The sequence below is a fragment of the Dicentrarchus labrax genome, unplaced genomic scaffold (genome assembly GCF_905237075.1).
Source record: "Dicentrarchus labrax unplaced genomic scaffold, dlabrax2021, whole genome shotgun sequence".
In the NCBI taxonomy this organism is placed as follows: domain Eukaryota; kingdom Metazoa; phylum Chordata; class Actinopteri; family Moronidae; genus Dicentrarchus; species Dicentrarchus labrax.
The window spans coordinates 11,827,346-12,066,105 of NW_026136706.1; the positions used below are offsets into that span (position 1 = coordinate 11,827,346).

General features: G+C 39.8%; 10 protein-coding genes and 1 long non-coding RNA gene across 26 annotated transcripts in view; 8 read left to right on the plus strand and 3 right to left on the minus strand.

Annotated features, from left to right (window-relative positions):
- Positions 1 to 51,209, plus strand: part of LOC127365638 (E3 ubiquitin-protein ligase SH3RF3-like) — a 90,369-nt gene extending 39,160 nt beyond the window's left edge. For 2 of the 5 annotated variants that reach the window (XM_051403942.1, XM_051403944.1), the window contains 9 exons: positions 14,463 to 14,738; positions 18,435 to 18,530; positions 25,687 to 26,010; positions 27,244 to 27,359; positions 30,052 to 30,222; positions 33,446 to 33,729; positions 36,840 to 37,165; positions 44,661 to 45,034; positions 46,640 to 51,209. In XM_051403942.1, coding sequence (XP_051259902.1) covers positions 14,463 to 14,738; positions 18,435 to 18,530; positions 25,687 to 26,010; positions 27,244 to 27,359; positions 30,052 to 30,222; positions 33,446 to 33,729; positions 36,840 to 37,165; positions 44,661 to 45,034; positions 46,640 to 46,808 — 2,136 coding nt within the window. In that variant the 3' untranslated portion in view covers positions 46,809 to 51,209. The remainder of the gene's footprint in view (positions 1 to 14,462; positions 14,739 to 18,434; positions 18,531 to 25,686; positions 26,011 to 27,243; positions 27,360 to 30,051; positions 30,223 to 33,445; positions 33,730 to 36,839; positions 37,166 to 44,660; positions 45,035 to 46,639) is intronic. The other 3 variants (XM_051403943.1, XM_051403945.1, XM_051403947.1) reach the window with 3 other exon arrangements.
- A 1,478-nt stretch (positions 51,210 to 52,687) lies between these two features.
- On the minus strand, positions 52,688 to 63,730 carry septin10 (septin 10). Its single transcript, XM_051403956.1, has 10 exons — positions 63,572 to 63,730; positions 62,199 to 62,313; positions 60,650 to 60,845; positions 60,311 to 60,497; positions 57,630 to 57,791; positions 57,085 to 57,181; positions 56,477 to 56,645; positions 56,261 to 56,393; positions 55,449 to 55,627; positions 52,688 to 54,918 (listed from the first exon to the last, which is right to left on the minus strand). Exons 1-10 carry the CDS (start codon positions 63,599 to 63,601, stop codon positions 54,903 to 54,905), a joined length of 1,284 nt encoding a protein of 427 aa, XP_051259916.1. The 5' UTR covers positions 63,602 to 63,730; the 3' UTR covers positions 52,688 to 54,902.
- A 182-nt stretch (positions 63,731 to 63,912) lies between these two features.
- sowahca (sosondowah ankyrin repeat domain family Ca) lies at positions 63,913 to 69,773 on the plus strand. The gene is made up of 4 exons (XM_051403953.1): positions 63,913 to 65,040; positions 65,550 to 65,938; positions 66,684 to 67,073; positions 67,719 to 69,773. Exons 1-4 carry the CDS (start codon positions 64,686 to 64,688, stop codon positions 68,181 to 68,183), a joined length of 1,599 nt encoding a protein of 532 aa, XP_051259913.1. The 5' UTR covers positions 63,913 to 64,685; the 3' UTR covers positions 68,184 to 69,773.
- LOC127365654 (uncharacterized) lies at positions 67,583 to 73,081 on the minus strand. Its single transcript, XR_007885239.1, has 2 exons — positions 72,934 to 73,081; positions 67,583 to 68,171 (listed from the first exon to the last, which is right to left on the minus strand). It is a non-coding gene; the product is annotated as an uncharacterized LOC127365654 (long non-coding RNA).
- Positions 72,531 to 80,255, plus strand: akap17a (A kinase (PRKA) anchor protein 17A). Its single transcript, XM_051403951.1, has 7 exons — positions 72,531 to 72,672; positions 73,371 to 73,718; positions 73,931 to 74,149; positions 74,599 to 74,811; positions 76,693 to 76,841; positions 77,369 to 77,609; positions 77,821 to 80,255. The coding sequence occupies exons 2-7, from the start codon at positions 73,392 to 73,394 to the stop codon at positions 78,733 to 78,735; spliced, it is 2,064 nt and encodes a 687-aa protein (XP_051259911.1). The 5' UTR covers positions 72,531 to 72,672; positions 73,371 to 73,391; the 3' UTR covers positions 78,736 to 80,255.
- A 982-nt stretch (positions 80,256 to 81,237) lies between these two features.
- On the plus strand, positions 81,238 to 97,120 carry asmt (acetylserotonin O-methyltransferase). The gene is made up of 8 exons (XM_051403960.1): positions 81,238 to 81,524; positions 82,843 to 83,017; positions 83,469 to 83,598; positions 84,935 to 85,003; positions 88,310 to 88,428; positions 93,819 to 93,959; positions 95,428 to 95,550; positions 96,579 to 97,120. Exons 1-8 carry the CDS (start codon positions 81,423 to 81,425, stop codon positions 96,794 to 96,796), a joined length of 1,077 nt encoding a protein of 358 aa, XP_051259920.1. The 5' UTR covers positions 81,238 to 81,422; the 3' UTR covers positions 96,797 to 97,120.
- A 40,606-nt stretch (positions 97,121 to 137,726) lies between these two features.
- LOC127365649 (dehydrogenase/reductase SDR family member on chromosome X-like) lies at positions 137,727 to 185,875 on the minus strand. 7 transcript variants are annotated; one of them, XM_051403961.1, is made up of 10 exons: positions 185,123 to 185,875; positions 183,427 to 183,493; positions 171,062 to 171,323; positions 170,594 to 170,647; positions 169,682 to 169,789; positions 159,675 to 159,743; positions 149,803 to 149,904; positions 148,987 to 149,194; positions 146,166 to 146,373; positions 137,727 to 142,932 (listed from the first exon to the last, which is right to left on the minus strand). In XM_051403961.1, exons 3-10 carry the CDS (start codon positions 171,165 to 171,167, stop codon positions 142,753 to 142,755), a joined length of 1,035 nt encoding a protein of 344 aa, XP_051259921.1. In that variant the 5' UTR covers positions 171,168 to 171,323; positions 183,427 to 183,493; positions 185,123 to 185,875; the 3' UTR covers positions 137,727 to 142,752. The 7 variants fall into 7 exon arrangements, with proteins under 7 accessions (XP_051259921.1, XP_051259923.1, XP_051259922.1 ...); XM_051403963.1 differs by lacking the exon at positions 170,594 to 170,647 and adding an exon at positions 184,123 to 184,184 and having other exon boundaries at positions 185,123 to 185,874; XM_051403962.1 differs by lacking the exon at positions 183,427 to 183,493.
- Positions 185,876 to 186,751: 876 nt separating this feature from the next.
- Positions 186,752 to 197,238, plus strand: znf148 (zinc finger protein 148). 4 transcript variants are annotated; one of them, XM_051403938.1, is made up of 7 exons: positions 186,752 to 186,881; positions 188,794 to 189,182; positions 190,228 to 190,353; positions 190,476 to 190,599; positions 190,728 to 190,811; positions 190,924 to 191,042; positions 192,408 to 197,238. In XM_051403938.1, exons 1-7 carry the CDS (start codon positions 186,767 to 186,769, stop codon positions 194,043 to 194,045), a joined length of 2,595 nt encoding a protein of 864 aa, XP_051259898.1. In that variant the 5' UTR covers positions 186,752 to 186,766; the 3' UTR covers positions 194,046 to 197,238. The 4 variants fall into 4 exon arrangements, with proteins under 4 accessions (XP_051259898.1, XP_051259899.1, XP_051259901.1 ...); XM_051403939.1 differs by having other exon boundaries at positions 186,753 to 186,881; positions 188,794 to 189,122; XM_051403941.1 differs by lacking the exon at positions 186,752 to 186,881 and adding an exon at positions 186,927 to 187,283.
- A 347-nt stretch (positions 197,239 to 197,585) lies between these two features.
- Positions 197,586 to 217,274, plus strand: slc12a8 (solute carrier family 12 member 8). 3 transcript variants are annotated; one of them, XM_051403948.1, is made up of 14 exons: positions 197,586 to 197,799; positions 198,708 to 198,848; positions 199,765 to 199,911; positions 201,505 to 201,696; positions 201,792 to 202,023; positions 210,279 to 210,392; positions 210,700 to 210,787; positions 211,109 to 211,196; positions 212,875 to 213,021; positions 214,727 to 215,393; positions 215,508 to 215,605; positions 215,720 to 215,837; positions 216,355 to 216,415; positions 216,654 to 217,274. In XM_051403948.1, the coding sequence occupies exons 2-14, from the start codon at positions 198,714 to 198,716 to the stop codon at positions 216,820 to 216,822; spliced, it is 2,256 nt and encodes a 751-aa protein (XP_051259908.1). In that variant the 5' UTR covers positions 197,586 to 197,799; positions 198,708 to 198,713; the 3' UTR covers positions 216,823 to 217,274. The 3 variants fall into 3 exon arrangements, with proteins under 3 accessions (XP_051259908.1, XP_051259909.1, XP_051259910.1); XM_051403949.1 differs by having other exon boundaries at positions 199,777 to 199,911; XM_051403950.1 differs by lacking the exons at positions 197,586 to 197,799; positions 198,708 to 198,848 and having other exon boundaries at positions 199,817 to 199,915.
- Positions 217,275 to 220,777: 3,503 nt separating this feature from the next.
- On the plus strand, positions 220,778 to 234,794 carry heg1 (heart development protein with EGF-like domains 1). Its single transcript, XM_051403936.1, has 14 exons — positions 220,778 to 221,256; positions 227,280 to 228,318; positions 228,906 to 229,411; positions 230,104 to 230,217; positions 230,397 to 230,519; positions 230,663 to 230,766; positions 230,859 to 230,914; positions 231,117 to 231,277; positions 231,700 to 231,834; positions 232,145 to 232,187; positions 232,283 to 232,320; positions 232,475 to 232,562; positions 233,022 to 233,199; positions 233,365 to 234,794. The coding sequence occupies exons 1-14, from the start codon at positions 220,983 to 220,985 to the stop codon at positions 233,506 to 233,508; spliced, it is 3,003 nt and encodes a 1,000-aa protein (XP_051259896.1). The 5' UTR covers positions 220,778 to 220,982; the 3' UTR covers positions 233,509 to 234,794.
- A 154-nt stretch (positions 234,795 to 234,948) lies between these two features.
- LOC127365651 (taste receptor type 2 member 7-like) lies at positions 234,949 to 238,247 on the plus strand. The gene has a single exon (XM_051403968.1). It carries the CDS (start codon positions 236,937 to 236,939, stop codon positions 237,960 to 237,962), a length of 1,026 nt encoding a protein of 341 aa, XP_051259928.1. The 5' UTR covers positions 234,949 to 236,936; the 3' UTR covers positions 237,963 to 238,247.
- Positions 238,248 to 238,760: the final 513 nt, after the last annotated feature.

Here is a 238,760-nt window from a genome sequence, read left to right on the forward strand (position 1 = left end):
TGTCAGCTTCAGGATTTGTTTAATGATGTAATTGCTCCAGTATAGCTTCACGTGATAAGACATTGAAGATTATCTGTCTATGTAATTGCCTGTAAGAGTTCTCCAAGTGTGGAACTTTATACCAACATTATGATTTATGCAGGTGTAGTCACTGCAATGTGTGTAGTTGTAAAAATCTGTTGACTTGTTACAGTTCATACTTTATAAGTCACATTCAGTTTTAGGACTCTTTAAGGATTAATTTTAACAGTTAATATTGATACTAATTCTCTTCTCCTCTTCTGTTCCCCCTCGCTGCCTCCCTTGATATCTCCTGCTTCGACACTTTGGATACTCAATCAGGTAAGACATCCATTCTTTTCACAACTCCACTGGCACTGAACAGCTTGCATATTTAACAAGATCTTCTCTATGTGTATGTGTTTTTTTTCTTTCCCTTTTTACATATCCATGCTTTCTCTCACGGCTCAGATGGAAATAAGACTTATGAATATGCATGCATTCCCCGAGCTTTCTGTTCTAAAGCTTGCTGTCGCTACTCCTTCCCATTTGCGCCTTGTTTCGCTTTTTCTGTCATTGCCTCTTTCTCAGTCGTTCACTCAGTCAAATACCCTTGATACAGGGAGCCTGACATTAAGTCATGAAAGTACATCGTGGATGATATTCACAAAGAATATTGAATGTGAAGATGAAAGTTTTTATGACATTGTACAAAAGTCTCAGGACAGATTGAAGATAACTGTGTGTTTGTGTGTGCGCATGTATGAACAATTATAATTCAGTTTGACAGCTTGTCTCACCTCTAGGAGGGTGTAGCAGTTTTTCTGTCTTACTTCTCATCTTTTGTAGTATCATACGCATACTCATAATTCAAAAACATATCCTATTATGTAATATGTTCTGCAGTGTGTCATACATGTATACTACTGTCTATATTATCTATTATTATTATATTATATTATTATTATTATTATTATTATTATATTACTATATTATTCTTGAAAAGCAGTATGCTTGAATGTTAGAATACAGTACAGTGGGCTGTGGGAATAACAGGGTAACACGCCTGAATCTACTATAGTGATGGTGGTAAAGTTCAGGCATGTAGGAAAAGATGTGGTATGTATGTATTTTTGGGGGAATATAAGATTTATTTGATGTCTCTAATATGAATAAGCACTTTGTTAATATGAATGTATTCCTAGAGGGACTCCATATAGTACCAAGCTTTGGGAGGTATTAGTAGGATCTGTATTGTTATTATTACTGTGTATTGATGGAAGCATCACCATATATTGACAATGTATATTTATCTCACCTATAATGCAGTATATGACATACATATTCTCACAAACATACTCACCGGATGTGTGAAAAAGCATCAAGCTGACACTCACTAACGTTCCAACTGGGAACTAGTCAGCAAGAGCGTCTACACACTTCCACTAAACACTTTACACTGATTGCTGAGCTCAGTGTTCACGCTGCTTCACTGACCCAGTAATTTTAATGAAAACAAACACACTTTGTGAAGAGGATTTTGTCTATATGGTACACAATAGTATATATATATATATATATATATGTGTGTGTGTGTGTGTGTGTGTGTGTGTGTGTGTGTGTGTGTGTGTGTGTGTGTGTGGCTGATTTGTGAAACAGTGGGTGGAATAGTAAATTGTTGCTGGCTCTTACTCTGAAGTGGGAAGTAATCCCTGCAGGTTTCAGTTTGTTTCATCAGGAGAAATGAACAATAATAGCCATAACTATGAGCATTTATGTATTATTTCATGTTATTTTACATAGTGTATCTTTGTCAGTTCTGTATGACTTTCCTTCTGTGATATTTTATGCCCGTTAGTGGTCAAAGTAGGTTGATGTCTGCCAGCCGTCAGTCTGTGTACTCCAAAGGCATCTCGACAACTACTGGACAAACTGCTAAACATTTTGTAAAATCTCCAGAGGACGAGTCCTTATTATTTCTATAAATATTAACATGTAATAGGCAGATTTCTATGATATTTTTGTGTGCCATCCTAGTGGATGAACCTGTTTTCATTTTAGACAATCCATGAGCTTTCCTTTAGATTAAGAAGAGGAAGAGAGGAATGGAAGAATCAGAGGGGAGTAGGCAAGTGTGGCACCTTTGCTAAGTTGGAGTGATTTGCTGAGAGAGTGAAGAAAGAGAGGAGACATGGAGGAGGAGGAGGAACGAGGGAGTGATAGAGAGGTGAAGACAAGGTTGAGATGAATGAACTCCTGGTAGCTGCCAGCTAGACTTGTGTATGTGTGTATTTGTGTGTCTACGTTTATACATAGTGAGTGGTGTTCTGTTTCTCGTCTTCCTACTTCTCAGTGTGTGTGTGTGTGTGTGTGTGTATGTCTCGACTTCACCTGAGGTGTGTGTTGTATCATGAATTATAGATGGAAAGTGAATCAATAGTGCACTGAATTACTGCCAGACAGCCTCTGTGAGTGTGTGTGTGTGTGTGTGTGTGTGTGTGTGTGTGTGTGTGTGTGTGTGTGTGTGTGTGTGTGTGTGTGTGTGTGTGTGTGTGCAGATATTTGCATGAGTGTAGTTGCATGTTGACATCATTTGTTGTTTTACATGTTGTGTTCAAATGAATACAGCATATTATTATTAACTGATTCTCCCACAACAACTCTGGGAAGTATGTGTGTGTTTGGGAACAGATTATGACTTCTACTTCCATTTTTACCTGAATTATTAATATTGTTTAAATTTAATTTAACATTATCTTGACACACAGGCAATACCTTTCTGTCTGTGCATGAATTTGTGTATGTGTTTGTGTTGTACTTGAGTGTCTGCTCCAATAAAACAGCATAGCGTGATAGAATGCCCCTCTCACAGCAGAGAAAAAGACCTCTGCAGATTTACTATGCTATTACCACACACACATAAACTCTCTCTCTCTGTCTCATGCACACACACACACACACACACACACACACACACTCAGTCCGTTAAAAAAAAGTTGTAATGGCCCAGTGCCCCTCCAAGGACGGGTGAGCAAGAGAAGAGTGAGCAGAGTAATCACAGTTAAAGAGAGAGAGAGAGAGTGTGTGTGTCTGTAGGGGATGGTGAATAGATGGACTACAGGGGACAGAAAATGGTTTGGTGCTGGAAAAATGGATGGGGATATGAGCGGAGTGGAACATCCTGTCCCATCTACCATCCTTCACAGACACACACACACACACACACTCGCTCACTGGCTTGCCGTGGGAATGTTAGTGTTGCCGAGCAATAGAGTCGACAGATGAGTGAATCCAGGATACCGAATGTGCTCCAGTACTCCAAACGAGACCATTTAGTCCCTTTAATTCCTTATTTCCTTCAAAGCTCACTTAACCTGAAGCTCCTCCACATCCTGTACCCAGTATGCAAATTTTGCCTTTGAAGTGAAACCTCAAAAATTGAGTCTCAGTCCTCAACAGACAGTACACACATTACTGTAATACCCATGCAGTGTATTGAAATTAGAATGAATATTTTTCTGCTGTTTTATTGTGTATTTAAATATTCTTCTATTATTTATTTAATGCTGGTTTTGAAGATAATAAGTGTCAAGAAGTTGACTCTACACAGGTGTGTGGTAACACTTTGTGGGTGTATTGTAGTTTACTTCGCTTTTGTTTCTATTTGTGCACATATTGAAAAAATATCTACATATTAATGAATTTATGGCTTCATTTGTAAACCCTGCATAGGCACATCAAGGTGCCTCAGGGGTGTGTGTATCAAAATCTTATAACAGTTAACATATTAAGTTCTATTTTTGTGCAGGTGCAAAAAGTGCAATCTGAAGCTGACAAAGTGGCATTTATTTTCTTGAGGATTACTGAAGTTCTTTCTTCACCTGCTATGTTGGTATTATTACAGTGGTATTTAGCTTTTGGAATACCAAATAAAGTAGTGCAATAAAACTCACAGAAAACATGGTGACTGCCAAAGGTTTTATATGTCCTTAAACATTCATGAAACTTTAATGGAGACAAGACTCTTCCTTGGCAGCATATTCGGATGCTATATGTTCATACTTGCAATTCTGCACATCCCAGACCCGAACGTACGTTTTCTTCGATGTCATGGCGAGGCGAGCAGTGCTTTCAAAGGGGAAGAAAGTAGTGGAGGTGATCGATGAGTTGTGTTAACACACCCACTTAGCATGTATGTCTTCAGTAGTGTAGGGAATGGTAGTCTACTGTGTCTTCATTTACAAAAATATAAACTGTTAATGTAATTTAACTTAATTAAAACAAACTTGACATGCCTTTGAACCAAGCACATGAGGGTTTTGGAGACTGTGGGAATTCACTAGGTTTGCAAAGCCAGTCCAAGTTTTGTGAATTCCAATTTTCAGTATGAGATTTGAGTCTTAAAAACATCCATTGGGAATGTATTGAGCCCAGCAGCTGTAAGAGCTGATCAGCCTCAGACGATGACGATAGGGAGCAACAATGTATTTTGACTTTGGTGCCTCTTATCTCTTAAATTGCATGAATATCTACTTAACTAGAAGCAGACCTTAAGGGCAGTGGTACATTTGTCCGGTCAGTTAGTTAACAGTTGATTAAATCTCCAGAAAAGTCATTTTGGTCTACGCCCACTGACAATGTTTCTAGCCTAGGAAACCTTTAAAGACTGAGGCTACAGACTTTTTACAGGCTCTCCATCTTGACAGAATGCATTCATCCACAGTACTGCTGTGTGGTTGCCTGCATTTTGCATTTTAATTGTTTGATGGAGTTCAATGAAAAAATACACTTAAAATGTATTGCTTTCTAATGGTACTTTTAGGTATTAATATTAAATGCTTTACTAATTTGCCACAATAATGTAATGTTTGTGTTAAAATTTCCTAATTTGGGGGCTTTTCCAACCAAATGTGATTGTTTACAATTATATCATATATTTCTGCCACTCCTTAAAGCCTCCATGCCACCCTCTTAGAAGGAATGCATATTTCTCTAGATCCACCCCTAGTTTAGCTTAACTAAAATTTAATTGTTTCTGTTAGAAGTCTTGAAATAAACCTTAATGTTCTAAACCTAAACAATATTTGTCTCAGAAGCGAAGTAGGAAATAACCTACTGTGTGTAACATGGTGCAGGATATCTGGTTCACAGCTTCATCTGCTGTCAGATCTGTGTCTCCTTCCCTCTGAGGAGCAACACCAGCAATGAGACAGTTTCCAGTTATAGAAGTCAGACGCTTGTTAAGGCCAGGGAGCTCCAGTGACTCCTGACCCAACCAGAGGAAACTACTGCGCAGCATGTCAATACAAAGTATCATGCTTCATGGTATCAATTTTGATTGGAGAACCATTGTATCATGATTTCCAGAAAAGCTCAGCTCTCAATGCTTTTAATATAATTCTTTGTAGTTAAGAAATTCTCTACTTTACTGTAAATAATGACTTGACAGAGAGGAATACAAAGATAGAATACAAAACAAAGGATTTACCAATATAATATAACATGATGTGCATTCAAACTAAATATAACTAAAGAATAAAGAAAGGGTTGGGTTTCTGAGTATTTATTGAGGCTGTGATGTGCTGCCATTCAACAAATTTTCTTTTATTGGTCACACCAGCGCTATGACCACCAGGCAATATTGCCTCAATCTCTTCCAATATAGCCTCAACTATCAACAACAGCCTCCTCCATTTCACACTCCATGAAGTTTCTCCTTTTGATTCACAATGTTTTTCCATTCTCCCTTACTAATAAATAAATAGATTTACACATATAAATTGATTTATATGCATATTTGTGTCCACAGCAGCTGTTTCATTAATCATGCATTGTTCTAGTAGGTTAGTGTGCAGATGGTTTATGAAGCAGTTTGATTTCTCCTTTTAATGCTCAAACTTCCTGTGGAATCTGTGCAGACTCGTATAATGTAACCTCTTGTCCGGACACATGCTGTTGTGACCTTTGAAGCAGTTAGACTGACACTGACTGAAAGCAACATAAAGTGTTTACTGTTTTAGGGGAGGTCGAGGAAATATTGCAGTAATAGTCGAAATTGCATTTCAGCTTGTTGTACATTTGGTGGGCCGGCTCTCCCAAATGTGTTACTGCTGCCATATCAGAAGTTTTTGTTTTTTCAGCTAACGTATGATTCATCCTCTGACTACTATGGATATCTTTATAGAATTTCATGGCAATCCATCTGATAGTTGTTGAGCTATTTTAGTCCGGACCAAAGTTGTGGACTGACTGACAGACCAACTGACAGGCCAAGTGTTGCCAGATAACTCACCATGATATGAAAATAAATCTGTGTTATAACACTCTTAAGACAAGTGAGTGGACCAGAATTGTTGATGCATCTATGTTTTTAATCTAGTTGTGAGATACTGTATTAGTCCTTTGGTAGAGTCATATTAAAGTTTTGTGGAGTATGGCTTTGAATTACTGTCTCCAAGTAAGGTAAGTAAAATCAATGCATCAAAGCCTTTGTCTTTGTAATGGGAGCCACAGGGGACGTGCAGGAGCTGCAGTAACTGCATAAAGATTGCGGCTCTCGTGGGTGACATTATTAACTTTTCCCAAAGCGCAGTATTACACCAGCAGTTGTCTCAGCTAAGGAGGGTGCTGTCAAGTTAAATTTATGTCCTATTCAGACCCAGTGTTATATTATTAAATCTATGCTATAGTTACTCACATGTATTCAGGTTAATTTATTCAAACTGAGATGTAATATGTGAGAGAAACCTCAAGAGACCCTAAATATGTAGATGTAATTTTCTGCTTTAAACTGCTGACCATGTGACTCCAGAAAAAAGACAAATAAATCGGTGTAGGCCACTGTACCCTGTAAACGGCTGTTTACAATATATGTTGATCTGCTGATGTGTTGCTCTCATGCAGGAGAGAAATTTAAGTCAAATTTTATTTATATAGCCCAAATCACTAATTATAATTGGTCTCAGGTTGCTTTATAATCTATAACATTTTTTACATTCAACTTTACGTGTATAGTGGCCAAATCATAACTGAAGTGATCTCAGGACACTTCAAACAGGGCAGCAGGTCTATAAAATTATTTACAGACACCCAACAATTCCCACCATGAGCAAGCACTTAGTGACAGTGACAAGGAAAAGTTTCATTTTAACAGGCAGAAACCTGAAGCAGACCCCGGCTCGTTGGGTGGACGTTTGCCTTGACCAGTTAGGGTCAATCTGTACAACATTCGACACCCTTAGACATACATTGCTTTTAACACTTTTGGCCAGTCATCAGAAAAAAAACACCTGTTTTATATTCAACCCGACAAAGACAGCTCATCGACACAGGCACCATTTAAAGAGTCTGGGAGAACAATGTGACAATAGAGATGTTGGATATGATGACAGGTGAAAAGATACTGTTAATACTTTTAATTTGCACTTTGAGCTGATATGATACAGAGTTCCTGTATAATTGATGGTTGGGTTGTGACAGTGTGCAACCTTGGTGTGAGATTATATTCAGAATGAATTAATCAGGGAGCCCCGGTAGCTCACCTCGTAGAGCATGTCCCATGTAACAAGGCTGAGTCCTTACCGCAGCAGTTCAAATGTAACCTGGGCCTTTTGCTGCATGTCATCCCCTCTCTCTCTCCCCGTCTTTCCTGTCTCTCTCCAGCTGTCACTATCTAAAATAAAACAGAAATGCCTAAAAAATAATATTTAAATATAAACAATAAATGAATGGAGTTTCTAAAATGTAGTAACAGACACAACCATACCAAGAAGGAAAACTAATTAAACTAAGTATCAAAAACTGTCAAGTGCTTGCGATTGGCATTGACTGCTTGGTCAGATTTTGCTTATTAGAAAAATATGATTATATTCCACAAGTTTGTTTGGTATCAGTACTGAGTCACTCTAAAAGGTCCACAGTGACCAACTCATCGATCCATCAACCACATAGTCAACCCATTTGTGTGTGTGTGTGTGTGTGTGTGTGTGTGTGTGTGTGTGTGTGTGTGTGTGTGTGTGTGTGTGTGTGTGTGTGTGTGTGTGTGTGTGTGTGTGTGTGTGTGTGTGTGTGTGTTTCATAGAAGCCTTGTTGAATGGAGCAGTTGGTCCCATGTTGGACAAGTCACCTCCCTGTACCTTATGGCTACAGCAGACACACACACTGAGAGACTTGAACAGATGGGAGTCACAGTAGTGGTTGATGGAGGGACTCATGTGTTTGTGTGTAAGTCCCCAAGGGCAGGGGACTCTCTGTCAGACACACACGCACACGCACTTGCACACACACACACACACACTCCTTCTGTCCATTACAGAAATCCACAAACACTAATTACTGCACCACAGGGGTGAGAGAGCATTCTGAATAAGAAATGTGTGTGTGTGTTGGGTGAAAATATAGTGCCTTCGACAGGTACAACAGTAAGAAACCCTGTTCACAAATAACTGTTCTGGATAGATTATTTTCTCTTCTCACTATGGTGGCAGCACAGCAGGAAAACACTGGTGAGTATGAAAGTAATGACACCAACAAAGAAGAGTGTTTTCACTTATTTTTGCAGCCTGCTTCAGTGATGAATTTAAAACTTGCAGGCAAATGGCTGATTATTGCGCCCCAACCAGATACCCTATCTTGGTCTCCAAACTGCAACGATAAATTGTCTCTTCAATTTCGTCATTAACTCAGATTGAAGTGTGTTGCCTATTTGACACAGCCTGACAGACAGCACCCAAGCCACCGTAGTTCAAATTAACAAGACATCTTAGATAAGTTTAATTTAATTCCTAATATACTCACATGCTGTTGACTCTGGTAAAGAAGTTTTCAGGGATTGTCATGCTGTATGAAGTTAAATTAAAGCTGTAAACTTTGATTGTGTTGTGTATGTAAAATGCAATTTTCTAAGGCGGATTTCCAAGGGATTTTTTTTTTTACCCTGCTCTGCAACAAAAAGAAAATATTCAAGGATAAGACAGCTTAAAATATATCTCTTCGACAAAATTGCAGCTGGAATTGGTTTATTCACAGTATTTCATTTATAGAATGGTTTATTTAATGGATTTTATTTCCCTGTGCATATAAATGATAATGTAAAATGTATTACACTGCTGTCTTAAGAAGGTGGCACAAGATGCAGGACTATATTTTTACTTGTAAATCATATATAAATATATTATTATGTATATTATATGTATGTACATTCAGATATTTATAACCCTATGTCTATAGCATCTGTTAATGTTGGCACCTTATGTTTTCACTTAAGCTGTCAAGAAAGAATTACTGAAATGTTACGAGCAGCAGTGACTTTTACTGCGAGTCGGGGTCCTTTTCAAACATAATGTAACATAACAAGTAAACTTTCCAGAACCTTTATGGAGTGAAGTGCATGTGTTAAAGGGCCTTTACAGTGCAGTAAAGACACTAAGCAAAGCACTGCCATATAGTCACAAGTTCCTCAGCGGGTAGAAAAAGAGAAGAAAAGAGCAAGGGTGAAAGCAAAGTTAAGATGAAGAGAAAGGAAACAAGAAAGGTGCATGCATTGATTTTATATTCAACATTGTAGCACATCTTTGAAGTCTTACAAATGTCTTTTTTCCCCTAAAATTCAAGATTCAGGTATCTTATTTGATTTTATTTGAAGAGCTGACTCTCTGTACTCTGGCACTGTGTAGCAATTATTCACATTTTAACCTAGAAGAAGAATGTTACCATTTGCAACTTGAAGTATACCTGTATGTTTGGTGGGGAGTGGAAGTTTTTCCAGTTGGAAAAAGAAATGAGAGTTTGGGGATAACTTTCTTGCAGTGAAATATCTCTTGTGATCTGCAACATGACAACCTACCCTACGTTTAATTAGCTATCTAATTGAATGACTAGCATAATACGACATCCAGCAACGGAACTGGCCCATTTTTTGGATTCAGGTGGGATCTTTTTCCGTTTTAAAATATAGGCCTCCTTCATGTAGCTTGACCTTTCTGCCCCAGGCTCAGCGAGGAGAGAGACAGCAGCCTGCCCCTATAGTTGCAGGTGATGCCCTCGGCAGTGAGAGCTCAGCAACCTTCCTCCTCCCAGCATCAAGCAGCAAACCCAGCAGTTCCCTGATGAGGCCCACCAGCAGCCTCTAGGAGATCACCCCAGTCTGTTGGCGCAGGGGAAGAGAAACAAAGAGGGAATAAAAGTGAGAGAGAGAGGTGAAAATAACTCGAAAGTGAGAAAGGATAAGATAGAGAGGGAGAAGGAAAAAAAGGGCGAGCAGGAACATAGGTGAGAAAAAACTGAGAGGTGCTATTTTTCTCTTTCCTCTCTCTGTACCTCTTCTCTCTCTCATCTCCATTCCTCTACTCTACCTCTCATACCTCTCTTCTTTAGGGGGATACATTTAACTTCTCCAGTAGAGCTATTGATGTGAATGGCCTTGCTCAGAGGAACCTCAGCAATGCAATTTTAGGGGTAATGCTCATCCACTTTCCTGCCCAGCTTTGTCATGCTGGTTCAGGGTCAACCATGCATCCTATAAATTATATTTCTTTATATGAAACTTCTTTCTGGGTATGTTTAGGCACTCCCAGCACATGGTTAAGGTTAGAGAGTACGGTGGCCGACAAGGGCAAACGCGACGCAAACGGGCAAACGCACCGCAAACGGCAAAACGCTTCAAACACGGGAATGATGCAAAACCAAAAACACACAAACACATAAAACAAATGCAACAGAAAAATGCTGCAAATACCAAAAACACACAAAACCCCAAAACAACTGTGAGAGAAACGCTGCAATATATATTATAATTATATAATATTATAATTATATTAATATTATAAAAGATTACGGCCAAGTGTTTAAAAAAGACATGAAGGAAAACGTACCTTTTCACTGTCCTCTTCTTCTTCTTCTTCTTCTGCTACTTCTTCTTCATGTCTATCGGGTCTGGTCCCACAGGACTGGTCCATCCCTCAGGTCGGATCCCCCTACTGGCCTGGCGCAATTTGCAGCGTTTCTCTCGCAGTTGTTTTGGGGTTTTGTGTGTTTTTGGTATTTGCAGCATTTGTTTTGTGGGTTTGTAAGTTTTAGCTTCTGCTTCGTTTCTGTGATTGCAGCATTTTTCTGTTGCTGTGTTTTTCTGTTGCATTTGTTTTATGTGTTTGTGTGTTTTTGGTTTTGCGGCGCGTTATTTTTTTGGACATTTAACTAAAAGCACAAACTTTTACTAAAGTTATCCAAAGTGCATTTGTTGCCTAAACCTAAACGGTGGTGTCCTGTGTTTTGTTCAGCCACTATCCACCCTGACACCCTCCCATCAACCTCTGTTTGGTACCAGAAAGCACTTTGATCACTCACAAAAAATGTTTCCTGTGAATAAAATCCAGGCAGCAGTAACGTTTGTTACCATAATGTAACTGGGAAAAGAAATCAGTAGTAAAAAGCGTAACTTTCACATACAGTTGCCGGATCTCGAACCCCAGACTATATAGTTATAAGTCTGCATCTCTCCTGTCTCTCTCTCTTTCTCTCCTCTGCTATGTATATTCTCTTTCTCCTCTTCTCTACTCCTTAACCTCTGCTTTATCTTTCTCCTGCATGCAAGAAGTATTGCAATCTGATTGCTCAACCACCTTGGGAGACTGTTTGAGACTCATTCTAGCCAGATGTTGGAAAGGTGTAACTCCATCCATCTCTCCAAGACACATACGTAAGCTTGACTTCTTCCCAAGTGTAACTACAACAGGATCTAGTCTGTGGAAGGAGCCTCTACGGGGTCTGTTCCCTGTGATAATGGCAGCTAAAGTTACACTGAAATGAGAAATCCAGCTATTTCAAACATATATGATGAGACATTTTAGTTATTCTTCTGCCATTTTTGACAACTTCAAACATCTCGAGGTACCATCCATCCAAACTGGAGAAAGGCTGATTTGCTGATCTGATGTAGCCCAGGAACACAAAGATGCAAAATTACATTTGTGATCAGGCCAACATGTGGCTTTTAAGCGAAAATATATTGAATCACATCTGTATTTTATCTGGATACGAGACACTTAAAATGTGAATCCGCAGTCTTTGCTTTCATTCTTTTAGCCATGTAATAATGTTTAGTATAGTTTCATGTGGCATTATAAATAGTAGTAGTTGAAAGTAGCACTAGGTCCTTGTGTTTTTTTGTTGTTTTTGTGTGCCTGTGTGTATTTCCTCATATTGCGTCAACGCTGATCTCAGTACAGTCAGTGCAGCCTCTGGCTGTTCTCTTCAGTGTGGCGTCTCGGGAGAATCAATTCGTATGTGAATGTATAAAAAGAGTGCGTGTGTGTGTGTGTGTGTGTGTGTGTGTGTGTGTGTGTGTGTGTGTGTGTGTGTGTGTGTTAGTGGGTTAGTAAACACCTTCTCTGGGAAGAAAAGAAGTTGTATTTCTTTCATGCATTCTCTCTTCTGTATGCTGCTGTTTGTTTACCTGGATCTTTAAGATAAACTTCCTTTTAATACCTGTCTCAGTCAACATCGTGTTCAGTGTATTAAGTGTTTGTTTGGGTGTGTGTGGTGGAGAATGTGAATATAGATGTGATGATGGATATCTACAGTATGTAAGGGTTGTATAGAGATGTTTCTTTTATTTGATCTGCAGGTTAAAACTATATGAACTTGTGGATTTGATTTATTGTAGAACACACAATCTAACCACATGTAACATGAGGAACTTGACTGCATCTTAATTAACACCCTGCTCCCCTCAGTTACTGTTGCTACACCTGTCACGACTTCATTCTCAGCATGACACTAAGGTGAAGGTAGACAACAGCAGGCTTCTCGTTTGAAGCGGATTGTTTCTACTGTCGGCATAAGCTCAGACACACAAACAAAATGCAGTTAATGTTAGACCAGACAAAGACACTGTTCATTTAATTCCCACAATTTTACCCTTATGTTTGTGGTTTTGGAAAGACTTAAAAAAGTATACTCCACTCCACAGCTGAGTATAGCTCTTACTGGAGCACCATGCGCAATGTTTCAACCTGTGGAGATGCTGTGCCTAGTCTCGTCGCTAAGTTATGATTGGACAGCTGTTTTTCCGGGAGGGGTGAAGTAAAATTTCAATATCAATGCAGCACTTGCTAATAGAACTTTAACATGAATTGAGTGCAATGAAACATTTCGAAAATTTTCTACACAAGCATGTCATCATGTAAAGAAACATTTTGTGCAGGGTAAATGGGTCAGTGTGTGTTTGTCCCTGACATGTGATAAGCAAGACACCACAGACTTGATTTTGATGATACTCCAAGGAGTCATGCATCATACCGCTTTGGCATTTTCAAAATTACTGTGTTTGGCCCAAGGTGGGAGCAGCAATTACCTGGCAAACATTTTAATAACCAGTCATATCTCACATACTGCTGGGGGGAATAAAACGAAACTTGGAGCACATATCCAACCATCCAAGCTCTACAAATTTGTCTCCAGGGCCAACAGTTTGCAGCATATTAGATTTTCCACTGTTTTGAGTTGCTTTAAAATCTGTTTGACCCCCCGGCCCAAATTAATTTACTGATCACTGCAGGAGTCACTGCCTCATTTGTCCGTTCCTTCATATATGGGGCACCACAAATATAAAAATGAAAAGAGTAGAGAAGAATGCAAATACACCCACACAACATATTTTATATTGTTACATAACAGACTTGAAACTGATTTGTTCCAGACATGGCACAAAAGGAACACTTTCTAGCTCCTTAATAGGAAGAATATAATGAACTGCAGTTCACAGTAAACTCAGGAAATTGTCGCCCCTAAGGTTTGTGAGGTGTAGTTATCTGGCATCATTTCAACACAGTGGCACTACTACTTGACAGCAATGCTTTTAATCCTCTGTGGAGGTGCACTTAATGCTGCTATATGCAAGATTTTTATGTAAAAATACACCTGTCACCTAACCTTGTATGTTAATCACTGTGTGGGGCTGCAGCATAAAAGAGCATCCTGTTCTCGCTGGGACCCTGTGTTCTGGTGTAGGGTATGATAGGCAGGTAATCTGCTCATCTGCTCTGCCAATAGGAAACAACAAACTGAAAGGTAGGAGCAAAATATGCAAGTCTCTAAAACAGCAGCACTCTGCTCTAGTCTAGTGTTTCCTAACCTTTTTGGCTTGTGTTGTGACCCCTAATTACACAATTTATGGTGTAAATTAGAATCATGCAGGTTATGGCTTTAGTGTAGATATGAGAGAGTTTTTTATTCTTTCTCAAATTGTTTTATTTGAAGGATTTTAAAAGGCCTGAGGAGCCTGTATACGAAAATGTATTAATGTAGGATTGAGGACACAAAAACATATGACTCAGCACTATATGTAACAACATGTTGTTCCTCAGCATCGTAAGCAACAAATGGACATATTTACTGCTTGATGCATCTTATAAAAATTGCTTTGTTGTTACAATAAGTGTTTGCATGTACTGTATGTTTTTCAGAATATCCCGGCGCTGCCGTGTGGTAAAGCCCTCTACTCCTACGAAGGAAAAGAACCGGGCGATCTCCAATTTTCCAAGGGTGACATCATCATCCTGCGACGCAAGGTGGATGACAACTGGTACCACGGCGAGCTCAACGGTTGCCATGGTTTCTTGCCTGCTAGTTACATCCAGTTGCTGCGTCCGCTGAGCCAAACTCCACCCCAGGGCAAAGCACTGTACGACTTTGAGGTCAAAGATAAAGACCAGGATAAAGACTGTCTGGCCTTCAGCAAGGTAACACACACATATGTATGCTGAACACACACACTCTCCTGAGCACACTGTTTTTGTATCAGAATTTTATGAGAATAAATGTAATAATATAAAAGTACAGACAGGCTGCGTGGGTGAATCATTTGAGAGATTGGAGGGATGGCTGTAGTCAGAATTTACAGCGGCATTAATATCATAGTAGAAGAAAACATTTAATCTGTGATGTTAAACCGGGCTGGTTCTCTGTAGGACACTAATAATTTATCACGACGGACTCCACTCTTCAGATTGGTTCTCAGAATGTAAACCAGAGCAGGGTAAAAAGTACATGTTCAGCTTGTTGCCTTCCCAAAGGAACTGCAATTTTCACCTTTTACTCCATATTTTGTAAATAAAATAGTGAATCCACAGCTAGAACAGACACAACAAATCTGTAGGCTGCTTTGTTTGACAAAGGTTGATGATTTATGTGTTATTTATTAGTACATTGGGAATTTTTTTTGTGCTAGAGTCACAGAGGGGTATACATTTCTGCATAAGAAATGAGTTGGTAATGGCAGAAAATCAGTTTCATAGTATTTGGAAGAGGCATATGCTCTGAGTAACATCCAGTTTCAGTTGTGGAAGTTGATATTTTAAGGATTGTTTTGGACATTTATACTTTTGTAGTGTTTTGCTGTATCGTTCCTTGCTTTTGTTTTGGATTTTAAAACAGAATTGTATGCTGTTTATTGAGAGGGATTTCAGTGGTTGGTATCAGTCACCAGCTCTGTTAAGTTGGTGGGTCTGATATGAGGTATTTTAAGGATTGAGATAACATACAGGAGCAGCTGCTGCCTGCACAAGTTTCCTGATCACTACCATGGCCATGAGGATTTAATTGAAGACGCTATTAAATGTCTGAAAAACTGACACTGATATTTTGGAATGATGTTGGCAACTGATATTTTATATTCAAATTCTTCCTTTTGTATGCCACAAAGTTGGAAGAAAAGAAACAAGCTCCAAGTTTTTTAAAGATAGAAAAGTCCCTAAAACCGTAGAATTACTGTTCCACACTAATCCATTTTTTTCCTGTGGAGTATGGAGTCTTAAGGCAGGGCATGAATGCTTTCAGTATAATCCTTCACACTGGAAGGATACATTCAGCGCTTTGCTGTCCATGTTGTGATTATTATTTATCGTGTAATACATTATGTTGTGCTGTTGACACTGTACTTTTCTTTTTATGATATGCTGTACAACAAACACTTTCTACCCACTATTAAAGTACAGTGGAGTGATGATTTTGCTGGTGGCATATCTGAAGTAATAATAAAACATATATTTTCACTAGCTGTAGTCAGGGAGGAACCTCTTGGTTATCAGTGAGCATATATATATATATATATATATATATATATATTCAGTTTCTTTTCATAGGGTAGGGTTTTGTGTGTCAACAACTTTAATTCTCGAAGGGATCTGAACAAATTCGCTATCAGTTCTGATCACGTAGTGTGTCATCAACATCACAGGAGATGGTTTTCTGCTCTTTTTGAACAAGGCTGCTTTTTAATTAGTAGAGCATCATGCTGCTGCCTGTATTGCGGTATTTCTCTATTTGGATCTATTAAAAGTCAATGGCATTTAGGATTTAGACTAATTATCCTTGTGTCTGACTGTCTTCATGTCCTTTCCCTAATGTGGGTCTCTCAATGTTTTTGAAAATTAATTTGTAGAAGTCAGAGTTTGGTAGGCATTCTAGGGGTTGTTTAAGATTTGGTCCAAAATGTTTTAAAGTTGCCATCTCAAAATCATCCCCAAGTATCACTACAATTATACTTTGAAAAGGATGGAGATAGAGAAATAAACACAAGATGAGGGAAGACCGTTTGGATTTGGTGTAAACAGTCATTTGTATTCCGTATACTCTGCTGTTCTTCAGAGCTTATCATTTTGTTCCTGCTGTTACACAGACTCACTTGTGCTGGGAATGAATGCTCTACACATCCGCTCTGTCTCTGCTGTGTGTCTGTAGAGTGAGAGAGATTATTAAATTACAGTGTACTGTACACTTCACTGTAGGTGTTTTGAGACTGATCACAGCAATGCAAAGCATCGTCCTATTGTAGACCCCCTTGTCTCAAACACACAGCGTTCTACATGCAGATTAACAGATAATGATGAGGCGTTCTGGTTCTCATTATTTTGGGGCTAAACTAATCAACAGGTTAAAAACTGAAGATTGCAAAAAGCCAAACACTCACACAGTAATGCATGCCCCTGTGGTGTTCTGTATGCGCGTTGTCATGCAGAACCAGTGTGTGTGATATTGTTTTCTCAGTGTGAGAGGTAATTACTCAGTATGACTAATACACAGTCATTTACCAGCATTATCACTTCCGTCCCTAATGGTCTTACCAAGACCTTCCTATTCATGTTAGGAGAGGAGCAAATACTTTCATGATTAAGTCTGTGGGTGTGTTCCTTATTCAAAACACACACACACACACACACACACACACACACACACACACACACACACACACACACACACACACACACATTTCCATGCATGTTTGATAATATTATACAACAGAAAAGAGAATATTATATCATACTGTATGTTAGGGGTGTAAGAAAATATTAAAAAAAAACCCTGTCGATTTTTGTGTGGGTGTACAAATGCACATCCTACTGTTCTGGTTGCATAAAAACGTTTTATGCACATGATGCATGGTGTTCTCTGCATACTATTTTCCTAAAATTAAATCGCATTATACTGCTTGCTTATTCTGATATGTATCGTATCACCAGATTCTTGGCAATATACATCCCTACGGTATATACAGTGTATATTTACATTAGGCATAGGAAAGCTCATTCAGTAGCTCTGTGCAAAAAATCGCACACATTGTGCTAAGGTAACAATACAGCAAAAACAGCATCAGTATTCATACAAAATTGTTGCTCATTTTCATTTTTCCACACAGTTTCATATTCACTAAACCTCACATTTTTCAAGATTTAAATGCTCCAAAACTGTAGAGTGCTGCCAAAATCCTCTGCATAACAATGAACCATTCACCAGTCGGCCTCATCAAAGGTAAAATAAAATATATGAGGCTGTTTTTTTAAATACACATACTTAGGGGGTCTGTGTACAGAAGGGATAAGCAGCATCTGTCCTAAACTGAACTGAAAAGCAGTTGATTGATTCATATTAAAAATGAACTAAAAAACAGTAGTCGCCTATAAATTTAAAAACGTATGTAAGCCTTGGAAAAGTGTTTTAAAAAATGGGCAGTATGTGTGATTTATTTTTTTAATATTTTATAACAGGCTACATCATGCAAGAACATCTATATGTTTTAATCTTTGCCATTTTTGCTTTGTTTGCCAATCCAACAGAAGCAAATACAAAATATGAGGAAACTTTTAGCAAAACATTGTAAGGATTTAGTTTAGTTTTAGTTTACCATTTCAGAAGAGATTTATAGATTTATGTATCACAGCAAATCAGAAAAAAAACTAAACGTCTATCTAACATCTACTTGGAGCTTTTGAGATGCTTTGTTTTGACCAGGTTCTGATCAATAGCTTGTGTTTTTAACTAATATTTTCCAGCAGTGATTTATTAGAATAAATAAAAAGCTATTTGGACACACATGCTGTATTGACAGTGTGTATGTTTGTGTGTATGTACATAGTCTCACTCATTTCCTCTCTGTCCAGGATGAGGTTCTGACTGTAATCAGGCGAGTGGACGAGAACTGGGCAGAAGGCATGCTGGGAGACAAGATTGGCATCTTCCCCATTCTCTATGTGGAGGTAAACCCACAGACATTACAAACACAGTGACACTCACATATCAAGTTATTACAGAAAGAGCTGTAAAAGCAACAGTAATGTTGCAGCAGCAACACCGGTATTACAGTTTTTTCATTTATCAGAGAGGAGGCAGAAAGGCTTTTCTGTCTCTAGGCGAAAGTATATCCTGTCTGCTTTGACAAGAAATTACATGAATCTTTTGTTTATATGGGTGGAAACATTCCCACTATGATAATCTTGGGATATCAGTGCTGTTTGGCTTCCTCATCATTCATATAAGTGGGTGCTGGCTTATTCAGATTTTATTAGAGAAGAGCACATGAATCAGTGGAATAATCACCAGTGAAAAAGTAATATCCTAAATACAGTATGGTCAAATAATCAATTAGTGCTCCCTGGTTTCAAATATATTTGAACTAAATGGTATTCTGAGCCAGTGTTGCATAATATGTTGTTACCAACCATGCCGCTCCTGCTATAATCAATAACTTTTGTCTTGATAAACGTAGGTCTTGTCTAAATTCATTGGCGGTGGTAACTTCTGATATATTATCTATTTTTTTTCCACCTGGGCTGAAGAAAGGGATGCCTTGAGGTCAGGATGTAACAGAGGAGATAGATAGATATTAACTGTGTGTTCAAGTCCTTACTGTATGCAAACAACCATGGTTATAAATGAATCTATATCTGTGTTTGCAGTTGGTCTAAATGGGTCAAAGCTTCTTTAAAAACCTTCCTGACCTGGGTTGAGCAGAGATCAGACGCTGTCTGACTCCAAAAGGTTGAACACTCATTCAATGTTAGACATTGTAATTGCAGTCAAATAGCAGGTGCATTGTGTGTTCATTGTTCTCTGTGAAAAAGGTGCTGGTGTGTTAAACTGCCCTGAGGCGTCTATGTTTTACTACTTATCTGAAAGAAAACACAACCAAAACATTAAAATTGCTCCAGAAATTCAAATTATATTTATTTTATTTTATTATATTATATTAACACAGCTGTTTGAAACTAGGCTGATGTGGAGTTTCCTTTTATGGATTTCATCTCAGTAAAAGGATAAAACCCCCAACACCCCAAACATTTTACCTTCTTTCATAGTGCTATGCCTGTCAAGAGTGAAATATAGTTTACTTTAATCCTCGTGCAACTGAAAAAAAATGTCATGCACAATTTGCTGTGGATCACATTTAAGGTTTTTAAGCCATGGTAAAAAGGTTTAGTATTGGTAGAAACTGGAAGGATGTGTCTTTCCTTCTTTCTTGCTGTTGTTAAAGCTTCTCTTCTGTCTCCATTACCACAAATTTATGAACACACCAATTCTCTTATGGCCCTGTTGAAAACAAATGAAGAAACCTTCAAAACTGGCAGGAGGTTCACTCAAACTGGGAAGTATTGTTATGTATGTGTGTTTGTCAAGATAATAAGACTCTCATAAGGTTAGATGCAGTGTTCCTAGTGAGAATGACATTTTCTGTAACCTCTGCTCAGTGCAGTACATCTTTTTAACTTAGGATCACATTCCTTTTGCACACCTCACTGCGGTTTGCAAACTTGTATGCATTGGTGTGCTTACAAGCGCGTCCTTTTTCACTTTAATTTTAGTACTGGTGTTTGACATTTGTTTTTGTACTATATTTTGTACCGTGTGGTTTGTTCATGTACTGCTGCTGTGACATGCACATTTCCCCCCATGGATAAATAAAGTAGTTATCTAGCTATCCATCTTTCTCTCTGTGTTTGCAGCCTGACTCTTGGCTACCCAATCATGTCCCTGAAATTAGCTGTTTGACCAAATGACTCTCTTAGGTGATGCTGATTATAGGCAGAGAGACGGGACGAACACATACAGACGCACAGGGGCTCCTATTAGATAGCGATGCATCAATAATTTAGACCTCTCCATCACTCTGACACAGCAGGGGTACAGGGGCATGGTGTGGGTGTGGGTGTGGGTGCATGTGTGCATGTGTGTTTTTGTGTGCAGTGAGAATTTAATGAGAAGGGCCCAGCTGGACTTCTGCGGATCTGTGTGTGTGTGTGTGTGTGTGTGTGTGTGTGTGTGTGTGTGTGTGTGTGTGTGTGTGTGTGTGTGTGTGTGTGTGTGTGTGTGTGTGTGTGTGTGTGTGTCTCGTTGGATAAGTATAGTGCCTCTTATAGATGTTGTCTCACCACTCAGATGTGAATGCAGACTGCTTGTGTTAATATTTGGCAGTCTGAGTACATATATTGGTGATGAGGGGTTTGCAGATGATAGCGATGCCAGCAAAATAGTCCAAATTACATGGGAAGTGTTGGAAGCGATTGGCAGTCACTACATTTGAAGAAGGTGCTACTGTGTGTCCCCATAGCGGATATTCAGACCGAAAATATGCATATGTGAGTTTGAAGGCTTATCAGCGGAAAAAAACAGTGGTTTCTAATGAGGAAGCATTTCACAACTCTGGAAAGTTATTACAGAGACAGTAACTTTATCCTCTTTCTCTGTGATCAGGAAGCAAAAAGTACAATTTTGCAGTTAAATTTCAAAGTAATCTTCCAGAAATGTGCATTTACAAATATTTGATTCGCCTGAGGTTACACTGAGTTCTGGCAAAAGACCAATTTTTTTTTTACCCTGTTGTGCCAACACAGTGGTCTAATTGAAGTGAAAGGCTGCGGTTTTAGACATAGTGCTGATGTCAGTCTGAACATCTTCATTGGGTGATAGCAGTGATACCTGCGTTCTGGTACTAGTGCCAAAATAGTTATTTCTTTGATAAGGCAGTGTGAATGTTAAGACAGATATACAGTTCTTGATAGTCCATACAAAAAATATGGAGCTTTTATGGCCAACTGATACAAAACTTTTCCATTAGCATGTCTCTGTTTTACTTCAATGTAAACTGTTAAAACAATATTATAATGTGTTTGTAAACTGTTAAGAATAAATTGCAGTAGCTAACTGCAAAAAGAATTTCACTACTGAATGTGAGTTTAATTTTGGCAGTCATATGTGGATTTAATGTGTGTGGGCGTGCTTAGAGTTGGTTTTCCTTTGGGTTCAGGTAGGTGCATCTGTATTTGAATGAGGTAAAGGTTCGGGTCGTTTGTTGAGTTCATATGCACCTGGAGTGGATTCATGTTGTTATAAATATAATATACCAGACTTGACTTTCTGGTGGGTGTGTTGAGTAGGTTGGATTGTGTTGTATAAGTAAAGGAGCGCTAGAAGTTTGGTGTGGGTTCAGTTGGATGTCATGTCAGTTTAGATGAGTTTGAATTAAGCGTGGAAGGGTTTGAGCAGATCTGAGGTTGATTCATGCAAATACTCCTATTGCATGCAGGCTTATTTGTTGTTTTTTTTGTGGACAGCTTTGTGATGAATTTGGGTCAGACATTATAACCCATGTCAAGGACACCTCCATCTCTTTCTTTCTTTCCCTCTGTTTCTCTTCATGCATCCCACTGTCTCTGCAGCAGGAGGGAGTCGGCACACACCTGTGTTTGTGTGTGTGTGCATGAGCATGCATGTATCTTGCAGGCTTATCCTTTTCGCAGTGCAGATACCAGCTCATCAGCTTGAGGTCTCAGTGTTACCCGGAGAGAGCGCTCACCCTCCAAAAGACACAGAGTACAGAGAGTACAGTTATCTCAGAACATAATAGATGACCTTGGAGATTTCCTTCAACAAAAAGCACCAAGTGAAGAATTGTCTCTATCAACAATATCTCTCTCTTAGCTCCCTTACTGCAGTGTGACCGGGCACTATAGAGAAACTGACACGAGCAGGCATTGGTGTGTATGGAGTGTGTTTGTGTGACTGGTATCTACTGAAGAACTTCAATGCATGGGTAAAAAGTGACTGGTGATTGGTTGCAGTTTGCTATGTTTTTGAGTTTGTTGCCTCACTGACCTTCTCTCTTCTGTGTGTGTGTCCCCTCTGGTCCGCCCCATGAGAGCAAACTGAGTTATATCTGCAGCATCAATCCATCATGCTCATTAGCATAGCATTTGGCTTTGATTAGCATATCTATTAATATGGAAATGCGACATCACCAACACTGAGCCCAAATGGGTCAGTGCTGTATGCACACACACTCCCTCACACATACACACACACACACAGAAAGAAATGCTTGACTTTCTCTCCAGGGATTGTGCAGGAGTTTAAGGTTGCGCTAAGCAGACATGATTGCGATGTAAATTTGTCAGATGGCTGAAGCTGAAGATGTTGTGTGTGTGTGTGTCTTAGTTCATGTGTCCCTGTTTCACATTGACCTGTGTGTGTGTGTGTGTGTGTGTGTGTGTGTGTGTGTGTGTGTGTGTGTGTGTGTGTGTGTGTGTGTGTGTGTGTGTGTGTGTGTGTGTGTGTGTTGCCTTTTCAGACCAAGACCAAATTCAATGACCAACAATTAACTTAGAGACCATTCCCTTTAACGTCTCACCAAGATTACACAGTGACTTTCCTTACAAAAGGTTTACATGGATGTTTCGGTCATTAAATACATCGACTGTAGGCGTAATATTTGCTTTACACATTTGCTTTTACACTCCAGAGACAAGTGTTGAACAGTGCACAGAGGGAACGTTATCTATACATAGACCTCCATTAGGCAAGTGTTGAACACACACGTATGTTACAAATGTACTGTACTGTTCATGCACTGTGCATATAGCATCCATGTTTTTAAATATTTCTTTTAACAGTTAATTTGAATTTGGTGGTTTTACAATGCTCTGGAACAATGTGAGCTTTACACCGCCTGAGATATACAACCTCAATGAACATGAGCACATAAAAGAAACAACCCCTTGAAACCGCACCTAATGGTACTGCTGAATGAGGCTGGGGAGGTGAGGGAGTCAAATTGCAAGCAGCGGGTAGTTCAGGAACATTGAGAAACAGTGTGAGTGTTGGAGTAAGCAGAATTAATGAGGACAAGCCTGCTTCTAGTGACTGTATAGATTAATTATTGGACACGGAACATGTGACGATAAAACGACTTCTTTGTCTTCCTAAACTACAGCGACGCTCCATAATTGTCATACACACTTAATAATCCGTCACAGAGCTTCCCAGTTATAGACTGTTTAAAATCGAGATGTGCTCACAGCCACAGGGCAGAAAACACATTGGCACAATGTCATTATAGCTCATATTTGGGCTTTTTCAACATTTATAAAATATTGCAACTTGCTGCCTAACTAAATTGTTTATGGAGCCCCCATCCTCACATTCCCACACCTGTTCATGCCAGTCTGATAAACAACTCCAGCTAGCTAATGGGGCAAATTTAATTGCAGTGTGGAATGGCAGCTAGTGGCAGTGATAGAACTGGACAACAATAATAATAAATGTCTTGTTGCTGTCGGTGAGAAATTAGCTGATCTCTTCGGTGTCCACAAATGAGCAGCACAGATTAAGAGTACAGATGTCACCTCACCCTCAATACTGGTGGACTGGTCTGCCAGGGCAATATGTCAGACACTCTGCATGTTTTACATGTCTAGTGCTCATAAAGTTAGATGTCTCACTCAAATGATACTGCGTCAATACTGGATTTAATAAATTCAATGATTTATTTGATGCTGGGGAACATGAAAAGAGACTACTTTGCTTTTGCTCCAATTTTATTTTATTCTGAAATATCATAACAAACTGATGCCTTTTCTCCTCTGCCACCCCTATCAAATCTTAAATGTCCAGTGTGTAACACTTGCGAGGATATTCATCGATATTTTTTCATTAGTGTATAATTACTTGAAAATAAGAATTGTTGTGTTTTCGTTACCTTAGAATGGGCTGGTTTTTTTTATCTACAAAGGGATCCTTCAACCGAGTCCACCATGTTAAGCCGCCGTGTTTCTACAGTAGCCCCAAATGGACCTCTAGAAACCACTAAATCCTACACACTGGTCCTTTAATTAACAGCTGAAGCTCTAAATGGCAAGAGATAAACATATAGTGATCAGCAAAGCTTTTTTTATAGCTGGAGCTTGACATCTGCACTTCTCATTAAAACATGCAGTAACAGAGTAGGCTGTGGTAACTTAAACCAGGTGTTTATTCCTGACTTTATTAAAATCCAGAGCTGTGACCAGACCATTCAGTGCATACAGCTAATTATGTACTCTGCTAGACAAGTGTTTACTTCTTACATTTATTTGGTAATACTAAAAGTAAATACAAGACTGTGATGGCCCAGCCTTGACATGCAATTAAAGTTGTTAAGGATAAAAAAAACACAATAAAGCTAAAAGCTTATTTCCATTGTGGTCCTCATTAGAAAAGGGTAAGATGACAGATCTTCAAGTCACCCACCCATTACTTTTGTGGGTTATTCTGTGTATTATTATTATTATTATTATTATACAAATCCTCATCATGTTGCTGTCTCTATAAGCTCGCTGTCATTCTGTTTTGAATTCTGTTTCATTGTCTGTGAGCAGATCTCAAGCTGCAGTCATTCAGAAATCTATATACTAATCTTACAGAATGTTATATCTGAAACATAATAACTCGCTAAATTAAAGTGCAAAGATGAAACATTTAGTAAGCTGTGTTACTACTAAAAGAATCACAGAGCTAAGCTAAATTGGAAAAAGAAAGCTTGGGAAAGTGTCTGTCATTTCTGTTATTACTCAGCTAAGGATGTTTTTGATTAATTGAATGAAGGATTTGGTATAAAATGTAGTTGTGTGACTTACATCCTTAAATTCTTACAGGTGAACCAACACCAAACACTGTCCTAGTGTAGGAAAAAAGTTCATTTTAAATTGTTTTAAATCTTAGATAAATAACTGAAACTTTTAATGTGTTACAAGGAATATGAAATGGAAATGAAACCAAAGTGAGGAGAGAAAGAATCTAAAGGGAACGTTTGTGTGGGTGTATTTGACAAAGAGAGACAGTGAGAGTGTGTGTTTCACAGAGGGAGTCTCACTAGACCAGTTGTTGTAAGTGATGATTGTTACGCTGCTGGTTTGAAAAGCTGCCAAGAAGAACCAGAGTGTAAAGGCCACACAAACACACTTCTCCTTGTGAGTGCTGGAGATGTTGTTATGGATGTGAACCACTGAGGACTGAAATCAAACACCTGAACTTCTCCTCTGCCCTCCTCTCCTCTCTCCTCTGCCCTCCTCTCCTCTCCTCTACTCTCCTCTCCTCTCCTCTCAGTTAAATGAAACAGCCAAGCAGTTGATGGAGATCGACAAACCCACACCAACTAACGTTCCAGGTCCGAGCTCTGAACCAGCCCCATTGGGGCCCTGCGTTCCTGGCCCCTGCGCTCCTGGCCCCTCCCCCTGCGCCTCCCCGTCCAATGGAAATGGCTCTGGCCATCGGAGAGGTGAAGGGAAGAAAAACGCCAAGAAGAGGCATTCGTTCTCTGCGCTGTCTGTCAGCCAGAGGGCCGCCCAGCTTAACAACAGACACAGTATGGAGATCTCCCACCCGGTCCTCATCAGCTCCTCTGACCCCAGAGCCGCTGCACGCATCCAGGTACACACACAAACATATATACACACTGCAATGCTATAATAGGTCACTATGATGAACCACATACAGTAGCCCAGAATGGACAAACCAAACACTGACTGTAGATAGAGTTGTTCGCGTTTTTGTGGGATTCCCAGCCACTAAATCCCACACACTGATCCTTTAAGTAAAAGTAAAGTTATGATGGGGATGGATCTAATCTGGTAACTAAGTAACTTGAATCCTTAACAACGTATCATATTTAATAAACTGATCACTGTTTTGTGTATAAAATCTAAATCTGAATCTGAAGTGCTTCTACCTCAAAAATGTAGAAGAAAAGTAGAAAAGTAAATGTACTTAATTACTTCAAATAGTATTCGGATTAAATGTTGTTTATATTAACCTATTACACAACTTCTGATATGCTGATAATGATGCTATTATTGATTATTTGTTGTACAACAACCTAACATGTTGGCATATTTAGGTCAAAATATTAAAATACTTTTTTAACTTGATAAGAACAAATAGTGAATATTTGTTTTGTATTGTATTTTTAATTTACAATGAACAACAACAACAACAACAACAACAATGAATTTTGGGACAAAATATTGCACACCTGCCATTTTCAGTCAAAAACTATTGATATTGCTATCACCTATAACTCGACTGATATCAGGTTTTTGAGACCAAATCAATATTTTTGATTACAATATATTGGCCAATTATCTTTCTGCTTCCCACAGACTCAGCCAGATATTTGGGAGTTGAAAAATAAACTTAAAATAAAACAAAATGCAGAGTAACAAATATAATGGTGTCACTGTTTCTAAGCAACCTCAAACATGTCTTTGACATTTTGTACTGCAATGCATGTTACATCAGCCAACATATATGCTGATGCAGATATGCAGTATCTGCAATCCCTGCGGATTTCTTGGACAGGCTCTAAGTAATCACTGTACACACATTCACAAACCAGTTCACTCTGTTCACTTTGTTCCACTAGATTTTATTAACTAATTCCCCTATCACCTACTCTGTCATTTCCATGTGAATAAAATCATTCCTCTTTTTGATAGCTGTAGACTGGAGACACATTGCTTTTACATTTATTGCCTCTGGTTGCATTCACACCTGGGTTAAATGTGTTTTTGAATAACACCCCAGGATACCCACTTACTGCAAGTAATATTTCATTTTAAATAGAAACCACTCAGTTTCAATCTGTGTATCTTTCTGTGTCTTTAGGATGCATCTCACCCAGGTCCCTCTCCCTCCTCGGCAGGGGTACTGGTGCCCCCAAAAGTGGCATCTATAACCTCTGAGCTGCTGGCCCATGCCAAGGTGCAGCTGCCACTCAACATGTGAGTACACCTCAGGGTGCTGTCAGCTCGCCCACCTGCGACCTGGTCCCTCCTTCCATCCCCTTGCTCTGTTTTTCAACAGAGTGGATATGTGCCTGAGATCCGAGCATGATTTCAGAACCCTCCTCCTGGCAGCGTTAAAAATATTTCCTCTTTTGTGCCCAGAGTTATTGGCCACGTTCCACCACCTCTGCAACCACATTTACTCCTCCACTGGTCAAGGATGAAATCCCCCTCAGAAAGGAAAAATACAGTCAAACAGTATTCCCTCAGTTGTGTGATGATGCTTACATCAGTGTTTCATAACAAGGCTCTCAACAGCACAGCCGTGGCTTATACTGTACTATGCATTTTATTGTACAACAAACAATAAGGTGCTTAGTCCTTTCTAAAAAATTAAGTGCTGGATATACATTTAGTTCAGAATATGTGCAGCTTTCATGCGTTTACAGGAATTTCTGCTTTATTTCATAGCGGACAGATAGTTTACGGGTGCGAGAAAGAGAGAGATGGGGATGTTGTGTGATTGCAGGATCAGCATCTTAAACTCCCTAGGCTTCCCAAAAACTCTGGCAGGTGGCTTTTTTAAATAATTTGTCTGTTTAAATTTGTCAAAACGTTCTACATACAGATATTATAGTGAGCGGGTAGAATAACTCATTACGAATACATAAGACAAATAAAGTAGGGCTATACAGGCTGCAGCTGGAAGTTTGCATTTGACTTAAATTACTTCACAGGTTGAGCATTTCTTGAATGGATTAAGAGCCAAAAACCAGCAGACACACACTCACAAACACAATTAAACTCTTGTGGAATTGTAACCTCACTAGTCACATCCAGATGGCCGGTGAGACGCCAGCGCTGAGCAAGACTGTTCTATAATTTACCTCGTAATTAATCTACCAGGTAACTGCCAGAAAGATATGGGTTCTTCAAGGTGAGTGTGTGTTTATGCTCTTGTACTACATTGTGCACACCAGTCTGAGTTCTAGACCTTGAGAGTGAGGACATTTTTGGATATTTTTGGAAAGTGAGGATATTTGGTTAGTCTAAACTCAGGGAATGCATCCTGTTTATTGGTGTCTTGCCTGCAGGATGTGAGACAAATACAGCAACATTGTCAGCTTTAATAATATCACTTTCCAAGTAGCAAACACACACACAGACAGACAGGCACACACACACACACACACACACACACACACACGTCCGGAGTGGGTTTGTTCTACTGATGAGGTCGGACGTTTCCATCTTGACCTGGCAACTATTCTTGTTGCCATGGGGAGACGGGAGACGGTCCCCACATCTGTTACCATGGCAACGGGGAGGCAGTGCATATAGGGCTTGTTTACTGTGTGGTCTTATCGTCTTCTGTCTGTGAGTCTGGCACTAAATACTACGAATGTCTCCCAGCGACAGGGCCAATAATACATGGTCACATATAGTAAGATGCTAAGTCCTATATTTATCAGTGTACCTTGTTAGTCAAATCAGAGGCTACGCTGCGTTATTACAGCATTGATGCATCTTGGATCAGCTTTTTATGATTCAGATCTTTTTTAACAATGGTTTTTGTAATAGTTATAGTTTATTGCAATATAACATATAATATCCCAAAAAGCCTTTGATTCTTGTTAACATGATATGAATTGTATTTTGTTGTCATGTATTGATTGTGATATTTATTAGGACCCCTTTGGAAACGAGATGGTGCATCTCAAGGGGGTTTATCATAATACATTTGAATAAACAATTTGTGTATTTCTTTTTTTTTATTTGTCTGTTGATCTTTGCATAAAGATTATTTGCTAGTAGGAATATATGTAAGGAGATCCATACTATAATATCCCTAAAGACCACCTTCTTGTTGTTCATAAACAGCAGGCTATTTTACTGTACAAGAGAATGTATGCTCAGATAATTTACCTGGTAAATAAAGTCCAAAAAAGTACTAGGATTAGTCATTTTTCCTAAGAGAAACTTTATCCTAACTATATCTTAAACATTTCTATTTACTGTTATCAACAGTATATGTCAGTGTGCGTAAGTACATTCACTTAACTTGTTAAGTTAAAAAGGTTGAGAGCCTTTAAGAGGAATGGTCTAGTAGTCTATTGTTTCTCAAAACAATCCTGATTTACGGTGGTGGGAGAGTTTTGGCGTCCTTGTGTTTTAACTTTGGACCTTGAACCTTATAGCCCTCTTTGCCATCTTTTTTTAAAGAGAAACTGACATAAAACAGGCTTGAAACACTCTGGGAAAATGGATGGTATGTGGTGGGAGGATCGCCCTGCACAGTTCTTCTCTTTGACCTGACAAAGATGCTATTGTAGATAAAAATGTTTGATGGTCTTATAAAGGAGTTGAGCATCAACAGTGTGAAGGCTGTTATTCTTTGGTTTTTCCATTCAAGTTAAATAGTGTTGAAATTTGCTATTCTCTGCTCCTTTCTTAACACACTGACAGAAATTTGTACTTGTTTTTCAAACGACTGATTTGCTAATTAATTTGTTTACTTATTCATTTATTTGCATTGTGCATTTGTAATAGCTTTGCTTACTTTGCATAATACATGTTAGGGACAATCCACATGGGAGATAAAGATAAACAGTTTCTTGATATTTCCTGCAGATAATGATTTTACTATTTGACTTACTTTTACATTTTGTCTGTTGCCTTTGTCCCCCAGATATCTGGCTCTGTACGCCTACAAGCCCCAGAAGGCCGACGAGCTTGAACTTAGGAAAGGGGAGATGTATCGGGTGACAGAGAAGTGTCAAGATGGGTGGTTCAAAGGCACCTCGTTGAGAACTGCTGCCTCCGGTGTCTTCCCAGGAAACTACGTCACCCCTGTGTCCAGGTCAGTGTCCCTAGGAACTATGTCCTTTCAGCATCCAGATAAAAGAAAGTAGCAGAGTAGTGGTTGGTTGTTGATGAAGCTTAAAGTACAGTACAATATTTCACTTCCTTTGCTCAAGTGGCTAAATTGCCAGAGAGACCACACCACCCAAGTTTAATCCCTCCAACAACCACATGTCCCCTCAAAGCGTTCTTCTGCAACACCCCTACCTGCCACAGCTGTAACGAGCTTCTACTGTAAATGTAACTTTAACTACCTCATCCAGGTGTGAGGGCTGAGGGGTCGGTAGAGGTGGTCAAAAAGTCCCTTTTCTTTTCTGCATTGAAGCCAATGCAATCATTTTCTTGCTCCACTTCTCATTCAGTTCTTTTGGTTTGGTCATGTGAACCCAGCAGTGCAATACAATCACACTAAGACCCCTAATTTTGTCCTCACACAAAGGAAGTGGAAGCACTAACACAGTCGTTGTAATTTACATTGTAATTTTTCATGGTAATTTCCTGGCTCCAACTGAAGCCGAATACAGATTAGGCATGAGCAGTGCAATTTGGCTACTTTTTATGGCATGTAATTGCGCTTGTGTTTCCATGTTCTCAGAGTGCCTCTTGTCACAAAGGCACACCGAAAAAGCTATTTTTTGGGCTTGAGATGTCGGAGGCAAAATCTGCGGTTACTGTATTCCTCGTGCTGATAATGTATTCTTCCTACTTCAGCCTCTACTCCGCACTGTGCAACACACTTTGTCACGATTCCGCTTTCACCACAAAATTGTTTGGTCACACCAGAAGCACATTCTGAAAAGTCCTTACCAGGAAGGGACTGTAAACTACTCTACTACTACAATGTCCCTTGTCATCAGAAAACAAAACCACTTTGTATTAGAATGGAAAATTTTGTGAAAATCAGTTTTAAACAATCCATCCCTTTTTGGTAAAGCTGGATGTTCAACAAAAAAATGCAAGGATGAGCCTTAAAAATGTATCTTCACAGATTTAGATTGGAACTAGGAAACACTGTCAGACTTGAGATATTTTTTAAATTTAGTTTAAATACAATCTAAAATACAAAACAGTCAGTTTATACCGGCTCTAATGTTTGACTACGACATACTCAGGGTAGATCATTATCATTGTCATTATACTTATTTTATCTATTTTGGCACCCTTAACACTGTAACTCATAGCTGTTAAAACCAAATAAAACAGAAGAATGAGTGTACTGAAATCATATTTGGCAATTTAATTACCCTCATTATTACTGTATGCGTGAAAACATTTGCAGTGGCTGTTCATCTAATCTGTATTCTGCTCCTTGATGCAGTCAAAGAAAAAGAGAGGAAGAAAGTAAAGGCAAGGGAGAAGTAGAATAATAGAAAAAGAAAGAAAATAGTAATGTAGGATCGACAGAAAATGTGAGAAAGAAAGAAAATAAGCAAAGGGGGGAAAGGGTAAATGGCTGAATGGGGTGGGGAAAGATGGGAAGAAATTGAAATAGAAGATATTGAAAAAGTGTCAGAGTGAGGAGACGGAGACAGAGAAAGCAAAAGAAAGAGAAAATGATACAAAGAGATGAAACGGCTGCAAAAACAGCAGGTGTCCCTCTACAGTGGATATGAATGGCTGCTTCAAATACTGCAGTTATGCAATCTGAGAGAGGAGAGAGAGAGAGAGAAAAGCAGGATGGGTGAGTAATCAAATGAGAGGCAATTTGTTATTTTTACGCAAGCATACTCTCTCTTTCTCCCTCCTTCCATCCTTCCCCCCTTACCTCTCCCTCCTCCTTTGTCTGCAGTGCAGCTCAGAAATTTCTCAATATGATAATGAGAGGCTGCCAAAGATGCACACACACACACACACACACACCACACACACACATTGTAGAGTTGGACCAATACAGGCAGCCAGATAGGCGTGTCATTCTTTTTGAAAGTGCAGTTTGAATATTTGCATATTAGTTGTGTCATTTATTAGCATAGTTGATAAAAACATATAGTAGTAGATTTAAAGTACATATACACAATTCGATCAGATTCCAAATAAGACTGCATGAATTAATTTGGATTATTGTTATACTGGATTTAATAATGGCATATAATGTCATAATGGCATAAAAAATGCCGGTTCAGACGACTCAAGAATGCAGTTCTGGTTCAAAGGATGACTGTCTATTGTATGAAGTCTTTAAAGTTACTGACAGCAGACAGAAATATCTGTATGGGCTTTTACAAGTCCATGCGTGAAACCCAGCGCACACAATGAGCAGTTAAAATTTGTGTTCATGGAAAACCTCAAATCAAAGAATCTGTGAATATCTTCGCTGTTTTCATTGGTACACACACACACACACACACACACACACACACACACACACAGAAAGCCATAACTCTGTATGTATGTGACAGGAAGTCGATGGGCGGCCATAAGAGTGTGAATACCGTCGAGTCAATAATGTTCAGCTCACTATTCTGCCATTCAGCACTCTGCAGCCTGCAGCTCCATATATGTTACAGTAGGTCACTATGTTGTGCTGATCCACCGGCCAGATAAAAGCACTGAAATCACTGACTTTGACCGAGCATAATAGTACCGTTTGTAGCTGCTGCTCTGCTATTATGACTAAATTCTGCCTATTAACATTTTGTACAACACAAGAGACTAAGAGTCCACAGTCATGCTAGCAACTCTGTGAGGCCGTACTTCGACACAGCATTGCTTTGGGCTAAGTCCTTACATAGGCATGCTAACATGATGATGACAATGTTAACACGTGATAAGCAGGTGTTCACAAGCATAATTTAGCTTGTTAGCATGCAGCTGAGGCTGATGAATGTCAACAGTGTGGCAAGTAAGAAAGTTTTGGACAAATTCAAGATGAACCTGAAGATGAAGCCAGAGGAAATGTCAGGGGATTAACTTGTTAAGTTAATACATCCTGATGATCATGTGTCTGTTCCAAATTTCATGGCTTGTTGTTGAGATATATCACTCAAAACCACAAATGTCAACCTTGTGGTGTTGCTAGAGAAAAAGTCAGAGGATCAACAAAATCATTAAGATCTTCTGGGAGCCATGGATATCTGCTTGAAATTGCATGGCAATCCATGTGATAGTTATTATGATATTTCCCTCTTTTTTATCAAAGGAAGACCTCTGTTTCTAAAGCAATAACGTTAAGCGTTAACATGTGATGAAAGTAAAAATCAATATCTCTCTCTCCTCTGCAGGGCTCCATTTGGAGTCGGTGGTTCTCGAGGCTCAGGTTTGTCCAGTCCAGTAGGTGGAGGAGGCAGTGGGTGCAGTCAGGCGGGGAGTAAAATCTCCAACCCTTCGTCCCCAGGGTCCCCAGGGCCCTCTTCTCCCCGTCCCTCCACCCCACTGGTAAACTCAGCCAACTCTGTCAACACCGTCAGTCCAGCCTCCTCGCCACAAACTGCTGCCGCCCAGCTGAAGAACTGCCTGCGCTCCAGTCAGCAGACCGTTAACCAGGCACGCACCTCAATGCAGCTGGGTAAGCAGAAACTGCACACAATTGTAGAAATACATATAGTGGGTTTTAATTTTCACATCAAACGATTTTAAGTAAAGGATTTATAATCTCTTTGAGGTGGATCTTGTTGCATCGGTTCAGGGAAGTGTTTAATCACATGGAGATGTCTCTGTCTGTGGTCTTTTTCAAACTTCATGCTCCTCAGCATCACACTCTGCGATAAGACCGTTCACCAACCCACAGGTTTAAAGGAGCAGAGTCCAGATCATTTGGGACCTTGCAGCATTTTAGTCCGTTGATCTCTGATTACAGAATAATAGAATATTGATCAGTCATTAATTCAAGTAGCCTCTGCGCTGTAAAAATGTGCAGGCGTGTGCTCACAGCGGCCTCTTTAACTTCCAGTTTCATCAATGCTGTTAGTCATATGCAAAAAAAAGGAAAAAAAAAAAAAAAAAAGAGCTACGAAAAAATTTGGATGAAAGCCTGAATGAATTAGACGGATAAGATACAGTTGGTGGCATTCACATATAGCACATGGCCAAAAGTTTGTGGACATTAAAATCCTATGAGATTGTTGAGCATCTTATTCCAGAACTATGGGAATCCAGTTAGTCTTAAAGGTGCTGAATTGGGTCGACATCAGGGCTCTTTATCTTTACTACATCTTTATCGACCTTGCTTTATGCACAGGGACACTGTCATGTTGAAACAGGAAAAAGTCTTCCACAAACAGTTGCAACATAGTTGGACGTGGATGATTTTCCCAGAACAACATATATTTTGGCCATAAAGTGCATGCATTATATATATATATCAATATATTCAATCAATATTGATACATACTGAGTTATATGCACCACATCTCTTTTGAATTACAATTCATATACCATTCTCCGTCCATCCAATCCAATTTTTATATCTTATAACTATCACAGAACATGAAAAGATCCCATTCCCACCTACTTTTTTTCCTTTAAGATAGAAGACAGAGCAGAGGTGATTGGAAATGAGGGAAGAGAGATGAAGGATGACATACAAGTCGAACCAGGGAGATTGCAATTATAATGTCAGCGTCTGAAACCCCTATAGGCCCTAACCTGTATGTATTTTGACTGTTGGGGAAAAAACACAGAATAGAGAAGAACAAAACTCCACACAGAAATTGCTTTCTTGCTTTTGGACTGACAAAATATGTTTTAGGGTAAAATAAAATTCTGCCAGATGTGATGATATGAGAGGATAGTCATATGGCCTGTATCTGCAAAATGTTCACTACCAATTTTTTGGGGGGTTAGGCTTACTACAAGTATGAGAATAGATGTTGCTGGAAGCACACATCATGTACCCATCCACTACTCTGCACTATATGAATCCACTGAATCGTCACTGAACACAATAGTAGTTACAAGAACATATTGTAACTCACAGTAGAATAATTTAGCACATTTGCAGTGTTACAACATGCAAACAAACATTGTGCACATTAATAGGAGCTCTAATCACGCAGTGGTATTGTTTGTGCCCGACATGCACACACACACACACAGTTCTTAGCAACACACACACACACACACACCTGTCTCTGAGCAAGGTCCACATCATATCGGCCTTGTTCTCCACTCAGAGCCTATTCCACTCTCCAGTTCCCCTTCCTCGCTTTCTCTTTGTATCTTTTCTTTCTCCCTCTGAGAAAATAATGGCCAAGGTTTCTTTTGGGAGAGTGAAGAATACACACTGTGAGCAAACTGCCAAGAATAACACACATACACACACACACACACACACACACACACACACACACACACACACACAGAGAGAGAGAGAGACACATGTGCTCTCCCACGTACATATACACACAAGTGAACGCTCAGGCTCACAAACACAGCTGAATGACATCACTGTGCTTTTTGTTTTATGGAGGCGTAATGACAGAGCTTCATGCCTCTCACCATTCCACCTCTTTCTCCCTCTGTTTTTCTCTCCCTCTCTCTCTCACATACACATAAACAGACACACATCTGGTCTCCATTACAAAATAAAGTATGTGCATAGTTCTGGCATTTAGTGGTTTTATCACATGACCAGCGTGGCTCTCTATGGATTTCTGCCTGAGTACTGCAATGTAGAAGAGCAGGTGGCTAGCAACCCTGTGTGTGTGTGTGTGTGTGTGTGTGTGTGTGTGTGTGTGTGTGTGTGTGTGTGTGTGTGTGTGTGTGTGTGTGTGTGTGTGTGTGTGTGTGTGTGTGTGCGTGCGTGCGTGCGCGCGTGCGTGCGTGTGTGTGCACGCGCCTGCCTGTATGCTTTTGTGGGTGTGTATTTTCTGTGTACTTTTATCCTCGTGAGCAGCAAATGTCCTCATACAAATTGAAAGGCTGAAAAATGGTCCAAACTCAGGACATCACAGCCAGTTTTTTTATTTCTACAAAGGAGTTTGTGCAGAATTAGGGCCTCGAGTTAAACTTAGATTATTCACAGTACTTTCTATTTTTTCCACATTTTTTAGCAGCGTGGTTTGAGTTTTGGACCTCAGCCTCTCAGATTGGCCCGTTCTCTTTGTGTTTTAGTCAGACCAATGATGTGCAAGTGAGGTGAATTGTAAAAACTTAAACTCCACACTTTTAAATAAGTAATTTATAATAATTACTATAATCTACTGTATCTCTGTGAAAGACAAGGCAATCTCTCTGGAGTGTGTCTTAAGCCAGGGTCTTAAGACAGTAAGACTTAAGCAGAACACTGTGTCAAGTAATTGCACTTTTGCATTACTCAGTACATAAAAACAGACATTACAGCAATGTAATTTGGCACTTAAACAATCCAGTAGTTTGGCTACACCTTGAATGAACCATGCAGGGATCATCTGTCTTTGAAAGTCAGTTGTTTTTATAATAGTGTTAATTGCCTATTATAAACATACCGTGTCTTCATACAGTAGCGGGTGGACCAGACAGACTTAGATACCAGAGACAAATTATTTTGATACCAATTTTCTCTTCAGAAATGTAGTAACAGTCCAACTCCCAAAATATTGGCTTGTTCCCTCTGGTGAGCTAGTGATGACTGATGGATGCACTCATTAAAAGGCTCTCACAGTTATACTAACACACACGGGTTTGTGTCTGTTTTAGTTCACAGTCCTCCTGCGGGAAGCCCAGAGCGTCCCACAGTGGCAATCTCCCCCCTGCGCCCTCAGAGTTCCTCCCCCTCACGCTGCCCCGGCCAATCGGGTCGTCCTCTCTCCATGGTGTCTCCGGGACCCAGCTTAGGACCTTCACCCCTCTCCTCTCCAGCCTCGCGGCCCCTCCTGCCCCTCTCCTCCCCTCTCTCCTGCCTCACGCCTCCTAACGTGTCAGCAGTGCTCCTCAACGGGGAGCCAGCCAGTCCCCTGCAGCCGCCATTGCCGGGCCCCTCCCACGCCCCCAGCCAGGGTGGCCTCGTTCCCAAAGCAGAGAAGGTGAGCCTCATCCTTACAATATAAAAAAAACTACAAAGCACATCTATCAATGGCTTGTTTTAAGATATGAAAGTTTTACTATATCAGTGATCACTGTGAAAACCCCACTGTGGAAATAGACACTACTTTTTGACTAATATAATAATTAGATTTCTTGTTAGTTCAATACAGCTCCTATTATTTTCTCCACATGAATAATCAAGAGCTGAATGCATTAACTTTATACTTGCTTTTGGAATTATGAAAAATCACTTTCCCGAGTACATAAAGACAAGACAGATTGTGCAAAATCTGGTTCTCCAAAAAAGAAAATCACAACTCTTAATGTCAAAATAAGTCCTTGAATACTGATTGATGCTACATGTTGTAGTATCTATGGAAGGTATTTTCATATAATGACCAACTTAGACAAAATAAACCATACTGTGCATATCAATACAGGTTAAGAAGGAAACAGCATTCTGGCTAGGGCTGCAACTAACAATTGATTTCATCACAGATTCATCTGCTTATTATTTTTTGGATTTATCAGTTAATCAGTTGATCTTATAAGATGTCAGAAAACAGTAAAAAGTATCTGTTACAATTTTCTAAAGCCCAACCTGATGTCTTCAAATAGCTGACATTGTATTGATTTACTCCCACATAAGACAAAGAAAACTCCTCACAACTGAAAACTATTGAACATTTGACACTTTGGATTTAAAATTAGTATAAACAATCAATCAATCAATGATCACAATTACTGCAAATTCCTTTTCTGTCAATTGACAAATTGATTAATCGAGTATATGAATGTGTTTTAAGTCCACATCTCCATTAAGAGAACACAATCCCTCTTGTTTCAGGCCACACAGATAATAAGTAACATTTACACTTCCTTTGATTGCAGACGTTTTAGTCATCCTGTAAATAAAACTCATTGTTCATATATTTTGTGTATGTATGTGTGCGTGTGTGTGTGTAGTCCTCTCCTACCTCAGTGAGTGTCATTCACCCAGGCGGCTGGCACAGATGCTGAATGCCATCCTATATGTTGTGAGATCTGCAGTGTTAAAGCTTTGGATGTTAAATCGGGCTGAGCTGACAGTGAAGGATGGCACTGAAAGCTTGCATCTGTCTCAGCTCGATTTGTTTCACTGTTGGCTCCACTGTCTGGGACAGCTAATCTATGGCTAGCTGACAAACAGCTCATTGACTATGGAACAGCAGGCAGTGGCCTTGTTTACATCGCCACACTCAAAGATGGCTTGAACTTGGATTCAGGATTATGACTCATACACTGAATATATCTCATAAAAGTTGGAACGAGGTCGTTAAAGCACGAGTATCAGTCGGTCATTTCATGTCATTCTGATATCAGAGGATGCTCCCATCTTCTCGCAACCACTTAATATGTTTGTTTGTTAAAAAAAGTAAATCAAATGTCTGCCTAAAAAAACATTATAGTTTGTTTTGGGAAGATTCTTTTCAGCTGTCTATAAATCTCATGTGATGACCTGCCTCACCCAGTCTAAATGAGCTGCTACTTTAGCCAAAACAAGCTCTCAATATGGATTTTCCTGTAGTTGTACAATCCAGTTGTGAAAAATGCTATTTCATAAGCTTGTTACGCCCTGACAAGATTAACATTCCGCAGGAAAACTAGAATATTACACAGTTTATGGTCAGGGTAGCCCAATAGATCACATTTAAAGATACTGAGTATTGGCACAAAATACTCAGAATCAGTCCCAAAATGCTATATGATCATATTATTCCTTTAAAACAATGTTCAGCCTGACCCTTATTCACAGCACTTACCTTTGTTGTCGAGCTTGGCAGAGCAGGAGCATCAGGTTTGAAGTCAGGGTGGAGATGAGACTGCACAGAGTCAGTCTTTGTTACAGAGGAAATGATGAAGCAGCTACGATAACTGTCTAGCAGACACAGTTAGGATAATCGCTGTTCGACACACTGTCACACTGTCTTGGGCGCAGCCAGCATACAGACACATATCACGTTGGACACTGAGATGTGTTTGTAGACCGTTTCCAAGAAGTCTGTGCCACAGGCCAGCTGCCAACTAAATGGCTGTGAGAAGTGTTTGCAGGATTTCAACAGGTCCAGAAAAAGTCTAAAAATGTCTTAAACTATGTTTAACTGAACATTGAGTATCAAAGCCCCTGAGTTTAGATAATATAGGCTTTTGCATTCCATTTTTACTTTACTGTGTGTTATTTTACAGACACTTATAATATTCTGGTGACATTTTGTCCCGTTTTGCCTCTATTGATAGCAAAAATAGGCTTATATTTGAATCTTGGCTGGCATTAAAAAGTATTCTGGCACCCTGGTTTCTCAGACATGGAATCCAACCAAGAGACACTCTTCGTTTTAGACCATTAAACTCACAGCAGCGAAAACAAATCCGTTAGACAAAATATGGAGTTACTGTGATCCATTTGGTTAGCATATTTCAGACATGGTGTAAAGGGCTTTGTTCCCATTTCACTCTTGGGTTTTCTTTTTTCACATAATTAACCTTAAAAGCATTTAAAGAGTGTTGAGTGTGGGTGAGTAAATGAGTAATTAGCTTGGTGGTTACAGGTTCAGTTCAGTTTCAGCATCCTGACAGTGTGCTGCAGAGCAAATAACTCATCCAGTGCTAAATTGGACTTAATTTGCATGACAGACTAAATTGTGAGTGTATGCTGCCATCCGGTGGCTCATTTTGGAACAACAGCAGCAGTATAACTCACAGGCGAGCACACACATACACACACACTCGCAGGAGGCAGATTAAGCCTTTAAGCCTGCAGATGAGAGAGGAGAGAGAGTGATTATTCACTTTTTTTACCGCTTTCAATCCCACCTTCCTTCTTCGCACTCTTTCTACAGCCCTCTGTTGTCTCTGTCCTCCCTGCTATCTTTTCCTCCTTTCCTCTCCTTCTTTTGACATCTTTGTCTCTCTGAATCTCCCTCTATATCCCACCATTTTATCCTCTTCTATTCATCTTCATTTTACTCTACATCTTCTCATCCCTCTCCCAAATTAAAATTCAAACAAGCTTTATTTGCATGACAGGAAGGAAATCTAATGTTGCCAAAGAAGTGGAACATTTTATGTGTGGATATTTCAGCCCACATACACTTGCATCATTAGATTTATGTAAAAGTGATTTATATTTTTGCGGGAAAAAAAGTTACAACAAAAAGGCGACACATTCCTGCGTAATATATAATCTCTACACAATAATAAAGTCTTGGTATTTAGGGAATCGCACATTTCCAAAGCTCTGGTATGTGGAGTGCAAAAGCAAGGAATGCTCTTCGTCTTCTATTGAGGATCTGCTGAGTCAAAGTGTTTATATAGCCTCTCTTGCTTTGTAAGCACTTTTATCTGTGCTGTCCCACCTCTATACTAACACTGGTCATTAAGACAATGAATTGTTATTGTTTCACTTCTTTAATTGCTCGATTTTAATCAGATATTGCGCCAGGATTGTGTCACTTTTGTTTACCAGGAATTCGGTAACAGTGTAGTTTGTCAGTCTAGATGTCAGCACATGTGAGTTTAGTTGTTGCAGGTCCACTGATTGAATATAGTTCTAATGTTCAGTCTGTTTAGCAGATCACTTTTTGGGTTGTAATATTTCTACCAAATTGTGGAAAGTCCTGTGAACTTCAAGTGATTAAATTGAATCAATTTTATCTTTCTTTTGTTTTGGAAACCTCTTTTTAAAGAGAAGAAACTCCCTCAATCACATTGTTCAATGGTCTAGTATGCTGATTGGTGAGTCACAGCTTAACCCAGAATCCCTGTACACCAGAGAGTTGCAGTGGATAACCTGCTTGATTTTAAATGACGACTCCCACCCTTTGCACAGTGAATTTCATCTTCGTCCTTCCGGACAGAGGTTATTGTCCCAAGATGTAGAACAAAGCCATATAAAAATAGCTTTGTTCCAGCAGCTTTCATTTAGATCAACGAGTTGTAGTAACATGGCACAGAGTTTTTCTTGTTTTTATCCGCATTTTTACTGTATTTATTGTAGTGGTTATTTATGTTTATATTTTTGTCAAGATGAATGCCTTGTCTTTTACTACGAAGTAACCTTGAACCTTGTACCTTGAAAGTGCTCCTTTTTGGCCTTACTAGGCCCCAATTTTGCTACCATAAAATAATGTTAATTTCATTAACATAAGTTTAATTAACAGAAAACACAATACATAGTGCCTGAACTGGGAGTGTCTATGACTTTGTTAACGTCTCTAAACAGAGTACTGGACCATAATCAATTAGTTGATCAACAAAAAAAATCCATAATTTTATACTCATTTCATTGTTATTTATCAAGGAAAAATACAAAAGATTTGCTGGTTTAAGCATTATCTATTATAAACTGTACTATTATAGTGTACTCACTGTAAATTGAATATTTTTACAAGCTATATTTCCTTAAGCGTTTTCCCTATTGGATTAGAATTAAAATAACTGTTATTTGCAGCCCAAAATCAAAGTAGGCATACTGGGCCATTTCTTCATGAAAATGTCTACTTCTTACAGCTGCCATGAAGCACAGGCATGTTTGCTTCAAGCCTGGTTCAGTAGTCGACAGTATTTACGGAGCCATCTGCAAAGGCTGAGCAGAACTACCACAGGGGATTTTCCAGCAGCCTTGGTTCGCAGAAGAAAAATTGTAAGAGAAGATAAGCTCTTAGTGTTAGTTCAGAAATTGTAATTGGATGTACAATATTTATCACATGTATACTGTTGCATGTTTAATAACTGAGAGTGATTTAAACTGGAGCAAAGGATATAAAAAGAGGTGGCTTGAAGTACTCGAAGACAACACAAAAGAGAAGACATGAACCTTGATATATCAATATATATCAACACACAAGGTCACACTGTTTGAAATAAAAATGTGAGTAACTGTGATTCACAAGACCATCACCAAAACCTGAGAACAGAAAATCTGTAAATATTAGCTTTGCTCTGGGTGCCTACTGATGTCACACAATTAGAAATGTGTTTTTTCTAATTACTCACATAGATGAAAAACATGTGAAACTGTGGTTTGGTAATGTTGCACCTATATATGTAGAAGGTGTTTTGTTCAATTAAAACTGACATTTTGTATTTTGACCTAAACAGGTGAAAATGAGAGTTTTTGCAGCTAAGCATTAGCATTGTGTTTCATGCTGGTGATAAACAGAACATTTGACTCCTCTGACTCCACTATAAGAGGACAGTTTCTGCCAGTTTTTGCTTTATCACAATATGTTAGGGGCCAGTACTATGTTGAGTTTATTTACAGTCGTTAGGCCTCTTATATAAGGTGCAGCTGAAGCAATCGAACCCCTAAAAACTTAAAACATCTTAAAACCTTCTGTTGTTGCTCATGGACTGTTGTTTGTGCTATTCTTGCAATGAGGTCCTCAGTTAACAGACACAGCTCTAGTGTTTTGGTCTCTGTCCTGCTGACTTTCTCTGAAATCAAAGTCAGCCTCAACGCCTTTTGTGCATGTCGCTTCATGTTAGTTGAAATCTGTTCTTTCAGTACATTTTCTTCGCACCGTCTGTGCGATGGAGTGGGGTAAAGCGCTTAAATCTCTGCATGTAGTGTGGTGGCAGATGCTTTCGATACTCCTACTGCGGAATGTTGATCATATTTGTCATGTTTGTTGTAGTTTGGATGTCATTAAGTTACAAATTTGGAGTATTTTATTAGTTTTTCTCTTGTTTGATAATGAGCTTTGTAGGCTGATGTGGTTTCTTTATTTTCTGGTTTCTCTCCTTCACTCTCTTTGGTGCCTTGTATTTATTTACAACTACTCTTCTTAGAAGCTTTTTCTACTCTCTGCTGTTGTCCTGTCTCTTATTTTAATCTGATTTAAATATAAAATCACAAGGCTTTTTTAGATACATAATAATGAAACAGTGAGGTTTCTATTCCCATATTGTACTTCCATATTTCCAACTACATGCTGTTGCCATGGCGACTGTCCATCACAGTGTTTGATGGAAAATGAATGTCAAAAAACAAAACGACTGATGCTTGATCCAGCAGCCCACGTACTAAGGAAACAGATGGCTGAGGCAGAGACGGAGCTGATATGGAGGCTTCATGCATCCACAAAAAAATGTAATTATGCTCAGGCATGCTCAGTATTGATCCACGTTGTCATGACTAAGACAAAGAGACACAAAGCTTTTTTTGTCCTCCTGATATCACAAAGAGTTTGACTGAATGGACAGTATTGTACAGCACCATAATCAAGCATAAATGAAGCATGGATTGAAAACGTGAATCTACCTTTATAGGTGCCATTAAGAGACAATTTCACTATAATCAATATAGTTTATTCTTAAGACCACCACAGCACATGCACAGACTAATAATTACTCCCATCACCACTGTTTTCTTCTTTCTGAGCTGTGAGGGAGCAGACAGACAGACGAGAGAAAGAAGTAAAGAATCATGCTGCCTTTTTTTATTTTGATGTGATAGACCTTGAGCTACTTGTTGTGCTCATAGAAAGTAGCCCACGTGGCATTGTTATGTGAGGGGCCATGTTTATAGCTACACAAAGCATTTTGCAGGGAAATCACAGATCATTAGTAACAAACACTGATTTTGTTTTTGGAAACCCAGAAAACTAGTTCTGTAGTCTCAGGTCTACCATAAAATGATGTGTCGGTACACACTGGTTTAAAGGAATAGTTCAACATTTTTAAAAATGCAGGGGTTTTCTTTCTTGCAGAGAATTAGATGAGAAGATCTGTGCAGATGTACGGAGCATAAATACGAGAAGCAGGTGGAAACAGCGACAGCAACAATGTAGCTCTGTCTAAAGTTCAAAACTCTGCACAACAGCACCTCTGAAGCTCACTAATAAACTGGGACCATTGACTTCCCAGGGTAATGTAAACACAGTGAGCTGCACAGAAGGACTGGGTGGATGACATGCATACAGCATGCAATTTCCTCTAAAACCTTTAAAAGTCTTTATGCTAAGCTAAGCACATCCTACCTACATATATACATATACTACATACATAAAGACATGAGAATAGTATTGATCTTGTCGACCTGGCCCGAGACTCTCACATAAATATTGAAACAGCTCACCTTGCTTTATTGTCTGTGCTCTGACAAATGTAATGTAATGTAATTACCAGTTTTATTCCATGCGTCATATGGAATCAACAGGAAAACATTTTTCTATTTGTTTCATAAATGTGTTTTTTGATTAATGTGTAGACAGCGGTCTTTGTGCTCTGTGGTTTCTTTATATTGAGCAAAGAAAAAGCAAATATTGTGTAGAGGTATTGTTTACACAGATACCACTTTCATTACCGTCTTGTCACTTTTCAAGATAGGCCTTATGAAACCTATATTCTTGTATATCTTTGTTTGGTGTCTTATTCCCTTTCTCCCTATATATATCTCCATCCTTTCCTCTTTCATCTCCCTTATCCTCTTCCCCTCGCTCCGTCCATTCTCAGAAGGAGAGGAAAGCAGGAGGTCTATTAAAGCTCTTGTCGGGGGCGGCAGCCAAGAAGAAACCTCGCTCACCTCCCTCCTCCCCGCCCACCCACGACCCCTCATTGGCCGGGCAAGGCGCCGTGGCCACCGACCCTGGGCACCATCCTCATCACCATCACCACCACGCCCGCTCAGGTTCCTGTCCGATGGCATCACAGGGGCGAGCCGGCTCCTGTCCAATCGAGAGTGATATGGCAGGGGCCATCGGACTGGAGCCTCTGCACAGGAAGTCAGGCTCCCTGGACACCAATTTCCCCAGGTCGCCTCCGGCAACACGCACTGGCAACGCTCTGATGGTCCTCCGGCCTGAACCCAAACCCCTGTCCAGAGAAAGGTGGGCACATACATCCACACAGAAAGAAGTTAGACAGAAGTTGGAGGCAATTTTTTTTTAGCAAAAAAAGTGTTTTTATTATGTTATCAATTACAGTTTCATTGTTACATACAAACATTCCTGTCCCAACAAACACAATAAATTAAAGACACAACTGTACTATAAAACATTGTTGTCTCCATTGTTGTGTCATTGCATCCCAACCTCTCTAACTCGTTTACAGTAGGAAAAATCACTCATAACAAAACCACAGGATAAATGGAAACAAATCATTACCAGACAGAGGCTCTTTTATGAACAATAATAATCGTGCTCATAATTATGCTAATAACCCTGATCAAGGTGATTGCACAATCCATGCCCTTAGCCTCATCTTGGCACATCATCACCAACATCATCTTTAATATCTTTGCTTACAATATGTGGGCTGAAGTCCCTTAGTGCAACACTTAATACTGGTGTGAGTGATCAATAAATCATATGTTTATCCTAGAGTGGTACAACCATACAAAAACCACACACACACACACACACACACACACACACACACACACACACACACACACACAAAAATGGAAGAGGAATGAAGCATTTAATGATAGCATGGCAGCAAGAAGCTGTTGTACTGGGAGCACTGGTTATCCTACCAAACCATGCACGCTGCTTCTTCTGTGTGTGCGTGCGTGTGTGTGTGTGTGTGTGTGTGTGTGTGTGAGAGAGAGAGAGAGAGAGAGAGAGAGAGACGTTGTCTTGCCAATATTTTTTTCTAGATGTCAAACCCTGTGGGACAGTGGTACACCAACACACAGACGCAGTGGTTATCATAACATCTGATATGCATATCAGATGATAGATTACTGGCTTTTGAATAATTCCAGATATAACACAGAACAGTGTTTGGGCCAAAAACTCTCCAATAAAACCCACTGCAGCTTTTCACACAAACCACGATTTATCAAAGCCAAGTGGAAGCAGTCACACTCTGATTTGTTGCAGGAATGAATTCTCAAGTGGGAAAAATCCAAACAATTGAACATGTAAATTAGATGTTCACAGCCATGTGACTGCGACTGAGTTTGAAAGTAGCTTTCAGTGAACTCAAACATAAACAGTAAAGATTTTGTTTAGATGGTAATCACTCAGAGTTAAAGAGGGCGGCAGCTGCCATTCTGGACCAACATTCAGCCATCACACAGGCAGAAATGAATTTAGGAATGTCTACACTGAAACCATATATACATAATAACATAAATAATGACATAACCTGTTATTACAAACATAAAACATAAAACTAATTACAAAAAAGGCATTCTGGGAAATGCAGGAAATTACTAAATGAATTAAGCAAAGAAGGTTGATGGAACACAACCACGAAATACTGATTCTCTATTCGGAGAATCAATATTTCCTTTTACCCATATTTTACTGTCTGTAGTTGGGAACACGCTGTGAATACCTTCCCCTGAACTATTACTGATTATTGTGAAAGAATTAAAAGGATAAAAAGATACCTGCACTACTTAAATTATTTAATGCGAGTCATGTCAGCGTGTGTCGATGCCCACAGCGTTGTCTGTGTGTAATCACTCTCTCTGTGTGCGGCAGGTATCGCGTGGTGGTGCCCTACCCGCCCCAGAGCGAGGCGGAGATCGAGCTGCGGGAAGGGGACGTGGTGTTTGTCCATAAGAAGAGAGAGGACGGCTGGTACAAAGGCACCCTGCAGAGGACAGGACAGACCGGCCTGTTTCCCAGCAGCTTCGTCGAGAGCTTCTGAGCTGGAAAAAGTGGACAAAAGAACACATACTGTTCCTGTTTCTGAGTCGCAAAACACACACACACACACACACACACACACAGCTACATACGTACACAAAAGGTTGGGCCGACATTGGTTTCCCAGAATTACACTTTTGTATTAAAAACGCTGCTTACCCTGAGAAAAAGGAAGTCTGGATTTGTAGTTTCACCTGATGATCAAAATGCGTTTTCCCCAAAAAAAGAAAACACTGGAATAAAAATAATTCAACTAAAAGCTACTGGCACAAAACATAATTAATAGTAGTTGTTTTCAGAGAAACCAATATCGGTCCAAGTAATTCACACACACACACACACACACACACACACACACACACACACACACACAATAGGAAAGCTAGCCCTGGCTCCGACCAGCCACACAGGGAGCAGGGCAACCTTTCCTGTCATTCGCCCGGGGACAGCGTTGGGGTCAGAGGGGCTTCACCAGATCTGTTGTCTGGACCCGTAATGTTGACTACTGAAACCGCACAGACTCAAAGAGCACAGAAAGACAAACCCTGCCTCCCAGTTCTCCTCCTTGGCATCATCCACCAGCAAACACTAGCACAAAAAGCATTAGCTCTGCTTTCCACTGAGACCTCAGAACTTGAATTCGGGTGCTTTCTTTGTTTGAAAAGTGAGGATTTATCACCAGGTGAAGAGGGAAGTGTGTCCAGGATCATTGTAAGCACATCTCCGTGTCTAGTTTGTGACAACAACCTCTAGTTTCTTAACAACACGATATATGTTAATAACAATGCATGTAGCATTATTATGTTGTTTTTTTTATATATATATATATATGTTGAAATAGATGTTTGTGTTGTCCCAAACTAGTCATGCTGTGATGATCAGTCACAGGAATTGTAATTTAAAAACAAATGGTGCAAAAAGTAAAATATTATTTAGGCGATTCATTTTTCTATTTATATATCCTGCATACATTTTCACACCCATTTTTCAAATTTAAAATCTGTCCTTTATAGACCACCCATAGCTGGGTTGAACTGCATAAACTGGCCTGCTGAATGTAGGAAGAAACTCCTTAAAGAACTGATTTGTATTGATAAAGTTGTTTTGATCTTCTATGCGGGATTATAGCGACAAAAAATGCACTTGGTAATATTTAATACAACCTGCCAATATATCTACATATACAGTATTGTACACAATCCGTTATTATTTATTTGACAAAAGGAATTTCTGTTGCTACTGGCATTCTGTTTTAAGGTTGTTTTTTTTTCTTTAAGCAGGCACAAACTTCTTTGGTAGGACAAAGTAATACAAAATCTTAATCCAGTCTTTTAAGATTGAAGTATTCCTAAACAAAGCAACCAAAAATATAGTTACCGGTACTAATGCAGTTGGTCCTAGGAAACATCTATTGGAAATACAATACATTATTATTATTATCACAAAGATTGCTAACAGTAATTCCTCTTCCTCAGCCTTTTCTTGAGGTACTGTTGAGATTTTTTGTCAGACTACAGCAATATTGTGAAACCAAAATGTGTGCAGAATAGATCCAGTGCTCACGGGACAATGTACGATCGAGGGGAAAACACCCGAAGTCAGAGGGCAGGGACACACGTTTTTCATCACACAACTGCCAACCTTTGACAACAACTTTTCCTCTGATATTGTCAACCTTTAACAAGTATTTTTGTACGGCTTCAGTGAGTGTGTAGTCGGTCTGCTTTGTGAATCTCTACATCCTGAGTGTGGATCCAGGCTTGTGTAGTTTACATCCACCCACAACCATCTACCTTTTTTCCCTGTTTCTGGAGATAGAAGCACAGCGAAACTCAGACCTTGACTGGCTAACTGTGTGTGTGTGTGTGTGTGTGTGTGTGTGTGTGTGTGTGTGTGTGTGTGTGTGTGTGTGTGTGTGTGTGTGTGTGTGTGTGTGTGTGTGTGTGTGTGTGTGTGTGTGTGTGTGTGTGTGTGTGTGTGTGTGTGTGTGAGAGAGAGAGAGAGGTTAAGGGGATTTTAATACCGGCCTATGTATCAGTGAAAGTTAAAGGGCATGAATAGATTTCCTTACCTGCTTGAGCCAGAATGAAGCACAAACAACTGCTGGCCATGTGCACGAAGGTGAGGCTCACTCATTGGCTGAGCACACACAACGTCTAACTGGGTCATTACCAGGTGAGAGTGTGCCATTGGCTAACCACACTTCAGCGCATTCACGTCATATGGGAATGACAAATGCGAAATTGTACTTATGTGATGCGACATGGCTTGTTTTTTTTGGTTTTTTGTCTTGTTTTGTTTGTTTTTTTTGCACTGCATCAGTGAAAATCTTCTCAGAGTCAACAAAACGCTGAGTGTCAAAACAGTTTGGAAACTTCTGTCATGTCTTATTCCCATATGATGTGGCTGCGGAATAAACACTTAGATGGGAGACTCTGCAACGAGCTCTCCACAGACGTGCAGACAACAAGCACAAGACAGACAAAAAATCTGACTAAAAAGAAAACTCTCGCCCCCTTTTCCCCCAGATTGTTAAAAGAAAAAAAAATAAGAGTAGGATTAAAATGAAACTATTTTTTGTCAGTTTTAATGTTTTCATGTTCACCTTAAACTTGAAGTGGAGGTGCGTTGTCACTGAGGAGACAAAAGTTTGGGGGGGGTTCCCCCTGCTGTTAGATTTCGGGGGAAGGAACTCGACCCCGATCCCTTAAACTGTGAAGAAAAGTGATCAAAAACATGTTAGGGGAATAAACTTTACAAAGTACACACACACACACACACACACACACACACACACACACACACACACACACACACACAGTCACACAGTCACACAGTCATTGCAGAGAGCAGCATGCTCTGAGATCCTCTCCTGGCTGCTGGCAGTGCAGCATGGGTAATCCTGTGCATCTGGAGCAACAGATGAAACCTAGATTAAGATTTTTTTTTTCCTCCAGCAGGTCACAGCTCAACTGGAGACTGTAAGCCACATACTCAAACATACATATAAAAGACTGACAAATATCACTTTCCAGCTAGAATCCTGGATATGAAGCGGTTGGTTTGATTATTGTTCAACCTATTTCACACAAGTGTACTAGACTATGATATTTCTGTGACTTGTATTTGGGTGTTTTGGTTCAGCCAATGAAAAGTAAATGTCAAAATCTGTCAGAAGATATTAGTAATTGGAAGCTTCAATCTAAAAATATTTGCATTGGCCTTCAAAACCTGTCAGTCAAACCCTGGTGCCTACAAATGCCAACACACACACACACACACACACACACACACACACACACACACTAAGTATTTACATCAGGCAGGCCAATCCGTCTTTAGTCTCTTCCTTTCTTTAATATCGGTACGACGAGCCTGCTAGTTGTTTTTTCTCATAGCTCTGTTCTGTTTGACTCGATGACAAAAACCAGCAGATCCCAGAACAGCGCTGTTAAAAAAAAAATCCCTTATCTGTTTGTTGAACTACTAGAGGACTCTAATTTCTACTGAGTCAAACTTAAGCACAAGTCCTCATTTGTGTCTGAGATCAACAGATCTCAGCGCGTTTTCTGTTTTTTGCATGAGGCTGATGCTGTGAGGAGGAGGAAGAGTTTACAACAGTTGAAACATCAGGAATGAAACCACTGCACGGTGGTCACTTTACGTCAAATATCTTGAACAAATGTTTTCATGCCGTTTGTGGGGTTTTTTCCGTGATGTAAGCTTGTTTTTTTGTCTCAGCTTCCTGTTTGTAAATTCCACTTGACTCAACTCATGGTGACGGGCTTGAAAAATGTGAACAAGCCATGAAGAGCGGTGGTAATTTCCATTGGACATGAACGCAACATGAAACATACCATTGTGTATCCAGTTTTTCATTGGACTTGATAGGAAATTACTGTTCACTCCCTTTTTTTTTGTCCTCCCAGGAAGCATTCACCCTGCCATCTTGAATTAGATGTCGGCCATATTTGTTCCTATGGATACTTGAGTGTTTGACTGTGTGTGTGTGTATGTATGGTGTGTGTGTGTGTGTGTGTGTGTGTGTGTGTGTGTGCGCGGGGAGGGGGGGGGGCCTCTGTATGTAGCTCTTTACATAAAAAAGGAACTTTATGAATAAGTTTGGTGCGGCATCATGCCTCATCAGGCCTGTGTCGGGTTGAAGACAGCGGTACAGTGAGAGAAACAGAAAAGAAAAAAAAAGACAGTATATATATAATTCTATATTGTGCAGAATATTTATAGGCCTTTTGTGCCATTGAAGTCATGCTCTGCACTGGCCATGCCCAGCGCTCTCTACCATGTGATCATTATACATCGTCTTGTACTGATGACCCGTGGCTGATTTGATTGTTTTTTCATGTCAAGTGCATTTTTCGCAATAAATGCCTTTGTTTTAAAACTGATATTCTCTGTCTTTCTTTTTGCATCTGCCTGCAGCTTTATAATGGAGTTAACAGAGAAAGTGATAGGAAACACTTGTGTACTCTGATGCATAACAAACACATTACCTGTATGGCTCATTAGGGCTTTACAGTTGCCCTTTGGAGGATTCATCCCGAGAATCATATTATATCCTGCTCTAATTCTAATTATCTGCGCACACAATGTGCTCATTATGAGCTTATGAAGCTTTACGAGCAACACTCCAGGTACAGTTGTCTGACAGTGTATTACCGTCTTTATCATTACAGACATGCTAACAAAGGATGTTTGGAAATACTCTGTCTTTTTATCCTTCCCTCCATCTTCTTTCCCTTATGTCCTGCCCTTTCCTCTTTCTCTCCCTCTGTCTCTCCTCTCCTGTGTTCTCAAGCCAACAGTGGCATGAACGAGGTGTGTAATTGGTAATTTCAGAGCGTCGCCGGCACTCCCCTTAAATGACAACCTCATCTCTCCAGCAGCCGGGCCTGTCTCCAATGATCACCTCCATTTGCATTTAGAGTGACTAGGAAAAGGTGACAAGGGTATGTGTGTGTGTGTGTGTGTGTGTGTGTGTGGGAATGACTTGTGTGTGCAAGAGCAGGGAGTATGACAGCTATCTTGGATGTAAGTGCACACAGAAAAACTTGACACTAACACACAAACTCAGGCTGCTACATTTAAGGTGAGCAGAAGGCAGGCAGCAAATTTAGATTTTTTTATTTTTTATTTCTGCAGTGCAGCGATAGTGTTCACCTCTGGCAGGAAAACTGGGAGATATCTCTTCCCACCCAGAAAGGTAAAGGCTAAAGGTGTCTGTACACACATACACTTTCTCCACAGTTTGCCTTGGTGAAACGGTTCTCCTCGGGGCGTCCTCTTCCCAGCGAGGTGCTGCAGACCCCTGCAGGGAATCGATCAGCATTCTTCTGCTTTACGCCAGACCTGTCTGTCTACTTGTCTGTGTGCCAGCTGTAAGTCACATGAAGGGCAACAAATCTGGAGGGTTAGACACTGCAGGGAACCAGACCTCTACCAGACAGTACAGGGCGGTCCCTCTGTGTGAGTATGTTCAGATATATAGTCAAGTGGTGGGCAGGGAAGATGTTAAGCTACTGCTGTACCCTAAATCTTCCTCCTAAGGAAAAGGGAAGCTTGTGGTCATCCTCTATCCTCTTAGCTTCTGATAAAAGGGAAAGACATGAAGAAGTCTCTACAGTGGGTATTTATTTTATAATGAATCACAGCGGTGGAGAGGAATGACTGTAGTCTGAAAAAATTTATTTAAAAATGAGTTTCAGGACCAATTTCCAAATGATGACTTGTGATAAACCTGCATGAAATAAAACACTTAAACTAGAACATGAGCTACTTTGGTTTTAAAGAAAAAGTAGCAGGAATTCATTAATTAGGCACCGTATTGTGAGATAAAAACAAACAAACAAGACAAGCAGAGTGTATCATGACAAAAATACAAAGATTTATTTAGAAAGCAGGAAAAAAAAGCTCCCAAATAACACTGTTTATTCCTTAAATACAAGTGTAGTACAAACAAGACAACTGTTAATCCATTAGGCATTGGTGTGTTTCCCTGGATGTAAAAGTTAAGTGGATAGTGGATTTTTGTAACGTTCACATAGATAAGGCACTCACACATCATAAGCACTAGTGTAAATATAAAGTGGCAGTGTCTGTGAGTAAATGGTAGTTTATAAATCACACTTTACTGGGAACCAGTACCACAGTGTTCTGGTTTAGTCTGTACTGTTAAAATGCTTTGAGGTGTGAAACCCTGTCTCATAATGACTCCAGAAAGAAAGAAAAAAAGAAATAAAAAAAAAATACAGTCACAAATCGAACCTCCCTCTCTTCGTGCATTCCCCTCAACACTGACTACACATGATTTCCGTGAGTCAGCTGTTTTCAGCCTGACTTCCACGGTTTGTGTCAGAAGGAAAAATAAGGGAGCAAGTAAAACAAAAACAAAAATATATATATATATGAATATATATGCAATAACATGTACCTAATCCGAAACCCAAGCATCAGCCTCACCCTCCTAGAAAACCGTAAAGCTGTGATTGGACAAAAGAAGTTTAAACCATTTCCCTTTAAAACAACTGAGAATCAGAGTGGCTGCTGCAGGTTTTTGTAATGCTGGTGTACTCACAGTAAAAGTTTATAACATCAAGGAGGTGTGAGGAAAAAAAAAAAAAGCCAAACATAATACAGAAGATGGATAAGGAATAATAATGCCCTGTGCTTATGTCAGCCCTTTCCAGACATGGTCTCTGCAACATTGCTAGCTACAAATCTGTTAAATTAAAAGGAAGTTTTGGCATTCAAACATATTGTACACAGGCCTCTGTGGAGTCAATATTCTGTAACGGCTCTATTTAAAATATGACAGGGCAATTACACATAGAGCTGCAGCGCTCGCACTATATTCCTTCTCACCGCAGCGGCAGCACTGCTGGAGAACAGCTGTGTGTTGAATAAATAATAACGTGATGGATTGTTGATTGTTTATCTCTCTATTATCTGCTCGCCTCCGCTTCTCACTAGTCTTACCAACCATGTGGATCTCCTGATAAATTTGTCTGTCATCAATTATGTATAGAACATAAAATCCTGCTTCCTATTTTATACCATCTGACAATGCCAAGATGTAGTTAAAAATAACAAGCTGTTGAGTTGTGGCATGCTGTATTTAAACACTTTGCTGGATTTTTAAGTGGTTGGCATGAACAAAAGCTGAAAATGTACGGAGACTAATGTTCTGACGACTACTGTGGCTGTCTGAAGGGTTTTGCTCCACTTTTACCTCACCACAGAAAAAATTAAATGAATGAAAATACAGAGTCATTTCTTCTACACGTTAAATTGGTTTCATTTACAGTCTTTTACGTTTCTTTGTGCATTAGAAAGCTACAATAGCATAAGGTATTTATGCTATTGTAGCTTTTACTTTATGTTTGCATTCGCTTACAACTTGAGCTGTGTTAGAGGTGTAACATAAATTTTACTACGTCGGACAGATTAACATCATACGCATACTTGTGTACTTGTTTTGACATTGAGACCAAAATCTCCTCATGAAGACGAGCATGTCTGTAAGAGGCATGTTACAGAAGTTTGACTGTCTCTTTAGCGAACTCCTAAGACTGCGTTCCAAATCAATAAGAGTGCTGTTATTATAGATATGGCAGACAGATTAAATGTAACTGAAGAGGTCCCTTTCAATGTATTGTTTGTACCTATTCAAGTCCTTTGATTAATGTACAGCATCTAGTGAGGAGGCTGTGTGAGGATCAACACCCTGGGGTGCCCCTCAGTCTGGGCAGAAGTTTAAAAAAAAAAAAAAAAAAAGGGGAGGTATATGGAAAATAAAGGTTTTATATAAAAATGAAAGGATAAATATAAAATATTACACAGAGGTATAAAACCCACAAAGAAGATTAAAAATACCATTGAGGAAAGTGTACACAGGATTCATGGGTACAGTCATTAAACTTTGGCACAAAATCAAAACTCACACTCGCACACACTGCTGGTTTGTGTGGGGGTTTCCTGATTAGTGTTTGAGACTGGCCACAAAGGGCTGGAAAAGATGTGGGCAGAATGTCACTGGTTATACTGGTCATACTAGAGTGTACTTCGGCTCCCGATGTCTTCACATGAAGCCAGAGCTGGAAGAGAGAACAATAGGCAGTTGAGTGAGTGGAGAATTCATTTTACAGTAAATTCTAAACTTACATATCTCACACCATATCCCTGAATTTACTGTCAATTTACTATGTGGCTCTATTACATAGTTTGTCTGTAAGCCACTTAAAGCCGAAGTGGCCTTTTGTTTTTTGTTGGCCTTTTTTTTTTTGATAACACAATATCCCACCCAGTTAACACAGGTAACACATCAAACCCAGTTTACTGTCTAAGACTGCAAACTGCCATCAGCACAATATGAACCATGTCAGTCAGGTACACAAATCTTAAAGGCACTCAGCAGTCATCACATTTGTTTCCCAACATTCATTTTACCAGCAGGTGGCAATGTGTCCTACATTATATAAAATGCTTTAGTATTGAACCCACTGTCAACAGGAAGTCACTAACAACTCAAAACGTTTTGTTTCACTCACTGCCTACAGATGTGTAAACCTCTGGATCCTGAATATTTCCATGAAACATCAGCAGTAGCTTTAGAGAAGCTGCTTACTTCTTGCGGTCCTTGTCTTTCTTGCCGTTAGCGGTGAGGCTCTGGGCCTGCAGGAGCTGGGCGGCAGCTCGTCTCTTGCTGAAGGAACTCTGGTCCTCGTCCAGGAGTCTCTTCTTTTCCTCCAGAGCTGCTTTCTCATCTGCATGGAGGCGCTTCAGCTGCTCAAAACGACTTTGCAGCTAAAACACACGCAGAGAACAGAGCTGAGTATCAAGTAGAAGCAGCAGAAACATTAGTGGTCTGCCTTTCAAGGTAGTAAATTAAAATGATTAGGTAACCACATAATGTGGTTTTAAACTGTCACACTGAAATTAGATGTGCAATTTTAAAAACATTTGATTGACTTCGTCTGGAAAAAAGAAATATAAACCTTGATAAAGGAAAAGAGTTTGTCGAAATTTTGTTTCTTTATTCATAAAAGGATGAGCACACTAACAAATTACAACTTTTGAGGGCTAAAACAGTCAGTAACAGTTTAGTACAGTGGGTCACAGCTGAACCGGCAGGTCTGTAAAATGTTATACTGTAGATGTTTACAAAGGACTGTACTTTAACTGTTCGCCATTGTTTACTCTTCCAAATAACTAATAAGTAACTAACCTGAGGTTTCTTTAAAACTTGTATAATTTCCTTGGACCTATTTTTAGCGACGTTGTTGCCAAGATCTCAGCAATTCTTTGGCGAGTATAATGTTATCATAACCGCTCAATGGCCAGGGCAACAAATAAACTACTGTTTTTCCTTTAAGAAAAACAAAACACCCCTAGGCATAGTGTGCACCCAGTTGAGACTATTTGAGTTTGTCTACATACCTCTCTCTCAGCCTCCTTCAGCTCAGACTCCTTCTCCTTCACCCTCTGCACAAACATCTGCCTCATCTCGTCCTCTCTCTTCTGCAGCTCCACCAGGAACTCCTGACGCTTGGCTTCATAAGTCTGCTGCAAGCTACACACACACACACACACAGTTGGCAATCGTGCCAGTTGTACATTTTTGTCTGTACAGGAGCTTTTGAATTGGCAGCTCACCTGACAGGTTTGCTCTCTGGGCCGGTGTCTTTAAATCCCATTTCCTCCAGTTTGCAGCGTCTGTACAGTTCGTAGTGGCGAGTGTGAGTCTGCTCCCTCAGGTCCTCCATGTTTACACAGATCAGCATCTCTCTCAGTTTCACAAAGTCACAGTGATTCTCGTTCTCCACTGACACACACACCAGTAGATATGAGACAAATAAAAGGGTTAGCGATAAATCTGATATATTATATAAATATATAAATATTGTACATTTCAATAGATATCCTCAACATGTTTTTAAAGCAGGCTAGAAAAGCGTTTGAAAATGTTTTTAGATGGCGATAAGACACTGAAACTCCCCACTGACAGCCAGAGTAATGATTTTTTCTTTACTGTTGGCTGGCAGCTAACACTGACTGCACTGGCAGGAATTTGCTGATTTCAAAGTTAAGTTACAGTGTACTGAGTTACAGTGAAATTTGTGATCATTTCTACAAGTGTGATAACTCTTGTGAGGGGAAAACATTTAGGTCTGAAAAGATAAATAAAGGTCCATTAAATCAATGTGATCCTAGAATTAACAGCAAGCTATTTGACAATACACTCGAACAATGATCCATCTTACCTTGTACCACACCCCACGGATATTGACGAGCCTTCACCATCTTATTGCCAACAGAGACCTCCTCTGTGCTGCCAACTACAGCAAACGGCAAATGACCCTACAAAAACAGTTTATTTTATTATGTAACATAAATGGATCCACAATACAAAATACAAAAAATGCAAATAAAAGTGTATTTATATACTCATAGAGTCACAGCTATGTGTGACTGCATGTTTAGGTTATTTTTTAAATCTTGCTGATGCGACAGAAACGCAAGTTTTATTCTAAAAATAAAGCAACTGCAAACCTATGGGAATATTGTGTAGGCAGACTGATGACTGAGCGGAAAAACTCACCCAAACAAAAGATAAAAAACCTTTCAAAATGAGTTTTAAAAAGTAAGAAATATATAATATTTGTAGAACCATTGGGGTTAGTAATATAATTGAATCAATACTGTTTTTGCCTCAACCAACCAAGAGATTCTGGTGAAAGAGGAGCAGTTGTTCAAGGTGGTGTGTGTGTCTGTGTGTGTGTGTGTGCGCGTGTGTGCATTTCCTTACATTCATTGTAGTGTTGACCTTAGCTACAGTCTCGTCATCCAGGGGGAACTGGTAGATCTGGACGCCGTTGCTGACAAGCTCACTCATGATTTTGATCTTGAACTTGTGCAGCTCGCTCTTACTGATGGTGTCAGCTTTGGCGATCACTGGGATGATGTTCACCTACAGCAAGATGGGATATATGTTCATGTACATGTACAAAATAACAACAATCAGAATTCAGAGATAAATTAGACCTTGAATGTGATCCGGAAAAAAACATATGCATATAGTTTCCATAAAGAACATAAAGAACTTCTAGTGGAACTACAAGTGAGGCGCATAAGACAAAAATATGACTGGATGATAAAAAGTTTAGAGACGTTGCATCTGATTATATTCATACATTTTCACATTTTCCCATCAGATCTGAGACTCTTATGACAATAGCCAAATACCACTGAACTCCCTCATAGTCACCCATTTTGATACCAAAAAGATGGATGACTGGATGTCAACATCTAATCCACTATGCCTGTCGCCCCCATGGTGTGGTAGCAGTTATGGTTAATGTTAGTTCTGAATATAGTAACTTCCTTGAACTTTGAGCAGAGCTGCTCCCGATGCCAAAGACATCTAGCACCAGAGCTAAAACAAGCTAATCTCACTCATCAACATACCATACCCTGCAGACACATCAGTCTGACTGTGGCAAAGTACAAGCAACAGTACAATTAAAACAAAAACAAAAAAGTTAATTATTTCAACAGTATTTGTTTTTATTACTTTATCTGAAATACTGCTTTTGGATAAGTGTTATATAAACCAGGTTTACTGATGTTATTTTTGGCCCAGCAGCCCACTGTGCTATCCAAGTCGTCCCACATTCCAGTCCTGCCTGTCTGTCCGTCATCTCGTCGTACCAAAGAAAGGCTTGGAATGAGTTGTTGTCACTAGACAAGCTTCTGGGCCAGACCACACACCCATAAAAAAAAAAAAAAAAACACACACACACACACACACACACACACACACACACACACACACACACACACACACACACACACACACACACACACACACACACATACAGAAAACACACTGATCCCAGCAGAGAAAACAAAACAATGCTAGGAGATCTGTTCCAACAGCTGTCTGTGTGACTGACTGTCTCTCCGTCAGTGCTGCATATGCAACAAATGGCTCATTCTGTGTGTATCTGTACAGTGACACAAAAGGACAACTCAAGTGTGTGTGCGTGAGGTGATTACAGCATTCCACTGCTTTTTCTACTCCATTCACACGCAAATCCAGGGTTACTGACACTCCAGAGCAGCGAAATCACACAAACACACAAAAAACACAAAGTCACTACACACTGAGAGCATGGGAAAGTTTGTGACCACTTCAAGGGAGGGGTTTAGCCAAATGGATGGTGAACCTCTCCCAACAGTCAGACATAAAAACAGCAAAGTCTAGAAACAACTACAGCACAGTCTCTACTGCCCATTAACACATACACATCAGTTAATCAGATCTCATGTAATGTTCACATCGGATTCTTCAGTGTACAATGTGTTCCTACTGACCAATAATAAATAATCATATCTCCTGTCCACAATATGCAGGTCAGTGCTTTATGGAAGCCCAACGATTTGATAGGTCTATTTTAAAACATCCCTGTCAATAGAAGTCAGTCCAAGAATTACAGACACATTTTAGGTCAATGCACCATCATCTCTCCAAAGTCAATTACCGGCGATATACGCCTTGTTGATTGACATCAGCCTATCGGCAAATAAAGTGCCGTTCACCCATGTCAGTGTGGCACATAAATTCTGCACTGCACTCAGATACTGGAGCAATAATCACTTCCATTTTCCAGCACAGCCACAAATTGCAGGCAAATACCTATGTGCTCCATCCATCAGCACAGACAGTGAGCAGCTGTTGAGCTCTGCATCTCACATGTTGGATGAAAAGAGAAATAGACAGATGCGACTTTACTTCCCTGGCACAAAAGAGTGAATAAATAACTAAAAACGTGAGTATCGGCTAAATTGTTATTTTAAAAATCGGTATCAGTCCAGAATTTCCCAATCGGTGCATCACCATCCAACACAACTTGTACTATCCCAGTATAAGGAACCATTTTATAAATTTGCCCGATGTTTTCCAGACTAAACTGTCCTGTATATTACAGCTCTGGGTGGGACTGTTTTCTTAATCCAACTCCCACCTGTTGGATTTCTGATCATTACCACCTGCTCCCGCTATGTGTGTGTCCACTCCCACCTGCTCTCAAGCATTCTGACCATTCACACCCACACAGTACAGATTATGTGTCTCCTGTTCAACAGGTAAAGACAATATTTTACTGTGTCGGTAATAACTGAGAAAGGTTTCCAAATATGTGTAAATGCTGTGCTTTTGTTTGGTAAAAACTCTTTTTAATCTTCCTCTCGACTTCATTTGTTGACCATCCTCTGGTGACCTGCAGTTGTTTTTTTGACCACCTGCTCCTGTGAGATTTGCATTGGGTCCTGCAGGATCCCAATCCCAATGCAAATCTCTACTGTATATCTGTCTGGAAAAACCAGTACCTTTGAATAGTCTGTGCTATTTCAGAAAAGCCACCTAATGTATTGACAAACCAATACATCAGTCTTTAACACACACACAATCAGTTATCCATCCCCTACCTTGCTGTCTAGTTTCTTCATAGTGACCAGGTCCAGGGATTTGAGTGAATGGCCTGAGGGGGATATAAAGTAAAGGCAGGCGTGGACTCGCGAATCATGGTAGTTGTGAAGAGAGCGCTTGATTTTTAGCTCCTCCTGTAGATAGCTCTCAAACTGCCTGTCGATATAGTCCACCACCGGCTGATAGCTAAAGGACAGACATATAACAGGCTGATCAGAAACTTGAGGATTATGAATGGTAAACACAGATTAGTTCACAAAAGCAGTAAATTCTAAATAATTTAGTTAAACGAAACACTGATTCTTAATCACATTCTCCCTCTCGAACACACTGAATACCTCTCTTGTTTGTTCATTTGGTCTCCGAAGCCCACGGTGTTGACCACAGTAAGGCGTAGTCTAACGTTACTCTCCTGTAGATCGTAGGTTTGAGCCCGTAGCTTCACCTGAGGCTCAAAGTGGGACGACTCAAAGTTCTCAAAGTTGGTATTGAACAGAGTGTCCATCAGGGTAGACTTGCCGATGCCAGTTTCACCTAGAGCCAGAAAAAGATGGGATACAAGTTTATTTATTGAACTTTAATTCAATTTAGTAGTGTAAGCATCAGAGACTGCCACAAACTTCAATTACTTTAAATGCAATATTCCTAAAATTAAAATTTACTAGGGCAGGGGTCTGCAACCTTTACTATTAGAGCTAGCAGCGTTGGTGGTGAAAGCATAGCATGCAGTATTAAATTCTCTATTTTCCTCAGACATTTTGGGGGGATTAGTAATCCATAGCTGGCCCAGCTAGCCAGACTCAAAACTCAAATAAAATTGAGGTTTGGCAAAATACATAAGAAAAGGTCAGGATGTAAAGTATAAGATAACTATAGTTAACAAAATGTTAAAAAGATTATTTATTTGGTGTACTGGCTACAAATTTGTCCAATTGGAGAATGTAAGAATCACTTACAACAATGATAAATGAAAATGAAAATGTTAAAAAGTAGCCGTTATTTATTTCCACATATTTTTTTTTTGAAGCCACAGGGAGCCACTGGACAGGGGCTAAAAAGCCACAGGTTGCCTACTGCTGTACTAAGGAAAAGGATGACTCAACACAAAGCTGTAAATCCACCCTCAAGCTGCACTGGAGCAGTGGGGGATCGGCACCTTGCTGAGGACGAAAAAATATAGCTTATTCATCCAACCACACATTTACCAGCAGGTCAAGAAACAGGTTTGAAAGAGCCGCATCCTTTTCTTCACAATGCTCCTTCGACCTATTGTCTACCTCAGCTGCTAACAGACAGGCTAAGGCCGTATTTCCATTACATAGTACCGTACGGCTCGATTCTACTCGACTCGCTTTTGGTACCTCTACTTTGTTTTCCACTGCAGACAGTATATATAAGTAGAGCTGACCGTCATAGTGATGCTATTTCAGGAGTTTGGCAACAACACACGGAAGTTACAGCCTTCATTTACAGACAAACTGTAACCTACACTGTACATTTTCATGCCAGAGTGACAACTCCCATTTTCATCAGCAGCACTCACATTCATCACCACTCTTTTTCTTGCTCAACCACACATTTATAACACACACAAAAAGAAGTCACACTAATTTTGTAACGGTGGATATGATGCGATGTTGTTCTTGATACATCTGCAATTTGTCAATTGACCATGACATGGTTGTGCTGGCTGCTGTTTTTGAGTGAATTAAAAAAAATTGGGGTTGCTGCCGATGGTGTTTTGGCTATTTAAAGTTTGTGCAGGACATTTCCCTCTGACCAATCAGTGGTATTTTTATTTTATTTTAGTAGTAACATCCTGTGTGCATCTGTGTTTCAGTGTGTGTATTGTTGTGTATGTCTGAGTGTGCATGTACGTCAAGGTACCGATGCAAAGTATATTGAAGCAGAAGCCCTGGCAGATCGATTTGTTGACGAGCTGATCCGGGAGGCTGTCAAAGCCCACATGGCCAGCCAGGGACAGGGGCCGGACTCCTTTGTCCTGAGGAAGAAATCACACATACAGACAGATCATTCTTAAGATGATCGAGCCATTTTCTCCTCAAATAAGAAAAAGGAAAATAAACTTTTAGAAGATGTTCACATGCCAGCTACTTCTTTCCAGCATCATCGAAGATTGTGGCTATATTTGTTAAACAATCCATACCATATAATATACAGATTTACATTTAGACATTCACTTAGATATGTTGTTTAACAATTAACAATTGCCCTTGAAAATTTAAATGAAATCACACAATACTTGAAACTAACAAATGTAATCTTTCAAACATCAAATGGTCCAGGCACCTACAATATCTTTACACAATTACTGCTTAATACATAAACCTTTTTAGCATGCACCCCTTTAACTCTCTGGATTTAAAGTACTACATTTACAAGTGGCTCTTGTCAACTACTACAAAACCCTAACAAATCATATCATATATTAGTAAATTAATTCCAATGTGCAAGCTACAAAAAGCCTAGCTCACTTTATATAACGTTAGTCTATCTGATTTATCTTCCTATTCTCTAATTGCCTTCCGCTGATCTGCCCCCGTCTGAACTCGTTTTAAGAAACCCTAGTATCCCCAGTCAGATACACAGAGGAGTAACACTGACCTAAAGCCAATTGTGGTGTGATATAAAGCTGCTGACGTTAAGGAAGGAAGCAACTCACGACAGACCTACAACTTCATTGTAAACTACGCGGTCTTTGTTTCGACGACGCGTTTATTTTTGGACAAATGTCCTGGTTGGAGTAACTACGTGTACGCCAAACTTCATTCAAAAATGTCGCCATTTAGTGGCTCTGGTCAAACTATTTAATAACTACCACAACCTACAAAACTTAGCAGTAAAACATGGCATAAAACTTACGTACTAGTAACTGTGGCACATGGGTGTTCAACCAGGCAGCACACAACTGTTTTCATAAACTTTTGAGTATTGAATGGCTAAGTTTTGGTTAGTGTTAGCCAGCTGGCGTACGTGTATTTTGAAGATGTATTAACACGGAATCCCTTTTAAAAAAGTTGGAAAAACCCACGCTTTATGTTCTGGATATAGGTCGACGTGAAGGGCAGATGTGTTTTTGTCTTTGAAAGTGTGTGTAAAATATGTTTGATCTGACTGATAAAACACACAGAGTAGTTTCGGGGCTAGCGGTAGCTAACTTAATGATAGCCCCGGACACTCCCTGCTCAACTGTCAAGACCACTGTCATTTGTTAACCATAAAGAAGATAAAATACTAACCGGCTGCCGAGCAACATCCGAAGAAGCCATAGTTTTTGGTCAAACGTTAATACCCCAAGATATATTCAGAAACAATACAACAAAACTGCCTTAAGACCAACTTCTTCTCTTTTTTTTTTTTTTTTTTTTCACTCCTGTTCGGGACCGCCTCACTGCATCCACCGTCGACAACTGGACAGACCGGGCTACTCAAAACTAGATAGGAATGAGGTGAAATCTGTAGTTAGAAAATAATTTGCATTAAACTAAATCACCATAATTTAGGACAGATTATCACAGGAATTAAGTAATCAAAATTTACGAGGAATAAATTACTTTACAAACTGTAAGAAGGTGTAGCCAAATAATGTTTATTTTTTGTAGTAATACAGCCCACCCCCCCCTTCTTTGTATAATGGTACAGCGCAAATTAATTTTCCCAGTCGCTTCCATGACATGTTCCGGGCTGTCAGAAAAATGTAAAGCTGATTGAGCGTAACATCTTTATAGCCTCTATTATGATGTTGATACCTGGGTTCTTATGAGTTTTAAATTGACCTCAAATAACTCACAACAAACAACAAGAATTTTGCCAATATTTGGAAAAATACGTTGGTTTTAGCGTAAATGAGATGCACTGAACAAGGCTGGTTAATATCATTACTTTGTATTCTGTGTTAGCTAAATATTTTTATTTTAGATATGAATCAGTCAGTCGTCCAGTACAGGCCACTTCTTCCTCCAGCTACCACAGCCCAGTCGACACTTGAAATAAAATTGTTTCCTCCAGATCGCTTTCACTACACGGTCGATTTTTACTAGTAAGTTGGAAATCTGAGTTTACTGAGGAGCACTTGAATGCAGCATGGCTTTTTGCCATGGTGGGCCTTTTTTTTGCTCGGTTGCTTCAGCGACGTGCGACCCCTATCTGCCAGAGCTGGACACTCCCAGTGGAGGAGAGGAGGAAACCAGTGAGGAAGATGCTGTCATCCGTTGTCACCGACCTCAGTGAATGACAGCAGCGTGAACATGGAGTCGTTTTGAATTATTCTCCTGTAACTTATTCAAGCCACCTTTCTCGCTCTGTTTTGTTGTTTTTTTGGAGGGGGTGGGGGGGTGGGGGGCACTCCTCGGGATGATGATGGCGTCCCAGTGCACGGAGCAAGCCGTGCATGAGTTCCTGATGGAGAGAGGAGGGAGGGTCCCACAGATGGAGCTGATCGATCATTTCTTATCAGTTTTGGGGAAGAATGACCAGTCTAAGGAAAGCGTGGAGCGTGAGATGCTGACCCGCATCGTGGACAACGTGGGATTCGTGAAGGTGGAAAACGGCGTGACATTTGTGTGTTTGAAAGCTGAAGGCAGCGAGGTGTCGGTGATGCGTACGGACACAGACGGCCACGATCACGCGGAGTGCAACGGTAATATCCAGGAGACAGTGGACGACAACAACTATGTGAACGGCAACCCTGACAACGGAGACCAAACAGGTGAGGGATGCGCACTTTTGTTTTGATTTATTATTATATGCGAGTGTGTGGTGATTAATCTGTTTAATTATTTTACACATATGTAAATATGTCTTTTTTTTTTAATCTAACCTATGATGTATGCATATTGTTTACTTGTTTACTTACTTGCTCACATTGTATTATCTCGCATTGGTCCTCTGAATAGCCACAACAAACATCATTTTTTGGCCATTGTCTATGAAGGCCAATATACTATACTGGCTAAAATTGTCAAAATCCACTGATCTGTGGTCTGATTTCTTTACCTCTTTCTTGCCAAAAATCACAAAAAGTCTATAATAAGTCAGGATATTTATAACACAAAGAGGATCAGAAAACTAACCTTGTGCATACCTGTGGGAAGTACAATGGAAAGGTTGTTTTGGAGTCAGTCAGGTAAAGATTATGCCATAGACAACTCCATCATGCAATGTCAGAGCTGGATGGCAATGACAACAAAAAAACAAACATGTCCAATGTTTCCACAGGAGCATCCAGCTCACTGGCTGTCAGTCTGGACAATGACAAACAGTCAAATGGCAATGGGCAACCTGCAGACCCCTCCCCGAATAATAAGACCAACACAGCAGCTCCTACCTCCAGTGGAGGAGGGGAGGTGAAGCTGAGGGAGAGGAGAAGGCGCGAGTCGGCCCCGGTGATCGGGGTGCCAGATCTGGACCAGGCTCACCCTGTGGGGTTGCACAGCCAGCAGGTGAGAGGGGCACGCAGGGTATCCAAAGGGTCCCAGCGGGCCATGCTGATCAGCTGCCTATCTGAGGACAGCGCCTTGGAAGGGCTGGACCCTATTGGAGATATCAACACACCCAAGGGAAGTCGCAGGAACTTCATAGAGCTGATGATGAGCAGTTCTCCTCAGGTAGGATACTGTGTTTCCCTGGCATGAAAAAAAAGTTATGATTAGTCATAATTTGATTTGTGTAGCAGCACCACAAAGCTTTCTACAGTGTAGTAACAAATAACTGATTCAGATATACCATTAAAATGCTGCTGCACTGCTTTTCATTGTTTCAGACTTTGAACCATGTCATACTTTTGGCCACACCTAAACCAGGGATGTCACAGCAAGTGCTTCACCTTTAGGTGTGCTCCAAAACCTTGAATGACACATAGTTGCCAATTGATGAAATTAAGCAGGTTCCCCTGGCTTTGTGGCTGTGTAACTTGTAGCAGCTGATGGACGACGCCATGTGGGTTGTGAGCAGAAATGCAATATTCATGAAGTGTGACTCCACAGCATCTGTCTTGTGTAATTGAGATATATGAAACAGTGATGTAATCTAGCTTGCCTTTTCTCTGAAGCACGTTGACCCATGACCTCCTTTTGGTCATCGGCATAATGCAACAATCCACTAAATTGACAATTTCAAGATTGATCTGTTTACTATTACAGACGTCTTTATACAATTATCCATTTGATATTTTATTGTGTAGAACGGTGGTGTTTATTATCCTGATATCTGGCCTACTTTTGTCTTAGCAGGGCAAAAACTTGTTATCTTTATATCACCATAAAGCATCCCACAGCGGCACAAAGCTAAACAGCTGCTGTATCAAATGGTGTGTGACACAAAACACTTATGTAAACGTTTTTCCCTTTGCAGGTTCGGAGGTCTCTGATCAACCGTGGTTCACGCCTCCGGGACTCAGTGAAGAGCGATGGAGATTCGACATCGCTCCTCTCCTCAGCCACTGATGAGGATTGCGCCTCAGTGACCCTGGACCCACTGGAGCACGAGTGGATGCTATGCGCCTCAGATGGCCTGTGGGAAAGCCTGCAGCCCCTGCTCTCTGTGGAGCCTTGCCTAGTGGCCAAGAGAGACTTTGTGACTGGCTTTACGTGCCTCCACTGGGCGGCTAAGCAGGGCAAAGCTGAGCTTCTCTCCCAGCTGCTAGTCTTTGCCAAGGAGAACGCTATACCTGTGAATGTAAATGTGAGATCAAGTGCTGGATACACACCGCTACACCTGGCAGCTATGCACGGACACACGCAGGTGGGTTTCATGGTCGTGGTAGTGTGTTGTCATGTGTCACACCTGCTCAGTGAAGCAGCAGATCATTGCATACACAGAATCATTAAAGTTCCTCTTCCAAACAGAGTTAATGATCTAGAAAAAGATTTTTTGTTTATCAACAGTTTTTGTTGAGAAGATCCTGTGTGTTGTCAATTATAGTCATGACCTACATATTCTTTCATTCGCTTTTAATTTAATTCAAAATACAATTCTTTGAGAGTGTCTTTTAATTGACAATGATAATTATCTGCCAAGAAATGGCTCTCTGAATGGGCTGTTTTGGGATGCATTTTTTGGGAAGATCTATAAGTCTGTCCAATGATAGGCCTCGTGGGGATTCAACAGCAAGATGTGCAAGCTTTACTCTTGTCATTAGAAAACAATAGATATTAAAACCTTTTCTTAACATTTACATTTATAAAGCAAAACTTGTGCCTTTTGGACTTAATAAAAAAGAGATACTAGCAAGGGATCACATGACATAACAATTTTCTAGAAATGTAAATGGAGTTTTAATAGACAATAAGAGAAATCCTGATCCAATAAGTCACCAGTAAATTCTGCCTAAATGACAGGTAACCAGATTTCCTGTACAGTGTGTTTTCAATGTGCTGTGATTGACAGGTGGTTCGGGTGTTGCTGTCAGACTGGGAGGCAGACCCTGAGGCGCGGGATTACAGCGGTAGGCGAGCCATCCAGTACCTGTCCCCACCACTGGCCGCTGACCTGCAGGAGGAGGGGGTGGTCCTCTCACCGGGAGCTGAGTCAGACAGCGAAAACACTAACAGCAGCAGTGGTGGAGGGCGCGGATGGCGGTTTCCCAGAGTCCTCACGGGCAATCTGAACCCGCTGAGGCTCCTGAACCCGCCTGCCGAGGCAGCAGAGGAAGCGTTCGCGACTGGAAGGACCAAGGGGGGAATCCAGAGGAAGTCGTCCCTGAGCCGGCTGAACGCCCGGCTGCACAGAGGACGCCACCGAGCCCAGATCATTCACAGCGCCTCCTTCAGGGACCCGGGGGAAGTGGGGAGAGGAGAGGAGCTCCCCAGCAGCCCCCTCCGAACCCGACCACTATCCAACCTGTTTGGATGAAGTTACACAACTCTGAAACAACGATGTAGAGATATAAACCAGATTGACATCTTTTGATTTACAAAATACAGTTTACTCACCTTTATAAGCTGTCAGGTCAGACATTTTTATGACCAAATTAAGAGTATACATCCTAATATATCACGTCAGGCTGATTTGAAAAGTTTTATTATAATAGGATTCTAAATTAATAGATGACAAATGTTTGTTTGTCTAAAAATCTAACTTATTTTTGTTCCTATTGCAGTTGTTAGGCTTATGTTGATCACTGGGGATAGGTCACAGTTCATGTAGCATTTTATTTGACACATTCACTGAGTTAAAACTGAACATCTGTTCTGTGAATTGCTTTTTACTTTTGTTTTCTTCAATGTTTTTAGGCTCTCTGTTTCAGAGCAGATAGCAAACATTACACCAGGTGTTTTTTAGTTTTAATACCTTACACTAGAACAATGTTTACACAAATGCAAAAGCAACAACCAGGATTGTATGAGAACTTTAGTTTCGACTCACAGCGGTGAGGGATTTGAAAATAACACTTAGGTTTGATTCCACACAGTTATCCTAAATCTTTGTTTTTGTTTGCAGAGTAAAGTAATATATTCATAGAACTAATTTTCTACATTTCAACCTCCTTTGACTGGATGGTGCTCACGTTTTTTGGTTGTTTTTTTTGTGTAAATTTCTTTAATGTGAATGAATCTTTTTATTTTTCAGTATCAGATTTTAGTATTCAAACTGTTATAACCACAGAACTCTTGTATGTCAAAACAACCATGTGCAGTTGTCCTGTATGCACTTGTCACTTTGAAGATAGTTTGTGATTATGGGAGAAAACAGCTAGGTGGGGCACGGGGGGCTCCAGGCTGTCATGGCTTTAGTTAGATCGAGTATCTTTATAAAGACTGACACACAGTTACACAGTAGGACTGTCTCACAGGGTGGAAGCACATGGAGAACCGATGTTGTTTATGTGAGTTTTTCTGCTGACTATAATGTACCTCAAATCCTCCGAGTCTGGTTCACTCAGTGTTACATTTCTTCATGGACCTCTTAATAGCAGACTGCTGTGTCTGTTTAACTGTTTTAGTTAAACAGAGTAGCACTGATTTGTATTACAGTAAAAATGCAATCAAATGAACTGATTCATATCCACCATATCAGTCTGGACCAGATTTTATACTTGCCCTATATTGGCCTCTTGTATTGATCTAACCTTGCATGTACACAATCATTCGTTCATTAATTATGTCATATGTGAATAGTAAAGAGTCTAGACCAGTATATGCTGTATGTGAGGAGCACATTGACTTTTTGACTGTTTTCCCAAATATCTGAACCTTACTTATACCTGACTATTGGATCAATGACACATCTTAAATTTCATGAATGTTCCTTTAGTACTTTGTAGCATTTGTACTCAAATCATAGGGCTTCATGTACTTCTATGGTTGACTCTTGATGTAGAAATGTATTGTACAAACCTACCTTGGGGAAATGTAAATGCTGTGCACTGTTATTTTTTATGTCTGTAAGTCATTGTTTACTGTGATGTTATGATGTGAATACACTGTTACTGAGCCACCGTCATCTTTCTCTTCATGTCTCATCCTTGAATGTGAAATAAAGCAATAACAGCTTGCATAAAACTAAAGTCAGTGCTCGGTTAGAGTATGCTACTAGCAGCTACAACCATCCAAGCAAACAAATATACAGACTATGTAGGAACATGGAATCAGTAGTACGGATTCAACACATGATGGCAAGTTGTCATAACGTATACAGAGTCAAATTCAACCACAAAGGACCAAAGCTTTAAATGAAGCAGGATATTTTGTTTGCCAGTTCTGCTGACACCAAGTGATTGTCCTTGTCTGGTGGTGCTGAATAATTGATGATCGGATGACCCCCTCTGCCAGCTTTGGTCCAGCATTTACAGTATATCCACAGCTTCCTGTCCACAAGCTGGCCGTGTAACACTGCACCCAATATATTCACAGCCAGTCCTAATTCTGCACCTGTTGTGTGGGTGTGGGTTGTTGGGTGTGTGGTTGTGTGTTGTGTGTGTGTGAGTGTGTGCTTCTATTGTTACAAAGATGAAACGTCCTCAGAAGATGAATGAAATTCTGAGTAATCTGGACCGACCTTTAAGTCTATACTGGTCTATTGGTTTAGGATGTAAAACGTAGAATTTTATACAAATTCACAACAATTTAAACTGCACATTAGGTTTCATCAGTATATTACATATTATAAAAGGGGACAGAGGACAAATAGTGACAAATAGTTCTTTCTGTTATGCATATAGTTGAGCCTGTTATCCCCAGCATATCACTGAGGATAAGAGGCAAAAATGTAAAAAGTTATGGTACATTTCCAGTTAATGAACTCTGAACTGTGGACTGAACAGATATCTGAGGCTCTGACAGTCATGTGGCACCAATGTTCTTCTGGCTCCCTGTTTGGATCCTCCACTTTATGTTTACCAGAACAAATCAATTACATAAAAGCAGGATCACATGTATACGGCTATTAAACTCACAATATAGATGCTCTTGAGTTAAAGTCTGCTCTTCTGATGTTTTTCTGATCTCTGTTATTGTTTCATCTAGTAGTCAAACAAGATTTATAGAGGTCACTAAAGGGACAAGCTTTTTCCTGGGCCAGTAGACTCCAGAGTCCATTGCCTTAGGCAGCCTATCTGTTAAATGACTGCTGATCGGGACGGAGTAAAGAGGCTGTCTGACTGCAGCTACTGACCTACATACAAAGTGAAGGGAGTAATTCCTATTATGTAAATTCCTTTGCCATCTTTTCAGGGAAACTGTGCCAACTTTTTTGCCTGGGGCCTCCGCTGTTGGACTAATCCATGTCCAATCCCCATCTCTCACTCTCTCCCCACAGTTACCACAGTGATGATGACATCCGTACAAAGCCTAGCTTGAGACTAACAGTGCCAGAAATAGCCATCAAGCTTGTAACTACTATGCACTGTCCCAAAAAGCCATCAAGCAAGTAACAAATGTGCACTGTCAACAGGATGTTTGGTCGTTTCAAGACATACAATGCCTATAAAGAGTATCCCGCCTCCAGAGGATTTCATGTTTTACAACAGTGAATAAAAGTAGCTTCACTGGGACCTTTTTGTAGCTAATCGACAGACAAGACTCATTAATGTCAAAGTGAAAACAGATTTCTACAAAAGGATCTACATTAATTATAAATACAAAACAGAACAGTTTATTTGCTGAAACAAATGTATTTATACTGAAATCGAAATTGTTGCCCCTTGACTAAACACAGGTTATCTCAATTCAACTGATTGTGTAACTCTAACACCAGTGGCGGAAGAAGTATTCAGATCTTTTACTTAAAGTAGTAAAAGTAGCAACACTACAGTGTAGAAATACTGTTACAAATAAAAGACTGAATTCAAATGGTGACTTGAGTAAAAGTACAAAAGTATAAACTGGGACTTGGTTACTTTAAAAATGTAATCCAATACAATTATTAATGACCTGTTAAGAAATGTCAGTAACCTAATCCAAGTATAAAGTAACATTACCACTAGACCAAATATGCAAATAAAAACAAGAGAACAGAAATATCAATAAGAAATATTGATGCAGGTGTATTCTATAAGACAACAGAACAATATTACCTTTGAAAAGAAAATGGAAACAAAAAAGTATGTCCTCTGCTCAGTGTATTTTTAAAGCAAAACTGATGTTTTTTTAAAATTGTAATCCTGCTCAATAATCCAATTTTTGAACTAAATGTAACTGTAATCTGATAATATCTTTTTTTTTCTGTAACTCTAAAGGATTCCTGTTACCTTTTTTGTATCCTGATTACATAACTACATAATTTACATGTAATCTGTTCCTCCCCAGGCTTGTGCAGCTGGTAATGCTGGGGCTAAATTTAACACTTTGTGTCCTGCAGAGTATCATAACGTATTACAATTTGTATAGTATATATGTTGTATTACATTTACTTAGTAACTAATAGCATTCAAATAAATGCAGTGGAGTAAAAAAAAAAAAAATACAATACTTTCCTCCAAAATACATAAAATAGCATAAAATGTACCTGATGTACAAACTGACCTGATGCAACACTTATAAAGTAAATGCACCTAACTACTTCCCCCCACTGTTTACAACCAGTTGGATTAATCAGATAGCCATCACATTATTAATAATAAGCTTTTGTTGTTTTCTTACACCATGTTGATATTAATAAAACATCCATGTCTCAGCTCTTCCACACGGGGTCGCTGCTCTGAAATAACGCCAGTATAATTCACAGTGCTGCTGCTACACGTTGTTTCTTTTTATAAGGTCAAAGTTTACTCCATGCGGAAGTCGCAGGCAGTTTGGGCTTTTCTTTTTCTTTCCATGCAGTATCGATGGCTCTCCATAAATCAATACGATACATTTGTTGATTGTTTTTTGTTTCCACCCTCCGAGCGGCTAACTGATGTTAGGTAGGTAAACAATCTCTATGGTAACTCACTAACGACGCTTTGTTTAACGACAGAGTTAACTACCCTGCAGCTAACTAACTAATAAATAACACTAATGTTGTTATTTACTAAAATAGTCTCCGCGTATTGTCCAACTCACTAACTACACGGTCTAACGCTAGCCGTAGCTACATGTTAGCTACCAGTAGCTAGCAGCGTTAAATGCTCGTTAGCAGGTTTGTTTCATGTGGTTAATATAAAAAAAAACAAAAAACAACTTACATCTTCACCTTTTAATGAAACGAGTCGTTAGCTAATAGAGACAGCATCCATACATCGCGTTGTTGGCTCTAACGATACGGTAAATGTAACGTTGTTCCGGTAATGCTAGTTAGGTGTTAGCTGTCGTTACGAGCTACGTTAGCTTGAAGTGCTCCGTAACTCAGCACATCTGGCGACGACAGGATGTTAACATCTGTATGAATTAAAACAACAGGCGTTAGTTAAGTGTGAAGTTTACGTCTGTATATATGAAAGGTTGCAATGATGGAGTTTTAATTGTTGTTTTTTTTATCTGTTTGCCAATCAACAATGCAACAACTTTACATTTTTAGGCTGTTGAAGTAAAGTTTTGGATTGTTTTTATTATGTTTTAAAGTGAAAGCACTACAATCAGCTTACAGATACTAACAGTGGTTAATGTCCCAACCTTCCTGCAGCTTCCCCTCCTGTCTGCCACAATGACCACCATTGTCCATGATACTACAGAGGCAGTGTGCCTTTCCGCCGACTACAACCTGTACCTCAAGCCCATTGCCAAAATGACCATCAGTGTGGCTCTTCCCCAGCTCAAGCTGCCAGGCAAGAGCATCTCCAACTGGGAGGTAATGGAGAGAGTAAAGGCCATGGTAGCTCCAGAGCAATTTTCAGCCCTGCGAATCTCCAAGAGCACCATGGATTTCATCCGCTTTGAAGGGGAGGTGGAAAACAAAACGGTGGTCAAGAGCCTGCTGGGCCGTCTGGATGGGAAGAGCATCAAGCTTAGTGGATTTACGGATGTGTTGAAGGTAAGGCTGATATTGTAGTGGACCATAAATATTAGAAACACCTCTCGGTATAATGCAGTACAATTAAACAGCGTCACAAACAGCCTCCAAAAGTTCCGTAAAAGTTGAATCAATACCTCTCTAAAACAGTTTAAAACCTTGTTTAAAAACGTGATTTATTGCATGGCTGTTGTATTAGACTGCATTTGATTTAGTTGCACCTCTTTCCTCAGGTTCGTGCTGTTGAGAATAAGGTAGACTTCCCTACACGTCACGACTGGGACTCCTTCTTCCGCGACGCCAAGGACATGAATGAGACTGTGCCTGGAGAGAGGCCTGACACCATCCACCTGGAGGGGCTTCCTTGCCGCTGGTTCAGCCAGAAGGACAGCCAGTTCCCAGACCGGCCCTCTGAAGAGGTCCTCATTACAGTCTTCCAGACATTTGGCAAGGTGGTACATATTTCTGTTTCAGCTTTTCTTTATTGAACTGGAAATATACCTGAACACAAGATTCATATATTTTATTTGTTAGTTTGGAATAAGGTATGGTCTCACTAGGCTCTAAGACACAACTTCTTAATATTTGGGCCTGTTTGTTTATTAAGATTAGACAAGGCTGGAAGTACAGTATATCTGTACAGATGTTTTAATTACAATGGACTAAGCTCTGATTCTTACTGTAAGTGACATAATGAGGATGGTGAAAAGTCACTGCTATGTAGAGCAATGTAGGTCAATTGTTGATAATATATTTAATTTCACTCAATCTGAGAACACTTACGCACACACCCAGCCTAAAAATAAAGAGAAAACACCAAAAGTCCCTTATGTTATATTTTCACATAAAGAAATTGAGCCCAAAATAACATTATATTTGTGCCCCCACTTTTTCACTGTAGGTACGAAATGTTGACATCCCCATGCTGGACCCATACCGAGAGGAGATGCTGGACAAGAACTTCAACACATTCAGTTTTGGGGGTCATCTTAACTTTGAGGCTTATGTCCAGTACCAGGAGTACTGCGGCTTCACCAAGGCAATGGACACTCTGCGCAGCATGAAGCTGATGTTTAAAGGAGACGATGGAAAGGCAGTGGCCTGCAACATCAAGGTACTGCAGACTCCCATGGTTGTGAAGTCCATGTTAATGGTTATGGCAAGAACTTAGTAAAGGGTGATTATTTATTCGGCTGAAATTCTGAAATATTTCCTTATGTAAGGCAAATAGTGAACCCCGCTTTTTGTTTCTTTCTTCTTTGCCATACACATACACACAATTCACTGTGCCGTGCAGGAGAAAAAAGAGTGGAGTCATATTTGTAGCTAGGTTACTGAAAAACTTTCATTTAAATTCAAATCCTACGTTGTTTGCCACTACAGAGGGCTCCTGCAAAAAAAAGTTAAACGTGGCTCAACCTTTGTTGCAACGCTATACTGTCCTTGCAAGTTTGTGTTTTGGCCAATCAAACACTTGCAAATGCAAGTACCTGGGAGATTACTCAACATAAACGATGTATTTTTCATTTTTAAATGTCCAGTTTGTAACATTTAGGAGAATCTATTCACAGAAATGGAGTATAATATTTATAGGTATGTTTTCAATCATGTGTAATCACCTAAAAATAATAAGAATACCAAGCTAATATCAGACCAATTTTCTCTTTTCCTTACCTTGGAATCAGCTGTTTATATCTACAGAGGGAGCGAGTCCTCTTCCACAGGGGTCGCCATCTTGAACTACCATGTTTCTACAGTAACCCAGAACGGACAAACCAATCACTGACTCTAGATAGGGCCTTTCATGAGTTTCAATCAAAAAGTTTCATCGCTAGATGCCACTGAATCCTACACACTGGTTCTTTAAATCACGATTGTGAAGACAGCTCTAAAAGGATTGTCCCTGACTTTCACAGTTGATAAGCTCACAAAGTCTTGGATTTATTTCTCAAGCTGGCTTTCTTGAATTATATTTATGTTTCTCCCCTGTACCTGCAGCCACACGCCTCCACCAATGCAGACCTTTGCATTTCTTGTACACATTATTATTTTTGGTCTGATTGACCACTGAGGGCACATCAGAGATCTGCATGTGTCTGTTTGGTGTGTGAGGCCACCAGTGAATTTCAACTGCAGATAGGCAGATTTTAGCAATTAGATTCTGTTGTTCAGAGTCACATAGCAGCTTTAAGACCTTTTAGTGGAATGAGAATTAAAGCTGTGTCATCATTATTTCCAAGGTAATGAGGGTAGGGGAGAGCCAGGTCTCTTAATCCACAGAATAAAGCTTTACTGTGAAATCTAAATTAAAGTAGCAGAAGCAAAGGAAGGTGTATATAAAAGAAGAAAGAAATGAGGAACAAAATAAGATATTGTAAGCTTGTTCTGTTGTTAAATTATACAAAGAGAAGGCATTTTATAATCCCCACCAGCTCTTGCCTGAATACGAAGGGTTTTATTTTGTATTTTGAAAATGATGACCCTTATACACAGGTTGTGTTAGTCTTTCTCATTGCCCATCATTTTGACAGGTAGGGTCATAATAATACAACTTAATCTAAGACCCATAATTTTCATTTTTTATTGAGACAAATACTTTAATAGCATTTTATAATAATGCAAGCAATCACAATAACATTTAATAAACCGAATTTACAGATTGTGCATTTATAGGGGCACACCGTACGAAGCAGATGACTAATTTTTACCTCCTTCCTGCCACATGCTTCCCCTGTAACATTAGCTGTCGCTGCTGTTCACTCTTGCTTTACTTGGACCATGTTGGTAAAATACCCACTGTATCTGCGTCAGAGAGCGTCTATCTTAATGTCACTAGACTCTACAGAAGGTTCCCTGGTACCCCGGTAGCTACGGTACTGCAGAAAAGTACTGTCACGCTTTCAAAACTTTGGTACCGAAGAATTTGTTCTTGTGACATCCCTAATGTATACCATGAAAGCACTTTTTATAAGCCGTTTATCTGTGTTTTCCGCAGGTGGCCTTTGACACCAGCAAGCACCTGAGTGAGTCAGCCCTGAAGAGGAGAACCCTGGAGAGGCTGAAGTTACAGGAGCTGGAGAGGCAGAGAGAGGAGCAGAAACGACGGGAGAAGGAAGAGGAGGAGCGTCGAAAGGAGGAGGAGAGGTATGATGGATTTCAAAAGAGAAATGGAAAACGGGTTTATAATGTACAAGGAGCTGGACTCCAGACTATTCATATAACTCTGAATCAGGGCAGCACAGTAAAGAAAGGAGCTGAAAATAATATCGTTGAAAATAGGTAAAAATATGAATGTTTCACCTGTCCATGGCTCATACATTTATGCTTTTTTGAAAAATTGAGTTTTACTATAAGTTGAATACAGAATGATAATTAACCTCTGAGAAGGACACTCTATGGTTTTCTGCATTCTTCTGAACCAAGCATATCCAACTGTAAAGCTAAAAATACAACAACCAAAAAGTTACCTTTCTCTCATCTAAACAACTAAATATGAGGAACAATTCATTTTCAGTGTAATATTGAGTGGGTGTCATCAGAAGTAATAATTTATATTTAGTTAATTATTATTATTATTACTGTACTACTGTATTAGCGCTGTACTAAAAAAAAACAGTCAATTGACCCAGGAATAACAGATATTCACAGAGGACAATCTACCTTGCATTCAGGAAACAGAAGGAGCAGGAAGAGGAGGAGAAGGAGAGAAGGAAGGAAGAGAGGCTACGAAAGCGAGAGCAGAAGTTGCGGGAGAGAGAGGAGAGGAGAAACCTGAAGAGGGTGAGGCGGCAGCAGGAAGAGGAGCAAAAGAAGCTGCAGATGAAGATTGCCATGGAGGAAAGGAGGCTGCTGCTGGCTCAGCGCAACCTGGAATCGATACGCCTCATTGCTGAGCTGCTGGCCAGAGCCAAGGTACGCCATGTACACGAAGATACACAGTACACCTCGTAATGGGTATACACACATACATTTACTATGTATTCACTTTTGATTTTAATACCATTACTGTGGTAAATATCTAAAATTAGATCATTGAAAGGCAAACAGGGTGTTGTTTCATATTGGCCGAGATAGTCTAAAGTCAGTTTGTATTTTGCCATCATTATTTCCTCCTTCTCTCCAGGCCCTGAAGCAGCAGCAGCAGGAGAAAGAGAGGGCAGAACGGGAGGAACTGGAAAGGCAGGAGCAGTCTCGGCAGAAGGAGGAACTAGCTCGTCTTCAGCAGCTGGAGGCCTGCCGACGCAAGCAGGAGGAGGAGCTTCGGAGGGTGGAGGTGGAGAAGGAACGTGCATTGGAGCTCCAGCGCCGAGAGAAGGAGTTAAGGGAGAAACTCCTTTGCAACCTGTTGAAGAAGAGCAGCGGTAAAGCCACAAGACCTTCAGGCACGCAGGATCAGGCTGACCCTGAAACCAGTGAGGAGTCCTCTGATCCTGGTGGCACTGATGTGATGTTGAGGGTCCTGGGCCGGGTGAACGGAGTGAAGGCGGTTGAGAGCAAAGAGAAGCAGGTGTCCAAATCTAGTGTGCACTCCCAAGTTTTGGGGAAGAACAGAGCAGGAGAGGAGAGGAGGGGAGGGGAGGACAGGAAGAAAGACCGGGAGGGAAGGAAGGACGAGGTGGTGAGGAGCAGGCACAGCAGGGAAGGAGCCAAGGATGGGGAGCACTCCCACAGAGAGAGGAGCTCCTATAGCCAGGGGAGGAGGAGGCGCTCCAACAGCTACAGCAAGAGGAGAAGGAGCTCTAGCCACCGTAGGAGGAGCTCCAGTCGTCATAAGAGGAGCAGCAGTCACCACGGCAGCAGGAGGCGCAGCCACAGCCATAACAGTAGGAGCACAAGCTCCAGTCGGGACAGGAGCCGGAGCAGCAGTGGGAGGAGTTACAGCAGAGGGAGGAGCCGCAGGCATAGTCACCGTGGACACAGCAGAGGCAGCTCCAGGAGCAGCAACAAAAGTAGAGACAGGAGGAGTAACAGCCATTGCAATCGAAGATACAGGAAGCACAGCAACAGCAGAGACAGGAGCCACTCCAGGCGACATTAATCTCATCAATTTGATCAGTTTATTTATTGATTGATTGATTTATCTTCCCATCTGGGCTCACACCTTAAGTTCAGTGATTTTCAAAAGAAGAAAAATATAAACATAGACCTAATATAAAGTAAAACCAGCTCCACATAATCAACTGAAATCACACATCTAAGTGTATCCTGTACGTGTAGGTGGCGAGATGTTGCAGTTGATTCTAGGGAGTTGTTTTTTTTTATCCCCCCAGATTTTAAACTGTTGGATTCAAGCTACTTACAACTGTTCATTTGCTGAATTATACAACATACATTTTAATAATTTCATGGCATACAACACTAAATGTATTATTTGTGAAAGCCATGGCACCAACATTTAGACTTAAGTGCACAAACTCTTTTCTGAAAATTCAAATAACAGGAATAAGCATAATGGGGAAATACAATTAATGATAAAATGAGCGATCTATTACATAGTCATTGATAAACATTATTGGAAGTTGAAAACATTGACTGGCTGATCAATTAAAAGCTAATATCGCAGGTCTACTGTATTTGTATATTAACACAGCAGTCTAACCCTACTGTGACCCCAAAAGCCTGTTGATGACCTTCATTCTCGTCTTTGTGCATGAATAACAGTGAACTATAGAAAGTGGCAAGAACATAATTGTGTTTGTTATTTTTTGATGTTGCACCAGCCTGTTCATGCACACATGTAGCCTGACTACAGTGAAATACTTTTAAGTGGACGACAGTAACTGGACTAAAATGAATGGCTGCTGTTCCATTGCAAATGTGAAATTTCCACAGACTGTAAGAAACATACCTCTGTGTTTAGGACGGCCGACTGATTTCTTAGTCATGTGTTAGGTGCCTAAAATATTTCTTGGAATACTTCTTCAGTATTGGCTGTTTTGTTCATAAGCAGCTCAGAAAAACACACAACTGAACAACAGAGTTGTCGTTGAGCTCATCCAAGCAGCAGAATCAGAATCGCATAGTTTCATCTGACGGACTGATTCATTTTAATTTTCTTTGAACTTCTTAGTGTTTTGAAGAAGTGGTTTGTTGAATGTGTGAGTTTTGTGAAGACTTGATGTTTAAAGTCAAAATGATGATGGCATTATGACATATTTGAACTGACTCAGCAAAGAAGTGTGTTCCCATGCAAGTGATAGATTTGAGACCTGTCCAATTACTTATAAAGTTTAAATTAATGCAAGTTTAGTCATTGTTTAGGAAACCAACATCTGGGATTCAAGTCAAACCAGCGCAGTACCAATTATAAATTGGATGTTAGGATCTAACTCCTGCTTTTATCTTCAATATGTAGTGCCGTATACATTTCTTTAGCCTTATTACTGTACAGGCTGTTCTCTTAGCTGTATTTTAGCTTTGAGGGGGTCAAATAGTTATGTTGACACTGCTACATCAACATTTTTACTTGTCATGGCAAAGCCCTTTTGCTCTGTGTACTGTATGCTCATGATCTATTAGAGCATGTGTTACATGGTTAAAATAAAAAACGTATTGTAAGCATTGTGTTCTTTCATTGATGATCTCACTTACAATCTTGTCACTACGACAGATTGTAGTGTTAAAATAAATGTTTCTACTTGAACACTGTCAAAAATCATTCCTCTTTTAACATTATTTTGTAATATGATAACTTATATAGTTACAAAGAGACAACATTGTTATAAGTTATGTTATAGTGTGAAATGTTTCAAGTCATAACGAGTATATTCTTTTAACAAGAAAAGTTATTGTAACGTGATGAGTTTGTATATGGTAATAACGTGGTAATAACATGAAACAAATTGTCTTTAACATTTTGTCTTTTAATTGTCAACATAACTATATCTTATATTTTTCTTGTTATGTTGTTACATCATACTGATCCTTTTTCAAAGTAAAAGTGCTTATTGTCAGTTTAAAAAAAAAAAAAAAGCCTTGGAGATGAGATGGAGCCATGATCTGGGCAAGTGATGTCCACTTTTATCTCTATATAATTCCTCAAAACCTTGTGTGAAGGATCAAGGTGACAATATGCCCAACTCCAGCTGCCATAGCTGTACCCTAGCCGTACACCGCTGGTTTAATGAACTGTGCAGATGAATAATTAATCGTCAAACTGATTAGTGTCTGTGTAACCTCATCAAGGCGTGTGACGTGACAGTCTGTGTCATTAGGACCGATGCAACCATTAGTTTCTCAGCGTAAGAGCAATCAGGCCATATGGAGAAGAGAAGGCGAGCACATCTTTCATAAAACACAAAGCTTCCCCTTCAAGGTTTGGTATTCCAGAAAGTGTCCGTCACATTTTGGGGTCATGAAAACTGTGGGAAACACGTCTGGTATGAGAATGCACTGAGTGAAAGTCTCCATCCGAGTGTGTTAGAGTGTGAGTGATAATGAACAAGGCAGCAGTGTATTGCCACAGAGTTGTTTCTTTGTCCAATGCAGACTGAGCCCCTGCTCTAATCTGGGTTATCTGGCTGTAATCAGCTTAGCCCACTGCTACCCTCACTGCTGCTGATGCTGGGTGGGCACATTCTGTAACTTTGGTCTGGTTTTGTCTTCACTGCCATTCATACACACACCTGTTGAAGTGTCTCTGGAGCAAACAAACCAGCAGGCGAGTCGACCTTGCGTGTAGAAGAGCTTGTAGGACATTCAGGAAGTCCTGTCCAAACTGCGGCCATGGCTGAACGTCAAGAGATGGGTTTATCTGAAGGGACACGTGCTGTAGACATGTACCCCAGAAAGATACTGGAGTATATGGAAGGATTCCTCATCTCCAAGGTAATATTAACATGCAGTGTTCACCTTCATGGGTCACATACAGGGATGCACCTTTGCTTAATTCAAAGTTAAAGTTCCTGCTCTTCAGTTTGAGTAAGGGTAGCATTCCTGATAGTTGATATTGTAATAGCATTAAACATTTTAAAGCTACAAGGATGTAATTTCTTAAGAGCTGAAACAACTAAATTAATAGTACTTTAGTTATTAGTCAGACAATGATCGGACATCCTTTTGAAAAAACAATCTAGAAAATTATTGCAAGATTAATCAGTACTGAAAATAATCATTAATTGCAGCATTACAGAAAAATACATAAATAAAAAAGGCACCATAGAGAGCATTTTATCATGTTTTATCTATCATAGGGGCACCCATGAGGACATTTTTCCAAACATAGGGGCACCAGGGGGTTCTCTAACTTTTGCTAGAGCTTGACTTGGTGATTCTGAATTTGAACTTTTCTGATAAACTGAAGGATTAAGTGTTCCTATATGGGTTGAAAAAAATATCCCCCTCTCCTAGCACAACAAACCATTTAAACCCTCTAAGATTGGCTGTATAATGCATTGATACAAAGCTGAAGACAGTGCTCATGAATAGTTAACTTATTAGTTTGGTTCTCAGAGGACAGTGTTGCTACAAACAGATGATGATCTTATAGAATATGATGCATTGCTGTAGATTAAACTATCCAACAAATTAGCCCAGCCTTAAACAAAGCAGTATTATCAAAATATAATATTTATCAAAAACATCACATATAGTAACAGAATGAGTTCTTTTGACACTTTAATACTTACATACTTTTACTTAAGTAAAGGATATGAATCTGTCTTCCACCACTGAAGGAGACTCACAAGGAGATTAGACTTAATACATAAGAAGGTGTGAAGAGGAAATGAAAACAATCAAAAAATGTAAGGTATGCAGGGTGTGCAGAATATTGAAAATGTTACTCAAGTCCACAAATATTTCAGTTTTATTCTATAGATGCAGCAAATGTGACAGTCACAATTGTCTTTGTCTTTTTAAGTCTTTTTAATCATTTACTGTGCATGATAGTCACCCACTCAGCAGAGTGCACTGCTGACACATCATTATAGTATGAAGTATAGTAGGGTAGCATCATTATAGTGCTATGCCTGATTAGCTTAAACATATAGTGCTATATGTAACTATTAATAAGATTTAATTAATCAGATAATTTAATCAGCAAACTCAAGGACATAAACTGACCATTGAGCACTATATTCTATTGCTGGTAAATTTTGCTCTACTCTGTTTCCTTTTTCTCTTTGTGTGTGTGTCTTTGACTCAGGTGGTTTTCTCCTCCTGCGAGCTGGGAGTGTTTGATGTGTTGCTGGGTGCAGAGCGCCCCCTGTCTGCAGAGGAGATCAGTCAGGCAGTTGGAGCCAGTCTGGATGGCACACAGAGACTGCTGGCTGCCTGCACCGGCCTGCAACTCCTCAATACACATCAGGACAATGGACAAGGTCAGCACACACACACACACACACACACACACACACACACACACACACACACACACACACACACACACACACACACACACACACACACACACACACACACACACACACACACACACACACACACACAAACACACAGTCTAACAACTTGTCCCTCTAAATAAGTCGAGTAGTAACTTTGACAGGCTGACTTTGCCCATGTTGTTGTGATTTATTGCTATGTTTTTCATGTTGCAGCTTTTATTTCCTTTTTGTCCATTTGTCATATTGTCAGACATTCGTTACATTGTCCATTGCTGCACCATCTACATGCACACCTCACCTTGTCTCTGTCCTGTCTATCTCCCACATAGACATACAAGGTCAAACTCTGTCTTCACACCTGCAGTGACTCATTTACAGTCCTCTCCTCCTCTGACTCTCCTCCTCCAACCTCTCCCACCACCTGTTTTAGTGTTGTACAGTAACACAGAGCAGGCCAGTGTCTACCTGACCCGCTCCAGTCCTGTATCCCTCTACCAATCCATCCAGTACAGCTCCAGAACCATCTACCTCTGCTGGCACTACCTGACTGATGCTGTCAGGTCAGTACACTGAGCGTGGTCACATCGCTGCCTGGACACAATTTCACAGTAGAATGAGCTCATGTTGAGGGTCACTGTCCATGGAAAACTGTAACAAATAACATTTCTTTGGATGTTCAGTGTGTTTGATACCATCACTATTACTGTTTCCCAGCATCCTTGAAACTAGAGATGCAGCTAATTATTTATTTTTCAAAATCTATTAATCTGTTGTTTGATTTTTTAAATTACACCTTTAATTGTGTATATAAAATGTCAGTAAACTGTGTGAATAGTTCCTAGCACAGTGCAATGCTATGTGCAGCCAGAAGTCCAAAGCTGGAAGATGTTCAATGTTTAGGTCAATTACACTGCAATAAAACATTGTAAAACAGCAAATCCTTAAATTTAAGAATCTGAAACCATTTTTTAAAATCTTAATGGATATTCATCAAGAATGATGTATCTGATTTTTGACAAATCGGTTTTAGTACCTTGTCAAAATCTCTGGTGTCTATTCAAGATAGATTAACCAGTTAAAAGTAAATTGCAAAAAGGAGGTTGTTTACCTTTCCCTTCTACATTCATGTTACCTTTTGTAAAACTGTAACTGACAACATTGTTGTGATTTGAAAGAATTTGGTAAGTTTTCTTTGCTCCCTTTTGTCGGAGGGCAACAAAAGGTGTTGTGATATCCTTGTACTAAACATTTAATATGACTTGTAAGAATCTAAAAATAATTTGCATAAGACCATCTGTTATTGACCAGAATACAATTTAAATATGTAACCAGGGGACACAAAATGCTGCAGAGGGAGGCAAACCAAAAGAGCAAGCAACAATAAACAAATGAATCGGTACCATCATTTCTCTGAAAACTAGGTCAAGGTTATCAAATGAAATGTAAATGGCACAAGTAGGATGCTATTCAAATAAATGAGCAAACTAAGAGTAGAATCATACACAGGTGGGCTGTGAGCAGCTGTGAGAAGTGCAGGTTTGATTTGTAGCCTAAGGATGTGGATTCCCGTCCTCCTTTTCTGTTTGAACAGCATCTCAAGATGGATTTTAGTCTCATTGTAATGTCTGAGGGAGGACAGCCAGCAGCTCACAGGCAGCGTGACTGGATTCACTGTGGCTGACAAGTGAAGTCCATCTGTGAGAAACACTGAAAAAAGATGTTAGTTAAAGGATAGAGGCATCTTGATCAAAACTATTCATTCTTTTGTGTGGGAGTGTGCAGTATATATATGTGAATTTACCTAAAAGTAAGACAATCAATAGAGCCCACATTTTGTATAGTCATATAACAAGTGATGAATCATCAAATAAGTCACATGTTCATGTCTTGTTCTAGAGAGGGGAGAAACCAGTATGAAAAGGCTTTTGGAGTCAGTTCGAAAGACCTGTTTCAAGCTCTCTACAGGTAAGAAGCCTTCATTATTTAACAGACACACACACACACACACACACACACACACACACACACGCATACACACGCACGCACGCACACACACACACACACACACACACACACACACACACACACACACACACACACACACACACACACTCAGACAGATCAAACACACATTTTTGCTCATTTACATTCCATCCCTGTCTCTCCATCTTAAACCTGTCTGTCACTCTCTTCTCTCTTTCCCCTAAAAAAACAGACTTGTGGGATTTAGAGAGAGAGAGAGAGAGAGAGAGAGAGAGAGAGAGAAGATGTGGGCAGTGATGTGAGGAAGCTTGGAGCAGAGAGAGAGAGAGAGAGAGAGAGAGAGAGAATATATCTGCCATTGTCCTTGAGGTCTTGTGTGTTTATGTTATCTAGTGCCCACAGTTTTAATGCTTCACTGATCTGCTGGTCAGCAGTTTTCAGGGGTCACACACTAAAAGTTTCACACTTTGTTCGCTAATAGATTTTCATCTGCCTGCCTGAGACCCTGTACTGTAAAACACTGCCAGTCCCAAAAGGAACCGAGACCATTAAAACTGAAAAAAAAAAAAAAAAAAAAAAGACATCCTCCCTTCTTGTCCTCCTCATGGCATGATTTAGACAACTATTGTACTTTGATGGAAGGGGACCTGATGCATAGGCATGGACGATGAAACACATGTTAAAATTTCCATTATTATTTTACATCTGAGTAATAAAATGAAATGTACCACCGCATGTGCAGATGTATGAATTAGCTAGTTCAACCTCAATTACCTCAAACAGGGAAAATGTACATATTTCTGTGCTTATTTATTTGTACACATCAATGCAGTTTATCTTTTTGTTTAGGTGGTTGGGACTTGTGCATGAGCTGCAGTATCTCTGTTTTTACCATTTTTGTTTTTCATATCCTTTTGAAAAGCAGCTGATGATCTCACAGAAACGGCCTCATTGAAAAAACAGAAAGAGAATATTCATAATATGATCCAGGCTCACATAACTTAATACACCCTTGTGCAGATGAATTTGCTATTCAGTTTTAATTGATTGAAAATGAAAATACCCGACAAGAAAAATCTCAACACCTGTGCACAATTGATTCAGTGTGGAGTAGCAGTTGTTTGTCCCCGCTGATTTCCCCTGTGAATACTGTGGGTAAATTAGCAAAAGCAAACAACCACTGAAGTCATTCACCGCATTCTTGGAGCGCTGTAGAAGGAGCAGGATGATTCAAAGCCGGCTGGATGACTCAGACTCCTGTTTACTCATCGCCATTTAACCAGCCATGTACTGCACCTGAATAATTTACAGCCAAGTCCTGTCCGCAGCTTGAATTCTCATACTCGAGAAAGCAGAAACGATTTGGAGAGAAGAATGGCAAGGGAGCTTTTGAGATTTCAGAAATATACAAGAGTTGTGAGATTTTTGAATCCCACAGATGAGTACTTTTTATCCAAACTGGGTATATTTGTGTGGTGATTCAAGGCAAGCTCATGTTTCTGTATCTCAAACATGGTGAGTAGTTTGAGACTGAATTGGGTTTACTTGATGTGGAATATGAAAAATGCAGTCCATTGATTGACAAATAATTATATGAAATGTAATGTTTATACAGTATATTGTAAGAGGATAAGTATATATAATTGTCAGCATGGACACATGGACCCATCTATGATTGGATTGTTTAGGTTTACATGTTTGAACATATGAAGAACATACTGAATCTATAGTTTACAGACCTGCATAAGCTTTTATTCTGGTCATAAAACCTGAACCTAATGCTGGAAAATGCACACTTGTACTAATCTTCATAATATCTCATACTGACAATAAGTAGACATTTTTTTACTGACAACAAACGATACAAGATGTGCATGTCGAATTAGATCAAACAGCAAGAAACTAAATAGTAAGCCAAAATGTCCAACTTTGGCACCCTCCTGTGGTAGTATCAGAGAAGAAAGAGTGGAAAAAACAGATCAGAGCCAAGGACACTGAAATTAATGGGCAGAAAGGAGACATAAACTGCACAGGTTTTCAATGGGATTGTCAACTCTTTCAAAAGAGTGATATTTATTTGTCCTCCATGATGGTGTGTCACCTCAATTGTTAGTAGCTTCTCATTTGCATATAGTTCATTTATACCTATCTACATACCTGCTCAAAAATCAAGAGGGAATTTGTGTTGAATTAGGACACAGCTCACAAACATACAAACATACAATGTTACACTGATAATTTACTCAGTTTTGGTAGATGACACTAGTCAAATTGGACCATACTTTTCCAGTCTTTCCTTCTGTTATTGCTGTTAAGATGTCGAGATTAAAGCACCAAGACAGCAGAAAAGCACAAAACAGTGATCAGGCAGCCATGAACCATAACTGACAGTCAGTGCAGATATGACAGAGACCTGCGGGGATGACGAGGGGTACAAGACATGTCTGTGCAGAGAGCAGACAGATCATAAACCACGATGATGTTATAATGATGTATATACAAGGACAAGATATAACCAGGCTTAGCATCTTTTCTTCAATATGATTAGAGACAGGATGAGATAGTGTGCATGTAAATGTATTCAGTCGGGGACAAAAAGAGCTGCAGATGTTATTGTTGGGGGGCATTCAATAACTTATGTCTAAAATGTTCCCAAATTAAAGCTGACAGTGCTGCTGTCTTTGGCCTCACAGTCATTTCGTCTTTTCACATCCGATGTAATCAGAGTCTGAAGCCGCAACAATGAGTTACTTTCAAAGTTCTTCTGGAGGTCACTGTGTCATCTGAAGTTGGCTCATGTATCCAATGGCTGATCACAAGTTTGGATGAATGAAATCCTAGTGTTACAGAACAGAGGATACTCAGTGTGTGTGTGTGTGTGTGTGTGTGTGTGTGTGTGTGTGTAGCCCCATGGCAGGACAGAGTGCTGGGTGATGAGGTGGAGATTCCTCAGAGCAGCAGCAGTCACCACAGGCTCTTCTATTCCTGTCTGTCTGTCTGTCTGTCTCTCTCTCTCACACACACACACACACTGCGTTGCCACGGGGAGAAACTTTGTAGATGAGGAGCGGCAGTGTGTGTTTGTGTGTGTGTGCGTGTGCGTGTGTGTTTGTCTGTTTATGGTGGAAATAAAGCAAGTAGCCCCTTAGGTGACAGCTCACAGAATAAGGTTTTGCCTCAATACAGCGAGAGCGAGACCCACGTGAAAGAGAGGCAGTACTGACTGATTCACAGACTGTTTTGTGTGTGTGTGTGTGTGTGTGTGTGTGTGTGTGTGTGTGTGTGTAGGTCTGATGAGGAGATGGTGAAGTTCATGCAGTTAATGAACTCCATTTGGAACATCTGTGGTAAAGACGTGGTCACAGCCTTCGATCTTTCGCCTTTCAAGGTCATCTGCGACCTTGGAGGTAAGTTTGTGTGTGTGTGTGTGTGTGTGTTTATGGAGTCACCATATATCTAATTTACATAAGGTCGTGGGTTCACAGTCATTAACATTTAAAAATTGTTGGTGTCATGTGTTAGCTGTGAGACAGCTGGCTCAGTCGCACACACATATTTATACAATACAGTTTGTGTGCACAAAACGGCATAACACACACAGTCAAGTGTGACCTTTATTATACCCCCCTCAGCCTCGCTGAGTTAATGACTCTTAGTAAGTCAGTCAGCCTTCCCGACACACACAACTCAAAGTCACCTCCACCTGGAGTTTCCCTTATCCTGTCAGAGTCACTGTTTTACTGTTGCCAAGTACTACCATTATTATTGTTTTTTTCCCCTTCAGTTCCTTCAGAGCTGAACAAATACAACAATACAACAACAAATAGTCTTCAAACACATGGGCTTGATATATATATATATATATTTTATAAATATTAAACATTTGCCACCACTCACTCAGCTATAGTGTTGTCGGTCACCTTTCAGTGGCGTTTTGTTGATGCCTTAGTTTTTTAAATGCTATTTCAGGGAGGTATCCTGTCGAACAAGAACATAATTAGCAGAAAAAAACACTTGTTAACTAGACAGTAATTTAATGACTTTCGTAATTGTCCAGGAATTATTGTACCCACTGGCTGATCATGTTTTTACTCATCTTTTGTTTGATAGCTGAAACAGAAAGTTTCAACTTAAAATATTGGATCTTTGTGGTCTCTCCATTGAAAACGAAATAGGCGTTCACTGAGTCAGAGGCAATAACCAACTTAACCAGTGTTGCAACTAATTTTTTTTTCCTTTCTCTTCGGTAAACTACAATTAAAAATTTTTGGTAGTCTTTTTTTGTTAGCATACAAAAATATGCATATGCCAATAAGTAAGATGGGAAAACATTTAATTCCAATTTACTGTAGATTAATGTAGCTTCCATCCGTTGTTCAACAGAAGAAGCTCTTAATGGTAAATGAATGAATGTGAAGCAGGATGTTGCAGCCTAGTCTCTCTTCTTTGGATACAAAAGGGAAAAAGGTATTGACTAATCGCCGCTATGTAATCTTCTTTGTCAAATCAGATTTATTTATAAAGTGGTTTTGTACAGCAGGTTTCTTGTAAAATGGTCTACACAGAGAGCAAAGGGTACAAGGATGAAAAAAGTGAGGAAAAAATAACAGAAACAACATGAACTCCACAATGTGAGGCCAGGGCTTCCAAAGAAATACAGAGAAATGAGCCGAGAACAGAGCAGGATACAAAAGAAAGGATGTGAGGGAAAAAAAGGATAAAAGGAAAAATTAATCTTCTGTTGTCACAAGAGTTTTAATCTCCTGCTGAAAATGCTAATGATATGAATAATAATCTTTTGTCGTGTCAATGTTCTTTTTCATTTTGTTTCATTTCTGTCTTTTTAACCAAACTGAGAGCTGAACATTGTCTCCACTCATGTACTCCTCAATTGCTCAAAAATAAAAGGCCAGATGATGAACAATAATGTAGCAGCAATGGGAAATCTTAAAATAATGTTGTGTCTAAGAATAAATGTTTTAGTCTGTGGCTGTTTCCACAAGACAATACCCAGAGATAAATGATCCAATGAATTATCTTAGTATTTATGTTTTGTGTTAAATCAGGTTAAAGGCTGAGATAGAGGCACATAAGAGACAATCTAATACAGACTGAATGTATTTTAGTCTCACACTGAAATGGGTAAACATGTCTGGACATTTAAGACAAAGAAAGCCAAGGAAAAAACTTCTCATTCTACACAAGTGTGTCTCCATTTTTCTTAGTTTTAATGATTTAAAAACAACCTTTGGGCTCAGTCAGGTGAAGAAACGGCTCGTTCCAACCATGTGTGGTCGCCTCCTGTGTGTGACACCTCAGCCCACCACACAGGGGAGCTGTGAAGCCACTGAAAGCACTCATACACACACAGGCACACATCCAGGACAGCCTTCCTGTCTTTCCTCTCCTCTGTGACTTCCTCAGCATGGGGTTGTGTGTTCATGTTTATGCATTAAGGTGCTTCACCAAACAGAGTGTGCATGAGGAGTGTGAAGGGGGTGAATGCAGTTTCCCTTTAAGACTTTGTCTCCCACACAGCATCTGTTGTGTCTGCACACACCTGCTGCTCAGGTGCTCTGTCTACCTGTCTGCCTGTCTGTCCAACTTTCTGCCAACTATCTGACTTTCATCCAAATCAGTTATCAGCCAGTCTGAGACCACATTCAAAGTCTTCATCATTTACATGACGAAGGTGGTTTGTTCCATGCTGTCTGTCGATGTGAAGCCTGTCACCTAGATTTATTTTAATGTGACATTTAACGCACATTTCAATTGTATGTTTTGTTTAAAAATAAACAAAGGTTACACTGCTATTCTAAGGAAATGATATTCATGGTTCTGAAGCACAATGTTTTTTTTTTTATGTAAATATCCATCTGCTTCATGCTGTTACATGTAGCAAACTCAGTTATGGAAAAAAAAAGTATTCATATCCGTTGAATTAGAAAAATGTATTATGCTACAATGAAAGAATGCATTTAAACTTTTATCATAATAAGAGTAAACAAACAGTACTGAAAGTTGAAGAACTGAAAGTATAGAACATAACTAGCTATAAAGTATAGAAAGTAGGCCTATAGATAGATAGAATATTCTATTTTCTAAAATATTTAATGACTTAACATGGACAAGGTTCACAGGTATATTATTAGACTGTTTAATCTATAGCAATCTATCTACAGCAATGGTTATCATTTGTTTTGCTGGTAAAAGCATCAGAAAACTAGGCTGAGGTTTTGTTCACTGTCACTCAGTTTGACCAACGGAACATGTTCTGATTCTGTGTAGTGGTACACCTGTTGAGTGTTAACTGGTTTAAATGTAAACCAGTTACTGTGCCTGTAAAGGGGCACTCCAGCAATTGCTCCTCAATAAACATGGGGGACTTGCAAGGGACATAAAAAAAGAACAGAATAGTAAAAATAGCATAATGCAGCATACGGCTGAGATATCCTGACTTTTAGTCCGCATGGCTTAAGCTCCAAAGATTCTGGATCCTATAGTTCAGAATCAGCTTTATTGGCCAAGTATGTGTACAAATTTAACACAGAACAATTTTTTCAGGAAGATAGAAATAGACATACAGCTAAAGACAGGTAAAACTAAACTATTATGTACATAGACAATGTCTACACTTCCTACAAAGCAAGTTGTATTTTTCATTAGACCCTCTCTGTGGAAAATGCCCACGTCTTTCAAACACCATTTCCCCCGTTTGTAGCACAGGCTTTCTGTGAAAATTCTCTAACGTATCAAGGCCAAGTCAAGATAACCCTGATTATATCTTCTGAGCACTGACAAAGCTCCTCCAGAACCACAGAAATACATTTTATAACTGTTTTCACAGGCTGAGGAATACTCCCCACTGTAAATAAACTGATCTTGATATAAAATCAGCGGAGTTCCCCTTCAGTGGTTCCTCCACACAGTTGAATAAGTTAGATGCAGACTTGCAGATGGAGAGCCTAAATAACCAGTATTCTAAGACAAAACATATATGCAAGTAAAACAAATGACTTTTATAAAACACTCAGTAATACATGCACATACTAGTAGTAGTGCCTTTGGATTAACAATTAAATGATCACACATTTGCATAAATAAATGTATATCAGATAACATACAGTTAAAGTAAATAGAAAGAAAACACAAAAAAAGATGAATAAAAACACAACAATCATATATATATAACAGATATAACACACTGTAACAATCACTAACGACCATCAAAGGATTTTATTAACAAACTGAGGCAGCCATGTTAGCTCAGGGTCTTGTACAGCGTGTTGTGTTTGCTTTTGCTCCTCCTTGCTGCTCTTTGATTTTTCTCCTCTGCTGACCCCTGTTTGATGTGAGAGCCAAAGAGCATCTGTGTGTGTGTGTGTGTGTGTGTGTGTGTGTGTGTGTGTGTGTGTGTGTGTGTGTGTGTGTGTGTGTGTGTGTGTGTGTGTGAAAAGGATAAAGCCTTGTAAGAATACAGGCTGATACAGTAGCAGCAGGTCATGTTAGGAGGAAGGCACTACTGAGCTTGACAATTTTTCCTGTACACACACACCCACACCCTCACACGTAGGTCTGGCTGGCTTTGTAGGTTTTTCAAAGTGAGATCCTTTGATCCTGTATTCCACCTCACTGCGTTTCCATCACTCTACCCCATTCATACATTCTTCATCTATTTCTCTTTTTCTATCTGTTTCATGCACTTTCTCTCTCACTCAGATTCAGATTGCTTTATGAAGCATGAACGCTGATAATAATGCTGCCAAAGCATCAAGTTGAAATATTCACATTTTCACATTAAATCCCTGTTTCCGTCCCTGTGTGTTTGTGTTTGTGTGTGTGTGTGTGTGTGTGTGTCTTTGTGTGTTTGTGTGTGTGTTTGTTGTGCGTGTGTGTGTATGTGTGTATGTGTGTTTTAGTTTGTAAGCTCATTTAATTTCCTTATTTTCCACTCAAATCATCAGGTCCGACCTGTACCCTATAATGAGTTACAGTTCTCTCTATGAGGACAGTAACCAAAACAAGACTAAGAGTCTGCTTCCATGCTAGCAGCTCTTTGAGGCTAAGCATACACACACTTTAATAACAATAATAATGCTAGCATCTTCTGGGGAATATCTGTACAAAACTTTGCTGCAATCAAGCCGATAGTTATGAGATATTTAAATAACAAACAAAAGACGCATTTTGGGACCACCAACGTCAGTAGGATTCATTCCCCTGGGACCATGAATATGCCATTTCATGGCAATCCCTCCAATATTTAGATTTCAGTCCTGTGTGCAGTGATGGCCTATTCAACAGACGAACATTGCCATCCCTGGAGCCATGCTGCTAGCATGCAGAGTAACAAGGATTTTTCAAATGCATTAACATGTAAAGGCTCATATACAAATGCATGTGAAATCACATAACAATCACATTGTGTGCGTGTGTTTGCTTTTTCTTAGATTAGATTTCTTAGTAGGATTCCTAGACAGCAAGCTCTGCTCTGTTTCTGTATAAAGCATCTGCCTCTCAGTCACTCTAAATTCAGCTCAATTCAGTCTGCTTTATTGGCATGAATGTTAGATGAACCATATTCCCAAAGCCGCCACATACAACTGAATACAAATCATGCAAATAAATAATGGGTATATACCTGAAAGCATCTGTTCCACCTGTGTGACTCTGTGTGTTGTGTGTGTGTATGTGTGCACAGCGTGCATGATGCACCTTGTTAATGAAGGTTGTGAGTATTCATTGCACCGTAACTAAATGTAATTCTCTCTCTCTCTTTTTCTGTCGCTCTCTCCAGGCTGCAGTGGAGCATTAGCCAAGCAGTGCACGTCAGCCTACCCAGAATGCACTGTTACGATCTTTGACCTCCCCAAGGTAGTGAGTACATCGAGGGAACACTTTGTCATGGAGGCCGACCAGAGGATAAGCTTTCACGAAGGTAACGTCATCACGACAGGGTGAAATCACTTGACATTTCTAATCACATACAGCCAGTTCAAGTGAAACACACATACACACAGTCATCATCATCCACAAAAATAGAAATGACTGTATTTTTCCCAGGATAAAGTTTTGAATAAGCTGGAACTATGTCAGTACAAATTAAGAATAAAATGTACTGAATCCTTGATGGATTAATTAGTATCCAACATGTGGCTGTGTTTCTTTTTCAAATAATATAATCTATAAACATTTAGACGTGGTATTAACATGCAATCTGTATCTGGACACTGTTATCTATGTATTCACATTTACACCTGGTATGAATAAGCCTTCTCCTGCTCTAAATTATTCTCGCATTTTGATCGTATCTCTATATGCAAATCACATCGACAGAGCTGGTGGGCTTGTCAACGAAAGTGATACGTCTCAGGTGAAGGGAAGTGACATGGCTGTATGGGCTCTGCTTATTTTTGCTTTGTCAGGAAAAGGGTGGGTCTATAAGTTTTCACCAGGCACAATATTTCCAACACAATAGCAAAAAGTTCAGCAACAGGTAAAGGATCTCTTGGATTTATATCTTAAGATCACTTCCCACACCATGATACAAAGTGTAGATCTCAGGACCTGTGACATTTGGATTCCAATTAAATTCCACCAGTGAAAACTTTGAGATATGGCTTTGGTATAGTTACAGTCTGTCTGCCACCATCAATCTTGTTTTCTTCTAAAAGCATAAAGAAATGGCGGAAAACATCCTTTGAAGATACTTTCTAAGTTAATGAACAATCGAGTGCAACTCTGATCTGAAAATAAAAGCAGAGTAAGACACTGTTCATGCTGTCACACGCATGTCTTCATGCTCCCACTGAGCTGCTGCTGTCGGTCTGAAAATATTGTGTAACAAAAACTGTTTTATATCTTACACTTTGTTGTGTCGGCTCTCCAACGCAGCAGCTAATGTGGGAGAAAAACTTCTTAGCAGCCTGTGATCTTGAAAATCCAGAGCCAAAATCAATTTCTGCTTCTCCCGCTGTTATCATAGATGAACACAATGGGTGCTGTAACATGGAAAACATGACATGACATACTTCTGTATGTATTATTTCATATTAACTTCAAATATTGTGGTCACACAGTTATAATGGACAGCAAGGACATGGAACTGAGTGGAGGACAAGCATTGTTAGACAGCAGCTGGAAACATGATGTTAGGTCATATACTTTTGACATAATTTGATTACAACAGACATCACCCCATTGTATTAATTATGTCTGAGTATGTAAACCACTTGCAAAATCATTATCTTATTACTGGAAGGCTTGTCAACATAATTAATAATTATGTGAAATAATTAAATCAAACATAGCAGTGTCTTTAGAATTCAGTACATTTGAATTTGGTGTTGTTGGTGTGTGTGTGTGTGTGTGTGTGTGTGTGTGTGTATGTGTGTGTGTGTGTTTAGGGGACTTCTTCAAAGACCCCCTGCCAGAAGCTGACCTCTACATCCTCGCCAGAATCATCCACGACTGGACTGACGAACGCAGCATAGAGCTCCTCAGTAAAGTCTACAAAGCCTGCAAACCAGGTCTGTAAATGTGTGTGTAAGTGTGTGTGTGTAAGTGTGTGTGTGTGTGTGTGTGTGTGTGTGTGTGTGTGTGTGTGTGTCTTTGAGTGTGACAGGGATGACTACTTTTTCCCCCTGCTTGAAATGAGATGGCAGATTGTATCCCACAATGCAGCTGATCCCAGAAAAATCTGTCCTTCTGACTTTGATCAAAGACAAACGCGCACACACAAAAGCAGCAGACACTATCAGGAGGCAGAAAATCCTCTCATGTGTTTGTGTGTGTGTGTGTGTGTGTGTGTGTGTGTGTGTGTGTACATAAAAACAAAGAGTAAATAGGGAAGCCTTTTTCAGAGAATACAGCAAAAAGGCTTTTACACTTGGATGAGATGGAAAAGTTGATGTATTGCTAAAAGCAAAATGCAACAATGTGCAATGGAAACAGACTTAGAGAATAAATTATGACATACATAAAGCACGTGACTTAAACATCCACCAAACTTCGGCTCCACTTCAGAGACAAACATCACTCCCAGCAATATTTGTTTTTAAGGTGTACTAAAGCAGATTGCATGATATGGTTAAGCTACGTTTGAGCCAAAAGATGTTAGAATTGCAGCTGCAAGAACAATATTTCCACTCATATCTTGTTTGATTTGAAAGAGAACTTAATCTAATTATAGTTGTAACTTTTCTTATCATCTAATAACTCCCCCTGCTCTTTCATTCGTTTCTATCTGCGGGATGGCTCCCGTTTCTCTATGACTCACTCTGTACTGAGTATTTTGTTGTGGTGCTTTTCCTATTTTGATGATGATTCAAAGTAAATCATGTTGTTTTGATATATACTCCGGATATTCAGCATTCAGTTAATATGAAATTTGCTACAGTTACGTTAGCGAAACTGCCACTAGAGGGCTAAGCTTTACTCGGACACTTGTCAAATCAGTCAGTGAATGAAGGAAAGAAAGAAAGAAATAGAAAAATCAAAAAAGACAAAGAGGAAGGAACAAACAAACAGGCAAATAACCTTTCGGTCTATCCTGTAGGAGGCGCTGTGTTGCTGGTGGAGGCGTTGCTGTATGAGGATGGCTCTGGCCCACTGACAGTGCAGCTCTACTCCCTGAATATGCTGGTACAGACGGAGGGCAGAGAGAGGACAGCTGCTCAGTACGCTGCCCTGCTGGCTGCTGCCGGCTTCACCAACATCCAGCACCGCCTCACTGGGAAGATCTACGATGCAGTGCTGGGGCTCAAAGAGACATGAGACCAGTAGATGAGGGTACACAAGTACAAGGACTGAAAACTACAAAGAAAAAGTTTTCTACTACTGTATTTTTGGATTCACTTTATTTTCATTTCACCATAAGTCTTTCATACTGTATGACAAAACTTCAATATTCTGTATCTGCTTTTTAACCGAATCTGTAGGACTATTATATATATTATATCTGTAGGAATATTCAAACCAAGGCCCACTATTGCTGCCCAGTTTTGAATACTGAATATTCTGAATTATTGTGCATCATTTTCATCTGTAAATCAGTATATTTGGTATCTTTGGGAACTAAAATAAAGTTCTACAACAATGCTTGGCCTCAAAACATCAGTTTGTAATCGACCCCCAAGGGGTAAAATAACACTTCAGACTCATGTTCTGGTCTTTAAGTGCTGAATAAAGAGACAACTACAAGAAACTATAGTTGCAGAAGTGTTATCCACTACTGATAATGCTAATCATCTCCTCAACCACCATCTTCATAAATCCTTGGATGGATGTGAGTCTCCTTTAGTCTTTGACACTGCTCACACAAAACCTACAATCACACAATACTATTAGTGTCTAATAGAGAGAGAAAATAATGTTGTTGGTTTGAAAACATGTAAACATACTGAATAATAGGAATGTTTCATGAGTGGGTGTGGAAATCTCTATGCCCTACCTGTCAGTTTGATGTTAGGAAGATGGCTGCAGACTGACCTTTTATGATTACTGACCTATTGGCACCCTTAATAAATGTGGTTAACTTGTATTAGTTTCAGTACTAGAGGCAGTTACCAGCACTTTGGGTTATCAATCCAGATATTCTAACAAATGAGTACAAAGTTGCTTTGAGCTGTAAAGGGCTGTGTAGCTTCTCAGTGGGTCCACTGCCATTAGCAACGCATAACCAGGAGAACCTTCACTGAATGTTCATCTTACAAAAATTTTTGCTTAAGCCCTCTTTAATATTTAAAAATGATGTTGGATACCAAGCATGCCAAAAATTTTACCAGTTGTCAAATACAAACAGCTCTCCACCCACAGCCAAACTGAGCGAAAGTCCGCGCGCTAATACTATTTCTGGAGTATGACCAGTAGGGGGCAGTGGAAATTATATCAAATATAACAATATTGAAGGTAACGCTAAGTCCTCTTTTTTGTACAGTCACTTTATTGTATCTATTGATTGGCCCATTTTATTGTGTACAGAAGTTATTTTCCTTTTTCCAGAGAGTGTTTGTGTTGACTAGTGCTGTGGCGTTTTTGGCAAATTTGCACCGTCACTACCATTTATTTCTATTATTATGTCACTTTACTGTCAGGGTTCAAATGCATTTTTTTAAAATTATGAAGGGGGCGTGTTTAAACTAAAGCATGGTGTTAAGTTGCTAACAGTAAAATACAGATTTTGGCAGTAATTTGGTACCCAAGCTTGTTCCAGATCTAGACAATCAAGTAAGAGACTATAAACCCAGTCCAATCTGATTCTGCTGTAAATGATTATCCATACACTGCAAAGGTCAACCTCTATTAGATGATGTGCACAGTGAGCTTCCAGTCTCATTGCTAAGAAGATGAACTTCCTTACGTATCTGTTCTCATCACTCAATCCTAAGCCCTGTGTCTGAACCCCCTCGCCTCTTACTGTTCTTAACAGCCTCATAAAGCTGTCTTTGTATCATGTTCTTTGTCTGATTGACGTGACTCAATACATCTTCTCCACAATTGCTCGGCCCACCTTTTATTTCACCCCTATCCTCTTCACCGCACAGGACGTGTTCATAATGGAAAAACTCAGCCTTGTCATTGTGCTCCACCTCCGATGTGACGCAGTTTGCTTGAAAACATTATTGAACTGATCGACACTGAAACTTCCACACATGTATTTGTGAATAGAATATTCAGTTACATTAATACTAACTGTCATTTATTTAGGCATAGAAATGAGCCTGCCAAAAGATAATAGCACAAAATATCAGCTGTCTGACTCTTCAGCAGAAAAAGATCATAATCAGCCTTCAGACACCAATATTGTCTGAACCCTGCTCTGCATTCAGAAGACTGTACCACCACTGTTCACTCTTTTCTATACGCCCACACACTCTCGTTGCCCTCTCTATCCTCGTCTTGCAGTAATTGTGAATTAATCAGACTTCAAAGTGCAACAAATTAGAATTGATGTCAAATCCTTGTGGACGGTTTTACAGAGAGTCGGCCTAATGAAGAGAAATGAAGTGCTGAGGCTGAAGACAGCTTGACCTGTGCAGAGGCAGTGATAGTACCCAGTGACACGGTGCGGTATTACCAATGTCATGGTGGTTAACTAGTGTACCACTTGGTGCTGGGTGTTGGTGGGTTTGAGAAATAAATCCTTACTTGAGGATGAAATGCTTTTTCAGTTAAAAGTTGTTACCACAGAGATGGGAAGTAACAAAGTTCAAATACTTTGTTACTGTACTTACGTAGTTTTTCTCAGGCATCTGTAGTTTAATCAAGTACACATTTTTACTTTTACCACCAACATTACTCCTTGCATTTTTAAAAACAGGCTTGTTTCTTTAGTTTTAATGAGAATTTGAGGGGAATTATTGATTTCTTTTTCATCATTGCATGCCTTCCCAACATCAAGCCTGTTGCATATCACACATGACGAGAGATGAAGACTCAACCCTATTTGAAGTTTCAGTAAGCTTTGCACAGAAACAGCCCATAAAAATGTCCTTCAGAGAAACCCAGAGAGTACTTTTTAGTTTATACTGTCAGTATATCTCAGAGTTTGTACCTTTTTACTTTTAAGTTGAATCAGTACATCTATCTAGTATCTATACTTCTACTTGAGTAAAGAATGTGTGTACTTTTGCCACTTTTGTGTAACCTCTGTTAGCACTCCCTTTTAATAGGTGGTTTCAAATCTGCATTCATCCCCATAACCTGATTTAACTTTCCTGTGATTACTAATCCTCCCCTCACACTAAAACCCACATTAGATAAGACTGAATTAAGAATTAAGTTCTTTTTTTCTTTGTCTCTGATGAAAAAAAGTTAAAAAACTTTCTCCAGATGAAAGTATCCAACTGCTTTGTATTTCTAAATAAACGGAAGCAGTGGAAATCAACGCTGTTTGATTTTTCTGATTATTTATGAATTGGTGGGTGGGGGCGATGTTTTTGATTTATAAAAGAAAAGCAGCTCAGGGCATCAAAGTAAAAAAACAATTTAAAAAGCAGTGTGAAGAATTACAGCAGGGAGTTTCATTTAAAACTCTTCAAATGGGGAAACTGCTTCCCGGTCAGGATGTGAAACAACAATTTTGTTGTAGTCCGCATTTAAACAAACTTCACTGATTTTTTTTTTCCACTTCAGGAGAAAATCAGCTGTTATTCCGTGAGAGTATCTCTTCAAATACTTTCCCCCCGCTTTTCGTCAATGATTTAGACTCAGGTCAATGTTTTCCACTTCAGCAGAGAAAGGTGTATACATTTCTCCTCTCTACTTTTCAGTTCCATTTACTGCTCCTCATCTCATGAGGCTATTATTGTGCCGGCCTCAGGTTCAACCTGAGTGGGTTTTATGGATGGTTGTAGAAAGTTAGAACTATAAAATTAGGGAACTGGGATGGAGAAGAGTATAGATAGGTAAGCTGAGGACGTCCAGACAATTTTACTCTCTCTATGCTTGACACGTGACTCAAGTAAGTCTAACCAGAGAAAACACAGAATCCCAAAATAAAGCAGAGACGGGGGATGACCTTGTTACCTTGTGATTTGTGATGCATGTGTAACCACAGTGTCCCTGGTTTGATTCCTGCCAGCAAAAACAGCATTATATATTTATGGATTACATGTGTGTGTTTGTGATTTGATTCCTATGCATTTTTCATCATGTATGGAAGCACATTCCCCTCCAGGAAGTGGATGAAAAGTTAGGAATGATAAAAACAAGAACTCTCCTGAGTATCTCTTAATTATGGCACAGTAAAGTATAAATTATGACTTACAGCCATGTGTGTATGTCAGTGTGTGTTTTATGCTGTGTTTGTACCAACGCATATATGAATAGGCATATATGAAATCGTGTGTGTTCACCTGTGTGTCTATGTTCATTTGTGTGTGTGTGTGTGTGTGTGTGTGTGTGTACTATACTCTTTGGGGACACTCTAAATCTGCTCCACAAGTCACGCACCCATCCACCCTCAAGCTCCAGGATGCCACTTTAAGATAACAACTTCAGGGTATTTCAGTGAACACACTCAGTTTATGCCCAGAGACTGTGTGTGTGTGTGTGTGTGTGTGTGTGTGTGAGAGAGAGAGAGAGAGAGAGAGAGAGAGAGAGAGAGAGAGAGTGAGGATGTACATGTGTGTGTGGTGCTTATTAGAGCTCTTGGCTCTTTTTGTGATGTAGTTATGTTTTAATTCCAAAGTTTTCACAGGAAACTGTTGAAAGTTAAACCTGTTTTCTTTTTTAGAGCAACAGTCAGAGTGTAGCTTAACATATCCTGGAACATCTCAATGTGATCAAAAGTGTCTCAGAAATGGGGGAACAGGGATGAGCTGTCTTCCAATTTTTTGAATTTTATTTTACTGCGTTTTTTAAAATGTATATCTTAAAGCTTGAGTGTGGGACTTTTACATATAATGAATGTCTGTAAGATTCAAACCGTTGCCAAATGACCTCACACAATGCTGATTAAGCCTATCTCAGAGTTTTTCAATCTGGCGTCTGTGGTGACATTCTCGCATCGGCACACCATGATGCGTTTTAAGTCAACTAGCAATGATTGGTTTGCCAGAGCTAAACGGCGGAGCAACAGTTGTGATGAACTGTTTGTAATAACTCTCACTGCCAAAAGGGGAGATCAAAAGTTCTACACTGCAGGTTTTACCATTTTCTAAACCAATTAATTTGTAAAACAATTCTTACATCCTCTGATGTTAAAATGGCAAAGTGAAAAATTAATTAATTTGATCACCTCTGGTTTAATTCCCAATTAATAACAATGCAGTTTGTGCGTGTGTGAATGAATGAATAACCCAGAACATCACCAACATTTCCATGCCTAAAGGGTAACATTGGCTAAAGCCGAACAATTAACCTGTCCATATGATTAACATGAGAAAGTAGAATACTTTTGCAGTGTCTTGAATGAAACAAACTGCCTTGTGCGGTGGAAATTTTAGTTTCCCCTCACAGAGAAATTAACAAATAAATGATCAACAAACAGTTGTCTTTTGTCTATTTAATAAAGTAGAATATCAAAAGGATTACAGAGTTACAAAACATATTTCCGCGTCTGGTAGGGTTTTACGATTTTTTATTTAACTGGTCAGGAGATGGTCACAAAAAGGGGTAAAGGTCAACACAGTTTACATATACTCACGTCAAAGGAATTTGCACCAATAGCCTTCAGTGTTAACTATGTAAGGTGTACTTAAAAGAAAATAATACTTTGGATCATGCTAGTGTGTGCAACAATATACTATAATAGAAAAACATACAAGAATTATAAATTTTGCCTCTACACCTCGAAAATGGCTGCAGATTTCCTTATGTGACGTGACCTATTTATTTAGTATTTCAGTCACATGTTCTTGAACAAGCAACATGATCCAGATATGACTTGGAGAGAGTATATACTTTATAATAGAGAGTACATGGTTGGGATAGAGACATGTTTCGCTGAGGAAACCTCATTCTACCCACTATTTGTTCTGTTGTGGCGGTGGAGGTTGTGATGGCAGTGTTACCTCAACAGGGAGACGAGGAGGAAAAGTGGGGATGAGTAGGAAGAGAGGTGATCTGTCTTTTCATCAGAACCATGGTTACGGGATCAAAACACACACACACACACACACACACGCACACACCCATCACATCTCACAACTCAATAAAAGTGTCTCTTGGCTGTAAGCCGTGCTTTGTCACTTCCAAACACTTCCATAATTCATGGGCCGGTGACAGCAGTATTGAATTGAGGACAAAGATGTCTGCCCTGTAGGCTACACACACACACACACACACACACACACACACACACACACACACACATAAACACAAAGGTGGTCATAGTTTTTCATGAGCTACAAATACAGAGAAACAGTGAATGCATGTTAGTGGAGACCTTTGGAGAGGTGATCAAGCTCTGCTGGGTGCGTGTTTGTTTGTGTGCGCGTGTATGTGCGTGCGCATGTTACACTTCTCCTCTTGATAATGACTAATCCCTCCGTTTTTTGCCCTTCCTCCTCTCTGTCACTTACTGTTGCTTCTGTTTTTTGTATCTTTGTCCTGCCCCTTAGCATAACTAAATACAGTCCGTCTCACACATACACACACACTGGCAGACATATTTCAGCCACAAGGTTGTCACTTCTGCTCCTGGCAACATGTCACCCACCCACATGCCCCCTCCCACAAAAACGGACCTGGGACAGAAATACATCCACGTCCTGGATTTGACGTCATTTGGTCCTCCTAGCCAAGCTGAGGAACACACACACCCTGCCAACTGTTTCTCTTTATTGAAGGGATTTTTTTCACAGCACCAGGTCAAGAATAAGAGTGGAAGGCTTGACGTGTGTCATCGTCGCATTTGACAATGAAGGGGGCATCTAAATTTGTTTCCTAAGAGCCCTGAAATGACTTCTGAAATGTCAACAGGAAAACATTATATTGCCCTCACATCACATAAATAACAATGGTTTATAACTTAAGGATCTCCACATACAACGTAACTATTGAAATGTCATGTGCTGTAATTTACATGTTTACTTTTATATTGACTATTTATTAAGTGTTGTAGCTGTAAATATTAATTATGCTGTATGTGGTTGCCAAAAAGGGACTCTTTGGAGTGGACTCACTGACAATTTAACAATTCCATAAAAAGCTAATGAACTATACAGTCTTCATGTGCTTATCAGTAATCTTGTACAGTTGTCACAAGTATTCGTCTTTTATCTATCATATTTTCACTTTTCACTCCAAAGACCTGGCTAACTTCAGAGAATTAAGGGCTGCTCATTGACACCGCTTCCTCAGTTTTTTTTTTTCTCATTTCAAACTATCTAGTTTGACATTTTGGGAGATATGCTTATTCACGTTCTTGCCGGGAGATAGACGAAGAGATCAATATCATTCTCAGTATCCTTAGCTCTGTCCAAAGGTAAAACAATCCACCAGAAAGCACCTGTAAAACTCACAAACCAGCACGTTATATCTTGTTTCTTTAATCTGCACTAAACCAAAGAGTAAAAAAACGTCATGTTGGAGTTTTGCAGGGGGACCAGTCACTTCCTGAAATCTCCGGTGGTTGCCTAGTAACGTCACAATGACCTCAAGACTCCAGGAAATCCACCTGACCAAAAAGTAATTAGTTAATGTATGTGATCTAATATATGTAATCTAAACCCTTGTCCAACTCCATTACAATAATTGCCATCTCAAGATCTAATTTCAACTCATAAAGACAAATAATTGAAATCAAATGTTCTCCAATGCTTTCCTATTTATAGTAAATTCTGTTTCAGCCTGGAGATCTGTTGACCTTGGGTTCAAACTTGGCAACACATATTTACTTGATCTACATTTTATTCTGCTGTTTTATCTCCCCAGACAACTGTTAAAGGCTTATTGTTTGGAATTGGGTGCAACAACTGCTTCTGTGTTTCAAATGACCTCTCACAAAATTGGACTAAGCCATTTATTGTCTTGGACAGTGCACATAAAACAGGCCACACACACACACACACACACACACACACACACACACACACATCATGTAGACATATTGTACAAGCAAAGGATCTTGACATCGTATTTAAATACAATGTAATGTAATATAAAGTTAAATAAAAGGATGTAGAACTATGTGCACAGATTTATTCATTTGTTAACATTAATTCTCTTCATATCCTTATTTTGAATTTTATTTTGAATGCTTGAAACCTTTCAACTTATGTTTAAATAAAAATAAAGCTATTTTTTTCAGTGTTGTATTGTTTACTTTGCCTTTTAATTATTTTATTAATTGCTGTTTTATTAGCTGCTTCAGTACTTTTTGTGCTTTTTAGATCTCTGTATCCTAGAAATTATGTTTATATGCATCTAATCTGCAACAGCGACTGAATTATTCATTATTCAAAATATTGTTAATCAATGTTCCTGACAAATCGAAAAAATTATGTTTTTGAACATATCAGTAAAATGTTCACTAACAATATATTTAATTTTTTCCCCCACCAATGAACTCTTGCAATACTATCCACTCGGAGTGACTATAGCATGATTTAAACCTCAGCAGTGACTTGAGACACAAGATTTTTAACGAAAATCCCAATCTTTCTTAACCTGTTGTTGGGTCTGCATGTGAACCCTGGTAATTTCTAGGAGACAGGGTTAGCTTTTTAACAACCGTGGCAGACCGTAGAGAGCAAAGTGTTTGACTTGTTAATTATTTTGCCTGAAAAGCACACTACTATTATCCCCCGTGCTTATTCTTATTCTTCCATACGTTATTCGGTCGACTACTCCTCCCGCAGTTTTGGTCGCACATACACAAAAAGGTACCAAGACGTGCGGCTCGGTGGGGACATTAGTGCTATGACTTTTCTAAGCGTTTTGCCAAACAGTTTGCCAATAAATCGCCAAAAACCAGGCCAAAAAACGAATGGGTGTGTATTGGTAGAATGCTCAACCGCTTTCAACTGCCATTTCAGTTAGAGTGGAGAGAGAGAGAATAATTTGTCGAAAAATTAATTTGTAAACTTCTCTCAAGGCCACAAATGTCACTCTACAGAAATAATTTATAGATAGAAACGTAGGTAAATCCGTTGGGGTCGCAGTGATACCGCTGCTGAAGCTGTCAGACAAATAGTTTTGGCGGGAAACGCACTGATGCGCCAGCAACACCCTCCAACGGCCCTATCTACTCCCATGTTAATTGTAGAGAAGAAATGTTGAAAGGAGCTTGTTGCACCATTTCTTCCTCGATCTCCCGAGGTCACATTTTTTAACTTTAGCCACTGAAACTTGGCAGTCCTATGGTCAACAAGATGACGACGCTCACGATCTTTTCGGTTTTCATTTCGGTCATTTATTGGTCATTCCTGGCCAATGGTTCGAGTGGGTTCATTTTGAGATTTTCTGTCTCTCTCAGGAGTTAGAGACTCAAGTGCTGTGGCCTCCCCTGGTTGCCACGACGACCAAAGCCTTCCTGTGAACATACACATACACACATAGCTAGCTACAGAGGAAGACATGGTATTTATATATGGGCCAGAGTCAGGCACACTCAGAATTTCTTTAGGAATTTTGTACTTCCAGGTTGTCATTGTAAATGAGAATTGGTTCTCTGGTTGACTTATCTGGTTAAATAAAGGTCAAATAAACTAAAATCAATAAATATTGTATGTATAATAAATCATCTATATCTGTATTAAAGCGTAAAATTGAAAGTATTAGTCGTTTTATGTTTTGACTCATTCGCATTCTTGCTTTTCCTGATGGGATTAGTTTTGTCATTTTCTACGGGCTGCACAAGATTTTAAGTGCACAAACATATTATTCTCATGTAAATAAGCATGACATTTATGTTGCGTGCATGCCTGCCATGTACCTTGGTGTGTATTTTTCTGTCATTAGTCATATTAGGTCTTTACCAGCCTGAGTAATTCCTTCCCTCCCAGCTATTATCAGCCCAGTCCCAGCAGCCATTCTGGATACATAGCTCTGTAGAAGACTTCAGCTCATTTTATCATTTGTTCTGGTTTACCGGGATTAGCCCACCATGGATAACTGATCATTTTCAGCATTCTGCACTGCTGAACAGAGTTATTCCCACTTGATAATGATGTCCTCACAAGCTTCATGACCACTGAGCTATTTCCCCCTTTGGTTGTTACCTGTAAATGTTACCAAAGTTATTAAACAATGCTGTTTTGGACTAAACTAAAGGATAATCTCAGCTCTGTGACCAAATGGCAAAAAAAAAAAAAAAAAAGACAGATATCACTTTTTCTAATGCTACACAGTGTGTAAAGCACATCACGTGCATGGGTCAGATACTGAGCCATAATGGTTATAGTTAAATTGATTCAGTTGCCATAGGTGATTACTCACAGGAGCATCTGGCCTTTTTGAAAGAGCACAGTTTGTCTCAGCCAACCACAGCCAGGCAGATTAACATATTTCCCATGATTGTTTTCATTAGTGTGTAAATGCCAGGGTCGCCCTGGTCCCTGTCCCTGAGGGAATCAGAACAGGCAAAGCACACTGCATGTTTGTTTAGCAAGAAGGTGGGTGGAAGCTAAGTAGTATTTATAAGACATAGTTATATCTATAAACCTAATCCCACATGCAAAAACATGCACCTGCTCTTCTATATGTTATCTCACTACAGCCACTAATCTTTATAGCACTTTCAAGTTAGAACATCCACACGGGGAAATGACTCCCATTCATTTAATTCCACGGATTATTAGCCGCTTCCACTCATGTTGATTCAGTGCGTCAGTTTGAGCAGCGGGGATTGAGGTTAGGCTCGGCTCTGTTGCTGCTCTCTCTCAACTCTTTCTCTTTTCATACACTTTCCACGGAGGCAAGGAATGGGTTAGGTTTTACAAAATACCAGTCTAAACCCAGTAACAACTGAGCTTTCACCGTCTGTGGGTAAAAGGAGAGATAGCAGCAGGCTGTATGTTTGACAATGACACAGCAGGGGGACTGACATTTTTGGAAAATCCAAACAACATTGTGGGCTTTTTGCATTGTGAGAGTGAAAAACCTTTCTTGCATGCAATCCCACAAGCGCCTGTGAACATACTATGATACTAAAAATTTATTCATGGAAATGACTCTGATGAAAGCCTACAATGAAACTGTTACTTTCCATAGCAGCCTATTGGTCTGCCTCAACACTACATTCCCTTTCAAAGTGAATTGCTCTGCATATTTTACGTATTTATCCTACCTAACAGAGGTCAAAGAGGAAATTTAGGGTTATATACCATTTTTCTTAGTATGCCTGGGCCTTTTTTCAAAGACCAAGACAGTGCTATAGCCGTAAAGTTACAGTCCTCACCTGTTATTAAGGCTAACACCACCAACACAAAAATGACCCTTCAGTAAACCCTGCCATCCCTAGTTACTGTTGCTATTAGCTATTCCAATCTTGCACTGCACACATGCAGATTGCAGTGATAATGCAGGTGGATTTACCACCCAAAAGAACAGATTTTGATACAGTGAGATTCTTATTTCACACAGCAGAGGTAGACAGTAGAAATGAATACAACAACCACAACCTTGTCTAGCAAGTGAAACTCCCTGAGTTGGTTGAAAACATTATCTCCAGTTTACGTTTTAAAGGTCCAGTGTGTAACATTGGGATGATCTATTGGCAGAAATGGAATATTATATGCATTACTTTCTTATCATAGGAGCTGTTATGTTTTTGTTTACTTTGGAATGAGGTATTTATATCTACAGATGCCGCGAGTCGAATGGAATCTGCCATGTTAAAAACCATGTTTACATTAGACCAGAAGGAACAAACCAAACGCTGGCTCTAGATAGGGATAGATGCCAATAAATCCTCTACACTGGACCTTCAAAACAAGAACTCTATAAAAGGGTAAATATGTAATTTCTTTGCTGCATATATGATATAATGCATGTAGGGAAAATGTCAGCATTCTCACCAGTTGATGATCGAAGTAGACGTACATGGAAATAAAGGAGCAACACTGATCTTGTATTGCAGGACAGATCTGTTAAACCATATCACTGCACAATAAGATTAGACTGTGATTTTACCGTAATCCCTGTTTGGATGTGTAATAGCCTACTTGGACAAGCAACACAGGCTTTATTTATTTGTGTTTTAAAACAATGCTGTACTTAACAAAAAATTAGAATAGGATTTGAGGATTAAGACTAACTGATTTTGTTGAAATGCAAAATCCAAATAAAAAAAGAGCAGAGCAGAGTCGCTACGTTCAGACCACTCAGATAGTAGCACACCATGTGAGGATATTAATGATTATCCAAATTTACCATTATCACGATAATGGAAAATTATCACGATACACAATAATATTGTATATTGTTCCATCCCTAGCTCCATCTTTAGTGTGTGGAGACATTTCTAAGTCATGATCTCTGTTTGGGGGAGGATTAGGCTAACCCGGTTAACAGTCATTAGGGTTATAAGGACACAGTTTTTTATGCTAACTGCAAAATGCTAATAAAGACGCTGTCATTGACACAAAGGTAATTTGAAGGGGTGACCATCATGTTGGACCACTAATGAAAACAAATGGTGGCAGCACGCATTAGTGCACGCATAAAGGCACAGTTTTATGTAGGCAGCATGCATGCAAGCACTAGCACAGTGTGTCCTCATCAGGATGCAGACAAAGGTTGCAGGAAATTCTGTCTCCCCCACCCTCTGTCTTTTTTGTTTTTCTGCTTTGACGTTCTCACTCTTATCATCCATCCATCCATTCTCCAGCAGTTATCCAGAGCAGCAGTTGCATATAGCTGCATCATCCCCTCCCCCCGTCTCTAACACTAAAATGACCTTCACAAGCTCAACATGCTGGAAGATTGGAAAGACAGAGCCAGGAGTGTTATGGAGAGAAAAAGAATGAGAAGAAAGAAGAGTGGACATGTGTTAAATGAATGTGAAGAAGGCAAAGAAAATGGAGGTGTTTGGAGGATAAACGGCAGGAGGATGATGAGAGAAGAGAAAGAAAAAATAAATGAGAGCGAGAATGAAAACAGGGAACACAAAAACAGGAGATGTTAGATAGAAAGAAACAGCGGCACAGTGGGATGAATAATGGGAAAAAGATGAGTGAGATAGCGTGTGGAATGATGGCACACTTACTAAAATAAATCTTCATTCTGCACATGTACTAAGGGACTCGACAGCCCTGTTGATCTGGCTTCAATCAGATAGCATCACCCCAATTTTACCCACGTAAAATATTTTAATGTTAAACCACATGCCAGTGGATATCAATCAGTGATGCAGAAGATACAGTATTTTTTCTTTTACAAACAAGTATAATTGAGTCTTTCCTGGAGGAGCACTGTCTCACGTGGCTGGAATGACAGGTGGAAGATTAACTGTGTCCATGTGTGTTTGACCTTCTCTTTAACCTTGTTTAGCCCTGTTTCACTGCTCTGGAGATGAATGCACACATGATGAAGAGAGAGAGAGGGAGAGATGGAGAAAAAAGTAAGATGGGCACAGTGCTGCAGGCTCTACCGCCTAAACTCTGACTCTCTCTTTCTCTCTCTTTCCCTCTCTGACTCATCGCAAAGTCATGAAAAACTAAAGCCGGTAAAGAGAGATTATTTAAAAACTATTTTATACATTCAGTAGAAAACCGTGAATGTCAGCTCCGGCAAAAACCCCAGCTATATGGAGAATCTCTCCCTCTGTCTTACTGTCTCTATCTCACTCTTTGGTGCTCTATCTTGCTCTTTCACTCTGTATAATCTTCACCTCATTAGCATTTCAAAAATCATATCTTTATGAGTCATGCGTCGCAGGCACTCTGGTGAGTTTGTCATTACTTGGTTATGAAACCTGGGCAACTCATCCTCCCAATGCAAGACTCAGTTCAGGGTTGTCGGAAGACATTTGGCATTCCACAAATTCACAAAAACACACTCTGTCACAGTCGTGCAAGGGAATGAATATAGCAGGATGTATGCAAGGACATCAAAGATTAGATGAAAATGTACTGATCTCTGTGGAGAAATTGGGTCATTGCAGCAGGAGACGTTAACAGGATTTGGCACAAAAAAAGACATTAATAAGAATAGAAAAGATGGAAAGTTTAAAGTGACAAGTGACAAGTGGCAACGTCAACGTCAACGTGTCAAGAACCAACAGGTAGAAATAAAGCTATGAAATAACAGTTGAGACAAAAATAAACAAATATAACAAAAGCTTAATATATACACATAAAACTTTATTTGACCATTTGAAACTCAATATTAATTCTGGTCCAGTGTGCATACCATAAACTGCAACACTCTTTCATATCCAACTTCATAGATACATTTAAACTTTCTTGTGGTTGCAATTTTAAATAAATAACAAGGTGACAAAGTCATAAATAAGCCAATAAATACGGTTCTTAATACAGACTTGATACATACATGTTCAGGTTTCTCTAGTAGGTACAGCAGAAATTGGATAAACAAGGTCAACATAGGAATACTAACTTTTCTTCTGCCCCAGTGGCGGTTCTATCTTGAATGACACCCTGGGTGAGACCCCCTTCGAGCTGTTGAGGTGTGACTGACTTATAGTGGATCCCCCGTTCCCCCCTTGTCCGTTCCATTAGGGAGACCCAGAGGTGAACTGAATATATATTCAGATTCAGTGATGAGTAATGGGGTCTTCTGGCTCTGATCGCCTGAGATCAGATGCTATTGGCTACACTAGCCAGAACCACAGATCTGCACATGCTGATAACACATCTCAATATCTATGTATTTGTTTTCTTGAAATAAAGAGATAATAATCTTGTTATCTTCAAAAGGAAAAAGGCCTTTTATTTTCTTGAGATAATTAGCTCGAGATATCAAGATAATGGGATCCGAAAATAAAAAATTGTCCCTCTTGGCTTCTGTACGATGGGTTATTTGAAGGATACATTTAAAAAAAATTATAATTATAATGGGGAAAATAAATTCTAATACCCAAAAAAAAAGCCATTCACTGATGTTTTTGACATCCACAGCCATTATACATCTATATTGTTCTTTTGCTAATGTGTGTCTTTGTATTTATTTGTAGACAAATAGCAGAGAAACCGGTTTCATTTGAGGTGTTATTTTCCTCTTCTATTACTTAAAAGTTTGGTTAAACTTAATTAATAATTCTCACATTTAATTAAATGTACAGACGTAAAATGTATGGTATACATCTCACATTACTCAGCCCTAAACACACAAACACACACATGCACAGTAACATGGTTCTATTGAGGGTTAAACTGCTCTACCACTGCCTGCATGATCAATGATCTGATTAATTGCCAACATTCAAGAGATTTAATTCCCAGTGGAGTTCACATACACACACACACACACACACAAACACACACACACACACACACACACACACACACACACACACACACACACACACACACACACACACACACACACACACACACAGCTCAACACTAGTACATGATTTGCCTCAATCATAGAAAAATCCACATTACAGAGAACATATTATAGATAGACCCATACTCCTACCAATGCACATACATTCAAAAAAGAAGGTGAAGGTGAAAGAGATTTTATTTCTATGAAAGAAGTGAAGTTTATTTTTCTCCCACATCCGTCTTTTTTGAAAACATCTACATCATCCCTGACACTTGAAAACTCCAGTCAAAGTACATGCAGGGCGGCTCATCATTGTCGCAGCTTCATCAAAACAAAGAAATGAAATCTGTCATTGTTGTCTCAAGGAGCAGAGAGAAAACAATCAGAGATAGACAGACAGCATCAGCAGAGTGAAAGGGGACAGATCTCTTTTTTTGCAGTGGAATGAGCATAGTGGCATTTGTGAGGACATGTTGAACATGATTTTAGTTTGTCGAGACTGAGGAATTATAACAATTCAATGTACAACACATTGTGACATAAACATCAGTGCTTTGCGTCCTCTGCTTCTTTGCATTTCTGGGTCTGGTTGTTGTTTTCTGGTATGCTAAGAAGATGTGATGTGACATTTGATCACAGAAAACTGTTCTGTTGACATCGGTTTCACAATTTGTTGTGCAGAGGTTTCTTTTAATGTTGCAGTGATTACCTCAGTGAAGCCACATTGCTGCTGCACTTTTCTGAGCACAGGTGTCAGCTAATGAAAATCATGATGTCAATAATTACCACCTGCTTTAATGCCATGTTTGTTGCAAGATGAGGGGATTGAAATGTCAGAGTAGCAAAGAAAGCAAAGCCCAACATTTTCATCAGTAGAGGATTGTATTTTCCGAAACGAGTTGCAGGAAATAAAACAAAATGATTGTGGGAAATGTAACTTTATTCTCAAAGAATGGACACGAATATTATATTTTCAAGCATGTTAATTATATGATATAAGTTTCAAAATATAGGGGTTTAGTGTAGGATGTAGGCCAGAAAGTTTCTGTCAAACCAACCACACACATCAACAGAGAGGCCAAATAAACCATGACAAATGCGAAGTTTGATTAGTGAGTGTAAACTGACACAGAACATTTCAGAAGCTGTTGTTGAGGACCTCATGCACATGCAAAATTACCATCTTCCATCTGTGCCGGACAGAATAGTCACTGAAACATCATTCAAACATTACAAGATCATTACAAGATCATTACAAGAGCATTGTCTACTTTAGGATTGTGTGGATTTAAAAGAAAATCTACTAACTTTCAAAGTGGAAAATCATAATAGTAATACAAAGAGCAATACACTTCACAGGTTACTTCTAACAAATTTTCCTTTTTTCATTAGTTTGTAAACTAATTAAATAACCATGATACAACATAATTAGTGATCTTTCAAGGTGTTTGTGGGTGTAATTTACACTAAATTAAGTTAATCACTCCCTGGATCTAACGTACAGACATGAGTGTGGTATCAATCTTCTCATCTAACTACTGGAAGAAAGTAAATGGGAATATTGAACTATGGCTTTAAACACTGGACTGTGCAGATTCACTGCTACTGTTGTTAATATTTAATACCATACGTAAGATGAAAAGATGAGAGGCAGTCTACCTGCTCTGCCACCGCGGACTCTCCATCCTCTGGCGAGAAGCTAACTGGCTATCTGAAGCACCTTACGGCTGAAATGTCAAGCACCTGTTGGGATGGAGTTCACCAGGTTCCCTTGTGTAGGTCAAACATCTGAAACAACCTTTGATAATGTTAAACGTCCACTGGATAAAGCCTGGGTCTGTCTTCTGGCAGATATGCCTTGTCAATGATCAGTGACAAACCTAAAGACTATATATAATATGGACAAACACACAAACAGTTTAAGGTCCAGTGTGTAACATTTAGGAGGATCTATTGGCATAAATTGAATATAATGTGTATAAGTATGTTTTCATTAGTGTATAATCACCTGAATATAGAAATTGTTGTGTTTTTCGTACGTTAGAATGAAACGCCGCCACTTCACCTGCCATGTTTCCACAGTAGCCCAGATGGGACAAATCAAACACCAGTTCTAGACAGAGTTGTTTATGTTTTTTACAGCCACCATAGTTTCTCCTCACACTTGGAAGGGGAGGGTGAAGCGAGGGAGTTGCAATCTAAAACTACGCCGCTATTTGCCACTAAATCCTACACACTGGACCTTTAAAGGGGTCACCCAACTCGTTCCCCTCAGCTCTATGGACCATTTTAGCATCTTTCAGCTCATTGTTTTGGTTTCTGGCAACCTAACTTTGGTTCACTCTCACCACTTTCATAAACCTCACTGTACGCTACCTGCCCAAAACTGAACGGCAAATAGACAGGGTTAGTGACTATCTGGTGAACATATAGCTAATCCCTCAGGAATTGGTGCAGACTAAAAACAGAGCTAAAACAGGAGTGAATATTGGACTTACAGCCAAGTGGCCTGAAACATGACTCTGCTTGGATGATAATGTTGCTCCGTGTCTGCTTGATGTGCAATGAGCAACTGTTTTACAGGTTGTTGTACTGCCCTCAAGTCAGTCAGTGCAGGTTTAGAGATCATTAGTATCAATAACCCATTAAGGTTGTCTAGGAAGCACTCGCATTTTATTGGTTTCAAAGTCCCTGGTCTTGTATAAATGGTACGTACAAATAAAAAGGTTGCATATGCTGGTTTTTCATGCACATGATGGGATGTATAAAAATTAACCTGACGTGAGCAAACTCCAGACCAGCCGTGAGAATGTGCGGGCCTTGCAGCAAAGTCTTGTCTGGCTCTGTCTGGCAATTTCAAACTTCAAAGTACTGAAACTCGCCAGATGTTTCTGAATAAAGTTTCCACTCCAGTTACTGTGATGTGTTTATGAAAACCCAAAATTATGTCCACTGATACACCATGATAGTTTGATTATTTTTGTAGATAATTTTGTAGATAATAAACAGGAAGAAAATGCTATTTTTCCCAACATCCTAAATATGAGGGTTCTCTTTATCGCTGTATTGTGTGCCCCATGGCTAATTTCCCACAGATGAAATACTTTACCCACTGTACTAACATCAAGATCAGCAGGGGAAGCTGCAATTTTCTCTGTTTACGAGACATTACAGGAGATGTTAACGCATATATGAGAATATACAGTAGCTGAGGTGCACAGACATCCATGACGCACAGGATGTGAGGCGCACAGATCCAGTGCCAGGTATACAAATGCACTTACTCAAAATCATGGCGTGCCTCTGCCACAGGAGCTGTGGATTGATGAACCCGACCCGGGCCCACCAAAGCCAAGGGCAGTAGCTGTAAGGCTGGGAGTAACTTATTGGAGGAAGCAAGGCAGGGTAAGTGGCTCGTTCACGTGCGGCCAATTTCACATTGATTGTGATGTATAAAAAAAAGGTGCACAGGCTTTATACATGTGGATATTTCTTTGTGTACATTCCTTTCAAGTTTTGTGAGTACGCCTTCTTTCAGTATGAGAGCTGCAGTCTTTTAAACATGAGGCCCCAGATGAAGAACAATGCTGCAGGGCAGAACCATTTGTGTTACAATTTTGTAAAATTGAAAGGATCTGCAGTCTCTGATTTTACATCGTCCTTCAAATAATGATCAGCATATGAGAAATGTACAAATATTCTTGCAATGGTAGCTGTAATTTACAGTCTTTAACAACAACTTAGTCCTACACAGAGGAATGTGACTCAGCCCTGAGCATTGACCTCCACTGTTATGCTGGAAGGAGCTGCACAGAGATGTAACACACTCGTCAGTTTTATCATTATATACAAGTGGCATGTTTATATTGGGTTAATAATACTGCAGCTAATCCTCTAGTTCTTGGCAGAAATGTGTATCTCTGTACAACATAAACTGTCTGGTTATGTCCTCCTCCACAACACCTCAATGATGTTTTCTTGGCACACAATTACAAGGTAATCTAATGGAGCAGCAAATCACCCTCCTCCTCATGCACACTTATAGCTGCAATCACCACGTTTGCCTTGAGGCTCCATCACAAATGAAAAAGAAGCAATCGCCTTTGAACTTTTTAAATCTGCAGAATCTTGCAAAAAAGTGCAAATTGCATAAACCAAATTGGCTTTCAAATGTTTCCATAGTTAAATCATTTAAGATATATATTTCGTAAGAGCAAAACCTTCATGTAACATGGTTTTGCAATAACGGTCTTACCAAGGTGGAAGAGGTAAAAGTATATTTTTCTTTCTTTTCAGAGACAGGACTTTCTTCCTTTTTTTAAATCATTTCCTATCAATGCTAATGATCCAGTCGGTAATGTAATAAAATACTTTACCCTACTTGGTATAAATTATGAACAGGAAAACACTTGAATATGTTGTGAGTCTGTATAATTGCATAAACCCTGCTGGTATGTTTTAGCTCGGTTGAGTAGTCCCTTTTTTTCCTTTGATCTACACCTACATGTTCAACCCACGGCTAAATGTGACATTTTGAAGGGCTTTCTGGGAAAGAAGGGCAAAAATACATAGAAATCATTTCTTGTTACTGGTTAATATCAATATTATTTTATTACATTGACTTTTTAATTTGTTGTCTAATGCTTTCTGTGTGGCTGGTTTAATCTCTTTTTCAATATGCATGTATTGTATTCTTTAAAGTCGTTTTATGCTTTGTGGATGGGAGGTGTTTTTGCTTATATACTATATATATGTGTGTGTGTGTGTGTGTGTGTGTGTGTGTGTGTGTGTGTGTGTGTGTGTGTGTGTGTTAGTGACAATAAAACAAATCTTTTCTCTTTTTATATGTATAGCAATTTTTTTGTAATACCTTTGCTCTGGAGAATCCCTAAAGGATTTTTGTTCTCTTTCATGTTCCGTTGTCTTCTTCATTATGTGTAAATTAACATACAAACATAGAAGTAGAGGCAAGTAAAGCATGTTGAAACACAAAATAAATGAAGGAATACTTTGATCATCACAGCTGTGGGCCGCTTTTTTTTTTTTTTTAAGCATATTGTGCTGGATATGAATAGAATGAAAACAAATGCTTTTACTTATTTAAACTGACAATCACACATGAATTATGAATGTAAAGTGGTCGATTACACTAAGTGTAAAAGAGAAGCTTAATGAACTCATAATGAAAATACTGCATCATTTCTGCCTTTGGTGCAACAGTTGCAGCAGATATCAACCCTAATCGTATTTTCTTAGATTATTGGATTCACTCAGTGAAATATTATTGGATAACATCACTCAGGCTTTATATCTTCTTTCTACTAAAATAATTTGGTGGCCACACGGTACGCTCCCTGCAGGATTCCCAGGGGTCTTGGAAGTTTTAGTATAAACAAAAGGTAAAGTGGCCTTGAAAATGCCTGACTTCAAAAATAATAATGATAAACAAAATGACAACATTCAGTTTCATCAACAAACCTCAGCTCTCTCTTCATCTGAGGATCAGCATTTCACATCCCGAAGAGAGAACCTGAAATACAGATTAGTCTTGATACAGCAGCAGCTTTTAAATGATATTTCTCTTCTTTTCAATTTGACATGATGGATGTAATGACTCAGTTAAAGAATATCATCTTTTTGCTCTTAACGCGACAATTTGGAGCCCTGGAAAGTAAACAAAATGTCCTTGAATGTGTGAGTGTGGGAACCCACCTGTTAACACTGTCTTCTTTGAATGCATCTTTCAACACCTACAGTCTGTCACTGTCAGAAAATGTAGTCAATTTTTCTTGGACGAAGGAGTTTACTTTGATTTATGTGAAAATTAAATAAAACAGAAGGAACAAGGTTAGCAATACATGATTACAGAATACACAAAATACTGATGAAAAGCATCTTGTGTTAAATGAAGCTATTTGTTTAAATTTGTCTACTTATCATACAATTAGTGCAACACCAGTTGTGGATACTGAATGTGTACTGCTATTCAGTTTAGTTTCTGTGTGTGGTTTCTATCTTATTTTATCATTGAGTGTGCGTTTTTGGACCTTAACCTTACTTTTATGTGTTAAATATCAGTGAGCTACATCCACAAGCTCACAAACAATTATACAATAAGCGACAAAACACGAGAAATCGGGCAGGTAATCCTTAAATATAGGGCAGGATGTGCACTGTACACCACAACCTGTCTGCTAGGTGCCAAAATGGACCTGAACTTCTCTGTCATCCCTGAGCATTTCCAACACATTTGATGAAACACATTATATGATGCTATGAGGATCACGGCGAGCAACACATGAATCCATCCTGCAGAGAGAGGCTGAGGAGATGAAACAGGAAGGATATGAAGCAATGACCTTGGAAACAGGACTGTCATTGCATCTCTCTCGTGTCCAATTCGTCTGTCACTGACATAGACACTGACTCCTTTTTATAATCCCAAATGTATGTCAAATGTGTTTAAAGAAATGTGTTTTTGATGAGCAGAGCCGAGTAGTTTGCTATAAATTTCCCTACTATAAATGTTTAATTCATCCAGCGAAGGTGAGGAAACTAAATTCTGCACATGGAGGAACTCTCTCTGCTGCTTTCTGCTGCCGTCTCTCTTTTTCCCACAAGCACACATGTGTGGACATGAACACACACACTGAGTGATGTGTGTGAAATATGAAAAGCTTATTTCAGGGAAACCCATCTGATATCTGTTTCAGTCATTACCATAATAATTGGCACTCCAGTGCACAGAGTAAGAGCCTGGCGGACTGGGATAGAATAATAACTAGGGAAGAGAAAGGAGGGGGCACACTGCAAAAAATATCAATCATAACAAGTCTTATATTCAGTCTGACAGAATTTTTTTCTCCTAAAACTAGAGAAAATGTATGCCCAGTGGGCTGCAGTAATTCCCCATGAATTCAATACGGTTTGATTCATCTCAGGATTTGTCATTATTTTCAAGTGAGGCATAATAAAGGCAGTTTAATTCAGAAAAAAGCATTAACAGCTCAATGGTGATTTCTTGAGGATCTATATATTCTATCTATATTTTGCAATGTGACAAAGAGAGCAGCATCTGTTGAGCACAACCTATGATGCTCAGTTTCACGCTGTATGTGCTTCTGCTTCCTTGGCCATCAGCCATATGGATCTCAGCTCCTCTGAGATTTTTCAGCTGCCATGTCTTATGAAACATTTTATTGCAGAACACCATGGGAGGTTCTTTATGTTGCCTTCTCAACACACACACACACACACACACACACACACACACACACACACACACACACACAAAAAGCTTTTGTCTGTCTTGTTTCACAATTGATTTTGCTCCAAGCGCGCAGCTCCCAGTGGTGATGAATGGCTTCATATTGATATGAATGCTACACTGTACAGATTAAACTGCTTTCAAGACAAAGATTCATGCTCTATTTGGGATTTCTTCAAATCCACGCTTCAATGTGATCACAGAGGTACGATGCAGTGTTTCCCACAATTCCTCATTTAATGACAAAATATATTATCATTGACAAACCAAATTACCTATATGAGCCTAAATTGTACTAAGATTAACTAATAGAAAAAATATTGTTTAATCAGTACACAAACCAAAACATTAAAAAAAAGTTGTGGTTTTTTATGAGGAGGTACAACCAGCACAGAAAAATCACAACGTTTAATTTAAATAAAGTAAAACATTTGCAAAGCTTATTTATGTTAACTAGCTTGTAGTCTTTTTCTGTCTTATCTTCAGCATTGCAACATATCTATGTCACTGCCACCTGTTGACCTGTGGAATAGGTAGTTAATAAATAAAAGTAATTAATAATTGGTAGGATTGCGTATTGCTTCACCCACGTGCACCCACTCCTGTGCAAGTGCTTCCTTGTGTACATGTACTAGCTAAACAAAACGGTGACCTATACAACTTCATAGCATTTGTAGAGGTCTAAAACTCCACAGAGAACCTTTCATTCTTATGCTTTAGAGGTGCTGATGTTTTTAGCTTTCCAATGAGCTATGCGAACTGTTTCCCACTGTTTCCAGTCTTTATGTTGAGCTAAGCTGATTGACTCTTGAGCCTTGCACCATGGGTAACGCACAGGCATGACAGGGGTATTGATCTCCGCATCTTACTCTCAGCAAGAAAGCAAATACCCAAAATGTCAAACCTTTAAGGTGTCGTTAGTCTAGAAAGCAAAGCTACTTGGTTAAGGTTAAAAAAGGTTGTTATTTTGTCATGGTTAACTAGGTTAAGGGAATGGTAAAAGTTATGGTTCAAAGAAACCAATGTTGAATGTTGTTAGGAAACAAGAAATTAATAGAAAAACACTTTCTTGACCAATCCAGCCTCTAGTGTTGCATACACAACTTCCACATCCCACTACTTTCCAGAGTCAATAAAAAAAATAAAATGGGAAATTTTTTTGGTAATTCTCAACATCATTACACATTTAATGCTGAAAAGTGTATATTTCTTTTTGTAACTTCTTGTACTATAATGGAAACGCGTCTTAAAATGTTTTTCTAACATATTTTTGGCAACATTTGCCCATGAAAAGTCTACATACCCTTCCGTCAGACATTGCAGCTGTCTATTAAGCTGCACAATTGTTTTACCTGCCCTCACAGAATCAGTTTCTGACCTCTTTGTTACAGGAACAAAGGTGAGCACTTGGCTGGGCCAGAGGGAGCTGGGTTTGCATTAATCATACAGACTGCAGCGAGCCTCCTTTTCTGTTACAACCAACCTTTACAACCGTACCGTCAAAGACTAAACCACGTGGATTTATCAGTAAGGCACCAGGCAGCTGAATGACAGCTGTACTATCTGCCATTGATTCAGGAGCTTTAACGAGACTGCTAATGCTGTGCAGGACCAGTTGCAAATTATTTCATCATGTCAGAAGAAATCCCACAGATGGAATTCCAGTCGTATAGCAAATAAACTTTGAAGGTGAACCGTGTTAAACAGAGACATTGAGGAGACTTTCTAAAAGTAACTTAAGATGATCAAGCTTTTGGCAATAATAATTTAACCACACTGGAGGTCAACTGCGCTCCAGGCTTATTTATCTTATCTTTTAGTTGTGTTCAGTGGGCAGCAGCTACTGCACTGTGGCGCAGCTGGAAGTTCAACACCACAGTGCTTCAAGGCTCCCAGCTGCTGCTGCCGCCCCCTGCCGAGAAATAAAAGAGGAGAAAGACAAAAAATGAGCCGTAGGCCAGCTTTGCTTGTAATGGCCAGTTTCCTCCAAGGTCAGGGATGAAGTGGTGTATGACTCATAGAATTAGTTCATAAATCATTCAATGGGTGAAGAGATAAAAAGCCAATACCTGGAAGCAGGTTCGTTACTGTCCAAATGCTACAGGAGCTACCCTATCTGCGACAAATACATTTGTACACAGCCAATTTGCTTTGCCAAACATTTCTTTTGAGAATATGTAAGTAGATTTTGATTTTAGATTTGATTAAATATTTCCGTTCATCCTTCCAGTTTCTCAACAGTGTCAGTGGGGCAGTTTGTTCATGGCTATATCTAGCAGACGGGACAAACCCCATGCTATAGCGAGCTGTTGTCTATTTTAAAGTCGTGTATCTCCGACCAGATGGAAGTATACTGTGAGGTTTTGATTGAGGGGGTGACTAGTGTCTTTTTAGTATGATTGCTAGTCGTGTGATGGCTCTGCCGTTCATGTCTGGGAGATTGGGTGTGGAAGGCAGATGACTTTGGAGGCAGTATGTATGTGATGATGACATTTGTTTTAGTTGGGGATGGTTAACTTAGTGAGGAAGCAGGGAGAACAGTAGAGCAAGATTATGTTTTTGTGAGTCTATGCTGGGATTGTTTATGGATATTATTCTATGTTACATGGATATTATGTGTTGATCAAAACTGAGCTTATTGTCTGTAATGAGCCTGAGATATTTAAAGCTGTTCACCTGTTCAACTGTCTCGCCACGGATGCAGGTAGGATTCCATCCCAGTGTTTGTTTGATGTGCTAATGACTAGTTCTTTTGTTTTGTCCATGTTCAGCTGCAGGTTGTTGTCAGTGAAGTGTGAAATAGAGATAGGCTGTAACAGACTTATTGTCACTGAGAGTATCTGAAGTATGTGGTTGTGGGCTAGTATTGTTACAACTGTGATGTTTTCCCAGTGTCTTTCCGTCTGCCTTTCCATGTGTTTTTTTGTTGTTGTCTGATTTGGGGCGAGGTTATCTTTCCTGGTTCCCAGTTTAGCTGCAACTGCACACCTGGTCTCAATCACAACATCATCCTTCCCACTCCACTCACCTGCCACTCATCATGCCATCAACCTGCAGTATATCTTCAACCACCTCAGCACCAGCTTCTTGTTTTCAACCTAGTGGTAGCTACACTTTGTCCAATTCTCTAGTAGTTAGTCAACAAAAAATGGACTGATGCGAAGTTGCCTGGTGATCCCAGATGTTGGAGGAGGAAGTAGAGGAAACACGCAACAGCATCCTCTGTCCCTCTTTTGGCCCTATAGGCAAACTGGTGGGGTTCAGCTGCGGTCTGGCAGCTGGTCGGATGGTGTGAGGAATTAATTCCTAGAGCTGTTGTCGTCTATATTTTTGCTATACATCAGTTGCGTCTGGTTTACCTGTATGCTTGATCTGTAGTGAGAAATTAAAATTGCAATTTTTTTTTTTAATCGAAAATGCCTCTTTTGACAGTCAAGGTTGCCCACCCCTGGTATATGAGTATATATTTTAGAGGTGGGAGGAGAAGGAATCTGTCAGGCTGAAGGCTGTTGGGCTTCATTTGGTGAAGGATGTAGGCCAGAAGGGCTGTTCTCCAGGTGTTGGAAAACAGCCAGTACACTTTTGATTTACTCATTCAAATGCATCTGACAGCTGCATCATGTTTTCTGTCACCATGTCCACATTACATGGTAATAACTTGATTAAAAAAAGTAAAACATAAAACTCTTTCTGGTCTCTTTTGCCACCTGCCATCCCAGTCTGAAGAAACAGATCCTAGAGGCGTTGATAACTGAGAGATGACAGAGTGAACTGTGTTATTTTGTGCTGTGTCTAGTAATGGTGCTTCTCCTCCTCACATCTCCTCTCCTTCCTTGTCTCTTCTCTCCTCCTCAGGTCTTTATAGGATCATATTTGTCTGCTAATTTAGCACAGATTTATTCTGATTCGTCATTAGAGGCTCACAGTAGCACAAGTCACACCTTCCTTTCTTCCACAATGCCTCAATTTAGCGTGACCTTCCCAAAGCTCTGTCTAGCCAATATGTCTCATTACTGCACCATGGGGGGCTGACACACACACACACACACACACACACACACACACACACACACACACACACACACTAAAATATATGTGAACACAGATCACAGATAATTAAAGAAAGCACAAGAAATCAAATATGAAGAAATAATACACCCAGCTCTGACACTGTCTTTCGTCAAAGTACACACACACAGACTGCAGAGTATCAGTGACTGACAGAAAAACTGAGAGAAAAAGAAATGAGAAGTGAAAGAGAGCATCAAGGCTTGGGAGATTTATGCACACACACACAGACATATGTCAGGAGTTAGAAGCATAAACAGAATATAATTTGAAATAGGCTTTTTTTGTTTGAGGAGAGAAGGTTTCAGTGTGAAGTTACTATAATGTGCACTAAAAGAAAGCACTGTGTATCCTGAAAGGTTTAACGAAGATTCAGGTACAAGGCATGATTGTCTCCAACATCAATCAAAAGAGAAAATTTGCTCTAGTTGAATTCGGGGGTGGGAGGGTAATGTATGCATGTACACATGCACACACATACATTAATGTGTCCGCCTTCATGCAAAAATATGCTATAAATACTAATTAATTCATACAGAGAATAAAACAAACAAAGAAACAGAAGAATGATTCACTGTAGCAAGGTTTTTTCTTTATTTCTTTCTGCCGAGAAACAATAGGAAAGACGACATTTAAAACAAAGCGTTGAGTTGCTCCCATTTATAGATGGCCCCAGCAGGAAAGACAGCATTTTGTTTATTAGACATAAATGATATGAAATTGTTATGAGCGAATACATTTGAACAGTGACAAGTGCTTTATTTTGAGGAAAATATACTTTCATACAGAAAAAAACGATGCAACCAAAAATTATATTTTAGCACTTCCCCAAAATTTCTCAAATGAGGTTTTCTGGGGGTGCTCATGTCTCTTTGAGGGGAGCAGTATTCAGAGCCCTGCTTATTACACTTTATCTCGCATCTTTGAGGAAATTACACCCAGCTGGTACCTTCAGTCACCCATTTTTCAAAACAACAATCTCCAGTTGGTAGGGCGAAAACTCATTCGATGACATCCAAAAACATTTTAATTTGCATGGCACCTCTTTCTTTCGTTTTTTATCTTCAAATGCACACTTGTAGAGCACCATAGAATATATCCCTCTTTACGCAGCCATTTCACGGAACATTGACCAGACCCTGGGGCAGTATTTCCCATCCTGGTAAAGACCTCCTCTGACCTCCAACCTTGACAGACTGTGGAAACGAGATCTATCATCAGATGGCTCCGATCTGAACTGAAAAGACATTTTGCACAAAATTTCACTTCTTCCAGGGGGGTATCGAGGGGAATTTCACTATTCTGTGAGGGATCGAGGGGTGCAATATTGGTACTGGTCTGTCTTTCTTTTTGTCTTCCTTTCTTTCTTTTGCATGTATTATGGATGTCTCATTTGTTTTCTCACTCAGTGGCTCAAGTTCATTGAGCCATGAAGCGCATCTCAAGAATTTATCGTTGAAAGTATGTCAATGTGATATATTTGTCACTGAGTTTAGCAGTACAATTGCTATAAAATTAAAATACAAATTTCCTCTGCCATTTTGTTGATATCGGAGATTTTTAAATTGCAAGGTAGAAGCAGCTCACTGTAGATGGTTAGAGTTGCAAGCGACATGCAGTCCCATTGTAAGCATCATGAGATCTGACCAGTTACTGTCCTACAAGCTGCTGATGCTCTTGTCCGATACGCTCAAATATTTAACTTGAAATGCTGTAAAATATGTCGTTTTCATTCTTCCTGTCTAACAGATCTCTTTACAAATGTGATAGTCCAGACAGTCTTGTTGCACAGCTTGGGTGTATATTGGTGATACAGGAAAGATACAAAAGCTAATCTAATGTTATCCTTATCGTTGACATACAGAGCTGAAGATGAAAAATGAGTGAGTGTTTCTTTAAGAGCATATACACTCTGATGTGAACATATTGGGAATTGAAGCCCTGAGGGTTAGTGTGTGTGTGTGTGTGTGTGTGTGTGTGCGTTCCTGTCAGAGGTAGAGCTCGTATTCACATGATGACAAATTGTCTCTCTAGCAGACTGCGTGTTCATGCAGTGTCACTCATTTGTCTCCCCCACACTGCTCACACACACACTGCTCACACACACACACACACACACACACACACACACACACACACACACACACACACACACACACACATACACATGCTGTCAGGTCTCTGGACAGCCTTGACAGTATTTGTGTGTGTGTGTTAATGGCTTTATTGACCTGAGGCCCAAGGACACCACAGCACTCCCCGCCTAAACCAAAAGGTTGCTTAATGGACGGCTCTCCTCCTCCTCGTTTCATCCACAGTCTCCCCTCTACTCCCCCCACCTATGATCTCCTCCCATCTCATAGATGCCTTCTCCCCCTGATCCTCCCTCCTTTTCTTAATCTCCTCAATCTCTCTATAATCTCCCGCTTCTCTCAAAGTCCTACATAAGTGAACAGGGGAAAGCAATGAAAGTTGAAGGAATGTAAGGCGTTTTTAACTACCCAAAGCGCACGCTCCTTCACATAGATACACACACTTCATACACTCTATTTAAAGTGAAATCGAGTGAAATTGAAAGCCACCCTTCATTTATTGGTCGGATGAAATAAGGGGAAGCTTGGATACGCGTGTATGGGAGTTAAAGTGGGATTTGGCAGGTGGGGGAACGGTGTAGCAGGGAAAAATAATTCACCTCAAAATAACTTCTAAATTGATTTGTACTGTGAGCTCCGGTAGACTTGACCCTCTTTAAGCACCCGTTTCTAGACATATATTTATGGATCCAACTGGTCCAAAGGAGTGCCAAACAAAGAAATGAAGATCAGTTCTCGCTCCCCTTCTGTAGCTAGCTAGATGCTGATGATAAATATTGTGTCCGTGAGTTGTCACAGGGATGAAATCTGCAATGCATGAAGCCACTGAAGGGAAAGGGATGAGAACGAAAACAAATCTCTTCACAATTTCATTGGTGAGTTGCGGGAAATCTCTGAAGTCTTCTCACCACCATCATCGTCTAGATACTGTAGCACCAGGGGAAAATAGTCATCTGCTGTCTTCACAGGTTGTTAATTAATTTCAGGATGGGGTCTAATCACTTAAGTCTCCTGTGTAAATTCTTTACTCTTTTGCAATTTTGGCCGCGGAATAAAAACTTTAAAAGGTGACACCTTGTGGGTGTGGAATACCTCAGAGGTGAGTTGTTTTCTCGAGGTGTGACATTTCTGCAGCTTTGGTCTCAAAGACAACCCCAGCGCAGTTCATTTTCTCTGCTCTGCGTCATTCACTGTACCTTCTCAATAAGGGCACACAGATCAAATAATTATAATCAGGTTTTTTATAACTCGTTCAAATCTGGGCCTTACAGCGAGTTATGGTCCAAAGCAATGACTGTTCGGTGAAAGTGTTGTTTTTGTTCTGATAAATAACTTTTAGGCAATAACTTACAGGAAACTTACAAAATTGTTCTGTCAAACATCCATCACAGACAAGCAGGAGCCGAATTGTTTTAATGGATTTCATTTAGCAGGCTCCTTCATGAGCTGACTTAAATCAAGTAAGAACAACAACTTGAATGACAGAGGTTCTTAAACATTGATTCCTGTCCACCAGTTTGAACATTTTTCAACCCGACCACAGAGCAGCACGTCATCGTCTGCTCTTGTTAATTAACGATGACGAGACTCAAATAAACATGGCAACAGTGACTGTACGACAGCCAGGACAGATGACAGTTATGGAAATAAAGTGGTGGCTGTGTTGTCAACAGGCGAAGACTGTCAGTATTAAACTAGAGCTCCTCGAAAAGAAAAACATTTTTCAAATCAGTGAGCTATACTTAGCTGCTGTTTGTCAGTCAGTGAATGTTTAGCTCGTCTTTATTTTAGCCTGTTTTCTCCTGAAACTGCAGCTTTTCTTGAGATTTAGTCAGAAGCCTGACGTGTTACTGTGATAGAAACAATTTTGGGGAGGAGGGAAATCAACTGACACAACCACAGCAACTATTAATACATATTGTATCCCTGATGCAGAGCAGAGTCAAGTATAACTTTTTGTCCCTGAGGAGCAACTTGTCTTACCATGAATAATCAGTATACGAACAAAAGGTAATTGTAATCCATTACAGTTACAGATTACAGTAACATTTAGTAAAAATGAGGATTATTATCAGTTTTGCTTTAAACATACACTGAGCAGGGGACACATTTTTGATGCTAAAAATCTTGGTTTCCATTTTCTTTTTTAAGGTTACATTGTTCTGTCGTCTTATAGAATACACACACGTCAATGCTTCTTTGTGAATTTTTCTCTGTTTTCATATTTGGTGTATAGGTAATCCAAAAGTAAAGGAAAGTAATCAAGTTACGTTACTTTTGTGATACTTGGTTACTGACTACATTTTTAATACTTCATTTGTAATTTTAACAGATTAAATTTTTAAAGCAACCCTCAGGATCCTAATGGATTACAAATTAAACTCATTGTCTAGAGGCTGCAGGGAGACCAGGAAGATGACCTGCACTGTTTGCACAATATCCCCTTCTGTTTCTGAGTTATGGTGTTGGATAATGGTCAAAAAAGTGTTTTTCCGGGACATTAGGATGTACAGAGTCAAGATTTCATAGTTTTAGTGTCACCTGTGTCTGTCTGATTAGTCTTACCTGTGGCTCATTATCCCTCCCTCACTTTAATTTAGTCTTTGTTTTCCCTTGTTTCAATGACAGTCTTTGTCAATATGTGAACTGATCCAGCTCTTTCCCCCAGTGTTGCCTGATTTGTTGGACTTTGGATTTATCATTGCCCCTTCATGGATGCTTGTCTTTTGGACCACTTGCCTAATATAACCTCTATTTATCATCCCATAACGCTTGTTCCTTTGTTGAAATGAAATAATTCAACTGCACCAGTTCTTGCTTAGTCTCACACTTGGGTCCAATTCTTTTTGTGTTCCTGTTACTGAGCTTGGCCAATTGTGACAATATGTGGCTATTCTTTTCACAATTAATCTTTTTTTTTTATTCAACTTGAATCAAAATATATATATTTTTTTATGTAAACCATTGCTTTAATGTGAGAGCCAGTCTCTTGAGTTAATGGAAGAAAAGTGCACAAGTCATAGGGGGACAAGCACATTTGTACTGTATAACTCAACAAAAGTCTGTTGCCTTAATATTTATGCACAGACACACATTTATAACAGCAGTATGCACAGACAGAGTGGACTCAAGAGTACAAGCAAGAGCACCTGGTGTCTAAACACTTGACAGCGTTATTAATAACTTGAACAATGACTCTGTTGTATTCAAGTGTGCGAGTAAGTCATGACAGTGAGCCAGCATGCACAATACCAGGACCCTAAAACTGAAGCAGCTATATTGAATCCAGCCATAACTGGGTTTCTCTAAATTATGGTCCTCTTCTACGTGCTCTGAATTGGTCAACAAGGGTTGTTATTAAATGTGCCTTGCAATTAAATTTGATTTGACATCCTCTCTGTCCCTCCCTCCCATCCACATCTTCACTTCCCAAGACCCTTTCATTGCCATTTTCTACCTGTCAACCAAATATCCTCATACTTTTCCACCTGTCCCAGTCACGTGACTCTCACATCCACCACCACACCAATTTCCACTTTTCCTCATCCGCCCTGCAGTATATAACCAGCCAATTTCCACTCCTTCCCGGACAGATTGCCAATGTTGCAGTATTGCTTGTCATCCACTTGAGTCTGCTTTCTAGTTACTTGTTCCTGTCTTTGGTTGTTGTCAGTATTTTGAACCAGAACCTGTAGTTGCCTGCCTTCTCTGAACCCTGCAACCTGAACTCGTTACCCTGAAAGCTGTACCTGCCAGCCTTCCTGCTAATGTATCTTCACCTCACCAATCATTGAACTGTCGCTGTCTGCCTCGGGTGTCTGCATTTGAGTCCTCCTCCCTCTGCTTCCCGTATTCAACCTTTGACAATTTATCCTCCCAACACACAAAATAAAGCATTGATGCTGAGTTTGAAAATTATGAGCATACAGACAAACTAAAGATAAATGTAACTTAACTTTGTATCTGTAAATGTAATAATACCATCAGACCTCTCAGAAACATTCAGCCAAAGTTCATTACTGAATGTTCAATGATGATGGATTGGTTACCTCTCATAGTGATGACCTACTTTAAAAAAAACAAAAAAACAAAACAGTATATTGTTGGAGAAAGAAATGCATCACAGACCAGGTTTAATTGGATTGCTGCAGAGATAGCTTATCCTGTAACAGCCTGTAAAGCTAAATAATGATTCTGCTTTTTTTCCAAATCATATAGAGCACATTTACATTTACTTTAATGCAATTTGGTGAAATTGAGTGGCTGTCTGAAACAAAAAAACATGTATTATATTCAGAATTGTTATCTGACCAACATAGATGCATATACTGTATGTGGCTACATATAAATAACAGTGTCTTAAATCACATTTGGATTTTATGGGGGTCATTTAGCCACACTGTTAAAACCTTTGTTCTATATGCCTGCTTGTTCATGATCTTTGTCTGTCTGTCTTTTCTTTTCTTACCTGCTTATACTAACTTTTTGGACTTTGCTCACTGCCACTAAGAGTACATTTCCTTTTAACTTAACTTGCTCTGTCCATATAAGACTTACCAGAACCGTCGTAACAGAATTCAACAAAATTCACATTTGTCAACTCACTTGAGCTCTTTAGGGAACATCTTTAAATAGGACATCTGATGCACATGACATTTTCATTATACAGATATGTTTTTTGGCTGGACTGCAACAAAGCCAGCACCATAAATGTGAGAGTCTGTCCCTGACTGACTGACTGGTCTGTGGAGTGCTGGAGTTTCCAAATTGGCCCTTGCTCTTTCAAAATTAGTAGGTAGAGAACGTTAGTTATGTACCATAACTCCGTACAGTTGCAGCACTATAAGGTTATTGCTCTGGGGATAAGGGCAAATGTCCATGCCCCACACAACACACATCCACTTTGCAAGAAATCAATAACCCGTCCATACCTCGCCAATACATCACAGTACATCATATGCGCACTAATGGAACAGAGACATTAAAATACCTGATATCCATCATGAGGGAATGAATCTGGAAAACAACATAAAACCTATTGCTGTGAGAATTGGAGATGATGGTTACGCACTGTAACAGTGCAGCCTAGAGCAGAGTGGAAGAGAAAAGAAGCTCTCCATGCGCTGAGAGGCATGAGGGAGAGCGCAGTTAAAGCACCCCAAATAACCATCACTCTAATAGTGAATACGGAATGAGTCATAGAAAAATAAGAGACTTCCTGCGGATAGAAACAAATGAAAGATCAGGCGGAGTTAATAATTAGATATGAGTTATAAATGCAGTTGACTCAAACGTAGCTTAACCATGTCATGTGATATGCTACTTCAGTGCACTTTAATATTACTGAGGCCACTACAGAAAATTGCAGATGAACATTTAACATGCATTCCCATTATAGACACTACCACTGACTATAGGTATAAGTTTTCCATACTGTTGGAGCCTCTTTTGGCTAAGTGCCAGACCTTCCTCCAGAGTGCTAAGCTAGGTTAAACATGTCCTCTACTTGAGGTTTACTTAATATTAATCTTCTCATTAGGCTGTGAGATTGACGTCAAACATTTTATTTCTCTAAAATGTCACACTGTTTAACGGCTGTCACATAAACATTATTCACAATGTTAATGCACACTGACGCACCAATAACAATTTAGAGATTGCACTTACAGGCTGTTAGGAACCTCTTTACAAATTCAGTCACATATTGTCGTCATTAAGGCCGTAACCGGTTACCCAATGTTTTTTGGGGTTTTTTTTCGCTTCAACACAGTGGCAGCTGACGACTGTAGATTACACCAGGTAGACCTTGACTGTATTCAATTCATGTTCCACTCTGAGCATTGATTTGACAGTAATAGTTTATCGACTGTGATGACGTGGTATTGGCTCGGCACACACGCTACAGGAGCTTGTATTGCCTTAGAAAAGATGGATTGCCAGGTGTGAAATCACGCAGCATTATAAGAGCAGTGCATTGTGAGTTTCAAGGACGTTGTAGGGCGAGTAAAGCAAAGTGTTCTCTTCCCAGAAAAGAAAGAAAAGGAAGGAGGGATAAGTCAGCCACCTGAGAGAGGAGAGGAGATTGTCATTCAGCAGGCGTCTGATGACTGTCAGGCAGTTCTCCTCCACTGCAGATGTGACGCAAACATACACTCCTCTTTCTCCTCTCTTCACTGTGTCATCCTCCTCCCACTTTCCTCTCTTCTCCACTTTCCTTCCCTTCATCTTTCCCTTTTCTTGTCTTGTCTGCTGTTTTCTCTCTCTCTGCTCACTCTGTGGGCATTTTTCTGTTGCTTTCTCCATTTTCTCCCTGTCTTTCCTGCTTTTTTTCCTTTAGCTCTCTGCCCTCCCATCTCTCTATTTCCCCACTTCTTTCTTCTTCTCTCAATCCTCTCAGCGGAGATGAGTGGGTGGAGTGAAGCATTGTGCCCTGGAGATTGTTGTGCCATCCGCTTTTCAGATGGGCCAGACCTTGTGTGCGTGCTGTGTCTGTGTGTGTGTGTGTGTGTGTTTGTACTAGCACGACAAGAAAAATGGACATTCCCTTTTACTCGGGCTTTAATAAATGATCTGAGTTATTGGTTCATCGTTGTTGTCCTACAAATATATAAATCTTACTTAGAAAATGACAGCTAATTTTCTTTTACTCCAGCTTTCCGTGCATTTCTTGATTTTGTGTTCAAGCCATTTTTCTTGTTTTTTCCTGATTTTCTTTCTTTCTTTCTCTCTCTCTCTCTCTCTCTCTCTCTCTCTCTCTCTCTCTCTCTCTCTCTCTTCACTCATTCACTCACTCACTCACTCACTCACTCTCTCATGGCATCTCCTCTTCTGCTGTTATTCCTTTACATGTCAGCTCAGAGAGAAATATATTCCCCTCCTCGCTTGCAACATTTCCTCATATCTTCTCACTTACCCTGCCTTCGTCTCCTCCTCCCCATCTCCTCCTCCTCCTCCTCCTCTTTGGCCATTTTTAGACAGTAAATCCCATCCTCTCCTCCAGTACATCTCTGAGTATCTGAGTGTGTATGTAAGTGTGTCTGTGTGTGCATCCCTTACTATCTCTTAAAACACACACACACACACACACACACACACACACACACACACACACACACACACACATACACAGCCACAAAAGCAGAGCAATATGCAACCACTCACCTTCTCAGCCCTCATACTGTAAATTCTTGAACACACTGACTGGATATGATACTTTCACCAACTCACCACTGTAAAAATATAATCCCATTCTTATTTCTGGAATGGAGAAGGAAGGCAGGAATACCAATTCTGCAACACAATAATTAGTTTTACACAGCACTTCTCATTAGAATAATAAAAAGAATGCATTATTGGACAAAATGAAGGTAGTTACTGTTAGGTGAAACTCATTTGTGGTGTTTTTGCACCTTTTTTTTTTTAACCCAATGAAACATATTTGCTGTGTTGTTATTCAGGTCATTGGGTTTGTTTACTGTGGTTGAGACAGAAGGTGAGTGTGTTTCCTTTTTCTTTTCTTTCTTCCACTCTCTGCAAGTTGAGTGGCTGTGTCTGGGTTGAACTGCTGTACTGAAGGTCATTATCAGCATTTTTCCTGGAACAAATAACAGATTTTCTGGTCTTCTTTAAAATGAACTTTACAAGCCCAAAAATAAGTCTGTTTGCTCCATTTATTTATTTTTTCTATACATGAATACATTTAATAGCTTATTTATTTGGTCAGGAAGTAACTTCGACCAAACAACATGACTGATGCTGATATCCAACATGTAATTAAAGCCTAACAATCAGCCCAGTCTAATCCTCTAAATGGCAACATTTTCAGGTATGTTGGCCATGTGTGTGATTTGTGTATGTAATTTTTACATTTAACCACACTGGTTGATTTGTAAACTGATCTGAGCTCATCATATCACATCATATAAAATGCTTTATTTCAACTCTCACTCACCTGATATGTGCTTTCTGTCAGCTGTTTCATTGTTGTGAGATGTTCAAACTGTATTCCGTCCGTTTTACTTACATTACCAGAAATACAGATGCCTGGCGCTCGCTGTCCAAGGTTCTGAATTAACTACTAAAATGCATCAAGTTCTGTTCTTTGTCTGCTTGTTGGTAAAATACAACTTTATCAGCTTTACCATTATCTGAAACAAGTTTTGGAGTGTTCAGTGTAAAAGCTACAGGAGGTTTTTGAACACACAGTGAGAACATTTGATAATAGATATATAGATTTAGCAAGAAAGCGCTATAAACCTTTATCTTCTAAGTTTGTTCTCAAACAGCAACCAGCTACTTTGAATAAAGCTACAACACAGATGCAGAACCTGGTAAGAGAGAGTCATAGAAACATAGTAATTGCTAGTCATTCCTAATATTCTGAATAAATAGCATTATTTAAGCTTGAAGTGCTATTAATAGCATGTGGGATGACATTTATATTCAAAAAGAAAAATAGTTTCATCAAGAATACCACTGATGCAAACAGTATTTCATTTGAAATACAGAGTAAAGATCTCAATCTTTATTTCTACTGGCCTCACTCCAACTGCTGCCAACTATAAACCTGAGTCCAGACCAAATCAATCTAGCCACACAATCAGAGAGCACAGAGTGGCCCATAGTTGGAAATAGATTAACTGAGATGCATTGCAGACAAACTAGGACTACACAGAATGAAAACCTGTGTGCAATGTGATCTCTCTGTCCTGTGAAGTGAGAAGTACAGTTTTTATTGGAACAGGATGTGGTACAGAAACCTGTTCCAGATTCTGAAGCAGAGTTTGACCTCTGTGTCTTGTCTGTCTGCAACAAGCACCAGGTGACTGAAGTTGTTTATTATTAATGTTGTTGCACAGAAAAGTAGGTTATTAAAGGAAGTTTCACCGTCCTGAAGTGTTTGTTGCTCTATTTATTTTTTTATTGTGGAGAACTTTATGACTTTTTGCCCAACTGTGTCTGCGGTAATCTCACATGTACTGGCTTTCACCTCTCATACCTTATTTGCCAGGTGAGGTGGGCGTGTGTGTCCTTTTAGTCCACCCATCCATCCCTCCATCAGGAGTCTTGACAAGGTCCATGTATCACTTAGCCCTGGGCTGTCAGGCCTTTCCTATAAGCCACCGCTGCCTGTAAGATTAATGGCTGTCTTAATCTCACACTTAGAGACTGCTAATAGCTGGACCTGCAGGCAGACAGAGAGACCTCTCCTGCACTCCACAGGAAAAGATATCCTCACTTATTGTGTATATTTTATCATTTTGTTCAGCTACCTTTGTAAAATACAGCCAGTGGCGGACTCAGGCTGTTTGAGCTGCAAGGGCAAAAAACAAATAAAGAAAGGCACCATCTGTGTGCGGTGGGGCACCAGTGTGCGGAGAGTCATGATGTATTTATTTATCTCCACTGCAAGGGCACCCTTAGGGCACTGCATCAGGTTTTGTCCACTGAAAGGGATGGCTGTCAATTTTTCCAACAATTTTTTTTTAAAGGACACAAAATCTGCTCAAATAAATTATTTAAAAAATATAATGTAAAGTCTATACTATAGCATAAGACTTTCACTCTTACTGAACCAATGGCCATATATGCAACATATACTCTTGCATAAATCTTGCTCTCTTTTCGGTGATGGCATTTTTACCAGAAGCTCGACTCGTCTGTGATGCCTCCTCCCCGCTGCCTCACTTGGGTGGCAAGCTAACAATTGAGTCCACAGATTTGTTGTCATTGTAGAGTTAGAGAGTTGTTTTGTACAAAGTCGACAGAAGCACGCTGCTTCTCAGATGTTTTGGTGTCACGATTGTCCACTCAGGACAGCTTTGCTGCTCTATGCTTTGCTTGCTAGTGTCCTCCAGTTTTGTAGTTATGACATTACTAGCTTAGTTTACTGACAGATCAGTAGGGTATGCCATCGATCTGATAGCAGAGTGTCCTCTGTTGGATCACAAGGGAAACTACTTTGCATTCTGGACTGTAGATTTTGAATTCGAAGAGGTTACATTACACTTCGAAAATGAACCGCACAAATTTAAAATAAAAAGTGACAGCCCTACTGGAAGGGCACCCATTAGGGAACTGCATCACATTTTCTCCACTGGAAGGGCACTATAGAGGGCACGGCATCACTTATCATTATTTTAGGGTTCCTTATTGTCTGCTCATGACAAACACACAACTCTTGTCTCCCAGGTTGTCTCATAATTGTATACCGATATTTTTGTCTTGGTATGTACAACTGTGGGTGTTTTGCATACTTTCAGTCGCTGTAACTCAGAGGTTTTTAGTCCTGTTCCTCTAAGTTTCCTGTTGTAAGAAGGTCAACAAAAGTCATTCTGTTTTTGTGTTTATCTGTTAGACATCTGTTTCAAACATCTGTTTAGGACCTCAGATTTATTCAACCACGTTAATAAATTATAAGCAAAGCTAGTGAACAGGTTTGTGGTGGGCTTGACATTGAACACAGTGTGATCCTGACACTGGTTTGAATCCTTGAAATAACATTAAGTGGATAGATAAACGACTCCCAGCAGCTGTTGGCACCGTGTCCTTTGGCAGTGGGATGTGACAAATAACTCAGTTACATTTAAATATAATGTTAATGCACCTTTTAGTAACAAATTTCAATTTCAATTCTAAACTTTTTATGAAACATTCACAAAGGGGTTAGAGTTAGCCAACCCAAAAATAACTCTTTACTCTTAACTCTATTAGATAGCATAGAAAGATCAATGAGAAGAAAATGCTTTTTACTTTTCTCATCATCTACAGAGGCACATAACATTTTTAGTTTATAGAAAAGTAAATGGGTATTAGTGATTTGGGTATTTTGTGCAATAAGGTAAGTAACACACTGAGATAAGGAGGAACCAGGCTAGGGAGAGCTACACAGTAGTGAATGGACTGAGACTTTGGTGATGCAGGTAAAGCAGGTGGGTGACTGTGTACAACCAGGTCCCGCTTGAATACTGCCATGAATAATAATGTCTTCTCAGTCATTTGACAGTAATTACATAAATGAATGCTTATTAGCCAATTCCTAGTTTATGAGTGTGCATGCAATGAGTTCATTAAATCTCCCATAAGGAATTTATGGAGGGAGAGCTGCCACTTAATGGTTGAATAAGGACCTATTAAGTGTGTTTAGAATGCTTTGTGGATTATACTTGCTGTTATAAACCATAATATGTCCCAAGTATATGATCATCAATTACTAAGACATAAATGAGGATGATCATTTTGTCATTTTAAGTTGCTCTTTCTTTCTCTCCCTGTTTTCTGCCTGAGCTAGCTCAGACGACAGTCGATTCAGTGCAGACACGCAGTATTGTGCGTGTCCTCGTGTTACAAAGAGTTGAGAAGACAGCACCTCATGCTCCGCATTGTGTCAGATACTGATTCTAACAAATAAGCATGCACATGATGTAAGGCTGCTCGACTGCCATTCAAATGCACCTTGATGAGTTGTCTTACATTTTCCACAGTGTTTCGATTTGAGCTTTGCAGCACTAGTCAGTCATGTTGGCTGAGCTGCATAATCAAGTGTCTCAATAGCACCTTTCTTTAAGACAAGATGACAGTAGCTCTTTTCTGCTTCCTCTAACAGAAACTCTATTGTCATATTATGCAGAGAGATAGCTGTCTGACTCATTTGTTGCACTTTGTCTGGGTCCAAGGTTTATGAATATATGTAGTGGGGGAGCAAAGGAGAGGGATTCTTTGGTTTCAGATTTGTGTTTTTCTTTCAAAAACATCCTCAGCCCTCTTTTGTTAACCCCCTCCCTATACTAATTACCATAAATGCAAGCCTATAAAAAACGTGTCAGCTCGAGTTCTTCAGGTTTAGCAGAATTAATAAATAACAATTATGTAATCGTGATGTCCAAAGCATGAGCATAAAGCCACATTTTAAACAGAAAAAAAGACACTTGACCGCAGCCTTGATTTCTTTTTTTAATGTTTTTATGCACCTCAAATTTGTGCTACAGTACTTGAGTAAATATACTTAGTTGCATTCTACCACTGTGTAATCGTAATTTAATAGTACGCTTTTATCTGAAGGTATCAGTGGTGAAATGCTCCGTTACTGACTGGACCAAATCTGATATTGATATTAGGAAAGCGTTAATCCTAGTGACCTGATAGTAAATGTGTGTGTGTGTGTGTGTGTGTGTGTGTGTGTGTGTGTGTGTGTGTGTGTGTGTGACAGAGAGAGAGAGAGAGAGAGAGAGCAAGAGAGAGATAGGGAGAGTTCCACTGATGGATCTGAGAATATCTCAAAAGTTCAGACTGCGCTCGAGGCTCGCTGTCTCATGCTGCGTGTCATCAGTCTGACAGTTTCTCACTCACACAGAGTGCAAAGGACGGGAAGCGAGAGTGGCACAATGATATGTTTATTTAGAAGCTTTGGATAATAGAAAAGGTGGTGGCTGCTGCTGGAATGTCACAACCATTGACAAAAAACATGGACATGAACTCCCTTATCTAGACAGACACACACACACTCACATACGCACGCACACACACACACACACTCTCCCATCACTTCCAAGAGAGAAAAAACTTACGGCAATGCACAGGACAAGACGGTAATCACAGTTTCTACAAGCTCATTTCTACATGAAAAATTCACAGTTACACATATATGAGGGAGATTTTCTTCATAGGCACGGCAAAAGCAATAACATGTGTATCTCAACAACAACAAAATAAATGATAAAAATAAAACATTTTGCACACTTCATAAATCCCCCAAGGGCCCCAGATGAACTGAATGTTTACACTGGATCTGAGGTGGGAACATCCTCGATTTGCAGCCCTGCAAGGACTTGAGTGAAACATTGCACTCACACCAAAGGAGAAAATGGTATAGGGGGATAGGCAAAAAAGGTGAAAGGAGCAATAAATGCGTTTTCTCTTAACTGGACTAATAGCAGACTAAGCACTCAGTTCATCCGGTCACTCCCTGTATACATCTTTATATTATCTCTCTTCCTATACATATACACATTTAGGATTTGCAGAACTTGGGACTGAAACATTTAATATAAATGTAATCCCAGGTCAGACAGAAGAATGGCTATTAGAACATTGTCAGTCTACATACAGCTCCACTGGTCATTGTCCAGCGGTGACAACGCATTGAAATAATCAGATACGAGTAAATCACATACAGACAATATCACAGACGGTTTACTTGAGCCGTTTTTTGCTCTTTTTCTATATTTGCAGTTCAACTTCAGAAAGTTCACTGTGTTGTCCTGTCTGTGCAGCACGCTTAAAGAGTACGCTAAATATATAACAAGTAATTCATCGATAATTTAGCGGCCCTCTTCTGCACACCGACACAACAGGAATGCCAAGACAGACCCTCGCACTCCTCCTCGCCTTGTCTTTGGAAAACCTTGTGCTCAGATAGGAAAGACAGTCAGTGACGTTCTCCTCCTCAGGTTTTAATACATCTACTGCAGCAGCCGGACTGTGAAAAACACAATAGCACTGTGACAGGATTTAGCTCACACTGTACTGTAGCCTTGTACTTTGTAAATGAGCGCTGCTGAGTAGTAAGCTGGTGTTTTCATTCGTGTGAAGGAAAGCAAGCGCAATTGTTTAATCAGGACTAGGTTGGGTTGTTTGTTATTCTGTTATTTGGTCGGTACCTTACAGTAGCCTCGGGGAACCACACGGTCAAACAAGGAAGCACTGAGGCGATAAACACTTTGTTTCCACGCAGTTTGACAACACGTAGAAGAGGAGATCTCAAAAACTGAGGAATATTGCTGGCATTTAGAGTCACACAACTGCTACACCAGAAAATAAACACCCAAACTTTTAAGGTGTATGCTTTAAATTAGAATTTTAAACATGAATTTAACTTCCTAATAATACACCAATGTTCTGGATTGTGATATTTCATTAAATAAAAGCTGAATCAAAGTCCCCAACATACCGAACCCTGACTGGCTTATCCAAACCAGGTAAACCTGCTGGTGGAGGTTTTCTATTTCAAATAGTGAAAACTGGCCAGATTGGACAGATTCAAGTAACTCTCTAATGGGAGCCAATCCGGTGAAGCTGTGGTGTGTTTTTCTGGAGGTTATGCTGCGTTCATGTCATTTCTAAGTTATTCGTAATTATCATGTTACAACCAGAGTAGTTATAGTTTTGTATTTTTTATTAGTTTGAAAAAAAAGTTTTTTGTTTTCATTTTGGTCACTTTGTTCTATTAGTAGTATTAGTTTTTTTGCTTAAGTTAACTAAAATGTTTTTTTTCACACCTGGTTTAAGTTTTTTGTTTAGTTTTAGTAACTATAATAACCTTGGTTCCAACTTGTAGAAGTCGTTCACATCAACATCCAAGTACTCCAGTAATTATGACTCAGAAACTAAGATGTTCGACTGAAGTTAAAGAAACATGGATGTCAGCAAAAGTCTTTCATTCAAGGTTAATTAAACCCAAATGGATAAAGTATTACGTGTTGTCATTTAATAGGACAAACTGTCTTGAGTTGTCAGGTGATGTGAATGCTCACAAGTTGTAAACATGGAAATCCTCTTCTTCATCCAGCCATCCCATATGACATGAATGCCGCATTTGCCTAAACATCAATCCTCCAGAGTTTGCATTTCATCAATGAGCCAACAAGGCCAGTCCCATTTCAAAGGCTCCTCCACTAAAGGCCAACATTTGGACTAAAAATCTGTAGGACAAATCAGGCCCTCAAGATTCAATTCATCTATTAAGTGCTGATCGACTGTTCATTAGAGCATTCAGGCAGTCTTTGTCAACTCGTAAATGGTGTTAAGGTGGACTATCACTGGTAATCATATCACATGGACTAGACCAACAAGAGGTTGTAAATAATGGAAGCCAGGCATGAAATCCACTATTTGCAGCATGGACATGTTATTCACAGGGCATTACAAATAAATGGAAGTAATATGGATGCATTTACCATTAACCTGGTCCACTATTTGCCTGGAGTTCATTGTGGGTTGACACTAAACATCATACTGCAAATTTAGTTGGCTGTCTGATGGCAACATCCTGTAATAGACATGGACATTATCGACTTTACGATTTGACAAGGAACACCCCATTAGTGTTTATCTCTGAGTGTAAAACCACTGTCCCATTTAGAGGAGAGGAGCAGGTTCAGCCTCACTCACTGTGGTCCGCATCGTTCAGAGGATCCAGCCCCTGAATTTGGACACATCTCCAAACTGCTTGGAAAGCATTGTGGATTTTTTGAAAAAAAAAAAAAAAAAACTACTTTAAATTTAACCACTCAAAACAACACACACCAACAATGTCTTCATTAAATGTTTGTTACACATGTAGACGTTCTGAATTCCTGATATATGGGTAACTTGAAGCTGGTATCTTATTCATTTATACAATTTCTTTCCCTATTCTGAATGTCTGGCTATGTGCTACTGGCTGAATTAGCTACCACAGTGATACTATTGCTTCACATACGGCAGATAATAATGAATGCTGGATGCTCAGAGACAGTATTCAAAGCAACGATATACACATACAGCCATGGGAATGGCATGAGGGGAAGGATTTTTAGCCAAAAGTTTTTAATTTGAGATAAAACTTGTCATCTTCACAGCTAAAATGGTTTATCACAGTGGAGATGGCATTATGGCGCAGTGTGTGTGTGTGTGTGTGTGTGTGTGTGTGTGTGTGTGTCTGTGTGTCTGTGTGTCTGTGTCTGTGTGTGTGTTAGTATTTTCCTGCATGAGTAACAGACGTGTTTGTTTGCTGTGTGCTTGTTTAGATAAGCCTGTGCCTGGATGTGCTGCTTCCACTGTGTCTGAGTGAGTGTGTGTGTGTCAGCTCAGCAGATGGAGTTTGATTCTCACCACTGGGAAATCTCAATCCCACAATGCACTGGGAGCTGCGCCAAATGAGGAAGCAGCAGCAGCAGCAGCAATGAGGAACCAATCACAGCTTGAATACTGAAAAAAAAAAAGTGCATTCCCTCTCTCTCTTCTGCCCGTTGCTGTTCCTCCAGGACCAGCCATTGTTGTGCTATCCATCAAGACGAATTGGGTCTATAGCATGAGTTAATTCTTAACTCATAAAACACACACGTGTATCACAGACACAGTAAAACCGATTAACACAGATCACAAAGGAAAACGGGGACAGAGTGAAGGTTCCCCATCCTTCCCTCTTTGTTTCTGGGCAGACAAAAGCAAACAGAAACGTCTGGAAATCCTGGCTTTGGAAAATGACAACAGCAAGAAGATTCCCCAGAACAAACCCAGATACATCATCCCTTTTGGGTCTATGTGGGTAATTATTCCAAATTTAGGCCTACTTTTACATGGGATCTCCTTTTTTCAGAGTCTTCCCGAATCCCCCAATCAGTCCGAAGGAACGTCTTTTGTGGGACTGCTGAGCGGTGGAGAGAGAGAGGAAAGAGGGGCTGATCATGTTTTCCCAGCATCGTCATGAGAACAGCAGAAAAACACAGCTTATCATACAGCTACCAGCAGTTAACATGAGGATTCAGTATAGTAACCAGTAAAAGCATGTGAATGTACCAAAAAAAAACCAAAGTGCTCTCAGTCAAGCGAGCGGTATGGCAAGACGATCTGAGAAAATCACTGTGACGTGTCAAAGCACACAGATGACATCACATTCCCCTGCCAACGCAAGGTGGGTTCAGATTTAAAAAATCAGATCCTTGTTATGGTGCATAAATGTGTGTGTGTGTGTGTGTGTGTGTAGGCTAAGGCTCGACCGACATGTGATTTTGAAGCCAGTATACTGCGCCAAAATTCAGCTTTTGATTTGAAATATTTCTATGGCCAAAAAGCATTTCAGTGTTTGCTTGAATTTTTATATTTAGGATGGAAAAGCCTCTGAAACAGCATTTAGTTCACTGAGGGACTTGAAAGCCAAACTAATGATATTAAGGCAGAGTGAGGCAGGTGTCATTGCAGGTTTTTTTTAAACACTAGACTGTGGAACGACATCTGAGGTTAGCTATAATTGGGGAATAAACTTCATGATATCAGAGTCAGATGACAACCGATATATTTTGGGCCAATGTCAGCAGTATCTATGCCAGCGAAATCATATATCGATATAACCCTAGAGTTTGTTTGTGTGTCTATATGTTTGCTCGCTCAAAGTGAAAAAAAATTCCATCCCCTGTAGCCCTTCTTTGGCGGGTCTGGAACAAAAAATGAGTCACTCCCCAACTAACCAATCACAGTCCAGCAGCAGATTGTGAGATTGTCACCGTAAATCGCTACGAAACACCTCCATGCGAGGTATGGACGGAGAAAAAATACTGAGAAAAAAGGGAGAGGGAGAAGATGGCTGGTTGGCCCAAGTGTTTTTCTTCGAGGTTTAGTCCAGTTAGCCGCCCTTCAGTCCCGTGCTAGTGCAGGCCCAGCAACTCCAGGCTGGTTTCCCAAAGGCTCAGCTGCAGCTGGGGTTCAAAGGTCGGTGGTGTTGTCATCTCCCTGCGCCCATTGGCCCAGTAGCCTCCACCACACTCCCCCTCCAGCGCTGGTGAAAGAGCGGCGTATAGCACGGTGGCAGCACCCTCTGCAGGAGTCTGAGGAAAGCACACGCACACACACACACACACACACACACACACACACACACACACACACACACACACACACACACACACACACACACACACACACACACACACATAAATACATATAAACATATACATTTCTAAATTAAAAAATGCATACCAAAAAAAAAACCCAAAAGGAACTGGAGTGACTGCAGGATGACAAGTTCAATAACAAGTTATCAGTGCAACAAACAAATAAGTGTCACTGTGTGTGTGTGTGTGTGTGTGTGTGTGTGTGAATGCGTAAGGAGGGCTGATGTCACTGTATGTTAGTGTCAGTAAAAAGAAGGCTGTGTGTGTGCGTCTGCATGCATAAGTGTGTGTTGGTGGTGATGCATTTTAACAATGATCTCAGTGTCAGCTGTGAGACCAGGAGCAGGTTTCAGAGCAGAGAGGGTATCACATCCTGCGAGCATCAACAAGCACACTTGCATACTTTGTGCGTGAACCAGCGTGTGTGTGTGTGTGCTGTAATACTCCACAATATTTCCAAACACGCATTTTAATTGTTCCTCTGAATTAATTATTATTTCGCTCGCAGGGCCAAATTTTTCAGCGCGAGGGACAATACAGGAAAACACAACTTGTGCTTCATTATTCATGTTGCTGTCTGTAGTCTGAAAGTCTGTTCACACATGGAGGGGTTTTTAGCGCTCCCTAGAACGCTTTTCGTGAGAAGAAAATAAAACAAAACAACTTGTTTCCATGACAACGGGCCACTCATTTCATTGCTGATTACATTTGACTGCTTATGACTTTCCTGTTGGAAAAAATAACCTTCGCCTTTGTAATTGTCTAGTGGTCTGTTTTTCTTGGTCAAAATTAAAATGTCTGATTGTGCTAAAAACAGTTATTAATTTTATTAAATGTCTCAATAGCACCGTTTGCAGTGTCATAGACATCCCTGTTCTTTTTCCCCCAGTGGCATTATTATGTGTCTTTCCCTTCCCCCCCAGAGATGTATTAACTCATATTAACCAGAGAAAGAACGATGTTGCAAAATCAGCATTTTTAATGAGTTCCAACGTCCTTAAAATTATCTCATGGAATATAAATTGGGTCTTAAAGCAAAGTGATATAAAACAATCTCACATTTAAAGTCCTTGGCAATGCGATGTTGCAGCGCTTCAAGACACCCACCTGAATGAGTCTGAATCACAAATGAATGTTTGCTTTCATTTTTTGGGTGGGTGGGATGTTTGGGTCGAGTGTTTTCTGTCCCAGCTAATGGAGCTTCAGGTATCTTGTTTTTGAAAAAGAACTGTCTCGAGTATTGTTTTTGTCTTTAATAATAATTTAAACAAAGAAAAGAACAGGCCACTCATTTCAGTTCATTATATTAGACTTTACTGCTTTTTCCCCATTCACTAATTACAAGGATTACTTCCTCTGAATATTGATTGCATCGTGCTGCCAAAAGATGCTGCTGGTTTTATTGACTTTTCAAAAGCGTCACAAGTCTGAGTGCCTTTCATCTCCTTTATTTCTCGTTTAAAACAGCCAGGGTCTGTTCAGATAACACACCTCATTAAGTTGAAACACAAAACGTCACAGTCAAATTTTTTTTTTGCAGTTTGTGACAAATGTATATATTCATAGTAGCTTTTTTTGGCCTTTTATTGCCTTTATTGATAGTGACAGCCAAAGATGGGCAGGAAAGGGGGGCAGAGAGAAAGGGGATGACCCGCAGCAAAGGGCCCGGGCCGGATTCGAATCCTGGGCTGCTGCAGCAACTCCGTACATGGGTCACCAGCTCTACCGACCGCTAACCGGGCGCCCCATAGTTGTTTTTAACCTTGAATTTTTATACATATTTTATTACTACATACTATATACATATATATTTATTTTACTGATTCTTATTGTTCTCTTTTGTCTTTTAGAACAACCTTATGAGCACACCACGTTTTGTCATTTGACTACATATATTACTTATGTATGTATGTGCAAAGGACAAATATAACAAGGTACAGTACATTACCAGGCACTATCACTGTATACATTAGCATCTTTTACTTTCTCTATCCCTCTTCTAGCCTTTGGCTCTACATGCATTCAAATGTTATGGCTTGAGATAAAAAGGTGTTGTAACAGGCGAGAATCCCAGTTTGTGTGTGTGTGGGTGTGTTAATGATTACATGCATGACTTTGTGTGATTAATGTGTTTGCGTATGTGGGGCAGAACCATCCCAAAGGTTGTGCTCGGAGGCAAATGCCTGTGACAATTGCAGTTTTGGGCTCAAACACGCACACACGTCTCCTTCCATTAAATCCCAGGGACATTAACAGCAGCCTGCAGCCAACGCTTTAAGCTATGCAAGAAATGTTTTAAAATATAACACAGTGAAGAGCCTGCCTTGATTTTTACCAGCACTTCCATTTTCAGTGATGTGGTTAGACTGTGTGTATGCGCAGGCATGACTGTCTGTGTTTCATCTTGTATAATATAATCCTGAACAATGCCTGCACTCGAGTCTGTTGTTTCAGGTCACTGAGGGTCCCTTAAAGGAAAAGTAACCCTTTCTTAACCGTTTCTTTACCGGAGAGCAAAGTTACTGTTTGTTAAATGTCTAATGTAGTAGCTAATATGATTGTTAGTAGGAAAAATATGATAACAATGATCGCTCACTGGATATGGAATACAATTTGCTACAGAGAGAGATTCAAGATTTCAACTTGACATTTGGTTCATTTGAAAAGTTGTAAAAAGAAAACTCAAGCTCCTCTGGCACTTGATTGCAAAAGATTTGGAGTGTAGGTGTTTTGGATTGCAAATCATTTACAGATCTTGAGAAAACACATTTAGACACTACATTTTACCTTATAGACATTTACATTCCAGACATTTAGAAGACAAGAAACTGAACTAGGACAACAGCAGAATAAACTGTAATTTGGGTTTTGGGATTGAAGAAGAAATCGAAGCAACAAAGATTAGGGTCTTGTTGTCCTTAAAATGTTTAACCAAAATCAAGGGTTAGAAACAGTAGTGAGAGTTCTTTACCACTCAGTGGTAAAGCAGAAAATACATTTACTGAATCGACATGTCAGCCATGTTTTATTTCAATTATACATCCTAATGGATTTCCCTACATAGTGTACTACTTAGTAATTAAATTATATAATTAAGTTATTAATCAAAAATTGCGGAGAAGCTTTACATAAATCAAACGCAGATGAATGTCAGGAAAGTGTTTTACCCTGAAAAGCAGGCGAGCAATGGCGCTCTGTGCCAGGCAGAGAGGTGTCCAGAGGTGGCGATATAGCGCAGTATCCACCATGCCAGGATCCACAGCACATGAACTCAGTGGGAAACCTCCACGCTGCAACTCCTGGTGGAGGTGGGAACTAAATAACAGCTGGGCCAGCTTACTGTGACAATAAGCAGCATGGGCTGAATAACACTGGCTGAGGAGAGAGAGAAAGCAAATGAAACACTGTGAGACTTGTAAATGAAAAAAAAGAAAAGAAATGTGCCTCTGTTTAAAGATAAAAGGCTGGTAAACAGCTCTTGGGGTTTATTTGGTCAGTTTTGTTCATTTCTTTTGAATCAACTGTTTTTCCATGTAAGAAGAACCTGTACCTCTGAACAAGGACAAGTTCTTATTATAGCGGAAACTTAACATGGCCTCTCTTAATCCTCCAAATTTGGCATACAAGGACAGACAGTGTCATCGTTGTGACAAATCTGAAACCAAGCCCAGACAACATCATTTGACTGCAGAGCCGCAGTGCCAGCAGTTTACAAAGAAGTACGGCTCAGAACTGGCAGTTCCAATCCAACCTGTGCCACCTATCTTCAAACGTAACTGCAACCGCAGTTCAGACCAGCACAAATCCTGATGTGCGCCATGTACAGGAAAGGAATCTGCAATTGTGACACCTGCCAGGCAGTGAATACTACATTGCAGGTTTTTTTTTTTTTTCTTGTTTGTGCATGTATGCACCTGTTAGATGACTTACAGCTCACATTTTCAACCTGCAAAGTGATCTTACTATCACTGTGGTGTCATCGAAATTATTTACACATCTGTCGATTGTTTAAATGGTCGATGCACAATATTCCATTTCATACAACATTATACTGATATCATGTGCACAAAGCCCGTCCGACTGAAACACATCTGTGAAACGAGACTAGACAGTATTTAATACACACTTGAGGATAATGATGTTGACGCACACAGCTATTACTTTCCTTCCCTCTTGTTGACAATACTGACACGTCCACATCTACACGTCTCAACTGTTGCCATGCAGTAGCTGCCTGATATCAGAAAGAATTTCAACTCCAATTCCATCTTCAGTCTGACATTACCTTCACTCTAACTAATTTCCATTGGGGAGGGGCATTTGATTTTCCCTAAACAATCACTAGAGACCAATGTATCCGCCTGAACATTTTAAGTCCACACTGATGCGTAGCTATGCCAGCATACTTAACCGGGGTGTTAAGAGTGGAGTTGAGCGAAGTTAAAACAAACAACGATGTCAGGCGATACTGAGGCGACATGCTGTCTAATTCAATAAACGTGTTAATCAAGGGGGTTGCATTATTACTCCTACTTATTTACAGCTTGACAACGCTTGACAACAGTTTGACAATGGCAGTAGTCCCGTCCATTGCACTGACTGGCTAATTGCTTGCAGCGTTCATTGGATAATCGCTTTTTCAACCGAGAAACTGCTGTTTCATGACATGATGCCAGAACAGAATCAGTCAACGCGGTGGGGCGGGCATATTCAAATGTTTGGACCAAGGATAATACAGTAGGTGAGTTTTTCAGATAGCTACAAGGCAGTAACATTAGGAACTTCACAACTGAGAATCTCAGCAGGAAACTCGAAGCCAATGTTTCTACGTGCAGCATTTATGAGATAATACAGCTGTACCCAACCTCAGAATTTGTCAGTACAAAGATTAGACTATTTGTTTCTCTTTTGAAAGGCCACACTAAACTCCTGTATCAGAGTCTCGTTTTTTAGCCTACCTTACATTTTAATGCCTCTCTACGTCATTTGTGATGTGAAAAGATCAGATTTCAAAAGAGAGAGAAAGTAGAAACATGAGTCCTGCTCATAGTTGAGTCCATAAATCCCAGCGTACGACTGAGCATCCCTCCTACCAGACGGCTGACAACGCTGTCAGACGAAAAGTCAATCACAGTAGAAGGCAATAGAGGAGATTGTACCGCCATCTGGTTTAGACGACTTTCACTGACAGTCATTACTGAAGCAGAGAGCGTCAGAGAAGCTAACAGACTCTTCTCCTCTATGACCCTTCTCTACTTCCATCAAAGTTAGTTTAGTGGTTTGTGGTCATTTTGAGACTCGGTTTGTAAAGCTGACAGTCTGCCGTGCTGTTGCTCGTGTATTTCTCCGTGTACAATGACTCAGCTAAAAATAAAAATGTCAGCTCGGGGTCTTCTCGACTGATGACTCGAATCATCAAGTTTTCGGGAGCACCGCTAAACAATCATAAATGAATAACCTGCATAGAGGATGAAGTTAAATAAATTACATTAACGTATTTTCTTTGTGGATATGTATGACAAATTACTTGCAGTCCATTTAAGATTTTTGGATCAAATTAGGATATTATTTTTATAAAATAAAATGCTGGCATGAGCCATAGCCCACCGCTAAGGTAATGCAACGACACAATGAAGATATTCAGGCTGCTAATGCTTCTGGACAGCAGTGCTGCTAGCTGGAATGAGACTGAGCCAACTGGAGCCAATAGTTGCTCACCTAATGCCAACAGAAAATCAGACCATTGTGTTGGTGATGCCAGCACAGAGGAAGTGCAGGTGAGTGTGACAAGTTGGCGCTTGAAATGTTTTTTTTGTTTTGTTTTAAACAACAAAATTAAGGGATCATTCCTGTATAATACAGCTGTTTTGTGGTTTTGTCCATAGAGGTTTGTTTACATCTAATCATCTTTTTATATATTGCCAGCATTGTTATATATATTTTGATGTGGTCACGACTGCTACAGTGTCTGTGTGTGTGTGAGCCTACCTGCTATTTAGGTCATTTAGTCTGATCTCGCCCATGCGGTGGGCAGAGGAGGAGACGTTGACCACACGGGAGAAGTAGCCACATTTCCCAGAATCCTTCAGTGTGTCCAGTAGCAGCCAGGTCAACAGGAAGTGGCCTAGATAGTTCACACCAAAGTGCTGCTCAAATCCATCCTCAGTACGGCCATCGGGAACCAGCATGACACCAGCTTGGCACACACAAAAATACATTTCAGTGTTTGGAGTTTAAAATTCCAATAATACTCAATTTTGTAGGAAGGCCTGATGTGTCTGACGCATCAACACCCAAGACAGAAGTACACACATAATGCAAACAGTCATATCATGTATATCTTGTACCGTAAGAGTCTCTAATGTGTCAGCGTTGTTCAGCACAGAGATCATTGTGTGTGTTGTGTTCTTTGTGGTATATATCTTTATAGGACCTTTAACTGGCATGTTGCTTCTGTTTCAGTCATACAGAGTATATACATATCAAATGGGTGGCTGAAATACTAAACTGGTGCAAAGTATCTCATTAAGTGTTTATTATTACTTTAAAACAATACTTATGCTGCTAATGCTTTAGATCAACCCAATGTTGATCTTCCAGTACTTTCAAAAAGGCTGAAATATACTGCATGTAAAAGATTTTTCAGTGAGCAGAATGTAATGCTTTAAATCCTTTTAAATTCAGTCAGGTGACAGCATCTAAATTACACTGCTCTGCAGAGGATTTAGCTGAATACTACACGGACTACTCTACATATAAAGTATACAGCACACACATGACGAACATGACATCTCCACCACTCACCATTATTGACCAGAATGTTTAACGGCAGGTCCCGCTCCTTGAAGCTCCGGACAAATTGACGGACAGACTGCAAAGAGGCTAGGTCCAGTTTCATGAACTCCACTGGAATGGACACACACACACACACACACACACAGTGGCACACACACACACACACACACACACACACACACGTGGCACACACATCAGAGCCATTGTAAACGGATTATTTCTGCAAGCAGTAAGACATCAAAGAGTGTATTAATCATCTCTTACAGCAGGCTCGCTGGGTTCTTACAGTACAATACTGGCAGCGCTACGCTTCTGTTGCTCCGGCACTTCATATCAAACTTAATACTTCTTCCTGAGCTCCATCAAAGCTTAACACACTGTTATATCAGGTCTAATGTATGATAAGACACAGGTAAGAAAGCAATGCCCAGGAGCTGGTATCATCAGAGCATGAAAGTGACTCTGTATGCTTAAGTGTAAGTGTATGTATGCAGAGAAATGACTTAGGGGATGCTGAACACTTTCTATATATACTTAAAACCTTGACAGACACATAGGACATCTACTTATGTATGAAGAGTGTTAATGCTCAAGCTGCACTACTATTGTAATACCTGTAAAGGTACGACAACAATGCAATTAGACTTAACAATGGCCAACAGATGATATGGGATTACTGTAAATTTGTCACACAATACTGAGTTGAGTTATCACAGTGTATTTACTCCGGCACCATGTTTGTGTGTGTGTATGAATGTAAATATGCATGTCTATCTGTACACTCATTTAGCTTGCTATCTGTCTACTGTGTGTTATGACTGAAGGTGACTGCTTCATGTTACGTAGAAGAGCACTGCCACATCTTTATTAGTTCTACGCTACTCTAAAAAGTATTTCCTGTTTCTGAGTGATTTAGAAATGTTTTAGAGAACGTCTGAGTGAGGAATCGACAAGAACTTTCTCCTCTTGGCAGAGGTTTAATCTAGATGTCTTTTTTTCCAGGTGTACCGCGCGTAACACTCTTGTGCCTCTTTAATCTGCTCAGCTCTGAAGCTTTTTATTTTACTTCAGTTTTAGTCCTTCCCTGTCTAAGGATGTTCATCTCCCTTTTCCCAACAGGCTCTCCCATTGGTGGAATGACCTTCCCAATCCACAGGACTGTCCTTGCCAATCTTAAACAGCAAATTGAAATCTCATCTCTTCGATAAGTGCTTTAAATTGTACCCTGCATGCTTTTCTACATTCGATTTCCTAACACATTCTAAGAATGAATAAATACTGCATGTGCTGTTTGCAGTGTAACACTATCAAGAATATTAAACATATTTACTGAATGGTGTTCCTTTGTACCATATTTCAATTTGTTTTTCCTTAGTTTGGCAGGAAACCATAGACTTAAACCACACAGCGGTGTCATTATTTTCCTCTCTAACATACTCCGGATGTGCAGGTGACAGGTGTAATATTCTATATCACAGCATCAGAGCGAGCAATGAGTCTGTGAGAGACACAGTGAGAGAGTAAACAATGAGAAACCAGGAGGTCATCCATACTGACAAGTTTGCCTCAAGGTGCTCTATTCACTTGTCTGGACCCTGATATTTTAATAGTACTGTCACCCTACCTGGATATGTAAATACCCTTGGCTCATTTTGGAGTCTGAATGACTTTTTTAGTATCTCACTAATCCTTTTGGGATAAACAACTGCTGCCAAAGTATTAAAACATGAGTGTACAGCCATCATACAGAAAAAAGACAAACAGTAAGCCTGTGTAGGGTCAAATGTAATAAACAAAGACAGAAAGAGGACTGAGAGAGGGGCGGAAGGAGAGTTGATGGAGCTGATAGAAAAAAAAGGCCGCTGTGACAGATGAGAGTGCAGCCGTCCCCGATGAAGTTCTGATAGCAGCCTTATCTTCAAGCCATGCCACTCACCTCCTGCTGAGTGTGTGTGTGCCTGTGTTCTTGTGTGTGTGCAAGACAGAGAGTGGGAGAAAGGAAAAGAAAGACGGAAGCGGAGAAAGGGAGTGTGTGCATTTGTATGACCGTAAGCACAACTGGATTGTATATATACCAGCAAATAAATGTGCATTAGCCAGAGAACAGATATGTGTGTGTGTGTGTGTGTGTGTGTGTGTGTGTGTGTGTGTGTGTGTGTGTGTGTGTGTGTGTGTGTGTGTGTGTGTGTGTGTGTGTGTGTCTCCTGCCTGTCAGTCCTCTCCTGTCCTCTTGAGCTGGCTCCCTTGAGGCCGGGTCCTTTCAGATAGGCCAGTCATATCTAGAAAGCCCACTGGGAGCGAAATGCCATCGATCGGGCATGGTCCTGCTGCTGCCAGCCGTCAATTAAGACCCCAGGATCTTCTATAAAACTCGGCTTCCTCGACTCAATAGTCAAACACACACTGACTGTGTTTTTGTTAGAGAGGAATTACTTGAAACTGACGACAGGAACTGGCCTTGGAGACACACGCTGTTTGAGACCCACTGGATCTATTCAAAGTCCCATTTCTAATTCATCATAATTATCATACAACAATAACTTGTTAACTGAAAATCAATTTTGAGTTAATGTAATAGCGAAGTGGGTTTAAGTCTTTTATTACAAGCGTTAAAGTCGCTTAATAAAACAGGGAAAGGTATTTTTCCATGGCACGCCAGTTGATGATTTAGTTAATTTTGGGTGGTGGAGAGTATAAAGGCATAACAATAAATAAAATTATATAATTTTTGCGTCCTTTGTTTATGTAATGACACATTATATCAGTGTGATGTTCAATGAGTTATCTACCTCCTCCTGACCAATTGGTGTCACCGTAGGAAAAGCACAGGCGTAAATAATAAAATGAATGATGGCAGAAACCCATTTAGCTGTTTCAATTTCAGGGTCCTGGTATTGTGCATGCTGGCTCACAATCACAATGTCATGACTTACTGGGACATTCTCACAATCACAATGTCATGACTTACTGGGACATTCGAATAGAACAGGTCCATTGGTAATGTTATTAGTAAAACCTGTGCTTTTTCTTACTGCTACTAAGTCAAAACGTCAAGAAACTTTGTTACGGTCCCCCTTCTCTACCTTACTGCTGTGCTTTTTGGTGTTAATTCCAAACAAAGACACTTGAATGCACTTATGTCACATTCATGACTTGTGAAGTCTTGAAGGGGGCAAAAGTCAAGGGATGGTTTCATGGAAGAATAACGATTTCTAACTCTGCTTCAGAGCTTGTGGACCATCACCTTGCCTTCCCCCTTTCCGTTTCCCTCTGCTACACAAACACCTCTGTCTTCGCGGCTCAACCAGTTGTTCTTTTTGGATGGAAAAGCAGACGTGTGTTTGTGTTATGCAATTGCATCTGTAATTTTGCACATTAAATGTGATTATAAATGGTTCCTGTCACATCAGTGCACAATCAGAGCCACTGTAGTACCACAAGGGGGAAAAAATGAATGCTTGTTGCAATAGAAAATTGAAAACTGTTTATACTGGGCTTCTAGAGTTTGTTCAGCATTTAGGTGAAAAGAAAGATCAAAGAAGCAAAAAATGGTCTAACAAATCCTAATGTGTATGTGTATAACTTCAATTATCACTTCATTACGAATGTTTTGGCCTGAAAAATACAATGGAAAATTAACAGTTTTCCCACTTGACTAGTAATAATAACAGTTCAGATGCTGGATTGAAACATCTTGTGCCACTTCTTCAGTAGTTAATCCTGTTTCTTCTACCGCGTTCCAAGTGTGATTAGATTTTGTGAAGAAGTACAAATGCACTCTCCGAGTTGTTTTTTCAGCTAGGCTTAAGCATATATCAGTAGACGTCCACGAAAATCTCCCTTTTACATACTCACACTTACACTTTCAACACAGGCTGCCTAGAATACGAGCACAGTCTACATCCTGAACAGCAGGTAATTAATATGTAAGTCGGCTAATGCCCATACCTAATACTCATAACTCATGCTGGTGCTGTAGCATCTTCTTCTGCTCTATTTTTTTGATCTTTGCAGAAAGGAATACGTTTTTAAAAAAGCAATAACATTTTTTTTTTAAATGATGAGGGAGGACTGCCTGCTTCTCTTACCATAAATCCCCTCTTTCCACCTGGCTTTAACATGCATCTTGTGCCCTGATTGTGACTACAGTAAATATGATTAAGCTGGATTATACCTAAATCTGATATTAAAATGCATCGCTGGTAGACACATCAAATTCTGCTTGCCAAAAGGCCAGAGATCTCACATGCTTTAAAATTGACAGCAAACAACTTGACATGTAATTAAATGTTTTACTGTCAGAGCTCTTCTGATTGTTTTGGTGGTCAAATATGACTGAACATCTTCAGATGTGTTTGGATGATCAGTTTTATTTTTGCTTTAAATACAACACCGTAAAAGACAACTCCAAAGTCATAAATTTGCCAGAATCTTAAGCTACATGTAATGTTCTTGGATCACATCCTGCTACAGCTACACCTTCCCTCTCTCCCAATTTACAATACTGTCTAAATAAAAGAGTGAAAATACAAAAGGATGAATGGATTGTGCCCTCTGAAAGCACCTCTCGTGAGACAAGGAAAAACTATAAATTCTTTCACTTTGAGCTGACTGATAAACAACACAGTGATGCCCAAGAATATTAGGTCTGGGCATCGTGCCAGGGTTAGCTTCTCCACAGACACTTTTATTCACCTGATGTGCCCCAGTCAACTCCAGCTTGTAGTGTTAATAGGATGATACTCTCCCAAGTCAAGTCAGCTGTAAATCTAATGTGAATTTAGATTTACAGCTGATAGTGTAAGGCGGTCTTACGCACACAAATAATACAGCACCAATACCAATATATTCTAATATATTTTATCTTTTATGCACACTCAATCACTTTTATTTGAGGTAAAAACGCACTCTAACAAGGTCAGTCCTTTAGAAAACTTTCAACTTAGAAGTGGTTGGTTCAATTACTTTTATGACTGAACTGAATCAAAACAAAGGGGACTAGAAATTATGTTAATTGGAGTGAAAGAGCTTAGGTAAAATAACAGTTTTTGTAGGAGGGGAGCAGCTGTGTTACCTAAGCGAGGGGAAATTTTGTGTGTTAAGCAGACAAACACACACACACACACACACACAGGTTCCCTTGCTTCACACTGTTAATCTAGGCCTATGGTTTGAGGCACAAAGTGTTACTTTCAAGTGCACCGTGACTAAAGTTAGTGGACAGACAGCACTGCCTGTGGCAAAAATACAGAAATACCCTGTATCTGCATGTGTGTGTACGTGTTTAGAATTTAAAGTGAAAAGCTTTAAGCCTCATTGACGAAAGCCCACTTGCAGTCTAAAGCCATTAGCATTTTTCCGACAGGATTGTACTCAAGGTTTTCTAGGGATAGTACCTTTGATACACCAGGCAATACACTGCACCATGAGACCAAATGGGGCCAAACACATCTTTACACATTTATATGTAAAAATACACACATACATGCAGTGTCTACACTACTATATAGTGACTGCATTTTGGACATAGTTGAACCAAAAAGTAATCCACATTTTAGTTTTACACTAAACTATATTCAATACCTATAGTAAATATAGTAATTTTGTTTTATTTATTTATTTAATTTTTAATTATTTAGTTATTTTAAATCAAGTCCCCTGTGCCTTAAATTCATATGAGTGTTGCTTCAGCTAATAATGTATGTTTAGGATTAGATTTTATCTCATTAAAACACTTTAAAGGAATTCTTCAACATTTTGGGAAGTATGCTTAATTGATTTCTTGCAGAGAGTTAGATGAAAATAGTGACATTACTTTCATATCTGTCTTTCAAAATGAAGTTGGAGTTAGGGGAGAGTCTGTCTAAAAATAAAAATAGAAATCGCCTACCAGCACCTCTAAAGCTTACTTACTAAGGTTATATGTTGTTTGTTTAATCCGTACAAAAACAAAAGTTTACGGGGTTACGTGTTGGGACTATTTCTTGGCCGGGAGCATTGACTTCCTGCAGTCACCACTCATAGCACCAATAAGCTAACCGGCTGCTGGCTGTAGCTTCATCTATAACAGATATTAAGAGTGGTATCAATCTTATCATCTAAATCTTAGCAAAAACTGATAATAAGTGTTATTTCCCAAAACGTCAAACCATTCCTTTAAAGGAAAATAGATGTTGGCTTGTGCAGATGACTGGATTTGATAGCCAGCAGGTTGCCCTGGAGGTAGATCTCTATGCAATTAACTATAGTAGCTAATTTGGGGGGGGCTAATTTTAGTGTTTACTTTTGGTCAGACTTATCATTTTGTCATAAAAGCATTTCCCAAATCTCTGCAACATTGGTGGCAAGTTAGCATGAGGATTCTGATTAGCCAGAACTACCATAATTATAGGAATAAAACCTAGTGTTCCCTAGTGTTCAAAGTGACTCAAATAAACCTCTCTCTAATATTCTATAAAATATGTTAAGATACTTTATAGTGAAATTAAATCCACTAAAGGACCTCTACAACAGTCCACAGATCTCCGGTTTGAGAACCACCTCTGCAGCTCACATGTATATTATGAGCTGTCCCCCATTTCTCACAACAGACAAATGTGCAAACACTAGGAAGGATGCCAAAGGGCGTTTGGAGAGAGATGTTTAAAGCTCCTGCCTCACATACTAATGAGAATCCATTACTGTCTCATTCAAACACACACAAACACACACACACATCAACACATTCTCATTCAGCGCACAAGCATCTGGCTACAGACACCCCCCCTTGTCCCCTATGCCTCAGTGCCTGCCAATTACAAAAGAAGTAATCAATTCCACCACGGCCCCGTCCAGGGAAATCGACTTCAATGACACCAGCTACATGGCCGCTGTCTCTGTACCTGACAGCCACTTACACACAAGCAGGGCCCCAGCCAGCCGGCTCTCTGCTGCTCTCCACTGCAAGGCCAGGCAAGACAAACCACAGCACTTCATTCAGTATCACAGACAACCTGTACTTACTCAGCTCCACCAAAGAGAACTTAGGAAGTAATAACCTATACAGTTACAGCAGGTTTGCTATCATCTGATGATCAGTGTTTTACTCACTGTAGTTTGATTTTACATGTATTAAATTAACTCCTAAATAGTAAATTTAAGCTTAAATTGTGACATGCTCATCCTTCCATTTTTGGTAATAATGCATTACAAAAATAAGTAGAAGCTTTCTAATTTTAAATTACAAGAGAAGGAAAATTGTGTATTTAGGAGCAGTTGTATGGCCCCGCCAAGCAGTCAAGTTGTGGTTTATATCCATGTCTGTCTAGACTCATATAATATATGTGGTGAAGACTTTGAAGGAATTATATAAAGGGTATATTAATAAGAAAAAGTACATTTTGTCTAAATGGAAGTTATCACTATATTGATGATACATATGTATGATTTCAGTGAATATACACTTTTGAACTGATTAATGGAAGATTATTATAGATAACATGGCTAGACAAGTACATATGTACTTGATTACCATGTAAAGATGGTTTCTTATATAGAGTATAGCTGCACAAAATATGTTGTTTTTGTTGTCTCCTGGTATTTTTAGATACGATGGCTCTCTGTGAGCTGTGGGTGAAACTCATTTACTCACTCAAAGGATCACAATTCGCTAGGTGCGCTCCGGTACATTGTTTGCATGATTCTGATGATGCTTGAAATTCAGAATGAGGCATTAAGTGAAAGGCAGACTGGATGAGTTGGAAAGATGAAAGCCCATACTGTACTAGATTTTGTTTACTCGTACTCGGCAAATTCATTCTTAAATTATGGCTAAAAACCTATTTTGAGGTCACAATGACATTTGACTCAAAAGCGTCACCACCAATGCAGTGTCCGACCAACTGTGAAATGTAGTCAAGTTCTCCCCTTTTTGCTCCTGAGTTATGGTGTCGAATAATGGCCAAAAAAGGACATTATGATGTCACAGTGAAGTTGACCTTTTGGATAGAAAATGTCGTCACTTCATTTTTGTATTCCATTAAACGTCTGTGTGAAATTGGGTCATAATTCTCGAGCTAAGACCAAAAAAAACGTGTTTGTCAAGGTCATTTTGAGGTCACTTTGAGTCCTCCTCCTGTATTAGTGTTTTGCAGTAAGCATTCCTCTTTTGTACTTTGACTGTCAGTAAGGTCATTTAACTGAGGACATATCTGTGTTTATTAAATCACTGTATTTTCAACAGCCTAACAGGCAGAGATCAGAGAGGTCTGGTCAAGTTTGTGTGTGTACAAACTGATCTGACAATAAAGGCAATGTTTTAACCCCCCCACCCCCCCTAATTTGTCTGAAATATCTTTCAACTTTAACAACAGATTTCAAGCACCGCGCCATCTGGCTAGCGTGAAATATTGACAGCTTTAAACACACTACTATATTAATTAGAACCAGCTTAGGTATATTCATTTCCTGTTTTAGTGAACATAGCTTGCCAGACTGCCTCCTGTCAGGGCAGACACTGCAGGAAGTGTGCAGGAGCTTGCCAATGACACTCATGCAGCAAGCTTGGCTACCTAACTTCCACACAAATGCTGTAACACGATGGACCCTTACAAAATGTTCTAAAGGGATGCAAAGCTGCTACTGGTATATGTCTAGGTGGACATCTAGGTTTTCTGCGTTCACACATACACATTAAAGCAGTCTCATGAAACTCTGTGTGTGTGTGTGTGTGTGTGTTGAACTGACTAATTTACAAACTCTACTTTATATTCAGTTGTGTTAATGCAGTACGCATTACTGAAATTATTTTAGTTTAACAATGGCGCCTGAAATGGAAAGACTCTGTGCTTCTGCTTCTGTGTGTTATAAAACAAATAATATTGGCTCTCGCGTGGTTGTCGATCATAGCATTGTGTCGGAGGACATGAAGTTGAGCTTTTTCTCAACTTTCCCCTGTATTGACGCTGGGTGCCTTTTACATCTCTGTAGCTCAGCGGGTTGCATCAGGCTGCAATGCCAGGTCCCGTTCACAATGAAAAGCAGCCTATAACTCTCCCAGCTTTCGGGTCCGTATGTCTAAAGGGGTGTAACGGTAAAAATATGTAATGAGAGTTGTAGTATGATTATAATATATTTCTTTACAAAAGAAAAGTTTCAGTTTGCCTTTAAAATCTCAATCACTGATAAATAAATAATTGCATTAGAACAGATCTCTGAACACCCCCTGAGGTAAACAGCTGCTGACAAGCCTTGCAAGGTGGTAAAGGCCATTTGGTACAGAAAAGAAAAACTTATGAGGTTTTTTAATCATGAGACTATGGTGGAATTTATGGTGCTGTGAAGGTCAGCCGAATCAATTTCTCAACATGAGACTTACAGAGAACACTGTAAGCTTTAGTCAATGGAGTAATAAATCTCTTCGCTGCCATCATTTGTCTCCTCCCATCTCCATCACCTCCATTTTCCTTCCACCTCGTCTTTCTTCCCCCTCTTTTATTGTACTATCTTTGCCCATTTTTCATGTTCTCTTCACCCCTCAGCCTCTCACCCTCCTCTCTCACAGTTTGCTTGACTTATCTCCCATCGTCTTCTTTTCGTAGCCCTTTTCCCTTGTATCCTCCTCTTCCTCTCGGTGCATCAACAACAAGCCTGACATTGTAAAGCCAGCATGGAAGCTCTGTGTGTGTCTGTATGAGTGTATACCTGCAAGTGTGCAATTATCTGTGTGTGTGTGTGTGTGTGTGTGTGTGTGTGTGTGCCTAGGAAAGGCTGTAAAAACAAGCCGGAGGGACACACTGCTGCAGCAATGCACTTTATCTTCTAACACTGGCATACAAAAACAACTACACACGTGTACATGTGTGTGTTTGTGCATATGGTCTCAGAAATGTTCACAATGTTACCTTTGGCCTCTTTGTACTCTTCACAGATCCTTCTGACGGCTGCCAGACCCTCCTGTTCATCCCTCCCACCTGAAAGAGGAGACATACACGCAGATTAATACAATATCTGACAAGCCCTTAGAGGTCTTTCATAAAATAATACTGATTCTCCTCTTTTTGTCAGTCCTGTGTTCTTTCATCTTGTAAAAATGTATTTCCACCAAAGGGTCTTCAAATGAAAAGAGTACTTGATTGGTCATTTAGCCCTTGAGGAAGAGCAGCAACTCTGGTTTCAAAGACTTCATAGTACTTTAAAAATACAGTTAATTATACCATCAAATTTGCATAAGAATAAAAGTAAGCCTGGTGGCAAATTACACTATGATTCAAGTAATATTGGCAAGAAATAGAAAACATCCACTACACCAAATATCAATCAAAGCAGAAGTATGGATTTTCACTCTATGAAAGTAACATAAAGTGCACTAATTTGATAATGGGTGTACAGTGTTAAATAAATACCTAGTGTATTATAAAGTGTTCCAGAAACAGAAACTGTGTGTCAACAAACAGTACATTAATACATTTACTTTTTTTTAAAATGTTTTAAAATGCTCAGATGCCCTGGTGAAAGATACAGGCATTGAATAAATGACTCTAGGGCCCACTTTCTGTTCACAGAGGATGTCTGCATACAAATAAACCTTCACCTGTAGAGGAGTAAATATTCAGAAATGGAAGGTGAAAATATGAGAAAGACAAATGGAGGAGAAAGAGAGCTGCTGTCTAATTTACAGACCCTTATTTTTGGACACACCGACAAACACACAGACAGATAAATCTATACTCTCACTGCCTACAAATCAGTTAAGTGATTACCGGTAGTCAATCGATAAAACATTGATTGACAAAACAATAAAACATTACTTCTCAAATGCTGCTTACTGACACACACACAGGCGCTGCAAACACTCTTTTCCCCCCAAACTAATGCACACAAATAGCCTACATGCACACTCTCATTTTCTCTCTGCGCGCGCACACACACACACACACACACACACACACACACACACACACACACAAAGACACACTAATCTTGGATTATCACGCAGGCCTTTTTCAAGGGCACAGCATCATTTACCCTGATGCACTGTGGTTCAGGCTGGGCTGAAGGATGCGGCTCTTCCGGGCAACGTGTCAAAAGGGTCACACAAACGGCACAAACACGCAGTGAACTCACACAAATGCATTCTTTCTTAGACAAATTGTTGCTCTTCAACAGGCATCTCTGCTTATGAACCAAGAATGCTGCACAGCGACACATTTCTGCACAACAGCGTTTGGTCAACGTTCTCCTTTATAACAGACTCTGATTAGAAATATGCCCCGAGGTATTAATTTGCCCACTAAATATTTTGGGCTGGGGGTTAAAAATGTAACCTAATTAATATGCTTAAATAATCTTGAACAAATGGATGAACTGAGCGTGACACAGGGTAAGAAAATCCTAACATAGAGGTCATACTTGGAAAATTATACTCACACCTGTAATAAGTTCAATATTAATCTCATGTCTCTGTGTTAACTAAAGAGCTGGAGACATAACTAAATGTAAAAGTCTTCTACGCACAATGTATTATGTTTGTTTAACCTGAAATGCAACAGATTTCAGGTTTTAGTTAGCTATTTCTTGACACACAATATCTTCGGTTATAGTGTGGGTTGCCAGATATGGTCATTGACATAGGTTTTAGGTTTGGTCTTTCGTATAGAGTATACTGTAAGCATGATGATGGTATGACACCTGGCAACTTCCCTGTGACAACAAGACTTTTATCTGGTGTACGCAGCTCTTGGCTGTTATTGCAAAGGGAAAAAAAGCTCAGGCATATATATATATATATATATGGTGTTCAGCTTTATAGGTACTTTACTTTTGAACTCAGGAAGAAACGGCCTCCAGTCTTTATGCTAAGTTGGGCTGAACACATCCTCACTCCACCGTTGTCCTTAAAATACAGACATAAAATTGCCACTGAAGAAATTGTTTCACTGAAAACATGTTCTCCAAAATGTGGAACTATTCCCATAACTGTAAAATCTGGACTTTTAAGCTAAAGAACTTTGTAGCATTTTTAAATACTGATTGCATTGTTAGATCAGTTGTGATGTCTTGCTGAGTTTGTAACTACATTCATCCTCATACATTTTTATGGAAAGCAACACATTGTAAACACAGTGGCGCACAATGAAAAGCTCAGAGAAGGGGCTGGTAGAGGTTGTTTTGTTGTGATGGTCTACGGCTGAAATAAATGCTTTTTACAGCAGCGCAAAGACAGGGAGCAAAACACAAAATACTGGTGGTGTAATTGAAAGCTTATGGTGAGAGCCAATGACAGGCAGCAGGGGAGATAGTCGCAGGAATCACAGACGTGATGGATGGAAATCAAAGTTTATGAGTCAAAAGTTGAAGCACAGAAAGAACAGCCTACCCGACATAACAATAATGATATTGTCTTATGACATTTCAATCAGATTTGTTTGAAAACAGTTTTTTTTTTTTTTTAAATGCTGTAGTTGATTTTGCCCAGAAGAAGGTTCTAGGATCAATGTTTTCCTAATCAATAAGTGTATGATCGGGCTGCGCAGATAATCAGTGTGCACCTCGAGGCTGTCAGATCCGGTAGACTGATGGCTTTGGCTGTAAAATGCAGTATTTTCTTATGATCTTTCAGAGAAATCGCTGACAGATTTGGAGCAAAGTTGGTGGTGCATTGAAAGCCTTCAGATTCAATACATTTTGACACATACAGGTGCTAGTAACTGAAACTTTCTCCCTCTTAGATTTCAGTTTTCTAATATTAAAATATGGCATATGTGTTTTTTGCTACTAAATGACCATGATTTCATATAGGTTACCATTATTGGGGCTGATTTCTGTGTCCTGCTGCCCTTTCTTGGTGTGTAAGAAAGCAGCCATTTCTCTTCACTTACAAGACATGGCTCATTGTTGGTATAAGATGTGCACATTTCCCAAGGTTAATCTGGTAAATCTGTACTTCTTGATTAATGGAACAGAAAACACTCGTTACAGAAGTGTGACTGACTGTTCACTGATAAATGTCATCAAGTCTCATGTAACAAATCAGGCCCTCCGGAGACTTTTTCTTCTGGTAAAGCAAATGCAAAATAATGTAGATTTTCAGAGGACGAAGATGATTTCCTCTGTGAGTGCAATTCATCAATCCCCCTTTATCACAATGTGTTAGCAAACCCAGTGCCAACCAAGTACCTTTCATAAAATCATAAAATGGGGAACAGGAGACAAGAAATCTTCAAATACTGATTTCTTTAGGATATCTGAATTACAAATTTAATTAGAAATGAAAATATTACATCCAATTAGCAGAATGAAAACAGTCTGATATCTAAAAATAAAGCTTACTATATTAAATTACTTAAAAAGAAATGCATTTATACTGCACATTTGCTATTATTTTCATTATTTTTCTTCTACTGGTGCACACCATGCATGTATGCTGCAATACACATTTCCAGTCACTCTCTTCACACACAACGCTTTCTTGTATTCAACACACAAAAATGTGTCCTCTTTTTATTTTAGTTTCTGTCTAAAATATATTTTGCACCTGCAACGGCATTTTCCAACACAAAGTAATTTGCGTTTTATCATCTTATCCTAAAAACACTCCAAACGGCATCATTTTGATTCAAAATCTACTCCAAAACACTTCAAGCGCAATTGCATGCTGGTTAATATCCAACTGTGGTATTTGACAGTGCAGAGGCTCCAACCATTAACTCTCCTCACACAAGCACCATGCTACCACTTCACCTGAAATATGCATCCACTCCATTATCAGAGAGGAATCCACTTTACCATAAATATTCTCACTTCATGAATTATCTCAACAGGTCGGGATATTTGAAATGGAGATACCCACGGAATCCTGATGGATCCGCTTCAATACACATAGGATTGTCTGGGACTGCAACAGACGCTTAACCAAGTTCTTCACGTATTGATTTTGTGTGTGTTTTCATACGTAGGGCTCAAGTCTCGTTTATGTTCAGCTCAAACTGTCTCCAAGGATAGTCTGACATTGACTTTGCGGTATACACACTGAATGAATAAAGCAGAGTTTTCTTTAAAGTTTTGAGGCTCGTGAACTGAATGGAAAATGCAGTCTTAGCCTGGAAACCAAGCTCATGAAAACATATTGCTGTTCTGTGCACGGCACCTTGGAGGTGTTAAGAACCTGCAGTGGAAGAGGTCTTTTGTGGAAAACAAACAAAAAAACACTAATATTTTCACAGTATATGACCAGTTTTTAATGTGTCCCTGTCAGTATTAATCACTGTCACCTCAAATGTCTGTTAGTTATTGTAGTAATAGCCTCATTTGAATGTAAAACACATTTCCTCCTCATATTCTTCTCTGCTTGCTTGTCTGGATGTAGACTCTGCACAGACAAGCAGCTGTGATGTTACCAGATATAAAGCATTATTAGCAGACTACACCAGAATATACACCGTTCACTCAACTGCCATCTGCATTTCCCCTTCTTTGGCTTTACTATTTTGGGTCTTAAAAGCTTCATTGACTTTATGAAACCCAACAATGTTATGGTTAAAATCTCAATTATTTGCTTGAATAATAAACCACTACACAGAAATTAATACAACTGAGAATTACCCACCAATAACAACAATCAAGTGTAACCAAACCTTCATCAAATTAATTTAGATTAATATCTTCTGTTTGTATACGTATGCCTAAATCCACTGCTGTCTCTGTCTTTGGGGATAAAGAAAAAGAAAATACAAGAAAAGCCATTATTTCATGCCAAAAAAGGTTAGTTATGGAAAATATAACATTAGTTTAACCAATTAAGAGTTGCAATTATTGCAAATACAGATCATGATGTTTCAGCTGGGCATCTTAACCTGCAACCTCAATTAGTTTAGTTTACAGTTTAATTTGCAAGGGACATGTACAATTAAAAATGATTCAAGTTAATTTGCATTTTCAGTCCCTGGGCAGGAAATACAACCTCTCTGTATTTTGTAAATTAGGTAATATAGTTCAAGTGGGTAGCCATACAGAATGTGAAATGTAAAATCCCTGTTTAGCTGTTACAAGTGAAACACTCTCCTCATGACCACAAGTCTTTGAGAGGTCTGTGGTTTGCTCTAATGGCCTGATGATTGAGTTTAGTTGAAACCAAACCCAGTAACTGCAGACTACAAACAAAGGGGGGGAAAAAAAGACTAAAACTTGATCCTGCTGGTTTAATGGGAGCAGCAGAAATGACATCAAGCCCCACGGGAGTGTACATTTGAGGAGATGCTAATGGCAGTTAGCTCAGCTGCCAGTTGTGGAGTGTTGCTAGGAGAAATCTTTGATGAAAAGGAAAATGCACTTCAAAACACAAATCCCCAGGAAAACCCTCCAGACAAAAGAACAAAGCACAACAATACAAAAAATGTAACAGGATAGGAAGACATCTTACCACTTCTGTGTGTCTCTTCCAAAGAGAAAACTACAGATGTAAACAATCGGGATGTAAACAGCTTCAGATGCTGTTGGGCACATTATGATTAAGCCAGTCACTGTTCAACAGATCAGTTGTCGTGTTGTTTTACCAAGCTTTGCTAGACAACTTATTCTTTCCATAGGACTGTTTACTGTAATAATATTTTCACATTTACATTTATGCAAAATGCACACTTTGAGCGCCCTGGAGGTTAAGGTACTGACCATGGGCCGCAAAGTCTAAGTCTGACCTTGTTTCCTGTCATTTCAAATGCACACACAAAAAAGAAACCCACACTTTACAGATCTTTTGCTTGGAAATGAAGTAGAAAAAAAAAAAAGCAGAAAAGGCTTTGCTTCTGAAGGCCATCTGTATCTGTGTAGCTGAGAGGCTCCAAGGGAAGCATATTTTGTGACTTGCTGAATGTCCAAGCACCACCTAAACCCTAAACGCAACAAGTAGTGCAGTATATACAGAGTATCGTCTGCATGCCCAGGCTGCTGTCTGTGTCAGCTTAAGTTTCTAAGTTGGTAACGTTTGTCCAGGTCAGTTCTGCAGTTAAAACAGGAATTAAGTTCTGCTGAGATACACGTTAATCTTTGAACCTACTGTACACAGAAAAAGGTTGATATGGGTAACTAACAGGAGGTTGCAGAGGACCCAAATCAATGTAACTTGAAGTGGTTTGTTGAGCTGTAAAGAGGCAGTTTATGCTTATGTCGCTCAGAAAAGAATGTTTCAGCCATAAGTAGTTGGGAGACAATGCCTAACTTCAAGAAGGGAATTTATTTTCGTAATTGCAACGCAACAAAACAAATGCCCACAGACGACCTGCGTTTTATCTGCAACCGACTAGAAGGTGCAGAGAAAATTACACAAATATGCCTCAGTTCCTTTTATTGATGCCGACACGATTTTCTGCATTGCAAAACAATAATGTAATTTAGTAGTCGATACCAATGCCAGTGAAATTCCACGATTCTCGATACCAATTGCCCCCAATCCACATTTAAAATCTGCTGATACCGAGTCCTGATCCAGTACTTGTACAGGTGAATAGCTCTGTATTGCGTTAAGAAATAATGGCCTGCAACCAAGCTGTTCCTTAATGTTTTATATACTTAATATATTAATATTAATATATAGCCCATTATATACAGATATATTTTATAGTAAATAAGTAAAAAACCATGTAGGCTATAAAATAACAAACCCTCTGTAATCTGTTTTTATCTTGTCGATCTCATCTGGCTGTCTGGAAGGAATTTCTTTCTCCCTTTGAAAGTGTCCTTCAGTGTTTGTTGCTTCAGTGCAGCCTTTTACCTAAGTTACCTGAATGAACTGTATTCTGCTGAATGTTTATTTTCCCCGTCTTTTCATCTTTTGCACGGATTACATTAATAAATTACTCTTATTGGCTTTTTGTTCGGGGGGCTTTTGTTGCACTTGCAGAGGTGTTGTGAGTGTGTTGCTCTCCACCTCTCTCTGTCTCGCCTCTGACCAGAAGCTCTCACACACACACACACACACACACACACACACACACACACACACACACACACACACACACACACACACAGAGTACGGAGACACAGACACAGACGGAAAAGACTGTGCACAAAAAAGTTTTGCTAGTAAATCACCTGAACAGCTACAGTTGTCGCCTTTTCGACATGTTCTTCCTCTTGTGGCAGACTAGATGATTTGTAGGCGTATATGCTGCACCGTTGACATTGTCATGGTACAGAAGTATTGCTTCTTGTAACATCATGTGTGTTACAATGGGTAAATACTTTATAATAACATTAACGCCATACAGAGAGGCTTAGCAGACTTTTTTCCACTGAGAAAATTGATCAGGAGTTAGTAAGGGAATCGATAAAGAAGTGGACCGGTAAGCAGAATCGATAATGGCATTCGTATCAATAAACTCTAATCAATTCCCATCCCGACGTCCCGACATGTTTCTTGGTCAAAAAAGAGGCCTATTTACAGATGCATCAATGTGCACAAAATGATTCACTTCAGAGCCATGAGCCTAGAGTCAGAGGGCTCAACAAAACGCTGAAGTGTGCGAAGGAGCTGAGCCGTTAATCAAAGATGGAGCCTCGAACTGCGTAACACGAAGGAGAAAGACGGAAGACATCAGAGGTGTAGTGATCAACATATTTAAGTAAGTGGCTCTGGGGATACAGAAAGAATGAGTGATAGATGTGGAATATCACCTTGGTAAGTAGGTACTAGATGGCACTTCAAGGAAGGAAGAAAGAGAGATAGATATTAATATACGTGGACAATGGGACTTCATTCAGCTGACTATCTATATAAAGTACACACAGTAAATATTTAATCTCACTGTCTTCATCTATTATTTTTGTATCACACTGGTAGCAGCTATAAATTTAGGACTTGTGAGCTTGTGTCTAGCTTTAACATTATTTTAACCATTTACACAGATCCTTTGAAAGAGTTATTATGTCCTCAGTTTGGTTGTTGGTTACTTTCTTCATTTGAGTTTGAAATAAATGCTTTGCACATTTTCAAGTTTCACATAGATACAGAAAAAAAAACATGGTATAAAGCATTTTAGCCATTTTGTTTATAAGACTTTGATGTACTGCATTTATCTGTGAACCACAAATATGACTAAATAATTAATGGAACAATGCCAGACCTTGTTTTATGCAAAAAAGCCTCTCATAATCCTAAATTTGCATTTAACACTCGGTTTGATAACAGCCTTTTAATCCCAGCAGAGCTCAGAAAGTCTTTACATCAGCTCACAGTGGAGCATCACACATATTTTCTAATGATGAAAACAAACAGTTTCCATGTTATTCCAAACATTAAGACGGATCAACGGGGTGTCAAGAGGCCTCTGAACGCACTGTTGACCGTCTGATACTAAGTAAGGACCTCTGACAGCGACAGGCTTTTAAGTAGGCACACAGAAAGGATGCATGCAATATGACTGGCACTGCAGAGCCATGGTTTTGTTCACTGTCCTATACACATTACTTAATTATGAGATAAGATATATCTGCAGCCTAGTATCTCGGTAACCCAACCAACGTTGATCATGGATCTCACTTTATTTAGCTAGACTGAAAAAGATGTACTGTGTTTTCCCACACTTTTGGAATCTAGCCATTCAGAATTTCCAGAATTTAGGATATCCATCTCTTAGATTTCTACAGACCTCTCATTACTCATTACTCTCCTAAAGTTGTACAAACGCCACCTAGATTTATATTCAACAAGAAAGTAAACCCCTTTACTTATTACCTTGTTAGTTTCTAATAGTCACAACATAACAGTTAGCTGTCCTCTACACAGCCTCACACGTCTTTTCAGTTCTTCCTCTGTTACTGCTACACAACTGGGTGAAACTAATCTCAGCCTGTTTGGCAGTGATTGAGGCATTCCCACCATTATCTGTGGCGAGACACGGCTCAATTCCGGCTTCAGTTTCACATCTGCATGCAGGTACTTGACGGATTGCTTTGTCATGTTTGCTGCTATGGACAGGTGATTCTGAGTGGGACACAGTTTATACTATGGTGATCATTTCACTTTTATGTGATATATATTCCAAATAACCACTTATCAAAGCCTACTGTGTAAAATTGCACTGTTCTGGTCTACCGAGCACTAAAAAGCGCTTTACAACACTTGCCACATTCACCCATTCACACACACATTCATTCATACACTGATGGCAGAGGTTGCTGCAAGGTGCCAGCCTGCTTAGGAGCGATACAGCACTTCCTATCCAAAGCGGTCACAATGACACTAAGCTCACCCATTCACACACGCTCACACACCGACAGCACAGCCATCAGGAGCAATTTGGGTTCAGTTTCCTGCCCACGACCCTCCCGCTCTACCGCCTGAGCCACAGCTGACAACAGTATACTAGTATACATATATATTATATATACTGTATATATACACAAGCAACAACTTCATCAAGAGTGAACGCATGACAGGATGCGACAGGATCAACTTCATCTCCTGTGATCATTCAAATACACAGATATTTAAACAACCAGCAGCTGTTTCACAAAATGGTCTGAGTGAAAGCGGGCAAACCTACATCCATAAGGCTGCTTTTGTTCATATGCACAGTCCTAGGTCTTCCACTGTTCCAGGCCTATACTCTCAATACGTTCTGACTGAGTGAGCCTGCAGTTTGAAAAACAACACACCCTCTACTGAGGTTAACTAAGGATTGTTTTGATTTTAACTTATCTCAAAAAATGTTATATACTTGCTTTTATCTAAAGGGCTTCACCTATTTCCCACATTATGTAGCATTTAAAGGGCACTACAGAAAGATAAAGGTTATTACTGGTATTATAATTATGACTGTGTGTTTGCGGTGGTTTTGTTTTCAATTTAAAGCCAAGCTCTCTGCTTCTAGACGTGTGTTCATACTGTTAAAATGTGTGGTGCTTGATACTGTACCTATGATAACATGTGCCCCCAGTCTGGCCATGTGGCGGACTACCTCATAGCCGATTCCCCTGCCTCCTCCTGTCACTATGGCAACCTTTCCATCTTGTCTGGGCATCACTAGCAGAGGCAGAAGAGGACACACAGATATCAGGAAGAATGTCGTTTGATAAGGGAGCTGCTTCAAGATGGGCCGCTATTTCAAGACATGAGAAGTCCTTGTAGTTAGACCTGTAGATGATCTCAGATGAACTTTATCTAGGTTTTTGAATTCCTATAGTACAGCAATGTTACTTCTCTTACTTAGAGTTTCTGAGTTGTGTTGTTAAAATGGATTAGTGTAACAAGCAGGATGGTTTCGTGTACAGTAAAAAAACAATAACAATAATAATAACAAATATTTCTATATAATATAAACATAGTTTGGTGAAACTTCTACATTGGGTACGAATTGTGCCCACTAGGAAAATGAATTTACATTTCACTGTGATTTTGCCTTATATGATTACATGTGTCAAATAAACTTGATTCATTGATTTGATTTGATTGAAATATTGCCCTCAATAAATAGATAAGCCTAATTCCTTCATTCATTCACACTTCACCAGTGCTCCCTTCAGTCAAAGAAAGTCCATTTATAAAGCCTTTATAGCTGTGCTTCAACTGGACTATATTAGAGTTTACCATGCTTTTTTTGAATATCAAATTTGCATCTCAATTAATAACAATTAATACCAATTAACACCAATTAATACCAATTAGACAAACAATCAGTACCTTCTAATGCATGTCTGACTGTTGGCCTAGCGTTAATTGCATCACCCTCTATCACAACACTAACACTAAACACTGAAATATATAGATATAACTCCTGGAACAGTATCTATTAAGTGAACAGTTAACAAAGTAGTGTATTTCACTGACTGATAGTCGGTTGTAGTAGAGATACGTTCTGTTCTCTTGCGGCACCAGTCCAAACTGCGTTATAAAAAAGTGCAAATTAAAACCCACATCGCTCGGCTACAAATGTAGACGCTTTAAAGAACATCATTTGAGAAGAGGGGGATCCGTTAAGCTCTTCGGTTAAATTCGGCTACCTTAATACACAAGAAACCCACTTTATTTCACTATTTCTCACATGTTTCGACTTTTACACTTCACCATAGCAACGTTAACATAAGTTAGCTAGCTTTGACGTTAACGTAAGACTGCTGCACCACAGTGACAGCTCACACCGAGATGGAAACTGCTCCTTTGTAACGATAACTGCATTAATTAAGTGTCTTCATGTTACTACCAGCGTTAATTACAATGATCCAGTGTTCATGACTCTTAATAAGGTTGCCCCGTTACGGAATGTGACACCTTGGCCGAACTTGAAGATGAACTGACCTGGCAACCCGAGAGGTCTGCTGAACAGCTGAACCAGCAGAACCTTCAAACCGAGCAGATACAGTTTGACAATCGGTAGCAGGTGTGACCAAATGGCAGACAACATCTCTTGCCCGGTGCTGTAACGGAGCGAGCAGCGCGGAGAGGAGGAGCTGCTCCGTAGGGCGGAGGAAAGTGCAGCACTTCCGTCTACGGGACGGGTTCCAATATGAAGTCGTCCATCCTCGCTTCCTTCCTTGTCGTACCTTTCTATAAATATTTGCTAAGAAAGACAGTGGAGAGAGTTATTTTCTATTCAAACTGAAGCCCAGCAGTGAAGTGGTGCTTAAAGAAGTGGGTGTATTCTTAATTTGTGCCCCCTCCTTTTTCCCTTTCTTCAGACCATCCAGCAAAGGACAAACGCCCTATTGCATATTTAGCTCACCCGAAAATGGGCCAGTAGTATTTGCACATTGCCACTTCTGCTGCTTGACTTCAGGGAGTAAGGCTCATCATAATAAATTAAAATTAGCCACAAAAGAGGTGCAGATCAATACTGACTGGTGAGACAATTGCATAAAATGATGCATTTTGATTGAAAGATTCCTTATTCCTTACTCCATCCACTCATAAAAACTGGACAACTGTCAATAGCATGCCTTCACCATCCCAGTTAAACAACTTAATGCTGCACATCAGAGTTGATTTAGAACTGGGTATATACCCAATGCCAACTGAAATTCTCCGTATACCCTGCACTACACCACTGCTAAAGCCTATTTTAAATGTTCTTTTCTTGAGCTTGCCTTCTTGACTAATTGTTCTGACAGCTCACTGACTTGTTGACCTTGAACAAGAAAAAAAAAACAAAAGAAAAAAACATCTCTCACAGCAATCCATCATTTATCTGTAGAGGTGGAATTAGTGTATGATGGAGGGGGACTCGTCGCTGCCGCTTGGCTGCTTGATGTGCCGTATGATCCGTTTCTGTAGATCCAGCATATTGCTCCCTTCAGCTCACTGATATCTTATTAACTGCTGCCAGACACAGGCGGCAGAAGCAACAGAGGCATGACACACTAGTTTGAGGATACACAGGCTTTAAGAACATGTTTCGGGAGCAGTACAGCTCCTGTCTGCAGCTCCCAGATGCAATTTGGCTGACTGGTGTATGTTAGGCTTCCCTCTCCTGGGATCACTTGAGTCCATCACACCAGTCTAGTCTTATTAGAGGCTAGTCATGCTGCTGTGATAATTAGTCAAACAGGACCTCAGCTGTGAAAATCATGACATTTTCTGCCATTTGAGCACAGATTCTTTGATTTAATCAGCACAAAGTTTTCCATTAAAAAAAATATGCAGAAAAAAGGTGTGATTTACAATAATGTGCTACAGGTCACACAAGATTTAATGATTAAAAAATAATTCAATCTACATATATTTTTCATGTGGGGCTACAATGTTTTGATAAGTAAATAACTTAAAATAAAAATGTATAGCACGTAACATAACAGTGCTGATTACAGCTTCAGTAACAGAGTGAAATCATTTTCCACTTCTAGACATGAGCTGCCGACACTTCATGTCACACATGATGACTTCCAATCAGTACTGTGAACAGCTGATAATGAACATCTTGGACGGTTTCACTGGGTTTAAAGAATAAAATGTCAAGAGGACATTTTTTAATAATGTAATAATTCTATCTTCTGAGGCTTACCCCATTTCCCACAGCTAACTTTTGTCACTTCCACCTCAGTCCCCTGACGCTTTGATGAACATGATTCGTAGTTGTTTCAGTGCCGGAGTGATTACATTTTGCCAAGATGCTAAAAGACTTCACACATCACATGATCGAAGTTACTATCTGTATGTAGCTAAATACATTCTGATTGCATGAGCGGCTATATCACATACAAAGAGCAGCCAAATAAAGCCAGACTTCTCTGATGAGAGCATCCTTGTAAATATATGCCTATTGGTTGGGGTTTTACACAATTAATGAAAAAGTCATTCACCCACCTGTTTTTGAACAAGGCATACCCTCCTACAAAAGCTCAGCTGAAAGTGGTTACACGCTCAAAGTAGTTACATGAATGCCCCGATGTGTGTAATTGATGACTGTGCAGCTATCAGGCAGTGATTAAAAGCGCAAAGTTGTCATTCAATCTTTTCATCTTGGATGAATGTTTATTTCAGTCTCTTGGAAATAGCATGAAAGGACACCTGCTGTGCTGAGTCACCTTCCCATAGCAAAATGTTAAAATGCTAATGGCCATCATTAAATCAATTCGACTTGTGTGAGAGTGAACACTGATTAAGGGTAATCACTCAATCTACATCTGGTTGCCGTTTTATATAGATTGACATGTACGAGTAGCTTTGCATTTTGTGGGAGGCCGTTCAGTTTGCATTGAATGATACGCATGATGTGTCTATATAATACCATTATATACTATATTATATATTATACATAATACTATGATCTTTTGCACATTTCTGCACAAATGATACAGCTTCCATTTAAAATAAGTCATACTGTACATATTGTCTATTATTGTCTTTATAATATTTTTTCATATATTATTGTCAATTTTCTGTTTCTATCTGTGTTTCTGGACTTGCAGTACTTGTTTTCATCTTTCTTTATACTTTTCTTGTTCTATGTTTATTGTTACGCACCAATATATGAAGGCAAATTACTTGTATGTGATAACCTACTTGGTAATAAACCTGATTCTGATATTAAACAGAAAAGGCTGTGATACAGACTCAGTACAGTATCAGCACATGTATTCACCGTACTACAGTACAGTTTGGAGATACTTTTACTTTACTTGAATATTTCAATATTTTTACCACATCTACTTCTACTTCATCGATGGCCAGTTATTTCACAGATTCATATTTTAAATTAGAAAAACATAATGCAAATGTAAAGTACAATGCATTGTTACAGACTAACCCAGCAGCTCCCGACCTCTTTGGCTTACAAAAAAAGTGTCTAGTTGGGACCCCTGGTCGTCTTTAAGATTCCTAAGTTGCTAGCAGCTCTACCAGAAAGACATTTCCCTTCTAAACTTCTCAGATGGTCCAAAAAAATCCAACAACAATTATTTTTTGTTTTTTGTTTTTTTAACGATTTGTGTAGCAGTACTCCATGTTCATCTTCATCGTCCTCTTTCCTACCCCATTATTAATCTTGCAACATCTCAGATTTAATGGGAACCACTAAATACAGTGTATAAACTATTTAAAACTAGCTCCACCTTGAATATCAGATACACATTGATCTAACAATGTGATACATAATAATAAATGGTCACATGGGCCATTTTCTTGCGGAATGAGTAGTTTTTAATGCTTTAATTTTGCTGATAATACTTCTGTACTTTAACTTTTAATTAGGGTTTTGAATTGGGGATTATACTGTACTTTGAATCGAGTATTGGGATCAGATTACTGTATACTATCACATTCAACAAAAAAGGAGTTGGATTGAAGTGGAGCTTGAGCAGTTACAGCCACAGTGGCTGGACAGACAAGTAAAAAGACAAACTGTATCTCACAATTCAACAGAAAATCCTGTCACAGGACCGGCCACAACATTTGACTGACAGGTGACTGACACACACCACAGGACTGATCGCTTGACTCAAAAAGAATGTCACAAAATCAGAAGATTTTCAGCCAAATGTAGGAGTTATGGTCTTGTCTCTCCAACACAAATCTGAGCAGACGGCCCACTGCTGTGATGGATTGTGTTTGGCTAGCAGGGCAGCACCAGCTGAATTATCACTGGCACTCAAAGTAGGCCAACCAAAGTCCTTCATTTCAACTAAATTACAATCATCTATGTTAAAGACAGGTCTGGGGCATTCACAATCACTTCTCCTTTTTTCTCTTTGGCAGGGAAATCATTAGTATTAGTTTGTGTCTTGCTCGCTATCCAATAGTTGAGGTCAGGCGAAAGCAGCAGTGCTGACAAGCAGTTGGCCCTAGTTATTAAAGCTGCTTAGAAGGCGGTTAAATGAGCAGCAACATAAAGAGACTGTGTCATCATCACCACTTCTCTGATGGAGGCTGAGCTGTGTGTATTTAAATGTGCACGTGTTGCTATTAATGCAAGCTGAGAGGATGTGTGTGTGTTTGTGTGCATGTGTGAGTGTGAGTGCAGCCTGAGAGGTTGGGGGTCACCGAGGCGAGCTGGCCTGCTATTGTTTAAAGGAAATCGCATCTCACGCATGACTATGGGATGATTATTTGGGATGATGGGACATCAGGGAGACAGTCCTTTACACACATAAACACACACAAATGAAGACGTATGTACGCACACACAATACATGCTGGGAACAGGACATGACAGGAGGGTGTGTGATGTAAATAACATGTGAACAGCATCCAAATAGCTCCAAACAACAGTCACCTAGTCTTATATGACAACCACTGACTGGCTGCAAAGCCCAACTTGTCTTATTTTGTAAATCCAGGCTGACAACAGCTCTACGGGATCTGTGTGTGTGTGTGTGTGTGTGTGTGTGTGTGTGTGTGTGTGTGTGTGATGTGCTGCCTGTTCAAATGTATTCATTATTTCATGTTTCACATATTATTCCTGGTGAGAAGAGAAGGTAGATGATATTGGATATTTTTGGCAGAAAATGCCACTAACAGTTTTCAAATAGTTTTGACACACTGTTCCTTAACACTTCATACCCCACGTTTGTTTTTGTTGCTGATCAGCTGCCACCCACGGGACATGGCAGGTGAAGTGTCATATTGTGAAGAAAGGGGATTTTCCGGGTGTGTCACAAGCAGTTTGGGCTCCAAAGTGCAACAGCTTGTGTGAATTAATGTTGTCTTTTTCTCTCAGTTTGAGCTGCCTATTTCAGAGCTTTTCTCCATCTAAGAGGCAGACAATCAAAGATGGACTCTCTCAGAGCTCAGAGAGTCAGCCAGAGCTGCAGGCTATGCAGTGCCCAGCCCCTAATGAGACAGCACATATGTATTTATATGTAGGAAAGACAAACCCATGGGGAATGCCTTATTTTGAAATCTGAAGCACAGAGGTCTGTATGCACCATTTGAAATAGAGAATATCTGGTGCGTGTAAATAACAGCGTCTTATGTGCATGTGCTGAGCAAACCACTGCGTCCTTATATCACTGTTGATGTACAGTATGTGTGTCAAGTGTTGTCATGTTGTTTGAAAAGGGGAATCAGTAACACCACTGTTTCTGGCAAAAGTAGAAAGTTGTAGTGAGTACACTTGGTCAAGTACTGAACTGAAGTACAATTTTAAGCTAATGACCACTTCTTAGTTTCTTGCAATAGTCGATTATTTTTACTTTGGGATGTATTGGACTTTTTACTTCAGTACATTTATCTGACAACTGTCAACAAGTGTTTTTACTGACAACTTTATAATGCTAATGCATCAGTAATTTAACAATGAGTACTTTTACTCGACACTTAAAGAAAACACCTACCAGCACCTGTAAGCTCACTAATTAACACATATCTTGGTTTATGTGCTGGAATTATTTGTGCTGGGCTAATAAACAATTTCATCATCAAACTCCTTGTAAAAGCGCAAATTCTCGTTCTCACATTTTAGTTTGTGTACGGATTAAACAAAGGAGACAGTGTGTTAATAGACCCTTTTCATGGCTTGTCAACACAGGAAAAGCACAGGTGGAATTAATAACACCCAGCAAGAATATGAGAGAGAGATGTGAGGAAGAGATGCGAGGACAGAGAAGTCAGAGGTACCAAGTGAGAAATCCTTAGTTCCATTCTGTAGCTCTACTGTGCTTCATGCCTTTTGATTAAGACTTGCGTGTAGGATGTACCTGCGTTTTCTTACTCTAAGCTCCTCCAGAAGCCTCCTCTCTCCTTGCTCCACGTCTCTTTGAGGTGCATTTACAGGATTGGAAGATCCTCCATGATGGCGGAGGGGCAACAATTTCCGGGTCAAGGAAGCATAAGTTAGGAAATGAAAAGCACCCTCAAAAGGCTTTATCACAACAACATAGGTTTCCAGCCCAGCCCCAGCTCTCATTGAAGACCGGAAAAAAACACTCAGAAAACAAACACTAACACTTAGACTTTAAGTAAGAGAAAAAATAGAAGAGACCTCAAGAGAGGCAATTCAGAATGAATTCCCCTCTTCCACAGTTGGCCGGATGTGCACTAGGAGCTGTGGGTGAGAAAAGGCAGTGGACTGTATGTGGACAGATTTTGTAATTGTTGCGTCGCCTCAGCTGCAGCCGCCACAGGCTTTCCATGGGGAGAGAAGCCAAAGGCCAGCTTGTAAACATGAAAGTGAAACCTGAGGTTTTTGCATGTGTTTGCAGTGTGCGACTACACACACCATATAACAACATCCTGGATTCACATCCGGTCTGGGAGTTTTGTCTCCATTTTTGACTTACAGGCATTTGTGACAAAGAAAAGTCACAAAATTTCCCATGAGTAATAAATTACACTTTTATTTTTTGGACCAATTAAAAGTAACCAGGCAAGAGTCATACACTACTGTTGTACATGTAATTGCGTTTTGATTGCTTGTTGATCAATTAGAAATAGATTTGCATGAGTTAAGGAAGTGGTAATGCGCTACAAGGTTAAATAGATTTTAGTTTTTTTCTATAGCCATTATAATAGTGAGCAGTTATTTTACCTAATATTACTGTGAACTTCCCACAGCATTACACAATGCATCGATATTAACTTCCTTCCACATGACCACTTGAATACACCATTCCTTGAACTGTAATTGGTCTTTGCTTTCAATTTTCAGCCTAGGAAACTGCACAGCGGCTGAAGAAATGTCAAATATCTCCAAAACATAAATGATATTTGAGGCAAGGAATGGACTATGTAGCAGTTGCAGCATTAAATATGAAGCGTTCCAACACCAATCTGATCAGGCTCAGTTGACTGTCTGTGAATGCTTTTTGGATAAAAAGAGCTTGTAGTTCTTGAGTTCGGGGGATGCATAGATATGTGCATTTCTGTGTGTGTTTGAGAGTATTTTACTGCAAGAAATGGCTGCTATTTTTTTTCTTCTTAGGCTTGTAGATAATTTTATGTGTGGGTAGACACATTGTGTGTGTGTGTGTGTGTGTGTGTGTGTGTGTGTGTGTGTGTGTGTGTGTGTGTGTGTGTGTGTGTGTGTGTGCGTGCGCTCATGTTCATCAAATACATCGTTTCTCCTTACGGTCTTCAGGGAGTGCCTTTCCATTAGTAGATGTAGAATGAGGAGCAGTGGGAGGGATATTTGCTTGCACCAATTAAGTCTGTCATTAACTATGTGCAACACACACACACACACACACACACACACACACACACACACACACACACACACACACACACACACACACACACACAGTATTTAGCACATTTAATTTAACAGTCTGTGTTTTAGTGTGTGTGCCTCCTCTGTCTGAAACCTGTTGTCAGACAGACTCTTGCGTCTTTTGCTCGCTCACTTTCTGTCTCCCACTGCAGGGCTATGTGCACAGGGAGAGACTTTGCAGCGGTGTGTTGTGTGTGTGTGTGTTTTGCTTCCTTGACTTCAAGCCCTTCACCTACCCTTACATTTAACCCGACAACAACAATGCCTCAGCTCAGGCATGCAGTCGCATAGACACACACACACACACACACACACACACACCACACTACCACATTTTGTTTGTGGTGTACAATTTCTTTAAAAGAAAATTAAATCAGATATCACTCGTCTGAATTGGATGCCGCCTCCGATTATTTGTGGTAGCATTTAATACAAAGTACTGTCTCCACTAATATTACCTTCATCCAACACACACATTAGATGAGGGCTGGACCAGTGTGGGTTATTGGGTGGCAAAAAACACTTTTGCCTAAATTTACATATTTAAATGAGACCATTTTCAAATTTAATTAATTAACACTCTGTATTCTTCCCCTGTGAATTTCATTCTAGTGAGGATCGAAAAGCCTCTGAACCAGCATTAAGACCACTATGGGACGATAAAGGTCTCTATTCATACAGCGGTTAATAAGGAGAAGAACATACCCGCACGAAAGATGATTAATAACTCTCATTATAATTCATACATGTTACCGTTTTCCCATAGGAAACATGAGCAGATGATAAATATATAATCAAACACCCTGTGTCACATCTGGTTCATGAGAAGTGGTTGATAAAGACAGGACAACATCTGAAGACAACAGCAAGCTTCACTGTATTGTTCTAGATTCAAGTCCTGGTTTCCTCATGTTTACCCATATTGATCGAACTGTCCACCTGGCCAGAGGGATGGCAGATGTGATTCATGTCTAACGTGGTGTTTCCCTCACAGTCTGCGCTGAAATGCTAATAATGTGAGCTGTTTGGGCTGGAGGGAGTCCATTACGCTGACGGTATCACATCTTTGTCCGTTAGGGGTCAAACACTGGGGAATGTAGGGACTTGGAAGAAGAAAACGGAAGGAAGAGCGAAAGGGGCAGCCGCTTGCACGCATATTCTGGGAAAAGTGCGTGCGTGTTTTGGATGTGTGTGTGTGTGTATTGAAGCTCGGACACAGCAGACACGTGTCACCTCAGCTTCACTGCCGTCAAGCTAAACTGACATAAACAGCCCCAGGCGGCCCTATCAGAGATGGACTTTACATAACGGCTGAGTCACTCACAATCTATTTTTATGGCTTTGAGGTGTGTGTGTGTGTGTGTGTGTGTGTGTGTGTGTGTGTGTGTGTGTGTGTGTGTGTGTGTGTTGCAGTGCTTCTATCTTTCTGAGAGCCAATTTGAGTTTTAGACCTTCAGAATGAGGACATATTTGTGACGTCAGGTCGTCCTGGCCAGGCACTGCTTGAAGGCTCAGGCTTGGTTTTCAGGTTAAGGTTAGATAGGGATTAGGTTAAGGGAGGATAAGGATGTAGCGCTTTTTTAAGTATGTTTTGGGGTAATTGTGCGCCTTTATGACAGCGTAGGGAGAGCTGATAGGAGAGGAGAGGTGAGAGACAAGGGGGCTGAGGTGCAACAGGCATGTAGTGTTATTGGTAGTGAATGAATAACGGGGCATAAATCCACAAACAAGCGTGCGCACCAGAGAAAAAAACAACAACTGGGTGCTCAACCTCAAAAATATGAGTATTGAATTAGAAAAAGGTGGCACACTTACAATGCAGTTTGTCCGCCCAGAAGGCAGTCTTTACATTCATCTGTCTTTACTTTCCACTTGTTGAGGTGAGTAGAGTCTAAGGATTTTTGAGGTTGATACCATTATTCATATTTTAGAGTTAAACTGATTTACATTTACACACTGCAGAAACAAACACTTTTAATTTTTTATCCCTTAAATTAATTATCAAGGAATTATGACCTAGATATGTACTGAGCAGGACATTGTTCAGTTGCTCTCTTGTGGACAAACTCTGTGATGGCGACACTGTTTCTGAACAAATCTGCTGCCGAGCAAGCACTGAGGAATACCTCCACTGTGGTTGAACAATCTGAATGTGTTATATTAATAACAGAAAATATTTATATATTTTAATCTGCTTCTGGATATACATTAGAATACAAACAGGGACAACCAACCATGGGATACGTGCCCCAGTGCAGTTCATGTGAAGTTTGAAATACTAAACAAATGCCTTATATCACAATGTTAAGAAAGCCTTTATAAAATTCCTGGATATGTTCCAAATACTAGTCACTTATTCCCTGGCCCATCGCCTAAGTGTCTGTAAGACTTCATTACAGCCAGAACACGTTTTTGAGATATCCTGCTAACTAACAGACTGGATCAAAGAACCTCAAGGGAATAATTAACAGATTTCAATATGTATAAATGTAAATTCAATGAATTAAATACAATTCACTTCAATGACCACACAGCTGTGAGGTTAGGATTAGGGTCTAGGACAGCGGTAACTTTTACTATCAGATTTATAGCCAAAAAATTCAAATAAAAAGACTTTAGAGACTAGTGGGTGAGTAGCTACCACTATTGAGGTTTGGCAAATTACCGAGTAAAAGGTTGACTAAACGTTAAAACATCTGGCATGTAATGGCTGCACATTTTTATAGTTGGAGAATGTAAGAATCGCTGTAGGCCTAAAACCTGATATATGAAAATGTTAAAACATAACCGTCGTTCATTTCCATATAATGTTTTTTTTTTAAGCCACAGGGAGCCAATGGATAGGAGCTAAAGAGCCGCAGATTGCCTACCCCTGGTCTAGGAGAATGAATGTAGTCACTAGAATTCCTTTGAAATACACACACCACAAAAACTACACACAAAAAAAAAAATCAAAAAGAATATTAATAATGTAACTTCAGTTCAAGTCCATTTACTATTGATTTTACTTAAAGAGCAGATTGTTCAATAGTCAAATCAAGTATGCTGTAATAGTTGTAATAGTATTGTAACTGTCTAAAAAAAAAAGATAATAGTTATGGTTCTAAAATCCTAAATTACCCATTATGTTATCCAAATCATGTAAAGGAGAGAGGAAGGAGTTAAAAATACAATCTTGAACAATATTAAATAAACAAGTGTATTTGAGCTTTATTATTCTTGGTGTATCTTTTAGGGAACTGCAACCTACTGGGAGTCCAATGAATATTGTTTAACTATTGTTTAACACTGTTTAATCAGCACATGTTACATACAGTACAGCGATAATCCTTTAGACCAATAAGCCATGTTCAAGTCCCTGTACTGTTAAGTATCCATGATTTATCCATTACTGAAGTGTCTTTGAACAGGACGCTGACTCTTGCTCCAGTGGTACTAGTCTGTTGTTAAACCTGACCTCTGACCTCCAAGAAAGAAAAGATTTTACGGATATCCAGAAACTATATTGTTATGTATTAACAGTCTTTTTTGTTTGTTTGTTTTTGTATTATCGATAAATAGGATGTGATATTTTAATAAACTTGGTGACTAGAAGTTGTATATTCTTGCGTAAAGATCGAGGTCTACAACATTTGTAACTGAATTGATCAACACTATGCTAAATAGTATTTGAAGCTGTTCAACACTTGAAGGACAAATATTGAAAATGTAAATATACTTAAATTATTCACAGCGAATGCCAAACAATAGTGTTATTAAATGTGTTTCTTTTACCATCAGTTGTGGATGCAGCTTCTGCTCTGTGACCTTAAACGCCACAGCTCAGCAACCCAAATAGAAAATCCTGACCTTTACAGTCGCATTTATAGTTCAGTGATGGGGAAACTTCTCTTATTATTTCTATACAAAGGCAGTATTGTATAGGACTGTGGAATGTATCAGCATGGGGGGGTGTAGCTTCTCTGTGCACTATAAATTATTTGTGAGTATGCATGGCTGATGGAAACACACACTTTGTCATATATAGTTTATAAATATTCTGAGGCCAGAATACGTTAACAAACCCAACCTAAAGCTTCAATATTTTATCTTTTCTATCCCCAAATGTTTTATGACAAGAGACCCTTCTGTCAGTGCCTGTCTGCCTCCCATATAGCATCACAACTGCTGTTACTAACTTGTGTTTGTGGGATAAATTACCTGTATCACACACGAGTTATGATAAAAACAAAAAGAAGATAAAGTGAAAACCAGAAGACATGCTTGGAAAAGAATATGGTAAAATCCTCATTTTGAAACAGTCCTTGATGTGTGTAATTGTTTTTGTTTTTTTCACACCCTTCATATACCATTACACCATTGTTAGTACACTGCATTACTGCAGTTTACACATGTATTTAATGAAGGAAAACATTTTCAATAAACTTGAGTGAATTTCAGTCATGCTCAATAGCACACACACACACACACACACACACACACACACACACACACACACACACACACACACACACACACACACCTGTCTCCCATGCTGAGTCCCACTGAGCCTTCCCTGCTCCACTTTTTTTTTTTCATCTGTCATTCTGGAGCATGTCAGTGTTTAACCCCCTCCCACGCTGGCACACACACACACACGCGCACACACTCACAGTCATTCTTCTTTAACAAACTGCACAAACATACACAGCCACTCACCTCTTTTTCCCTTCTTTCCACCTTAACATACACACACACACACACACACACACACATACACTTGCACACACACACAGACAATCCAGGGCACTGGTTTAAACAGACAGACACCAACAGTTGAAGCAGTTGTAATATACCTTTTTAGCTCTCTCTATCTCTCTCTGTCTTTCTCCCTCTCTCTCTCTCTCTCTCTTTTTATGTCATTACTGGGGCTGATAGAGTCTGATCTGTCATTTAGTGTCTGTGCGTGTGTGTGTGTGTGTGTGTGTGTGTGTGCGTGTGTGTGTTGAGGGGTGACACATGCTATTTGCACATATCTACTCACGGCTGACAGGAATCATTTTGTAGTCCGGTCAAAGAGGGCATCTACCAACCAGACTCCCTCCTTTTCTCTGCGGGAGAGTACACACAACAGTTTAGGAGGCTGCGGGGTTCCTTCCTCATGGCTGCATCCAGCATTTAGGCTTCTTATGGATTTTTAAATACTAGAGTGTGGAACCCATTGCTCAAAATAAGAAGGTTTTAATTTTTTAATCTTAAACTTGCACTTATCTCGCAAAGTGGGGGAGATGCTTAGTTGTTTAAATCCTCTGGTATTTACAGGCAAAAAAAGTGATGTAGCGTTTTATAAAAGGGTGGCTAAACTACAGTGCGAGCTGAAGTCAGTGATTACCAATCATTTATATTTTATCAGGGAGTGTGTCCTGCTTTTCCCCTGTTAAAAGGCGATCCTTGTGTTACATCAAGATGTGTAATGTAAATTTATATCATAAAGATTTACAGGAAACAAAAAATATGAGTAAACTCCTTTCTGCAAATGAAAAACTGTGTTTTGGTTTGAATCCCTATCACTGTATTCCTGCTTAAATGTCCTAAAAACCCTTAAAAGGCAACATGTCCTTGGCGTGTCCTTCACATTATCCACTTAAACTTGCCAACAGTGTGTTAATTCTTCTGGTTCGAGGGTTGCTGGAGATGAAAACAAAATGCTTTGGACCAAGATGAAAAATGGCAATCATACCTCACATGTTTAATAGCTTTGTGGGCCATGTGACAGCATGTAGAGATTGGCGGCCAACGTGCCTGCAATATTGAGAAGTCCTTCGTTAAGCGTGGCCAATAGATGCTCCGCGCGCGCGTGTGTGTGTGTGCGTGTGTGTGTGTGTGTGTGTGTAAAAAGTAAATATAAGAGCATCCTTCTAAACTAAGATTGGACATAGCATGTTGAACAAGCTCAGTGATGTCAAGGGGAATATAAACGTGCAATGCGTAAAAGCATTAGTGGGGTATTCATGATAAGGAGTCCAAAACATGGCACAAGGCAGATTAGGAATAAGACGCAAAGGAGCCAATAGAGATAATCCTGTTATCTCGTTGGATGTAAAATGCCAATGTGGAAGCATCCTCGGAGAGCAAGATGAACTGAACATGAACTAATGCTGCAGATATACGGGAGGAGGATGAAGGGGGACAAAAACAATATTGGCAACCTGGTGTAAACACTGTTGTTCTTGACCTTAAGGGACACCCACGCCGTTTACCGCAATGTCACCGGAGGTCCTCGTTCTCTATTAGAGCCCACACACGCGCGCCCGCACCGTCTTCCGTTTGACACCAGTTCGATATCCTTCCTGATGACATTGTATCACCTTTGAGGATTCACTGTCAGTAACAGCACCGGGTCTGTGATACATAAGCCAGCATTGATAGATGATCGCTGTCAAGTTGGACAGAAAGGAATTTGGGGCTCTGCTCATTCAGGGGTTTGGGATACCGGGTGCCGGTGGAGAGGCACTTCGGCCATCACCTTCCAACCAGAGCGCATTTAACATTACGCACGACGGGAATGCACGAGTGTACACACACACAGAGAAAGAAAGATAGAGAGAGAGAGAGAGAGACACACACACACACACACACACACACACACACACACACGCACAGAGAGAGAGAGAGAGATAACCTACAAACACGCATACACAACAAGAAAGACGAGACAAAAAGGAAGACATCAGACTTACGGGATGACCCTGGGCTCTGCGGGCTCCTCTGTGCGCCCCATTGTGAAATTCCCGTTATTCCCGTTTTAACGGAATCCTCAAATGCCGTGATCGCAGTCCACGTCTCTGCAAATGTACCAAAGGATCACATAGAGGATGAGGAGTATGGCGAAGATGAAGAGTGCAACTAGGATGGCCTTGGTCACCGGAGAGATGAGCGACTGCATGTCAGGAGCAGAGCCGGGCAGAGCGGCGTGGGGCTCCGCGTCCGTCCGTCCTCAGTCTGCTATCTCTCTCGCTCTCCACCTCTCCTCTCCGCCGCTCCGGTAGCAACTGTTGAGGACGGAGCCCGGGGCTTTGGCGTGCGCGGACACACACATCAAGAGCCTGGCGCACATGCACACGCACTCCGAGACGCGAATTTATACCGGCGATCCAGGCGCGCAACGCGTGGGGGACTTCCCTTGCTAGACGCGGCGCAGGAGTAGCCTGTCTGTCCCCAGATCCACTCTCTCCGGCTGCCTGTCGCACATCAGAGGAGACAGAGACAGGAGTGATAACAGCCGCGGTTCGTTCAAAGAAGGTTGCACTAATAAAAAAAAATTCAGCAGGTAGAGGTTTAAATTAAGTCCAGCAGAGACGTTTCTAGACACAGAATGGAGAAGTCCTAAGTTGCGCGCCGAGCTGCTGTACTTGTAGGCAAACAGGTTGATTAGTATTCCTCACAGCAGAGTGTGGTGTGTGTGTCTGTGTGTGTGTGTGAGAGAGAGAGAGAGAGAGAGAGAGAGAGAGTGTGTGTGTGTGTGTGTGTGTGAGATGGCTCAGCATGACAGGCTATCATCTTATCACGACCCTCAACATCACTTAAGCTGTCAGTCGAAGGATTAATAGGTGAATACAGATGGTTATTGCATTAAACCCGTTTCCACTTAATCCGCCCTTTACTGCTATTTTACATTATTCTTATAGGGTTGGTACTTATAGCTACTGTTGCCTTAACGCACCCTTTCATAAAAGAACTAATCCCATAATAATCCCATAATGAAAGGGAAGGTGGTCTAAAAATGGCATGGAAAACTATTATTAAGTCACAGTAATGCAGATTTTCAAGCAGCAGATAACTGAAAAGGCTGTTCAGAGTTTTGTTTTATTTTAAGGAATATATTATACCAAACATACAACAGCACTTGTGTAATTTACACGGTCATTACTACCCAGCAAAATAAGGAAAATCAGCGTTGTTTATAGTTTTATAGCCTCTTCATCCGGAAATACACCTCATTACATGTAAAGACATGACTGCATGAAACTGTTTTTTCATGTAGCCTCTAACCCACTAATAGGATCGTGCTTGATTTCCGCCTCGATTCAATCAGATGGCCACAAATCATATTTAGCCAGTGTGCAAGTTATTAATAGAATGCATTATCCGTACATTTAACCATACATATTTTTGAGCGACTAATTAAAAAAATATAAAAAAGCTGACTGATGACAACTATTAAGGCATTATTATTATTATTATTATTATTATTATTATTATTATTATTAGTATTAGTATTAGTATTATTAATATTAAAGATCATTCATTAGAAGTAGGTCGCCACACTGAAGCGCACGGCTCCTCACCAACCAATGACAACCACTAGATGGCGACAAATAGAAATGTTCCTGCCTCCCATGAAACGTGATGGTGTGTTTGATTATTCCGCACACCATCAGGACTCTGTAGTCTTGCATAACAATCATGATAGCTATACGGGTTTAAGACGCATAGCAGGTAAGAGAAAACTATGCAGCTTTTCACGGTTGACATATCACCTGTGCGCCGCTGAGACGGTTGTTATTGTTTGTGTTAGGGAGCGAGCGTGTGCTTTACTAGCAGGCAATAACACAGGGGGCCTATTGGAGGAGGCTTGAGGCGCTAAGCCCTTGCTGACAAGTTTGGGGCAAATGTGCAAACGAAAGTGGGGTTTTAATGCCACGTGTGTCGCTTGTTGTGAGCTCAGAGTTTTATTGTTGGACGCTGCGTGTGAGCAGACCTGTCTACAGAACCACGAGGATGCGGTTTCATCCTTTTATTGTGACAGCAGCAGAGAGACGGACGAATGTTTGCAGCAACTTGCTAGCGGCTAAGCTACCTAGCTTCCAGACAGGCCGTAGACCTACACGTCAAGTGGGAGTAAGTGAAAGAGAACTTCCGGTCGCTGCTGCCAGAGTAAAACATTTCAGTAAATTCATTCGAGATAATGCCGCTGAGGATGGTTAGTAGTGAAGACCACGCGTATGTTTAGTCGATACGGGTTGTTTAGGGCAGTTATACTCACAAACACACGTTAATGTGGACAGTTTCTCGCACTAGTTGACGGCGTGTTGGATTTTAAAACCCGTGAACGAGCTTTATTTTGAAGGCGCGGTCGCACTCTCTCTCTCCCTGCCCGCCTTCAGCAACGGTCGTAAATGTGACGCGAACATGGATGTGACAACCGCGGCTAGCTAGCTGGCTAGCAAGAGACTTTTAACCCACTTAACCTAAGTGACACAGTGAGTGTGTTTACATGTGGGGCTGAGTGGTTGTTGTTGTTGTGTTTCTAAACTGTGACAGCTACTTACCTTGCGTTGCTGCCTGCTGGGTCAGTGTATACCAGAACAGTGTTACCAAACGGCCCACTGGTGCTACGTTAAGCTAGCGATGCCGTTTTGAGATCAAGTGATTTGCGAGTTTACTAAATTTTGTCTTGTCGAAGAGCAAACGCGACATCAGTGTAGTGTTGCAGTAGAAAGAAAACGTGTAGCTGGTTTTCTTACTGCACTTTCGGTTGCGTTTGTGTGTTGTTGTCAGCGTACACTGCCGTCTTTGAGGGGAAATATTATAAATAAAACAAGCTTGCCTGACTTAACGTTACATTAAGTTAAGTTACATAAACAGACTTCAATGTTTCGGGTTAAAAGCACATTTCTTTAAATTGATTTTCAACCTTCTGAGTGGTGCCACAGTGCCTGCTATCACTTTACACTGTATAGCACATTTTGTGAGATAAGATTACAGAAACAACAGCTGACCCAGTTACAAAAAGTTGACACTTTACTGAGAAGAGGCATTGTTTGTGCAGTAGCGTTAGATGTGGAAGTCTTTACAACTTTTTTTGTAAGATTACAAGCCATATTCTTATTGATTGCAGTTTCCCAGCTTGGGATCAATAAAGTATATCTATCTATCCAAGAGCTAGTACTGTATGTGCAATTTGTGAGTTACTGAACGGGAATACGTGTATTTATATTTTAACAGTATGAGTATCTTAAAGACAACTTTCATGGGGTTGGTTGGGGGGGTGCACGTCAACTAGAGTAGAGCTAGTGTTGTTGACTTGCTCCTGCCGGGGTTCATTACCAACGTGGGTACCTGTGCCTTTAGGTTTTGTGATGCCAGGAATTAAAAAGTGACCTTTGCACATTAAAGTAATCAGTAACCATCACAATTTGCAGTGTGCTTATCATCTTAGTTGCATCTTTGACTGCTCCATCTTTGTTATCTTTACAACAAGAGACACAGCGGAAATACTTATTTTGACTTTCGTTATGCCTTGATGTTTTTATTGCGTGTGATTCCACATCCACCTTCTCATGTCAAACTAAAACATTTCAGCGTGCCGACATTGTCCAGTCATCTCTCTATTTCTGTCTTTTCACAGACTCAAGAACTACTCTATGTAAGATGAACACTGAGGACAAGCTGGAGGGTATGCTGCTGAAGTGCAGCAGTGGAGGAATAGATGGAGGAGGGAGGGTCGGGCTGGTCAGCGGAGGTGGACTGGTGGTGATGACTCTTGGGGAACGCTCGCTGGCAAACCACCCTCTGCTGGCCGAGGACGATGACGACGAAGACGAAGATGAGGACTTGACTGGGAGCTCGCTGGTTACACATGACCTGGTCCCTCCGGAGCAGCTGATGATGCAGGAGGAGATGACAAAGAATGGTGGAGGAGGAGGAGGAGGAGGAGAAGAGGAGGGAGGAGGCGAGGTGGGAGTGCATTTCCCCCTAAAACTCACCAATAAGTTTCCCTGCTTGCTTCATATGCCAGTGAGTTCATGCTGGTTAAGAAAGGAGTCCATGTATAGATAAGATTATATGTGTGGATACTGTATGTACGGTCTCCATGCCCTCATAGTGAGTTTCCTTTCATGTCATCTCATGCAAGGACATCAGTTCTTGCAGCACTGAAGATTTACAGAGGTATTGACACATATATGAAAACCACCCTTGGCCCACTTAACTACTGTTGATACTCATGAGCTGGCTTAGTGCCGGTTTGCAACACAATGCCAAAGTTTTACGTAAAAAAGTGGTCTGAAATGGAATACTGTATTTAACATTGTAGTTAAGGAACGTGATATAAAGTGTATGACATAAATATTAGAAGTAGAAAGCCCCACAGAACATCATTAAATATAACATTCTTAAACAATGAGGATAATATGTTGTAGTAAGGGATCGCCTCACTCACACTTGTGTACCTGGTTCGCACTCAGAATACAAAAGGAGGAGGAGCTTTCACAGTGAGAAAGGCAGTAGCTGAAATGATTGTGCTTTTAAGTCTTTTGCATTACAAAAGAATAAAGACACAGCATGTGTGAATTTAAGAGACAACCTCTTACTCTGAGTGTAAACATCAAGGATAACCTGAACTGATCCACAGAATCAGGCTTAAAGTCCTGTTTATTACAACTTGGATCTAATTTCTATAGTTTCTGCCTGTAAGAAAAACTTTGTACTCACCAAGTTATTTTCCTAATTCTTAGAATGTGGCAGCATAATTTAAAATATGTCAGATGTGAGATCTGGAGATGCTCCTGGAAGACTTTCTAGGGCCTGAGGTTTTTCTCTGATGTATTTTGCCTTCAGCAGGGGGTCATCCTCAGAGGATGCTTGAACCACATCAACTGGCTTCTTAGAATGTGGGGAAGCAGCTGCTTCATGGTGAGGTCCCCTCACATTGGTAGATTATCCTCTGCTTGCCCTATTGCACCTGTCTGACCCGGATAAGCTGCTGGATGTGTGGGTGGGCTTTAAAGTAGGTCATGTGCCTTGTTAAATGTCTTGCCTATCTATGGTCCTACTTTTACAGTTGAGCATCAAGCAGGAACTGAAGCAGTCTGAGCCATCGGCCCAGATAAAGAAGGACAAAAAAGGAGTTAAGGACCTGATGGTGTGTCCCAAGAAGAAAAAAAGGAAGCAGCGTTCACCAGCAAAGGTGCAAGTCAGTTTTATTTTGGAAATCAAATTTCTATTGCTTGTGTGTGAGAATTTTCCACAGTGACGGCTGGAGGAGTAGAATAACAATAGTATTTGTCTTTGTTCCCTTTGCTGTTGTAGATTCTCAGCATCAATGATGATGGATCATTGGGTATACAAAACCCCAAGTGTCACGTCTGTGTGCACTGTAATGCTGCATTCAGAACCAACTACCATCTACAGAGGCATGTCTTCATTCACACTGGTAGGAATTACTCAGTCATGTTTGAAAATGCTATTGTATTTATAATAATTGCTTTGAAATTAGATGTTGACAGTGGATGCTGGTTGTTATTTATGTAATAGTGTTTATGTGTATTATTCAAACTCCAGGTGAGAAGCCATTTCAGTGCAGCCAGTGCGATATGCGCTTCATTCAGAAATATCTTCTCCAGAGACACGAGAAAATCCACACTGGTGAGTGAAGAATGAACAGCAGTCAGCATGCAGTTGGATTTTATTTGTCGTTTTAATTTCACGTGAGTCAGCTTGTCTTTTTCTTTTTTCTTTTTCTCGTGTTTTTCTTTAGGTGAAAAGCCTTTTCGTTGTGATGAGTGTGGGATGAGGTTCATCCAGAAGTACCACATGGAGAGACACAAAAGGACTCACAGTGGAGAGAAGCCCTACCAATGTGACTACTGTCACCAGGTAAGCTCTGTTTTTGTTTGCTTGTCTGCTAGCTTGTTAATAGTGCATCTGCAAGCAGTGAGACAATAGACCTTTGTCATAGCAGCCACTTTGACATCAAATAGTAATAACTTTATTTGTATAGCACTGTTTAAAAAACAATGTTTACAAAAGTGCTTTACATACACACAAAAACAGACAAACAAATTTTCCCCCAGGGATCAACAAAGTATTTCTGATTCTGATACTAAATCTTACTCTTAGCTAGTGTTGTTTTTGGCAGCCTGTCTTAATTTTAGTTTTAGTCTAGTCTTTGTGTCAAACTGTCATTTTAGTTTTTATTAGTTTTAGTCACGTTTATACTCTTTTTAGTCTAGTCAAGTTTCAGTCGACTAAAAGTCTGAGCATTTTAGACTTATTTCAGTCAGAATTATCCAAGACTATTTCCGTCTAGTTTTAGTCAATGAAAATTGTATTTTAGTCTCTTTTTAGAAATGCAATTCTATTTAACCCAGTTAATATAGTACAAGTACCTAGTATAGTATAGACATTTTAATTTAATTATAAAATTTTTTTTTAAAAAAAAAAAATTTAAATAAAATAAATAAAAAATCAAAAAACAAACCAGTTACGGTCTCGTTTCCGTCACGTGATAAAGGTTCGTTGACCGTTTTTTGTGTGGGCGGGGTGGGGGTCTTATATATATAATTTTTTTTTTTTTTTTTTTTTTTTTTTTTTTTTTTAAAAAAAAAAAAAATATTTTTTTTTTTTTTTTTTTTTTTTTTAAAAATTTTTTTTTTTTTTTTTTTTTTTTAAAATTATTTTTTTTTTTTTTTTTTTTTTTTTTTTTTTTATATCACCCCTTTTTTTTTTGGCTTCGTTTTTTTTTCCGTCTGGTGATAATGGGTTGTTGACGACGATATTTAGTCATAATTTTCGTTGACGAAAGCAACACTACTCTTAGCCAGTGTATATGTGCTAAAACTTTGGGTATTACGGTCTCTATGTAGGGTAATCGCAGGTGGTACCAACAATACTAATTAAGGTTCCGTCCCGTTTAGTGTAGTCACAGTTTTTCCTTGAGCCAACACGCAACACAATAGCAGCACCTTGGCTCTGTTTGATCTGAATGGAACGTTACCCTAATTACTACCATTGGTAACACCTGTGTTTAGCCTACTATTTTCATGTCAAAATGGCTCCTGTGAAAAGGTCTTTTGAATATAGTGGAAAAACAGGTATTTAGAAGTGGTGCTCATATTAGTGGTCTTTATATGTGTCAGGATGTAAACACAGAACATACAGAGTGAACGGATGAAAATACTAGCCAAAGCCAGTGTGTAAATAAGTACAGTAGAATAAATGTATTTTGTCCTCTATCCACAGTACTTCTCCAGAACAGACCGGGTTTTGAAGCACAGACGAATGTGTCATGAGAACAGAGAGAGAAAGGCCAACAAGGCAGCTGGTAAAGTTGGGCCTTTGCGCGAAGCAGATTCTTTAGGCCTCCCCTTTCTCGCCAAAGAGTGCTCGCTGCCCAAGAAAAAGCGCCAAAAGTGTGCAGATAAGAGTTCAGGCGCTTCCACTGCTCCCCAGACAGAAGGGCACACTGTCGCTGTCGTAGAAACGGAGGAGAAGGACGAGCAGAGACAGAATAAAATTGACGGTCTACCTCTCTATGCTGTGTCCTCCAAAGTAAAACACGAGTATGTGATTGCAGGCTACTCTGTGGAACTTCCTGAAGAAACGGGTAGCCAACACCAAGAGGGAGAAGTGTCAACAGAAGACACAACTCCTCCAAAACTAGTTCTGAAGAAAGTCCCCAAGAGGAGTCTTAAACAGTCCAATGAGCAGCCTCCCCCCTGCCTGTCCACTTTGTCTTCCTTTGAGGAAAATACTAAGGTCACACAGTACACCTTTGAAATCGTGGACAAGCAAGGCCTTTTAGACGTAGAAAGCAACACTGAACTCGAGTCAGTTGAAACTCTTCAAGGAGGACCAGCAAAGCCAGCAGCCAGCAGCACAAACTACGACGACGCCATGCAGTTTCTCAAGAAGAAGCGTTATCTTCAGGCAGCAATGGCCAACAACACTCGGGATTACAACCTGAACACGAGCAGCATTTCTTCTCAGCCGCCTGTTACACAAACTGTGGTGTCAACTGTCATCGACGAGACTGTCCCCGCCACCATCCTAGAGCCCCAGCCCATCAACGCGGAAATTAAAGCGTCACATGACAAGAATGTGCTGCCAGACGAGGTTCTTCAGACACTGTTGGATCACTACTCCAACAAAGCCAACGGGCAATCAGACATTTCCTTCAGTGTGGCTGACACAGAGGTGACGTCAAGCATATCTATTAATTCCTCTGATGTTTCAGACAGCAGCCCGGTGGAGAGTATGGGAGCCTCTAGTGCCCAGGCTCAGCCAGCTACTGAGAAGGTCAGCCTCTTGCAAGAGTACTCCAAGTTTCTCCAGCAAGCACTGGAGAGGACCAGCCAGAACGACAGCTACCTGACCAGTCAAAGCCTCAGCTTGGTCTCCGAAAACCCCACCTTAGCTGGACAACCTCTGTTCTCCACCGAGAAACAGTTTCCTTCCCCCAGCAGGTTCAAATCAGGGATGAGCTCTCCGCTAAGGTCCACTTTAGAGAAACCTCACTTTGGATTACTGGTCGGGGACTCCCAGCACTCATTTTCATTTTCAGGTGATGAGACCACCCCTCCCTCCGCAGTGTCCCCAGCTGAGGAGGACTTTCTGGAGCAGGTCTCGCCCTCCAAAAAGACAGACTCTTCACAAGGCATACTGCAGACTTTTCAGATAAGCTCCTTCGATCAGAACTTCAAATCTCATTTCCAGGCATCGAGATCTGGATCCTCGTCACAGTTTACTGTTGCCAATGGACAATTAAGTCTCCGAGGACACAGCACAGACTTCTCAGAGTTCCCTTTAGTCAGAGTCACTGAGACCAGGTCTCAATTGAACTCCTCCCCTGATGTTTCATCCAGTGAAACCTTTGGCTGAAGGAGTCTGGGGGAGGGTGTATTCATTTCTGTTTATAATTTCAGCAGCACTTTATCTCATGTCTCCTGTTTTGCCAAAACAAGTCCCATTGCAACTATGTGCTCTTTCTCAAAACATTTTGTTTAAAAAAACATACTAATGTTTTGGGGTTTTTTTTCTGTTTTTTTTTATTTTTTAAGTGCAACCTCATAGAACGGGAATACTGAAAACGTATCAATCATAATTAGCATTTCCCCTTTAAAAAAAAAAACAAACTGTATTTGTTATTAGTATATTTCTTGCTCTAGAATGTACATTTGAGAGATTAAGCGACCAAAGTGTAATGCAAGAGAGAGTGAAATATTCTTTCATACCTTTGCCGTAAAGTTTATGTTTTGTCAATCAACACTCGCTCTCGCTGCTTAAAGCAACATTTCCACTTATTAAAATATAGGCCCCTATTTATTTATATATATATATATATATATATAAAATATATGCCTTTTTGCTCTTACTGCATCTACCTCCCCTCGCTGTCTATCTGGTTAAATTAAAGTTCACTCCTTTTTATTCCAGCTGAAAACGACACCATGATTAGGTCATAATTGATTCTTCACTTTATGTTGAAGTCACTTTACTGTCACCTGAAATGGGTGTTTCTACATGATCTGTGTAATGAATGCTACAGGAAAGATTGAACCGATTGTGTTTTTCTGATATGGAATCTAGTTTATTTTCCATTGACAGATTGGGCCTAATTTGGTTGGTGAAAAAAAAAAAAAAAAAAAGAAATTCTAATTTATAAATTGTATTACATTGTGTGGAATAATGTATTCCCTTTGAATCTCTTGGCACTGTTTTTGTACAAATGTGACTCTAGTGCATGGTAGGCTGTGTAATAAAAAGGCTGGGCTCTATTAGATTTAAAGTTTTAATAGTCCCCCCCCCCCCAAAAAAAAAAGATTTGGGTATCAAATAGCTGCACGCATGTAATGGTTGCAGGATAATTCTTATTCTCCTTCAGAGGTATTGGTGAGTTGTAGTGAAATTACTTAAGAAGATTGTGCTTCATTTCTGCACAATTTGCACATTTTCACTACAGGGAATGTAGTATGTACTTTCACAGTGGAGGAATTGCATAATACCTTCACTTAAAAAGGCAACTTTTTGTCAAATCAGATTTCTGAGACTGACCCTCGCGTAAGATTTAGTTCATGTGAAACTACAGATAATGCTCTTGGCTTTCGTCACTTATGATGTAGCTCCTGTAGCTGCAGTTTTACAGTACTCTGATTGTTCTTCTTGGAAGATGCACAGGTTTTGGGGAAACAACAATGTGATTAGACCCCCTTGTATTGATTGAAAGTCATAGTTTGATTAAGGCTATATTATGAAAGATAGTACATGTGGAAATGAGGTGCTTGGTTTTCCAGTTTTATTAGTTTTGCATCTGTGCCTTTTTCTTTTTTCTTTTACTCATTCCTGTATATGTATATGTATTTCTTTTTTCTCAGTCAGCGCTCTAAGGCTACTAATTCCACTTGCACAATAATAACAAAACACATAAGCTATCAACCTATTCAGTCTGTAATACGTTGAGATCTGGGAGCTTTATTTAATTTTTCGCCCATTTTATTTAGAATTGTATCAAGAAATAGCACCAAGTTTAAGAAGGAAATGGTATTTTCATTGACTGCTGCAATATATGTATATGAGTACAGAATCATGTTCCAGATATCTGTAGTTTTGATAACTATCACCTACTTGCTAGAATTCATTAGTAAGCCACATCTGTCCAGGCCTTGTTGAAGAAAATGCAATTGAGTGAGGTCTCCTCTCTGCTTCATCACTTGTTTTCCGTGTGTACATGTATGTGTGATGTCTTAGGTGCTATTGTGTAAAACACTGTTTTTATATGCGCCATCAAATTAGGTTTGAAAATTGATGTTAAACTCCCTCTTGTTACAACTCTACTGACAATCAGGGACAGACGGCACCCACGTTAATCATCGAACACTTTATTTTTCTTCATTGATCATTCCCACTAGAATTTATAGAGAATATTCTGCTGTAAATACATTGTATATTTTTATGTTCTGAGAAGTACTGTTAGATCTTTTGTGTCTATAGAGTGACAAGTCTTGTGCAAGAGACACTTTTTGTCAGTGGAAGGCACATTAATTCGTTTTCCAGCATTACTTACATTCAACAACGAATCATTTCACTTGCTGACACGATGTGGCTTTCTGAGGTGTGTATGTGTATATACAGTATATCTCAACACTGTTATCAGAGGTTTTTCTTTTTGTAAGTTAATGCAGTTGATTGTGCATTATGATGGGATTTACTGTATACAACTGTTGGTAATGAAAAGCCCCTTCCCCTAGAAAATGTTTATTTGGTTTTAATGTAATAATCCACCTGAAATCTTTTGTTTTCTTTTTTTTTTTTTAATCAAATATTTAACCTTAACAGCTGAATTCATGTCAGTTAAAATAGATTTTGGGTGGAGTATAGTTCAAAAATAAGTTTTGTGGTTGAAATAATCCACTAGCTACTCATTTCATTGTAAGCAATTATTGAAAGCACAGTGCAGATGAGTGATTCTGCTTTGGTAAATTGTATCCCATTAATTATATGAGCAGTACCATGGTATTTTTTTTCTCCTTTTTAATTAACTCTTGTCAGTAACCTGGCCATAAGTGTCCTTGTATAAGCTACAGAAAAAAATATTTGTTTTGTGTAAAAAGATCTGAATTACGAATTTTTTGATAAAAACTATTTTTGAAACATGTCATTTATGGCACTGATATGTACAGTATATCATATGCAGTCACTATTGCTACCTTCATTTATCTCCGTACAAGTCGTTTGTGTCAAGATCTTTGAAATGCAGATGAGAATCTCCTCCTAGAGTCCAAGCTTTGACTTTTTTCTTACTTTTAAAAAGAACTTGACGAGGAGGCCCTACTGCTTCACTGTAAGGTTGATCTCAAGTTAGACAGTAAGGTTCATTTGCATGGTCTCTAACTTGTTGGGTTGAGTGAACTCGTTTTATGAATAATGTGCAGCTTTAATTGTAGCTGATTAATTTCAGTCAAGTAACCCAATATGATTAGATTTTTGCAATATATTATGATTTGTAAACAATCTGATTAAATTGTTGTTTTGATTGTTGTGTGTCATGTCCTTATAAATAAAATAATTCACAGTATTTGACCTTGAATTGTTTTTGATATGCAAAAGCCATTTTCAGTAACGATTCATCTTTTTTTAACAGTGATATAAAGAGCAAAAAGCAGCAAATCCTCACACAGGAGAAGGCAGAAATAAGTCAGAAAACATCCAAATCAGCCTTAAGACCCAAAACATAATCTCCTTTCCCAAAACCTGAGATCCAAACATATTTTGGGAATGAATTCCAGAAATAAAAAAAGATAAGGCTATTGAGTGGTAGGGGCATTCTGCAGCTTTAATCATTAGTCAACCTTGCCTACTGCAGGGCTTGCCAAAACTAACACAGGATCCTTGTGCAAATCAGCAACACACCCTGGAAGGCAACCAGTGACAACACATCATCTAAAGTTACCTGCTGACGTTTTCATAAAACACCTTGAATAGCGCAGGAGAGGCTGGGAGTCCTGTTCACACTGACTGGAGCCATCACTGAGGCACAATGGAATAATCAACTCTTCTGTCATTCTGATAGCTGATTATTACTCTGGTTGTTTTTGTTTTTTTTCTCAGCATGGAATGATATGGGACCCTGTGAAAGGTATGTTCAGCCAACTGTTGAGTTTTGCTCAAACACTGTTTAAATACCTGTGTTTTTTTTAAGTATTTGCCTTGCTAAATATGAATAATTTTAGGATTTCTATAGCGTTAGCCCACCAACAAGCACTTTATCTGATAAACATTTTACACACTTTTTGTTTCACTCTCCTGCCACGCTTTTTGTGTGCGTGTGAATCAATTTAGAAAAAAAAAAGAAAAAAATTCCAATACAACTGTATTTCATATAGTAGCCGTATTGGTTATTGCCTTATTTAAGAATGAATCTGAGTACTTCACAAAAGGTTAATGGAGCTTTTCTTTACTTTCACCACTAAGAAACATTAAATTGACTCGTTTGTTAATGAGGTTTGGCTGCGACGGTACGTAGCGATGAGCGTGGACAGTTTTGCCAGTGAAGAGGACAGCCATTGCTCAACATGTACATAACATATATACCATAGCCTTAATGCTGACATAGTAATAATTTAATTATTTTTTAAAGGGACAGTGTCAAAATAGTTTATTTATAGCTACAAACGGAGGTAAAACTGTTAAAATCTGTTTCCCGACCTTTGATGCAAATAAATGATATCACTGTAAACCACTTTCGAGACTGATTTGTTGTTTAAGTCATTTGTTAGTAAAATGTGGACCTGGCTCTTTCCTCATTATCAGCTGTCTGTCAGGTGCACACCCTGCTGTATCCGGGTGTCTTCCTGCCGCACCTGTTGCTGTTCAACCGGGATAGTCAGTTTACTCAAATAACTTCCCTCAACTGAACAAATGAACGTGGTCACTTATTGTTCGATTCAAACCCGAAGTTGGGTTTTGTTTTTTTGTTTTTTTCCATGTTGTGTGTTTGACATTCAATCTCTATGATTAACCTGGAGCAACTGTTTGCACCTGTAGGTTGCGATGGAAACCCTGCCAATAGGTTGGACTGTGCACACCTGTGACCAGGAAGGAGATGGGGCAGGACTGCTGAATGGGGGAGTCCCCGACACCAGCACAAACACACATGTCCATGATCTCTTTCATGAAGATGCACAGGTGGAATGTTTCCTCTGAAATGCCCCTCTATTCGTTATCATTATCATTATGTGTCGCTTAGTGGGTCTGAAGCTTCTTCACTCTTTGTTTTTCTCCAGTCAGTGGGTTTTAATTTACCTATTTTAGTTCATGTTTATTAGTTAATATGTCAGATCATATCCAATCGACCTTTTCTGTCCTTCCATCATGTGACATTTTTTTTCCTTTTTGAGTTTTAATGGAATTAAAGCAAACAACCTTCTTTCAAAGCACCAAAAAACTGCAGTGCAGAGGCTATGGGTTGTTTTTTTTTATTATTTTAATCTTTGTGCTGTTATTAGTTTACTGTACACAGTATGCCTATATCTCAGGATTTTTTTAGAAAACTAAATGAAATTGTTATTTTTCAAGGCTATATTCACAGAGCCTTCACTCTCTGATAAACAAGCTCACAACCAATAGAAATAGCTAACTAAAAAAAACACTGAATTTGTCAAAAGAAAAGAAGCCTATTAAAAATATATTATGTTAAAAACGAAATATAAAATACGTAATACAGATAATTGTATAAAAAGTCAGTAAACAATATCAGGAAAACTAATCTCTGATCAGTATTCACAGGAAATAATCTGCTCAGAATTCATTCAAATCGCTCATTTTACACAAACTTCCTGCAGTTTTTGTGTTCACTGTTTGAGTTCATTGTACAGTTTATCAGTTGTTCTCGACTGTTATTGTTATATTGAATAATATATGAAATAGCCATGAAATATGTCACGGTCAGTGGTCGTCACTTTACTCAATGATAGATAAGGGGGCAAACGGTTGGGAATCAGTGATTTACCATAATTTTTCTGACATCTCATAATGAATATTATAAGGTTTTCTGACATCTTTAAACCAGCCATTGCTTTAACTATTGTGTTTCCTTGACCAGCGCTTCCAGCAGTCGAGCCAGCCATGGTGGAGGATCAAAGTGTTTGTGTGGGAGCCGGTGCTCTTCGGTACCTGGGATGGAGTTTTCACCACCTGCATGATCAACATCTTCGGTGTGGTGCTGTTCCTACGTACCGGCTTCCTGGTGGTTTGTATGCATGCGCTGTGTTGCTCTCTCTACCACAGTTTCTCTTGTAAATATCAGGAAACTTATTCTATTTATTTATTATGGCCATTTCTGAAGCCATATCCAGGCAGAAAAATTGCACACTGTGAAGAAAAATCTGTTTATTGAAGACAAAAATACAAACCTGAAAGATTTTAATTAACCTGAATGTTATTTTATATATTCTTATCATATTACCATGACTGTATATTTGTAGGTTATACTTTACATATTGTGTTTTTGATAAAGTGCAGTCTTCTAGAATAATGTCTGCTTACACAGTGTCTGCCAAATAATGAGCAATGGTAAATATTCAGAGAACCTGGAGAAGGTGACTAAATAAAGAAGGTAACACACATTTTGAATATAAATTCACAGCTAATTGGAGCAACCCCTGCACCCCCAGTTTTTGCAATCTGAATTTATATGAGAAAATTGTTCCAGATCTGATAAGCCTTACTGACTACATTCTTATTTTGATGGTCTTCCTAAATGGTTTGCCCCCAGTAATAAGAAATTGTGTGCTGTGCTTTGTTTGTGTGGAAATGCAGTTAAAGGTGCATATAAACCAAAAGGCGTGCTTGAATGGTGCATGTGTGTGCAGTTTTAAAGAGCAAAGAAATTACTCTCCTTATCAGAAATGTTCAGTGTGTGGGTGGTTGGAGGGTTCCCACTGGCACTCTACCCACCCACTCACCAATAAAGCTAAACTCTCAGTCTGTGGGACTTCTGTCTCCCTCATTGTAATGTAGTCCATTTGTGGTTGATTATAGGTCTGGGCCAATGGGTGAAACAGAAGAGACTGCAAACATGATGTTTATTTTCATTTCTACACTTACAGTATATCTAGCCTCTTGTCTCATAATGGCTGTGAAGCTTGTATGTGTCATCCCGTCAGTTGATCCCAAACACTTTAATGTGCATGTGTCATCACAGGACACAGCTACAAAAGACCCTGTGATCTTAATTGCTGCATGTGTTAAGGTTGGATCTGACAGCTAAAATATAGTTTGTCATGTGGGAGACAGGGTTTCCTATCCAGAGTATGATGCATCTCATCATAAATGACTTGCTTTCTCATTAGTTATAATGAGTTGATCTTTTCCCTGGTTTAATGGGACTTCACAAGAAGGTCTTTCAAGCATGAACCCCATTCCTCTTCATTAGTAATCCTTAATACTGAAGCTGAAATCAAATGTTAGGGTTTTTAAGTAGCAAATAGTAGTGTGATTTTAGTAGAAATCTCCCCATTTCCCACTTTTCTCCAAGAGAAGACAATGATTTTTAAACATAGCTGACAGCTTGAACAGCGTATGAAGTAAAACAAAAAGGTATCGATGGAGACACATTGGGGACATACTGGAGAAAAAGCTACATGCATGTGCAGTGAATTAAATACAAAGCATTAAGGTACAGTATAGATTATCTATACGCTTAGACTTTCTATACTATAGAAAGTCTAGGCGTGTAGATGTGTGTGGTAGAAGCTGAATAAAGTGTATTTAAGTTACATGCTGCAGATTTAAAATGTGCATATGTGACTGTGTGTTATTTTTTCTCCCAATCACCATGCAGGGGAACACGGGTGTGCTGCTCGGGATGCTGCTGGTCTCTTTGGTCGTGCTGGTTGCTTTAGTGACGGTGATGTCGGGGATTGGAGTGTGTGAGCACTGTGGCATTGGGAGTGGAGGAATCTACTCCATGATCTCCACAGTCCTGGGTGGCAGGGTGGGGGGCACTGTTGGCCTCCTTTATGTGTTTGGACAGGTGAAGGCTGATACTAATAGTTTTTTTAATTTAAGCTTTTTGTTTCTAATGCAACCTTTTACATTTTCCTCTCTCTGCTTCCTCCCACCTTGCAGTGCGTAGCTGGAGCCATGTACATCACAGGTTTCTCTGAGTCAGTGGCGGAGGTGCTGGGTCTACAGAGCCAGTGGGCGGTGCGCGGCATGTCTGCGGTGGTGCTGCTGGCACTGCTTGGAATCAACCTCGCCGGTGTTAAGTGGATCGTCCGACTCCAGCTGCTGCTGCTGGCTGTGCTGGCCGTCTCCACGCTGGACTTTGTCATTGGCACCTTCACACACCTTGACCCAGGTAGGCTTTGGGGGTTAGACATGGGAGAGTTAAGTCAGTACTGATGTTTTGTGTCAATATTCAGTGTCTTGTAATAGTATTTTCAAGCCATAATAATCCTGTTTGCCTCAAAATTTTATTAATGTAAAAGCCTCTCAATTAGCATTTAGCCAGATTCCAATTATTTTGGCATTTACACTATTGTTCAGAACCACTTCCAGGAAATCAACAACCGTTACTGTATCAAAGAAAAGAAAGTAATACACAACTCTATCTACGTCAATTAGCCGGTATAATCCTGTTATAACACCCACAGCTAAATTGTGTTTACGGTATATATATGTGTGTGTGTGTGTGTGTGTGTGAGAGTGAGAGAGAGAGAGAGAGAGAGAGAGAGAGAGAGAGAGAGAGAGAGAGAGGTTGGGTGGACAGCTGCAGGTCAGGGACAGAGGTGAAGATGGAAAGTTGGGAATATTCTCCAGTTCTGACTGTGGAGGTAATATCATCCTACCATGAGAGATACCACCTTGGTGCAGCACAGAATCAGGGGAAAATGTAAGGAAAAAAAAAAAAAAAAGAAAAGTGGAACAAACGTCAGACATTTTGACACAGATCAATAAATTAATTGCTGCACTGCTGGAACGCAGTCCTCGTTAATGTTATTAGATCGCCCTGTGCTTTTCCTGATGTAACCAGTCAAAACATCTGCTGTAGAAAAAGGAAATTAACTCGGTTGTTCAGGGAACAATAAAGAAACGAGTGCTCTGATGCGAGCAAGGCTACCAATGTTCAGATTAACAAGATTTATCCAGAAAATAAAATAAGAGGGAGAGCATAAGATTTTGGACAGGGAAAACAAAGTGAAGTAAAAACGCAGAATATGAAAAAGCATAAGTTGCTCTGGAGTTCTCTTGCATTTTTTTATTTCCATCAGTTACTGAAATGAGGAGTGTTTAGTTTAATTGTTTTTTGGTCAAATTCAGCAAGGCTCCCTTTGTTTCCACAGTGCTGTTGCTGGTTGACTAGAATGGTAACTGTCTGTTCAGGCCAGTAGGTGTAGCTGTGGTATCACTTATTGTTTATTGTCAGTATTGTTCTACTGAGACTCTCTACAGTTTACTTCTCTATGAGACTGCTGTCTGTGTAGCAACTTTGATACATATTTTACCCATTTTGTCATGTCTGTTTGCCTTTTTCTCTAATGAGAACAGTTTTTTATAATACATTTTAATTTGTAATGTGCTTTTCTAGACCACAAGCGCCTCTGTCCTCAGTAACTGGTTGGTTTTGTTAGAAACTTCTGTAAAGTGCCATTTTCCTTCTCTTGTGGCTTAAGTCTGAGACTTTCAGTGTGTTTATTGAGAAGATTTTTTTCTTTTTTTTCTTCTGTGGTGAGGAAATGTTGCCTTTTTGTGGTAGATTGTATTCTTCTGTTGCCCTTCAGGAAGTCCTTCCCTACATTTCCTGTTCTCACTGATTATCAACGTCCTGTCAGTGGGAAAAGAAGTGTTTCAGAAAACACGTAGCACACACTATAAAAAATACACATGTATATACAGTATATCAAATAGAGAACTGTCTTGCTTCTTTTACCACAACTCAGTGTACCTGTCCAACTGTGGGCAGTGGCTAGTTACTGCAAGATAGAGCTTAACTCTTCATATGCCTGTTTAAAAACAACAGCAACAAAAACCAGTCCTTGTTCACTACTCCCTCGGGCCTTCTTTATAGTACAGTAGGCAGAGGCAGGGCGTGCACAGACCTTTTGGGGGGCTGGGGCTTGAGCAATATAAGAGGCATTCACCCCACCTACAAATTCTATATTCCCAAGACGATGTTGCCACACCGCCAAATGACACATAACACGCCATGTTAAAACACACAATTCCTTGACGAAACCCTAAATTTTGCAGGTTTTCATGAAATTAATTCATTATTCAGTTGTTAAGATCAGGTCAGAGTTTTTTTTCCAGAAAGGAAAATCTGAAAGGATGCGATTTTATGCGATCCAAACAGATTTAGGTAAGTAGATATAGTACATTTCGGAACTGCAAGAGAAGAAAATAGACTTTTTCTATGCAGTATGTCTTAGGTTTGCTACCTATATTGCCTTTCCTTTCTGTGTATTGCACTACAATCAGCAGATGATCAAAATTAATAAATCATACCTGTTTATCATTAGATCTTTCAAATACAAATGAAAAGCCTGTACTTGAGAGGAATAATCTTTTGAGCTTAGATGATGGTTTAAATAGAAAATTCCTCAGAATTGTGACTTAATTAGACTAACTGTAGTGCTTCAAATAGCTTGGACTCACACTGGACAATAAACTGAGCTTTGAACAACACACCACAGACATTCACAAACGCTGCCAACAAAGACTCTCTGCCATCCGCAAACTCAAGGCTCTGTTTACCCCCACCTTCTGCTGCTGCTTTATGAAAGTATTACACAACCCATTCTCCTCTACTGTTCCACCTGTTTCTTTAACATGTTAACTGCCTCCAATAGGAACAAACAGCGCCTCCAAAATTATTGGTCTCTCTAACCCCAACCTGTCAGACCTTAACAGCAAAGCCATCACACGCAGAGCCCACATCAAAGCACACAACCCGAGGCACCCCCTCAATCAATTTTTCATATTGCTCCCATCTGCGTGCATATACAGATCACTGGCCTGTAAATGAGCTCACTATGGCAGAAGTTTCATCCCTTCTGCCATAGCATTACTCAATAAAACTCCCCGGTAGCTGTTATGTGTAAATACCTGAATGTATGTACAAATGTGCTGTGTTTAGATGTCTATCTTGTGTTAATGTTGTGTGTATACGTATGAGACTTTGTACAGACTGTGGCAACACTTTTCTTGGAAAGAACAATAAAGAATGCATTTATCTAAAACCTATTATTAAAATTTCCAGAGAGAAATGTGGAAAGTCAAGTTTAAAAAAAACAACAAAAAACTACAAACAGATGTAACCAGAACAATTAGAGCCACTTTTCTACCCTACCACACCTTGTCACAGCCAGGGCTTCTTTTGGAGGGATTTTATTGCCCTTAATGGATAGCGTCAGCTGTAGAGTGACAGTGAAGGGGGGAGAGAGAGGTGAGAGGGGATGACACGGAGTCATAGGGTCGGAGTTGAACCCATGGCCACTGCAGCAAAGCTTGTTTAAAAACAAAAAGGAGTAGCCTATTGAGAAAGTATCACATTTTCTGTTGATGCTAATGTACCTTTTCCTCATTATGTCAATTGATTAATAATATTATACAATTAACATCAGCCAATAGGGCACAGTCTCGGGGTCAGGAGCTCAAGCCCTCTTGTATTTTGTCCCTCGAAAGTGAAATCTCTTTTCCAAGGGAGACCTGGCCAAGACAGCACTCCAGTTACAACTTGGGGTCGACTACATGTACACGTGCCAGGGCAGAGGCCAGTTTTCAGTCCTAAAGAGTTGTAGGAGAACCAGCCATAATGGCTCCTCCAGGTTTTTCCAATTAAGAGCTGCTGTGTGTGTTGTGGTTACCTCATGGTTGGCAGAGGACCAGCAGGTCCACTAGCTGGTTCAAAACAGCCCAGATTAGTTTGCGCGCAACACTGAGGCACATCCTGAAGGAAAAGCAGCCACTGCCAAAATCATGTGGTCACGGTTTGATAACACGTCCCTTATATACATTTGGCAAAGCCGACGCCGTGGTAGGTTTCAAAAACCATGATACATCACTGCCACAGCTAATGTATTACCCGTCAGTCAAATGAGGCACTTTATCAAAACTATAATTACAGTATATATTGGCTTGTTGTCAATATGCTATTTGTCATTAATACAAAATAAGACATTGACTTGTCAGTATTTAAGATCTGAATAAGGTTAAATTTAGGGCTGGATGATTAATCATTAATCTATTGGTCAATTAGAAGAATTAATAGATCAAGCAAAAATGCCAAACGTTCTGTGGTTCGAGCTCCTTCAACTTGAGGATTTGCAGCTTTTCTCTGTTTTACGACATCGTGAACTGAATATATTTGGGTGTTGGGCTTGGCAAAATATTAGATGTTTGAAGATCTCACCTTGGACTCTTTTGATCAATTTGGTATACATTATTATTTTTTATTAGCATTATCATCTTAGGTTTTAAGAGATTAAATTTCCCTGCTTTTGACGCAGATTCAGTAGCGTATTAATCTCTACAATAAAGATATTTGAAGTGGAAAAACTGAATTACTGGGGTTTTGTTACAAATTGAATAGTAAAGATTATTAAGAGCATCAACAGCTAAAACAATTTTGATATTTGTATGTCTTTACAAATAATGCTCCATGTTAATCATATCCCATATCCCCCACACTACAGTTGAGGCATTATAGTCAATACACTCCTAGCCACTATGTCCATGTCTACAATGTGATTCTGACGACTCTGCGTTAATATAGTAGGGGGATTTAGGTATTATTATATATGTACATGAACTCTCACCTGTAGACTGACCTGGCTTCCTGATTACCCCAGCAACAAAGATCTGTTAAGTGACTTATTATGACAAGTCCTTCCTGCTGTTTTGATGACAGGTGGAGTTAGAATTTAAAAACACGCAAGACTGCTCAGAATAGTGCTTGATCATCCCTGATGGGAGGAGAGTTCGTTTCCCAATTGTAGTATTCGAGAGTAGTAAATTATTTAGTCTGAGACATATTGTCTCTGCAGCCAAACAATTAAAACCCAAAACCCTCTGACAGTCTGACACGCCTTACCCAGTCCCGGTTCCTTTAGTTGAAGCCTGCTCCCCACAGAACAGGAAGCCATAATGTGCTCTTTGGGTCTGGGGTTTAGGGTGTTAACCAGACTCACCCACATTTTTGGAAAATGACAAAGGGAGAACGCCGGAACTGAGATCTGAGGCTTTCTGCTACTCCAGAGACCGCTACATCATCTCTCCCTGTGATCCACACTATAATATATAGTTCTCAATCGCCCCTGTGGGACCTGCCCCACCTCTGTAACATCACAGCCTGTCCTGTTCTCCATGCACAGCATTTTATACTGGTTAGTGTGGGAGAGTAAGATGTCAGTCAGACGGAGGGAGAGGCCTCAGTCACTCATGTAATCTGACTACACATTCCAGCCTGTGTCCGAGGAATGCTGAGTACAGAAAGAAGCTCTGCCTTTACTGTCGCTCTTTAGACAATGTGCTGAAATATGCATGCATTTCTGCCCTTTTTTTAATAGATTAAGGTCATATGGTAGACAAAAAAGGGTTTACGACCATGCAAGCAGCTAAGTGAGGCTGTACATTACTTAGGCACAGCAGTGCTTTGAGCTACATGCTAACATCTGTATGCTAACATGGTCACAATGACACTTGTAATATGTACTGATGTACATATAACATTTTCTAATAAGAACTCAACACTGAGGCTGATGGGAATGACAGTTAAGATAAGATGTTATTGATCCCATACCGGGGAAATTCACTTGCTACTTGCAGCCCGGCCTCTTCTCCACGCACCTGCCCACTTACAGTTGTGCAGGTGTTTGACCCAAAGTACTAGACAAATTGAATTGACCGGATTATAGCAATAGATTAAAGGGGGATTAAGGGGTTAAGATTAAGGGTGTAGGACATGAATGTCTGCCAAATTTTATGGCTTCATTCAATAGTTGTCAAGAACTTTCACACAAACTAAGTGGGATTCATTCTCTGTGGACCATGAATGTCTGTACAAAGATAGAGATATTTCAGTGTGGACCAAAATGGTGGACCAACTGATAGAGTAACACTGCCATCCTTAGAGCCTTGTAGGCAGCCCAATACCAAGCCGATAGTGTGTCACTTGGCCCCAGACCTCTAGAGGCCCCTAAAGCCCCAGGCTAAGCTGTGTTACTTGGTATTTTGATCACTTGCAATGTTGTTTAGGAATTGTAAAAGTAGCATAGCCACAATGTAAAAATACTCTGTTACAAGTAAATGTTTTCCATTTAAACTCTTACTTAAGTAAAAGTACAAAAGATTTAGCATCAAAATATGTACTTATTACGTTACTTATTATGCAGAATGGCCCATTTCTCAATCATATATATCACAACACTGGATTAATCGTTGCAGCTGGTAAAAGGTAGGATTCATTTTAACTAAATAATACCCTGCCAGGTATCTAAATCCATAATTATGCATCATGATTTATTACTTGATTTATGTTTTGCATTAATCAAAAGTACAATATCAGCCACCAAAATGTGACCATTCCTTATGTAGCAGCATTGCATGATGGATGCGAGCATGTAGATGTCCCAGAAAATAGGAAACGTTCACTAAAGTGCTACTTAAAAAAACACATTTGTTTGCAGTTTTTTGCCCACATTTCTTGAGATCAAAGGCTCTGACAGTGTATCTAAACAATTCATTTTCTGTTCATATAAATAGTTTTGCCTTATAAATATGTGAACGCCCTAAACTGAATACTCGGAGAGTCAGGCATGGCTGGAAGTTGGAGCATGATGTTGTAATGTGGGTGGGGAGTCCATGGTGCAGACATGGACACTGACTGCCCTGGATTTGTTAGATTCTGATTGTTTGGACAGAGGGCGGTATCACCGGGTCACAGAGTGAACAAGAGTTTGGGCTCCTAGTCCCATTTGATGTCAGTTTTCACAGCCTTTTTAAATTCCTATCCTGGAGAACATGTGCACTTGGAATAACTAGTTAATCCAGCCCTTATGGTTTTGGCTTTTGTCTGAAAGAAAAAAAATGTGCTTTCTCACTCTCTCTCTCTCTCTCTCTCTCTCTTTTCTCACTCTCTGTCTCCCTCTCTCGCTCGCTCTCATTCTTTCTCTCAAACTTGGAAGCTGCTGAGCTTCTGAAAAGGGTGGTGACTTCCTTTTGGATAAACATGTCATTAATCTGAGAGAACACATTCTTTCCCATCGCAAGATAACCAAGGGGGAAATGTCCGGTGTTGTAACATAGGCGGGCCCTTCAGATTGTGTGGTTTTAAATGGCCCCCCTACCAGTACAGAACAATCTCTCCTCCTGCACGTTCAACAAACCAACCTAGACTGAACGGACCTGTCCTGACTTTAGGCTGCACGCTGCAACATTTTTATAGAAAATACCTGTAACAGTCTAATTGCAAACTTGAGATCCCAGTTTAGGTGGTACAATAATAAATTAGTAACAAAGGGTATTAGTATGCATTTCTCTGGTTTTTGGATTGCTGAAAATGGTAGATGCATAGATTTGAGCAGGAGGAACATATAAAATAAATGATAATAGCATCCTTCAGTCATGCACCAGTTGTTCAAATTTTGATTTATTTTTCAAATGCAATATTTTTCAGACCTATGGTATATATATATATATATTTTAAGCACCTGGTGTCTGGTACTGTAGGAAAGTCCTCTGGTGCAGACATGATGTGTTTACATCTCCAGTTAGTCTCAATTTCCCCAAAAAGTTCACTGCAAAAACTTACCAATAATCATCTGGGGGAATAGATGGTGACTAAATACTAAGAAAATTAAAACAAGCAGATGAAAACACCACAGTAATGATCACTTTACACCAGTGATGGTGACCGTTAAATCATACAGTAGCTGCAGGTAGTAAATACAGCAACCAGCATGCAGTCTAGCACTATAGTCAGAAATGGTTCATTTAAAAGTGTTGCTTTTTGACAGAATTTATTGTTATTAAGTCAAACACCATTCAATCTTATATGAACATTTTTTTGGATGAGACTGGACCAGTCTGCATTTTTTTCAAAGAATTGTAATCTGAAAAAAATGTTTTCATTGGCTAAATGCATCAGGTCATTGATAACATGTCCCTTGACTCATAAATTAATTTAATTCATGATATTTATATTTTTTGTATAAATATTGCTCCAGATATGATGAAAAATAGTGATGTGTGTTCTGAACTCAAATCATGATAAATTTAAACTTCCTAATAAAAGAATTGCTTTCCCCAGTCTGAAGAAGTGTACAACAACTTTGTGTGAAATTATAAGGGAATGTAGAGAGTTGTAATTCATTTCCCAATGACAATTTGGCTAACTTAATCTGTGGCTGGAGATCATACGGATGATGTAATCAAAAGATCCAGAACCATTACTAAATGGACCTTTTGGTGAGATTGTTTTCTGAAATACTGAGAATAGTTTCACAATATCAGCTCTGGTATCAGTATGCTGCAGCTGACAGGTTTATACTGTTGATACTTTTCACTGTTTACTCAGAGTTGATGTTCTTTGTGTGCTGTTGTCCCCGCTTTCAGAGCATGGTTTCATTGGTTATTCAGCCGGGCTGCTCAAAAGTAACACAATGCCAGATTACAGCCTAGGAGAAAACTTCTTCACAGTCTTTGGGGTCTTTTTCCCTGCTGCTACAGGTGAGGTGGCTCCCATCATCTTTTTTTGATCCAATATTGTGTGAAAAACAAGTAACACACTTACACTTAGCATATGCGCAGAATGTATCAGGAATATCTTATCTGCCCTTTTTCAACACTCTGTCCCTCTTTGCAGCTTCATAATGCAGTGTAAAAATACTTTTGGTATTATACAGTATGTTGTGTACATTTTTGTGGTGTGTGTGTGTGTGTGTGTGTGTGTGTGTGTGTGTGTGTGTGTGTATCTGTGTGCGTGTGTGTGTGTGTGTGTGTGTGTGTGTGTGTGTGTGTGTGTGTGTGTGTGTAGGGGTTATGGCAGGATTCAACATGAGCTCAGACCTTCAGCGGCCTGAAAACAACATCCCTGTGGGAACTCTCGCAGCTGTCTTCACCTCGTATGATGACACCTCCACACACACAAACACACACGCACGCACACACGTTGGTTCTCCACACAAGTTGGAGTACCAACATGTCAGAAAATTAAAAGTAATCTATTTATTTGACTTAATTTGGTACTACAAGACTTTACTTTTGTGGTGCTGTTGAATCTCTTTGTGGGAACTTTTTTGGCTTCGTTGGAGAGAACAAACAAACCCACATTCCCAGCCTGGCCCTATCAGGCAGTGGAGCTGCCATGACACAATTCTCCTATTAATAGTGAGAAAGCAGCAGTTGTTAATGCTTCTGCGTTGTTAACTGTTGGTCACCCACAGGTGGTTCCTGTATCTGGTCTTTGTCTTCCTCCTTGGGGCCATCTGCACCAGAGAAGCTCTGCGCTATGACTTCTTGATAGCAGAAAAGGTAAACTCCTCTCTGTTTCCATCCCACCGTATTTAAAGAGGCTTTGTCAAGAGAAGGAGTTGAGATGGGGGGATTCCCCATGATGGCTCACTGTGTTGATGTAGTGGTTAGTTCAAGTAAAAAATAATGGGTCTTTCCGGATACCCACGCACACATTTTCATACACAACCAGGTAGTAGACAAGTGTGACCCACTTTGGAAAAATACACACACGGGTCCTCTAGGTAGGAAAAAAATTATACTTGATACCTCTTTCAATACCATGGCAAAATAAAAAAATAAAATAGGACTTTTTTTTGAAAAAATGTACAACCTGCACACAGTCTTTGTACAGAAAAAGTCACTGGACACATAATGAGTGCCAGTTGATATTCTTTCCCATTGTTTCATCTGTACAACCTTAGGTTGAAAATCTGACTGCAGATCTGTTACTGTACTTTGATACTATCGAACTATTATACTATTTTCTGGCCTTTTATTGGCTTTATTGGATAGTGACAGCTTTAGATAGAAAGGTGGGTAGAGAGAGAGGGGATGACACACAGCAAAGGGCCGCAGGTTGGATTCAAACCCAGGCCGCTGCAGCAACTCCATACATGGGTTGCCAGCTCTACCAACTGAGCAAATCGGGCGCCCAGTATTCTATGTTTTAAACAAATGTAATGGGAAAAAAGTATTAAATATACTTTTGCCAATCTTACTAGAGAACCTACAGGCTGATCTTTGAACTGAAAATAATCAATAGACATGAAAAGTTTAAGTGTGTGACACTTATCAAGGATGTGGCAATTTAAAATGATATCATGTTTGGTCTCTTTTGTGTACAGTAGACCTACGTGCCACGTTGAACCACCATGTATCTGCTGTATCCCAGAAAGGAAAAAGCAAACACTGACTGTAGACAGGGTCTTCTGCGAGTTTCACCTCCACCATAGTTCCTCTTTCTCTCTTTTTCTTTTTTCTCCTTTGTGCTTGGTTGAGTCAAGGGAGTTCAGTTGGTTGCAATCTCACCACTAGATGCCACTAAATACAACACACTGGTCCTTTAATTCATTACTTTGAGGGACTGTTATACAGATCATGCTCCAACAGTCTCACACACTGTGTATATTACATATCTGTTGGGAAGAAGTGTGACATTTGAACTCTGAATTCTCAGCCACACTAAGCCTGGGTTTGGCTCCATATGGATAGCTGACGTTAGAAGGACTGGGCATGATGGTTTTAGTTGTGTGAACAGTCGAGCTAATGTTAGATTCATGCACATACAATAACACGCACACTGCTCACAGCAGTAAAGTGATTAGGCTGTGGTGAGGAGCAAATCAAAGAAGATGTCGGGTGATGCAGCTAAACTCTTGAGCCAGTTGTCACTTTGGTTTTTAATCCATCTGCAGTGAATCAGGTAGTTGGTGGTGCTTCTAAAGACAGCAGCAAGAACCTGCAGCACTGAACAAGGTCACTGACCAGTTGTCACCACATTACTTTGTGGACAAGTAGTGTGTACAATCATTGTAGTATTAACCCAGTCTTTTCCCTGACTTCTCCATCAGTGGCTAGTTGTCATTGTTTTCATAAGGGGCTGACTGCAGCGGAACTCAACTGGGTGTAGCTGTTGTGAGCTCTCAACCCCACCCCATCCTCTTCCACCCTCTGTTTGTTTTCCTTCTTCCTCCAGGTCTCCTTGGTGGGTTTCCTCTTTCTGCTGGGCCTCTACATCTCCTCCCTGGCTTCCTGCATGGGCGGCCTGTACGGAGCACCCAGGATCCTCCAGTGCATCGCTCAGGAGAGGGTCATCCCCGCTCTGGCCTTTCTGGGAAGAGGGGTGAGTGGATGGATAAATGGATGGATGAAGCCATAAAGGGAGGGATGTCTGGACATTGGCAGTATACTGAAAAATATTAGCAATGGTCACCATGATGTAAATGCAGATTACTTAATGAGGGTGTGTGTTTGTGCACCAGTGAATTCACTTACTTATGCAGAATGATAATCGGCTCTTAACCCAATTGAAGCAATATTGCACTAGAACCTGGTTAACACCCCATTTCATTTGTACCTTTCAACCGTATTCCATCAACCTTTGATGCTGAACTTATAAGTCAGCATGGATGAGAAGTCCTTTCATTACTTTGGATGAATCATAAACTGCTACTGAGCTCACTATTAGTTCCACCTCAACCAACTACAACAGTAAAATCCTGCTTTTACATTAATGCATGAGTAATAATAATCATATATGTGATGTCGCTCTTATTGTATAACTGTATAACCCGGGATCTAGACACAAAAAGGGCATCTGCGAATTTATCTGACATAGAAAAAAAAATACATCTTTTTAAAAATTGCGTAATCACTGAACTATTAGATAAATCCTATTATAAGTTTGTACCTGCACTAATTGGCATGTTGTAAGCTAATAAGTGTGTGTAGCCTGGATGTATACAGGGGTGTGGTGGGTGGACTCAACAGGAAACAGTGACAGGACTGCCTAACTATAGACTGCAGACTCACTCCATAGAAGTGAGTGGACTGTGAGTGCATTACAGTGAGTGAGTTACCAGTCACTGCTGCTACACAACCACACACACACACAGTCCGGTTGACGTCCTGACCCCGTCCGCCTCCACTCTTCCTCAGACTTCCCTGCATGGCAGTGGTGTCTGACCTCTCTCAGCGGGCTGGAATGAGGCCCTAGACATCTTGGCCCAAATCAAAGCTTCAGAACAAACGCAGGAAGGGGGCGACGGGCAGGGCCCTGCTCCGCTGTGTGCTCTGGAGGCCCGCCAGGCACACAGCAGTGCTCCTTAAACTGTGTGATAGGACCTGGGAAGTGAAAGCAAGCTGGATAACAAACCACATGTTAAAACAATTTATCCATTTTGAGAAAGGGATTATTGTTGGGACATTGGTTTTGCCCTCTGGTTACAGATGGTGTTTCACCTATATTTAATGATTTTTAAATGATCAGATTCAGTTAACTCTTACCTAAGTCAAATTACCTACCTATTGTTATCATTTAATTAATTATAATGAAGGCAGAAAATTGAGGTAGTTAATAGTGTGACTTACTTTCTCGGGGCTCCTGAACAAAGAAAGGCCGGATGAAGTCATGGGAAGATTTTTTTAGGTAGCACTACTGTCGTGAAAAAACAAAACGAGTTTCAAGTATGCATATGGATAATCATTCCATTGCTACTTGTTGTTAATGGCAATGGCCCACAGATGCTATGAGAGGTTTGATAAGAGGAGAGCAGGGTTTTGGGCTGTCATTTGTTTGGCTGATGTTTGCACTTTTTTATTAAGTGTGATGTTAGTAATGGAAATATTTTAAGAATATTGCACTTTCTTGTTCTTGAAATGATTATATCAGCAGTGGCCCGAAGACATTATGAGTTTGAGACCTCTGCCATAAAGGAACACTTAATCGTTAATTTTTGGGGGGGGTTTGTGTTCAACAACACCAACAACGTTCATATGTAGTGCAGCCATTACTTTCCATATTGTGACACCCTCTCCCTCTCCAACAGAAAGGCCCAAACAGGACTCCGGTGGCAGCTATCTGTCTGACCAGCCTGCTGACCATGGCCTTCATTTTCATCGGTCAGGTCAACGTGCTGGCCCCCATCGTCAGCATCAACTTCATGCTCACCTACAGTTTCATCGACTACTCCTACTTCAGTGTGGCCATGACCTTCCAGCTGCAGACTAAAGAGAAAAGGGACACCCTCATCCCAGCCAAAATAAACCACCGTAGGTCAACCAGGCAAAGCTCTACGCCTCTGATTGAGGCCACTCTCCCAAACTACGGGAGTGCAGGCGAGAATTCACAGGGTAAAGGCACTTTACTGGAGTTCACCAAGGACATGGACCAGATCTTTCCCTCCACGTCAAATGTTGATGCTGGGGCTGAGAAGTCCAACTCCATGCAAGAGCTGGGCGGTAGATGCAAAGGCAGAAAGGCTAATGTTACCACTAAGCAGAAGCTGATGGACAGCTTTGGCTTGGACCAAAACAGCAACATGTTCTCGGAAGAGAGAGGAGATGAGACAAGTTCAGCTCCATCGCTTAAGGAAGCTGAGTTGCGGTGTGAAGGCAGAGAGCCCAGAGCTGCAGAAGAACCACAAGTAAAATGCCGTTTCAAAATACAACAAGCTGAACAGGATCCTTCAGCTGAGCATCATAATCACAGCACAGGTGATCAGCTCCATCCATCACTACACTAGACTTTAGGAGACTAGACAGGAGTAGAGATCATGGAGTTTTGTTGTAGCTGTTTTTAATAATCTGACCCTTTAATAAATCTTCCAGGTGCTGGAGGTAAACCAGCACACCAGAGCTTTGAAATCCAACCCATGCAGGATTCAGTCTATGCAAAGTTCTGCAACCACTGGGTTGCTCTTATCGGGGTAGGTTACAGGTTTCATGCATTATTTATTTTTTTCTAGTTTTCATCTTTTTTTCAGATATTTACAGAATGTATAAAGTAGCCTAATGTGAACATATAATTTGTTTTCTTGCAGGCATTGAGCTCCATACTGATCATGTTTGTTATTCAGTGGGTTTATGCCGTAGCAAACATAGTCGTGGCCTTGCTGCTCTTCCTCTACATCGGGAAAACAAGTCCTGGATTACCTACAGGTGATTTCCATCAGTTCATTTCCGTTTAGACACACTTTGTATTATTAGATGATTTACATTATCTTTTATGTTTAAAACGCCTCCTGATTTGCAGTATATGTTTTTGGATCTGGTCGCCCCACGCTCAGTTGTTATTTGACCTAGTAATGTACTCAGCCACATTGCTTGGGAGTTTCACTTGCGGTCTTTTTGCCTGGCAGGCTGGCAGCTGTTGTGGCTTAGGATTTCTAGAATATCTGGATGGGACACCCAGCATCTGTGCATTAAACTCACCACATTACAGCATGCCTCAGCAGTCTGACTCACAACATTTCTCAGCAGAGGCTCTGCAAGTGTTACCCTCTTGTTCCACAGGTGGTCTAGGTGATGCTGTGCTTCTCTCCCCGCTCTACTACTACACTTCTTGTGCACTAACTTAAAATATGAACGCAATAAAAAGGTTCTCTGTAGTAAATTTAAACTTATTATCATATTTTTTCAACCTGTTTCTGTGGCTATTTTTGATATTTATTTGCAGGTATTGCAGCAAGATTCAGCTTCTTCACTTGGCTCAAATCAACACTGAATAGCATTTTCAGGTATTGTGTGATTGCTATAGTCAGTCAGTTTATAAGAATGGGTGACAGATAGGTAAGAGATGTCATCCACCGAAGACATTTCTTAGTTAAATTATCTGTCCAGCATAGACTGAAACTGAGTTAATTTTTTGCATACTTGTCATAATCTATTGGTTCTTGTATTACAAAGTCAGTGCAAAATAAAACATTTTATCTGTAAATATGTCTGTCACCTGAAACCGATCTCTTTTTCTTTCAGGAGGGAAGGATCTCCTCGGGACGAGATTGTAGTCACACCCTCTCTGTCTGGGGTCGGGATGAAAACCAAGCAGCTGACGGAGGAAAATGCTGACTTTGCCTCTCGTCACCGCTTTCACCAATCCTCATTCATCAGGGCCGACAAGATGGTGCAACCACCGCTTCACTGACTGACTCAAACACTGCCTCTGTTACATGTCATATATGTCAGCCTGAAACCACATTTTCTGCCTCAAACTGCGCCTCATGTAGCCCTGTGGGCCACATTCTGCACACATATTGTATTATAGAGACGTTCAGTGGCTCAGGGAGGAAATCTGAGTTTCTTCTAGAGTTGCGCTAAATGTGTTGGTGTGAGAGAAAACGAAAGATATATTTGTGGACTGGAGAAAGCTGGAGGTGGTTGAGTTTTCCATAAAAGTAAACCTAGTTTATTTTGTCTTCTACTTCATGGCTTTAACTTTGACTGAATTATCGCTATCTTTAAAATTCTTCACTGTTTTGCTGTCAGATTACTATACTGCTGGGTAACTTCCAAGAAGTCCAGTCACCATGGTGCTCATGTAGCTTAAATATTCTGTGTACATGTGACACAAAGGTTTAATTAAAATTTGTTAGTTCACTTCTGCATGTATACAGTTTATTGTTCACTGAAAAATATTCCCCAGGTTGTTTTGAGTATACTTTTCCTAGTTGTCAGTTGCATTCAGGTCTTGGTGTTCTTGCAGACATACAATAATTTAGAAATAACAAAGAATTTCCATATTTGTTGCTGGCATCTAATTCAAAAACCCAAAATGCAATGAAAATATGACTTTTACATAAGAAAATGTACTTACATAATATAATATAGTATAATATAGTATAGTATATAATAATACAATATTTTACAAGAACAGAATATAAAACCAAGATCAGGAGGTGAAATAAGCTATTAGATCCAGCTGGTTTAAAGCAAAATAGCGAAAGTGATTAAGGCAAAAATAGTAAATTTACTGTAGCTGAAGATGATCAACAGCCTACTAATAAAACAAATCTCATTTTATTGTGACGCCCATCAGACTGATGTAAATATTTAAGCACTTGAACGCAATGGCAAACATTCATTCTTCAGATTTTATCCAAATCAGACTAGTTGTGTCAGATGAAAATGAACAAAGGAAAAGATGCCATGTATTCAAATAGAAGCCTTAAAGCAGGTTGAATCAAAACCAAAATGTGTTTAAATTGATCAAACATGAATCTGAACCACTCTAATGTTAAAAATTACAACCAGATTCCTATTGTTGTTCCTGGCTGTGTTAAAAACATTTATTTTGATTAAGATATTAATACACGAGAAAGAAGGTCGGATCAGCAAAGAAGGAATAAGAAATGATTTGAAGACTGTATTTGATTCATTTTAAAACGTGAATATATTTCAGTACATAAGGTTGTGTTATTTGGGTGAATTGCTTGCATTGCAGACTTTAAAAGTCATTGTTCTAGGAACTCAAGCACAAAGCTGCGAAACCACTTCCTCTCAGCATCTTATTGTCGGAGCTGCAAAAGGAACATGACAATCTGTAAAGATACATGTACTGTGTTTCCTCATCGACTGATGTCTGGATGACTCGATCAGTACTGAGAAAATGGTTTCAGATGGGTGGGCTGAAGAAAGGGACTGTGCACAATGAAAAAAAATGGATGATGCCTTGAATTGTCAGTAGTGTCAATGAAAGACACTTTAGGGTCAAGCCTGAACAACATACAGTCATTGACACACAGATATTGCTGCTTTATGTCATAAAGGATAGAAATAGTAACAGCAAAATTGCAAGTGTGATCTGAACATTACAGGCAACTGTTCTCAAATTACAGTGTGTTACAGTAATACAAGTACAAGTACAGTTTCACCAACCATCTCTTCCTTATATATTAGTCTATATATAATTTATCTGTAATTTTTTTTTAGCTTGAAAGCCTAAAAGCCTTTTTTGTGAATTAAGGTTTTTCTTGTTTGCTTACACTGAGAGTTATTTTGTCACCCAGTAAATGATGTTTCTGTCATGTCACCCATAAACCTTATCTTGGCACAGCAACAGCTTTTTTTTTTTTTTTTTACTGAACCCAGCCAGAACACATCCTATAAACAGTCTGGGCTGTAGATCAGTCTGACTACAAAAGATGGAAGCTGGGATGCTTTTGAAGTAGAATCAGGTGGAGATGTATATCTTAGATTGATTTATTTTTTCTCTCCATTAACATTGACTGTTGTAGCCTCAATAATATTTGTTAAGGTGCTTTACCATTTTATTGAGACTAAATTCATGAGGTATGGCACTTGGTGTCTCCATCACATTTAACTGTATCATAGAATTAGTAGAGCCTTTCTTGTTAAGGAGTATGAGCGTTTAAAAGCTTTTTTTAGCTGCCGTTTGCACCCTGTTTTGCGTATTTATTGTACTGGAGGAGCTCATTCATACCAGAACAACAAATGAGTTGTTAAAACAGTTATAAATGATAAATAAATAAAAATTCTCATAGTAATGGCCCAGAGAATCTAGATTATGGCTTTAAAATGTATTAACCCTCTATGGCATGATTTTTTTATTTTTAGCTTGGGGGTCCCTGATAATATATCAATCATAAAATGATGCACCCACTGTAAGTAAGTGCACCCTTTGCCCTTTTGGATTAAATGTTAGTACCTCAAGCCTTGGAGGTGATTGGCAGAGTGTGGACAGTGGTCATTGCAGAATTATTTACAAAGAAACCGTCTCTGCCCAAAATAAAGACCAATAGTGAGACATGTACTAATCAGGAAGGATGACATTCTGGGTAATCAGTGATGTTGGCACTGTGGGGTGTTCTCCACCGGGGTAAGTGTGGAACATCTTCCTGTGATGCATCATCATCAACTTCATCTTTCCTCTTCATCCACAGACTCATTGTCATCAGATAGGCCATCTGTTCCAAAAGGGAAGATTAAAATTAGAATAGGTCATATACCTCTCTTCACCCATACACACACACACACAAACACACACGCATGCACATGCATGTTCATTACATACAGTATGTTACTCTACTGACTGAATTCTGATCTCCTTATTCTCCCTCAAACCTGATTCTTGGGTCCACTCTTCCTCACTGTCACTCTCCTCAAGCTCACTGTCCTCACTGTCAGAAGGAATAAGCCTAACTGCTCGATCAACTTCCTTACACCCATAAAATGTTTGTGCATACATTTCCTGTGAGTAATAGTAGATAGTAAAGCAAAAAAACGGATCATGGTGATAACTATGCATCCCTGCACTCCATCCATGAGAATGTTTTTGTTCAAACAAAAGTGGTCTAACTGCGCAATGTTGCCCTGAGGCAACGAAGGAAAAACTACAATTTTACTATATAAATAAAGACAAAAAGTGTCTTTACTCAATCAAATATGCTTCTTCACATATTCATGTACATCACAGATATTATTTATACAAACTTATTCAAATTTAAACATGTTAAAAAGTGAAATTTATCTTACCTTCTGCTAGCAGTGTGTCCAAGCCTGCGATGGTTCCAAAAAGGACTGTTCCCACCACAGACAAATGGTCAAACCCAAGCCCACCTCAAATTTCATTGGTCACAGACTTATCATCAAGCTTTTAATTTGATTAGTTATTTTTTAAAATTTAAAGGGGGGGTGTGTGGGCCAAAATAGTGGTTTGTTGCCTGAGGGCAACACCATGCCATAGAGGGTTAATATGATTTTAATAATAGGACACATAAAGAAGAGTTAGTATGTCATTATTGTGATCACTCATTGGAATTAAACATGTGCCTATATGATTCCTAATTTAACTCTTTTCTTAATGGCACTAATGAGTTGTCATATGACCCAGAGCATTGTGTGGTGTGTTTAACTAAAAACTTCAACTTCCTGAAGCACCAGTCGCCCTTTGCTGAAAAAGGAACAGTTCCATTTTTTTTTTTAACTGCCGGACTTCCGACAACACCTGAAGGCAGCAGAGCAGCCACAGGGTTGAACAACAGGACAGAGTGAAAACCACCACAGTGTGTGTGTGTGTGTGTGTGTGTGTGTGTGTGTGCAGGAGGAGGAGGAGGAGGAGCCCGGGCTCCTCCGCTGTGATAACAGGCTGCTGCCTCGGTTCTGTTATCTTCCGTTCCCCGCCGTCCGAGCAGCGGACCTCCTCCGGACCTGTACCAGGATTTATTTGATTCTTATGAAACTTCACTAATTGCCGCCGCGCTCCTCCCATGGTGTCCCCGGGAGACTCCCCGGCCTCTACTCGACTTTTCGGAAACTATCGGCGACCGTTTTGGGGTCTTGGAAATCATGGAAACGTGGTTTTTGAATCACGTCCTCGGTTTGTGTCTGTCGGTCCTCCTGCTGGGTCTACCGGGGCCCCTCGGGGCAAGGACCCCCAGTAACGACAGCACCGATTCGGGAACGGCAGGATTTTATTATTCGAGCGCCACAGAAGGACTCAACCACATGGAAAACAGTGCAACTTCAACTTCATACTCCAGCGAGAGTTTATCACCATCACAGAGGAACATCCTGCTCACACACACTGCTGAAACACACACTGCTGCTGCTGGAAACTTCGGTAAGATCACTGTCAGCGAGGCCTGCAGTGGCAAGTGCACTGCAGGCTGAGTGTTGGTTTACTTTCACCCCCATTATCCCATATGAGAATCTATTTCCCCCATGCAAAGTAAAGGGTCATTAAATGTGTGTTTTTCACTTCCACCCCACTAGAACGAGCCATAAGCAGATCCATAAACATTTTGTGTGTCAATAATCTCTTAATTACAACTGTAGGCTATATATCCTGAGTGAAGATTTCCTGTTGTGGCAAACTGAAATGCTGTTTCTAATGCTGCTCTGCCACAGGTTGCATGCCAAATTGAATTTAACTGAGGTGCATCCAGTGTCCTGAAACAAGTGCATTGCTCTTTTAGTTGTGCATGCTTCAGTATAGAGATGTAACTAACAATAATTTTCATCATAGATTTATATGTTCATCTGTAGATTGTCAGAAATAGTTTACAAAAGTTCCCAAAGCCAAAGCTGACAAACTGTTTCATTAGTTTAACCAACCAAAACCCAAAAGTACTTAAAGGAGGGAGAAGACTTGAAAATATTTACATTTGAGAAACTGGAACCAGTAAATTGAAGAAAGAGAACAATTTAAAAACGTAAAAGGGTTTCTAAGTGCTATAATGTATCACATTAAACTCACTATTAGACAGTTTACTTTTTGGAATAGATCCTCTTCAAACTGACCTTTCCAGGAGGGATGCACCGATTGGGAAATTCTGGGCCGATTCTTATTCAATGTTTAAAATAACAATTTGGCCAATAGCGGATGCCGATTCCGATGTCTTTTGTTGTTCTTTATTCAACATTTTGTCCCAGCGAAACAAATAAATCTACAAAGATAAGAGACATGGTTGCAGCTCAGTCTATTTCTCTTCTCATCCAACATGTCCAACACATCATTTAGCAACAGATAAACACTGATGAATACAATCTTATTTGCTGGTAGTCCAATGTCAGGCAACAAGGCGAATATCGGCCGATATATCAGTGCGTCCCTACTTTGCAGTGAACAAAGACTTCAGATTATACTGAACATGTTAAATCTGGTTTATCAAGTAAGACTCATTCACTCAGTTTGATGAAACCAGTAAACATGTACACTCATGTATCACTCGCATCATTACGGGTGGAAGACAATATAAAAACATATCATATTGCGATGTTTTGTTTTGTGATATCGATTCTCAAAAATACTGTATTGATTTTTGGGTTAAATCCCCCAACCGTTAAATAGCAGTGTTGCAAACATAAACTGAGGGCTGTGATTTTGGAAACAGATTCCACTTCTCTGGTTGCATAAAAAGCAAACTTTTTACTCAGATTTTATGCGTATGATGGTGTGTTCTTCATACTGTATCGTGATGCGTATTTTATCGCCAGATTCTTACCCATACACAACCCTACTTATCATGAGCTAAATTTAAAATCTGATAAGAAGCCTCTCCTTTGTAACAAGTTTGCTAGAGCCGTGTTAGAAATGAAGCCGAGGTGTTGCTGTTGCTACAAAAAAGTCAGCTCATACAGGTGTTTTAAAAGGTGAATGGTTCCCTGCATGCAGTGGTCAAACCTTTGCATGAGGCGTTGGTTAGAGCATCCAGGTTAGAGGGATTGTGATGCTTTGAGTTAATATATATGTTGCTCCTACAAAAGAACCTTCAGCTGAACTATTTTGTATACATGATCAGAGGGAAACCACATCTGAACCACATACAGCTTTTCACTTCACTTCACAGCTCTAAGGGTTTGAGTTCCCTGTGCACAAGGCCCAGTATCAATCATCACACTATAGGAAGAAAGTCATTTGCGGTAGAGGCCAGAGTTACACCCACAGCTACACTATTGTCTTATCGGCTCATAGCAATCGAAGAGAAAGAGGCTTTTAATTACATTTACACAATTAAAATACATCTTTTTAAGAGAGTCAGGGACCAATTGTATCCCTTAAATAGAGGTTTTGGTGCAGTGCTGCTATGCTGGAAGCAAAATACTCATGAATATAAACCCTAGACAGCAGAAAGGAAGAGAGATTTAAGTTTTTAGCGCACAAATGAAGAATCTTTTTAAATTTTTTGTTTGAATAACACTTATTATTACATAATATAACATCTGATAGGGACCTTACCCCATGAACAGAGATCAGAGCACTACACCTTTATAACAGTCTCTTTATAACCTTAATATAGTTCCAGTGCAACTGCAGCCAGATATTAACACAATATTACTATTATTACTACTGTACTTATGCTTCTGCCAGTTGGTCACAATACAGTATACCATATAGCTTACGTATAATAGACAACCTTAAAGGTCCAGTGTGAAACATTTAGGAAGATCTATGGGCAGAAATGGAATATAATATTCATATGTTTTCATTAGTGTATAATCATTTGAAAAGAAGAATCATTGTGTTTTCGTTACCTTGGAATGAGACACTTTGACCTACAGAGGGAGCGGGTCCTCTTCCACGGAGGCTGCCGTGTTGACCCGTCATGTTTGTACAAACACTGGCTCTAGATAGAGCTTTGTTGTGTTTTTTTTTCCCTTCCAGTTTTGTGACCACTTTAGTTTCTCCTACACATTTGGAACGCTGAGCTGTGATCAAATGGTTGCAGTCCGCAACTTCACAGATGCCACTGAATCCTATAAATCCACTGAGATTTTTGCCTGGTTTCAGTCATGCAGAGCTGCCGAATACAGTTCCTCATACTGCAAATGGGATATGATTCACAATGAATGGGACTTCCTTCATTTTTCCATTACAATTTTAGTTTCACTGGAAAAGAAAAATTAAATCATGATAGTGTGACATTTGTTGGGGTCTGTACCAAACAAACATGTTTTCTTACATCTGGAGAACAAGATTTATAGGTCAGGGAATCTCTGCAGCTCTACAGTACTTCATTATAATGCTGTTTCCTCTCACACTTATCACACCGTTATCCAAAAACTGCAGCTTCTTGCAATTTGCGTATTGTACACATGTTGCATTTTCGATAATACTGCGATTAATTGTGCAGTCCTACAATGATAAAGTGGAAATGATTCACCACTCAATGTGGTTGAGTCACCATGACTTCAACCACATTCGCCTTTCCTATCCTGGAACAAGTCTTAAGGTCGCTGTTATAGGATGAGAGACCCACAGACTGAGCTGTGAATTTCAAACAGCTCAACAGTTTATCACTCAGTAATAGTCCGTGGCAACAGAGGACCTATTTTATCTGTTGGCAATAAAACATCAATCATTACATTTACAACACTGCTCAGTCATACCATCGTCGGTGCTCATTAGTATTCTGAATGCACTGCACTTGCCTAAATTAATATGCAGACCACAGAGTTTCTGAAGTGTAGCAGATGTGAAAAGACGACACAGTTGAGAGCTGAGAGATAAACAGCAGAGAATCTGGGAGTGTCCGCCACTTGTTGCCAACACCACGTTCCAGTCTGAGTTGTGTTGCCCGGACTGGATCCAGGGAGAGAGAATGAAATAATGAGAGAGACACATGCAGAGGAAGTGAGAGAGAAAAATAGAGTCGAGTGGCCCAGTTCTCCCGACAGACTCCCAGTGGACGGGCCATTCTGTAGTTGAACTCTCCCCTCCATTGGTTTTTTGATGGTGACTGCTGGTCACTGTCAGGATGCTGTCCAGCACCGATGCTCATCATCAGAGTGCTGTTGTTCCAGTCCTGGGCTATCTGGGGACCGGCCAGATAACAGGCTGTCAGACGGCACAGCATCAGTGATAGGCAGAGAAAAAAAACAGGTCGGATAAAGACCTCACACAGACTTGGTGCCCAGCTGACTTGTGTGTGAAGTCATTTTCTCACTACACTTGATATTTTAAGACTATTCACCTTTGGATGCTCACTAGTTATGTAATTTAAAGCTGCATTCAATATTTGTATGTAAACACTGACTGTGTATAACATGCATATATATCCATTTGTGGTGATGAACCCACAGAGAGTTATCTGCAGTTCCCCTCAGCTTTATGTTGCTTTTTAGCATCTTTCAGCTCATTGTTTTGGTTTTACAGCCCACAACTTTACAACTCAGTCTCACCACTCTTATTGCATCCTCTTCAGCAGCAGCAGGCAGCTGTTATAAAGCTTTCATAAACCCACTGTACACTACCTGCCAAGCATCAAACACCAGTGAAAAGTTAATAGAGAGCTAGTGGACATAACAGAGCAGGGAGATAAAAGGGGAGTAAATATTGGACTTTTATTTGTTAGATGGCAAGAAACAAGGCCCCAAAATGTCCAAATGAATGCTAAAACTACATTGTGACTGTATGCTAACCTGTACGCCAGTTGTCTGCTGCAGACTCCCTACAACCCACTCAAGGACCCCTGTTAGTCCCTGGACCCCAGTTTGAAAACCACTGGTCTAAGACACAAATTATGCAATTGCACCAACTCCAGGTTGATTCCAGGTTGCTTGTCATCCCTCTTGCTCACTGTTTGTGGTTCTTATGTATCTCTAACTGTCAACTATCGAAGGCAAACTGATAAAAAATACATTTTAAAAACAACAATCTAAAACAACATCCTTTTTTTGACACTCCAATCATGTTTGGGGTTTTTTTTATGACTGAAAAACAATTTTAAGTCGGGCTAAAAAAAAACTATCCACAGTCACTGAACATGAAAACACACCCAGATCCATGGTGACTGTGTTCTGCCAGTGCCTTGTGCTCGCTCAGCTTTAGGAAGGAAATGGCTGATTCCCAATGGAGACAGTCACCGCCATATTTAGGACCTCATGCCATTGTTAGAGTAGACAAGCCTTGCTGCCAATTGTTCTCCACCCAAAATCATTGCCTCTGCAGCAAGCAATAGTACTTCTGACAGGGTCTTCCCACTTTCTGCAGCCTGAGCAGGCCAGACACAGCCCAGTGAGCACCCTCTGGTGGCCACGGGTGGAAGTGAACTACAATATGTACAGTTTGTAAGGACCCGTGTGTAGGATTCAGTGGCATGTATCGGTGAAGTTGCAGTGTTTGGTTTGTCGGTTCTGGGCTCCGATAGAAATATGGCGTATCGTTGAATGAACTGAGTGTCAACATGATCACTGTGAGACTCCCTGATTTGAGCATGTAGCTTCTTAGACAACATATTATGATGATAATATAAGTATTTCACTACATGTTAAAGAAGTTTATATCCTGCATGTAACAGCGTTAAGAGCTCAGTAATCATGTTTTTTTTACTTCTTGAGTGGATTGATCAATATCCTGTGAAGGGTTGCAACTGTAGTTTTTTTAATTTGTCTGTTCTCCAATTGATGGATTATTGTTTGATCTGTAACGTGTCGTAGAAATTGCCAAAAGTTACCGTACTTGATGTGTTTAATCTGTTGTCCAAAATCAAAAAGCAAAATTCAATTTACAGTGAGAACAAAAGCAAGAAAACATTACATTTGAGAAGTCCTGGAATTTGTCTTGGCATTTTTGCTTTATTAATTGACTTTAAACAACTTTTAAAGGATTGTGTTAATTGATTAATCATTGGTTTATCTAGCAACATATTTTTAAGATATGATATTTGCTGTAAATACACCAGATGCATGCACAAGTGGCTATTTTTCATCTGTAGTCCCTGGACAGATGTTACATAGTCACCCTGTGAACTGAAATTACAAAGTTATTAAGATCATTTATAAACATGCAGAACAATCATAAAAAGAAAAGAAAATACTAATGCTAAAAGAAACCTAATTCTGGACACCCTTATACTACATTTTCTTTAAAAGAGCTCTAAATACGCCATGTGTGTCCAGTGCTCTAATAGTGGCTGGGACGGAGTTCATTTCTGGTGCAGTTTTAACAGAGAATTCAGACTGACTGAAAGCACTTTTTCTGTTTGTCTGAGCTTATAGTAGCTAATAGTATAAAGCTGTTGTTTGGTATCACAAAAAAAGCAATAATACTCTTGAGACAGAAATAAAGAGACCTCAGAATGTTTTCAGTGTCTTGTCTGTAGTGAGTGATTGGACAAACTTGATATTTTTATTTTTCCACAGACACTGAGCAGACACAAACCTTCACAGAAACAAGCAGCACGTCACTAGAAGCCACAAGTCTGTCTACTGAGCCGCTCTCCTCCACCCTCGTGGTAGCCACCACTGAGGCCAGCAGCAGCAGCAGCAGCAGCAGCAGCAGGGACTGGAAGGACTTTGTTAACACAGACCAGGTGCCACAGTCCTCCCCTGTTGTGTTCTGGGAGGCTAGTTCCCAGATGTTGACAGAGGAAGCCAGACTGCCCCAGGACAGCCCAGACACCACCCTCCGACTAGGAGATGCATCGTCCTCAATGTCCCAAACAGCCGTCCACACCGACAGCACTTACACTTCCACCGCCATAACCCGAGCTGGGGAGAGGAACCTGCTGTCTGTCACCTCCTCTTCCAGCAACAGCACCTCCTCTGCCTTTACAGAGGACTCCAACTCCCATCAGCCCCCTTCTACTTGGGGTATTTCTGCTAGGGCTACAGAGACTGAGGATTACACCCACAGTGCCCCATCCACCAGGACTGACAGCGGGGACACAACAGACCAGCACATGACCCAGTCCTTCAAGGGGACATTTTCAGAGACTGGGAGCCCAGGGGGCAGCAGAGGAACCCAAAGTTTAACCAGGCAACCTAATGCCACCCAGCATCAACACACCTCAACATCAGACGAGACTTCTGACTCGACACCACCTCTCAGACTGACAGAGCCCAGCACTGACCAATCAGAAGTGTCCGTTTCCTCCACACCTCCCGTCACCTCTCCTGCAAAAGGTCCTACAAACATCTCAGGGACAGACCAGGGGTCGGGCACTAGTGTTGGAACTTCCACCGAGCCCTCCACTGAAGCCCACAGCTTTAGCACTCAGAACCAGGAGAGCACTGAGGGGGTTTCATCCCAGACCAGGGAGCAAAGCGAGGACTTGGGTCTGACCACAGCATCCCCTACAGTCAGCAGTAGTACATCTGAACTGGACGACTCTCTCACAGACACTCCAGTGCTGGTAACTGAGGCCTTCTTCACCACCACACCTGTCACCGTTACAGAAAGGTACATTTTATTGTTGATTAAACTTTGTGCTTGATTAATTATGAAACAAATAATACAATAATGGTTCAAGGGAAGATATTTGTTCGCAGCAGAGAGAATGATTCATCATTATGCTTAATAATATTGATTATATTATATTATTTTCTAGAAGTATTGATTATTAGACAACATTATTTTGACTTAACTCGCAAACTACAGTAACTGCATATTCAAAACAATAAAAACTGACTTAAAACACTTGTTACATGTCACTTCCTGATGTGTTTCACCACATAGAGACTTATTATTCTTTAGAAATGCATCATTTGTGCAAAAAACAGCTTCTAAAATTTGCAGCAATTACAAAATTTAATTGACCAAACTTTAGTTAAGGGAGAGACTAAATCCAATAATGTTGGAGATTAAAAACTTATTTAAATAACATATTTAAATGTATTAAATGGTAAATTAATTTACTGATTTTAGTGTAAATATTAAAAGTAAATGGATGGACAGACAGACACCAAGCAAAACAGAAGTGCAGTTAAGGATTTATGAGCTATGGGCTGTAAATAATCAAAAGACTTGATTGATTTTCTCTGTAACAGATCACAGATAACGGAGGAAAACACTTCCAAAGCCAGTGCCTCCAGCACCACCACCACAACTACCATGACCACCACCACGTCTAATCTACCTGCAACCTCATCCTCAAGGTTCAGTAGCACCACCAGCAGCTCTGCTCCAGGGCCACCTACCGAGGACACTATCCCATACACCACACCCTCCACCACAGCCTCCACCCTGGCCCTGCAGACCAGTACTGCGCCCCCAACTCACCGTGTGCCAACCAGCCAAACCCAGGGGCCTTCAACTGGGGTGGCTAACCCCACTAACGTCACAACCCTGCAGATAGAGACAAGCACAGGCACTCTGGGGATCACCACGGCTTATAGCCAGCACATCACCACCACCTACATCCACAGCACCCCAACTGAGAGTACAGAGGCCCTGCAGACCACTGGAAAACAGACAGACAGAGGAACCACAGAGCTGGTGGTGACGACATTTCCCACTGACGTCAGATCTACCAAGGCCCCACCACCACCACCAAGTAAGTGGTGTATACTCTTCCTTCGTGATAAACCTTGACCTGCAGTTTTTACAGCAAGAACGTTTCTTCTTACTTTATTTTCTACAGTTAACTGTGGTGACTGTTGCTGTTAATGCTGACCAATACCTTCTTTTACTGGCTATAACCAACTGTAAATGTAAAAATACACAAGTTCATGTATGCCAGGGAATTGCAAAGACGCACCAAACACCTGGTGTTTAGAACAGCAAAAGTAAAACCTTGAACCTACTGGATCAGTTTTGTTTCATTTATAAAGCTTTCCAAATATTAGGAGGGTTAAGTGAAATGCAGGTTAGTCTATTCAAATGACTATAGATCGGAACTCTGTGGTCTGAAGAAGGGGATATCTTGTAGTTGATGAAATTGGAAATGATGCATTTGTGTCACATTCCTCTTATGTGCAACTTAAAATGACTGAGATGGATGCTGATTACTGCAGTGATCTTTATACTTATTTGTATGAGAGAACGATGCAAAAAAATGTAATACTGAAATTAGGTAAGGTGTCAGAATGTGCATTATAAACTGCTGTGACTGGGAGATTGATGAGACATGATGAATGTCTGCGTTAAACCATTGTATGTCTTAAGTCATTACACCGTTTTTAGCTTTTTCAAAAGGTTCAGTTTCTTCTTTGTGGTAAAATGCCTGCTGTCCTCTCTGAACTCAAGGAAACCCCTGTGTGTCAAACCCTTGTATGAACGGAGGGATGTGTGTGAGCTATAAAGGGCATCAGTTCACCTGCCAGTGTCAGCAGGCATGGACAGGGCCGACCTGCAACCAGGGTGAGCTTCTCTTCTTTTCTTCCTGACAGCTTAATAACACTGTCAACATGCACTTTAAATGTTATGTTTCAGTATAACCAAGCAGGAAATAAAATATATTTTTCCATTTAGTTCTGAGGGTTAAGATTCAGGTTTAAGGTCCTATTAAATATAATATTGTGATACCTACATGTGTCCAGATATAGATGAGTGTGAGAAGGACCCCTGCCCCGTTGGGTCCACGTGTGTGAACACGCGAGGTTCCTTCAGCTGCGAATGTCCACTTGGGTTCGACCTGGAGGATGGACGCACCTGCACCAGAGGTAAAACCCCTTTTATACATAACAATGTTAAAACGATAATTCCATCACAGATGATACAAAAACTGTATAATAATTCACAGGTCAAAGTTGTTTTCCCAAAAGCCTTCTTTTGATTCACAGAGAGTATTTTTTCCCCTCCATAGCAAAGACATTCCTGGGAACTTTTAGTGTTAACAGACTCCCACATGACCCTGTTGTCTTCAAGAGCACCACCGTGCATGAGATCCAGCGAGAGATCATTCAGCTGGTGAGAGGCAGTCCACATCACTGTATCTTCTTTCAGACGCGTATTATGTGTATTATATCTTACACACCACTCTCTTCCTGTCTTTACCTCAGCTCAACGCTTCATTGTCAGTCCTCCGAGGTTACAGCCGCTCAATGCTGAGTAAGAAGTAAGTTCTTGTCATCACTTAACCATTACGTGTCTGTGCTTTTTCTAAAATGTGTTGTTATATATTCAGGATGTTTGTTCAAATGTTATTGATTAAAACTACTAGGTTCAGAATGAGAAAAAAATCACTGAGCCTTAAAGATTCAATATGGAGATTTTGTCAGCGTAGACCTCTGTATTGACCTCTGATCTCTTCCCTACAGAGAAGAGGACGGGATTCGCATCTCAGCTGTCAACATGTTTTCTATTTCCACCAATGTGACGAGTGCTGAGGTCTACAACAGCATCCAGATGTCTCTCAGCAACTGCAGCTCCTCAATGGCTCACTGCCGGATGGTCCTGCACCACAAGCTCACTTATCACGGTAAATGTAATAACTAGTAATCATAATTAACCCCCTGATGTTTGCTCGTTTTAAATCAATGCAGTTTTAACGACTTCAAATGTGTGAATGTAATAATACCTTTTTGCCCAGGTGGTCATAATGTTATGGCTGATCAGTGTATGTGTTAATGTGTATAAAGCCACTAGGGGGCACAATTTAGCCATAAATAGCTCCCTCATGAAAGGTACCATGTTACATTTTGAACAAGATTAGACAGTTACATTATTACATCATGCAAAATCTGCTATATCTCACAACCATACACTACAGGGAATCCTACATTAACAGGACTATGAGGACTGTAAGCTCAAATACATAGTAGCAATTTTATGTAGGACTACTTGTGTTCAGATTCCTGTGTTGTTATTGTCAATACTAATTGTGTCTGCACTATCTTCCAGTGGAAAGTCTGTGCGTGGCCCAGAAGACTCAGTGTGATACGGAACGCTCCACCTGCACAGACAGCAGCGGCACAGCCCACTGCCAGTGTCTTCAAGGATACTACAAACACAACCCTGATGACCTGTCGTGCTTAGGTAAATGTGTGTTTCTGTTTAAACATTGCTGGTTCACAGATCTATCCAACTACTTACTGTGAGTCCATGTGTTTTTTTTTTGTAAATACAATAATTAAACTGAAAAAGCAAATACGTATTAACCGGATGTTGAATGTTCCACTATGGTTTACGCCTAAAAACTAGGTGCTGATGACAATCAAGCTTTTACTCCCTGCAAAAACAAAATACTGAGGAGATTTCACATGAAAATGAATCAAAATTAAAGACACAGATTGAAAATTAACTCTTTATACCAACTCTTTTTTCTAAACAAAACATCTTGTTTCAGAATGTGGGGACGGCTACAAGCTGGAAAACGGCACCTGCATTCCGTGAGTTCAACATTTTTTCCCCTCATGTTGCAAATCCAGGTACACTGAAAGATTTTAGACCACATTCTCACTGCAGATTCTGTTTCTGCTTTCAGGTGCATGTTTGGATTTGGAGGATTCAACTGTGGAAATTGTAAGTGATGCTAAAAATACCTGAACAGGCCAAATATAACAATATAACACATATTCAGTTTCGTTAGAAGATATTTTGGTCTACATTTGCTGTTGTGATGCTGATATATGTTTTTTAAAGTTTAACATATGATTTGTGTTATTTGACATTGCAGTTTACAAGCTGATTGCAGTCGTGGTCTCACCTGCAGGGGGCGCTTTGCTCCTCGTCCTCGTCATAGCTCTCATTGTCACCTGTTGCAAGTAAGACTGCTATTATTGTTGATACCAGTGCAGTAATCTCCCTTGCTCTACTGTATTTTCAAGTTGATGAAAAAACAAGTCATCCTAGACCAAGGACTCTGACGCTGAAAGAGAAATGGAGCAGGAACCAGCTAATACAAATATTGTCTTTAATAGTGTAAACTTGGCCTACAATAATGTGTTATGCATACAATAATATATTCATATTTTAATTTTAAATATACATGTGGAATCTAAAATGTTGGATTCATGTTAATTTTCTGACAGTGTTGTAAAATAAAAACTTCCAAAATATTATCTAACAATGGGTCACTAACCCCCTGTTGAAAACCCAGGTCCGACCTAGACTATAAAAACAAGAGTAGTTCACCCAAACTACCAAAACAACACAATCCCTTACTTTAAATGGTTTTGTGAATTTTGCCAAAGGTGTAACTTCTTTAAAATGTTTTCTCCAAGGAAAGACAAGAATGACATAAACAAGATCATCTTCAAGAGTGGAGACATGCAGATGTCCCCGTATGCAGATTTCCCTAAAAGTAACCGCATATCCATGGAGTGGGGCAGAGAGACCATAGAGATGCAAGAGAACGGCAGCACGAAGAACCTGCTGCAGATGACGGACATTTACTACTCTGTAAGGAGACGTACCCCCACTCACTTCATTTGTCTTCATCGTTCAAGTGAAGGCTTTGTTTTGTGTGTCTAGACAGTGGATACAACTGATAAATCATTATATTAGACAAGAGGAAACTGGTTGTTAAATACATTGTGTACATTTTCTCCTTCTCTGTCCCCACAGCCTGCGTTACGCAACTCAGACCTGGACAGAAACGGCCTATACCCGTTCACAGGCCTGCCGGGCTCTCGCCACTCATGCATTTACCCCGCCCAGTGGAACCCCTCCTTCATCAGTGACGACTCACGGAGAAGAGACTACTTCTAACTGCCCAACCTTGAACACGCATGCAGGAACCTACCATCTCTTATACTGACAACTCTGATGTGTCATTATGGTTTTCTGTCACAGTGACAGTGCTAATGTGTGAGCCGCACTGTTTTAGAGAGTCCATCTGCATTCAGGGCTGCACACGAACTATGTAAACGTGTGTGTGTGTGTGTGTGTGTGTGTGTGTGTGTGTGTGTGTGGGCGTGTGCATGTTATGTGAGTGCACATTTTTGCAAGTAAAATGTTTCCTGAGAGTGTTCTTGAATGACCATTTTAGTGTTTTTGCATGTTTTAGCTCATTTACTTCACCTCACACATCACATTGTTGCTGTTGCATCAGACTGCCTAATGTGTTTTTCAAGCTTTCCAGCAGCCACTGATTCTCATTTACTCCGCAGTGTGATGAAAAACAATTTGCAGATGCTTGAAACGTGCTTGAGGTAGTTGATCCGTGACGGTAAACATTATATCTTCCAGTTGTATTGTTGCTGCCCGGTAATGCAGCACAGACTTGCTCAAAAAATCTGCACTGCATTAATGCACAGTGATAAATAAAATCAGATACAGTGTTCACTGTGTTCACTAACAGCACATAATGTGAATTATTGACCTCCAGGAATGTAGGAAAAACACATTTGAATTAAATAAGCAGTATTGTAAAGCATATGTGACGTCTAAGAAATAGGCTTGAACATGCAAAAACACTGAAGTGGTCCTTAAAGTGCTGAAATATGAATGAAATGTGCATGCCACTGCTGTGAATTTTCAGTTTCTTCTTAGATAATAATCTGAGAATAAAGTATTGAGGGAAGAAGACAATAACAAACCACTGAAGGATGCACAAAGTTCTATTTAATGCCAAAAGAAACTGAAAAACTACTTTGAATTCTGATGCCGACTTTTATTTATTCCCTGTATGTCCGAGTCCTTGACATGTAGCATAATGGACCACTCATACATACACACTGACAGACGTAAGAGGGATAAATCAATTGCTTTAAGTGTGTGTGTGTGTGTGTGTGTGAGAGAGAGAGTGAGAGCGTGTGTATTAAGTACTGCTGTTTGTGAGGTGTGTGTATGTGTGAGAGGAATAATTATCTATATACTAGAAGGATCATATGTCAGTGAGTGTTTGAATGTAAAGATGTATCATAATTAGTTTGCTATTTCTGACATGGAGTATTATTTTTATTTTATATTTTCTTCCTTTGTGTTCATATGATCTGTTCATTCTGGCGTTCTAGTCAGACGGGCTTATTTAAATAAAAATAAATTGCACAGCAGTTTTTTCTCGAATCCATTTAAAAATATATATTATTATTATTTATTAATGACATTCCATACTGAGTAAGTAAGTAAGTAAAGCATTATTTATTGGTTATGAGAATGCACAGTGATGAAGACCATGCAGTTGAAAGCTACAGGAAAGCTAATAAGTGCATCTGTCAAACTATAGTGTCACATTAAAATGAATTGAAATGAAACTGCACTAGTTAGGTTAGGTAAGTTAGGAGTACAGGGTAATATAGATAAAGCCTCCAGCTGAAGATGGTGTCCAAGTTCCATATTAAGTGCAAGTGAATAATTACAACTCTAATTTTATTTCATACTAGGGATGTGCTGATCCAAAACTCAGCATCAGTATCGGTCAAATATTAGACAAAATCACTGGATTGCAGAAAATAAAATTATAATCTGACACAACCAATTAGCCTAAACTATTACATGAAGGCTTAACTGTACTTTGGGTTATGTATTTCTTCCTTCATGTGAGTAGAATATTTGTTTCACAGTTTAAGCATTATGTTTTTTAGATGGCTAGGTTACACAAAGTGCATCCATACAAATGTATTATTAACAGTTTAGTTGTTTAAGAGAGGGGAAAAGAGGGTATCGGTATCAGACATGAAATACTATTAACGCTCTAAAGTACTTGAGCTAATTGTTTATTTATAGTCAGTGACAATCAGTTCCAAATACAACAGAGACCCCTTTGTTTGTAAGACAATGATATTGTATGTGGATATCTCCTCCTCTGTGGACAAAGTTCTTTACATGTACTCCGCTCCATTAAAGTTGCTTTCCTGTAGGGTAATGTATAGTCGTTGGCTAAGGAACATATGGCTCACCGCTACATTTGGGTACTTTGACGACCCAATGCATGGAAGCTCCAGACCACAGTTACCATGGAAAAGTTAAATTAGAAAAAATCATGAATAAATATACTTTTTGTGGTATCTTCTTAAATGTATAGATACAGTGTATAATATGCATGGTTGCATGGAACTCAATCAAGTTAAATCATTTTATATTATGTCTTCATGATCCGCATCACGCTGTGAAGCTAAAGCCTTTTTCATGGAGGACATCTTGACATGTCACAGAATGAAAAGCGCAGGTGTACATAATAAGATTATTGATGGCTGAGGTCCATTTAGCTGCTTCAGTGTCAGGGTCCTGTTACTGTTTATGCTGGCTCCCTGTGACATTGTCATGGCTTACGGACAGACAGAGTGTCATCAGGTACACCTGTGCATTTCTTGCTATGACAAGTAAAAAAAAAAAAAGTCTGCTATGAAAAAGGTGTAGTGACAAGAGTGCACTTCTGTTAATTACCCCTGAAAACTGCTCATATGCAACTGTCACAACAGAGCTATGTGCTCTCATCCGTGTCTGTCTCTCTGCCTTTTATTTTGTGCAGCTCTTGCCAACGACCAACAGCCAGATTTACTCTTGTCCGACGGGCCTCTTGCTCGGTCACTCTCTGCTTTTCTCTTCTTAGGGTCCTCCGTCAACATCCCCCTCCCTGGCAGAGTGTCACTGATCTACTCATCGATGGCTCAGTATGGGTGCTATTTCTGAAAATATTGAACTATTCCTTTAACTGTGTCTTCTTTCTACAGTTTGGAGATGTAAGGGAAAAGCAGACATTCATGGTTTTGTCATTTGTTAGATGTTAATGTTGTAACTACTGTTTATTGTATGAAGTGTAAGTGCACAAGTTGTTGACTGTGTGTCCTTTTTTGAATATAGACCCCATGAAGACTAGGTGTTGCCAGGGCAACAACTAATGGGGATCACAACAAACAAACACATCACCATAGTAACCCTCTGTCAACATTCTGTTCACTTCCACAAACAGCAATGTTTCATCTAAAATATGACTGACATCAAGCAAATGTCTAACATGACAATATATACATTGTCAGATAAATCTCAGAAACAATGTGCTACATATGCTAATATTCCTTTCTGCGTAGCTACAGTTGTTTGCATATTGACTTTCCGTTCTGGCTGTTCAGGTCAATTTACATTGGTTTTCTTGGTTTCCTATAAAGGACTCTCACAGTCTAAAGCTCAAAAGACCAGAGCACACGCAGAGAGGCACAACTTCCTTTTGAAATTTTCAATTCTCTAAACCACCAATGGAACGTACACTCATAAATCTGAGTGAGCAGGCTTTCCTATTAATCAACGGTCCTCTCATCTTCCTCAACCTCACTGCGAATATTTTCTACGCATGTTGCTTGATCTTCCCAACATGCAACAGACAAAGGTTCAAGCAGCCTTTAAATATTCTACTGGGATATCTTGTCTGGTGCACAATTTTTTATTTTATCTCTTTGATGTTGGTGGGTGGCGTGATTAACTACGTTGGTGACTTTAACGTGTCTGTTGTGTCGTGGATGATTTTGAGTTGCTACGTGCATTGCAGCATGACGTGTTCTGTTTGGCTGAACTTCTACTACTACATCCAGATTGTCCCTTCACAGCGAGCTCTTTTGATCTGGGTAAAGAGGAACCTCAGGTCCATCACCTGCGTGGCTTTGTTCCTTGATGCAATACTTTTTTGTTTTGATGGTGTCATCAATATTGTACATCTGACCACCTCCAGTGGGTTCACCGATATCAATGATACATGGACTGACAATCACATTGAGGAACTGTACTTGTCAAGCCAAGTTTGTTTCTTCATCCTCAAAGTGTACATCTGGATCTGCCTGTGTATAATGATGGTTTCTAGCTTTTCCACGGCACACTACCTGTACAGACACATAAGAAGCATGGCGTGGGGCGGCAGCTACTTCTCCTGTCCAACGATTCGAAGTCAGATGAGAGTTACCATCACTGGGATCTCTCAAGCAGTACTCTACCTCCTCTATGCCACTTTTTATTTCTTTGATGCATTTACCTACATATTCTCCTCGCAATTTCATCTCAATACTTGGGTCTCCTTCACAGTCACCTCCCTGTACTTATCAGGCACCACGGTCAACTTGGGCATTGGTCAGACTGCATTCAAGCGAAGCGCTGCCGATGTCTGGAAGGCACTCAAAGCACTGTGTGGGGTTGGCATGGCAACAAATGATGTGAAAATGCACTCCAGCCAGTTAACATCAGGTGAAATAGCTAATACTGTAACTGTCGGTGTCCAAATGTCATTGCGTTGATTACTGGATGTACGATATGGTAGTGGTAGTGCTTGAAATATATTTTATACAGTGTGAGGTTTAATTTGATGAACTTGTGTTTTATGGAATAGCAAATATAAATGTCTCATTTTAGTCAATATAATAATTCACATGATGTAAAAAAATGATCCATACACAGAGAAAAAACATTGAGTAATGACTGTGTACCTATTTCTGTATGATTTCACAGTAGTATGCTTCTTTGCATATTCTGATTTGCGTGGGATGCAAATACTGGAGAGTTGCTACATTGCACAGAGTTTAAATACCTCTCAGATTCTGTCTGTAAATCATTTCTGTTATAAATTAGATGATACATGGAATAAAAACATGGAGTGAAGTCTTTATTCCTGTCTGTATGTTTTATTAAAATTTTCTGATTTGCGTGTGATGCAAATACGGCAGATTTGTTACATTACACAGAGTTTGAGTGCTCGAAGTGTTTTATTTGTAAGAGCACTACAAGGGAAGAGGACTCCAAAGCAGAAAGAGCAAACAGAATAAAGATTAACTATGTAACATGTTTCCTAATTAATGGACCTCTTGTTATTGTAACTGGCTTGGCTAATGCATTTTACATCTTTTGCATGGTCTGTCCACTTCAAGGAGAAAGGATCACGCAACCTCTGAAGCTTCTTCTGGAGTCCTTGATTTACTGTACAGTAACTTACCTGATGTCTGTTTTTGTAATGGTCTCTTCTGGACTAACAGTTGAAAGCATTAAGCTTATTCAAACCATATATTTGGTCTAGTTAATATGGCAGTATGGCCTCCCCT

Bases quoted from the DNA above. Each gene is read 5' to 3' on its own strand.
- septin10 (XM_051403956.1), bottom strand. From the start codon at position 63,601: ATGGCTTCTTCGGATGTTGCTCGGCAGCCG. The intron at 62,314-63,571 runs GTTAGTATTTTA...TTTCTTCCTCAG, and splicing joins CGGATGTTGCTCGGCAGCCG to GACAAAGGAGTCCGGCCCCT. The intron at 56,394-56,476 runs GTGAGCTGCCAA...GTGTGTGTGTAG, and splicing joins CCAGAGAGCAAACCTGTCAG to CTTGCAGCAGACTTATGAAG.
- sowahca (XM_051403953.1), top strand. From the start codon at position 64,686: ATGATGATGGCGTCCCAGTGCACGGAGCAAGCCGTGCATGAGTTCCTG. The intron at 65,041-65,549 runs GTGAGGGATGCG...ATGTTTCCACAG, and splicing joins TGACAACGGAGACCAAACAG to GAGCATCCAGCTCACTGGCT. The intron at 67,074-67,718 runs GTGGGTTTCATG...TGTGATTGACAG, and splicing joins CTATGCACGGACACACGCAG to GTGGTTCGGGTGTTGCTGTC.
- akap17a (XM_051403951.1), top strand. From the start codon at position 73,392: ATGACCACCATTGTCCATGATACTACAGAGGCAGTGTGCCTTTCCGCC. The intron at 74,812-76,692 runs GTACTGCAGACT...TGTTTTCCGCAG, and splicing joins CAGTGGCCTGCAACATCAAG to GTGGCCTTTGACACCAGCAA. The intron at 77,610-77,820 runs GTACGCCATGTA...CCTTCTCTCCAG, and splicing joins AGCTGCTGGCCAGAGCCAAG to GCCCTGAAGCAGCAGCAGCA.
- asmt (XM_051403960.1), top strand. From the start codon at position 81,423: ATGGCTGAACGTCAAGAGATGGGTTTATCTGAAGGGACACGTGCTGTA. The intron at 81,525-82,842 runs GTAATATTAACA...TCTTTGACTCAG, and splicing joins AAGGATTCCTCATCTCCAAG to GTGGTTTTCTCCTCCTGCGA. The intron at 83,018-83,468 runs GTCAGCACACAC...CACCTGTTTTAG, and splicing joins ACATCAGGACAATGGACAAG to TGTTGTACAGTAACACAGAG.
- LOC127365649 (XM_051403962.1), bottom strand. From the start codon at position 171,167: ATGTTGTCTGCCATTTGGTCACACCTGCTACCGATTGTCAAACTGTAT. The intron at 170,648-171,061 runs GTCAGTTCATCT...TTTATAACGCAG, and splicing joins CAGACCTCTCGGGTTGCCAG to TTTGGACTGGTGCCGCAAGA. The intron at 149,195-149,802 runs GTGAGTGGTGGA...GTGTGTGCCAAG, and splicing joins AAACATTCTGGTCAATAATG to CTGGTGTCATGCTGGTTCCC.
- znf148 (XM_051403938.1), top strand. From the start codon at position 186,767: ATGTTCCTGCCTCCCATGAAACGTGATGGTGTGTTTGATTATTCCGCA. The intron at 186,882-188,793 runs GTAAGAGAAAAC...GTCTTTTCACAG, and splicing joins GGGTTTAAGACGCATAGCAG to ACTCAAGAACTACTCTATGT. The intron at 190,600-190,727 runs GTAGGAATTACT...TTCAAACTCCAG, and splicing joins GCATGTCTTCATTCACACTG to GTGAGAAGCCATTTCAGTGC.
- slc12a8 (XM_051403948.1), top strand. From the start codon at position 198,714: ATGGAAACCCTGCCAATAGGTTGGACTGTGCACACCTGTGACCAGGAA. The intron at 210,788-211,108 runs GTATGATGACAC...GGTCACCCACAG, and splicing joins CTCGCAGCTGTCTTCACCTC to GTGGTTCCTGTATCTGGTCT. The intron at 215,394-215,507 runs GTGATCAGCTCC...TAAATCTTCCAG, and splicing joins GCATCATAATCACAGCACAG to GTGCTGGAGGTAAACCAGCA.
- heg1 (XM_051403936.1), top strand. From the start codon at position 220,983: ATGGAAACGTGGTTTTTGAATCACGTCCTCGGTTTGTGTCTGTCGGTC. The intron at 231,835-232,144 runs GTAAATGTGTGT...ATCTTGTTTCAG, and splicing joins TGATGACCTGTCGTGCTTAG to AATGTGGGGACGGCTACAAG. The intron at 233,200-233,364 runs GTAAGGAGACGT...CTGTCCCCACAG, and splicing joins TGACGGACATTTACTACTCT to CCTGCGTTACGCAACTCAGA.
- LOC127365651 (XM_051403968.1), top strand. From the start codon at position 236,937: ATGGAACGTACACTCATAAATCTGAGTGAGCAGGCTTTCCTATTAATC.